General features: G+C 42.9%; 6 protein-coding genes and 1 non-coding gene across 26 annotated transcripts; 3 read left to right on the top strand and 4 right to left on the bottom strand.

The window, feature by feature from the left end:
* Nucleotides 1-7,373: 7,373 nt before the first annotated feature.
* ST3GAL5 (ST3 beta-galactoside alpha-2,3-sialyltransferase 5) lies at nt 7,374-32,066 on the bottom strand. Of its 3 annotated transcripts, none has more exons than XM_037387064.1 (7): nt 31,957-32,066; nt 20,104-20,215; nt 18,264-18,372; nt 15,694-16,037; nt 14,121-14,307; nt 11,335-11,493; nt 7,374-10,054 (listed from the first exon to the last, which is right to left on the bottom strand). In XM_037387064.1, exons 1-7 carry the CDS (start codon nt 31,991-31,993, stop codon nt 9,791-9,793), a joined length of 1,212 nt encoding a protein of 403 aa, XP_037242961.1. In that variant the 5' UTR covers nt 31,994-32,066; the 3' UTR covers nt 7,374-9,790. The 3 variants fall into 3 exon arrangements, with proteins under 3 accessions (XP_037242961.1, XP_037242948.1, XP_037242972.1); XM_037387051.1 differs by having other exon boundaries at nt 18,258-18,372; XM_037387075.1 differs by having other exon boundaries at nt 18,258-18,372; nt 20,094-20,215; nt 31,957-32,064.
* A 34,647-nt stretch (nt 32,067-66,713) lies between these two features.
* POLR1A (RNA polymerase I subunit A) lies at nt 66,714-101,038 on the bottom strand. Of its 2 annotated transcripts, none has more exons than XM_037387098.1 (34): nt 100,865-101,038; nt 99,537-99,741; nt 97,576-97,725; nt 97,378-97,485; nt 96,371-96,456; nt 96,152-96,261; nt 94,458-94,544; nt 93,677-93,779; nt 93,054-93,216; nt 91,113-91,286; nt 90,803-90,925; nt 89,756-89,983; nt 87,881-88,135; nt 87,326-87,517; nt 86,394-86,537; nt 85,771-85,954; nt 84,575-84,657; nt 84,303-84,461; nt 83,875-83,973; nt 82,837-82,989; nt 82,564-82,646; nt 81,636-81,801; nt 80,904-81,125; nt 79,145-79,359; nt 78,335-78,502; nt 77,263-77,398; nt 76,106-76,263; nt 75,037-75,151; nt 74,323-74,433; nt 73,201-73,476; nt 72,339-72,539; nt 71,453-71,570; nt 70,035-70,199; nt 66,714-67,714 (listed from the first exon to the last, which is right to left on the bottom strand). In XM_037387098.1, the coding sequence occupies exons 1-34, from the start codon at nt 100,939-100,941 to the stop codon at nt 67,614-67,616; spliced, it is 5,118 nt and encodes a 1,705-aa protein (XP_037242995.1). In that variant the 5' UTR covers nt 100,942-101,038; the 3' UTR covers nt 66,714-67,613. The 2 variants fall into 2 exon arrangements, with proteins under 2 accessions (XP_037242995.1, XP_037242986.1); XM_037387089.1 differs by having other exon boundaries at nt 74,323-74,439.
* Nucleotides 101,039-101,113: 75 nt separating this feature from the next.
* On the top strand, nt 101,114-122,703 carry PTCD3 (pentatricopeptide repeat domain 3). 3 transcript variants are annotated; one of them, XR_005104139.1, is made up of 25 exons: nt 101,114-101,236; nt 102,466-102,515; nt 103,597-103,636; nt 104,669-104,714; nt 105,456-105,524; nt 106,818-106,922; nt 107,340-107,463; nt 108,539-108,657; nt 109,400-109,473; nt 109,788-109,875; nt 109,981-110,041; nt 110,325-110,407; nt 111,081-111,225; nt 112,281-112,331; nt 113,255-113,338; nt 114,272-114,300; nt 114,799-114,902; nt 115,985-116,063; nt 116,150-116,240; nt 117,441-117,526; nt 118,712-118,857; nt 119,733-119,774; nt 121,100-121,258; nt 121,660-121,857; nt 122,026-122,703. XR_005104139.1 is itself a non-coding variant. In XM_037387140.1 (24 exons), the coding sequence occupies exons 1-24, from the start codon at nt 101,142-101,144 to the stop codon at nt 122,093-122,095; spliced, it is 2,040 nt and encodes a 679-aa protein (XP_037243037.1). In that variant the 3' UTR covers nt 122,096-122,703. The 3 variants fall into 3 exon arrangements, 1 of the variants encoding a protein (XP_037243037.1); XR_005104141.1 differs by lacking the exon at nt 101,114-101,236 and adding an exon at nt 101,411-101,525; XM_037387140.1 differs by lacking the exon at nt 121,660-121,857 and having other exon boundaries at nt 101,142-101,236.
* On the top strand, nt 110,118-110,258 carry LOC119142587. The gene has a single exon (XR_005102345.1). It is a non-coding gene; the product is annotated as a small nucleolar RNA SNORD94 (small nucleolar RNA).
* Nucleotides 122,704-123,754: 1,051 nt separating the features above from the next.
* On the bottom strand, nt 123,755-148,247 carry IMMT (inner membrane mitochondrial protein). 3 transcript variants are annotated; one of them, XM_037387117.1, is made up of 15 exons: nt 148,093-148,247; nt 141,642-141,718; nt 141,025-141,214; nt 139,352-139,472; nt 138,592-138,669; nt 137,424-137,525; nt 134,479-134,615; nt 133,360-133,463; nt 131,714-131,849; nt 130,767-130,896; nt 128,720-128,734; nt 126,911-127,134; nt 125,562-125,693; nt 125,043-125,172; nt 123,755-124,712 (listed from the first exon to the last, which is right to left on the bottom strand). In XM_037387117.1, exons 1-15 carry the CDS (start codon nt 148,135-148,137, stop codon nt 124,102-124,104), a joined length of 2,232 nt encoding a protein of 743 aa, XP_037243014.1. In that variant the 5' UTR covers nt 148,138-148,247; the 3' UTR covers nt 123,755-124,101. The 3 variants fall into 3 exon arrangements, with proteins under 3 accessions (XP_037243014.1, XP_037243009.1, XP_037243023.1); XM_037387112.1 differs by having other exon boundaries at nt 138,592-138,672; XM_037387126.1 differs by lacking the exon at nt 128,720-128,734 and having other exon boundaries at nt 138,592-138,672; nt 148,093-148,246.
* A 211-nt stretch (nt 148,248-148,458) lies between these two features.
* Nucleotides 148,459-150,825, top strand: MRPL35 (mitochondrial ribosomal protein L35). The gene is made up of 4 exons (XM_037387267.1): nt 148,459-148,588; nt 148,705-148,873; nt 149,405-149,549; nt 150,456-150,825. The coding sequence occupies exons 1-4, from the start codon at nt 148,561-148,563 to the stop codon at nt 150,642-150,644; spliced, it is 531 nt and encodes a 176-aa protein (XP_037243164.1). The 5' UTR covers nt 148,459-148,560; the 3' UTR covers nt 150,645-150,825.
* Nucleotides 150,826-151,402: 577 nt separating this feature from the next.
* Nucleotides 151,403-222,206, bottom strand: REEP1 (receptor accessory protein 1). Of its 13 annotated transcripts, none has more exons than XM_037387181.1 (9): nt 222,001-222,203; nt 194,513-194,585; nt 191,367-191,443; nt 189,380-189,500; nt 187,640-187,753; nt 180,178-180,228; nt 174,101-174,269; nt 166,751-166,786; nt 151,403-155,614 (listed from the first exon to the last, which is right to left on the bottom strand). In XM_037387181.1, exons 1-9 carry the CDS (start codon nt 222,030-222,032, stop codon nt 155,604-155,606), a joined length of 684 nt encoding a protein of 227 aa, XP_037243078.1. In that variant the 5' UTR covers nt 222,033-222,203; the 3' UTR covers nt 151,403-155,603. The 13 variants fall into 13 exon arrangements, with proteins under 13 accessions (XP_037243078.1, XP_037243111.1, XP_037243127.1 ...); XM_037387214.1 differs by lacking the exon at nt 166,751-166,786 and adding an exon at nt 158,199-158,231 and having other exon boundaries at nt 222,001-222,202; XM_037387175.1 differs by lacking the exon at nt 151,403-155,614 and adding an exon at nt 161,112-162,555 and having other exon boundaries at nt 222,001-222,204.
* Nucleotides 222,207-246,306: the final 24,100 nt, after the last annotated feature.

A 246,306-nucleotide genomic window follows, 5' to 3' on the forward strand; every position in this document is an offset into this window, starting at 1 on the left:
AAGGGCCCCATGCTGGGCTGCACCTGGGGCATCTGGCTCCCAGAAAGGCCCTGCAGGGTGGTACAGAGGCAGCTCAGTGCCACAGCATCTCTGCTGCTCTGTGACCATGCCTCATGCCACAGCTCCCAGAGTAGGCGAGAGGCACAAGCTTATGGGAGGAAGCAAGGAGACTCCTCCACATGCAGAGAAGATCCACCAGATCTGCCTGCTCAAGACCACAAGATGGTTCTTCAGAAGCTGCACAAAACAGGCTCAGGGCAGGAGGCAGCAGACACCTTGAATGTTGTCTCTAAAGTGCTGTGTTGGGTCCTCAGAGATTCAGCGTTTACAGTAAAGGCATTAGGGTTTCTTTGAACTGTTCTGAAGAAGTCTGATGAGCTTCTGCCTTGGCAGGCAAGCTCTACACTTCCGTCTTCAACCTCAAACACAAAGCAAGTTCTTCCTTCTGTACAGCTGGTGTGCAGAGCAGCAGTGTCACAGCTGAGAAGTGACCTTCCCTGTTCGTGCAACCTGCAAACACATCCCAGCCTGCCCCTTCCAGGCCCCAGGAACCTGGACTGGGCTGAGGAAGTGGGAGAAATTCCCTTTGCTCAAATGCTCTTAAACACTGGGGTGGAGTGGGGTGGTGGTGTAAAAAATAACAAACAACCTAAATCACCCGAGGAAGAAAAACAAAGAAAGAAGGGACAAACCTAAACACCTCTATGCAGAGTGTGAGGATTCACAATTATTTTTCTCCAGGTGCGGGCAGTAGATCCAAGACCAGTGCTATATTCTAGTGACCCAAGTGCCACCAGCACTGAAGGTGAGCACGTTCCTCTGCTCAAAGGGCACACACTTGTGCCTGTGAGGGTACAGAGTAGGGGCACAGTGAGTAGAACGGGGACATCAGCTCTCCTCCCTCCAGCCCATGTAGCACGTTCCACTTCTTCAGATGGCTTTGCTACAGCCATGCCCTCGGTCTGCACCTCACTTGCTCTGAGAACATGCTCCACACCGACAGCTGCCACCCACAGAAACATTTCTGCAGAGAAACAGGCTTGTTGTCGGATGAGCTGCCAAACATGACACACAAACCCACTACAAGACAGGGAGAAAGCCCTGTTATCCCATCCCTTGGCTGTCACTTTATGTCTCTCCTAAGAGCTCTACAACACATCTTGCACCTGCCCTGCATTCCTGGCTCTTCTCTGGATGCCTGATTTAGGCTGATTTGTCCCAGGCAAGGGACACACAGGTGCAGAGCCAGACACCCAGGTCCTTTAGCAGCTCTGTGATACCCCCACCTTGGTCCAGCTCTCAGACCATTGATGGAGATTTTTGACTTTGAGGAAAGGGAATTTAGGAATATTATTAAATACAGGGTTTGCTATGTTCACACCTACATAGATGAAAGAGACTGAATTTACAATCCAGGAAAACATTATCTGATTAAAAGAAACACTTGGTTCCTCCTGGAGAGTGCCAGGCCTGGGTGTAGGTTGGTATTTGCCACCTTGGGTTGCATCCTTTGCTGCACTGTGGTTGTGCCGACAGCTGACTGTATTTAATACACAGCCACGGGATAAAAGACCTTATCTTGAGCTCCACTTGTGCGTTCAGCAGTCCATTCCCATGGCCTTCAGCGCAGGCTTACCTTCCAGCACTCGGCTCGCATAATGTCACATTAGTGGTCAAAGATTTTTTTCCTGGTTTGGTCCTTCGACACCGTGCACTGCAGCTGCAGAACCTCAGCCACAGCCTGTGCACACCCCTGCTAAGCAGCACGATTCGTGCCAAAGCACTAGATGGGGCTACGCGCCCGCTTCTCGTTTCCAGTCCTACGGCTGCGAAACGCCTCCCCGAGGCTCCGCGGCAAGAAAACCCCCGCTGCACTCACCGACCCCAGCGAGCCCCCCTTGCCGCTGTTTCCGTGGACTGCTTCACCACGTTTGTTTTTCTACCACAGCGTAAATTTCAGTATCTCTTACCCGTGAACCTCCAGGTCAGCGGTTTGGCACGGGGACATCTCTTTTGGTACCCAGGTATTTAAAATCATTGTGATTTCTAAGGCAGCCTGAGCAGAAACTGTTCCAAGCGATAGCTGGGGCTGTCCCTTTGCAGTAGGAGGTTCCAGCCCAAGACAGCCCCAGGTCTCCCCAAGCTGCAGAGCTACAAACAGAGCTGCAAACATTGATCCATCCACTTCTGAGCAGTCGTCAGACCCGGGGACAAGTCGGCATGAAGTGCTGGCTGGTGACATGAGGAACAGCCCATTTAGGGGGGAAGTAGGCTTAAAAATCAAGCCCGATAAAAACAGAAGTAGTAACAGGCTTCAGACCCTCGTGACCATGCAGAAGAAAACCCCTTGGGATTTTTAGCTAAGCCATGATCTGTCCCGATCAACTGCCTCTATAAATAAGAAAGGACTTGCTTAAAAATAACCCCAGATCTCTCCACCCAGCCCTAAAACTGAAAATGCTCACAGTAATCTTGATAGTCAACTGCTAGAACAAACCAACTCTTTTTTTTTTTTTTTTTTTTTTTTTTTGAAGATTTTGCATTAAAAAAGCATATGAACAACTATGGTAACCTTCAAACTTCTTTCCTGGACAGAACAGCACAGAGGGGTCATAAAACTGCCCTGGACCCACATCCTGATCTTTTCCTGCAGGTACAGCAATGCCAAGCCCTGAAAAAATCACACCAGATGGTTCTCATGAGCATCCGCTCTCCTCAGCGGAGAAGTTGGGCAAAAGGGTGTGGCCATTGACCTTACACACAGTGCTACAGAGGGGGGTCCTGGAAGCTGCTGTGCTGCTACAGAGGCATTCCTAAAGGCTGCACTTGGACATGCAAATGAGATGCATATATATTCCTGCCTTCTCCAGCCCATCACCAAGGTCCTGGTTTCATTCCCCTCTAGGACTGCTTGTCCCAAACCACCTCCCCACCATATCCCTTGTTTCCCCAAGTCCTTTTTTCAGGTTTCTCAGCTGCAGCCTCTTAACCAACGCCACAGCAAATGCCGTGGCATCCCTTGGGCATAAACCATTCCCTCGAGTAGAGGCCAGAGAGAGACCACAGCCCAGTACAGCACACAGAGGTGCTCAAGGTGGCAGAGAAAAAGAGTAAAACAGCGTTAAAAAAAAAAACCACCAAAACATATCAACAGCCCAAAATAAAGGGGGCAGAACCAAAAGGGATGCAAGGAAAAAAAAAAAAAAAAAGAGCAACAATACAGCTCTCTCAGAGGAAAAAAAGTCCCTTGCACCTTCTCTATCAGCTTCACCAGGTCCTCACAGCCTCTCATCCTTAACTCAGCCTGAGATGGTAGGGAAGTAACTCTAGCTTGTGCAAAATGTGCTTTTTTCTCTTTTTTTTTTTTTTTTGTCCCCCCTTCCCCGCTGAGATTAGGTAGAAACAGGCTGGAGAAAGGGAGAAATTTGCAAGGAACCGTGTTTCTGTTTCCCTCTCAGGACTGGCGTACATACTAAAGGCCCAAGCTGGGACTCAAGACTTCTTTAAGCTACAGTATAATTATTCTAGCTACAGCAGGAAAGCAAAGATCGCTGAGAAGGAAGCATGCAATGCTTAGCATGGCAGCGCCTGCTTGTATTTCTAGTTTTCCTTTGTCAGAAAGATGGGGGGGTAAAGTTTGGTTTCCTGTGACTTGCCTATTGTGTTCCTGTTGACCCTTGGCAGCCCCTTCCAACGAGCAGCTCCAGCACCTGACTACCGCCAAAGCCGCTGGGTGTAGTTGGAAGCACCCCCTTCCAAAGGCCAGGGCTCCTCGCTGCCCACGAGGAGGGAGTAGGAGTAGCTGCACCAAACAAGGCGGCTTTGTCCTCCTCAAAGGCATATGTAGGAGCTCAGAAACAAGTCAGTTTTGGCCCAAGCACAGAAGAGACAGGCTGTGAAAACAAATGACCAGGCAGATGACTCCAAAGGGAGGTAAACCACTGATGACATTCAGCCCTGCTCAACCCTCCAAGCATGAACAGCTTTAATTCCAGTTCACAGGTTGAAAATAGCAAGTATTAACAGGTATGAGAATGTCAATCAAGATTTAATCACAGGGAATCTTTTGTTAAACCACAAAGAGGTGATGCACAAGTGCTTGGGCAAGAAGAAAAGGGTCAATCAGCTGGAACAGGCAGGTAGCTGAAAAGATTAACAAAATCTACAGGCCCTACCTCTACAGTCCCCCAGCTGAAAACCCAGCCCTGGTAATTCCTGGCCTTGTGTATCAGTATAAACTACAGAAATTCTCATAGTACAGTCGATTTAATGTCTGCCTCCTACCTCGATCATCAGAGCTGCCACTGATGGTGTCACGACCTTGTGAGAGTCAGTCACAAGCGATAAAGTTAGAACTCCAGCTTGTGATCCAGGTCCCCCCCAACAGATCCCTCGTCATGCCTCAAGGAAGGCAACCTGGAATACTTTTAATTAAAAGCATCTTGTTGCTTTCAGCATACAAGTGTAATAAGCTTTATACAGAGAGGAACAAGGAATAAAGGCAGAACCTTGAGCAGAGATTCCCTCACAGCAACATACAGGTCCGTCGCTAGCGATACACGGACCAGCACAGAGCTGAGCCACTGCAGCTCCTTCCCAGCAACGGTGGGGAGGATTACCTCTGTATAAAGGATGGGATGTTTTGGTCAAAGAGAGCGCTCACCTTGCAACGCACACCCCCTTTGGCTGGGGGCCTGCTGAAATGCAGACACTCGGGTTTGTGATTCACACCACCAGTGGTGTTGGCACACGAGTGGGTGCTTCAGCTCCTGCTCACAGGGTCACTTTAAGGGAAGATAAACCAGCCACAGAGACAGAAGATGCAGGAGACTGCTTGTAGTAAGAAAAGCATTTTTTTGTGTGCCTCAAAGGCAGTTAGACACTGAGAGTTTTAGGTGTGGCGTGACCAAGCCCCTCAATGACTCAATGAGTGGGTCACCTACCTTCCAACACCTCGTGAGACACAGGGCAAGGCTGATGCAGAACCGCTCAAACCTGTTGCAGCCAGGATGTACCTACATTTGTCTACAAACGTAACTCCTAGAGCTTCGGGAACTTTCAGGTCAAGACCTGCGGTACTGCAAGAGGGTAAAAGTTTCCAGTTAGGTGACTGCAGAACAAAGGGGGTTCATTTCATAGTAGGGCTCAGCTGTCCCTCTCACACCCCTTCATCTTTGGATCTGGTCATATGTCACTTCAGGCAATGGTTTCTTCAACAGTGCCTAGCTTTTCATCAGTGGCATTTTTAAATATCATTATATATTCCAGTTTTGCTAGAGTTGCTAATTATCTCAACCCCAACAGGCAGGATTTTGCTGGCCTTTTTGTTTTTAAAGCACAGGCAAGGTTGTTCTTTCCTGGGAAACAAAGAGCCTTCATTTTAGATGACAGCAACAAATGTCCACTTGTCAGCATGTATATCCTGGCTTTATTTAATAATAAAAGAGTTATGTGAAATACCATCACCTTAGCACGTTTGAAATTAGAAAAGACAAGAGCCCCCCCAGGCAACAGAAAATTCAGAGGGAAAGATCCAGGTGCAGGTAAAACCGAGTACTTGTACAAAGCCTAGCTGCTGGCAGGCTGGAGGAAGGCAGTCACAACATCGCACACGTGCTAGCCTTGACAGAGGTGCACAGCCTGGAGAAAAGGAGGCCGAGAGGGGACCTTATCACTCTGTACAACTACCTGAAAGGAGGTTGTAGCAAGGTGGGGTCAGTCTCTTCTCCCAGGTAACAAACAATAGCACAAGAGGAAACAGCCTCAAGTTGCACCAGAAAAGGTTATTAGATAATAGGAAAAAAATCTCTTTACCGAAAGGGTTGTCAAGCACCGGGACAGGCTGCCCGGGGAGGTGGTGGAGTCACCATCCCTGCGGGTATTTAAAAGCCGTGTAGACGTAGTGCTTAGGAACATGGCGTAGTGGTGGGCTTGGCAGTGCTAGGTTTAACAGTTGGACTCTATGACCTTGAAGGTCTTTTCCAGCCTAAATAATTCTGATTCTACGAGCTCTTCCTTCACATGCCCTTGGCAACAGGCAAAGTGATCACACTCACCCGATACAGCTGCCTCCTCTGATCCCCTCCTGTCTCCTGCTGGAGTTCCAACTGCAGCACAAGAGCTGGAGCTATCAGCACACAGCCATCTGCTGAAGAGGCTGTACTGCCCCTCAGTTCCTCATCAATCAGCATCTCAACTGACAACGCTGCAAGCTCAATATCTAGTTTCGATGTCAACTGGTCACAGACTGCCACCACCCTTTTCAGCAATTCCTCACTCTGCAGTCAAGCAGCTCTGTATCTCCTTGTGCAACTCTGGCACATGTCCGTGGTGGTGTAACAAACCGTAATCTTACCCAGGGTGCTTTTCCAAGGTGACATCAGTTTGTCTCCAGCTGAAGATAAATCGGCTGGTTGCAGAACTCTTATGAACACTTGAGAAACAGCACCACAAATTCCCACTTGGCAACTCAAAAGTTCCCATTTATTTGAACAAATCAGATGTAGCCAAAATAAGTATGCTGTTATCTTTTTTGCTATTCCCTTAGTGGCCATACAAAACTGAACATATCGTAAGAAGAAAAAAGCTTCACAAATTATCTAAAATTTCAAAACACTTTCAGAATTGTTTAGTCCTGACAGAGAATTTCTACTTATCTCACCCAAAAGACTAAAGCATAAGAGATAACACAAATACTTGACAACCACTCTAAATTCAGGGGAGGACAAAGCTGAAGCTGTGTTCCCTGCACAGAAACCATGAAAAAATTCAGCATCAGAAGAGGCCAGACACAAACCTATGATAGCTGCTACACAGAAAGGATAGTTACAAAGAGAAATTCTGATGTGGAACACAATGGCTTTATCACAGGTCCCAAATTCTTTGTCAACTTTTTAAACAAACACCATTAAGGTGTATCTACAAGGGATGATGCAGATTCTTTGCAATGCGTAAAATCCAGGACACAGCAACACAGACACACGCAGCTTCTGTTCTCATCTTGTCTCCAGCAAGACCACAGAGACCAGCACAGACCAGAAGCTCCAGTATGCCTCCATCACTGAAGGAGACACACCCTTGGTTTAAGGCCAGTGCTATAACCCAGTCTGAAATATTCTCATCTGCGTTAACTTCAAAATCCTGGAAGCCTATGATACAGTCTGTGTTGAGACGATTCTCCCTTCCAGGCATGAGAGAGATACAACTCCACTGACGGGTATTAAAAGGCCATAAATGAAAGGAGAAAGAATCATCAGCCATTAACTCCCCTCTTCTGGAGTGCCTGGGATTGCATCAAGACTTTCAATTGGACCAGTAACACATGTAAAATCCATAATAAAGGAGGCAGAACAAATTGCAGACAGAGAAATACATAAGTAGAAAGTTGTTTCATCAGTTTATTGCTTCTTGCAACATGAATACTGCTGCCATTTCATGGATGCTCGAGTCTTTGCAGGCATATTCAATGCAGTATACACTACCACAGAGAACAGTGTTTTATCACAAGCCATAAAACTGGTGGAAAAACAATCTAATCCTACGTCAACATAATTTGAGAACTTGACAGTAAATAGAGCATATCCAAAAAGCTATTGGCATTTACATTAATCAACTGATTGTTTTTATGTTACTGAATAAAGCAAACTGGTCAGGGACCGAGTACTCCGAAACACATATTGTCAGTGTATTCAGTGCACACGTTCTCAAATCTTAGAGAATTTCACTCATACCGAATGAAATTAAGGTTCTTTGCTTCCAGTTTAAATACCAGGAGAAAATAATTAGCACATTTTAATATATTAACTAAAAGACTATCTGTACAAAACTCTTCAGGTGTTTTTAAATTAAACAATATAATTATTATACTTACAAGAAAAAACGTAGACCACAAATTTATTGCTAGTACAAAAAAATCTTGTGTTTCACAGAGGAGAAGCTAGATTAGTATTATTGCTATGAAGAGTGCCAGAGACAAGAATCCGATTTTCAAATTTGCCTGTCATCCACAACTGGCTTTCCAGGACACGTAGGTACGTGGGATTTAGGAAAGATGAGGTCCACAACTTTCTTCAGAGTTATGCTTTATGATCTGATGTCATTTTATTGCCTTTTACTATTAAAGGCCAAGATCAGTCTGCTGCTCCTGCATTCTAACATCATCATTCATTAGATCTGCTTTCCATGGGGAAAAAAAGAAAAACCAACCACAAAATCAAAACCCAACAGCCCTAATCTTCCTTTCCCACATGAGTATTTTGAATATTCAAAACTACAACTACATTCATGTCCTCACCCATAACAAAAATAAGCGGGAATGTTTGCCATGTGGAGAGTCCCTGACTATGAACAATGTTTCTACACCAACTTCCATCAATTTGCTAAAAAGCTTTCAATCCCAAAGAAAGCACTTTGGTTTTTTTACATACTGTACATTAAGTAACAACACAACACAGTGCACATAGTCATACCTACTCCTCTGCTAGTAAGAAAATGAGCACAAAAACCTGCTTACAGATCTGCACAGTCCAGTTTCTTTCCAATGCACTGATTTCCAGTCACAAGAACATATACACATAGCTTTTTTAAAAAAAGTATGCCATTTTCAGCAGTTATCTAGCTGGCTACTAGTATCCTACTGCTTTCTCAAAGTGATTTTCTTCTGAACTTACACACACTAACCCAACTTCTGACTTCAAAGCTGATTCAGGAAAATTAACATCTCTACCTCTCCCTGCAATTAAATAGTCAACACTAGAGTTCATAAAGGTTATCATCATTGTAAACTATTACAGTTACGATATCTGTAATTAGTCACTTAAGGATCATAAAGTAAACCAACAGAAATTTTCACCCAGTCATAGATTCTACTCTTGCTAAACAGAAGATTCATACAAACCACCATTTTATAGAACCAGCAATTTTCAAGTCACTCAAAAAAAAAAAAGTGGTGGGGGCAGATATTGTATTAATGACACTTCTTTAATTGGGGTAGCTGAACTCTGCTGCAAATCAACTTGTTAGAAACACTTATCTGGGTCTTAAGGAAACGACATACTATATGATCCAGGTGAAAGCCTCCTACTGGCTAAATCCTCTTGTAATGTACCCTGGGCCCAAATATGCCTCATGATAAAGCAGGATTCTAACCCAATACATTAATGCATCAATGATTTTAGTACCAATCATGAACACCAAAGTACTTACTACTCAGTTGTTGCCACAACAGTTTCTTTTCCCTCAGCTCCACTCCCACATTCCTCCTCCACCCCTCAAAAAAACAGTATCAGCACAAAACCAAAATATAAATATCTGAGGGAAACACAACACTCGAGTTGCAAGAAATTAAAGACTTGAGAAGCATACGCCTTTCTTTTCATGGCATGCATGAAAAGGAGTCATACACCAAGAACTCGATCAAAGACAGCAGTTCAGTGGAAAAAAAATCTTGTATGCTGTTAGACAACTCAGGCTAGCATTGTGCATACCATAGACATCTGAAAACAAAAACTCTGCTTTTCTTCAGACAACTTAAAACATTAAATATTTTAAATGGATATATTTCAACTCCAAGTTATATTCACATAGTTATTCACAAAGATGTGCAAAGTAAAATCTAACATCAAAATAAATTTAAAAGTCCAACAAACTGAACTTGACATTATAAAAAGGCAGCAGATACTCAATGTCCATTTTATATACATGTTAAAGAATTACTTTGAGACAGTGAAAAGGTTGTTCCAGCTGAACCTCTGGAAATACAACAAATCCAAACCATGCAGCACTTCAATCACTAGCTGTCTTTGTTGCAGAATTCACAATGTATCCCACCAGTGAGGTCTTTGACAACTTTTTCTTTGATCAGTTTGTGCAGGAATTTTGTTTCACTTGTCACATTGTGCATAGTTTGTCCATTCATGGCAGCCATGCAGAGGTTGTTGTAATAGTGCAAAGGTGTGCTGGGCTGATCAAGGTCATATCCAAATCCTGCTAAGCTCACTTCATCACATAAATGCGTGGCCAGAACAACTGCTGTGACCCCAATTGTAGGTACATTCTAAAAAGGGGGGAAAACGAAGCCTGCTGAATTCAAACATTCTCCTTTGTCAGTTTTTATGAACGCTTTACAAAATTTAATGTCTTTGTCTATTCCCTCTCCTCATTTAAAGCTGAAATAAATTAAACCATTAATTAAAACAAAAATCAATAACAACTAAAACTAAAAATCAAGTAAATGATCAAGTAAAATGAAAAACTTCAGGGCCAAATACTAATACAACTTGAGTATTTGTCCTCAACAAGACTTTTGGCTGTCAACATGAAGGTTTTTTTTCTGTGAAGGCATCACGCCCTATTACTGTGTAGTTAAACTACAAGTGAGCCCTTGCTCCAAACACTCAAACAACGCCTGACATGCAGTTAATGCTTGACATTTCTTGATGCAGGCTTACTTCAGTCTTGAGCAACAGGCTCTCTAACAGTAGTCTCCAGAACATGACTTTTCACTGAACCACCTGTGAAGAAGGCAAGTATACTACTATACAACTAAAAGATACGCAGCTTGGTACGTTATATTTTTTTGACAAATAAATGTGAGAAGATCCTTCAAACACCTGTGCAATAACGCTACCATTAAATGCTTTCATACAAAAAGTGAAAAGACAATGATCACTCAGTATTTTTTATAGTTCAAGAGAACTAGTGATACCCCATGGCTCAAACAAGTAACAAAACGCAGTACATAATTAAACTGGGCAATTCATCACTCCATACTACTGCTGAAGAGAAGGTCACAGAGGGAGGATACACCCATCAGTTGCTATGGAGCACAGTGGTATACATAGCAATTCCAACAGTTGGAAGGTTGCTTTACACTGGCCTGGTTTCCATACTTTCTCTGCCTTCTCTGCAGCTGGAGACACATCTGTCTATAGCTGATTGCTGGTTTGACTTAACGAGGCTGCTCTTAACACATTTAACATACATCAAATGCGTGTTCTGAATACTTAGCACCAGTCACACTGATGTTGTGAGTTAACACACTGCACTGCAATAAATTTATGTCTCACTGCATCAGAATGCTTTGTAAAACAAGCCATTTCAGGTCAGCATGCACAGGCATAATACCTCATCTAAAAAGGTGAGCTGAAATCCTAATTTGATTTTACACAACAAAATACAAGAGGCTTTTGGAAGCACATTAATTTCCCTATTACTTGAGACCAGCTTGAAACTGCACAGAGAAACTATATTGAAAGAAGAACCCGAAATTTTTTTCAATTTTTTTTTTTTTTACTTTGTATTTAGAGTCTCCTTCTCCTAAAAGGTATCTCTTACCTTATCCCAACCCCAGAATTTTGACCGAGGTTCAGGGAACTGTAAAATGTCCAAAGCTGTCTCTTTGATGATGACTGGATTCAGAATCCGAAACTGCTTTGATGTAAAAGGAATTTTCTCAGCAACCTCCTTCCAAAAGAAGAGTCGCACCCACAGGGGCTAAGAGAAAGAAAAAACAAACAGTTCAGCAAAGGGAGACTCTGAGGCTGCAAAGTGCACGGCAGACACACTACACAAGTTACAGATTACACAAGTTACTGATTCTGAGAAATTCAGGAAACAGTTTATAGCTAAGGTGGTTCAGGAATACCAGTGTACAGCTCAAGTGACTGACCAAAAGAAGAAAAACCTTCAAAGTATTCAGAATTGCAGAGAGGACAGGGGAGGGAAAAGTTGCTTATTCTGAATATTTGACTGCACTTTGTGTTTAATCAGTCACCGTATCCATCAGCACCTCCAGGTTCTTTGGCCCTTCCCCAGCACAACTGAGCAGGCAGCAGTATATAAAGAAATGGGAAAGGGAACCACAGCTTTTCATGAACATTAACCAGGCATTCTGAAGCAAGCACTGGATTTAAACCAATTGTGCTCAGGCTTTGAAGTGAGCCGCTGCTGTTTGACAGCATCCACCTAGTGACAAATGTAGCAATTCAGAAGAGGACTTGACATAAGACTCAGAAGGCTAGATTCTGATCACATGCTGCTTGCAGTCAATTAGATGCATGCTAATGGGAAAACCAATACTACATCAGGCTCATTTTACAAGCCCTTCCGTATAATGGGTAACACTAAGGAAATGATAAAACTGACACAGCTGCGACAGACCGGTATTTTTTAAACAGGCTTTAAGTTACAACTCTACAGCAGCTTAAACTGATCAAATATAGGTTGGTATGGTCCCATCTTCCTGCTTGTGCTCTGAATCAGTTTACTGAAGTACTAATGCCTGCATAGAGAGGTGATCCAACCGAAAGCTTAGTATTTGAAAGGAGAAGTATGTTTTCAGTTCACAGAATCACAGAGCAGTTGAGGATGGAAAGGACCTCCGGAGGTCCACTGGTCCAACAACCCTGCCTAAGCAGGGTCACCTACAGCTGGTTGGACAGATCCATGTCCAGATGGCTTTTGAGTAGCTCCAAGGATGGAGACTCCACAACCTCCCTGGGGCAACCTGTGTCAGTGCTCAGTCACGTCACAGTAAAAAACCAAGTGCTTCCTGATGTGCAGAAGAACCCTGCTGTGTTTTGGTTTGTGCCCATTGCCTCTGGTCCCATCACTGGGTGCCAATGAAAAGAGCCTTGCTCCACCCTCTTTGGACCCTCCCCTCAGGTATTCATTAGTAAGATTCCCCCAAGCCTTCTCTTCTCTCTTGGCCTTTCCTCACAAGAGAGATGCTCCAGCCCCTCCAGCATCTCCATGGCCCCTCAGTGGACACCCTCCAGTATGCCCATTCCCAAATCAGTTCCCAAAACAGGCTCTCTACACCAGCAAAAACACCAGAATGAGGAAGAAAGGTGGGAATGAGCAGAACAGCTCTTAAGCCATGCAAAACAAGAAAAGGTACTATTTTCATAAAGCACATACTTCAGTCTTGTAATTCACTAACAGAGGACGCTGCATATGCCCAAAAGCAATCACTTACAATCCTCCCCCGCAACAGATTTTAATACAGAAAGCAATCCTTGTACTACCCATTCTTCAAAACCAAACTTTAAAACATAAAATAGCCAGAAAGTTGTTTTACAAATTAGGGATTCAACTCAAGTTAGAAAGCTGCTGGTCATCAAAATTACCACACTGCTGCAGGGAAGGTCATAGACCAACAGTGTTTCATCCCTGGTTAAAAAAAAAAATAATCAGGGAGCAGAAGTTCTAAAATTTGCTCAAATTCATGCATTCAATCTCCTCTCTATAAAACACACTCAAATTATTCAAAACAAGGCAATATTCTTGTACGCATTCTCTGAACTAAAGTAGTAGTAGCCAGTCACAATATAAAACACACCTTCCATATGCTTTCACCTTGTAAAAATCACAGAATTTGGAAGGGAACTTGGGAGTGCCTAAACTAGTAAGTATCAAACTCTTAAAAAACTTGACAGTCTTTCTTCTAAATCTCTCTCAATAATTTAGAGTACTTTTTTTTCAATCTGTGGTCAGAGAAACCTAGCTACTGATTTTCAACTTGCAGAAGTTATCTGCCTGCAAATTGAAAGAGGTGAAAACCACCAATTTAAAGAGAGTTTGGAAACATGGAATCCTTCTATCAGGCTCCTTAGGAATCTCTGCACTTTTTAAAATATTCAGTGAGAAATAAACAACCTCTTAATTTTGGAACCACAGGCAAATACGAACTAACAACTGCGACGCTTCAATTACACATTAACTGCATGTATGCCTATTGTAGCAGTATGGACTTCAGCTGTTAAAAAAAAATGGCCTGGCATCCAGAAATCTCATTTCTATTTCAGGCTCTGCAGACTTGAACAAGTCACTTAAACATAACATGAAATTAATTCCACTTTAGTAAACACTCGGTATGTCATGTAGCCTGGTGCAAACCATCAATATCTGTAGAAAAAAGGAATGCATTACTGTCAGCATGGGGCTTCAACATGCATGTTGGTGCCAACTGTAACTAGGAGACAGTTACAGTTAAAAACCCCACAAAGTTACATAAAAGATCCTCAGTATAATTAAACAAGAACTAACAGCTCAGTCAGTTTCTTAAGCATTAGAAAAGAAAAACCAAAAATCACAGGTACATAACACTGCCATATACATACCAAGGTTTCATTTTTTAGCATTGCTTGAAGCCAATTGAAATCAACACTTTTAAACAAAACAGCCACGAACAAGCTAGCAGGAGGATACTCATGTTCTGAAAGGGGGGCTCCTTCTGGGTAAGTCATCCGTATAGTCGTTTTGTTACCAACGTGATCTGTGTATCCTTGAACTGGTGCATCATTTAACCTAAAAAACCCAAAAAAGAAACAAAACCAAACCACAATGGAGAGAAACTGCATTTAATAAGCATAGGTTACAATCTCATTAAAACATCAGACACTAAACAGAACTTGTATTTAGTGCACAAACTTTTAACAGAGCCGAGTACAGCATTTTCTCAGTTTCTCCCTGTTCCTTACCTCACATGTTCATCTATCCCTTATCTTTGAGAGGAAGCCAATTCTATTTCTAGATTAACTGGCACAAGTGCAAAACTTCAAAAAGAAAAGCTTGAATAGAAAAGTAACTTAAAACAGTACTGCAGAATTTCATATTCATTGTCTTGTGCTAACTCAGAAGGCTTAAAAGAGGAAGGGAAAGAAACCACACAGGAAGTTGCCTGCATTATTTTTATATATATACACACACGCAAGTGCTGCACACTGAAAGGCATCCAAATTATCCCTTCAATGCAATGTAAGAAGTCCTGTGAGTTTACACCATTCCAGCTCACCGAAAATTTCAGATGTTAGCACACTGCTGACAAGAACAGCATCATCCAACTCCATCAGTTCTGCAGAGCAGCTCAGGTCCCAGAAACGTTTTATCAACAGAACAGTCACCTGCACACTGCCAGCCCTGATTTCAGAGAACCAGTTAATGCAAGTTCTCTGCCACTCCACGTGCTAACAGGTTTGTTTACCTTTGTATAAGCACTATCGACCCACTGTATCGACTTCCCTTTTTAAGAGGAGCAAGTCTTAGTTTATATTTTCCCCAAGTTGCTTTGAATTAAATTTGTAACTTGACACTATTCAAAATACACAGAAGGAGCATTCAAACTGATGTTCAGAAAGCATGAATACAGAGCATGTATTCGTTTAATTCGGGCATTAGAAAACATGGGTAATCATGCACTGATCTTGCAAAGATAAGGAAAGATAAGCATGCTATACAGTGTGTAAGCAAACTGTATACTGAAACACCAATTAAATTTTGTTGTGTTTGAAATAGCAGCTATAAAAAAAAAAATCCTTCAAATAAGCATCCCAACTAGCCAAGGGGAAAAAGGCAGTGGTAAGTCCTAAAGCCTACCTCTGAAAGCTTAAAAATATGAATGGATAAAACCAGCATTGTTTACTTGTCTGTGATATCACTGGTTTCTATCTCATTTCTGCCCATGTTTTTTTGTATCTGAAGTTCACAGATTACACTGAATACCTGTCTTAGGAGCAAAATAAATTGTCATTTTCACAAGACTTCAAATTCCATCAAGTCATAAGTAAATTTCTCAAAAGCACTTTCAGACATAGCCTTATAAGTTGCATAAATGTTGGAGATACTTTCCCCTTAAAAAACAAAGTTGCCTCATAAAACTGAAGTAGTTGGAATCTTTAAATGGAGAATACATACCTTATAACAATATCAAACTGATTCAGTAAGTGACCCAGCTCTGATCCATGAAGAATTCCACCACTGCCAACAACAACACAACGCTTACAGTGTTTTGACTTCAGATCTTCTGGTAAATCATGCTCAGGTAAAAGTTCAAGGAGATTTTTAAGCTTATCAAAGAACTTGTGAAATCCAAAAGGAGGTTCATATTTAAATAAAGCTTCATCTTCATTTATATTTTTTCTTACAAAGGGAGATATGTCCATGCTATATTTCTCTGCAAATAACTTCCCCATTTCTTTCTTCACGTAAGAAGGTCGGCACTGTTCCTGCAATGCAGCACTGGCATACTGTTGTGCTCTCTAAAACAAAACATACATGCTTTCTATCAGGAAACCCAGTTTCAGGAACATACAAAGACCTCTTAATGCAAGCTACCAGCTGGCCACCAGCAGATTTAACACACACGGGGGTTTATAAAGAAAGCTTAAACATGGAAATACACGACATTTTAAAGCATTCACTCCAAAAGCAGGTACTAAATAGTGCAGGGTAAAAACCTGCAAAGGAATGCCTCTCCACCCAATCACTTAAATCCGGACAGGAGGTTTTCTGAAGAATAAGTTAGGCTAGTGAAAGTCATAAGTGAAAATGAGCCATCTGAGAACATCTGTATTATTTTAAAAAACAGATAAAAAAATGTAGATGTACCTCTACCCACCTAATTCAGCAGCCAGCAGAATTCTACTCTGCTGCTCAACTGTGTGACCTCAGTTCTGCCTGTGGTAGGTTTTTACCAGGGACACATCCACTGGGTAAAAGTTCTGTGAAATGGCAGGTTAGATTTGCTTACTAATCAAAATGAAGCAACAATTCTTCCATAATTATTGCTAAAATGGTATTGCCAATGACTAAAACACAACTTTGAAAGGAATGCAAGGTGTGGGTGTTTCAGGTCTTCTTTCAAAGACTAGTCACTAAAATAAAAGGCTAAAATAAAAAAATAAAAAGATCCATATTGCATAAAAAGATTAAGCTGTCTGATAAAAGTATACATTGAGCCATCTCATTTAAAAAACCCAAAACTATTCATGCACATTTTTTAGAAATCTGTAGTGGCATGCCAGTATGTGATGTAAAGAGGAGAAATAGCAAAGGCATTATTTTTATCAGTTAAAATCTTTTTGCATATTCTTTTCCACAATACAACTCTGCTGATGTCTCCTCCCCTGTCATTAAAAAAAAAAAACACATAAGCAAACACAGGGGTCAGACAGTCAAGATTCAAAACTAGTGCTAACTCAGTTCTCCTTCTGTAGCGTTAAGGGAAGTGTGTATCTGTCCACACAAGGAAGGAAGTTATGCTTTTTTTTGGATGTTTTTAAACAAGATTGTTCTACAGAACTGCCTCTGCCACCCTTACAAAGGTCTCTGTAAATTTGGGCATAAACACCACACCTCTCCCTGCACAAAGCATTACTGAGCAACTTCATGCTGTACTTTGCCAGACAAGAGTAAGTGCATATTTGGAAGAGCCTGACAGTTGTGTATCCTACTAGCAAAAATGAATGCCTACCACTTGACAACTGCCCCAAACAGTTTGTAATCAGCTATTACCTAACTAGATAAAAAACAATGCTATTCCCTCATCCTGCAGCTAACAGAAAATGGATCATGAGACTGCAATAAACACCGTCCATGCAGTCTAGGTTTGCTTAGCTTAAGGTATTTGTTGCTTTGAAGCAAGAATACGTTATTGAGAAAAGTAGCAAGTCAAATTAGAAAAACGGGGAGGCAGAGGCTCAGAAGGGGAAAAGCATGCACTGAAGAAGGTGGGGGGTTGGGGAGGATGCACATGCAGTGATGCTAAGATGAAGCTGTCTTAAATCAGGGCTCCTGCTATAAGGTGTGTGGTACTGTTGAAACATTCAAAGAAAGAAAAGTAACAATCTAAATGAAAATAAGCACTGTTATAAAGAGAAATCAGGTTAAGTAGCAGAGAACTGTCATCAAGAGTTAAGTGAAACCTGGTACACCAGCTTAAAAGCTTCAAACACGCAAAACTAGTTGAAATAGCTGGTACAGTAAAGAAAGAAATGAACGAAGAGATGCACCCTCCTGCAGGTTTGCCCTGTGATTCTGAAAACATCTGAGCAACTAAAGGCAAAGGAGACTGGGGAACTTGCATAGGTAAAAATAAACCTTTGGTTTGTGTGTTGGGTTTGGGGCTTTTTTTTTTTTTCTATATGTTACTATTCATTTGCATCAATTTTCTGATCACCAGTGTTACCTGCACCGACACAACAGTAGGATGCCATGTGTATTTCAAATGTTATGTTACTTTTAACAGTCACAATTTATCTCATTTTATCTCTAAAATTCCAGTTTCTCTATGCACTTCTGTTGCCACTTAACAAGGACAAACCCCAGAAGTTCTATGGCATGAAATGAAACAAAATATATTTTCCCTCACAGATAATTTCAGCGTTCTAGTTCTGTTGCAGATACTTATTGACTCTTATACTGTCAATCAAAAACTTTTTTTCCGGCCAAGTTAAAAAAAAAAGCCAAAAAATACCAACCCTTACACGATCGAGGTCCACATACGGCATTTTTGTTCTGTCACATTCTTCAGGGCCAAAATGTAATTTGAGGATATAAAGAAAGCAGCCTCCAACCACAAACAGTGCAAGAAGTCTAGAAACAAACAGGAAGGTGTAAGAGTAGGAGACAGGAAAAAAGATAACATTTTCCAGCAATCCGTGAACTGCTAAATGAGTATTTTAAAACAAATTTAAGACAACTGAAGAACTTCAGGTCAATACTTGTACTTGATTCAAACCAAGAAAAATTATTGCTTTGTTCACTGCAAGTCTTTCACAACTCTTCAGAGCTATCAGCAGGAAAGTACAAACATAAATAGATGCTTTGATAAGGAAAACATTGCAGTTCTGTGCCTGCATCATATACTCTAAACACATCTCTGATGGGTGAACGGCTCTCTTCACATGAAGAAACCAAAAGTGTCTTCTGTTTTCCTACTTTAAAGGGCAACTATTTTGAAACATGTATTTTCATGCAAGTCAAAAAGCAGATGGGATTTCAAATTGCAAGATTTCGGGCCAATGGCCACCACTCACAAACAAAACTTCCAACTCTGTGGCAGACCACAATGCAGAATTTAATGCTCAGGTTTATATTGAGAAGCTTAATTTATTTACATCCCCAAAACATACAGAAACACACACACACCCCCAACACTAAAAGTGAGTAATACAGACTATCCATATTTTTGATCTATTCATTTTTCATTCCTAAGGAATCTCACTGTTGATCTCCAGATATTCACTTGGCTCATGTCTAAACCGATCTGCAAAAATTGCATCGTTATTTGGTTAGAGTTTTGGTTGTTGCTCAAGTATGTAGTTTGAGCTTTATTATTGACTTTCATTTCCTATGGTTTCCTAGAGACTGGACATTTCTTTAAATGTCTTTAAAAAAAATACTCAACCTACCAAAAGTTTAGCACTTCTTGAATCCTTTCTAACGAAGTTAACACAGGTTTCCAAGATAGGGGTTTTTTTGTCTGTTGGACTAGTAGACCCAATCCTGGCACTGAATTTGCAGTATATGCTGCAAACAAGGTAACCACTCGAAAAGCAGCACTGTTCTAGCATTTGATTTAACCAAATTAAATTTTGCACTGATAAGGGTCTAAAACCCTCATTAGCATGTTAGGCTGCAAGCCCTGGCAATCAGCTGACTGTCAGAAAACGGGAATCACAGCAAATGAATGAGGCTGGTTTTCCTCCACAGGGGTTTATCACGTATCTCTAGATTCAGCTGGGACTACGCCATTCAAGTGGTCAAAACACCAGTGGGTATAACAGTTTTGCTTTGCATTTTTTAAGACCTGAAAATTCATGAGGCAGAGAGGCACCACAGTAGTGAACTTTTTTGGTTTAAAATAAGATTCTTGATGTACACTAGCATACGCTTACTATGACGTTAAACTATTAAAAATGGAGTAAGATTTTGTGATGTAGTATTCCAGAAGTTTTCATAAACAAACTAACTATGAGGGGACACCTCCCCAAAATATCCACTAAACACCCACTGCATTTCAATTTCTTCAGTTGCCAGACTGTACAAAAGCCTCAACGTTTTTACTTAACTGGATACAAAAAAAGATTGGAAATACTTGTGAGCAAAGTTCTGGGATCTAACATTAGCTTGGGAAAACAGATACTATTATGAGAGTGCCTAGGTTCCTCGAAGTGTTTTATATGTCCAAGGAAAGCTGTGTGCCTAACCCTCCATTCAGTTCCTGTGGTGATCTCATCCTTTGATTTTTGCATTCTTTTTGTAACTGCCCAGGCTAGAGTGACAATGACAGTTGCAGTGACAATGACACTTACTTGCGAGTACCTTTTAAAAACCAGCTTGGTCTTCTCATCTTCACAGGCAGCCACCTTATACCATTGCACAGGAGGCGAAAAATCACTTTTCAGTTTCACAAGGTTACTGTCACTCAGCATTGCTGTAAAAAAAAAAAAAAAAATTATGTTAACTTCTGCTGAACTGAAGAAAAGATAGGACATCCAATGACTGTTAACTTACTCTGTTTCCCAGAGAAGACTTGTAATTCTTAGTTATCGTGTCAGGAATACTGAACTGCTCCTGACCTCCTTGTGATCAAGAACAACATTTCAGATGCACTGCCAGGACATGATTCTAAAAATATCTGCAGGTTGTCAGGTATAGGTCTTTGCATTCTTCGTAAGTCTGAAGTCTAATAATTGCAATTACATACTCTTATCGTTTGATCTTGGTCAAATACCATTTTGTTTGAACAATTATTAGACTCCAGACAAGAAAAAAAAACCCTACACAGTATGCCTAGAGTATTTAGGATCCCTGAATCAAAATACCCAAGCACTACGCTACCCTGCGGGCTTCAAGCATGCTCCCAGCACGCAGAACCTGTACAAACCATCCCCATTCTCATCCTCATAACAGGAGCCCATATTTCAAATCAGCTCCCTGATTTCTCTGAAGTCAAACAAAACTGTCTCATCATCGGTCTGAATCTACTGCTGACCCCTTCAGAAACCCCAACAAGGTGGTTAAGCAACTTCAACAGCAAGCACCAAAGAGGTGAATTTTTCCCTGGCACACAGCAGGGCTAGGAGGCTGCCAGCACAAGGGCAGTTTCTGTGCATAGCAGCACCTTCCCTCCAACAAACACTGTGAACCCAGCGGGAGTGCACAGTACTCCCTCACAGATCATCAGCTAACAAGAAGCAATCTTGCTGCTTACTATTTCTGAGCTCCCATGAGTTTCTACCTGCATGCTTCAATTCTGATTTTGGGAAGAAAAAAATCCAGTCTGGCACATCAGCTTCTCACAGGCTGCTGCCATTAACCAAAAGATGTGAGCAAACAAGGAAACGCCATGCAAATCCAAGCCTGCTGGTTTTGCTCTGGAAGGAGAAGAGATCCAGGCCAGGGTTTTTCCTGCCTTACTGACCTCCCAAAGCAGCACTCCCTTTGATCAGCCAACCATGGAAGGGTGCAGCCAGATTCTCCACAGTGGAGGATTTCAGCCCTACTCGAACCCTTTGATCTCAGCGCTTAACCCTCACTGCTCTCCACTGCAAAGATGTTCACACTCTTCTGTTCTCTTGCCAAAAGCTCCATCACAAGTACTTTTAAAAAAGCAGGGCTAAGGGAAGGCTTTTATCTAGGAATGATCTTCCACATTCTCTTTTCTGCTCCACCCCCCTTGATTTTATATGGCAATATGACCCATTTGAACTAGTCTGTATTGCTATTTCAAAACTGTTCCAACAAACAGCTGATACTCTTGAACACCAGGATGAAGGAGCTGACAAGACAGAAGCATCCCCTCCGGATCTCAAATCCAGCCCACTGAAATTTCAGGGATATTTAATTCAGAAGATGACTCACAGTCAGTCTCTGCAGAGTCACACATCATTCCTCAGTAACACATTTGACATACATGGTATAAACCCACAAGCCCGGGACAAGGACAGATAAAGATCAACACCAACATTTCAAGCCCTGTGAAGAGCAGGTAACAGTTAAGGGATGCTTTCTAGAGTCACCTGCAAGTGATCAAAACCCACAGAACAGAGCAAGGAAAAAAAATAAAAAAAAGCCAAATGTTTTTTGTCAGCAGAAAACTTCACCACTTACCTCAAACATGGCTAACTTGGTTATTATGATACTACTAAGATCCTCAAATTACCCACCTAGCTGTATTTATTAATTGCACAAACTCTCTGAGCTGTCACACCCACTTGTAGGTCTTTGTCACAAAGCAGCAATACCTTAAACACCACCTTTTAGCAGATCTGAAAGCACTGTTCAAACTGAGGTCACTACCACTACACTTGTCTCAGAACAGGGTAATCTGAAACCCAAGTGACACCCCAAGGTCCCCCAGAATGCTAGCAGTTAAGCTGGAAATCAAATCCAGCTCCTGACTCCCACACAACCTGTCAGGACACAAGAGAGCAGCCCACAGGGAACCTATCAAGTCTTACAAGCTCATCATATTCTCAGCGCAACACCTGGTCTTTACTGGCTGGATCTACGCTGCTGAATAAAAACAGCACTGAGGACCAGAACTGGGTGTTGACACCCCACTAATCAGCATTACAAGTTCATTTTGCTTTCAGTTAAGATTTGCAGCAAATCAAGTCCACATTGGGTAAAGGTCTAGTACGCATCAGCAAAATTTGTTACAAGGACCATACTGTACTGTCAGTTATGGATCACCAAGGTGAGCTGCTCTACCTTGAGATGTCCAGTGCCAATCAAGCAGAAACTGCACAATCACCTCATTCCACGTATGATACGCACCGTTCCTGCCACACTACACAAACAAGACAACTAAGCACCCTCATCATTACCTGGGACCTAGTACCTTCATACCCACACATCTTGGAGACTACACGTATTCAGAGAGATCATGTTGCCAGCACGCACAGGGAGCAGCCCCAGTTCACTGAGCCTGCCTACACAGTCACAGGTAGCACACAAAGTAAGCACAGATTAGAGGAGACTGCAGAGCTCCAGAGGAGAGCCAAACAAGGCCTGCAGACCATGGGGAAGCTCCTGGATTGCTCCACCTACTAGAGAGAGCACACACAGCCAGATCACCTCAGGGGGGACTGGCTCAGACCAGCACAAACAAGGGGCACCCAGTACTGTTTGGCAAAAGTGAAGGGGATCACTCGCTGACATGGATGGCTTACTGAATGGATGTGATTGCCAAATGCTGCATATGCCTACGATACAATGTACAACAAAAATAATTACATCTGTCAGTTCCACAGATTTCTGCATACAGAGCTGGGGAGAAATACAAATTGAACTTTTCTTTTTAAAAAAAGAAAAACACTGAATAAAAAGCAGGAAACAAGCTTCAGCCATTTTCACTAGAGAACAGTGCAGGTAATAATCCTCTCTTGGGTAAACAACATAAAGAGGTAACTTGATCACAGTCTACAGGAACCTAGATCAGAACAGATTCTGCACAGAAGAATCTGTCACACTAGATATCAGAGGATCCTGCTACCAAGAAATCATTGCAACAACATACCGAATGACATAGTGAGGTCTGGCCACGGTACTGGTAGCACAAGAGAACACACTCCAGATTAAGCACATATTTTCCAGCAGTTTTAATCAAATCCATAAAGTTTTACAGCTTGAATTACAAGGGTAAGGTCACAGCTTTTGCCTTGTTCAAAGAAGGTTTTTATTTCTTCGCAAATTAGTCTTTCCTATTCTAGGACCCAGGTTCTGTTGCAATGTGACAGAAAAACTTGCTTGTGAAAGACTGCTCAATGTATATAAAACTTTTTATTGCTTAATGGCACTAACATACTCCTGGAATCATCCTGCAGCACAAAACACCACAGTCAACCTCCTCTGCTGTATAAACTGTTGAAGAGTGCTCTGCAAACAGCACACTTTTAATCATTTCCAAGGGTGAGAATTGTACGAAGACATCTCACAAGATGCACTTTTTATTAAACCTTTCAAAACAAAGAAAAGGGATGGCTGCAAAAGATCTGAAAGATGGAGAAGGAACTGAGGAGGTGGAAAGTGATGAAGACAGAAGGGGATTAATGAGGAATACAAGACTGCAATAAACAAATGCTATAAGAAAGCCTTCCCTGCCTCTAAAAAATAAATTATGGTCATCCCTAAACAGTTCCTTCACCCCTCCTGGATGTGCAAAGGGGTACAAGAAAACAGAGCAAATTTAATTAATCAGTTCAGCACATCCTTTCCAAGTCCAGTTCTCAGTACTTAGCACGCTCAGTTGTTTTGTTTAATTTGTTTATATAACTGAAATAACGTTGGTTTTCATTTCATTTGCAACAGTTTACTCCAGGTTGACTTCTGTCAGTTCTGTTTACTTCAGATGATTCCTTCTTTGATAAAGGCAGATAGATAGATAGCTATACCAAGTCAAAAATATATCTGTCCAGCACAGCATTTTTTTATAATTACTCAGGGTTTGATCCTGCACTCTTATCTAAGTCAATAAGCACCTCCCACTGGCTGGAATGGTGTAAGAATGCTCAAAAGAGCAAGGTCAGCAGTAACAAGCACCTGAGAGCACACCTTTCGCACAGTCTTTCTGAGCTTCAAAAAGAAAAAAACCCCAAACCCATGAATCTACACAGAGAACCACCGCAGTTAAGAAACCAAGCACCAAAGACAAGCTGTGCCTATAGCATCCAGATTTTGTCGTTTGCATAAAAACACCACTGCCAAACACCACTAGACCCTTTCAGAAAGGGCAGTGCTATAGTTGTTTTGGGACCCGTAAATGCAAACGTCTCAATTTGCGCACAAAAGATGTCTCAGCAGTAACACTGTACTACAATCACATTTTGCATTGACATTTCCATAGCTACTCATTGTGGTGCAATTAGTGAGGACTCAAGGGACTTAAATTTGCTTTTCATCTACTGAATTTAAGTGATCTGTGTAAAGCTGCTGCAAAAGCTAAAATGTCTACCAGTAGGAACACACTCCAAAGCTTTTTGTGGTGGTGTTCTTTTCACCATAATTTACTTCTGTCACATTGTTATTCTTAAGTAGACAAAATTTCCACACTTGGAATATTTCCAAAGCAATTAATTAAAGTCTTCAGAATGTCTTTTTATATGACAATGCTAAAAGCTAAAAAGCAGCATGTGTCAAGTTGTACACCACCACTGCCACACCCTGAAAAATTGCATTTGGTCATGTACGGCACCTGGATTTACCCAAAGACAAAGCCTCTCAGCACCCATTGTTTGAGTGCCAGCAGTGTTACCAGGCATGGGGACAGGACCACCCCAGCCTACCTACAAGTGCAAAATGAGGCATTATACCTATGCTCCTCACAATCCCCTCATTAAGCCTCCAGAACCGTATCCCCGTGCAGGGGATGTTTCTACTTTCCTCCTTGGCCCTACCAATTCAAGCACGTCCCCATCTCCCCATACACGGAGGGTCCAGTTAACAGCCTCCACGGCTGAGCTCAGCATTTTATGTGGGCAGGTACTATTCCAAAGTAACTGTCTATGCAGGCAGGAACCAGAACCACAGAGGAAGCACCAGCATGGATAGTTACTGTCAGTCAGTAACTCTGCAAGCAGAAGCTTATCTCCCAGATCTACACAAGTACCTGCATATGGGCTGTTATTTGCCACTTGCTCTTACTGAGCCAGTGGGGAAGCTACCCTGGGCAAACCACTGCTTGAAGCCCAGCAGGACGAGGCATCTTTTGTCCTGCTGAAGCTCCTAGAAGTTGAAAATACAAGTTAACTTTCCCTCTCACAGTACCATCAGTAGTAGAAACAGCCAGCTTTTTGAGTCATCATCTGCAAGATAGTCCATCTCAAGCTCTTGCTGTACAATGCAGCCTTCGAAGTTCACATAACAAGGTCAAGAAGCTTGCAATGTAAAGCCAGCAGCAACTAAAACCTGAAAGTCACACCTGTATAAAGGAATTATTAATCAAGAACAATTGGGTTCAAGCAGGCAGTGAAACAGAAGGTAAAACTAATGCAAAAGCACCTGCTCTTTTCATGCTCCGTTCTCTAAATCAGATATGCATGTTACTCCAAAAACAGTGACAAAATGAAAACTAGTTGGTTTTGAGCAACATTTATGTTCCAACAAAGAAAGGCAAAGTTAAAAGGCAGAAAAGGCGTTTTCACATGGAATAAGCTTGAGCAAGACACTCTTTACTGAGATGCTGTGCACGTTATCAGCAATTAATTCTGCATTAACTTCCTGTTCTGAGGCTTTTTGAAACAACAACAGAAACCCACAGACATACTGCAAACCTTTACGCAAGAAGTTAGAAGAGACTATTTAAGAAAACTTAAACCACTTACAGACTGTTTCCTGGGACACATTTGGGGAAAACAGATGACAAAAATTGTGACAACTACAACACTAATGTCTGTGTTTACTTGCAAGAGTTGTGCCCATGAAAGGATTACACATCTTTATCCTCATTATGGACCAAATAGATGAGATACTAATTTTCATTAAAGCTTTCAAAACTGGTACAATATTTGAATAAAATGTTATTAAATTATGTAACAATATGAAAAAGTCTGGTAAAATGTAGTTGTAATTAATTTTGTTTGCTTCTCCAGTACTGAAACCCACAGAGATTAAATGTAAGGGCTGACGTAAAAAAAAAATAAAAGAATCGTTAAGTAGGTGGTAGGTTTTGTGCTTTTTTTTTTAAGTAGATGTAAAAAATACTTGAGTCATCTGTTAAGCAGAGTCTCTCAGATGAAGAAACCTAACAATATGAAAAATTTAACTTTTTCTGATCTTTTGTTAAGAAAGTAATTTAAAAAATCATTTAGAAATTGGAATAAAACTCTCCCAGTTCCCTCCCACATCTTCAAAACCTGTCCACCTCTCTTTAATGGGCAAAACAGTCTCTATTCAGGAAATTTTGAAGTAATATAATTTATTTCCAATTAACAGAACTTCTAATCACCAATTCTAATATTCAGAAAAAGTAAACATGAGTAAAACGCCTTTCCTTCCTTTAGCCTTAAGGCTAAACTTAAGCCAAACAATTCTCTTCCTCACCTCCCTGTCTCTCTTTCCCTTATTTTTGCCTCAGGTTACACAGAGCCCGCCCCAACTCCTTTGGGGGGGCAACAGGCAGCGCAGGAGCTTGGGGTCATGTGTATAATGGCTTCTGCCTGCAGCTCCTCTGTGCTTCTTACCATCATACTTGTTCTGGCACAGGTGGCCCACAAGTCCCCAGGGGTGTCCCTCATCTGTGACTCTCCCTCCCACGTCTCCTGATCAACCCACGATACCTTCACACCTCCTTCCTATGCTTTCAAGTTTCATCATCTCTTCAGTGGAAACAATAAACCATAATGAAATAAATTCTGCAAATAACCTCTGTCCATTTAAAAAATATAATGGTTAACAAATTTTTTAAACCAACAGTGGATCAAGCAGCATCCCAATAATAATCAGGGAGAAAAAATTATAATACAAAGAATAAAAACCCAGAAACTAAGAACAGTTAATTGTGCAACTCATACACAGATGACTCTGCAGTTGCAAGTGTTGTGCAGTCAAACTGCTATTTTACAAATGCAATAGAGTTATTTTTAACCATCCAAAACACACAGTATTTCTTAAATACCAAAACAATTTTGAAGCATATTGTTTCACGAATTAAAGAATTTGTTATTAAAAAAACCCAATCGACCTGGAACAACATACAAACATCCTTTAGCAAGAGGCACTCCAGAAGCTGCAGAGTGAAAGACCGCCTCACTTTCAATGACTTCTGCAGAAGCAACTCCAAATTTTTAAGCCAAATTTTAAACACAGGTTTAACAGACCTAGAAAGCTAATGGAAAACCTGCCCAGATATTGAAATTGGATTTAAAACCTGTACAAGAACAGTAAAAAGCATTTTACTGGAATGAACCCATTTGCTCATAGTGACAAAATACTCAGGAAAAAGTGTAGAAAGAAAAGGAACAGACAAGGTATCCCAAAGGAACAGTTTCTGATTGGGAAATCTCTTTCTATAATACAATGAACACTGAAATACCTTCTTTAAGACTCTTCTTTAATGGTACATGACAGAAATCCCTCAAAACCAACAAGGACGAGGAAAACTTCCAGAGCCACTAAAGATCTGAGGCTGACTTCATAGGGACACACTGGGGCATGACAGACTCTTGAGTTATAAGCTGTAGCAACGTATTAACTGTTGGATATTTATCTTCAAATAATCCTCTGATCACCATTCTACCCATTCCTAGCAGAAACAGTCACAAAACATAAAGAGACAGCAGCCAAGGAGCTGTTGCAGGTTAGGGACTGACAGCTTCTTGCCAGACAAAAAACTGGGACTAAAGTTACAAACTGGAGGCTTCTGTCAATTATTTCTTTGGCTGCAACTACATAAACCCCACAGTAAAGTTGGTACTTCAACATATGTAGATATTTGATACATTTTCTTTGGATATTATCTGCTTAGCACCTATTACTATTGAATGAAAAAAGCATTTGACAGACATGTTTGTCCTGATAAACAGTAGAGTCCATTGTTTTGGTTAATGTAATAAAGTCAATAGAAGGAATACAGCCTTGATGGCAGAACAAAGTTTAGCCTATAATACAGTTATAAGCACCTACAACAGGACATTGATTACATTAGTGCATAATGCATCTTACAAAATGAACTTTTTGACTGTTAAAGCTTTTTAATCAGACAATAAAAAGTGAAAACCAATGTCATCTGCACAATCTGCAATTCACTTGGTTAAGATCTGTCTCCTCAGAAAATGTGAATATAATATTGCATCTTATAAACATGGACACAATTGGCAAAAAGTGAAACAAGGAGTAAATTAAAATTTCAGACCAGTTGACAGACATTCTCAAAGGCACCAACAGGATCATAGGTGACAATTTTTCTGCCTGGAGCCACAAATACCAGCAAAAAGCAATAGTATCTTTTAGAAGCATTACCATTTTTCTCTCCTTGCCTTATGATGCCCTACTTGTGTTTTCTTCTAATTGTGTAATGGCTTATTCCCACATCCTCTTTGCAATATCAACCACCAACTCATAAAACCATTAATAAACTTACATTATTGTGCCTATTTGCCCAGTCTTTTCCTTTAGGAAGGATACCTACAGCTAGGCTACAACTTGCTCTTAATTTTGGGTCATCTAGATTGAACACAGAAAAATTGGTTCCAGCTCAAATCCAGTCCAATTATCAGCTTAATTACAGACACTCAGAGTACAACACCATCACTTCTTTTCAGCAGCATTCACAGGAAGCTTTTTTGGATATTAATAGTGCCTGCTAAAATAACTTTATAGGCAAAGAATTCTGTTCAGAGATCACCCTCTTGATTTCACATCCACAAACCGCTGCACAGCAGCAGGCAGCTGCTACTTGGAAACCTCCCCTATGCTCCGCTCCTTTCCATAGCACATCCTCCTTCCCCCTAGACCCACAGACCCTGTACCTGGGGAAGTACTTTGACAAAGACCCAAGCCAGCCAGGAGGGGAGGAAGAGAGCACAGTGTATCCGCACTTCACCCACCACCTGCCAGGCAAGTTCATCCGGCACAAGTGGAAGATATTTCTCTGCCCCTGCAAGGAAGTGGGAACAACTCACGTCTTTCCCCATATATGGGAAGATTGAGGAATACATCTTCCCTAAAAGAAATGGTCGGAAAAGACAGGGCATAGCATTAATCTTTACTGGGCTAAGGAAATGTGCCAGCAGACTTACACAGCCAAGATGTTTCATATTACATCTGAATTATGCAGCAGAATAGCATCGAACAACTGGTAATTATTGAACAATGTTAATAGTACAGCAGCATTTTTACCACAATATCATCTAACACTCCAAGAGATCATGATTAAAATCACACTTGAGCCTACAGAAGCAAAGGAGGAGATGCCAAAAGCCTTCCATGAAGGAAAGGCTGAAAAAGAAATTACAATATAGCAAAGAACATTGCTGGAACCAATTTTAATGTTTAACATCTGAATTCAAGATTTCAAGACCTAAAGGATTGAAGAGCACGTTGGTGAGATGGAGGAGTGAAGGAAGAGCTGCTCCCAAGGAGAACAGAGAGCTTGGTTTGTCAAGCTTCACAAAACAGGTTCAGTTTGTCCTTGGACACACCAAACACGTAAACACAAAAGCCAAAAACAAACAATTCAAAAGGGACAATGTTAGTACACAAGAAAGTGATTATAAATAAACATGAACTACGAGCATAAGATTCCTGAGCAGGAAAGGAATAGCCTTGCCATAGGAGTAATGGAAAACAACAGCCTACACAAGTTTTAAGAAAGCCCTTAATTTATGAATGACCTTATGAGAGAGAGTTGCTTGCAACAAGGGAGACTTCCCCATGATCCAAAAGTCCTATGTCCAAATTAGCATCACACAGTTCTGAAGTGTTGGATAAGCCTGCAGATGCTTTAATCTGTTGTGTTTGAGCACATTTCATTGACTCACTTGTAATTTGAAAATTACTCCATGACAAGTGTGAAGCATTGGCTGGGTCTTGTTCACTAATTTAGCTACTTAAGTTTTCCAGGCTGTCTTATCTAAACAAAATAATCTGCCCTCCAAATGCTGCAGCTCTGCGGCAATCCTGGCACATTCTGCGTCCATCACCTAAACTGGCATACGTACAACAAACAAAATTAAATATTTTTTGCCAATTTCCTCAGTAAAAGAAAGTTTCTGATACTGCACTTTCTCTTCCTACATCCTGTCCCTAACCGCCTGTCAGTCATCTGACCAATTTAATCAAACTGCAGAAAGGAGGATGCTAAATCCCAAGAAGTTCCAGGAAACCGGAAGGAGAAGGAGCCCATTTCTCATCAAACCCAAGGAAGCGGCCAACACACCCAAAGTGCTTGCGCACACTAACCCTCCAGCTGCATTTTGACCTTTCAGTGAAGTTCCCTGCGTTTGCTGCCTCTTATCTGGCTAGCAGAGGGCTTGGGAGACAGCTCAAGGTTTCCTGCTGCAGGATCTAGAAGGAAGACAGTAACCTTGCTGCAGTGAAGCAGATGGAATTACACAGGAATTACGCAGGAAAACTGCACACCACTTCTAAACAGCATCTGTACAGTCCCATTGTAAGCTGCATTTAAAAATATGTATCCACTTTAAAAACACAAAGAGCATTTCTCTCAATAAGCTTTCTTTAGAAAAGAAATACACATCTTTATTTACCTTTCTTCTCAGAATGAGAAAAAAAATTAGCCATTTACCACAGGAAAGCCATTTAGCTCCAGTAATTTTATGAACATTTCCTATTCGTTTCCGTAACTAAAGAGAACTGCAAAATAAGCATGTCTCCTCTACCAGCCTTTTATTTTGCTCTTATCTACTGCGATGGGGGGGAGGGACGGGATGATGGGACACACCGTAACAGCTCAGCACAAAAAACTGCTTTCTCCCCCTCACCCCAAGTACTGCTGAAGAAAATAAAAAGGCTTTGGCAGCAATGGCAGAACTCATTTCTGTTTTGCATTCACATGGCTCCCAAGCAGGTAAAGACAAAATCTCCCACCAAAAGGCTACTGCAACCTGCAGAGAAGCAGAAACCTATAGACTCTATTTTAGAAGAACAACTGAAGGCAGCCCCAGATACACTACTCTCCCTCCCAGAAGGGGCCCGAGGCAGACCTGACTTCCATCACCCCATCTGCTCAGGAACTCACAGCCACCAACTCATCGCCCTCAGAGCTCTCGAAGCACAGGCCCTTACTGGGGCACATCCTGACCACCTCTGCCCCACATGGCAGAGGGGTGGACGGACACGGCGGCCTGGCCCGGCTGATCCCGGAGGCCTCCAGGCCCCCCCGGCCCGGGGAGGGAGCAGCGGCCCCATATGGCTTGAAATATCCCCGGGACCCATCACCCCCCTCAAATAACACCCCCAAACGTTGGTGCCTTCACGCCTCAGACGCACCTCGGACCCTTTCCAGCAGTGACAGAGGCCTCCCGGGGCGCTTCTGAGGACAAAGCCCCCTCAGCACCCCGGCTCCCCGCACCCGCAGGCCCCGCGCCGCCGCACCGGCCTGCCTCCCCCCCCACCCTCGCGGAATAAGCCACCCTTCCCGCCCCCCCTCCAAATTACCCCACAGCGGCACCTCACACCCGCGGACAGAGGGTGTCCGCCGCCATCCCCTACCTGCGCCGGGCTCGGTCCGAGCGCCTCGCCTCCGCATCGGGGCGGGGGCGGGCGGTGCGGCCCCGCCGCAGGTAACGGCCCCGCTGAGAGCCGGCGGAGGGAGGGAGGGAGGGAGGGAGGGAGCGAGGGGGGCGGTGGGGGAATGGGGCGGGGTCGCCGCAGCACGTGGCGGAGCGCAACCAATGGGAGCCGAGCGCGGCTTCTCAGCGGGGCGGGCGGGAGCGGGGCCTGCGCTGCCCGGGGCTGAGGGGAGGCAGCGCTGGGCTGGGGGCACGGGGGGCGCAACCCAGTGGGGTAGTCGGCAGCCGGCAGAAGTGCCACAACCCCTCCACTCCCTAGCTTTTTGTGGTGTTATTTTCCCAAATGAATATTTCCCAGACCTTTCTTTCCTCAAGAAATTGTGAGTTTGGGGTTTTTTTCTGCCCCTACAGGCCGTGCGGGGGGACCCGCGGCCCCTGTCCCCTAGCCGGGCCGCGCGGCTGCACCACCTCGTTTCCTCATTTCCTCGCTGCCTGTGCCGTCCCTTCACCGCCCAGCTGTCGACAAACGACATCAGTCCCAACATCACTATACATTCTAGCAGCTTTTATTGTGCCTTATACTCCCGAGAGCTTGGGTGCATGAAGGTTTTCAGGCCTTTCCGCATCTGTCTTGGAAAACTGTTGTTTTCCTGATAACACTCACCCAACGCTACTGAATAAGTGCATTAAAAAAAAAAAAAAGCCTGATATAGTGGTGGACTGGTGTAAACGGCTGCCTGACTTGCAAGAGAGGAGAAGCAACCTTGTAAATGCACCTGATCATGGGCGTAGAAGTCAACTGAACCACTGAAAAAAAAAGAGCTGAAAAACCACTGGAGCAGAGCTAGAAAGCCTGGGCGCTGGCTGCAGGAGAAAGCTGATTAAGCAAGAACACAGATTAAGCCATTACAGATTGTGCTAGCTAGGAAATTTTATTATTTTTTTAAATGCCTGGCTTATTGCTATGGTATCTAAACATTGCTCCCTAACCTAGATGATTGCTGCAAAACAGAAACAGCGCTTCCAGACATTGGCAGCTGCTAATACATGAGTGCTGGTATTACAGTGCATAACACACTGCAGCGGCCATGTCGGGAGAGCCGGGTGAGGATACGTTTACTCTTAGACGAGGTGGGATCGAACTGGCCCTGTGGTGTCATCTACAGTTCAAACTGTACTAGGGCTGGTGTACTAGAGGTCCACATCACTTTCCTGAGAACTGCTACACAGGCAGATCTGAAAGCAACCACAATTTTATGACAGGTGTATATGTTCCCTTAATGTAAGGGATGGATGAGCACATGTCCTGAAGCAGGATGTTTAGATGCTTTTAAATTTTATACAAGGTAAATGTAGGTGTGCTTTTTATCCAGATATTGCTGTTTTCTTCACAGTTCTTGCTAAACTATGCCTCTTGGTCCCTGCAAGAGATGATACATTGCTTTTGTGTTCTGTTGGTGGTTTGATTTGTAGTCAGGGCAGATTCTTGATGGCTTTTTGTATAATTCAAGAGAAAATACATATATATCAGGAATAAAATATTTCCTTCTCCATTCTTTCAACTGTTGGCATAACCAAGGACAGAAGATGTATTTGGGATTAGCTCTTAATGCCAGTCTCCATAACTGCAGCAATCATTCATCAGTTTGGACTTTCAGATGAAGCCAGAAGATGGAAATACAGACCCTGACTGTACAGCCAGGCATGCACAATGGTGTCACAGGGCCTGTCACATTGGGCTTCGGCTGGGAAACAACCAGGCTTTGCAAGCAGCCTTGAAGAAGAGCAGCTGCAACAAAGATGCATTGTATTCATCTCTGTCAAAAAAATCCAGGAGTGATCTCAGTCGGTCAGAAATAAAAACTCAATAATCTGGGAAAAAACATTACTGTAAGAGAAAAAATGACATCAGGGAGGAGGGGGCAATAGCAGAAAGGATTTCAGAACATATTCACTTCCACCGGAGTGTAAAAGTGCTAGAAATAGCAGTTGAAAACTGACTGGAATCTATATTTGCTGCTGAAAGTATGTCAGTATGGCAGCTTTGACAATGACAGTGTAATGAGCATGGCAGTAAATATGTTTGGATTTGGAATCTGGCAGAGATATGGACCATGCTGCTGCTGGCTCCTGCTCCTGCCCCTGCTGCATGGCATGGGCTCTGAAACACTGCCTGCTCTTCCATGAGGGGAGGCGGCGGATCGAAGGTCTGGAATTCAGATGCAAGAGGTACACACAGCAGTGTGCACATGGCTCACACCACTGGGCAATGCTGGAAGGGTAGATGGGCAGAGAGGCAGCACCTCATCAAACATTATACAAGAATAGTTCCCATGATCTCTCAGACTTGTGATTATGGACTTAGTGATACTCGGAGGCATTTAGATGTTTACATTTTAGGAATGGAAAGGGTTTTTTAAGTGCATCTGGGCTCTTCACTGAATCAGTGGGAGTTAGCCACCAGAACACTTCTGAAAGCCTTGTGACGTTTATCCTCAACACCTTTATTTAAGCAAGCCTGAGAACACCATCCCCTTGGCATATGCACCAGCTGCTAAAAGAAAATTACGTATTTGGGTCTGGGTTTAGATATGTGCACATCTGGGTTTTTTCCATGATGTTTCTTTAGAATTGCCTTCTTACCTGTATTATTATTTTAACTGTGAGCTTGTGTCTAGCCATTTCCACAAACTTTGCTTTTCTGTAGGGGAACTGGGACCCTGGATGCCTTCCAGTTTTTATCAGTGAATAGAAGCAAGCCACTGCTGAATCAGAGACCTCAGAGATCTCAGCTCTGAGTATTATTGGGTCCACACAAGAAAAATGTTTTCAGGTTCAATCATCAATTTTGTCTTCTAGGAAAGAGTCTGAATAATGGACTCTGCTGCTTCTCGTGTTCCAGCTGTCCTGCTTTGATGGGTGGGGTAAGGTAAGTCATCACTTTAAAAGGATGTTCCATTTAAGTAAGTGGTGCTCTTTTATTACCAGTCTTTGTAATTATTTCTGTGGCACAGCTCTAATGGTTTTATTAAGCTGTGTTATGCTTTAATGTTTATTCTGATTGATGAATGAATTACAGAATAGTGACACTGCTGTTGTACTAGAGAAGAAATTCTTAGTCCCACTGTAGTTCATAGGAGAAGCATTTTCTCAACAGAGTGCTTTTGTAACTAGGTGTTTGTTGCTAAAAATACAGGCAGTTTTCCACAGTAATTTAAAGAAGTGAAGTTTCTTCTGTAGTTAGATAAAAATTGTATACCTAGAACAGTGTATATAATGATATTAGTCATCAAATAGGTGGGACCTGCCCAATTTGCATGAAGGACAAAGACAAAACCACATGGATATTTATTGTCTTCATGTCCAATCCCACTCTCCTACCTGGAAGACAACTTCTGTTACTGGCAGTGAAAGATGCTTAGTGCCAGCACAAAGAAATTGAAATACATTCTAGAAACAGTTCAGGAGGAAGTAATGGAGATAGGACCCCACTGTAGAAATTGCTACACCCCAGCTATGCTAACAGAGGACCAGTTACTGGAATAATTATGCAGTATGCATATACCCGCTTGCTATGAACAGCATGTGAAACCATGGCCTGACTGTCTTCTTTCAAACTGAGACAGGAGCCACAACATTATTCATCTCAGTGGAAGACAGCCTCAGGTTTTGAAAGCTAATAGGAAAAGTGAACAACCAAATTTATTGTGTATTGTATTGTTGAGGTGTAAAATACAAAGGCAGGATGAGGCATGCCAGTGGATGAGTGATGCTATATCTTAAAAAACGCTTAAGAGGATCTTCCAATTACCAGTTAACTGTCTCAGTAAATAAGATAGAGGGTCAGTGAATTGAAGTCCCAGAAATAAATAGGAAAAATGCAGTACTAGAACTGCATCACCAGTCTAGCTAACAAGGTGGGGAGACCAGAGAGACTGCAGGGCAGGAAACACTCTCATAAGTGACTTCAATAACTCAAATGTAGGTTGGGTAAATGTCACAGGAGGGGGGATGCTGTATCTGCCTTTAGAAACTGTCCATGACTGCTAGTTGGGAAGCCAGAAGAGGAAAAACAATCCCTGGTTTGGTCCTAAACAGTGTCATAGTATTATTGACGAAGAACCACACTGTAGCAGTAACTGTAGCATCCTTGGATCCAACACTCTTGTAGCACCAAGAAAATCAGTAGTATTCTGCTTTCTTTTCAAAAAAGAGGAGAAATATAAAACAAGACACACCTTCCTTAAAAGGGGCTTCAAAGGAACATCTAAAAGAGTTAACTCTTCACAGGTTTCACGGAGACTGTTGGAAGCTGCTGTTCTGGAGGCAGAACAAATGCACCAGAAAAAGAGAATTTCTAAAAGGAAGACTGAGTAAAAAGCAAGTTAAGGAAGACTACTAGATGAAGAAGGCTTTCTTCAACAAGCAGAAATTGTATCCAAATTGGGAAAAGAAGGGACTATAACCACTGATGGGTTAAATACAAAACTGTGATAAGCAGCCAGAAAGAGTTTTCAGGTTCAATTTGCAATAGATACAAAAAATAATAGCGAGTCTTTCGTGGAACAAATCAGGGAGTCTGCCAGAGTTTGACTGTTCTGCAAGGCAAATAGATTGTTTAAGATGCAGAAGAAACATCTGGAGAAGATACAGCCAAAAAAGCAAAGCTAAATGGGTTTATACATTTATGAATGGGGTGGATGAGCTTGGGCAAACTCCAATACTGGGACATTTCTTTAAGGGGAGTAATTGGGAAAACATGTCTCAGATTAAAGTGTGAGTATAAAAGATGAAGGAAGACATTAACAAAATGAGCAGTAGCGAACTGCTGAGACCAGATGGTGTTCAACCAGGAGTTTTCAAGGACCTCAGAGATTAAGTATTTAAGGTACTAACTGCTGTCCCTAACCTCTCACCTAAAACTACCTCAGCATCAGGCGTGTCTGGAAGGTTGCTCACATGACACCAGATTTTTGAAAGGATTTCAGAGAAGATTTTGGAAGCTATAGACCCAGAAGCCTGACATCTTTACTGAACAAGTAAGTAGAAATTATACTAAAGAACAGAAAAGACTTAGTGGGCACATGGAGAAAGTAACACATTAGGGGAAGTCATTATGGCTTTCAGAAAGCAAATTAATGTCTTGCAAATCTATCAGCCGTCTTTAAAGAATCAACAAGCTCATGGACCACAGAAGATTCAATTAACTGTCTATGATGATTTCCAAAAACACTCAGTAAGATTCTTCCCAAAAGGAAGTAAAAAAAAAAAAGGCTGCTAATGGGTATGAAACATGGACAAATAACTGATAGAAATGGAGGTGAATAGTGATTTACAAAATATGCTGATGATAGTAAGTTATTCAGGGTGGGGCTAACTAAGAAAAACTGTGAATTTCTTTATGTCACTAATAGATTCAGTGACAAAATGGCAGGTGAAATTAAAATCAGATAAATATGAAAAGATAACATGAGAAAAAAAGTTCTAACTTTACATATATGCTGAGGAACTTTGAGTTGACTTTTACCACTGAGGAAAAAGGCCTTGAGGTTATGAGGGGTGGTTCTGTGAAAACATCAACTCAAGGCTCAGGAGTGATCAAAATGGAAATTGAAAACTTTTAGGATTATTGTTAATTTTTTTTAGGAGAGAAATAGAGACCAAAAGAGAAAGAATAATTATGCCTTGTATAAATCCCTGTTGCACCTTCATCTCGAATCCTCTGTGCAGTTCTAGTGTCCCCATCTCATATATAATTTGGCAGAACTGGAAAAGATATTAAAAAAAATAAATGATAGAATTATCAGAAATAGGAGGGGGACTTCCAGATGGGGCATGGCTAACTCAGTTGGGTCTCTTCAGCATGCAATGGAGGGGAGATAATATCACAGTCTACATAAAATCTTCAGTGGTCCCAATAAGGAACAGGAATCAAGATTGTTCACTAACTTATCAGACTTGAGAACTGAGGTACATTAAGTGAAAGTAGAACTTGGAAAGCTCAGAACAAAAAAAAGGAGATAATGCTCAATACAGAGCTAGAAGAAGTCTTTGCTTCAAGATATTGTGGATACCAAAACTTTGCATGGGCTTAAAAAGCTACTGAAGAGTCATCAAACACATTTCATCTAGCTCAGCAAGTTCCTGACTTGTAAGTTGCTGGAACTGGGAAGGCATCATGGAGAAATACAGAATGTGTTTGCCCTGTTCTTGCTCTCTTCCTACTCATATCCTATCAACCACTGTCAGAAACTGCTGGGCTAGATGGAGGTTTCATCTGGCCCAGTATCAGTTTTTATGTACTTATGATTATTTTAATGTAGTGAGCTTGATAATATTACCTCCCAACCTCAGATCATCCAACTGTTATAATTTCCCCAAACTATTTCAGATAATTAAGTAATTGTGTAGGGTTTCTGCACCTCCTTTTTGTCTTTGCCTTAATTCCTTTGCCATTTCATGTACCTTAGTATTATGTTTAAGCCTTCATGCATTTTTGGCACTTCCCACTAATTTGAAATAAATTTCTCATTAGAAGTCTTAACATGTTCTTCCCAGAAGCATTAAAAACAGATTAATGCTGGTCGGTGTACTGCCTTTCTCACTTCCAGGGGAATGCAGTTGTCAGTGCAATCTTAAATACAACCTAGATGGAAAGAGTAATCTGTAGTACGTGCTGCTGTAATGTAACGTAGTATGCTGCTCTACAGGAAAATAATACATTCTGTGGTGAAGTCACTGGTCAAAATGTTTATATTTCCCATTTTAACTGGTGCAGACAGGCTTAGGACTATTGGAGTAAAGAAGTGTCAATACAAATATGTAATTTATAACGATGATAGACCAGATATGATTTGTGTCCGTTTGAGTTTCTTTTTCCTAGAAGAAAATATTTTCATGCAGTTCATATTATTTTAAACCTATTAATAATTGTGCAAAGCCTTAACAGCAGAGAGTGTAATGTATATATTAATAATGCATTTGCAGAGAAAAATATATTAATGCTTTCCTAAATGCTCAATTAAGCAATTACCTAATGCCACAAAGCATTAGTAATGGAGAGCAAGTATAACCTTAAACCATTTCATAAGATTGTAAATGTCTAAGAGTTTTTTAAGAAATCTGAGAGAAGAGCATGTGAAGTGAAGCAGTCTTGAGAGGAGAAAAGCATCAGCCCACTCTGGCAATGCCTTGGGAGGTTGTCACAAGCTCTTTTTCCCTGGCTCAGCTGGCCAGGAGGCATACCTTGGCTACAAGACTGTGGGCTACCACTGCTGGGGATATTCGATATTGTCACCACAGCCCAAGCCAAAAGGAAGACTTTTATGACTTCCTTTTTCCCCTTCTTTCTCTTGCTCCAGCCCTTCCTGGAAATGTCTGTGTTAAAATGAGAACTGAATAATGTAAAACATAAAGCAGAAGGAGCAAGTCTGTAGATTTGTTTAGCAAGCTTTCTCTTGAACTTAGGTAAATGTTGCCTTTTTTATTCTAGAACATTACTATTTCCTGTGCAGCTGCTGTAGCAGTTATGTCTAAAATCTAATGACAATCACTGATACAATTTGTCATTTTTTTCCTGAAATTTGTTTAGGCAGTGTCGTGACCCGACAGACTAGCCGCCCACTAGTCAGAGCAGGGAATCTGCTTCACCAGTTAGGGGCCCAGGAACTAACACTGGGACTCACAGTGTGATTAATATAGTTACTTTAATAAACACCATAAATCAATGCCCACAAGCAAACCACTATACCTATTAACAGAATGGAGGCAGCGATCATATGTTGATCACCCTTGATAGTATTACAAAAAACAGTGCACAGAAAGGTAAAGAAATAGACTACAGAGTTGATCAAAACATTATAGTAAGCTACAAGCGAAAGAAAGCAAACAGACATATGACCCACCCAGAGGGAAAGTGCAGCATGACGATGGTAGGGAGTCTCAGGCCGGCTGAGAGGGAGCTCCACTGAGTGCTTTCTGAGTCAACATTTTATACCCTTGCAGTCATGTAAGGTTTTCATATGGAGAACTTCTATAAGCAAGCCTTTTTTATCGGTTTAGACACAACATGAAGGTGTGATGTGTGCTGCCCCTTAGCCGATAGATAGTTTTATCTTCTGGGCTTTGTTCCCTTTGAGATGGAGAGTGTGAGTGAGGCGTTGTTATCATATATGCACAGTAGGGATCAGGGACCTCAGAAAGGAGAAACTACCTGGCCTACACCCAGCCTTGCTCCTCTCTTATGGCTTCAATGGCAGTTTCCCTTCTTCAGCACACTTCTTTGTTGTTTTTTCCATACAGCCTGGACCTCACAGGCAAACTAAGTAGATTTCTTCAGAGTAAAATATAAGCACTTATCACCTCCTGGTTTAAATTCTGACACTGTGGTTTTGATCAGCCTGTTTACTTAGCATATCTGCTGTAACCTTTGGCATGTCTCTGAAGCAGGGACCTTAAAAAAAGAGTTGTTTAATGTGAAGTATGTACACACCACAGACCACACACTTTTTGTGGTGTTCTTTATCAGTTAAGCAAACTTTCAAGTCACCTTGTCTACCATTTTTAGATAAGCTATTTGCAGATAAACTTAAATTACATACATTAGGATCATACGGCAATTCAGGTTAGAATGAACCTCAGGGGGTGTCTCTTCTCCAATCTCCTCCTCAAAGCAGGGTCAGCTCTGAGATCAGACCAGGTTGCTCAAGATGTTATCCAGTTGGGACTTGAAAATCTCCAAGGATGAAGTTTGCACAATCTCCCTGGGCAACCTGTTCCACTGTTTGGATGTTGTCACAGTGTAAAAGATTTTCCTTATATCTAGTCAGAACCTCCAGTGTTTCAGCTGATGCCTGTTGTCTTTTCATTCTCCCACCATAGACCCCGGTTAGGAGCCTGGCTCCATCTTCTCAGTGACCTCCTCCACAGGTACTGGAGGGCTGCAATCAGATCTATGAACCTCTTCTCCAGGCTGGATGAGTTTCCAGTTTCCTCAGTCTCTCCTCACGGGGCATGTGCTCTAGCCCTCAACCATTTTGGTGGACCCCTGCAGATGTCTTATTTAAAGTGCTAGGTAGAGGGGTATTGCCTGTGATGCTGTTAATACAGCCCAGGATGCTTTTTGACCATCTTCGCTTCCAGGGAACACAGCTGGTTCATGTGCAGCTTGCTGTCTACCAAGACCCCAGGTTCTTCTCAACAGAGCTGCTCCCCACCCAGTTATTCTCCAACCTGTGTCATTCCCAGGGGTTCTTCCTTCCCTGGGCTGGGGCTTTCCATGTGTCCTCGTTGAATTTCAAAAGATGAATTTCTGTCATCCCATTCCTCCAGCCTTTGTAGGTCCTTCTGAGTGGCAGCCCTGCCCTTAAGCATGTGGACTGGTCCTCCCAACCTGGTGCCACCTGCAGGCTTGATGATGAGAGTGTACTCTATCACCTCTTCCAGACCATGGATGAAGATGTTAAACAGGACAGGTCCCAGGATAGACCCTTGCAGTACTGCACTTGTTAGCAGCCTCCAGGAAGAGTACACCCCATTAGCCACTCTCTGAGCTTGATCGTCCAGCCAGGTTTTTACCCATCTCATTGCCCACCCCTCCAGACCATAAGGTCCTAACATGGATACAAGAATATTGTTGGCAACACTGTTGAAAGCTTGCGAAAGTCAAAGTGACATCAGCTGCTCTTTTCTCACCCACAAATCTAGTCATTTTTTCAGAAAGGGAACCAGGTTATCAGGCACGATTTATCCTTGTTAAATCCAGAGCTCTTCCCTGTCACCTTCTCCTTCACATGCCCAAAAATTGCTCTGGGAGGACATGCTTCATAATTTTCCCAAGGTCCAAAGTGAGACTGTCCCACCTGTTTTCCAGAGGTTGAACTTTTGGACCTTCTGGAAAATGTGTTTGGCATTTGCCGTTTTCCAGTTGTTGGGGTCTTCTACCAATCTCCATGACCTTTCAGAGATGACAGAGGGTGGCCTCGCAAGGACATCGGCCAGTTCTCAGCACCATGGATGCAGCCTGTCAGGTTCCACAGACTTGTATGTGTCAAGTTACCTCAAGCAACCCCTTGACTTGACCTTCAGCCATTGCTGTGTAAGTTACCCCATGTGTAGCCACCACTGTAATCTTCACAGCAGCTTCGCTTGAGATAAACCACATACACAGTGATTGAAACAGTGAAAAGGAGGAGGCTAGCGAGGCTGGGATTGAGAGAAACCTCCTGTCCCTCTCTGCAGCCTCCCAGAGCACCTCTGGTACCTTGGCTATATTCAAGATGAGCCAGAGAGCCACTGCAAAAAATACTTAGTGTGAGCAACAGAACAGAAGCTTGCTATGAGTAAGGCTAAACTGCCACACATAGAAAATGGATAAAATAAAGAATTGCGCCAAGGCTACAGCTGCCAGGCACAAACTCTGTCAGGCTGATGTAGAAGGTGTAAAGCTGCTGTAGAAGGGAAAGGTGCATACTAGCTCTGCTCCAGGGCTGAGAGGGCTTCTTTTTAGGTGGTGCTAAGATCTGGGAAACTGAGCAGACATGCAAACCATCGATTGCTTTAGTGTATGCTTTCCCCAAAATGCTTTTACCTAATATAAAATCCCAAGGCAACTCTGTCTGGGCATAACATATATAACTCATAATTGGGCAGCAATGCTACAACTCTTGAGCTGCAGTCACATCTGCAGGGCAGGTCCCAGGGAGCTGCCCTGAAATCAAAGTCTGTGGTTTGCTTTGGGAGGAGGGGGATTCTTGCTTAGGGGAGACATTGAAAAGTGACTGTTGACCTCCAGCCAACCAAACACACTCAAATAGTTCTGTTTCTATTGCCATGTGTTGTATTTTCTCTGCTTTCTGTGAGCCCAAAGGAATAATGAGGAGGAGGAAAGAGCTGATCTGGTGTTGCCTGACAGATGCAAGAGCAATTACCAGAACCCATCAAGGCTTTTCTCAGCTGCAGAAAGCGTGAAGAGCATATTTTGACAATGTGCCACAGGCAGACTGGGTCCTGCTTTGTGTTACACTGTGAATAAATAGTGCCTGGCTGTGTCAGGGGTTTACGCAGGGTTTTCAGGATCTGCTGAAGATCTGTTGTTGGTAAGTTTCTTTTACTTCTCTGAACTGCATAACAAATTAAATAAAGCATGCTCTCTGCAACACACGGTTTTACTGTGCCATAATAGGAGTCAGAGCAGGGCAAAACAATTTAAAAGCTTTAAAAAGAACAGGCAAGATGGAGGCCATGAGAGACAGATCAAAACAGTCCTGTTTTCGTACTGTAGAGATGTGAGGCTGCTTGCTGGTGCCCAAAGGGGAAAGTTGCTAGCTCTGAGAGGATGGGGTTATCAACACTGCACTGGGTACTGTTGACACATCTTACAGAACAAGCATAGAAATCCCACAGCTGATCCCTCCTCTCCAGAAACAAGGCTGTTTTCTCAAAGATTTACCCTAGCAAACATCCCCATTCTGCTGCCCGTGCCAAGTCCAGCAGGGCAGCATGGTCTGGGGTCCACCACACGTGATGTCTGTGTGCTTCTGTCTGCCATCATGTGGTCAGACATGTAGCCCATGCATGACCAGAGCATCTTCTGAGTAGATACAAACCATCTTCTTCCTCTTTCTTTTCCTTCATTATCAGAATCATGTTTTCTTTTGAGGAATACTCCTTGAAAGCAGACCACTCCAAGAGGTTCTTAAATCAGATTGTTTTGGTTCAACAACTCAGGGAAAGAGCTTCCTTCCACTTTTCTCTGTATATGTGGGTAGTTATTACAACAAGGTTACGTGTTACAGCATGTCTTTCCTTAATAATAAAGAGGCAGGAGGAAGTGGCATGCATTTAGTGCTGGGGGCTCAGCAATGCTTCTAGGATCCCGCTTCAGAGGGTGGAGTTACCTGCCAGCCTTGTCACTGCAGTAAGACCACCAACACTTCCTGCATGTGGAAGATACCTTGACAGCAAAAATACGGCTGCTTTTCCTAGAAATGTACAAATGTTAAATTACGCTCACTCTCTAATATCGCTGAAGTTCTGCCAGAGAACAAAAAAGATGCCTGGGCCAAGATAAATCAACACTGAAAACAGAGAAGAGCATTATTTGCCAGGTAGCCTGGTGAACCAGTTCAAAACCAAGTGCCCTGAGCCAATACTTGCCATTTTTACCCTTTCCACTGCTGCCAAATGACTTGCTTAAGATGTGGTGTTTCAGGTTGAGAAGCAGAAATAATGTGGTTTTGACATTGTAATAGATTTATAGAGAATTCTTCCTGCAAAAGCATGTAACCTGAAAGCCCATTTGCAGGATTTCTTGGAGGCGTCTTTGGACTTTCTCCATGCTTTGAGTGCTCAGTGTGTTGTGATATGTCTTTACTTTTACTTAAATTTGCATTGTCTTTTCTTTTTATTTTTGTTTCCATTTTGATTTTATTTTTGTTGGGAATAATAATAATAAAAAAAGGCAGCTTTGGAATACATGTTGGTTTCTGAACATTCTCTTTCTGCTGAGATGTTTGTTCCTGACAGACAATGGCTAAAGCCTGCGAGCTTCTCGTTGTTCAGATGCTCTCTCAGTGAACCAGAAGTATAAATACAGCTCTGTAGCCAGACTAAGAGGAAATACTGCTGGTCTAGCCTTTGCTTTCAAGAGTTTTGAATGAGAAACCACCAAAATAATTTGTGGGAAGGATGCTGTGTTTTCAAACACAAGCAGAAACATATTTTGTTACTTTTGCAATGTTTGTTATCAAAAAAGCTATCATTCACCCTGCTTGAATATTATTCTTATTTTTAAGCCTTGCATAGTAGCGTGTGTGATCTCCATGAGCTGACACCTACAGGACACTAGTTCTACAGGAACATGGTCGATACTGAGGATGGACTGATGTACTCTGGCAGCAGTTGACATTGCCTTGCTTTTCTGAGAGCTTTCTGCCTTGTGGGAGAGAAGAGGATGTCACTGAGTCTCTTGTAATGTACCACAATGGCTGCCCATTCCTGCCTTGCATCGCAGCACCAAGCCTGAGAGAGGGACCAGGGATTTTCCTGGCTTTTCCTTTCCCCCCAGCAGTGCTGCAGTATCATCCCCTTCACCAGGATTACTGTTTCCCTGCTAGATCCCTTTTTTATCCATTATCCCTTCTATCCAAACAGCAATTTCCAATCCCTCTGGCCATGTCCACAGTGCTCCCTTCCCTGACAATCAGAGCTGAGCCAAGACATTTCCTTCTCAGGGATGCAACCCGAAGTTAACCCAAGCCTTTTTTATTTTCAGCTGAGACTAACTGGCCTGGAATCTGTGTGCTGAGAATGATAGCAGAAAGAGAGGTCTTTCCGAAATATGGGAAATATTAAGGTGGAAGAGATACTTGCTTGAAGGTGCCTTTACAGACTTTTTTGATTAGAGACCAGAAAGCCCTTTCTTAGCCCTAAAGTTAGTTTTCATAAACACTTCCTTTTTTAGGTCTAGGGCAGCATTCAAAAATTCAAGTGGAGCAGCCAACACCACAGAGCTAAAGCATGGGAGCATCACTGTGGTGGTGGTGCCAGTACCACAGCACGGCAGGCACTGGAGCAGCTGAATGACCCTGTGGTTCTTCCTCTGAAAGTGGTTCCAATTCACTTGTCAGGAGATTTTCTGGCACCACTGAAAGCAAGGCAACAGGCAGCAAGCTTTGTCAGTAGGACTTTGGGGTGTCAGTCTGGCCTTTGGTGTTGTAATCCCTTATAAAGATTATAACTTCTTTAATTAGGGGTATGAACTTTTCTGTTTGCTTGGGTTTTTTGTTCCACGGAGGCATCCTACCAGGAAAAGCCACAAATATTTTAGTATAAACATGCTCACATCATTATAGCTTATTTCCCTCCCCAAATGGAAATGCACTTATATCACTATTAAATACTTACTGCTTTGAAGTTTACTAGTTTAAAAGCATTAGAGAGAAAGCAATGCATTAAGCATGAGTATGAAGTGGCTTTAGAGGAAATACAGCATTTGCCTATTACCCTCTAGCACTAAGGACATTTACCACCTCTGTGGCCATAGGGGCCAGGCTCAGCCTTTAAGCTTGGGTAGTGAAAAGATGTTTTCTGTGATTTTTTTATTTTGGCTGAAATACTGTGGGAAAACTCTCCCACAGTGTTTGCTGGAGTATCCGCTCCCTGTGGTAACTGCACTTGCTATGGTTACATTGACAAATGTTTCTACCACAGCCTGTAATGAAAAGACCTTATAAAATTAATTGCAAATGTCCCCCCTGATACTAAGAGATGTTTGATGGAGTCATGGATGATTGTGGGGCTCCTACTTATAGCATGGGTTCTCTCACCCTGCTGCAGGCCTTGCTATGTGAAGAAGAGTGAATCCTACCTTAAATACATACACCTGTTCCTTGTGGCCGCTGCAGAAGGAAGCCCACAGTGTCTGGCTCAGATATCCACATCGCTGTGAGAGGCCTGGAGAAGGGGCAGGTGAACCTCAGGGGAAACCAGCATCAAATTTCAGATAAACAACATCAGGCAGGCAGATACACAGACCTTGCCTTAAGCAAGGTTAAACTGTATTAAAAGATGAGACTGGAAATGAAAACGGGGTGGGGGAGCTCATTTAACTAGGCATTACAGCCTCTGATGGATCTGAGGAGCTGGAAATAAAAAAATGCAATGTTTCAAATGGCTCACACATGAGTATGACTATGAGTCACCTATTTGCAGCTTTTCTCCAGCACCAACAGCAAGCAGAGGCATAAAAATTTATTTCAGTTCTTAGGGAGTAGCCTGTTTGCAAGCCACATGGAAAAGCCATAGAATACGTCTATTTAAATCAAATTAGAGTTATAAATTTTGCTGATAATGTAATTGTATTCTCTAGTAGTTATATTCGTATCTATATTCTTCTGATCACTTACCCTGTGTTGGGGAGTGTAAGTGTTTTATTGCTTCTGATGAATGATATAAAGAGTAAGGTGGATAATTATCTTGGAAAATGGGGTCTGTGGCTTTCGTTTACATCAATATTGCTATGATTTAATTAGTGGTGAGAAGGCAGAGCTCAGTTTACTTGCCTCCTCTACCTTTACTTATCACTAGCAAATAAGTGGGCTTTTAATACAGCAGAAAAGCTTCTAAAAGGTCTGCTGAAGATGTAATCTAACCCATCGTAGGTACCCTTAGTGCTTCCTGTGTTTGGAAATGACACAATTTGACATTCCTTGTGTGTGGAGATGAAGGTGGAATGAAGAGATTTTTGCCTGGAAGTCAAAGGCCTAAGAGCCATGGGTGCTTCTCAGCATCAGCTTCATAAACCTGCTGTGTGCCCACGTACAGGCAGGAGAAAAGCAGGCTGTTGTTGGTACATGTCTTGTTTTAGCACCTGAGAACAACAACTGCATTTTCTTTTTAAACCCAAATGACTACAGTTTGTTTTGCAGTAAATCTGCCATAGCGTTTCATTATAAAAAGGTCATCTAAAAAAAACCCAGACAAAACTGTATCCATTTTAAGCCCCTGTATTGTTGGTAATGCACTAAAAATGGTGTTTGCACATGTCCTTTTAAGTGACGCTTCTCCAGCCATCCTGTAGCAAGTTGTGATAGAACCAGTGTCTTGCTCCTCTAGCTGTCTGCTTGAAATAACATTGCCAAAAATATTTGAAACCACAAGACTTAGCTGTGAGGCCAGTTTGACATCTAATACCAATGATCATTTCATTGCTTTACACTTGCTTTTTACCTGATGCTCCATGTACAGCTGGCAAGATCCTTCTCTATTCCCCATTTTGAGGGCATGTGAGATTGCATCCTGAGGGACAGTGGGGCTCCTTGTGAAATACAGTTGGCTCGTTCTGACCCCCCAACAGTTATTGTGGGTTCTGTGAAAATAAAATACTAAAAATTAAAGAATCAGCCTTATCTTTGTCATTAAGGAAAGAGTTCGCTTTGTTCAGACCTGCTGGGCAGGGCAACATGCGTTTCTCTCATGTTTAATTTTTGGCTTACCTACAGCTGCCTCTTAAGACTCTGACAGCAATGGAATAATAGGTGTAGAGATTTCAGTATACAACTGAGACAAAAAAAATCTCACCTTCCTGATGCTGCTTACTTCCTCACCACAGCTTGGCAGCACCGCTCTGGTTTTACTGCCATGTTTGTGTCTCCTGCATTAATCACGCTGCTTCCCAGCCTGCACAGTGTGACTGGCTCTGCTCTGCACAGACCACCATGCAAGCCTGGTCCTGGTTCCAGTAGCTTTCTGTATGTGCCTTCTGTTGGCCTTCAGCCTGCTTTACTTGTCCTGCCATACAATGGATGCAAAACATAGGTCAAGCAGAAAGTGTTTACTTTCTCCTTTCATGCTTTGGCTGTAGATGAGGTGCATTGAGCAACTCATCTTGCAACAGCAACCTTGCTCCTTAAAACCCCATTCCCCAGGCTGCGTTTCTGGGACTATTGCAGCAGCAGAGTGACTCACTGCTGTCTCCTCATCCCCAGTTCACTTTGTTCACAGACAAGAACAACACTCCGCCAGAATCCATTTTCTCTGTACCAGTACCTTGTTCAGCTGATTGGATAGCAACCTAGCACTGCTTCTGATAGCAGAGTAAGCTGATGCTTATCCTCATCTCCCCAGTGGTGCTTTGGTCTGTAAAAGGCACTGCTTACTCTTAACCTCCATTAACACTGTCTCCCAGATCACCTCTTCCCACCTGGTTTCTATCCCGTTCACAGGGATGAGGTTTCCCTTCTGCACCTGGCAATGCTCCACCTGGCATACCACTGATTCATCACCATGGGCATGGTCTGCAGGCTTGTGCTGGCCACGGTTATCTGCCTAGGTGCTTTCCTACCAAGACCAGCAGCACAGACATGTCTGTTTGGTGTCTGTTTTGAGTGCTCCAGGGCCTGCTCCCATCTCCTCCTCACTCATCATCTGCTTCTGTTTCACCTGGAGCTTTATTTCCACATACTTGGCCTCCTAGGAAATCCTTGCTGGCTTTACCACTTCTCCTTCTCACTGGGTTTATGTTACTCTTCCTGTTTGATGGACAAGAGAGATAATACTTGGCTAGACAATGGACTGGACTGGAGGTGGTGCCTTCATGGACCAGTTGGAGGAAAATTCAGTCCATCAAAGGAGGCAATGAGTGATGGAGTTGCCATTTTCAGAGGGGTAGAGTGACACAGCAAGAATTTCCCCATCCCTTCAACTTCATCTTCCAAAACTCAGATCCATCCCTCAGAAAATGTACTCATTCCCTAATTCATGAAGTCTGAGCAGTTTGGAGAGCACTCACTTATCCAGCCCACTCATTGCCGTATACAGATAATTTTGTCTATTGATTATCTTTAACAGCAATTACTAGTCAGGGATGGCAACGTTGCTTATAATGGTAAAAGAAGCTGACATACCTTCACAGGGATAAAAAAAAAAAAAGTTAAACCTTCATTAAAGTGCTAAAAAGCACTTGGATGATAAAGAAAAGGCAGTGGAAGAGCTGGTAAGTGTGAGCTGAAGCCAGACTAATTCAGATGGGAAGCTCAGATGATATTTGCAGCTGTAGCTGTAAGTAGTTTGTACCAGTGTTCCCTGTTCCTTTGAGGTCTTCAGACTGAGATAGATACTCTCTGACAGGAGAGTTTTCATAAATTATCTAACCTGTGGCATTCTGCTGCCCTCTTCCTCTGGGGTCCAGTGGCTTCTCCTGCATCATGTGCCTTGTCATACATCTATCATGTCCTCACAGAGGGGCATTCATGTTAGATCACTCAACTGGAGGCCATGTGTGTTGTCCACATGGGATGGGAGCACATCAAATCACAAGTCATTGGCACTTCTGGCCTTAATAGCTGGAGTACATGAACTGATTAAATGTGTACTATTGGATGGCATTGGCTATATCTTGCAACATTACAACATGCACTAGATAGAGTTTAATTAGTCTAAAGTAATGCACACCTGCATTACAAGGGTACTTAACCTGTCTCAACTCTCTTAAATTGGTTTAGCTTCTGCCTGCAAATTACTGAATTCTAGTGTAATTGATTTAAGGAAGGGTTAAACTGGGTTAAGTACATCTCCATTATGTGCTTTTATTGCTTTAATTAGGTCAATTTAAAATCAATTTAGCAAACTTGCACTGACTGGTTTAGCTAATGAAGATCAGAATCTAGATATGGTGAAAGAGCAAAATAATCCATTGAGTCATCAATTCATCATTTTTTATGGCCAGATGTCAGATGCTCCCTTTGACCTAAATTTATGCTTGTGGTAAGCCCAGTTCTCCTGGAGCATACATGTATGCTGGGGATGAAATTAGCTGAATTTGAAAATAGCTTTTCCCACCCACACTACTACTTGTTTCATGCTAGCAGTGTTGCTAGTTACAATGGAGAGCAGCCTTAGTGTTGAGCTGTAACCCTCTGCACAGCTTACACCCAGCTGGTCTGCTCCAGGCCTGAGCTTTGCTCCATGGGGACACTTGTTGAAAGAAAAACCACACTGCACTGTATGCATTTTTATCGCCAGCAACCTGGCACAGTTCATGAAGGTCAGACCTGAAGCTGAAAGCACCCTTATGGCCCTAAAACGTGATGTAGAGGAAAACACTTCCAGAATCCCCTGCTTCTGCAGCTCCTCTCCTTCACTGCACTGGGACACCGCTGGATCCAGAGGCAGGGAGGACCGTCAGATAGCACTCATTCTAAAGTGAGCTCTCCACTGTCAGGGATAACCCAGTGCATGGACCGTGAGGACCTTATTGAGGAAGAATCATAGAAGATCAGGCTGAAGAACTGAGAGAGATCATCCGTTCCACCTCCTGCCTGAAGCCAGGGATGACTACAGCAGTGGCATTTCTGAAGCTAGGGTGGCTGGCTAGGCTAGACCTAAACATTCCAGGAAGGAGATGAAGGTGAGGGCAAGGAGAAGGAAGACCACTGGACAGAAAATCTGGGGCTTTTGTCCCCCAGCCCAGTGGTTTGGACAAGGAAATCATGAAAATAACAGGCTGCACTGGAGTCCAGGGCAAGGTGAACCCATGATTGGCATCAAGGGGAAGGCTCAGAAAACCAGGAGAACCTCACTGCTAGCTACAAGGGTCTGTAACATGGTCGCATGACCCAGAGTCAGAGGGGAGACCAAGGCAGTGGCATCACAGCATGGAGATTTCTTTCTGAAAACTCACCTTCCTCCAGAGCTGTAGCGATCTGGGAAGGAAAACCACTGAGCAAAGACATGGTTCCTTGCATTTCAACATTGCTCATGATGTCAGCCAAAGTACTACTAAAAAAAAAATAAAAATAGTGAAACAAACCCTGGACTTAGGTTTGGATTTTTGTGGTGGGGCAAGAGGCAGGGCCTACTTTTGGTTTGGACAGGATACAGCAGGAGCAGTACAGGCACCACTGTAGTGCAGATGAGCAGTGTTGTAAACTAGAAATCCTTATTGGTTAATAAGGATAAACTAGAAATCCTGAACTGGTTAACCATGCCAGTATGAAGCAATTGTAAAACAGCACCATAAAATCAGCCTGATATCACATAACCATGGGTTCAAATAGCAACATGCAGCAGGCTGAGGCACAGGGGTTTGATCTGACAATCCTGTGAAAGCAGCTAGTCAAAAATCTCCATAGCACAATATAGCTCTCCAAAGGTGTCATTAAAAAAATGGCTTGTAGAGGGTGATCCTTTCTCTGTTATTATTTCTGAGATCCTGCCAATAAGCAACATAAGGATTTCCTGATGTTGTAAAAAAGGCCAGCATGCCCCTGAGCTGCCGAGGACCCTGTCCTCTGTGAACTGGCCTAATCTTTTCTTAAACCCCTTTAGACTTTTCATTACTAATATTATCTTGTGGCAAGGAGTCCGATGGTTTAATGACTGCTAGGTATGAAATCACGTCCTTTTATGCGGTTAAAGCTGTTTCCTGCCAACATCCTCCAAAGACGAAGTATGGACTGCCTCAGCCAGAGCTGCAGCACTGCCGCTGGGGTCGAGGGTGCTCAAAGGGCAAGGAGCGAGTCTCATACGCTCAGCAGCTATTTAAAAAAAAATTGGGGCAGAAAAGGAATGGGAATTTGGGATTTCATTCATCTGGTGCCTGGGCCAGAGGGTGAATGAGCAGGAGGGTGAGAGGCTGCAGGGGAAGGGAGAGGCTGCTGCCATGATGCACCCATCCCTCTCTGGCTGGACATTTCACACCAAAGCTGGATTGACAGGGGGAAACCAGAACTTCCCAGGCCATAGGTTGCATGATTTGTCAGGTGTGTGTTTCTCCACTGAAAACAGATACACTGGAAAAGGAGTCTTTCCTAATAGATAGTCAATAATTAATTTGTTTAACCCAGAACTGTGGTGGTTTTGAATTCTCAGCCAAATAAGTGTTTAGGAAAAATACTTCTGTGTGCTTTTTATCTCTCTTCTCTCAGTGGTTGGATCAGCTTGTTCTCCACCCTCAGCCAAACTTCCCAGCTGCAACATTTAAATGTCTTCATAAATCACACTTCCCATAGCTTTCCATCATTGGGATGTGTCTTTTCCAACTCAAGGCTCTGGTTTTCCATCCTTAGAAGAGCCAGAAAAGCTGCATCATTAGTTTCTCCACAGAAATCCCTGCTCTGCCTGTTTGTCAAGCTGGATGTAAAGACAACCACATGTGCAGTGCTGTGGGGATGTCAATCTTAACTGCTTCACAGCTGCTCATTCACAGCCTTGCAAAGGCACCACAAATATAACTGTCTCATTGCACTCAGTGTCAAAGCAATTGCATTTGCAGGCATTCAGGCAAATTTCAAGGAGATTATTTGCATGAATAGTTATTCTTGCTCTGCATAGAAATCACTGCAATTAACTTCCTCTTTACTGGGTGGACTCATTTCTATTTGTTTTTATTTAGATGTGTAATTGTATGCACACTCAGAGTTGCACAGTTTGTCTAAGGCTGGATGAATGGGTCAAACACTTCTATTCCGATTTGCTCATCAGGAATATTATTTGCAGCTCAATCTTTCATGAAAAGTTGAAGTGAAGCATCAATATATATATAAATTGCCATATACATATATCTCATTACATATATATACATAGGTATATTCAAGAGAGCGGTTTGGAGATAGTCTGTTAGGCTTTTGCTAACAAAAAGTTACCACATAGTGAATTTAAAATTAATTAATATTTTAAAAGGGAAGGATCCATAGGAAAGCAGTGTGTGTCTCTTCTCTAATAGCCATAAGGATAAAAGGATTTGTGCCTCGGCTTAGAGGCAGGGATTTTAAAAATAGCATGGTGCAATCCAAATACCACATAATTATCCTCACTGTATTTCTAAGCCTGAGAGCTGAGAGTCTCAGCTATGTGCAAACTGCCTGACGTTTCAGGACTGGCACCTGGCAGAAGCTGACCATGAACTGTCACCAGAGACATCCCCACCTGCTCCCTATCACTCCTACCTGCAACGCTGAGAAAAGCGTGAGAGCACAGCATGATGGAGAGCAAGTGAACAGATTGGAATAGGAAGGGAAAGCAAAGTCCTAGCTCTATGCAATTAGGGATCGCTTCTGAAAAGTGAGAAGAGCTCCAAATTCTGCCTGCTCATTTGTAATTTGTTGTCAGCTTTACATACAATATGTAATTGTATGTCAACTAGTTGTAGCATCCCCATTTCATAAGCCATGCTGGGAAGGGGTAGATTTTATTTAAAACTGTAAAGCCCCTCTCCAAGACATCCTGCCATGCATGGGAATGTCCCACGGCCACCGCAAGGGCAGAAGCAGCACTGGGGCACTGCTGTCCTACACACACACACGTACTCACGGAGGGGAAGAGAAAAAGCGACTTTCGTTGTGCCCTCCTACCCTTTGCTCCGCTCTGTCAGGTGCCTGCTGCCTGCAAAGCCAGGTGATGGCTCTGGGCTGGCTCTGATCACCCCCCTGCTCATCACAGCTGGGTTTAGCAGAGTGAAATGCCCAAAGCATACCTAAAAGAGTATCATTGAATAATATACATATATAATATTTATAGATATATATATAAAAACCCCTATTATATATATTTTATGCATAAAAAAGTTAATGCAGCTGCTTGTGCCAGGATGCAGCCCAGCAGCAGAACAGTGGGAGCAGACAGCAGGCACCTTCTTCCTCCCTACTGAGCACCATCCATGCCATGCACTAACTTAGCACCGATGTTTAAGCCCTGCATTAAGCCAGTATCAAATCCTCATCACTACTTCGTGGTTTGTTTTTAAAGCCTGGTTCATCTTCAAAAATAGCCTATGCAAGCCCTGGCCTGGCCCCCAGCCCTGGAGTGGTTTAAGTCTAGATGATTTCAGCCAGCTCTGACAAAGGGGTGGAAAGACTTGGGTTTGCGGAGTTTTAATTCATCAAAAGCAGCTAGGGCCAAATCGGCAGTGGGTGAATCAGCTGCACTGTGAATCTGCAGCATCCTCAGCATGCGTTGACTCGCAGCCCCTAAACAAAGGAGACAGGCACCATCGGGTGTCGTGGATAAAGTGCCAAGAAGTGGTGGGAAGAATAGGGATGCATCCAGAAATATTTCAAGGTGGAGACTAAAGGAGGCACAGAGGTACCAGAGCTGAGGGACACTGGGAATTCAGGACATCTCAGCCAGGGTCCTCCAGCCTTTGTTTTCCCTTCTCTGGCTAGTGCTATGCAGAACAATGACAGAGCTTGTTGACCACCAGCCCTCTCTGATATTTCCCAAATAAATCCCATGTATCGATTTTTCCTGGACAATAAACTCTCACCTCAGCGTCTAGCATTTTGCTTCAGCAATTAATTATTAACCCTCTCACCTCGCACTGGGGTCCAAAGACCAGACCACCTCTGAGAGCTGGTTGGACCCAGTGCCCATCCAGCAAGTGCAGGGGAGGGTGGAGAGGGTGGACATTGACCCTCCCCAGATGGTGTACCTCAGAGCTCAAGTCTCAGAGCCCTGCCAGCATTTGCCATTCAAATCTACATCAGCAGATTTTCCAAGCAGAAAAACAAAAAACCCAAAACATACCTTGGAAAGGCAACTTCCTGGCAGCTCCCACCAAGCCAGAAGCCAGAAGGGTGGTGGACAGGGTGGGGTGGCTTGGGGGGGCAATGTGTAGCAAAACCTCTTGGTCAAAAATCTCAGCAGGAGGTTGGTGGGCACAAAAGATGGCCGGGACATAAAAGTGCGCCAGGACATGGTCTAGCTCTGATATACCCATGGCTATAACTCAGCTTGATGGTTTGATTTTTTTAATTTATTTTTTTAAGGCCTGTGGTACCTCAGGAATAGATTTCCTTTTTTCCATTGAAAAGAAAAGCACTGATTTGCTTATCAGAAACACACATCATTTATTCTTTCCTTCTATTCAATCACCTGTGTCTTTTTTCATCTTCCAAGCTCTTTACTACTAATTAAATGAGTTGTTTCCTTATTTTTAGTGTTAGTCATCCCAGATATTCATAATCTGAGGCTACCCAATACTGTATGATTTCTTAAAGGTAACACATTTGGAGTTTACTTTGTTTTCTGCCTTTAATGATCTGGGTTCATGTGTTGAAGTTCTTAACAGTAACCACCACAGTAAGAAACTTCCTCTTTCAAAAAGAAAACCAAGTATTTTCAAGGTATTAAACCTCCAAGAGAATCCACCTATCACCACATGACATAAACCCGTGACAGTTACCACCACTGCAGCTTTTTAAAAGCAAGCAACTGTCACAGCTGGAAAATCAAATGCAGACTGCACAGATGTAGAAAATTTCAGTTCCTTTGCCACCCCGATATTTGGGGCTAGCTGTGATTTCACAGGGCTGCCTCAGCAGCACAGATCCCCTCGGTGAAGGAAAGAGACTGTTTGGAGCTTGTGGGCCTGGGAAATTTCTCTGTTGGTGGCTAAAACCACACAGCTCACATCTGTATCCAAATTCTCCCTAGGGTAATCAAAAAGGTGCTGGAAATACACACTGGTTCACACTTGAGCATAGAATATTCCCAATAGCAAACATCAAAACCCCCACAGTCTTGTTTCTGGATGATCTCTAGCATTCAATCTTCACATCTGCAGTGTGTAAACATCCCCAAGCCCCTCATATGGAGGATGCAAAGTGGTACTGGGGCTGTCCACAACCACCCATCTCCTTAGACACAGGTGGTGAGCATAGCCTGGCAGGGCACAGGACCTGGCCATGACTTGGCAGAGGGCTGGGGACCCATGCTGTGCAGCACAAGAGCTTTTGGGGGCCTTCCAACCACAGGACAGCCAAAACCAGCATCCAGGTTGCTCCTCAAACAGCACTAGGAGAAACCACACACCTCCACGGCTTGTCCACATCTGCCCTGAAGGAACTTCTTAACATGTGCCACCATCTCAGCAAATTACCTGCTGAACCCCACTTCCCAAAATACCTCAGCAGAGAAGGAAAAATAAGGTGAATGGGGAGCTTTTAGCACTTGCTGAATGTCAAACAGCTGGCCAGCCAGCAAACACACTTTGATCCCCTTTGCATTTCAAATGCAACTTGACACTTGCATGCCCTTGCTGGAGGCACCACCACTGTGCTCAGTGCATGTCTGGCTGAAAAACCTTGAAAACCCTTTTACTAAACCACGTGCAAAAGCCTCAAGGTGGTTTGGGCCTATGGTAGCGCTTGGACCTGTTCACCAGGACATGCTTGGGCTCAGATACTGCTGCTTCTCTTAATAGTGAGAAGCTTCTGAGCTGGTGTGGGAGCAGGAACAAAATCTCCCCAAAAAGGGGAGAAAAAAAAAGCACCCTGGGTTAAAGAAGGCAGTGCCCTATGGATCAATGGCGAGTGGGATGAATTTGCTCACAGTGATCTAGCAGAGCATATGTGGTCTATCTCAGGGATCTCCCAGGCTGATGCTGGGAAACCTTCTTCCTGGGGAACAAGTTTACTATGTCCATGTGTTCACAGTCTGCGTCAGAGCCCACCCAGGAAAGCAACAGCTGTACGCAGCAGCCTGGCTCCTAATCATCATACAAGTCGTATAAACAACCCCAAAATAAGTGCCAGTTTGGTTTCTGGAGGTAGGTGCTTTCTGCCATGGGGCTTTCCACACCAAACAGGAGTCATCAGGTAAAGCTGAGAAAAAATGGAGAAGTCAGCATCTTGCAAGGCAACGCTAAGTCAAGCTTTCAGTGATGCAGTGATGGGTATAGATAGGGTTGGTGGGTCTGCTAGAAATCCAAGCTAGTGACTGAAGATACCTAGATATATTCCCCATGTCCTCTCCCTCAGGGGCTCGGTTGCTTCCTGGGTATTTTGCCTTTTGAAAGGTTTAGTGTAAGTAGTAATTGCCTGTAAAATACTAATGTAATCGATGACTGGGAATTGAGTTAAACCTCTTCAGTACATCATCACACCTCTCTCTCCCGGAAGGGGATTATCTGGCAGATGAAAACTGCATTTGGATGGACTGCTTCCTTCCCAAACACAGTTTTTCTCATCAGAGCAGAGCAGAAGATGATTGCAGTCTGCAGGATACTAATGTATGTAGTGCCAAAAAAATGCCCAGGTCCTCTACCACGCTCTCAAGGTTTGCAGAAATAACATCACACATGCTGGTGGCTTTCCGAGCTGACTGAAAATTGAATGGCAAATGCAAGCAGCAAAGAGGCAGGAGGACCCCAAGCTCTGGGTCCTCCTTGCATCCATCATTTTGGGGTCTGGATGTTTTTTGATGATTCCCTGTGGACAGAAGGTAGGAAAGTAGATTGAGAACCCTTATACTAAAAGTACAGGCTGTGCTTACAGCTGGCTGAAGAGCCTCTGAGCTAGGGAATGTTTTATGTTTCTTGAATCAGCACAGCAGAGGACTCATGCATGACAAAAACTGAAATGCTTGTGGTCTCTTCTGTCTTTAATAGGACAATATAAGTTTAGACAGGCTGCTCCCTAACCATAATTCTTTTCTTGCTGTGCTGAGAAAAAAAAAAAAGAGGATAACTGTAGTTTGAAGGGTGCTAAACAAGGACTGACTCAACCACCAGCATGCTCTCCATAGGGCTTTCTAAGTTAACAAAAATAGCATCAGCCATCTTTGAGGTGATCAGATATGAAGCAGAAATGGACAGCAAATGCAGTCAGGAAATGGCTTTATAAGCCTTTATTTAGGACCAGTGGCTTCTGCTGGTAAATCTCACAGGGTGCTGCAAGCTGCCTGTATTAAAGGAGTATCCACTGTGTTGCCAACGAGCCCCTCCCCACACATGGAGGAGTTATGTGATCTGTCTGAGATCATGAGACATCTGTATCTGAGCTGGGAACAGAGCCCAGACCTTGTGAGCGTTAAAAATATCTGCTTTAACTACGCAGCTTTTCCCTTTCACTTAGTGAAAGCTTTGAGCTGCCCCAGCTTCGTTGCATTAAATCAACTTATAACAAGACCAGAGTGGCACAGGTTGCCCAGAGAGGTGGTAAATGTCCCACCACTGGAAACATTCAACATCAGGTTGATGTTCGACAGGGCTCTGAGCAACCTGATCTGGATGAAGATGTTGCACTAAATGACCTTTAAAGGTCCCTTCCAACCCAAACTATTCTAATGAAGCGAAGGCTGAGATGGTCTGACTTGACCTGATGCTGTGGTGCTGATGGGGTGATGCCAGGTCTTAGCTAACCAGAAGCAGCGACTAAATAACGTAGCAAGAAACATTGTGATAGTTCTGCTACTGAGCCAGAAAAAAAGACAATGCAAAGGGCTTAAAGCTCCCTACTGCATTGCCCACTGTGCAGTGCAGCACAGCTGGACACTGCAAACTATTGCATTTTCAGATCACGCACCAAGGTAATTAATTACTAGTTGGCTGGCAGGTAGCTGTATCACTGCAAAGTTGCATAATTACAAAGTCATTTTCTTCCCTGCTGCACATAAGGGTCAACTGCCAATATATTTTTTCTGACATAGTGGAAAAAGCATAGTGGTAACACAGTAACCTTTATCTGACCTTAAAGATTTTAAAACCAGCAGGCTTGGCTTTAATGGGAATGACAGGACTTTACTGTTCCTTTCCCCTTCTCTCTCTCTCTCTCTCCCCTTGGTACTGCTTAACTCAATGTGTTTATCCAGGATTTCTCAGCCTGTTATCCCAAACAGCCACTGTAAATACACTCTTTAACAGATACTTATCTGAATTCACCCAACAACTTTTTTGAATTACTTGAGGTTTTGCTAGGAAACCAGAGACATACTGTAAAGCTGGTGCTTTGTGTTTGTCAGGTACATGTAAGATACAGTAGTTCTCAGATGATGCTTCCAAGTCTGGGAAGGAAAAGATGCACCAAGAGCACTTTCCACATCTCCATGTTCCGCAAACCCTTGCTCATCCATGATGGTCCCTGAATAAATACAGAGGTGATGGTTCAAATGAGGCACTAGCAAGAGGCAGGTGCCTTGGGTGAGTGCTTAGTTCTAGCATGAGATTTCTGACTGGTCTTGACAAAAATGTTTTGTGTTAATTTGCCAGGAGGGACTCAGTTCCAAGAAAAGGCAAGTTGTATTTTTCAGTGACTTCAGCCCTAGGAGCTTACACCCATCACAAGTTTTCCTTATTTAACTGTAGATGGATGTTTTTCAAATGTTTTATCAGGCAGTGAATAAATCCATTCTTATCCACAAAACTCCCTCACTAATTTAAGGAGGATTTACAAAGTAATTTTAGGACAAAAAAAAAAAAAACCCAAACAAACAGAAAGAACTGCAGATGTTGAAAACTGGCTGGTTTATTTTATTCTGGCAAAAACCTTTTCACATCTAAAATCACTTCAAGAATTGTGGATATCTTAAGTAGCTCCCCTAAGCAGACACTCAGATGCAATCTTTCGCTTGACTGCAAGCAAAATGTCATAACAGGAGAACTCCTCTCTCTTGAACTACCATGCTCCTCTGTTTCTTTGGGGGTTTTATGGTGATCCAGTGAGGTGACAAGCCAAAGTCAAACCAACTTTTCAGGATGCATGTGTTCCCTGTGTTGACATTTCCACTTTCTCATCCATAAAACCATCAGTTTTTCTTGCATAGACGATGCAGTACCCAGAAGTCCAAGTCCTATTGCATACTCCTTTCACTGTGGCAAAGAAAGCTTTGCTTCCCTGGACTAACTCTGCATCTCCAGGAAGAAAATTCAATCTTATTTTAAACATTTCCTTTAAAAAATAACCACAAATCCCAGGAGAAAATGTTTGCCTCACATGGCTTTGTAGGACTGCGTGGAACGAAGCCCTAGCTGATGACTTAAATTCACGGTCAGAGAGGCCCTGAGAAACACGGATCCCTGCAGCATAGCCCCTGGGCTGTAATGTCGGGATTTAGCTGCAAAGGATGAACCCCAGCCTGGCTTTACACTCCCCCTCCCTGTAGCAACAGCCCCACCAGCAACTTGGGAAAGACAACATTAAACATGGGGAGGACAAGTGGCAACCCCATCATGGTCTTTTGGAAAGGATGACCAGCACGGAGCAAGGGGGAGGCTCTCACAAAACTGGCATGCCAGGGATGGGGACACAGCAGGGGAATGCAGTTACACTGGACACAGCTAGGTCTGGCTTTGCTACAGCTTCCACTGCAAGAGCTGTTTGTCCAAGCCAAAGTAACACCTACAAAACCTCTGTAAGCGAAGTCTAAAGCTGAGAGCCTGAAAAAGCACTGTCTGGGAAGGACTTGGCTTCAAGGGGCCAACAGAGAGACCTGCAGCCACTCAGTGGCAAACATTTGGGTCATGGGTTAAGGTAAAAGGGCTAGATCCTGTCCATGCTCCCACTACGTGCTTTGTGACACCCAGTTGCTGCTGGCCTGTCAAGTTGGGCACATGCATAGGCATTAGCTCCATCTCCAATGAAGGAAGATGAGCTCGTAGTGACCTGGCTGTACCAGAGATAACTGAGCAGCTCTGCAGCCTGGTGGGTGGAGGACCAGCTGCATCAGCACCCTAAAAGAGCTATTTCAACAACACTCTCCTGCTCAGAGCCCTGGCCCAGCCCCAAAACATGAGACAAAGCATGAGAGCTGCTGTCTGAGCTTCAGTTACTGTAAAATTACATAATGTTGTCCCCAAAGCTGTTTGTGCAAAGAGGGGATGAAACTGGCACTCCCTGCAGCTGCCCCTCATTTAGCACCTGTCTAGGTCCGGCCTCAAACTTCTGGCCAGCCTGGGCTTGGCAAGAGCAGGAATTCACACTCTGCTGCCTTTCCACTCTCATAAAAATTCACTTCTGTAGCTTTATCCAAAATTAAAGAAGATCCATTAAGTCACAACTGATTCCTGTGGGAGGCTGAGGGCACTGCCCTGATTTGTAGCATTATTTACATTCACGAGGCTATTGGGTCTAACACACATCTCAAATTCTGCATCTGCCAGAAATAATCCAGGCTCCCAGGCAGAGGAAATACAGTATAATGGAAAGCAGAAGAATCCTGCATTGAAGTGTTTTACAGAGCATCGATTTTTTCCCAAGGTACTGCCCTGGGATTTTTCTGCAGAGCTGTTGTACAGTCTGCATGCAATTTGCTCTACTTGCCCTTTCAGTTTTAATGTTCCATTAATAATGCATCTCTGTATTTATTGCAGTTTGCATTAATGTTCCACTTACTTCTTGATCACTCATTATTCTCTGTAGTGCTAGGCAAGGCTCCAAAACCCAAACAAGGGCAGCAGTGTTACTACAGACCAAGATGCAGCCCCATCAGATTCAAGGCAGCCCTGCCAAGGGGGATCATTTATCTTCCGGAAGCTGGCAGAGCATGATGCACCCAGGAAAACGGGAACGGCTCTACATCCTCTCCAGCTCTGTGATCAGACCTAAACGTTTCCAGGGCAATTTGAACAGTCAGCTCTTTCAAGGGATCTAAGCCAGAAAACTGTAAAACATCATTAATGAGCAGCTTGCTTAATCCTGGCTCTACAGCACCCGCTGAAACAGGAGCAGGAACAGGCTGTCAGGCTGGCTTTGGCAGACAGCTCACTCAGCTCAGTGGCAGAGGCCCCTGTGGAGGACGCACTGATGATGACTCCCTAGATCAACCTTGCCTTCCTGAAAACCGCTGCTTTGCTGCCCCTTGACCCTGCAGCCAGCAGAACTCTATACGTACCTTGGTTTCTCACCCCGCAGCACTCTGAGCATCCCATTATACCCCTGTACACCTCCAGCCAAGCACCCAGGCTTGAGCGTTGCACCGCCACTGTGCGCCTCCTGCCAGGAGCATCCTCCCTCACCAAACCTATACCACACTGCAGGGCAAATCAGAAACTATAAAAGAGATGCTGAAGGAGCTGGGTGGTTGCCTCACCTGGGCGTCACAGTGCTCACGCATAGCACAGGGCTTCATAACCCTCTTTTGCCTAAGGGACTTACAACCCCTATCTTTCACATCACAGGAAAATACCTTAAATCCTGAAGAAGACACAGTTGCAAAAGGATAAAAAAAAGTCCTGTTTTGAGGCAGGATTTCTCTTCACCCTCCTGGATGAAGCTGCACAAACACCAGGAAAGGTTTCTCTGGTCTTCCAAGAAAGCCCTAGTTTCTCCTCCCTTCCTCAGGAATGAAGCTGACCTCTTCCTTCCTTTATCCCTATGAACAGCACATCACTTCCAGCAGCAGCAAGGAGTTTCAGAATAGGAAAACTGAAGCTTCCCTGTCTTGAGCTGGTGGTTAGGGCACTCAGAAAGTTGGTGTGATGCTCCTCGGGGCACTGCAGAGAGCCCAAAGCAGGTCTCCTATGTCCTCAGTGCCTGCCCTCAACATTGGGCTTATGGGCACAACCAAACATGGTTCACCTTGTCTACAGTTGTATTATTATTACACACTTATCTACAAAAGAAAACTTGGGGGTCTTCAGGTGAAGCATCTTCTGTGCTGCTTAGCACGCTACATAGACAGGAAGGAAAAGCAGGGACTGAAGCACATTTCCACTGTTCCCTTCTGGCTTCGGTAGCTTTCAAGCCCACAAACTGTGCAAGGTAGATCCCATTCTCACCCACTGCACAGCAGCCATCTTCACACCCACAGACCCCGGCCTTCACATGCACCCCAAATATCAAGACTGCCACGTTCAGCACCAAAACTTTCCAAACACTTTTTGGATCTCAACCTTTACAGGCAACGTTCACAAGTTCTCCTGTCTGACCTAATCCCAGAGAAAGGTTTTTGCTTTGGCTTGATCTGCCTGCTGCCAGCCATATGTGGGAGCATAGCGTGGTCACCAAAATCTGACTTTGTGTGAAGTGTCCTTGAGGTGTCACATGCCCTCGTACCTGCCACACTCCTCAGCAGTTGAGGTAGCTTCCAGATTTCAGTACTTACTGGCAAGCTTCAAGTGGTTTGTCCAGAAAAGCTCTGAATGATTAAAGGTCTCTTCAGGCTGTGTTGCTGCCGCTGCTTGGGTACTGACCTACACCAGCGTAACAACATGGGAACCAACCATCTGGCAAAACAAATTTTTCTGCTCCCTGCCTCTAATATTTAGCTTGCTTTTGAGACTAAACCAGCACGAATTCCTCTTTGTATCCATTCTCATTGCCCAAGTAAGTTGGGGTTAACATCTACTGACAAGAGCATGCCTTCTATTACGATTTACTAAGCTTGAACATAGCTCACTTTCCAGCTGCTGTGAAAACACAAGATGATTCACTGTTACCAACACACTGAAAAGATTTGTTATCCCCATCTTACAAGTAACAAATCTAGATCAGCAAGTGGGTGCTTCATGCTGTATGAGCAGGATAAAACCCACAATATAGGCCCTGCTTGCCGAAGCACATGGGACCAGAAGACAAGGATCACTGCTTCCCTTCCTGGCTGAGTAACTCTTAAATATTCTATTACAGCTTTAAAAAAGCCTCTTCCCCCAGCTTTCATATTGGCATATACTAACCAGCCCGTTCCTGAAGTGCACACTTAGTCAAGGTTTAGCTTTCCAGACAGATCATTTGCAATCATTAACGGAGATAACACATAGAAAGCAAGCCACCTTTTCTTCTCATTCCCCTCCCATCTTGGCACCCTACAGTGCAGCAGATAGTTAAGAGAAGGAATGGTTTCCAGGGAAGAAGCATTAAAAGCGCAGCCAGTGCCAGCATCTGACTTCTAAATCACCTATAAATGAAAATGCAGCATACATACGCAGACTAGAGGAAATCACCACAAGATTTGACTGTTCAGTATTAGTTTTGCATTACATCTGATAATTGTGAAAGTAACGTCAAAAATATTTGAAGAAAGACTTGTAAATACCGTGTATTCAAAGTGATCCTGCAGAAAACAGTCAAAAATAGCATGAAGCGTTCTTGGTGCCACCTGACGTATTTCTTCACCACTTCTTATTAGCCGAGCTTGGTCTGCCACCAGAGAGAATCAGGAGGTTTCCTCAGTGGCAAAACATCACACTGACTTCCGATCCAGAGCAGTAATAGTTACTTGGAGAAAAAAAGAAAAAGGAAGTCCCAGCTCCATTCTCACACTCCAAAGGGGTTTTCTAGCCCATTCTTCTGGCCTTTTGATCACATTTCTTCCTCTCCATGAAATCACATCTTTGGGGTCCTTTAGGTCAAAGCTGACTCCATTTGTCTGGTTTACATAATTACAAAGCAGCAAGAGCCCCACCGTTACTGCAGCCTTCTCCCAGACTGTTTGGCGGTAGGTAGCTCATACTTCCTCAAAAAGTACTGTACAGCGACAGCCATCGGTGCACTGAGCAAGAAACAAACTTTAAAACATAAAAGATCTGGCTGCACAGACCTACATGTTGCATGAAGAGAAACAGGTTTCTGACCACAGGAAGCGGGACATTTCTTCCACCTTCATTTTCTGCACACATGTGAATTTTAAGCAAACTGAAACTCCTCCCATCTCAGCCGGCTCATGCTATGGATTAAGAGTAACTGCTACCACAGCTGCCTCTCTTTCAGAATATAAACTAAGCCCATTTATATGCCAAAAGAGTACTGGTCTCCAGCCTTGGAGGCACAGACTCATCTAAGGTCCTGCCACACTCCCTCCCCTACCGCTTTTGTCCATGAACAGCCACCTACTTTGTTTTCCTAAGCAGATGTTAGGCAAGTTCTAAACTGTAATGTTATGGGCTTTCCTACACCTGCAGTTCTTTCAGTACAGATCAGAACAGTTTTTCAGATCCTGGCCTGTGCCTAAATTTGACAGGCAACTCAAAACTGAAAGGGGAGGTTGGCTCATCCTGCCACAGCCAGAGCACATTTTTCAGCAGCTCTGTTTAAAGGTCATCAGTATTAGATAACCTGGGAGCGCAACTGACTAACCTACTACTGAATTCAGCATCATTTCCTGCACAACCAATTCTGCAGGGAGCAGGAAACAGCAACTGGACACACAACATGTTGTAAAGCAAAGGACAGACACCTCAGTACATCTTTTCAAAACAAAACTATGTGCTATTTATAGCTGCTTTGCTGCCCTGCCCATTTAGCATCTGCACCACTTGCTCCCTAAAGCATGTTGGCTGACTGCTGCCCCACCACCACACAGGACTACTTCTCACCACCGAAGAGATGATCTTAAAGGCCTTTTCCAACCTAAATGATTCTATGTAAGCCTACCAGAGGGACTGCCACAGCAACACTGGCCTCAGGAGCTTCAGACGGCAACAGAAAAAGCAAGGTACTGACTAGAAAAGGATATCAAGTTGCATCAGGTTCTCAGGAGACACGACCTCTTCTCAGTTGTCGCCCAGCATAATTTCACATACACACATTTCAAATACACAGAATATGTGTGTGGATGTATTATGCCAAAATACAAGACTAGTAAATTTTCTTGTATGTCATGGCTCCGTAACTCCAAGGATAATTCATTACCATGACACAATCACAGTGACCTCTTCAGCTTCATAAGAGAAGTGATACGAACACTGGGATAAATGAGTTATTTAGGTCAAACTCTTTAAAGAACTAAAGGATGCCGCATCTCCAGATAGAAAATACAGCATAAATGCTCTTCACTGCAGGACTGTGAATACCTCTTGGAGATCTTTCTTAGCAAATGGTCTGTAACACTATAGACTGCAGTCTGAAATCAAAAGTCTTTTTGCTACTACATTTGTTCTTTCCCATCCAACCATTTGCAAAATGTATCCAACTAATTCTGTCCCAGCTGTTTGCAGAATGACATGTTTTTGAGAAATGCGTAACAGGTGCTAAGATTGGAGAAAGACACAAGGAAATCTTTTCTGAAGATCTGCAAAGTGAAACTGGAGGCCTACCGAGCTAATGCATTTGTTAAGCTTCAGTGCAATCTGCAGTACATTTGACACAGTTTTAAGGGGCTGAGGCAGAATGGAGTCCATCAAGACATTCCACAGAGGCTCTTTCACAATCCCAAGTTGACATCTCCCACTATCTGATCTGATCACCTTTAGCACAGCTCCACTGGAAGCAGGAGCTCCTCTGCTGCCTAAGTGAACTCTGGTACTTTTCCACTAGCTCAGAGATTTCAACCCCATTCACTCTCAGTGGTACCTGTTAGAAAACTTGCCTAGATGGTAGTGAGCAAACTCCAAAGAATTTAAACTACTTGTGTGCATTGCATTCTGATTAAAATCACATATATAAACAAGAAAATCTGACTTCTGGAGAGTGGCTAACAGCTGTCAGCTACACAATTTTTAACAGCCATTGGAGTCAAAGTGATGGCTGTTGGCTACGTGACAAAATTCCGTCAGTGATGCAGCTACATCACAGGGCATTCAGAGTATTTCTTTACAACATCCTTTATTAAACATCCTCTTATGTTACAGAATATTTAAGCAAAAATAGTTTTAAAACTTTCAGTAATTCTTACAGGAGTCTTCTGCATAGTTGTTACAGCAGCTCATGTTGCCATTTAAGGAGTAAATCTTTATCAACTGGCATGTTTCTCACTGTGTGGAGATCTGTTCCATACAAAGAAGTTGTAACAGTAGGCATTGGAAAATGCCTGTAGAAACCACGAAACCTCTGAATTCCCATCTTTAGCTAATAAATTTAACAATTACGTCATAGACTTTAATTCTTAAAAAATGAAGTAGCAGAATAGGAAAATGCATCCTCTAAAGCTTAAAAAAGTCATGGCAGAGCCTGCAAGTACGGCAAAAGTAGAGGATACGCCTCAAGCACAGACACTTCAATATGATGGTAAAGCTTCAGTAGAGCGCTGCCCAGCTACACCTGTGACTTCTGAATGCTATTTGAAGTACCGGAAATTTGTCATGTAACAACCGTGTGGCAACTGGCACCACCCACCGAGATAGGATTCTGCCCTACAAAAAGTAGACAGCATAAACAGATTCTGCTTTGACTCCTGTGTCACAGGTGTTACACAGCCTGTTTGAGACCCAGTCTCCTTCATTTTATTCTTTTCTATGTAAACCAATAATCTCATTTTTTACGTTAATGAAAGCAAATAAATGTTTCTTTGGATCAAAGGATAACTCCTATAGTTGCAGGTATTCTCATTAAATAGATCAAGCTCATCAGGTATCCAGATTAATGAACCTATTGACACAGGGAATATGAGTGGGGACACAGTGTGTGCCCTTCTTACATAGCTGTAGAGAGCATACATATCTCTTGTGATGAACATTTCAGTCAGAATCCTTAAGTTATAACCGAAACACTATGTAAGGGGCTGCTTGAGGTCAAACAACCCAGTCCCTCCTTTAACAACTTTTCCAACCACTAGGCATGCAGAAGGGGATCGCAGTTCATCACGGGCACCTGTAACAAATTCAAATGAAATTATATTAGGATGTTTCCAAAGGTTTCTCAAAGGTCAGTGCTGAAAAGAATGCATTGTGGTTTACGCGCAACAAGTCACCTGGTTCAGCACGCACCCCCACACCCCCAGTTTCAGAAGGGCACTGCCACCTACTGTTCAGATTGAATTGGTATTTCTGAGAGCAGGAGTCCAAAACTCTTCGGGCAACTATTATCTCATCCCTATCTTTTTGTCCAAGCAAAGAATTAGGGCACACATTCCTAAACTCTCCCTATTCAGAATGAAAAGACAACACATTCGAATTCTAAGAGAACACTGACTGAACCTTCCAGGCGAACACATTTTGCTGATTAAATCGCTAAAAAATACATGTGAGGCAAAACCAGAAAGATTCCCTTTTCATCGCTGCCTTTTTTCTTTGTTAAGAGTGAATCCTTTTGATGTGAATTTTAAATCCTTCTGGCTAGATATGAAGAGAACTTTTCACTGGAGAGACATTCCATGAATTCCTTTGATTTTGTGGTTACTCACTGTAGCGAAATAGTGTCACAGAAATTTGGAAGCTCTCCAGATGACATGTCTGGCTAGAACTGTTTTGCTTTCACTGTTTTTATAAGCATTGAGGCTGGTTTTCATTCATCCTAACTACAGCAAGCTGGAATTCTGTCATTAGAGCAGTTGGAAGATTGGAAATAAAATTGTTAAACTTTTGACAAGTTTAGGTCACCTTTACTGAGCAAAATGCACGGAGCTCTCTCTCATACAAAGGGTGGGGGGAGGAGTTACACCATAGCACAGTGTACGGCATGTGCTTCCTGCTCTGTAAGCTACCACTAAATAATTAAAAAGCTGCTCCTAAATGTGTGTCAGCTGAAGAGCACAACAATCACAAGTCATCTTTTTTCCTTCTTATCGATCAGGGCCATAAGCAGGCAGCCCTGCAGTATCTCTTCAACTGAACAGTAAAGTTACCAGTTACATTAAAGCAAGTTAGATCCAGACTGCTGCAATCCATATTATAACTTTGATTTCCATTGTGGTGAAATCAGGAACTCCCTCCACTCGTGTAATCAGCGTAGCTTTCCTGCCAATTCTCCATGTTCTGCCAGTATAGACTTCATGTCTTTATTCATAATATTATCCACAAATATATTTACATTTCACTTGGAAAAAACTTTATCTTACTTCTAAGTCAGCATGTGTTATAACATAAATACAGAGAGATAGCGCAACTGTGCAAGAAACACTCTTCTATTCAATTTCATCCCGTATTTACCTTTTTCTTTCAAAGTTTCAGATTAATCTAAGTCAACTGTAACTAATACTGTTTATTAAAAACCAAATTACCTTCCCAGAAAAGGTGTAAGACAGCATTAACAAATAGGAATTCAGTGATAAAAGTATCTCTGACATCTGTGAAGACCATTTAAGACCCTAGCTGAAGAGACTGTGTTGAGAGCTTTTCCCATTTGTAGTAGGTAGCAAAGCAGCAGCACAGTAGCATCCAAGAAAGAGAGCATCTAACTGGCAAGTGACAGAAACCAAGACTGTTTGCAAAAGGGCAATGTAATTAGTATCCAAAGCATGAGATCATGCAAACTGTCTAATGACAGACTTAAAGCCTAAGGTTTTTTTCATAGAACTGATAATTGTTTTGATAAGAGATGTAAATGGCTAGTGCCATTTCAAATGTCCTAAATGATCCATGCAGCCATGTGATCTCTACACTTTCTAAAGCAGCAGTGAGGGGGCAGAGAAGATACTCTTGGGCCTCTCAACCCACCATTAGATAAATTAGTCTGGCCTTTTGTCTGTGTTTGAGGAAAAAAAAGTAAAGTGCTACAAAGCAGCAGAAAACCAGAATCAAAGTAACAGCCAGGAGGACTCTTCTCACAATAAAATGCTGAATAGCAACGTTAAGAGATGAAAACATGGAAGTTGTAACAAAGCCAGGAAAACAAAGCAGAGATGACAATTTTAACAGCAGAGACAGAAAAAGGCAAATTTTAGTAGTCTGTTATAAAGCTTTGCTATAAAAATCTCAACAATCTTAAGGTTTGTTATAAAAGTGCCTATCTAATCCTTTAAGAAAGGAGTCACAGACCCCACAAATTACATGCTGGCACTGACTTCATTTAAGCTGACAGAATTTTATTAAAAACACCTGGAAAATTTTCCTAGACAAGGGCTTAATTAAAATTTTTGCCTCTGGCATTTTTTCTAATGCAATTATGCATTACTCAAAATAGTGGAAAGTTACGATGAAAACAAAGCATATGTGAAATGCTGCAGCAATATATTTTGAACTAAACCATTTACCCATCATTGTTGCTTCCTTCAAGAACTTGTAGCTGGTTTCAAATGTCATCTGTTGCAGAGGGGAGGAGTTGGACTGAATTCCAAAACGATTTAGTGGTTTATAAAATCCTTCAAAACACATGTAATCTGCCACAAGTGAAAGGTGCCGAGGGTCTACCACAATTCCTAAGAATACAAGAAAGAGAAATAATCAGAGCATTCAAGGGCTAAGGGTTTTTGGGTTTGTTTTAATAAATCAGGTCTAAATTAAACTCCTTGAATCTAATCAACATGGAGAACATCTCTATTAATATTCATCTGGCAGCTGTACCTCTTTGTGCATAGCTGCCTTAACTGCTAAGCCTCGAATATCCAAGAGGCAGACCTCACTATAACATAAAACAGTATCTTTCCAGGGAAACTAAATTGTCAGGAATGCTGTAAGGCAGCAGTTTTTCTACATAAAATCAGTTAAGGTATGCGTCATCTTTGTTTATGCAGAAGCAGATTACACATCCATCCATTTGTGGTGGGACAGAGCTCTAGCCCCTCTCCTGGTGGCCTGCCCTAACTAGGCACTGGAGTCAGAAAGGTTCTGATATCTTGCAGAGAAAATACTAGGCATCCACAGAAAACCCCGTTTAGGCTAGAAAGAAACAGCACATATTTTTAAACAATGCTTGTGAAGTCAGTGTAATGGGGGATCACTGACAGCTCTGTCCACATTTACCTAGCAGTTCTTGAACAACTGGAAGGGCAGACCATTCTGGGCTGCCAACTGGCAAATCTATTTCACATAACTGGTTGCTAAAATTCCCACTGTGTTAATCTTCCCTCTTCTCAATAGTTTAATTCATAGCAAGACTTAGCTCACTTAAGGCAAATTCAACATGCCTAACTTTAGCAGCCTGTGAAGTCAGGCATCTTCCTTAAGTTAGTTGTCTGGACTCTGAATAACCTACATGGGGAGAACATTCAGACAATGCAGCCAGCATAGCTATTTTAGGAAAGATATAAAATACAACTACAAAGGGAGCCTAGACTCCCATCATTAAAAAGCCAGAGTAAGGCAAGATCAATCCTATTCTCAGGGCCACTATACAAGTCTAACGGTTACCTTCCTCTGACATCAGTAGTTAATTTGTCTGAACCTTCCAGCTTGCAAAAAATAAATATACCAGAATAGAAGAGCTCTGTGAAGGGGGGATAAATTCAACCTTGTCTAGTGAATTTTCTACTGATTAAATGGAAACTAACAACTAACTAATGAAGTCTTCATAGAAAGCACTGTAATGATTAAAACGATGAAAAGCTGCAACTGAAAAATATACACATAAATTAAAAGATCATGCAAAACCATGACTTTGTAAGCACTGTGGCTGGGTTTTCCCATCTTAATGTTAACAAAGACTATCTTTAAACATGTGAAGAAATCTTACCATATACAGCAAATACATCTTTTATTTCCTTTATTATCACCCTCAGGGCAGTCTCAATTCCATAATTCTTAGCCATGGCATGAATATCATTGGAATAAAGTCTGTTCAGGTCCAAAATCTGAAAGCAAAGAAACCAAGTTAGGACAGTAGTTACTCTAGAGGTATTTCCAAGTAAATCAAGCTAAGTTAAGATATCTTTTTTCTCTGTTTTTCATTAGCTTAAGCAGCACCAACAGTTACAGAACAACTAGGCAGCAGCTCAGTCAAGTACAGACAAAAACGATTCTGGGGATTTATGTTTAAGCTACTGATCACAGCATTATATACGTGAGTAACAGTACTGGAATCAAAACTCACCGGAGGAGAAAATGATCTAGAATTAGAAGCAGCAAACTAACAAACCACCCCATGCAGCAGAGGAACATGTTAAAGTCTTCCAAACAACACAATGCAATGTCCAGTCTGTCTCAGCTAGCCAGAACTTTCAGTAAAAGCATTAGAGAAGATGTAGCTTAAAACAATCCTGTGCTTGTGGAGTTATGGGCTAGATGGCATAACAGAACTATTAATCTCCAAGTACTGTAATTCATTTAGATGGAAGAACTCCCACAAGTAACATTTAGAGAGACAGTCAGAAGCATGGTGTGAAATTATCTGTCATTAAGACACTGGGCTGCTGCACAAAAACTGATTTGCAAGCTGCCCTTGAGAAAAGACTCTGCTAAGCTCTGAACACATCTGGGGGTAAAAAATAGGAGGAAGAGAGTTTATGAGCTGAAAAGGCTACACATCACCCCTGTTAAATTTAAATAGCATCCACCATCCACCATCTCTCCCTATAGCACAAAAGATCATTCAAGTTCAGTATTATAAATAGATTACATACATCAGAATATCTGAACATCTCCACAAGGTTTATCCCTTCAGTATGCAGAACAAATTCCTTCTCTCCTTGCTTATTGGTACTTTCATTCAGCAAGCATCGTGTGATCCCCTTCACTTCATGGATAACTGTGCTTCGTGTGAGAGACACAAGCAAAGAGGAGAGATCAAAGTACACCTTCATCAACGGAAGTGCCAATGAAACCTGAGGAAAAAAACACAATGCAGTGTTGTTCTGTAAGGAAGCTTGAACATTAGGCTCAATCCTACTTCTTTTTAGGCAAAATACACACAACTGGAATTGTCTGGATGCACAACACCCTAGTTGTGTGTCTAGAACAGAAATGTCTGACTAAAATTACACCTGAATGATGCTAATATGAACACTCCACCCCAGGATCATTTGCCTGACTAAAATTACACCTGAATGATGCTAATACGAACACTCCACCCCAGGATCATTCATTAACATTGTTTTCAAGATCCCCGAACTTGGGATTTTTTGGGGGTAGCATATGTGTGTGTATTTACTGGAGTTTTTGTTTTGTTTTTTCACCAGTCCAGCCATCACTTTTATTCATGAAGAGCTACACAGTGGTGTATCATGTATTTAAAGATTAAAACACAATAAACCTGTCAAGTACCTACTTTTAAAAGGAAGTTTCATCAGGCATTCTGAAAGTTAGACGTTACTAAAAATTTTGTCAAGAAGTACATTTGTACTGCCACTCTTCTGTATTAATACAGGATTCCTGAGACAAAACAGCAGCACTGCACTGAAAAGATCCATTTTTTATGTGCAGTGCTGCACTACAAAGATCCACTGTGCAGCCGTGTGCAGATATTTCCAGGCACCATCATCTTACCTCACACCAAAGTTCATTATTGGTGTCGAATGTATAATCCTTTATTGATGGGTGGCTGTCCAGAACAGCGTTTACTCGCAACTCTGCTGACTGACGTAATTGCTTTTTCTCTTTTTTAGTCTGAGACGTAAAGGAAAGATGCTGAGATTCATCACCATCTGCTCCATTCTGATCTTCATCAGCATGAGGAGACTGTTCTTTTTCCGATTCAGTGTCTTCATCTTCTAGATGCTCATCATTTTCTTCCCCATTCTCTTCTTCACTCTCATAATCAACCTGCAAATAAATAATGTTACATTTACCTGAGCCAGAACATGTACGGAAACAAAGCACACCATGAATACTTTTAATTATTAATGTTCTTGACAGCTGAGTTCCAAATATCTCGCCCATGACACAACAAAAATGCAATTCTGTTGTAAAGAAAATAATGCAACAGATTCAGTTCAGTCTCCGTTTCTTTATAATCTTGCCATTATTCCTCAATACAGACCGGGATGCTACAGGTTATTGGGTATGTAGCAGAATTTGTTTTTCTCCCCCTGAAAAAGGCTCTTCCCATAATCCAACTCTGATGATGGGATTCCCTCAGGATTTTCAATTACTCTACCCTCTTGCTGAAATGACAGCAATCCTTCTTTTAAGCAGCGATTAGAAAGTATTGAACATAGAGAATGTTTATTAAGAACCACACTAAAGGTTTAAAAACAACTAATGGCATGAAATTAGCAAGAGGTAAAGTTAAGGTGAACTGCAGCAGGGACAGTCTGACTGCCAGACACATCTACTCAATGCCTGAACAACAAGGCTTTGGAAAAATGCAGCTCTCTTCCATCTCTAACTTGCATGGCTCTGTATTACTTTTAAAAGGACAGCAGTGACCCCGCTCACCTATGATGACCAAGGTGATCACAAGTCTCAGCCAACATCTTCTGATATGGTTTTCCCCCCATCCAAATCAAAACTGATCAGTACAAAGCAGAGACCCTCCTATCTCCTTTCAAGTGGGTTTTGCCTTGTTTCAGCATCTTGTTTCAATGCAAGCTTTCCTTCCCAACTCAAACCAAGGCACAGGAAATTGGGAATTAGAAGTGCAGTGCTGAGCACCTATAAAATCATTACCTCTTCTTCCTGGTTCTTCTTCCGTTTTGCTTCTGTAGCATCGCCATCCCCTTCATCAGCTTCTGCGTCAACAATGTTCTCTTCTTCCTCTTCTGGAGCTTCCTGATTATTCTGTGTCTAGAAATCCATAACAGACCAGATAATCTAGCTGACTGCTAGGAAGCATCAACTGCATCAAAAAGCTTTAGCCAAGCATTTGGAATTCAACAATTCCTTGTCCAATGTTCTAACTTTCAGGACCAATTCATTTCTATAAGCCCACTACTATGAAGAAATAACTTTAACATTAAACAAGATGAACATCTACAAGAAAGATAAGCTATCAGCCTGCTTATATGACAGTTCTTGATGAAAGAGGAGTGACAGCAGGAACATGCAAAAGCTTTTCAATGAAAAAAGCATCCTCCCTGAAGTTTGGACAACCACTGCTACAACAGGACATTGATCTGGGAGTAAACAGAGAGTAATATGCTTTTATCTCCCTGAAACTGAAATAAACAAGTGTTTTCAGAGTACAATCTTAAGTAAATTAATTTCCTTGTTAATTTTATGAGACTACGAAGACAGTTTATGCATAAAGAAAAAATTTAACAAGTAATTTAGTATTCACACATTTCATGTTCACATGGAAACATGCTATTGCTTTTTCCATACTGTGGTTCTCAAAACCAGTTAAAGCGAGCGAGGCATTTTTCAGGTAATGTTTTTCTGTACCTTGTCTTGGTCAGCATCTATATCTTTCCGAGTTGTCCTCCGGGTGCTGACTTCAGTAAAAGATGCCATCTTTGCACTCTTCCTTTTAATTGCTTCCAGAAAAATTTTGAAGAACCTGAAAGAAACAGCAACCCACAATGTCAAAGCTCAGCAGTACCGCAGTCAGTTTCAAGTTGTCAGAAAACTAATTTGTTTAAGAAGCCATCCAACTCATGACAAGAATATTCACTGGTGGATACAAAAGTACTTCCAGGATAAGACAAATAATTCTTCTTCTTGTCCCTTTCCCATCCCTTTAGAAATCAAAAGGTTGGTATCAGCTCTCTTACAATCACAGATGTAGCCATACATCCAAAGCTTAAAATGATAAACTCATCTGGACTTAAAATCTACACATCAAATTGACCTTGAGAAGAGATGGCGTACTACTGGACTTTTTTTTCTTTTTTAAATCAACAAGCACACATGTAATTATTAAATAAAATAACCCAGCTTGAACTCACGTGGCCTGAAGGAGGAAGAAATCAATGAAGGCTTTTTGCAAAACAAAAATAGCTTCCAACAGACATTTATCATTAAATGTTCTACTTTTAAATACGCAAATTTGGCCAGACATGGCGAAGGAAGCAGGGGAAAAAAAGAAAGGGGGAAAAAAAAGCCAGCCTTTTCTGATTTATTTATTTTTAAAAAAGAATAAAAAAATTAAGGTTTAGTTCTGTTCAATGAGAACACAAAGTGCTAACTCCAGTATTCCAACATTTTTGCTGGTAATAAATGTTTAAGCATCCAAATATAAGGTATGATGTGTTGCTTATACGGCTCTTCTCAGAGTGTATCAGAAACATGTGAAAGATCTGCCTTGCTACAATTCTGCATTGTCACCACACCACAGATCCACAGTTTTATTTGACATAACAGGTAACTGTGCAGATGCTTCTGCAAGCACATCTGCAGGAAGCTGTTGCTCTGGAAGACATAGCAGCAGTAATAAACAACATACAGTGACCCCTGGAGCCCATGGAAAGGCAAAATAAGAGCAAATATTAAAAGTATCTGAAAGCAAACTCACCTTGTTTCCATGAAGTGCAAGATGTCCCTGGGCTTCACACACTTCTCTTCTCGGTAATATTCATGGGGCAAGAAATGGAATTTGATTTTGTAGAGGTGATGCTTATTCTGCTCGCATGTCACATGCAGGGATTCCTCTACCTCAACTTTCTGCAAGACCTACAAAAGCCCCAGGTAGTAACATTCCTTCTTTAATGAAGACATTTCATTATTTCCTGCAATTCCAATGCTTTCCACAGGAGACCAGAATTATATAAGGCTAACTAGCAAACTTTTCTGGAGGCTCTGTGGCAGCTCCTGGGCAAAAGGACTCTACCCTGTTGCACTCCTTTTGGCTTAAACTCCTCCCAACAATTAACTTAAGAGAATACCGGGAGAACAGCCTTACCTCCCACATGACTCCTTCACAAGAGACTAACACTTCTTAGTGGGCCAACAGCTTCATTCTACTGACCCGTGCTCATTGTGCATGACCATATTTCAGCACAATGCCGAGTCTTAACTCTATCCTTGCTGCTTTCAACTTGAAAGATTAAGACAGAAGAGGCTAGGGCATGCAGGAGAGCACAAGAAAGACTGCACTCTTAGGAAGAGAGAGAGCACAGAATACATCAGCCTTCGGTACATCAAGTCTCCACAGAGCCACACACTCTGCTTCTGTTGAGCACAGCCACTTGTAGGAGACTAGGAAGGAGTGGGGGACAAACAGAAAGGTCTCCAGTATGCAAGTCACACCAGATTAGCCTGTCTCAAAGACAAAAACTCCTCCAATTCTAGAGACTGACAAAAATGAACTTGAGAAAAACCCAACCAAGGCTATGGCAGCAAACATAAACCCTTCCAGCCATTATACTGCTGCTGTGTCTGAATTATTACCCTTCTTTTACGTTCTGTAGTTTGCAGCCTAACAATGCTCTACAGGTTAAACTGGATTTAAGTTCCATACAGCCCAGTAACTGCAATCCCTTTCAATGCTCCACTTCCCAGCAAGTATTAGAGGTTCAGTATGAGAGGGTCCTTTCTTTTCACCTCTGAATCTTGCAACCACAGATGAGCCTTCAGAAATGGAAACTGCTACAAAACCAGACCAACTGATAAGCTCAAACAGGGAATTTTGTTTTGCTGACTCCCAAAGGATACACTGAACAGGAGGCTCACCTCAGCTAAGCACACTCTTGTGAGCTGTTTCTTAAGTTGTTTCACCTTCTTGAGAGCTTTCTTGGTATTGAACACAGGAACACTCATTGTTGGTGTTTTAATATTTGCACTGGCCACCATCAAAATTTCCCGCAACCTTTAAACAAAGAACGATCTTTCAAATTAAATGATAAAAGCACTATGCAATGAAATAAATACCTAGTTCATTTATTTAGGCAGCATGCAACTGCTATTTCTACCCAAGCCACATGTATCAAGACATGTGGTTACCCACTGCCTGCTCCTCTTCACTGTTCTGGTTCCTCATCAGGCACAGCACAACAGTATTCTACTACTTCAATTAGATTATCATCCCAATTACAGGAAGAGAATAGAGATGATAATAAATTGTTCCAAGAACAGAAGAACTAATAAAGCCTGTTTCCTACAGATGCATAATGTGTGCTTCCTCATACCTTCTCACCCTTCCCTGCTTCTCTGAAGTAACACAACCATCTCCCACCCACAGCATCACACACCTACACACAAGGCCAGGGTCAGCACCTGTGTTATTCAGAACAAGCTAAGGACAGGCTGGTAAACAGGTGTGTGGTGATAAAGTCACAGTCACCAAACAGAAGATACAGGGGAAACCTGCTATAAAACAGGTCTCTTTCTACATAGGTGATAATACTACTAAACATACCAGATTTTATAATTGCAGTGAAATTTTGTGTATGAAATAACAGGTTTAAAAGTTAGTAGGGGGAAGAAGAGGTCAGCAGAGGGCAAAACCACAAAGCACCATTTCTTTAGGCTTATACTGTACTGACTATAATACAAAACCAAATAAGCCATTTAGTAAGGTAAGGTAAGAGTAAGGGGCCTTCACAGATATTTTTTTAGCAGGAAAATGAACCAAAACAACTGTAAAATTGTAAAATGTTACAACAGCTCTGAACAGGCACAATTTGCAATTAAACTGAAGGACTATTTGCTCTCAAGATGACACATATACCTGCGAGTGAAATTAAGCACTATTACCTAAGTGCCAAAAATGGCAAAGGACCCACTGAGAACACAGTTTTCTCACCTTGGAATACCCAGTGTGACATTCATTTCACCTCTACCAGCAAAGTGGAAGGTGTTCAGAGTCATCTGTGTGGAAGGCTCCCCAATACTCTGAGCTGCAAGAAGACCCACAGCTTCTCCTGGGTCACAAAGAGATCGCTGCCACTTTAAATACAACAAATCCTTCAATCTGAAAAGAGGAAATAAGAGGTTTAGCTCAACCAAAAAGAACTCTGAAAAGACTGAAACATTGCTCAGTTCAATGAAAGTTACCTCTTGCAGCCAGTTTCTCCTAGTAGCTTATGATATAAATACACTCAGAAACTGTAAAATTGTTTATCCCAATCTGATCTGGCAAATAGAGCCCATTAACACACAACTGGGTCCTTGGCAAACTATAGTTTAGTTCTGCTGCTAATTCCCAGAATGTCAGCAGAGAGACCATTTACTCTCACTCGCTAATCTTAACTGCCTTGCTAGCTCCAAGGTGTGTCAAGAACATATTTTGTTATTATTATATATTAACACAGTTACTGTGAAGTACTATATGTAGGGGGACAGCACTATGTTGCTGTTATTCCATAAAGCCTTTGCCAAAGCCCTTAGCAGCATGGAAAATTCAAGTTTGGAAGAAACAGATAGGCAGGGCCTCTCCACTGCACACTAAGCACACTTGGCTTTCAGGAACCATTCTGAAACCCACTACTTTGTTTCACAAAGGTCACAACAAAAACAAGAGTTGATAAAGACTTTTCATCTTTAGCAAACTCTGTCCAAAAATAGGTATTTTGGGTTTTGGCTCAATGCTTAGTGAAGACACAGAAGTTATTACCTATCAGAAGAAAGTGCAGGGTGCATATAACTTTGTCTGTTCTCATATTCCCATCTGTTGATATAATCTTCCACGCCCTTTTCAAAACTTTCTGAAACAGATGCAAAATAAGTATCTGGACGCCAAACACCAAGGCTTGGGTCAGGACATTTACTTGTCTTCTTCAGATACTTTCTTCGTTTCTTCTCATCTAGTTCATACCACATCTTCAGTAACTGAAAATAGGAGGAAATTTATAAGCAGACTGGTTTATCCACAGTAAGACCAAAACCAAATAACACTGCTTCCACCAGCAATCTAACAATAGTGAAGGTGGAAAAGATTACCTGTGTAAAACTTAAGGGTGTACATAACACAGCAAACAACTCGGCTACAAATACAGTATTCTCCATGTTCTGATACTTAACACTTTTGATCCCAAATGATTTCAAGATTCTTTACAAGCTTGAAATAGTCAGACTTATCTACCTGTAGTGATTATTCCAGAAATCAGTGAAATACAACCCTCTAAGAATGATTTTAACTTAAGAGTGAGCCCCCTTAACAATCATTTACAATCTTTACTCCTAGTTGACTACCACCTCGCCTGTCTAGAGCTGGCATGACAAAGGAGCTTCACTGATTTTCAGTTGTTAACTTTTAAGGCCAGCAGTCCAGCAGACACCTTAAACATAGCTTGCATCTTACACACGATGACTGTTCTATTGTTCAGTTTATTAGTCTTTCAGGTAACATTTCAAATGTTGCATTTAATAAAGGAAAAAGTTAATACCAACATTAAAAAAAAAATCAATACAGAAAATGAGCTAAACATGCCTCGCTGTTTTATGAAGGAGGAACTGGCTTGTGACATAGAAGTTTGTCCACTGAGCTCTATAATATACCAAGACAGAGATAAACATGTATCTATATCTACCCATCTACTGGAAGAAAAAAATGAACAAACAGTAAAAGAAATCCCAGGCCAAACTGCTTTGAATGTTACCAAAAGTGTCAACAGCAATACAAATTCAGCATAGCTGAATAAATGAACCAGTGATTAGGCATAACATTTGCAGACAAGCTGACATGAGTTACATTTCTCAACACCTTCAACTTGGGAGTTTCAATCTAACTGTCCGCATTCTACCAGGGTAAATTCCTTGTGAAAGCAAGGCTGTGAAGCAGCACCTGTTTGCATTTTGTGTTTATATAGAAATTTTGTATGTTTTTTTATATGTTGTGTTTGTATGTTCATTAGAAGCCACAAAATATAGATTAGTGCCCTCGTGTACAAGAGGCTTAAGCAAGAGTACTTTTTTGAAACACTAGGCAGGGCTGGCTCAGCCCTCTGATCTTCATATTTAAACAGGCTCTCATCCAGCTAGCAGGTATCTGTCCATCCAAAGACAGATCTACTTTGTGTACATAGGGAAAAAAAAAAAAAAAATCAAAACCACTAAAACCCAGAGAAACCCCAACAACCCATCACCAAACAAACAAAAACAATTCCCCCAAAACACCCACAAACATGGGCTGTTTTCTAAAACCCATTTTACCTCAGAGTTTCTGCCCTCTGCCCTAGCACTAGGGCCCGCAGACTTTAATAAATGAATCTCAGCTTCATCACCCACACAGCTGACATATGATTCCATCAAAAGGTAACTTATATATAGTAGACTGTGAAACACTTTGGGACATAAAAATCCACTTAAAAAACCAAAACACTGAATTCTACAACTTTTAAAGGGCTTGATGGATTAAACTGCTTCTGTGTCACCTGTAAAGTAGCAGGATCTCTTCCATTTTTGATTTCACCTCCTGGCATCTGTGCTTTTACACTTGCCATTTTCTTTTGGGAAAACATCAGAAAACCTCCTTCTCTTTGCACAGAGTTCTGGTGCCTGGCTCTCCACTTTTTGATGGCTTTGAACTGCTGGTTAGCTTGGTGAGACTCCATCCTTGCTAAAGCTTCATCCAGATGGTTTGTCTTCTGGATAACCTATAAGAAAGTTATCTGTATGATTTTTCTTCTCTCTATGCTTACTGTAGAAGAAAAGGCAAAGCAAACCGAAAAGGTCATCCACCACCACTCAAAATGTTCAGCTGCTGTAAGACAATTTTCAACCCAACTGAGACAAAACTCCTTATATCCTTATGGGACTATTGCCATTCTTTAATAAGCAGTGATGATACTGGTAAAAGGAAATTAATCAAACTTGACAGACTGAAGAGTAAAGTCATCTGTCTTGAATCCAAGTAAGAGTTAGAAAAGAAGAGAATAGGGAGAACAGTTGGTGCTCTGCTGAAATTGAGACAGCTTAAATCATGTCACAGACTTCAGGTTCACTTCCATATTTTGTACAACAGCAAATAAAAACGTAGGTTAGTCTGAGAGTGACTGAGAGAAATAAATAAGTTACTGGATCTCTAGCAGATATGCCAGACGTTAACCATGCATTTCAGTCTCCCCCTTTTCCCCATATAAATACTTAAAGTTTAGGTGTTCTACCTCATAGTTTTCTGCAATGAAAGGAAACTGCTCAGGTTGTAAGAACTGAGTTTTAGGAATATCAAGTCCGTCTTCTCCATATAGAAACTGCACCACACTGCCATCACTATCCCGTACAGTCAGGTCATACTGAACTACCAGTCCTTCCAAATGTTTTATGACGCACCTGTTCCACAGGAAAAAAAAACCAAAAAACAAAAAACGAACACTGCTATTAAGAGGCTACACAGCAATATGCAAGACAATACTCCAACACAAAAAATACTGTTTTCATTGGTATCTTAAGTGCACTTAAGGACTGATAAGGAATTCTGGTAGCCAAAAATTATACAGACATAAAAAAAGGTGAAAAGCGTAATGATATTGCAAATCTTTCTGCATGTTGCTCCCCCCAGCTTCCTTGGATTGGAGTGACTTAAAATTAAATAACTAATTACTCTCTACTTCTGCTGTCATTCTTAATTGCCTGAAAGAAGGGGGCATCCCTTCTTTCAAACCCCTCACTATCCTCTGAAAGAATTAAAAAGTTCAATCTTCTATATATTGGAGGTGTTGCCTGAATAAAGACAAGGGCCACACAATGTGGTCACGAAAAAACAGCGTTGCCTGGAATTTGTGCATCTTTACTTGTACCAGGAGAAATATTTTTCCAAAAGGAAACATTGATGATACTACGTGTCTGAGATAACTTAAGAGATGATGAAGTTAAGTTGCACTTGGTCTAGTCCTTTAGAAAGTTGGCCTTAGAACAAGCATTTAATACTCAGTAAACATTTTCCTAAAAAGCAAGTACACTGAAGTTAATATAATACAGGCACTCCTTCCAGCCTACAGTATTCTACAAAGTAACCAAAACCAACCCAAAACCCAGAAACCAAGAAAACAAAAGGGCCTTTTAAAGGCTCAAATTCTAAACCAAGCCTCTTACCTTTGTAGGTACCCAGAACGGCTGGTTTTGACAGCTGTATCCACAAGACCTTCCCTGCCAGCCATGCAGTGAAAGAAGAATTCCTAAACAGAAGCACAATGCCATCAGCATTCTGCTGAGAAGTATACCAAGACTGGCAATTTATGCCCTTTCTCCAAAGCTACATATGAAAGTAGAGTGAATAAAGTCAATTTATCTATAATCACAGACACTACATTAAAATACCAAGATTTAAATAAACTTCAGTATAAGCACAAGCAGTATTAAACTTACAGAAGGTTTGATCCCAGTGAGAAATCTGCCAGTCACAAATCCCCCTGAGCTAGGGGAAAAATCATAAGGCTGGAAACATGGCAGCGATTTGCCAGATGCCATTAGTGGGGGTCTTCGACCTTCCAACTCAATTTGTCCCAGCAAACAAGAAATCTAAATGCAGACAGGGGAAAAAAAGAAGCATCACTTTTCTACCCAACTATTTGCTACGTAAGTTCAACAATTTTTCTTGAAAAACACAGTAAAAAAATGAAAACATTCATTAAAAGTTCTCTAACTAAGTGTCAACATGTTCATTAAATGTTCTTGCTACTGATGGGCATAAAAGGCATGTAGGTCTCCTCTGGTCTTTTAAAGTTGTATTCAACTGCCCTGACTCATTTCCATTCTCATCCTGTATGCTCATTTTAATACAAAGAGATGTGAAACTAAAAAAATTGTAAATATATTATTGGTCCCTACATTACCCTCACCACCTCTCAGCAGTGTACTAAAATCAGCACACAAAAAACCCCAAAACAAAACCCTCTCTCTCTTGAGCTTTGGTCATTCTCTCTCATCAGAGACAGAATTTTAGATGGCCTTTTTATATAGTATTTCTTCTTGGTGTCTGTGTTTCAAAAGGCAAAATGAAAAAGCATCCTTGCCATTTCTACCAAAATCAAAGTAAGATTTAGTTGTTCCTATTCAGTAGTGGAAGATGAAAAAAGAGTCAGTCTCCAACACAGACCTGGAAAAGTTCTTTCTCCTACAGTAGGACTGTTCGTACAATCTGCAGCATTCCTTCTAAAAAGAAGGTCTGATGTTTCTATAAATCCTAATGTACTGAAAACTGATTAAAAAAAAGAGAAGGTTACAATAAATATTGACTGTCCTCCATCACCCACTGAGGTCTTTATTACATTCCTCTAAATTTTTTCCATGCCAAAGGCCTCTATTCTCCAAAAATAAAGATGTTTTTGTATTAAATATACTTCTCAATAGCTTACATTCTAGGACAAATCACATGTAGCTGCTAAATATTCTAGCAGCCATTACCTGCATTGTATTTACAGTCGATCCTTTGGCTCCTGACTGTACCATCAACTGCAAATTGTTCTCAGGAAAGCTCCTGTGCAGACCAAGGGGCATACACACCTAAAGAGTTGTGGTGGGGTGAAGGGAACAAAACCAAACCATTATTAATAAAATAATCAACCAAAGCAATTCCTGTTGAAGGCTTTAAGAAAGTGAAACAAAGAGCAATCACAATCATTCCTATTCATAATTTTTAAAGTGTCTTGGATATTAAGCCATCTTCTCATTCAGGGAGGACAAGGCTGACGTGGCCAGGCAGTATGTGAAGACTCATACTGGAGGAAGATGGAAAGCTTCAGCCTCTGAACAGTCAGGCACCCCTCATCGACATTAACTTAGTAAGAAAGTCTCCAAACAAGATTAGTATACACGGATGCCTTGATGTCAACCTTGTTAACTTCATTGTTGTAATTGTTTACTTCCTCCTTGAATTTCAGATCAACCATGTTAAAATCCCTCTGGTCTTTGCAGAGATGGGCATCCTGCCATTTCTCTTGGACCTCCTCACATGATGCTGTTTCTGGCAAATTAAGAGCAGCTCTAACAGCCTGAAATTAAAATATAGGGGGGTTAGGTGCGAAGCAGGCATGATTAAACAGGGCAGGATTTAAAAAAAAAAAAAAATTATGGGGGGAAAAAAAATTCTGCAAGACAGACTTACTTCAATACCATGCTGCCTTGACTTTGCAATGATTTTTTTTCTTTTGTGGTCTGCTTGAGGTTTAACCAAAATATCTTCAATCCCTGTTAAAGAAAAATAGAGCACATAACAATCTGAACCCAGAAAGAATTGTGGAAGGAACCACATTTGGCATCAGAGATTTTGAGAGCAGAGAGCTAGAAAAGAAAGTCACAATTAAATATATAGCAACTCTTAACCTGAGACTAACTCCAATTTAACAAGAAAAAAAAATTCTGAGTGGCTTTTTGAGGGAGAAGCCATTTTCTTTTTCTGATCTCTTTTTCTGATGTTTTAACTACCTTGTGATCCCAGGCTCATAATCTTTTCCTAAGTTTTTTACACCCTGGCTCTCAAGACATATTTTCCATGTCTTGGTCAATTATTTACCTTCCTCGCTTCAAAGATCTCCATTCTTTTACCTCAGCCCACCGCAGTCTGTTGGTTCCTCACTACTGCTGTCTGCCAGTTGACTGTGTCTACGTAACTTTAAGTGAACATACTATCCCTTCAGATAAGAGCCAATGTAAACCCTTCTGCTGCTATATACTGTATTTCATTAGTATAAAAACATCTTGTAAAGCTCTATATGGTAATTTGAAATATTTCAACTACTGCAAGAAGAGAGTAATATAAGGGTCAAATTTTTATTGCGTGCCAAGTGCATTTCTGTATGAGTTTGCAAAGCCATAATGGAAGTCAAACATTTACCAAAAGATTTACAGTAGAACGAAATATGCAAGACTTGATGAATAACCCCTCAAAGATCTTCCACCTCGCTTTGTCAGCTGTTCTGGTTTCTATGCAACAATTCTTTTTCAAAGAAGTAAAAATAACAGACTCCTAGGAGCTTTTGATCTAAACAAAACTTCAACACAAGACATCTAGACTGTGTATGCTTTGACTAGGCAGGGTAGAAGAGAGAACTTGATGGTCATACTCAGGATTACACTTTCTCTTTATGCTTAGAAGGCCAGCTATGCACCAACCAGAATAAAACAAGACAAAAAAATAAAATAAAAAAAAAAAAAAAGGCTGGCAAACAGCAATCCCACTCAAGGACAGTCTGGCAAAATTATATTTACAGCACACTTAGCACGTATTATGCCCAGTGTCTGTTTTATATCTTAGAAGGTGCTGCACTACAGCACTGGTGAATTACTCCTTGTGATACTCACCCATTGTAAATCCCCTGTACAGCTGCAAATAAGCAGTAAAGAGGCGTCCTAGACACGTTAACACTTTCCCACTGGTTTCACCCCCATAGATTTCATAGCAACAGTGGACCAGGCCATAGGCAGAGCTGCCAAAGTGAGCCTTGTCCAAGACTCCACACAGTAATTCCCCATTTCTAATAATAACCTGAAAAATAAAACCACAGGTATTCAGGAAAACAGAAATTTTGATCTTACTACAAACTCTACAGGTTTTTCTGTGTAACCTATATGAAAATACGTTTAAGTTTTAAAAGAGTCAAATACGGTCAGATTATCTATACTTCCAGAATTTATAGTAGAAATAAAACTTCTAACAGCATCTGTATTTTTCCACCTATGAAGTCAAACAATGAAGACACACACATGGTCTAACAAAAACAGATGGAATCTCCATCAGTCAGGATGAGAACAGAGTTTTTCCTGATCCCCAGGCCTATCCTCTCATCACCACCCTCTGGCAATAACTGTTGCACAATATCTGCTTTTAATTTTGTCACCTGCCTGCTTCCCATTCCTCTACTTTACACACAATTTTCTTAACACTACAGCCCAGCCCAATTTCCAGAGCTGCTGCCCCAGCATACCTGAGATTCACACATTGAATCAAGATTTAGACATCTGTTTGCAGGTCCCTTTACCCAGGCTCTTGGACCAATCTTAGCTTTGCCAGTCAAATTCAGTGGGACGTGGTTTTCTGGAATGATGTTTATTAACAATGTAGAAACAACCTATAGAGAAGCAGGAAGAGTGGCAGAAACTATTTCCTGTATTTCCTTCTTAACATAAAGAATCTGGCACAGAGGAGAAAAGCAACATCCCATACGTATTTTTTTCCACTGACAGCAAAGCTTTGAAAGCCTGGAAATCTGACATTTACAAAACAGGAATATCCTCTTGCTACTCTAGTCTTTGAAAGATCAATGAGCTAAGACACATAATTATTCAGAAACATATGGCACCAAAGATTTTTCCAATAATTAGACAGATATATTAATTAAGAAAAAAAAAAAAGTTGTCTAAAAACTGGCAGAGAATTTCCTTTGCTATGAGGAGACATAATACTTGGCTTGAAAGTTAAACTCTCTTAAATAGTGGAAAATGGAGCATTCGCTTGGGCTTCCTAGGTATTACATCCATCTAACAATGACCTCAACCAAAAAGTCAAACACCAAAACATTTATTTACTACAGCCTTTTAAATTCAGAGATTTAAAAGCTCTGACTGGCATAGCTTAGTTTACTATAATCAACAACAAATTCCTTCTCTGCTCCCATGCCTGTAAACTGCAGCTTTATACTTCTGTCTGCAACGCTGTTCAGCGTGCTATTCTTGTATTGTCATTTTAAATGAAAGAGGACTCTCATAGCTCAGTAACACACACCAACATCTACCTGGTGTTGATTTAGATGATGGAATCTGGCTTTTCAGCAACCCTCAGCAGCACTGGTTTTAACATTAGCATTCTGCTCACTTTGGAACCACCAGCATTCCTCAAGCTAATTAAGTTATAAACTACCTGCTTTCCTGTCCACAGTCGCTGTGGTTTCATAATGGCAGGAGGAAAGATTTTAATTCTTCCTTTTTTGTCTGTTAGTCCTCGGTAAACAAGCTCCATATATTGCTCTCTGGTGAAAAAGCAGCCCCGGATTGTCATGCTGACTCCAGAAATCATGTGATCCTGGATCAAGCCAGGAAGCGGCTTCCCATCCTAAAGAGATAACAAGAAAAAGGGTTGGGGGGCATAATGTCACATGCTAGCAGCTCCCCAAAGTATTCCAGCTGGATAAAAGCACTAAAGTAACTTGTAAAGAACTCAACATCACAGCATAACTATCTATTAAATCTCTTATGGACATACACATTAAAAGGACCACATTTTTTGGATGTACTGGGCCTTCTTTAGACAAAGAGAACTGCAAGTGGAGACAGAACAGAAACCAGGAATAAATTTAAAAAAATAAAGGGAGGGAGGGGGAATCAATCTATCTCATTTATCATTAGACAAACCAACCAAACAAGTCAAACAAACTGATTTCACATAGGAATAAATTTATCTGACAGTTTTATTCACCTTTGGGACCAGATACTGTTCATCAGTGAAGGCTAAGGTATAGGCTTCTGCTCTGCCCAGCTCGCTCTGTGGAAAATGGGCATTCATTTCATCACCATCAAAATCAGCATTGTAAGCCTTGCAGTTGGCATAGTGAAGCCTCAGCACTTTTTCTCCAGGCAGGATTCGGGCTCGGTGAGCTTGGATGGAAGGTCTATGAAGAGTGGGCTGGCGGTTCAGTAAAAGGACATCTCCATTTTTAATATGTCGACATACCTGCAAGAGAATTTTGGTTGCTGCTTATAAGGCACTTCCACGCATGCTTCTGAAAAGACTCCATCTTAAAATACGCACACATCCAAAACATTTCCTTTCCAGTACTTATGTTCTGTGCAAAACTCTGTAAGAGAGAATCAAAACTACTTGGCCCTGAACAGCCCCTGCTCTCCACCAAACCACACTCTTAAGGCTGCGTATCCTCCATTAACTCACACAGACCACAGTGATCAAACCAAGTTAACAGCATGGAAGCCACACACTACGAATCTCTCCTCTCCCTTGGCAATACAGCGATCAAAGACTGAAAAAGAAAGACAACTATGCCATTTGTAAATGAGAAAATAAATTATTAATCCAAAACCCACTGGGCTGAATTGAGAATACCTGTCACCGTACACCCAGCACAGGACACCCTACAATCAGGTAATAATATGACCCAGTAGCTGAAGCAAAGATCTCCGAGTTGTAACTTCAGGTTTGAGTAAAAGACAATATGTTCTTATCTAGAACAGTCTCTCAAAACAGTGTCATTTTAATTTCTAACACCCATATAGCTATTTAAGTGATTATCAACATGAATATGATAAGCTGTACAGTCTAAATACTGTTGTTTACCTCTGTGACAGGTTGAGAGAACTGGCATCACAGAAATAGTCTTAAATATTAAATCTCTACCATGTCTCTAACAGAGACAAGGATATACATAACAGACATCAAAAAGACTATTCATCACCAAAACTTTTGCCCTACCAGCTAAATAGTAAGTTCTCACTCTTGCAAGGGATGGAGATAGTTAAGAAGTTTCAAAGGCTGGTTAAGCTGTAGCACAGAGAACTCAAACCCTCCAGCAGCTACGAAGAAACAACTGGTGTAAGCACTAAGCATTTCTCAAGTGTTAATGCCTGTACAAACAGGTGGATATCAGTGTGGTTGTCTCTTGGTTTGTCATCTGTAAAACACGATGGTGATGGGAAGATGGACTCCGGGTTATAGCAGTCAGCACTACAACACAGCCTTCCCGGTCAGTGCCACTGCCAGCATGGCTGACACGGAATGGAGGACTCTACTTTGTACATCCTCATGGACATCCCGCTCTGGAAGACGTCACATCAACTGCTTGTGTTGTACCTACTCTACAAGTATACTGAATTTCAGCCTCCAGGACTACCACCAAAAATACAGAACCTATTTCATATTTCATAAGGAGACGAAAAAAAGATAGATTTTTCTGAGAAGGACAGGGAGGCAGGGGGATATAGAAGCATAAGATGAAAGCAGTATTTTATCTTCCATACTGCTAACATTTCCCAGGAATAGTCAGCTGTAAAATACAGACTCTGCATCTTGGCCAGATGAATGCCACACACTGCATATTAAGGAAGAGTAAAATTCAGGATGGAAAAACAGTTTATAGAATTTGAAAAAGTATCAAGCTTTGCTTCCCAAACACCCCCCAACTTTTCCTCAGCCATCTACTAAAAGACAAGATAACCCTGCCCTGGGAGTCTTTGTGAGCAGGTCTGTTGGAATCACTAGCAAGGACAGTAGTAGTAGTAGCAGTTTAAGAAAAACACTACAGATGTAGAACAGCTCCAACAATCCCTCGGTCACACTCACAATCTTCAGTCCTGATTGGGGTGCACCTGAAGAAGGAGTGAGGAGCTGCTTAGCTATGGCTTCCCTCTGGGTCAGGCTGCTCGCACTCAACACTGTGCGAGATCCATCTTCATTAATGACCATGGAGGCTCCAGGGTGAACCTTTGGGCCATTTATGACAGCCTGCCTCAGCTCTTTGACATTCCAGGGAGTGACTGGCTGTGGGTAAGTCAGTTTGGTAGCAAATACCTAGACAGGAGGGAAAGAGGAGAGATATAAAAAGCTGTTCAAATTTGGCTTAGAACAGTACTAAGTCACTGAGAAAACTGTCAAATGATAACTCATACAATATAAAGATAAATTACTTCAAGCTCTTGGATGCATCTCCCCTTCAATCCACTGTCATGCCAAATAAATACATTTCTTTTTTAAAATCCTCTACCATAAGAATAGAAACAATGTCCTTTTTACACTGTTCTACTGCAGTAGAAAAGAAAACCCCAGTTAGCAATTAAATAAAAAGGCAAGCACGATTTTAAATTCTGCAAACCAATCAACAAATACAGAGAAAAAGTGCATTATCACCAGGTCCACTATTTGCAGATAGGCAAGCAGAAAAAATGATATAATGAAAAGCTCGAATTCAGGCTTGGTGTCCTATCTGTGTAGTTAAAAATCATCAAGGATGAATGAAGTTGGTGACATTATTATGACCTTTTATTAAAGGCTTCCATAGCTGTTATAAGATACACTGTACAAAGACCACAGGAGAAACAGGTTCCACTTATAAAATTTGCATCAATTCATAACCCAGGAAGCAAGCACATATTTTTTTTTTAATCCGCTTTCCCAAAATGTGATGTTCACTATAATGGTGAATTCCTGCTCTTCAATGCTTCTTCTTTATTAACACATAGTAGTAACGCACAGCAATGACACACTGGGGAGGAAGGAGGACAGATGAGTTGGAAAATCTCTACATTTTAAACTGCTTGCTATGTAGCTGCAAGTGCTACAGTGTAGTTCAGTCCCCAGCTGCACCAAAAAGAAACACTCATTTATTCTTACCATAGGAATGCCAATCTCATTGGTACCAATGTACATATCGGGGCAAATGACTGATCGAGCAGCAAAATCCACACGCTTTCCCATCATGTGCTTGCGGAACAGTCCTTCCTTTTTCTCTAATAGCTTTGAAAACAGAAGTTAATGATTAAAACGTGAAAGCATGCAACATCAGACAGATGTCCAGACATTGTGATGAGTATCATGAAAACGCCTACATACTAACCACAAATACTTCACTTTTTCTTATTGCAACAACTTCTCTTAAATGTCTGGACACACAAAGTCCAGAGTCTCTAAGACTGCTACCCACCTGACGGATACCAGGGTATTTTTCTGTCATTAGTTTGTCCATGTCACTATCAAATACAATGTTGACATGGCTCTGAAGACGAATCCAGGCGTTGTACAGCTTATCTGCAATGGTTTGTCCTGGAATCATCGTCAGGACAGAATGGTCCAGAGGGTCATCATTGTCTCCTGTCTCCTACAGAAACAGAAATTAGCAACTTGGACTTCATAAAAAATACCTTCTATTTACTAGGCTGAAATTATAGTATTAAATAGCTGTCCCGGTTTCAGCTTTGATAGAGTTAATTTTCCTCTTAGTAGTTCACTTCTGTGTTTTGGCTGTGATGTGAGAACAATGTTGATAGGACACCGATATTCTTAGTTGTTGCTGGTGATGTTTATACTAAATCAAGGACTTTTCAGTTCCTTAGGCCCTGCCAGCCAGAGGGCTTGAGGGGCACAGGAAACTGGGAGGGGACACAGCCAGGACAGGTAACCCAAGCTGGCCGAAGAGGTATTCCATACCATATGATGTCATGCTGAGTACATAAACTGGAGGAAGAAGAAGGAAAGTGGGGACACCTGGCATTATGGCATTTGTCTTCCTGAGTAACCGTTACACGTGATGGAGCCCAGCTTCCCTGGGGATGGCTGAACACCTGCCTGCCCATGGGAAGTGGTGAATGAATTCCTTGTTTTCCTTGCTTGCATGCGAGGCTTTTGCTTTACCTATTAAATCGTTCTTAAGGCCCTTGAGTTTTACGTTCCTTTCCGATCCTCCTTCCCATCCCTCTGGGTGGGGGGGAGCGAGCAAGCCGCTTTGTGGTGCTTGGTTGCCGGCCAGGGGTTAAACCACGACAATAGCAAATGGAACATTGGCCACTATTTCACAACATGTTAAAGACACTAATTAAAAACAAACAAACAAACCATTTACATTAACAATGTAAAGTAACTTTCAAATTATTACAACCAAGTGCCTCAGACAGGTCTGGATGGGAGATCTCCAAATACCACAGCTACATATACCAGTGGGATTTTAAAGATGATTGCTAATCAATCATCTCCTCGTGACAGTCCTCTTCCCAAATTAGATGTTACTGGTTAGTCAGTCCATGCTACAAATCAGTGTGCCTCTAGGAAGTCCTATCCTTACATAAAAATGATGTAAATCCAAGAGCTTTTGTCACCCACATTACTTTGATTTCACAGTCTAAAGGTCAGTAAACCTCTTGCATCCGAAACGCATAAACCTTCTGACCCGTCAAACATTTTAAGATCATATCTCCACCTAGTGGCTCAATTCTGAGTAACTACAGATGTTTTCAAAATGTTTTACACTTAAGATGTATATCAAATTCAGCTGAAACTAACTCCAGTATCAAAGAACTCTCAATAATACAACTCATGGACAAATATGAAAAGAAGCATGGTGACATACATTATTATTTACTACTATTTGACCATGTGAACTGGTCGGTAGCAAACAGGCATTGTTACTAATTAAGGTTACTTGTGAATATTTTGATTTCATTTAGACATCAATGGCCAAAAATAACCAAGATCACAGTTGGCTCTACTAGGCTTAGAAGATAAAGTGGCTTTTATCCCCCACATCATTTTTCATTCAATGAGATGTGGGGAAAGTTTTACTGTGAACTGTTTGTGCAGTACATCTTTCACTCTCCAGTAACTGGAGTCCACCATGTCTCACATACAGTGATCTAATACAAAAACCATGACTAAAGGAGTTTGAGGAAAATGTTTTTCCCCTTTGTACCAGGCAGGTGACTGGAAAGAGGCAAATGGGGGAGGAGACAATTAACCTATGGAGAACATGTCCAACAGCGCACACACCAACAGCCCAGGCTAAAACTGTTACTGGAACAGTTTAAACAGCAGCCTACCTGAACCCAGCCCATATATCCAAAAAACAAAGAATAAGATAACCACCAACTCTTACTGTTTGGATTTCTTCTTCTGCAATTTTCATTGGCTGACATTGTTGTTTTGCCATGAAAACCAACAGCTTCCGTATCATTTTGGCATCTTTCATGACAGCCTGCAAGTTCACAGTCTGACCATTTGTAAACAGTCGGTCTCCAACACGATTTATGGGACGATACCTACAGCAGATCAAAGTAACTTTAGAAGATAAAATTCACCAAAAAGTAGCATGATAAATCTCAAACATTCTAAGCTAAGCCTTCAGCGCATGAAAAATAATCCCTATAAACTAACAGCGAGCATTTAAAAATTACTGTATCATACTCAGACAGTCATAAAAGAGGACTGATTCCTCAACAAGAAAATCTACCAGCACTATACAATTAAAATATTCTGCAGTGATTTAAAATACTAACTTTTTTTTTTTCATAATTAGTATTTCAGTCCTTTAACAAACTCATCTGGAGTTATAATAAAGCTTACCATCAGTTACTGCTGTGATATTATTTTTTTTTAAACACTCCACTGATACTTCAGCAGATCACTGTCTGTACTATAGATGCTTGCATCTCTGACTCCTGCAAAAAGTTTGTGCTAAACCCCGTGATTCCTACAAAAGTTTTTTGACGGAAATTTTACCTTGAAGGTGGAACCACAAGTAGGTCTAAAAAAAACATCTCTGGACTGAATTCCAAGCTCTCATGGGGATCCATCCCAGGGAAGAGATAACGCAAAAAGAAACCTAAAAAGATACAATAGAAAATGTAAATTCATTATCACTGCTATTGTTTGGGAATTCAAACCCCCAGATGCAGTTGGTCAATGAAGTCAAAAAAACCTGCTAAGTTAAATACCAGCAAGCTTGCTTGAAATAAAAACATTTAGACATACTTTAGAAAGAACTGCCATTGTTATTTTTGGTCACATACATGTTATTTTAGAAACAACTCTAAATAGAATTAGAGTATAGGAAAAGAAAAAAGCAAAACAGCAGGAAGAAACAGTTTCCAGCTACTAGCTGTGACTGGTCATGAAACTGCTTTGGTTTTTCCTGGCAAATGCAGTCAGATTCAGAGTACAGGGAACTTAGAAAAGATCGCTAAATACATCCTCAGTGTTTAACCAATGTAGCTGTGGGGAATATTAGGTGTAGCACCATATGAGCATCAAATTCTCTGTAAACAACAATCGTGATTTGTGGGGAACCACAGTTTAAGAAGAGCCGATCAAACTATCTACTGAACTCAACTCACTGCATTCACTAGCTACCAGTTCTCCTGTCATAAAATCTATCTTGCTGCCAGGAGCCCTCAAGGCAAAAGGCAAAGATCTGACAAGGAGTTCATACAGGAATATTTGCAGACCCTGTCCACTAAAGGATAACAGAAAGCAAAGTAATGTTGCTTTTAACAGTCATTACCTTCATTCCTCCACAAAGCCAGTATGTATTCCTTGGCAGTCATCGGCGTCAGGTATCCTCTCTTCCCTAATTGGCTTTCATCAATACCTGGCGAAAAAAAAAGTTAAAAAAAATAATCACAAGAGGTTACTTTGAAAGTTTTTTTGCTTACAATGATAAGGGATTCCAGCTCAGAGAAGAAATGGAAATACATGCAAAATACACTGGCTGACATCTACATTAAAATTATTAAAATGCCTGCTTTGGCAATACGAAATTAAAAAGAGCAAGCCTTCCCAGGATTGGAAAAACCAGCCATTTCTGTGATTAATGGATATCAATGTAACCAACTGAAACACAACTCAACTTTAACATCTAAAGCATACGCTTTGTTTGATTAATGGTGAGCTGGACTCCTTTTTCAAATGATCTCGGCCACTGACTAAAACACTAATTACAAGTCAACCTACAGCTGGGAAACACAGAAGTGGGATTCAAACATTACCAGTGAGATCAAGGTTCCCATGAAATACCCAAACGGATGAGACAACAGTGACAGTCAGCAACCCATCTATATTGTAACTTAAGAGTCTAGGTTAGCCATATTTTGGCAGGGAAAGAAAACCTATGGGTTTGCTATTTAAAAAGCCAGAGATTTTGGGTCTCAATTCCCATTTCTCTTGTAGGCCAGCTCCTTGTGTCCCAGGGAAGCCAAAGTACATGACTTGATGAAAGGCAATTATCTCATGATCTCAGAACTCTTCTTTTGACTTAAGGCCAGAAATACAGATTTTTCCACACTGAAACATCAATTCAATTCTTCACTAGCATAATAAAACATGTCCCAGAGTGTGGACACACCTAAAGGGGCTCAAATAAAAAGCTCAAAGCAGTATCATACAATTTAATGCAGTGAAATCATAGCTGTCACTCAAAAGTAGTAACACTGGGATACGCAGACTTTTCTGCCTTTGTTGAATGTATCATGAATAGGAACCTAAATGTTATGAACAGGATGTTAAAGCAGAGATCTGACCTTTCTGCTTTAAAACCCATCATCCACGTTGTGCTTCTTCAGCCACAACTCCAGAGATTTAATCTAGTACTCAAATCACAGATGAGCAAATGGAATAAGCTTGCTATATGAATTTTCTCTAAAGGATTAAATAACACACACACAAATCTACTTTAATTCTACCTGCGTGTGTAAAGGATCAAGGATACAAGAGGAAAAAAGTTTAAAGTGATTCAAACACCAGGTCAATTAAGCCTGGGAAAAGTCATCTGCTTTCTTTTCTGTCTTTTCCCCTTTACAAAAAAATTCTTCCATAAGACTCAGGATTACCTGATTTTCTTTCTGAAGTAAGGCTGGTCACCTTCTTTCTAGTTAATTTTTTATCTAGTCTATTTTACAAATCTAGCAGAAAATCATCTACCTGCCAAAAATGAAATGTCCTTCAACCACATCAGTTGACATAGATTATGCTTTTGTACTTCTTTTCCTGACATACACAGACCTCGAAGCTGCAAAAGCACAGAAGGCTTGCAAACACAGAAATTTAATGGAGTTGGGTACTCCCCTAATGCTGAACTTACTGTTTTATTTTATTTTCTTATAAATGAGTCACAAGTGCATAGTCACTGCTAGGAATCTGGTGCACCTTAAATACAGGAAAGTAAGTGCAAACATACTGAGTAGAAGACAAATATTTTACCTGCTGGCTCACTTAGAATGCTTCCCTCTCCTGACTTATGGTATACTGTAGAAGTATAGGTTACTGTCAGCTTGCTGTTATGCTCTTTTCGCACCAGTGATCTCCTAGATCTTAAAGGAAAAAGAAGGAAACCAGGAAAGGCAGTTAAAAAGTTAATACAAACGCTCACTGTATTTAACTTTATACCAGCTATTTACTTTCTTATGTAGTTAAACTTACTTGCAGTTTGGGCATTTCTTGGAAGTCGTATGTGCTTTCCAGAACTGTGCTATCAGTTTATTTCTACACTCGCATACATTTTTGACCTGACAAAGAAAAAAAAGACAAGAAAAAAAAAAAAGACTTAAAAATAATGAAAATAAAAATAAACCAGAACATTTGATAAGGATTATTGATTAAACACTACACAATTAGTGTTAACTATCAACATGAACATTATTACTATCAATGCACACACATCCTTGTATTGATTTAATTCATGCCTTGATCTATAGTGTTCTTCCATCATCTTCCCATGTTTGCTGGAAAAATAACCCCCTCAATGCTCACCATCTTCCTTTTTAAATGTATTACATAAATAGTCTTTATTTTTCATGTCAGTACTGAATTTTAAAGCTTTTCTCTAATGACGATTTAAGAAGGTAGATCACAAAAAGTCCTTAAGGTTAGTTTTGAAACAAGGAATTAAAGAATTAAACTTGGCTTATAAACAAACCTGCTTTAAGATGCTAGACCTTTAAATATTTTCTTTACTAACATTCTCCTTTAACTAACTAAGTACATTAAAATGCATTTAAATGGAAATGAGAATTCAATTACATAACTAAAAATTTCACTGTGAAGAAATTCTGCAAATTTGCTGGATGCCTGAGTTCTCAAGAAATGTTCTGCAGCTCAAAAGAGCTAAAGCATCACACAAAGAAGCATCAACATCTGTCGGTAATGTACTGAAAGCAGTGTCAAATTATTTTTATGTATTTACACCATCAAAACATTTCCCTACACAGTGTATTTTCCAGAAACCCAGTAGCTGTACTAAGAGAAAATAAAATCTTTTTAAGCTTAATTTCAGACATTTCACCCACAAAGACCTCTAAACATAATACAGTTCAGAACTCCAGGAGAAAATCTAGAGTCTACATGGTCCAAGACAGACTTTCTTTTGCACATTACTATTTTAAGAGGACAAAACCCAAGAACTCAGGAGAAGCACTGATTATACTTACATTTGAACACTGATCTCTTATTTGATAACTCTGTAGTATTTCCTGAACATGGTGATTTAACTCTTCTTCAATTTCTGAACCTGTGGCATCTGCACATTGCTCTAAAAACTAAACGAAACAGAATAAAATAAATTGAGATAGCTCCATAGTTACAGCACTATCAACTCAAAAAGGAATGGAGAGATACATAGTACTTGCCCTGTTCAAAATGACTTCAAGATCATGGACGGCATGAAGCAACCCTTTCTCCAGAACCTTGAGCTGACTTAGCAATAAGTGAACCACAGCTCGAGTACATGTCAGCATGTGACAATTTAAACAAGAACCTCGAATTAGAAGGTATAATTTCTGGAAAGAAAAGAGGGGGAGAAGTTAGCTTAGTAGACTTACTGGCTTGCAAGTAGATAGATTTATCTGAACTTAAAGAAAGTGCTACTATAAATGAGAAATTAGACTAATCGTTAAATTTAGTCATAAAGAATTGGACTGAAAAAAAAAATTTCTTTCAGTTACAAACTCAAATGGAAAGCATGATCTGTAGACAAACTATCTGCAGGCCAATTACATTAACAGATACAGGAAAATCCTGTTGTATCTACAGCAACTCTGGTACCAAGGCTGCTCTCACATAGCACTGTGATTACAGTTCCTAACAGTTTGTCCTGTAAAGGACGATGTAGTACCCAAAACTCCAACCTAGTAAAATGAAATGTTCTGGCACAAATACATTACCAGTGTCCCTCAAGATTCTTCATGCAACCACATTCTCCTCAAGCTTCAGGAAAGTATCAGTGGTTGGTTTTTTTATTATTTTTCATCATAAAAAGGTATTCTGATATTTTATTATTCAGCATAGCTCTGCACACAACCCACACTAGCTACACACAGCACCAGGGGCCTGAAGACTAGGAGTTACTACTGCATGATTTTATTCCTCGTTCAAACACAAGCATTTTACTTGAAAGCCGAGACACTACTAGAAGTGGGATGGACCTCATCTAACTTCAGTCATCTGAAAGTGACATTTTTGTTCTCAATTAATAGGCTATGCAGGAGTCAGCTACTGTAAATAGGCTGATCAGCACCTCAGGAGGACAATTCATGCCAGCTCAGGTTCCTGCTACGGCTAGATGAATCTTCACCTGCTAATAGCCCCACTCCTCAGAGTCCAGAAAGAGCTACAAAGTACAATCAGATTACGCACCTAACTTTCAGAAGACCAAAATAAGGCAAATCCTACTCTCACAGCCAGGATTCATTTTATATTTAAAAGATGACCCTTTGAAAAAAACATCTGCATGAAACACTTAGGAGAAATGTGCAGTTTGACCACCACCACCAGTAGCTTTCGAAACAAGCTTATAACAGCTGTCCCAAAAGATGCACGCCAAATAAAATCTCTGCCCCAACTTAGGTATCCCACATACCATGTACATGCAACAGCTGTAAAGCTATGAGAAGCACGTGTGCCAGACTTCCAGATGTAGGAAATCTTGTTGACAGCCACCTTTTTTTTTTTAATTACAGAGACAGATGGATTTCTATATAGCTTAGCATTTTTCAACTGTCTGCTGCCACCAAACTTACAACGCTATATTCTTTCACTTACTTGGCACACACATGCCACTCAGCATACTACTGGATAGGTTGTTGGGTTCTATCCACACTGATCCAGTTTTCCAGAATAAATTATTCTGGAATAGGAGGACCTGCTGGCCAGAATGTACAACACAGCTATACCGAGAAAAAATAAGCCCTGAATGTCCAGAAAGCACCTTGAGAACCTAGGATAAAAGTAGCTAGCTGTTCATGTAAGCCTGTGGTAGTTGTTTAAAGGCAACAATGATTTTTACTGTGTCATCCATTTAACTAAGGCATAAGACCCTACAGTAGGTCACATAGTTTAGCGATCAGCTAAGTCCTTCTCTCTTGTTAGTCAATACTGAGTAAAATAACTGTTACCACAAAGTGTATATTCTGCAAAAATCTAAGGAGTCTATTTGTATTGAAGTACCATGACACAAGAAACTTTTTTTACTACATTTGCTGTTATTACACTTAAACTGACAGCAAAAGCAGACCTCGGCACCTTTAAACTGTACGACAGCTTGAGTGCCATCACCCATTTCACCAGCAAGACAATAATTAAGCATACATACATCAAAAAACAGAGGGTTGTAGACAGTCAAAGGCAGTTCTATATGGCCAAAATGACCAGGGCAGTTGCTGAAGTTCTGCATGCAAGTTGCACAAACTTCTCTGGAGTCTGGAGGTCCCAAAGCCAGATCGTACAGTCCATTAATGGCTGGATTCCCCACATTATCCAAATACTGAGGATTTGTTATGGCTTTTACACTCAGTTTCCTGAAGTTGAAAGAAAAGAACAAAAACCAGTGGCAGCAAACAACCACATGACAGGCACTTGAACAGTACAAACAGCATTGACATTTCGTATAAATACAATTTTTTTTATTGATGAGGGCACTTTGTGCATGCAGTGGGAATTTCTGTATTGTCAATGTCATTGTCCGAGTACAATCACACCACAGCAAGTACTTCTTTTACATCTTAAGTCATTTCATTCAGAAGTCAAGTAATTTTGCCTGTGTGTCCTCTCAAGCAGTGGGAGAGATTTTAAAACCAATAAAAATACCCAGACGATGACAGCTGCATCTACTTGACTATACAGTGCTAACATCACACCAACAGCTCTCTGGAACTCCAGGAGACACAACCTGCTGGAAAAAGCTGCAAAACAACCTCTGCAACAAAGGCCTCAACCCCGAGATACTTATGCTGGTGCTAAAATATCTGAGCATTTTCCCCTCGCTGAAACCTGCAAGGTCTCTTCCGTGCCAGGCACTCAGGATCAGATCCCAGGCCAGGTTTCCAGTGTGCCCACCGAGGACCAAGCCCTGCCTCACCAGCGCAGGGCTCCTGCAGGCTGGCACTGCGGGGGGGGGAAGCCAACACACCCCCGCAGGGGAGGTCCCCCAGGAGAGGCACAGCCTTTACCCTCACAGAGTGAGTTCGTGCTGCACCCCACAGGCCCTGCCGCCGGCAGCACACGGCCACGGCCACGCTGTCCCCGTCTCCACTGCCAGCGCGGGGCTCTCCGGAGGGGCCCGGGGCCGCCGCCCCGCCTCCTCACAAACCCTCTCCCCGAGCCCGCCCCAGTCCCACACAAGGAATCCCCCCCTTCCCCGCTCCTCCAAGACCCGCAGCGGCCCCAGGCCACGCAAGGGGCCCGAGAACCCCCACAGAGGGTCCAGCAGCCCCCCAGACAGCCGGGGGATGCCGAGCCGCCGCCGTGCCAGCGGCTGCCGAGGGCCGAGGCGCAGCCGCACTACGTGTCCCAGCAGGCCGCGCGCCCACAGCCCGCCGGGGCTGGCCGGCGCCGTGCCGCAGGGCACGCCGGGAGCTGTAGTCCTCCATGGCACTCACGAGGCGGGGAAGCGGCCAGCCCGCCGCTGCGGCGGAGCCTTACCTGACCTCCTCGGCCGTGTACATCCCGAAGGAGACCCCAACCAGCCGCCGCCACGGCACCACCTTGGGTGGCTTCATGGTGAACCAGCGAGCCTCCCCCAGCCGTCCCTCCGTCCCCTTCTGCTGACAGAGACGCTGCGCCACGGGCGGCACCACGCGGTCCCGGCGGCGGGGGCGGGCGGGGCCGGGCGGTACCACGGCCGCGGAGGGGCGGCCTCACCCCCTGCGGCGGCAGTGGTGCCGCCTTGCTTCCCAGAGGGCAGTGCGCCGGTACCGGCATGGCGGGGCGGCGGCTGGGGGGCGGCTACTGGCAGCAAGTGGTCTTGCTGAGCCGGCGGTGCTGCTTGCAGGGCGGGAGGCGGCAGCGCTACCGGTAAGGCTCCGCTGTTCCCTCAGTGGCGGAAAAGAAGGGCCCGGCGGCGGCGCAGGGGAGGAATAAGCGGGCGCGGGGGCCTGGGGAGGTGAGGCGAGGCGGGGAGGGCCGTGCAGGCGCGGTAGGGGACTGCGCATGCGTGCTGGGGCTCGGGCCGCTGGCGGGCGCCTGGGGCGAGCCGGGCCGGGCCGGGCCCGAGGCGGGGGAGCGCGGTTTCCCTACTTTTGCTGAGTTCTGCAGTTCGGAGCCGTCCTGGGAGTGAGTTTGAGCTGTTAAGTGATTCCTAGAGGTAAATCTCCCAAAAAGCAGGTGAAGGGAGGGAGGTTGCTTTCAGGGTATGCCTCAAGTGAAAAGGACCCGCTCCATTGGGTGCTTTGTATAGGCAAAATATAGCTCACGTCTGGGATGGTGAAATCGTACCTAATAGGTTTATGTAACATATATGGACGGCTGGAATTATGCATTATGACTGTAAAGCACAAATGTTTGAGTGCATGTTAACAAATGCCAGAGTTACAGTAAGGCTTTAGTGTTAGATTGCTTCATGAGCAAAAAAACCTAAAAGTATTTTAATATAAACTTTTAATTTGCATTAAAAGCAATAAAGTGTGAACAATTCTAAGAAAGATTTGGAGTAGTGTCATGTGACTGCACTGAGCCCAAAGCAGCTACTTTGTGATATTCAGCAGAAGCAGGTTTATGTGGATGTGCCTTCTGCAGCTGTGGTTATATGAATGTGCTGCCTGCAGCTCTGTAGGACTGGGCATCTGGAAATAAACAGGTCTGATTCCTCTGCATCCCAATTCAGGGTCTTCTGCCTGTGTACACAGTACTCAGGTCTAGAATATTTTTCAAAATGGTACTGCTTTCAGCTGGATCTTGCCTCTAAAACACAAAATGTCTTTTCTAGACACTTTTTTTGTTGTTGTTTATGTCCAGGATTTTCTTTCTAAGGTGCAGTAATCATGCAAACTACTTTAAATCCATGATGTCCCCAAAAAATAATTACAAATTTTATGTAACGTGATTTTCTGTGTATAACTTATTGTGTCTTGAAATTAGGGCTTTAAGAGAAGCATCAGATGTGAGTTTAATCATAACAATTTGGAGTTAGTGCTACATTTCCCCTCTAATGTGTTAATTAATTCTGATCTGTAATACACAATTTCATTAAGCTAATTTTGCCACATTATTGTGACTACCATTGCAAAACTCTGATTGGTTTATAGGTGCTCTTCCAGTAGTACAGTTCTTGGGAAGACTGTGGACAATTCAGAAGGTATGATACCTTGATTACTAGTTTCTTGTTATGTTTTTTTTAATCTCTAAACAACATAGTGTGTCAGGAGATAAAGACATAAATACCCTCTCCCCCCTTCTTAGATTTTCTTTTCCCCCGTCTTCGTTGTGCAGAGATTTTCTGGCTTAACTTGATTACCCTCACCACCAACCAGCTCTCTGCTCTGAGACCACGAATGGAGTTTTCCAGTTCCATGAGCTGTCCAGTTGCTCTTTGAGATGTAATAAACTATAAAATAAGAATAAGGAGCTTTCCACCTTGAGCCTGACAGTTTCCCTCACGTTCTCTGTACTCCTTACCATGTTTCTATGAGGAGTTTTGGGAGAAAAGTTAGTTGGAATGCTTGGAGCTGTGCTGCATGTGGGAACAAGTTTCTGCCAGTCAGTAACAGCTCATGGAAGCATCAGCACAGAGGCAGTGGGAGAAGTGCATCTGCAGACCCTGGCTCTGGGGGTTGTAATCAGGAGATCCCACATGCTCCTCTCTGTGTCAATTTGTTAAGATGCTTTACTAACAACCTCTAGCTTCTGATTTTGGTATTGTCGTTTTTCTTTTTTCCTCTTTTGGAGAACGGGGGAAATTGATCCTTGGGGTGGAAGGAACTGAGCAGTTGGTGTCAGGCTGTCAGAGCAGAGACCTGAGAGGGCGCTTTGCTGCAGCATTCAGGCAGGCTGAACTAGAGAAGCCAGATGGGAGGAGATGGCAGACTTTAAACTGGGAGACTACAAGTAGGGAAGCAAGGGTCTGGGAAGGGTTTTGACTCAAATGAGAAGATTTAGGATAAGGATGATTGAAGAAGTTTGAATGGCTAAAAGGGTACAATCTCTTTAACATTTGTTTACCATAGGGCCCTGATCCAGTCTTCACATAAGATACTTAAGCTCCCCACCGGCTTTTTCTGTTTGTCATTGCAATAAATTGTGGCCTGCGTTAGACTGTAATTTTAAAATCCTTGCTTTAGTACTTTCAACTGGATCAGCTTAAATCATCAGTTTTCACAAGGTCGCGATTTTCTTTAGGCATCTGTTTCCAATAAGAATTTCAATACTGTTTCTCATAGTTACTCGAGAAGAAATTGTGCTCCCCCGAAAGAAAACCTGGTGAGTATTTACTCCTGGAATATTTCTTGACTTGGAAGAAAATCATTGTTAGACAGCTAAATGTAGTCCTGTCTACCAAAGCTGAAAAACAGAATTCGGGCTGCTGTATTCCTAGATTTAATGTATCACTAGTGGCTTTCCTGCTGACTGGGAGCTCTGGGAATATTCTTGACTCTTACTCTCTGTGCAAAACACGTGTACTCTGTTCCCGACCTTTCTTTCAAAAACAGTTATAAGGACTGCATTTTTAGACATAGTTCTGTTCCTTTGTAAAAGATCACATTTGGTAGAAATCTGTAAAATCAAGTTAATTTGGCTGTCTGCATGTGGGTGTGATTCTTTCAGCAAAATAAACTTGACCATTGATAGCTGGCTGAATAAATCCTATTTAGAAATTGCACAGCTGAACGAAAGCTATTTTGTTGAGAACACTTAAGATGAAGTTGTATGAGTGTACAGCAAAAACTTAAGTTTATAGCCAGTTGATGTCTGCATGTAAACCTAAAATAAGGCCACCTTCACCGAAACACTTGCACTGGCCTTTTCTTGTTTGCTTCAAGCACAGCCAGAGTCTTAAGGAGCCACAGGCACAGGAGCCCTGAGAAATCTGGTTTTGTTCTGGGGCTTTATTTCTCCCAAGACTTGTCTTGGAAGGGGACTCATGTATCTGTCCCTCAGCAATGGGGGGCCCCCGAGAGAAGCATTCCAAGGAATTCTTTCTGTGTCCCTTCCCTACGTTCTTTCTTTGATAATGTATAATAAGGGCTGGAGTGGTAGCAGGAAACACGCATGCTTTTCTGGTTTTCCTCAAAGTCTTTTTCCTGTGGTTATTGCAAAACTGAGACCATTTTTGCTGTTGAGTTTTCCCTGCCTTTGCAAAAAGTGCTGTTTTCTAAGTTGAGCAAAAATGTTGTTTCCTAGAATTGAAAAGGCTTATAGGCCAGGATAATCCTGTGCTTGTTCTGCATACGATGTTATCCATAATATTCAAAGTCTGCAACCAAATATTAATCAAAAGTGCTTTATGTTTAGGGACAAGCTAGCTGTTCTTCAAACGTTGGCTTCTACCGTGAACAGGGTAAGTAGTTCTGTTGTTAGGGAAATAAGTCACGTTTTCCCTCTCACACAATAGCCTCACACCCTAGAAGCTTATAGTCCTACTTTTGCCATTCTACATCTGTTTTTTTATGGGGTTTCACTTTTGCTCAACACATTTTGCTGTGTTTTTGAAGCCTCCATTCTACTGCTAAGACAGAGCTGCAGCTACCAGTGAAAGCTGTAATACTTTGATAAGGCTTTTGCAAATATCAGGAGCCAGTTCCTTTACCAGTTTGGCTTCCCAATCCAGACTGCCTCTTCCCGATCACAGTCCAGAAAGTAAGCCTTGCAGAGAGCAATGAGTGTGTCTGCTCTTGCTAGGCAACAATTGTAAATGCTGTGATGCCATTGTTTAGTCCTGTCTGTCTTGAATTCTGGAAACTGAGTCTTACCCTGCAAGTCCCCTCAGTTCCGCCGAGAGTTACTGTTGTGGTCCTACTTGCTTTGCAGGGTGTTTACTGCTTGTCATGTTATAGTAAAGACCCTTTTGTTGTCACTGTGTTAGCCTGCGTGTGTGCGTATAGTGGAAATGCTTTTTAAGCTATTTTCAAACAGGCTAAACCCTTTTGAACAAGAGGAGCTTTTGTAAAATGGGCATCAAGTGGTCGTTAGGATGGAAGTGTTCATTGTGCCTTAAAGTCTGTGAGGCAGTATGGTATGCCTGCAGCATGCCAGTGTACATAACTATAAACATTTCAATCCTGGGTTCTACTTTCTACAGGATCCTACTGCTGCTCATTATGTGTTCCAGGATGACCCTTTCCTTATGCCAAGAAATGCAGCCAATTCTGTAAGTATTGCCTTTCAAGTTCTTAATAACTTCCCCCCCTCCTCCATCTAGGCTGTAAAAACTGTCTAATCGGAGCCTAGTTTCAATTATAAAAGAAAATGAAGTATCAGATTTTTTTCAGAATTTTCTCCTCTGTATTTCTGAATGCATAATGACTAGGATTTCTCTGGACAAATACACCCTGCACACGCAAAGTTATCTCTTCTTCCTGCCCCCATAGGGACCTTCCAGCTGTCACAGCTCTGTTAACATTCCTGCTAGTCGGTGGGTTACCTGCTGAGTTGTTCTGTCTCTCCATGTTCTTAGTCCGTTAAATAATTCCCAACAGTAATTCTTTAGGTGAGGCATTCAGCCTGTTAAAACAGTGTTTACATACTTTAGATGTAGACTGTGAATATGTGGTGTTCCAAGTGTTGAGATTTTTTGCTTACAGTTTAGTTAAATCTGAATTAAATGTGTGACTTATACACACAAGTATGTTGTACATTTTGTTACTACCTAGACTTTGTGTTACTGGTTTACTGTCCTGGCCAAGCCCCAGGAATTTTAGTTTTACCACAGAGCAGCTATTTGGTAACTTAGGCTTATGGAAATAGTAGTATTGAGATGATAGTAGAAAGGAGTTTTCCCCTGATGTTATCTTTGCATATGATTAAAGAGCATGAAGCCAAGGCAGGAAAAAGCAGAACTGCCAATGAGAGCAAGGAGGAGCTGCTCTGTGCAATGTTAATCAGAGCGCAGTGAGAGAAGCCTGGGAGCTGAGATAGGTCGTCACAAGGCTACAAGAGAACTTCAGTTCCTGTGCATACCATGGGTGAAGCCATGTAGAAGACTGAAGGCAGCTGTTGAATGTGAAGAGTTTTAAAAGAAATGGCAGAGGAGGATCTGACTTTAGAACTCCAGGAAAAGAGGTGAACGGGAATGAGGTGATGCTCTTGGAAATGACAGAGAGAGAAGCGTCCAAGTATTGTAACTAAAAAGAGAGATACTTTTGAATTTGAGATAGTAGTGCAGCCTTTCAGGTGTCTGGTACAGAACTTTGTTGCTCGACTAAGTAACAAGGATGTAAATTATAGTCTCATTTAAAGAACAGACATTCTTATATTAGCATAAATACCAGAATGTTTATCTGGAGTGTTATCTCGTGCCTGTGTATTTAGCAAGAGTTGAAAAGAAAGGATGAGTTTAATTTGATCCCATAAGAATGCTCAGTGTTAATGGAAAATGTTTTTCCTCACTCTCAGTCTTCTAATTGTATGTTTCTTCATCTTGTTCTCTCTCATTCCTATGCAGCGTCTGTTTTTATTGTCGAAGGAGTCTGGGAGAAATGCTGCAAAATACATTATTAAGCAATTTCCTCAGTATTTTGACAAGACCTTTGCGGATCCCAACGTACTAGTAAGCTTTTTGTTTTTCATTTTCATTGTATTTGTGCTTTGTCAGGTAGTGAAATCAACTGTGAGACTGGTCCAAGACTAACATAAAAGGATAGTTTTGTTAACTCTTGCAGACAGTTATGAAAGCAATACTGTATTTCCATTATGTTTCTGAAGTGAACATTTTTCCTTTGGAAATCAATACCAGGTTTTTAAGATAAAAGTAAGAAAAGAAATGTTTAGATGTTGATTTAACTAGCATGAAAGTGAGAGATCAGGATGTGTGGTCCTTCAGTCACCAAAAGGACTGCTGCTGTTAGGCTGGGAGAGTCGGGAGATTATCAAAGCAGAGTACTGGGCGAAGAGTATTTGGTTAGTGGTTTAGTGATGGTTTAGAGAAGGTTTGAGCTTGTGTCTCACTTGTACTCTTTGCTTTTAGTGCTTGATGCCTGAGACTCTTACACCTCAGATTGAAGGAGTGAGTGAGGAAGCTCTAAAAGAGCGTATCCACCTCAGAATGGTGAAAGATTCTGTGAACATGTTCGATCAGCTCATACAAGCAGGTATGTGGGCACCTGCCAGATTCCGTGGTGGAGCTCTACTTAAATTGTGCCAGAAATACTTCAGTAGCTGGCACAGGCTGTGGATGCAGTTTCATGACTATGTTGCTGCCTTTCAGAGCTGACTCTGGTCTGGTAAAGTGGTTCTCCAGAATTACTGGGCTCTCCTTAGCCACTGCTTGTCTGACATGTCACTTTGGTGATAAGGAGAACAAATGATTTCTTGGCCAAGAAGCAGATGATACAGTGTTGAGTCTTTTCTCTTCCAAAGTGGAAGAATTGTGATGCAGTAGAGCAGGGCCTGTTACAGGTGGATGCCATGTGACTGGGTGATACCATTCTGCCTGCAAAGGCCCTTGTGCAGTAGCATCCTGGTTGGTATAAGCTACATCTGTGCTGAGCACTGTGCTGCTCTGTTGGACCGGTATAGCATACCAGCCGAGTGCCCCTCCTGTGGACCTGCCCTCAATAAGTGAGTTTTTCTCAGTTCTTCCTTAATTTGGACCTTATCTCTGTTATGTGTGAATGAGGAGGAGACAAAAGAAAACTAACTGATATGAGGCTCTGAAGGAGGAGGAGTTACTGGGAAGGTGAGACCTTCTTATACCCACTGCAAGATGGAAAGGAGACGGTTCCATCAAATAGCTCTTTTCTTTTGTTGGTTTTAAATCTGTTTCATAGAAAGCGAAACACACAAGTGGTCTTCATAGGAGGTGTATCCTAGGAGTGGTTATGAAAAGCACTAGAAATTTTGAACATTGCGTCGGGCTTGTGCTGCTTCACAGTTCTGACTGCCAGCTGCCACTTCCCCCTCTCACTTGGTCAGGAAAACTTTACCCTTTCAGCGGTTTCGATAGAAAAACAGAATCTGTAGTGCAATGTTAAAATTGTCTCCTGCTGTGAATGGGTTCATGGAAGTATTAGTGTTACACTCGGGTTTTACAGTCTTACTAGAGAACGCCTTTATGTTGAAAGAACAAAGTGGTGTAACTGGGTGTTTGAAAGTTTTCTGATACAGCTGTGGAATGATGTGTTCTTTATTCTCTTTGTGACTGTTGTACATCCTCATTTTCTATAGGCACCCCTGTATCTCTGGAGACCACAAACAGCCTTTTAGATTTGTTATGCTTCTATGGAGATGGAGAATCTACTCCAGGAAAAGAGGAGGAAGGCAAAGAGGATTTGGAAGAACCAGGGGTATGACAAAACTGTTGATCTCTATTTATTTATAGTGGGAGTGTGTCAAAATGATGTCAAGATTTTGGTACTGTGACTGCCTGCCTGAGAGATGGTGTGAAGCAGATCAGATGCAGTCAACATTCCCAAGAGATACAGCAGTCCTGTGTCTGACCTAGGCGCAAAAGTAGTTTCCATAAATCTGAACTTAGTGGCTGGAATCCCATCTTGGCTTAGTTCTGCTGAACTGTGTGTAAAGAACTGTTTCTTGCTGACAGCCTTGTTTTTAGGTGCCTGCAAAGGCAACCTCTGGTACCTCTAGTATAGATTAGGTAGTTAAATTTTCTTCCACCTGAAGCACATTAACTAGATTTCAGTGAACTTGAGGGTTCCTTCTGTGAACTCATGGTATCAGGTCCCAGGGTACACTAGCAGATAGGTTGCATAGGATCTGTCCCTGGGAAGACTGTTGAGAGGGAAAAAGTTTTACAGAGTATTTGTTACAGTCTCACAGTTCCCACCAATTCCACAAATACATATAATTTGCCTTGTTAGTATGTTTAATAACATAACCAGTATCCTTAGTCTAGTTACTGCTTCCTGAACATTCTAATAGAAGTTATTTTAATATAACCCATTAAAAACACTTTTGGTAGTATATAAATTGCTGCTGAACATCTGTATTGTTACCAAATTGTGTCATTTGATGTTTAATAGTAACATCAAACTCTGAGAAACTTTATTTCTACGAAAATCTTTCTAGGTGAGCACTTCAGAGCAGAAGGCTCCAAAGAGACAATTCCAAAGAAGTTCACAGTCATCTGGCTCTAGGTGGAGGTATACAAAATGTTGCTAATAATTCCGTATTCAGTGGGTTGTGCACATGCATTGCTATAAAACAGACTTCAAGACTTTTTAGCGGCCTGTACTCGCAGGTGTTACTTGTTAAATACATCTCTGTGTACTACTCTTTAAAAGTGTCGATGGAACTCTAGTAAGTGATCGTAGAATAGCTCATAGTATCACAAGTAATATGTTTGAGTGTCAGCCCTTAGGAGTACTGCCAATTATTTTGTTCTGCACGTTGCATTCTTTTCCTGAAGGTGTCTTTTATTGAGTTCTTTAAAATTCATCTTGTTCATTGATTCTAGGGAAAACAACAATGCTGAAAGGATATTTAAAATAATGCCAGAGAGGAATGCACACTCCTATTGCACGATGATCCGTGGGATGGTGAAGGTAAAGTTATCCTTCAGTGTTGGAACGACTTTTTTCAGCTTGTGAAATCTCACAAAATAGTTGTAGAGATTGTTTTATTTTTGTTGGATTTTTGGTTTTTTGCAGCATGGGGCTTCTGCTAAAGCTTATGACATGTACATAGACTTGCTGAATGAAAGACACAAAGGTAAGTGTCTCCTGGTTTTCCTTTGCAGTCTTCCAAATAACAGAAGCCCGTTGTTAGGTACATAAATACCTGTTCCATGGCAATGATGATTGGCGCAGGGGTACGGACCTCAGCTAGATCATGGGAGCTGAGTGCAAACCGGTTATTCAGTGCAGCTGGCATGTGGCCGGCTCACTGGAAACAGGTTTGCATGAGACTTCGCCAAAAACTGAGCCATGTTACAGTAAACTGTTTTCTGTAGAATGTAATTATTAGTTAAAACAAATTATCTTTTATTTTCTAGCTGATGTGCACACCTTCAATGCACTGATTACAGCAGTCCCATATCTAAAGGAGAGGTTCATAGAAAGATGGGAATTAGCCAAGGTAAGAAGGTAGAGCAAAAGAGATGGGGAAGGGGTAAGAGTGTAGGAGCTGAGTCTGCTTTCTCAGTAGAATTTTGCAGCTGTTAAAAAAACTAAAAACAAGTGCTTTGTACGAAGATACTAATATCTGCTGCAAAGGAAGTACAGTAGTTTAAACATAACAAACTGAACTGTTGAGGAGTGGAAAAGGTACAAAATCCAACCTTGCCTTTGTGGAATGATTTGCCTTGTGAGAACATAACCTGATCCAAAAACTGGTGGGACGGGAAGCAATCGGGAAGTGCTGGGAGATAAAACCAAACAATTTTAGATAAAAACTCCTTTGAATTGTAATTCACGTTGGTGTGATGGAAATGGAATTTTGAGGGGTGACATTACAGGCTCCAATTTTAATGATGTAAATCAGTAACGAAAAAAGTATGTAAATTTAAAAATTTCCTTGATGTTCTAGACACAATTCTCCAAGATATAATCTGATGTAGTTTTGTAGTTGTGGGTTTTGTTCAGGTTAAAAATTAGGTGGTACTTCCTTAACAAATTATCAGTTGACGTAGAGTCATTCACTTGAAGGGGGTGAGAAGGATTAGGTTGAGGAAATGCATGTATATCTACCTGAAACCTGAACTGTGTTCCATAACATGTGAAGCACTAAGGATTTGGGGATTTTGTTTAAGGTCTTCCTGAATCACATGGCTCAGCAGGAAGTACAACCAAATCTGCTAACTTTTAATGCTTTACTGAAGACTCTGAGAAGATGTGGTGGTGTAGGCAGAAGTATGTCTTTATTGGTAATAAAGGAAATGGAAGCACTTGATATAGGTAAGAGAACCAGAATGGTTATTATATTCCAGTGCCACCTCCAGAATAGTTAACTTAAGAGTTCAGCAGCAAACAGCACAGTGATTCCTAGCTGCAGGGAGGAAGTCCAGGAGTTGTGGAAAAAAGCATTTCTCACTGTGTTCTCAACTTTATTGTTCACTTCCTTTTGCAAGAGAACTGAGAAATAAAAATGTGTAAGTACTAAATTGTGGCTACTCAGCAAGCCAGTGCCAGTGGATTTCAAATTGAATCATTTTCAGTCTTTGATCAGTGTTGATTACTAATTACAATATAGTAGGTGCACTTAACCCCTTAGGTCAAATAATGAAGCATTTTGATGCTGTAGTCTTTTAGGTTAGGAGCATGTTTATCATTATGTTTTCACCTGTAGTTGCCTCTAGCTGCTCAAGGGCAGGTGAGTGTATGCAGTGGGGGAATGTGTCCTGGCCCATAGGCTCTTTCTTAACTGGGTCCTTATTGTAGTACTGCTGTAGAAGTAGTGAATAATATGAATATATCTTTGCAGCAGTCCACTGAGTCTGTTAGCTTCTCATAGATCAAGGAGATTCACTTCACAAGCCATCAAAGCCAGTTCAGGTCTATATATATCTATATCTCACAGAAAAAAGCTTTTGATTTGGTTATGTTTTTTGATGTCAAACACTGCAAAAACAGGGAATATCTGCATAACTGATGTCATGTCTTGTGGAGTGTTCTTTGCCCCAGTAACATGCTTGTTGATAAGCTAAAGATACGTTAATGAGCAAAAGGGAAACTTAACTGTGAAGTATTTTTGCTTTTAATTTAGAGCAGGGAAGCTTGGCTGCTTGCCCCATAGCAATACAACGCTTCAGCTGGTGGTCCACCCTCGGGTATATCTCTCCCAGTTGTAATGTGTATATAGGAGGTCTAGTTCAGCATTAGCATGAACAGGGAAAGAAATCTGAGTAAATGTATGCATGCCACCTGACTGGAAGGGCCAGAGACTGAATTAGAACTCAGGCATAATGTTCAGTCAAGAATGCCAAAGTAACTTCAATGTTTTTGCTTTTCAGAGCCTAGCCTTGCAACGTATGATCATCTCCTCTTTACATTTTATAGAGGCGGTATGTGCAATACCAACTTGTTCATGAATGTGTCCTGTTTAACAGCTGCTTTAAATGATATCCAGACGTGATGGGTGAAGGCAGTTGATCATAGATTAAAAGGCAACCTCTTATGTGTGCAATCCCAGTGTTCCCTGTGCAGTCTGATTGTGCTTGGGTGGAGAAAAGACCACAGAGGATCATAACCTCTTACAAAGAGGGAAGAGTCCTTGTGTTTTGAGAAAGGGCGGAACTGGAAAGAAAGGGAGTTTCCTTTCCATTTGTGGCCACAAGCTGATAAATCTGAAGAGCAAATGCTACTCGGTCTCTGTGGAGTCTGGATCTGACTACAACGTGTGTGATTTCATAGACTGTACCACTCACATGAAAGAAAGTGCACAAGGATTCTGTTTTTCTGCAACAGTTCTGTGTGTTGGAGACATCATGAAATAATAGCTGTTAGAGGGCAGGAGCCTTTAGCCAAAAATCTGTGGGCATGGGAAGAGGATAGGCACAGTAGTCATAATTGCAGCCCTTCTGTTTAACAGATGTGAAGGAACTGCTCTGAGGTCTCTGGGTTTGGGTGGGGGTTTTTTCTTGGTTATTTTTCCCTTTTAAAAATATTTATTTGTTTATGAAATGCTTTGCTTTTCCCAGTGCAGTCTTCTAACAGACAAACTTCCAGGCCCATTGGATTCCTTGCTAGAAGGTAGTTTAATCTTTCTGAATGTGCCCTGTTGCACTGTGGAAATCTGGCAACAGTAGGACAGATTTTAGAGCAAATAAAATAGTGGCTGGTTTGGAGCACCATGAGAATCATGACACTTGTTTGAAATCATGTTGCTTGTTTCCACTTCCACATTATATCTGTAGGCTGACACTCTTTGCTAGTGAAGTGCTTAGCACAGCTGAGATGTGGTGTGGCTTGTCTCTTTATCCCACAGTTGATCTTTCCCCGTCTGGCATCATGTCTGAGGTGCTGGATGACGTTGAGAAGAGGAGTTTCACTCCCCAGGACCCTGATGATGGTAAGGGACTCCAATATCTGACAATTTGCATTGATTAAGTTTGGGTGAAAAGGTACCTATGAATTACAGGTAGTTTTACCCAGCTACAAAAAATGAATGCAGCTTGCTTATATCAGTCCCTTTGACACTTTTATGGAGACAAAGAAGGACAAATTCCAGTGCCATTAAGCTGTGCTGTGCATTGGTGCGCTGGCTTTTGTGTGGAAATAGTGTATCCCATGTGAATGAGTGTTTGAGCCCCATAACAACAAAAACCAGGAAGCTATTTACAAGACTACTTTAAGGAGGAACATCTGCTAGTAGCTTCACTAAATGATACACATCTAGTGAACAGCAGGTTTTTGTTACAGTGTGGTGTGAGTGCCTATTCTAGTTCTTCCTAATGTTTTTCAGCTCTGTGCTGCTTTGAAATGTCAGTTGCAAAAGCAAGAGTTAAAGCCTTGCCAAATGGGAAGGAGACATTTTCAGAGAGTAGTTGTATGTTCTTGGGCAGCTCTGGGGTGTGCTACTGAGGCGGGTAACCTGCCTGAACACCTGTCTGTGGCCTGTGCTCTCTTCCAGTGGAGTAAATGGAGAAGGTGAGCGATGGGGCTGCCTTTTTTTGTAGCCTGCCTGTTACACAAATAATGCAGTCTTGCATCAAACGAGAACATAGCTTTTGTAAAATTGCCTAAAGTCAAACAGATCATCTGCTTAAATCTGTTTCCAAAAGCATGGCAGCCTAGCTGCCTCCAGAGCACTGGCTAGAAAAACTCATGCCACACCAGAGTCTCTACATACAAAGTGAAGATCCCTGCTACGCTGTCAAACTGAGCTACAGATTCAGCTTTCTAATTTATCATGTCGCGTCTGTTCTCTGGGAGGCCAGTTAATGAGCTGCTGTATGTCTCCTTGAAAGTTTGAAGCTAATAAAATTCATTTTCTCCCTTTCAGCCAATTTCTTTGCTACTGCTATGCAAGTGGTAAGTGCCTCTTTTCTGCAATCAGAATTCCTTTGAGCCCTCCAGCTGTTTAAGAATTGCCTGTGAGTTTTCCAACCTGTCATACAAGGTTTATCTCCCTTTTTCACGTGTTCATCATCTCCTGTAACTTTATAATTCTGCATTTGATACCTTCTAAATTGGTAATTTGCATGCCTGTGATACATGCATCTCTTGCTAGAGATGGCTGCATAAGTCCCTGTCTGCTGTGCCTTACCTCCTGCTTTTAGTGACGCTGCAGTGGTCGGACTGTCTCCGCACCAGAAGGTGTCACTTTTGGTTAGCAAGCTCTCACTCACTGCGAGAGGCGTGCGTTTGTCTTAACCAAACAAAATGCCTAGGCAGTCACTGCACTGATTTGTGTCCTGTTAAAAATGTTTTGTCAGCTCATTGCTCTTCATACCTTTGTGAAAGTGAGTCTGAGAAGGATGTATTAAGTGTTAGATTTTGTAGTTTTAAAATTTGACTGGTTTATTGCAGTGCTGTGATCTTAAGGATATTAAGCTTGCCTATCGCTTAAATAAGGCAATGGAGAAGGGAGACAACTGGAAATTCTTGGACATGGATCGGTTAAATGTGTACTGGTGAGTGAAGTGCAGCTTACATTAAGCATCTTGGTGTATTGTTCGTTTGAATACGAGCTGGGATTCAGACGTTGCACAGAAGGATGCTTGGTTAACGCCAGCTGCTTATTGTATGTGCAGTTTGGGAATTAGGTCCCTCTTAAGAACAGTGATAGCTTAGGATGTATGCCCAGACTGAAATGGAGTGTCTTGAAGTATCAATTTAGCTTCATGCCCATTCAACAACTGTACCAACCAGCTGTATTTTCTACAGTCCTGTTGTCCACTTAGGATGGCAGCTTAGGAGGTAACACCAAAACAGTGTACAGGTCAGCAGAGCACCTAGCTCTCTGCGTGGTGTTGTAGAGAGAGGTTGCAGTGCAGCTGGTGTATTTAGGCACAAAACTCCAATGGGTTCAACCATTTGACACTGCACTCAAGGCATCTGAAACATTTTTACAGATGTCATCAAGTGCTGCAGTCACTGAATGTCATCAAGTACTTGGAGGATACTGATTTGAAGAAAAGCCTGTTTAGGCGTTGGAAGTAGAGATGCTCCAGTGAATTAATGAAAAATAATTCTCATCACAATAAGATGCTGTTTCAGGGTTGGCATGACACACACACTTTTACCTTATTCAGCCTATAAATAAATCAAAGAAAGTGAATGGAAATTAATTTCTTGGTGTAGGGACATTTTTCTTAGTGCACTGGACCAAGGTCCCAGGCTTGTATTGCCAACTTGCAGAAGTAACAGAGTTAATTTAGTTCACTTCTTTAAGTGGCTCTTAACCAGAGGTTGCATTTGAGACAGATGCAGATACCTCAAACCTGGTGTCAGGCAGGGAGATTGCATATTTTCAGTATTTTAAAATGTAGTGGTCTAACTTCTGATTAATTCTGCCAATTACCTAGTGTCAGGATAAAAATGTCTCACAAAAGACGCTGCTGCTTTTTTAATTGTATGGAGTATTGCAATCATACAGCGAAATTTCCCTCATCTGCAGTACCAGTCTGACTAGAACACCATCATTTCCTGGTGCTTCTGTATGGTTTGGTTGATGTACTCATTACTGAATTAGAACACTTTTCCCTTCCTCTAGGTCAAAATTCTTCTCATTGTTGTGTATGATGGAACAAATCGAAATTGTGTTGAAATGGTACAAAGAAATGTCCCCTTCGGTAAGTGTGCATTAGGGTAAGCAAGCTTCAAGTGTGGAGAAATGGAACAGTTACAGTTTACTGAAATGATTCTCTTCCTTCATCAGCTCTTCTATCCAACTCCTAAAAATATATTGGACCTCCTTCAAGCACTCGATGCAGCCAACCACTTGGAAGCAATCCCTTCGGTCTGGGAAGGTTAGTGATAGCCACATGGCTACATAGGCAGTTTGCTTGATGAAAGTCAGGAGCAGTGCAAAGTGGGAGGTAGTTGGTAAACTTCCCAGTACTCAGATAGCCATGATAAGGTGCTTTGGCATGAGGGATGTTACTCTGTAGTGCAGCGGTGGGACTGTTGTGTTAGAGAAAGGCAGAACCGATAGCGCAGGCTGTCGGAGCAGTCGTGTCTGTGTCACAGTTAAATGTCAATGTCTTGGAAAACTGAATGCTTACCAGAGAGTACTACCTGAACCAACAGCTCAGACTTAAATCATTTAAATTATTTGCCTGTTCATTGCTCCTTAAGAAGAGGAGACAAGCATGTAGATACAGGCTTTAGCACACAGAAAACATGCTACTGTGGCCCGACACTGAGGGGACAGACAGGTTCTTTTAGGAGTCCTTGGTAGAATGATGACCACTAATTCCTAGTTACAATTAAAGCTTTATTTTCTTAACAGTATTTTATGATTAGCGTAGCTTAGGATTTATAATCAGAATAGCACAGGATTTCTGTAAGCAGAATCAGTGTGGTTCAGTTTTATAAGTAGCGTAGTGCAGAATTTTATAGCACCACTTAGCTTATGGTTTCTAATCACCTGGACCTTGTGTAGATTCGGTCAAATCTTAATATTTGGTTTGCTGTATCAACATAAAAACCACAAGCTAGCCTTAAAAAACATACAAAAGAACATGAGTCACCACTCAGTCCTCAGGGGAAGCAGATGATGGTGGAGGTGTCTCTGGGCACCAAGGAGTCATGGGTCTCATAGTCCACCAGCAGTTCAGGTCCAGGTTCCCACTGAGGACCTGTAACTGCTTAGTTTTATAGGCAGCGCTGTTACCTGCCCTTGTCTGTGACGGCGGCGTCACTGCCGCTGGGTTGGCCGGGTGCCTGGGACCTTGAAGGCCGTTAACAAAGGGAGTAGTCAGCCTGGCGCCCAGGAATCTTGAGGCCAGCAGGGAGAGGAAGAAAAAATCAGTTTGGTTCATGTACTTGGTGTGCAGGACCTTCAGGGCCTGATAATGAGGGGAAAGGGAACTCACACATGACCTGCTTGGTCACAAAAAATGGCTGTTTGCCCTACAAAATGGTGTTAGCTATGCTGACTAGATTACCAGGAGTTGCGAGGAGGGGATACGGGTCACACTGACGAACTACTGCCTTTCTCTAAACAGATATGAAACAGCTCGGGTTTAGCAGGAAACGTGACCTGTTGGAAGAGCTCCTGGCTTTGATGAGCAGGGAGCAGCACCCTGATGAGGTAGGGAAGCTGCCGTGGTTTAACCCCGGTAAACGGCGAAGCAGTGCACAGCCGCTCGCTCGCTCCTCCCCGGTGGGATGGTGGAGCAAATCAGAATGGTAAAAGTGTAGAAACTCATGGACTAAGCTAAGGACAGTTTAATGGGCAAAGCAAAAGCTGTGTGCACAAGCAAGCAAAATCCCATCAGCAGGAGGGAGGTGTTCAGCCACCTCCAGGAAAGCAGGGCTCCATCACATTGTAACGGTCACTTGGAAGGGCAAACACCATCACTCCGAACATCCCCTCCTTCCTTCTTCCTCAGGCTGTTATTGCTGAGCATGGTGCCATATGGTATGGAACACGGAATGTCGCTGTGGTCGGTGGAGGTCTGCTGTTCCAGCTGTGTCCCTTCCCAACTTGTGCACCCCCAGCCTGCTCGCGGGTGGGTTGGGGTGAGAGGCAGAAAAGGCCTTGACAATGTATAAGCACTGCTCAGCTAAACTAAAACATCCCTGTGTTATCAACACACTTTTCATAACAAATCCAAAACATAGCACCATACAAGCTACTATGAAGAAATTTAATTCTGTCCTAGCCAAAACCAATATAGAAGCTCAGTGAAAAGAGTAGAAATGTCTCCCCGTTTCTGTGTGCAGCGCACGGACTCTGTGTAAGTGCTGCATTATTGTCCCTGGTTAGTCCTAGAGGTCCAGTTCCAGTGCATATACATGATGAATTTCCAGATCTGTGTAAGCTTATTCAGGCCTGCTGAGCCCTTCAGATTGTCTTCAGTCTATAGAGAAACCTCAGACTAACACAGGAGAGGATCACTTCCTTACTGGGGTTCGGAAGAGTAATCCAGCCCAGCTGGCCACATCTCTGGGGAAGTACATGGCAGAATTCAGGAATTTTTGCCGAAGATGTTATTGCAGTACCCGGCTTCTCAGGCTGAGGAGGATTAAAGGCTTATGCGTGCTGCAGAGGTCTCTTAGCTGCAGCTGTCCCTGCAAAGCCATCTTGGTGCTTTCCTAGGGGGGAGACTGGCCCTGACAGAAGTGAGAGCTTTTTCTGCCAGGACTAACCGCTGTTAATTCACAAATCTAAATCACATACGGGGCAGACCGGTAGGATCTGTAGGAAGAACTGTGCTGAAAAGGATATGTTGATTGTAGAGGTTTGGGGATTAATAGCACAATCTTTTCACAGATTCAGCTGGTGTTTGCCAAGTGTGCTGAAGACATCAAAGCTGTCCATGAGCAAACTGGGAGGGAGGCCCCACTGGAATGGACAGGCAGTGCCCTGTGCCATGTTGCTCTGTTGTTTTCCAGGGCTGGAAGAACCCAGGATGCTTGGTACGTGTGTGGCCTTCATGAGCTGTTGGCTTGCTGACACTAACTCAAGGCTTAATCACAAAAATCAAAAGTTAACAACTGATTGCCTTGGAATGCTGGTGCGGCAAAGGGAGGGGATAAATCCTTCTGGGAATGTGAGGGATTTTTTTCTTAATTTTATTATTCATTCTTGGCACCAGGTTACAGTTGTGAAGCTTAAAAAACGATTTGAAGTTAACGTAGCAATTGGCTTAGAGCATTGTACAGCTGCTTATGGCAAAGCGGGGTTTAATTATCACTTCAGTAAGCACTGCTGATTTCCTACAGCTTCCTATTTTCTACTTTTCAGAACTCTTTGAAATTCAAACTTCTAAAGAGATTAATTAGCGTTTTTTAATTAAACATTTAATTAGAATTAACCCTAATTAAAACTCTAAAGAGAAATTTTTTTAGAACTCTCCAGTAGTAGAATTTGCTGTCCTCAACTTGAAATACTCAACTTGAAATACTGGTTAAAATATTTCCTCTCCAATTTAAAGGTTCTGAGCTCTTTTTTGTTAAATACAGATGTTCTTTTTGCAGTGATTCATTTGAAACAAAGAAGTGGCAAGTACCCTTCTAAAAATATGTAGTATTTTAAGGTAAACTTGCCACCAGCTACAATTTTTATTTTTTCTGCATGACTTAAGACACTTCTTGTTAAACAGCTGGTAGATATTGCATCTGCAAGATGTCATAGGATCCGTTTCAGATCTTTGGAGAAGATTGTTTCATGACATGGAGCTTGCCTGTGTTTCAACAGGGGCTTATCCAAGAGATTTAGTATCTGCCTGTTACTGTTTTACTGTTTGGTGTTTGGGTTTTTTTTAATTATTGCTTTGTTTTCTTTTGAACAGGAACATGATGGAGCATTTCCAGAAAATCAATAGGATTCCCACGTAAGTACTTTTAGGTTCTGACTTCAGGTACTGCATCTCCCCTTTGGCTGACATCTTGCATTTCTGTTACGGAATTGTAGAACAGCTTGGGTTGGAAGGGACCTTCAAAGGTCATCTAGCCCAACTCCCAATTATAACTGATAATAGTGGTCAGTATCTAAGTGTGACTTCCAAAGCGTGAGTGTGTGTGTCTGTCTGTGAGCACGAGTGTTTGTTTATCCAGTGATATGTTCCAAGACCTTTCTGTCTTGAAAAATATTGAAAATGCAAAGGAAGGGTTCAAGCAGTTGGTCCTTGAGATGTCGCTGAATGAAGCTCTGGGACATGGAGAACGTGGGCTACAACAGTTAGCTTTTTCTCAGGATTTTGGGGGCAAAATTCTGTTTGAATTAGCAAAGAACTTCTAAGGAATAGCAATATGTTTTACTTGTTTCTTTTTAAAATAGAATTAAATGCTTGGAGCTCGTCTAACTGAACACTGTGAGGGTGTGTGGTACCAAAGGCCGCTGTCAGGGGCACTCCATGCTTGCCTGTTTCTGCAGACCGCCACTAGCGTGTCCCAAGGAAGCCTTGACATTGCCAAGCTGCATCAGAGAGCCTGTCCTAATTTCAGGAATAGAGAAAGGAGAATTCTTCTGAAGTTGTGGTGTACTTGACAGTTTGTGGCTGCCACAGGTCGTGAATGGAAAGAGAAAGGAAGTCTTTCCCCTGCTGTTACTAAATGGATCAGAGACTTCTGTGGCTGAACTGACCCCTGCCTTCCCTTCTCTGCCAAGCAACCTGTGGCACCAGCTGCAAACACTTTTTTCCCTGCCTGCAGGCAAGAGAGGTGTCTGCAGCAGCTGTCACAGGTGACAAAGGAGCAGAGCCAGCACTTCAACTTAAAATGGAGCTGGCAGGGCTGAGCCAGCAGCTCCCAGTGCCCACAGACGGCGGCGGGGCAGCCTCTGGCGGGTAGATGCCTGCCTTTGATTTAGAACGCTATTAACTGTTCCTTTGCCTCTGCCAGCCACGTGAAAGAGGGTTAGGGCCTGGTGTGGGGGCTGTAAAGAGGGCAAGGTTATTTCGGCTGCTGCTAAGGTGGCGTCCTTACCCTAAGCAGTGAGCTGCCGCCCTCTGGTTTTGTGCAAGGAGCATCATTGCTTCCTGCTAGCATAGGAGTTCCCAAGTGCACCACATCAGTGCAGGATGAAAGGTGTGGGGAAATGCTGACAGGAGCAGAACTGGGCTGGTTGAGTGATCTGAAAATCTGTTGCCTCCTCGCGCTCTCTATAGCACCTGCTGTAAGTTAATGCCCACCTCACTCTTTGCCTTTGCTTTTGCAGTGACCGGGTGATGGATGAGTTCTTGAACTGTGCTAAAAAAAACAGCTGCCCAGATGAGGCAGTTAAGTTGGTGAAGCTGGCGGCATCCCTCGGTCTTCCTTCAACTGAGAGGCTTAAAAGCAGAACGGAGAAGGAATTTGAACTCTCTGAAAAGCAGAAGTAAGTTGGGAGTACTTCGTGTTGCTGCTGAAGGGGTATAGTAGACAGGGTGTCGCGGGGGTAATTCCTGCAGAAAGGCTTCTCCTCCAGGGTGGCAGGGAACTGGTTTCAGAACGGTGTGCCTTTGTGTTGATGCGGGTCGATTCTCGCCCCTAAAATGGCCCCTCAGGTTTTGATTCCATGCTGCATCCATCCCACCTAGGAGGGAAGGTGATTTCCCGTGATGAGGTTAGCCTTACCCACTGCTCGGATCTGCTGTTGCCTTTCTTTTCCTAGCTGGGCCTGGCCACCTCAGGGACACCGGCCGCAGGCTAGCGAAAGCAGGGAAGTGGTACAGGGTGGCCCTGCATGTGGTTTGCAGGTTCTGAGGCTTACGGCAAATCTCCCTTGTGTCTTGCCAGCCGCTGTTGCTTGCTGCTGAGCTGCTGCAGCCAAGGGCAGATGCTGGGCTTAGCCTTGAGGGACCACGGTTTGGAGGCAGTGGTGTGTCTGGAGGCAGTGGGGTGGTCCGAGTGAATGAGTAACTAGAAGTCCAGCTCCCTTGGCAGCTGGCCCACAACTTCCTGGGGGACTGAACTCATCTGCTTTTCCAGAAGGAGGTGGGTCTGCTTCCACCAAATGCTGGGTGGGCCTGTCCTTTGAGGATAATAGGCATCAGACAGCCCATAATGTTCTCTTTGGAGGGGGTCTACCCTGTGTTTTGGATCTTTCTGTTCAAGTAAAAGTCACAACAGGTGACTGATTACTGGACTGTTTTATATACGCAGGAAGGCATTGGAGAGTATCAAGTCAGACAGCGACAGCAGCGATAGTGACAGCGACAGTGACCACGACTAGCTGTCCCTGTTGCCGCCGCCTTGGGAAACCTGGGAGCAGCCGCTGCCTTGCCGAAGCTGCTGTGAGAAGTGGAATTACCAGCGGGCTGGCTTCTGGGCGGTGCTGCGGGACAGCTAAGTGTGCCCGAGCGTTCTGATGGACATGGTCCTCGGAGCAAGCTACAAGCTGTCCTGTTCCATTGTCTCGGTAACTTCCAATGTGGCGTGGGCTACGCCAGCACCTGCAGGGGCTGACTCCTGCCGGGCAGCAGCGCCTGCTCCAGCAGCTTGGCCTGAGGCTCTGGAGGGCTGCAGTGAGAGCAGAGCTGCTCCCTGGAGGCTGCTCGGCCGGTACAAGACTTGGACAGCTTGAGCAAGACTTCTCTTGGACCTCCTGTGACTTAAGCCTGTGCCGGATGTAATTCCTTTCCAGCTAATTTTAGTGAACTACTTACATGCCAAGACGACTCTGAAGTAAACACTGCGAGTAATGCCATACTCATTACCTGTGCTGTTACTTCTCGTCCTTTCTGGTGTTTTGGGACGGGCTTTTTGACTGTGGATGTTAAAAAGCTACAGTTTGTCCAGCTGGTGGAGACTGCATCTAATAAATGGCTGACATTAAAGTGAGCTGTATTCTAGTAATCGCTAAGCAGGAACTGTTGATTACAAAGTGGTGCAGCTGCTCCGTGAGGCCAGAACCACAGCACTAAAATGAGGTGACGCCGCTGTCCTGCTCTGCCTTGCAGGTAACTGGCCTTCACGGCATTGTGCTGCTGTTCTCACCCTGTCTAGGAAGCTTGAAGGGGTTTTTTTTGAGGTATTTCTCTTGAACAAGCAAAAGTGGCCTTGTTCCTGAGAGAGTTAAACAAGGTGCTAGCAAAAAATCATTAACGGTTGATTCCCTTTGTGAAAAATAAAACGGTGGTATGAGTGGTGCTGCAGGGCAAGTAAGACCACTTCAGTAGCATGTTCCCTCAAGACAAGTCAGTAGCGAGTTCAGGAAACGACAGCTGCTGGAGATAGAGCAAACTACAGCTGAAAGGCTAGAAGTCAACTGTTCCTTGCATTACAGGAGTGGGCAGAGAAGCTGTTCGGAGGCAAGGTTTGCTCCAGAAAGCAAACGTGCTTCTCCCAGGACAGCCTGGTGCAGGGGGAGATCAAAGGGCTTCTGGGGGCAGCGACAGCGCTCCTTGCCGTATCGTCCTGACAGTTTCAAACTGGATCAGCAAGGAGAAAAAGCCAGTTACTCATTTCAGCAAGTGAGTGCTAAGTATGATCAATCTCTACTGGTAAGTCTTAAAGGAAAGGTAAGAGAAGGAAGGAAGGAGCTGGGTCTTTACATGAGCTCCTGTGGTTGAACCGGTCTGACTTCTAGACAGAAATACCTGCTCTTCTAAAAGTGGTCTGACAAGAACCATAGAGGGGTACAAGTCCACCAGAGTATGTGCTCTGATACCAGCTTAAGTACTCATACAGGGGTGTGGGGGTTTTCTTACAGATTACAAGAAATGTTAATTTCTTACTAATTAATGAATAGATGTATTAGATCAATGAATTCTCCCTCTGTGAAAGGAGTAACAGAGATAAGTTTTAACTTCTTCAGGTCGGTCACGGAGAAAGGCTGATTTTACGCTGCCCAGCTGTATGTGATGCTTAAATAGGAGACTGAACAGCAGGAGAAAGTGGTTGAAGTCTTGTTTTATTCAGCTGACAAAATGGCAAATCATTAATGGCAGGTTACAAACATTATTTTGGTTGGATCACAAGCCCGCTTGGTAAGATGGGGAAACAAAATTCTTACACAAATTGTAGAGAAGCTTCCTGAAATCGGTTGTCATGGTAACTCAAAACCAATAAAAATACAACAGGAAGTGAAGTTAAATACAACGCAAGGAAACAAGACGGTACCCGTGCTTTGATTTAATGTTTCCAGCCCCTGCCAACAGTGTGGTTTACAACCCTTAGAAGATCATGGGATTTCTTTCCGGCACAAAGAACTGCTGAACTGCCCCCAGACCTACCATCCTAGCTCTGCACTTGAGTTGTTCCTAACCCCACAGCACTGGCATAGGCTGTCAAGATATCCACAATTTGTTTTGTTTCTAGGGTCATTCGAGCTTCGGTCAGCCAGTCGTGTGCCACTCTCCTAGACTCTCCTCTTAACTGGTTGACAAATTTAGCCGCCAGCTCCAGATCTCCGTGTTCGATGCAATACGAAGCATAAGACAGTAATTTAAACGTATCCAGGTCGTCAGGGCTGAGCTCGGCAGGTGGCTTCAGCTGTTGAGGGTGAAACACAAGCAGCGACTGCAGGTAAGACAGGAAGTACTGATACAAGCTGTTTCTTGTTTCATCGATCATAGCCACACGTTTGGCCAGTTTTTGGACTGTGTAGAAACGTGCTCGGAGGGCCTCTTCGCTGTACACTCCCCGCGTCAGAGACTCCTGAGGGAGAGCTGCTGTTAAGGCTTCTGTAAACGCGTTATCAGAGCAGCTGGCTTTGATGGCCTTCACCGCGCTCTCCAGTGGTTCTGTGGGACTGTCCCCGGAGGCTGTTTTCATGCAGTATTTGAGCGCTTCAACGGAAAGCCACAGCTGGTGGGCCTTTCTGGCTTCCTCTTCTGCTACTGCGTGACCTGCAGAATAAACCAAGAGGACTCTCAGCTGGGGCACACGTACAGGAAGAGCGTTTTGAATACAAGCAGCAAAAGCCATCCCTCTAAACACTGCTTTCAAAAGCAGCCACCCCCTCAGCACTTGAGCTTAAAGCAAGTCTGTTCCGCAATTCAGGGCTGGAACAAGACAACGGCTTTTGGGAGAACCAGCTTTAGAGGCGCGCAGCTGGGATTTGCTGGGTGCCCTGTGGCAAACCCAGGCTGAGCCCGGGTTCAGGCACCCAGGGTTGGGTAACAGGCCTTTGGGGATCACAGCTTCAGTCGTTCAAGGAATGCGACTTCAGTGCTCACTCTCAACTGCTTGCTCAATTCCTTTCAGCCTGGCGTAGGCAGTGTTTATATCCAACGTGAAGTTGTCGAGCTGCTCCTGAGTAAGGCGTCTGAATTGCATTTCTTGTTCACTGAGTTTCTCCGATAAGTTCTGAAACAGAGCGAGATACACCTATCAGACCAGAAACAGCTGTTTAAATACATTTACCTGATTTTTAAGATGTTTCTATAAGTCTGTTGTTCTTGCTTGGGACAATGCATATAGTAAATACAATATACCAGTAAGAAACCTTATTAGGGTGAATTTAACAGTTACTACACTGTCAAAAATTTCTCACCTATAGCAAAAGCTTAAGGCGAGTCTGAATAAAACCTGTGTGTTCAGGCACTTTATGTCATCTCTTCAAAGAGCAGGCCTCCCTCCCCAGCCCACATTTCAGTCTCCCAGAAGACAGTTCAGGACTCCTGCCTTGTGAAGCGTGCACTTTGCAAGGGTTCAAATAATATCCCCTTATTTCCTTGGGGAGTCTTCTCCCTCACCTGCTCAAACTCCACCTTTAGTTCCTGCTCCTGGATCTTAAGAACATCTCTCAGATGGTCTGTGTGGGCAGCAGCCTGCCGCCGGAGCTGAGTCCTCATTTCGCTCTCCATCACCTCTCGGACTTCTTCAACCTGTACACACATGAGCCGTTGTTATTACACTGCTATTTTTCAACAGCTTGTCACACGCTATGATTATATCATACATCAGTACATGGTACATCTTACAGATTTTGTAGAAGTGGCATTGGCAGAGCCCATATTTCAACTTAAAAAGCTGCTGAGGTGCATTTTTATAGCTGAGCCTTTGTTAAAGAGGAGCTTCATGATCCATAATGGCAGTAACTGGTGGTTACCCACTAGTGCAGTTATCACAGTAGTATATATATAAAAAATACAGTAACGTGTCAAACTAAACACACAAGTGTTTATAACCCAGCTTCCAAACCAGACTTCACCTGTTCCCTACGCTCTGTAATGCTGTCCGAGACAGTCTAACAAAATGGTAAAAATGGTCATACCCCTTTTACCTGATCTGGTATACAACAGCCAGTTTAGCAGAAGGAGCATGGTGCAGGTTCATTTAGGAGCAGTTGAACAGTTTTCTGGTTTCCTGTTTCTTTTTTTTTTTTAGAAAGGATTGTGTCACTTCCAAACTTCCATTAAATGCAAAGATGACAGTTCAAGCAACTTTCAAAAAGAGCTCTAAATTAATGCCTCTTACTGCGATGCCCTGAACTAACAGGCTATAGGTGACATTCTTAGTTGCCCTCATTTGTGCAAATATTTCAGCTAGCAGCCGGTGTTGAATCCCATTTTCATAAACAGCAGGAGCATGTGGCACATGTGTCTGCTGCAATCCGGTATCTCAAAAGATAAAACCTCCAATGCCCAAATTCCTACATTTGTGCATTGCATTTGGTTCGCATCAGAAGTGGCATTAAAATTCATGAGTTTTCATAGTCCTTTTGAAAGAAATCAAATCCCAAACCACTGGCAAAGAGAACAGGATGGAGATGCCTCCTGGAGGCAGGACAGAAGGACAACGCAGCCCTAAGGTGGCCACGCTGGGTCAGATCAAGTATCTATTTTGACCCAGTAGTCCTATCTCCAACAGCAGACAGGAAACATGGAAAAGTCATTCCCTGTTTCGCCACATGGTGTTTCCATTAGAATTCTGGAGGAGTTCCCTTGCTCAACATCTCCTTTCCATGCTCAGCCTGGGGGTCACCCTATCGGCAGTCTCCCAACACTCAGAACATCCCGGCTGCTCTTCTGTGCACTCCCATTTAGCTCTTCTACATCCTTTATAAGCCAGAGATTCACCCGGGTGTGTGACGCCACTTTACCTTTTTCTCCTGTTCTATTTCAATCTCACTTTTGTGATGCTCCAGTGCTTTAGCCACAGCTGCCTCAAACGCCTTTTTATCTTCAAGTTTCTGCTTCTCCAGGGCTGACTCGATGTGCTGCTGTTCCCTCACTCGCTGCTCTGCCAGCTCCTTGTTTAGCTGGTCAATGCGACGATGGGCGTGTGCAATAAGAGAATTCAAGTCGTCCGTCGATAACTGGCCAGCTAAAGGAAACACGGAGCGTTAGGAAGGTCTGCAGGGAAACTGCCACCAGGTGCTTGTCCGCCTCCCACTCCAGCACTCCGAGGCTGCACACGGCTGAGCAGCGAGCAGGTTTTATGACAAGTTTTTCTGAGCACCTCAAGCCCTGGAGTTGTGCTAATGCCCACCCAATACCACCTTCTGAACCCCACCTACAAGCAAGTAGTTTCTATCCAGGAAAGAAATTATCTTTGTTTCTCTGAAATTACTCACAGCCATTATTTACACTCCCATATCCAGATCACGCTCAATTAGAGGAGACTGTTGACCACTCTGTCCGTTTCTTGGTCTTTACACCACCGTGTATCTTCCCCTGTGACAGCACTCAGGGCAGCAGGATATCTAAACCCCCCTGAGCATCAGCTGGGTACAAGCTTACGGAAATTTGATCCTGAGAACACCGAACTCACTGTGAGAGACAGCCAGAATTACACTCTCTCTTCAACCATCCTCCAGACCAACTGCTCCCCATCAGATTTCTTGCCCCAGTTTGTACCTTTCAGGTTTGTCTACTCGGAGTGCAGCAGGGGTCACAACCACACTATATTGGCTAAGAAGTTTGCCATTTCTCTGCTGAGAGAGGAGGTCGACACAAGTTACACCTGCAGCATTTGGTGAGCTGAGATTTGATGGCCTGAGAATGGCATAGGCTCTGTAAAGTGCCGCAGCTCGTTTGGCACTGGCTACCAGCTACATTGCCTGTATGGAAAACTAGGCACTACTCGGGAAAACGTTCCTGCAGGATCTGAAGGAAGTGAAATTCCACAGTCCTTCAGCCATCCTGCTGTGGAGTGCTGGGGAAAGGAATGGCACAGGAGGGCTCAGCGCAATGGTGCTCGCGTGTCCAGTGGGGAAGCTGATCAGCAGCACTAAGCTCAGCTGTTGAACTTTGCTACAGACAGAACGAGGTTTTACTGCACTCCGGTTTTAAATTACATTTCTTTAATCAAAAGGGGGGAAAACAGAATCAACGAGTTAACCAACACATCTAAAAATGAGTCGTGAAGATTAGATTTGGAGAATCAAGCCAACTTCAGGTTAAATGCACCTGGTTTTGGTGACGCAGCTCAGAGCGGCCCTGCGTGGCTTTTCAGGCATACAAAGTACCCAGACATTTCAGTGGCCTCAGCAGAAGCTGGTGCCTCCAGCACCTCTCTCAGGCCAGGACTGCTGCCAGGTGGGCCTCCTTGAGGACAAACGCCACCACACAGCCTAACCAGCATTAGCCAGCACTTCTGTTCCTCATTGGAATCTCAGCAGCACGCATCGACTGGCTTAAATTCACAAAGAGAAGTTAAACCTGGCTTTCACGAACCAGCAATCACACCGACCTGCAAAGTGCTGCCAAAGTCTGTGGTTTAAGCTAGACATGCAAAATTAGTGGAAAGGATCCCAAAGCATACCTCAGCCTGCAATGTTTCAGGAATGCCACATTTCACCCCTTTGTTGATACTGGCTGTAATTTAAAGCCACATACCACACAAACACGAAAAAGGACAAAGAGAAGGGAGGACATTCACAAGACCAGAACAAGTTACCGTAACTCACCTAAGTCAGTTATCTCTGCAACAGAAAGAGGAGAGGTTGGAAGAGTTAATGCACATTCACTACAGCAAGTCAGTCACCCAAAAGTAAAATAGAAAATGAAAAGCCTCTTATCTACAGTGACAAACATGAGTCCAAGTTTTTAGGAATTCAGGAAGAACAGTACGTCGAGTATGAAAGTTTGTATTACAGGCAAGATGTAGCCCAAAACATCCCAACCACTAAAATCACTTGTGGAAACCCACAGATTGACGCTGAAGTTTAGCCAAAGCAAGGAATACAAGTCTGAAGTAGAGAAGTGCAACAGGACACTGGAAATTTTAGTCCGACATTTCTAGGTTCTTATAAATCAGAAGCGGTTGGTTAAGAAACAAATTCCCAAGCACCAGTGAGTCACAGACCCAAACAGGTCAGTCCCATATACTTCAGTAGGTCTCATCGGTATGAAACTGAGTGCATGGAAGCTATCAGACTCCCCTTCCTCCCTCAAAAGGGCAGTGATCACAAAAGTCAAGAGATTGTCCCTTCATCCTGTGCATGGAAAAGCAGCTGCATCTCCAGGGTGCCCAAGTAAATTTTTTTCTTCAAAACTAATTCCCCAAAAGCAAACTCTGCAAATGACTTGTTAATTTAAAATGTTTTCACCACATGTAGTGGGTGGGTGGTTGGTTGTTGTTTTTTAAACAAAAACTGATCATTCCAGAGATCTGTATTCATTTAGCTAGGAAAATTACTTTGTGGACTAAGGTCCACCTTTCTAAAGCATAAAGCAGCATTAAGAAAGAGCACGTTGTAATTCTTCATAGTATACTTCAAGAAAACTACAAAGGCAGTATTAACACCACTTCCAAACAGTAGTTATCACATCTTGTGACTCAGAAATAAAGTCATGACAGCTCCCTCTGAAAGCTGAGGCTACAAAAGTCTGGAGATCACAATTTATGTAAAAACCCTGACTGGAAGTATCTGGGAAATGTTTTTTAGGGAATTAATTTTTTTTAACTACAACAGGCGATAACCACTCCGTGGACCTACGACACTTGAGTTCTTGCAGTAGCTTACCCACAGTAATGGCATATGCGCACGGCTCCTTCTGCACCTTTGCTTATCTTTAAAACAGAAATACAGGGAAGTAATGGTACCTGTGGGCACGGAACGTGCCAAGGGGATTACTGTGGGTGAGCTAGTTGTTAAACCATAACAATTTCATCGTAAGACCAACTCCTTTTCTGCAGCGCTACGGTGTATGAACATTTCCAGCAGCTGAAGGTAATACATTTATTCCTCTAGTAAGAGAGAAACGAGAAACTGTCTAACTATGCTTTTGAATCACATTTCACCCTTTTTTCTGTTATAAGGAAAGCAGAAGACAGCTAAAGTTGGAAAACCCAAGCACCTCAAATAAATACAAGCTCATAAGATCATCTCAGGCAAAGCACTGTAGTAGCAGTAATAGCATCAAAACCCCTGATGCCTTATTCCCTCCCTGCTTTTGTGCAGCACTGGCTATTGTTCAAGCTAAGTTACCATGTCAGTAGAAGTAATAGTAGTTACTTTAGAAGTAATATATACTGGGGTAGGTAGGGTATGAACAACGTCCTCTCTCTTTCAGTATATCTCTCATTTCAGTGATGATCTAGAGAAATTCAAGGAGTTCTTTTATCACCCTGTAATAGTGGTGTGTTGTAACCTATAATCCCAGGGAGAGGTGATGGAGCAACACTGATTTGATCCAGATCTGGAGTGACCTGGCTCTCTTCCTGGAATACCAGGAGGGAAGAGATGTTGAAACAACTACATGATATTTATCATACAAGAGCTACATTTTGTGAAACTCAGTACAGCACAGGTTGTTTCGAGAATTAATTAAAATAAGCTCAAGCAGGTGTTATGAAGAGCCTTGTGGACTGATTTTCACTTCAAACCAACCAAACAACATGGAAATCAGGACGCTGGACATTCAATTCAGTGGCTGTAGTTCCATAAACAACAGAAACCAAAGAGACTGGCATGTTACGAGCCTGAAGTAACCCTGCCATCAGAGACTTACTTAGCCCCTTCCAGCCAGGCTGCACGTCAGGGGTGATACTGTCAAGCTCTCGCTGAAACTCTTCCCTAGCTGTAGCCACAAGCTCATGATATTGAGCTACTATCTTGGCCTCAGACTGTGCTGCCTGAACCTGTAACAAACAAAAACGAGATTATTTTTCAAGGCAAGTATTGAAATCGGAGGCATACATAATTTAAAGCCAGGCCCTGGGTTTGTGGCAGATTTCATTACCCTCCAGCCCAACCAAAGCAAACTCACTTGGAAGAGAAAAAACCCCACCCTGCGATATCAAATTTCTCACGTACAGTAATTATAGCACACTGGAACTAGACGGCCAGTCTGCAGCCCAGACAGGACCAAGAGTACCTTAAATTCAGTTTATATATTTAAAGATCTCTAGCTCTTTATCTCTGCGTACAGCTGTCGTATAGGCCTAGTAAGCTAATCCTGTGACAGCTGCCCTCATCAGCAAGTTCTGGTGCTTCCACTATTAGGTTAAATTCACTCAAAACCACACCTGATAAATTATCAGCTGTCCTGCAAAGGGAGATAAATTTCACATTTCTTCCCTGGTCTTCTGAGCTTTCAAGTGATTTATCCACCGAGTCATTAGCGCACATTGCTCCTGCTCCTCCCTAACCTCGTACTCTCAGTTCCTCTCAGAATCAAATGAAGAGAGTTACGGGTTGCCCACAGAAAGGGCTGACACCATTCAAGCTGGCTGGAGACTTTTTCAGGACAGAGTTCCAGGTTCTCACAAAGATCTTGTCATGCCTGACTAATGGTAGTACAATCAGCTCAAAGACCGAGTGTAGCTAAAACGCAATGGAATTTACACTTTTGAAATATTTAACCTGCTATAGAGAATTTGGGAACGGGAGGTCTGCGCAAGCTGCCAATTAGCCTTTACTCTAATGGCAATTACAGACAGTCTGTGGAAGCATTACCTTTTTCACTACATTGTCCAAATCAACTATCATATGATGAAGATTTTCTTCTGCAGCAATAATATGAGATTTGGCTCCTGCAATCTGAGACTTCTTGGCATTCTCGATGACGCCTTTCATCTTCTCTAACTCTTCTCTGGAAAGAGAAGAAGGTGCTAATTATAATGCATGCAGGTGTCATGCCATAACCCCAAAGAAATGTTTACTTTATGCTGTCTGTATTTACAGGAAAAACTACTGGATAACTCTACTGGTGTTTCCCCATCTACCAGCTCTATGGCTAAGAGGCTGTGATTAAAGATTATTTTTTCCCCCACAGCCTGAAACCTAAAGATGTCAATGTGTCTATTCCACATAAAATGAGAAATACTTCTACTGCAATTAGTACTGAAGACTCAGCTGGAGGGGGAAGATGAAAGAAAGTTAACTGAAAGGAGTTAACGTTAGTAAAACTAAGTTAGTATTAGAAGGCAGACATTTCCATCACATAACAGACTATCAAGGAAACATTTTTAATATAGACTGCTTACTCTTGCAGAAGTGTTTTGGACATGGTGACTGGTGGAGATAAATGAGGATGGGAGAAAATTTATAGAGCTCTGTAAAGATAGATTATTTTTTTGTAATTAAGAAAGAACCACTTTCTTCTAGCATAACTGGAAATAAAGGAAGAAGTGAAAAAGCGTTCCTTTTCCAAATCCATTCAAACCAAGGGAGGTTTCTAACGACCTCACTGGAATAAGGAACAAGTTTTAAAATAAATTAATAAGTAAACAAAAGCAAAGGCATCCAGTAGAGCAATAGAGAATGAAAGCTGGCACATCTGGGGTTTGCACTGACCTCCTAATGGGTTTTAGTCAGCACAGCAACTTCAAAGATAAGTTTATAACTTTAATAGCAACTGCACAGCTTCAAGGATGATGCTGCCCTATTAGCCTCAGATGCATCAAAGGGTTTCCACATTTATTTCTATCCTCATTACAAGGGCAACTTGGAGAGATCTGTCATCTCATTTTTGCTGCTATGATCTCTACGCAATGAGTTCATGCACCAAACTGAACGCACATCAATGTGGTTCACACAGAACCTAAGCTTACCAGCAGCGCTCCACTGCAGAATTCAAGTTTTTCTTAGCCACGGGCTTAGTAAAAATCTAACCTCCAAAGCAACTCTGCTGACAGATGGAACTGCCAAATGACGCTGTAAGGTTTCATTTTTCTTTACAACTAAAATCAGCTAGTCATGTTACTGACTCAATACCCAAAGAGTGCAGTCATGGAGTTCTTACAATAGATTTTATATATGACAAAATTATCCAAAAATAATACTAGAAGGATTATGGATTTTTTTGAATTTTACTTGATTTACCAACCAACACTATAGGTAAGTAATAAGGAGATAAAGTTTTTAAAAAGAATAAAAGGACTGTACCAGACTCTTTGGTACACTGAGGACTATGTGCACAGGCACCCAAGATGTACGTGTTGCAAATTAAAATATTCATTAGTGCATTAAACCCTTTTTTTTTTTTTTTGGCACAACTGTCAGTTTAATATGAACACAGGTGACTGCATACTTGTCTGCCAGCCCTTGCACGGGCAACGCACACTTACCACTCAATAAGGCTTAAAACCCAAGGAACTTACTTGGCTTTCAGAAGAGCATCAGCAGCTTCATCCACTGCTCTCCTCCGATCCTTCAGCGCTTCTTCCAGAGTGCGCCACTGAGATGATTTCTTCTCCCCAGCAGCCTAAGCACAGATTCCCAATCAGGGTCATTACAATCATTAAATAAAGAGAGTTATCAGAAAGGAAAGCCTGTAGAGATTCGTATGTCACCACACATTTCACTGAGATTGAGCAACACTCTTCTGTTTTACCAACAGAACAGCACAGCAGTCGGTAAAAGCGTTTACAAATTATTTTTCTCTTCCAACATTTTGTTTTGGTTTTGTTTGATTCTTAATAGTTTTTTTCCCACCTGAGCAACAGCCATTTGTCCACACAGAAGAGTCTGCGTGAGGATCACTATGGTGCCACAATGGTTTCAGGGGAAACCTCTATGTGTACTGAAGTACTGCAATACATTTAAACTGCTTTTAAGCTTAATACTTAAGAGTTGCTTAATTTTAAAGCTTAATACTTAAGCTTAAAAGCAAACGCTTACACTTTTTTTACTAACTACTAGATTAAATCTCAACTGCTTGTTTAGTTGCCCACATACCCCAGCTCAATTAACTGAATTATATCCTGTACTCCAGAACTGAATAGGCAGTACCAATTCCACACAAACCCTGTCATTAGCACACCAGAACCATGAGTGGGATCACTCATACATCCCCTACTCATTTCCAGACGAGAAACAAACAGTCCAGCAAGAAGATTTTGGCAAAGGGAATAGTTCAATGGAATTATCAGAGTGGACAGCATGATAACCCAACTATACCTAGGTAAAAAAGGGGCTTGGGAATTAAAATACAATGAATTAAAATGTAACGTGAAGACTATGAATGCATTAACTTGAACTTTTCTTTTTGCAAAAGAGAAAGAAAGGAACTTGGGGAAAAAAACAACTAAAATTCAAAAGCAAAACCACTGTATTATTCAACCACACCACATTTCACAAGTGGAAAGATTAGTTAAAACTGTGATAAAAGGCACTGCAAGAAAAGCTTCCAAATTCATTTTTAATTGTGAGATTAAAAGTTTTTCTGAACACAATAAAAAAAAAAAAAAAAAAAAATTGCCCCGGTTTGTGCAGTCTACCTCAGAATCGTCCATAGCCTCCTTCAGTATTTGTGAATGGGCATTCACTGCTTGCACAGCAGACTCCTGGGCAGTAATGGCCTGAAGGGTTACACGAGCAGTTGTGTTTAGGGCTCCTTCTAGAGTTGCTGCAAGGGCTGGGAAAAAAAAAAAAAAGTCAATAAAACTATAAGGAAAAGAGCTTTATATTTAGTAAAATAATGCTACATCCTCTGCATCTCCTTACATTTTCTATGACCTGAAAGAGTTGGTCAGTTTGGGAACTACATCGCAGCCTACAGAAGAAGAAAGGTCACCAAAACTCGCCCCTTACTTAGAAAAGGGGCATTGAGGCGCACGTCTGGACTTACAGCAATAAAACTACTCAACAGAAAACCTTTGCCATGTTTCTGCAGCAGGGTGCATTTAGTCCAGTAGGTAGATCTCATCTTCACTTGTTATAATGGTCATTAAGAGAAAACAAGTTAATTTTCCTATCTTCCACAAGGAAAATATATTCCAAATAGAGTTAACCTTCCTAGCCAAGAAGGCGGTGGCCCCTGCTACCTGTTCCTATTGGTACAGAAGCACAAATGGGCTATTAATTATTCAAGCTGCAACCAAACCAGAATGGTTGATTGGAGTGAGCAATGTCTGCCTTCCTGGAACCAGACACATTTCTAAGTAGTGGGGTAAGTAAATCCACCTTTCCAGTAAATAATCCTCCAGATTTTTTCAGTGTAACGTCTCAACTTCTTCACTTGCAGAAGCAAGTCCTTGTACGAAGCAGACAGCTAATGACAAGCCTCTTGTTTCTGTTCAAGCTGCTCTTCTACACCACACAAAGCTCTGAACATGAGCAAGCAGCAGCAGACCACAACAAGTCTACTCCAAGGCCATTTAAGTCCAGGCTTGTGGATCCTCCTCATCCCTCCTGTGCAACAGCTAGAGGCTCAGACTCTGGCTGAGGACCAAAGCACTCTGAGGGAAGGCTGAGTGTGGTCGACACATCTGCCAACACCCCGTCTATGTGCACAGTGGTCAGACAGGTCAGGTCAGACACAGCACACTGCGCCAGCACCTCTGCCACCATCAGCCCTTTCCAAGCAGGAAGAGTTACAGAATGAAACAGGCCGTAGCTCCCACAGCAAGCTGAAGCAGGTCCAGTAAGTGGCCTCAGTACTGTTAAACTCCCTTTCAAGCCTATTTTCGTTGGCTACACCTATGTTAACAGTAAACTTTCACTTACTTTAAATGCAGCTTCTGTTCAGCATCCTTGTAGTCAATGCCTCTAGCCCAACCACCCCAAAGACTCCTTCCCTCACCGCAGAAGGTCTGCAGAACCACTGCAGTCAGCAGTCCCTGCACTGCCAAGTCAGAAGTCATCCTTCAATACCCATCCGTTTCTCCAAGAGGACAGTCTCCCTCGTCCTCATCATCACCAGCTGAAGGAGGACACGGAAGCTTTCTCACACTGCAAGCAATCCACAGCTTGAGCTGGGTTTGCTTTCAGAAGGAAAGTATCAAGGTAGCTGGCTACAGATTGCCCAGGCATGCTAGACAGCAAAACACCATCTACCAAAAAAATGTCTCTATTTTTCTGGCTTCCCCTCAGACAAACCAGGCAAGGACCCAAAAATCTTGATTAAACAATCATGCTGCAGCCAAACCAAGACCAAACAGCCCAGAAGTATTTAAAATCTAACAAACCAAGTGGGGAGCGAGGGGGGGGATGCAAAACTCATTGTTTTGAGCAAGACACACAAGGAGAACGTGAGTTTTGGGACACAGGAAAAGCCAGACCACCTCTCAGTAATACAGCTGGATTAATAGGTCTGAGTCAGGACCCAGGCAAGGAACTGTCATAGTTTCCAACCCAGAACCTACAGGCAACTCTTCCCAGAGCCTTGAAACACCGTCCCTGAACCACTACCGAACAGGTCTGCAGCAGCTCAGTAGACAAGGACCTGAGGACCCCAGAACATGGCAAACTGAACATGGGTCTACAGCGTGCTCTGCAGCAATGAGTCCTGTGAACAGGGCTGCATCAAACAAACACACACCCTACAGATCAAGCAAAGGACTGATTTTCCTCTAATTGGCACTTACAAGACCACAACTGGGCTACAGTGTCGCATTTGTGAGCCTCAGTATAAGAAAGACGCAAACAAACTGGGGAAGAACAGCGGAGAGGCACTGTGGTGGTTAGGGGATGGGAGCACATGACAGATGACAGGCTGAGGGATTTAGGCTGCTTCTGGCCTAAAGAACAGAAGCTGAAGGGGTATCTTAAGTGATGCCTTCCACACCTAAAGGGGTGTTACAGAAGACATTGAACCAGATTTCTCAGAGGTGCCCAGAGAAAGGGCAAGAGGCAACAGATCCGAGTGCAGCAAGAAAAATTAATTGGATGTTACCAAGTTCTGCATTGTAAGAAGTGCTGGCAAACCTGCTCAGAGAAGTGGAAAAATCTCTATCCTTGCAGAGCTTCACACATCCAGAGGAGAAGCCTTGAGCAACCTTCCTCCAGAAGGATCATCATACTTTTAGAGGGTGGTTGAACACTGGAGCAGGCTTCCTAAAGAGGCAGTCGATGCCCCAGGCCTGTCCCTTAACACCATGCTTTAACTTGGGCAGCCCTGAACTGGCAGTTGGACTGGATGATCATTATAGGTCCCTTCCAACCAAAACAGTCCACCCTACTGTAAACTGCCCCAACTCTCCAAGCAGGGGGATAAAACTACAGACCTTGGAGGTCCATTCCAATCCAAAATTTTCCGTAATTGTTTACCTCTTAGTTACCTGTTAGTGAGTGGAAGAAGCTTCAACACCACTCATTCTGCCAACACAACACAGGGACAACAACAAAGAGGTGCATGACTAACTTCGAACTCTAAACTTAATACAGTCCAACAAATCTACTGTCACATACAACGCCTACAGGAAAACTAACAGTATGGACTTACCTGCTATCTTCTCTTGCTCTTCTTTGTCTTGCTGGGCAAGCCGGGCTGCAACTTCTTCTGGTGACCGTTCTTTTATAGCATGGGAACCTTCATGTTCTTTACCTATTCAGAAGTTAAAAAAAAAGTTAAACTGTTTAAGTGGAGAGTCCAAATTAGAATGTGGATTACTTGTAGGGAAGTAATTTTCTTTTGAAAACTAATTTTTATAGTCTGTATCACTTTATAAATCTTCTGCATGAAGCCATGATGAAACTACTTCAAGCGGTTTTTATACCCATAATTACAAAGGCCGGTCTCACATCTTAAAGGTAGTAATATGGATACCTCGCATGCATCTGTAGATTTTATGTTGTCGAATTACAAAAATACACAAGATTCAGAAGTGAAAGGCAAAGCAAGAAGCAAAATACACTTATGGAGCCAAGTCTAAGTTTTAAGTGAACATCTGTTCTGATTTTTTTTTCAGTTCTCCTCTGGCATGCTTAGAGTCCAGACAAAATAAAGATTAGTGAATCACAATTATACTCTATTGCCTAGCCTAAGGCTACTCAAAATGCCTGTAAGAGTGAGCACTAACCTAAGTTTACATTTGCACTGAGGAGAGACTCCAGACCTCTCAGCCTCAAGCTGCAACAAAACCTATCAGGTTACCCTTTAATAACGCTGATGCTAACTCTGAGGAACATCTTCACTTACTGCTGGCATACATTTTTAGGAGATGTGTTCATACATAAAGAAATCAATATAATCTCATCCGGAAGACACTACTGTATAGAAAGAGACTATCACATAGAAGCTAGTGTTTCTTGCTGAGCTAAACAATAAATGCAGTGCCTTTGCTTGGCTCTGGGCAGACACACTTTTCTGAACAGCAATCAGAAAGCCACAAAGAGCAGAGGCAAACTGGACTGCACAAGTTCCAGTTCAGCATGAAGGCAGGCTTTCCTCTTGCATTCACACCTATACCTGTCCCAGCATCAATCTCAGCTTCTTAGCGTGTTTAAAAAAAAAAAATAATCTATTAATAGATGATGGAAGTTTTCTTCTGTGAAAGACACAAAGAATCACACCTTTAAAACTAACAAATACCAACACACAAGTAAGAATTTATGCACTTGAAGCTACAGGATTTTGCTTTTCTTCATCGTGTTCATATGATCTTTTTCACCTTCTTGGGTCTGTATCCCCGGAGCTGGCATCGACACGGCTACACCTGTTGCAGAGATGATCTGTGCTGCAGCCTTGCCTGCTGTTCGATACAGTTACAGAAGAAAACCAGTCAGTATACATGCGCTACAATGTAAGAACAGAGATGTAAGACTTTTCTTCCCCCGCCCCCCCCCCCCTCTGTAGAAACATATGGTTTGGAGACTGATATTATTATTCCCAGAAAAAGAGAATTTCCTGGACAAACTGCAACCAGATATTACACATACACACACACGTGGCCAGGAGAGATAAACGTAAAAAGATGACATAAGTGCTCCTCTCTAAACCAGTTCCATTTGATCTGCCTTTAGAGTAGCTCAGTAATTGTGTAAAATTAAGCTTCTTGCGCTTGCAAGAAGAGGTAAATGGCCTCAGAGTCCAACACCCACAGTGCTCTTCCTTCTGAGTCTCAAATCTAAAATATGCAGGATAGTAATTGTTTACCTTCGATACCAAATATTCTATGAAGTAAGTAAATTTCATAAAAAATAGCCAAAAAAAGCCAATGGCATTTTAGGAGAAAAAAAACAACAACAACAACAACAAAACAAACCCAAACACCAACTTATGACTGAAAAGAAAATAACATTAATTCTAAGAAATAACAATTTACTCATCTTCAATAATTCCAAAGGACTACTTTAACCTACCCTAGCCAGTATGATATAGGAGATCGTTGGGTCCTTTGCTTCTCACTACATGACATTCTATACATTTACCTTCTTTTTCTTCTGAAGGAGCAACAGCTTCTGTTTTGCTTATCTGGGATTTGGTAGCAGGTTGTTTAGACTCTTTCATTACTTCTGCTACAGATGAGATCTTCAGTGGACCTTGCTGTATCTTGAAAAGTCAAGAACAAGAAACATCATCAGTTTTCCAAACAGCTTGTGTCTCATCGATCCCATTATAACAGAAAAGAACATCTCACGTCCAGACAACTGTATTAGAAATTTAAACTTCAAGGTACACATGAAAACAGTAGCAAGGCCATTATCATTTATTGCTTTGATTTTTAGTTTAGAAGGAATCTACAGTTTTCACCTCTCCAAAATGGAAGGTGTAGTAGCAGTTTTCATGACAAACAAATACTAAGGTATGCATAAAAAACAAGTAATTCCATGTCCCAAATATTCCAAACACTTCTGAGTGCGCTGGACACTACAGATAATGCAGAAACTGTAACAATCACATGCACATGAAGGTCTGAAACAGCTCCAGAAAGCATATTTTGATTATTTCCCCTTGGACATTATTTAGTCTATACAGGTATATCTTAAATCAGTTCAGTTGATTATGGGAATCACCCCTCCCAGCCTGTCCAGTTTCTAGGCAGTTTCTTTTGAAGTTGAGTGGAAAAAAATACATAATTTTTTTAAAGATATGTGACTACATAATTAGAGATATGTTTTTAAAAAAGAACAAACATGATGATTTTGCCTGGATATCACTGAACAGAAGATGCTACAGGCATGGTGTGGGGTTGACAGGCATGCATGACTTCACTGATTTCCCTTTGAAAGGATCCAGATGCTAGTGTTCGGGGCAGACAAACACTTACTCAAATATTTTGCGAGGTTTTATGATATTAATCCTTTAATATTCACCATGCAAAGCCACCAGGCAAAAATGAAAGCATGTGAGTCAGGACCATGACTGGGCAGGTGGTAACTTTGTCAACTGACAAGTCCATTTTACAAAATTTACTAGTGCCTGGGAGACATTAAGAGCTTGGATGATCGCATGTCAAGTGAGCTAAAACCAGAATAGATACAGTCTTGGTTAATTGATATTCTCCCATTCATTAAGAACAGCTTTCTTAAACTCCAGTTTAAAATACTTCAGGTTTCTTGAAGGTCAAATGGCTCCTGAAAGCTCAGGACAATTACAACCAGAGCAGCTTTCTGGCATTCTTGGATAATTAGAAAGTGTTTGTTTTCAGACGCAGGAACACAGAAACTTCCAAATTCAATTTCCAGAGCTGTGCTGAAGGCAGTATCAGGTCAGCCTTTCTGCAGGGTCATGTCACCAAGATTTCAAAGTATGATGCTTATGCATGGCTCTATACCATTCAAAAATGTTCTCAGTCCTCTTTAAAATAAATTTCAGCTTACAGTAAGTTTTCTAATCCTGCTACATCACAAGTAAAAATAAGTTTCACAACCCAAAGACCACAATCGCAAGATGATGATGGCAAATGTACAAGCATCACTGTTATGCAGCATGAAATAGTGCCTCAGTTCATAATTCTTAAAACTTCTTAATTTAAGATTTCTTAAAAATTCTTAAATTCTTATCACACAGCAAAATGAATCAGAATTTGAGAACTAAGAGCAGATGCTCTCTTTAAAAAATAAGGAAACTGAAAGGGTGGGGGTGAATGGGAAACACTTACCGGTTTCTTTGGCATCGGTGCACTATAAGATGCAGGACCAAGTGCCATCTCAAAGAGTTTATCAGAGTAGGGAACAGCCTTCTCTACGCTCTCCCGGAACTGCGTGTCATAGCTGGCATACAGGACGGTTCCACCTACTCCTCCACCCACAAACAGGACACCTGCACCAATGACTTTGCCTACAGAGACACTGAGGGGGAAAGAAGAGTGAAAGTTAGGATAAACATCAAACTGTGAGTCTTAAGCTTACGGCTGGGGACAACCACTCCGTTCCAGAAGTTTGCCAACAAACCCAGCGCCTACTGGGTTTTGAAGTGTTTTTTTAAAACCACTTTCAGCATCAGCAAAACCCTGGTACCGTACTGGTTCATGACTAATGAAAAGATAAGACAGCAACCCACAACCTTCCTAGTAAATACTGATCATGTTGATTAGCTTCCTTCAAACCCAACTGAATCAAACAAGGAACACACAACACCATGAGAATAAGAGTTACTCAACACAAAAAAAACCATCCCACTGCTACCAATACGCTCTCGTTTGACACTAAGGAGCAGATTCCCTCTTGCTCAACACAACAGAAGAACCAATTCCACCCTTCAAAACCTTCTACGTACCCAGACTCTCCCGAGGGGGTAGCATATCCACGGTACAGTTGTAATGGACGGAGTGACACTCTCCCACACCGGCTATTCTGCAAGGGGTAAACGAGGCAAGAGTTAAGCAGTGAGCACATTTAAACATCCCTTCACCTCAACAGCAGTACCGGATCGTTTGCTCCATCACCCCATCTTGCACACCCTCTGAAGGAAAGCAGCAGCTGGCACTAGGGCAGTGATGCTGGGGTTTGTTTTCCCTGAACAAAGATGATGAGCTTTATCACATGCAGCTCATAGGTTAAGATTTAAGTAGTAATCAGGCATTTTGAAAAACAAGCCAAAAAAAAACCCCCACAACTAAACCAAACCTAAAACCTACCCCAGCTTATGCATTTATTTTGCCTATTTATGTTCCCCACCTCCCGTCTGGGCAGGACAACTGCATTAGTTCAGATGTTCAGATTCTCTTCAACAATCACGTGCTAGAACAGCTTGGCTGCGAGCAGCGCAGAAGACAACAGCAGTTACTGAAATACTTAAAACTATGAAAACCTATATTTAGTACTTAAAACTATTTCTATTTCTGAAGACATATAAGCGGTTCTCTTTAAGCTTGCAAACCAATACTTCCTCTTTAAAAGAATTAACAACGCATACACTTTCCAGATAGACTTCGGATTATAATATAAATTAAATCACTATATGAAGAGTGATATTTCATTATATTCTACTTAACAGAAATAAGATTACCCAAGATTTTTATCTTCTTTATATTTTAGCTGAGAATTAAGATTTACCAGAAAGACCGGTTAAGCTGCTGTAGCCTACAGAAGGAAAAATGCTGTCCTTCTCAGGTCTTTTTTTCGCCCCCCACAAGAACCGCTAAAAGAGAAATACAGGACTCACAGAAAATCAGTGTACACGGCACAAAAAGAAATTTTCCCATACTGGAGATATTTTTGCTAGGAAATTTTTCTTTAAAAACAAAAAGAAAACTTGGAGATGCTTCAATATAACAGAACCCTAGAAGATAAGTTTCTCTATTTCCTTCTGCATACGGCAATATGTAAAAATTACAGTTCTTGTGGTTTAGGTTCCATCCTTGTCCAACAGCATAGAGAGGATAGGCAGGAACACTGAATTCTTATTCTTTCCAGAAAGGCAGCCAAACCATTTTTAATTAGTAACAGAAGCATGTGTACAGCAACAGGAAACGTGCTCTTCTTACCCTTGAGACCTTCACAAGCCCTAGCTGTGCTCTGTGGTTGATTTTCTCATTACAATGGATAGAACAGGCAACCAAATAATAAATTCTGTAATATTTTCAATTATTAGACTTGATCGCCGCAGAAGCACACACTGAGGCTTCACTGCTTCTTTCAAGGGGAGCTTCACTAATAAAAGCCTCTTAAATCATTTTGTAATTGCCTGCTCAGTGTGCTCCTGACTCTCAACAGGTCCCTATTACACCATGAAGCACAGAATGAGCAAATTATTTCAGCACTACGCATACAGTTCAATCCAATAAAATAATAAGAAAAAAAAGTTATCTTCTGTGGATCAGGTCAGACTGAACTTTCAGTCCCTTCCAACACTTTGGCTGTATGTTATTTTGCCTAAAGCTCAACTGGATATAAGCTGTCACTCCCAAGCCCCTCACCAGGCTTTCTGGAGGTTATCTCACCCTGTCCCCACCAGCCACAGCAAGAGGGTGCTTACAGCAACTCACTCCCACATCTTGCTTGGGCTGGACTTGCCTTCTAGGCGATCCTGGAGGCTGCCACAGCTGTAACCTTGATGCCTGGGCCAGTTCACCCATTTTCACACTGGCTAAAACCCCTACTCACACCTAGTGATGGCAAACACCACCATACCCATTTAGTTCTCCCACCTTCAGTAAACACATCTGTTCCCACAATTAGGAACAGGCTACGCTTAGGGAGCTAGCAGGACAGGGGAGAAAACCTGTTTCTCCTAGTTCAGCACTTAAACTTTGTACACCAGGAGGGCCTTTTTTGGGTGGAATTACTGGTTTTTAGTTCAGATATTCTTTGGACCAGATGATCTTTTGAGGTCCCTTCCAAGCAGGGCTGTTTTACAACTAGCCAAATCTTCATTTTTATTCATCATTCATCAAGATAAGAGGAACGAAAATGCAGGTGCTAAATCTACGATGTTGGTTTCTCCCACTAGTGTACACGTATGGGGGTGATAACTAAACCCCAGTGAAGTCCCCACCAGCTCTTTCTTTCAAGATACTGCAACAAACAGAAATTACTGGAGCTGATCAGGGAACAGCAACCTGAAACCTTTAGGTATCAATGTTTTATGAACAGAAGCCCAAGTCTAATTTTCCTCCCTCACATCCAAATATACAACTACTACCTCCAAAAATCACTGATTTTTATTAAAAATAAGGTTTTTAAAAGCAGCATTTTTTGCTCTCTTTTGGCCATCATAATGATATTGCTTATATTTGCTTTATCACCGTAGTTTGGAAACTTACAGATAGTTTCTAACCTACCCTTTGCATAATTCCCATGCATTTGTCATATTTTAGACCCCTGTTATTTATTTGTAATAATGCCTCAAAGGATTTGGAAGAAATACATTGCATATGCTTTTCTATGCCCTGTAAAAGTAGAAATAAACCGCTTGCTGTCCTGCAGAAGAGAAGATAGAGAAAACCTTTTGGATAAGGCAACACACAGACAGCACAGATCCCTCTAGCAAGGGCACTACAAAACAACAACAGCTGTTGCCGTTTTGTTCTCCTCTTCAAGCAGTTCTACATGCTGTTCCACCTACTTCTTAAATGCTTATTATTTTACATTAATTACCTGCTAATTTATCACCATGAGAATCACTTTGCAGGGTACATCATACCTTCACTCTGGTTAATATCAAGAGCCCCAATGAGTCTAGCATTTCAGGTTATCCACACCAAGCTCACCCTGGCAAAGCACTCAGGACAGGCACAGCAGAACATCATTAAATACCATACTCTGCCTTGCAGGCTTGTACTTCACATGTCACTTCAAATAATCAGATACAGACACACCATCCTCTGCATTCATCCAGTCGAAGCTAAACATCTCCTCGCCAGCAGGCTCAAGCATCTTGCCTCAGAATTTGCAAAGAATAAGCCCGCAAGACACATACAGTTTTCTGCTACATGGGGTTTGTGTACTTACAACAGAAAAAGCAAAGCAGAAACTTTAGAGGAAATTCATCTTCGTAATGACAGAGGTTAGGTGTAACAGGGACATCTGACCACAGAACTCCTTAATTTTTTATTTCCCATCATTCAAGACTTCTGCCAAATAGCATTCCTTTTTACAAAAAGCTGTTTGGTTTTTTTTTTTTTTTTTTTCAAAGAAAACTACAGAAATACTCCAAGTAAGGGAAGAAGAGTCTCTCTGCAGCACTGTATATGCAGCTGAAAACATTTATGAAATCACTGTGATGAAGACCTGCTTCTCACAAAGCCACAACTTCAATTCACCTGTTAACAAGCTTACCAATCCTCCACGCACACAGCTCACAGAGAAGAGGATAGCATTTTTCCCAGTCTCACTACAAGACCTCTACTGAGATTTTTCCATACTTAAACCTTCACACTGCTCTGGCTTTAGGAACCAAGCAGCTGCTTTGCTGTCCCCATCCAGCCACACTCTGTTTCTCAGCAATCTGTCTGCTCATGCAACCGAGCATCATCAAGGACCTGTTACCCCACAGTACTGACCATGTCCAGCTCTCCTTAGACAACTGGAGTCTCTTAATATCACAAAACAGAAGCAGACTTGCCTCACTGTCAGCTTCCATATAACAGATATGTAAAAAGGGTTTATTTCCATTTGTAAAACATTGTTACTCCCAATGTTAAAAAAAAAAACCAAACCAAAAAAAACCACAAAAAACAACCACAACAAAAAACCACACATTTCTTTGTGGGCTGTATCAAAGCAAAACAATTAAGTTTTACTAGCTGAATAGTAAGGTACCAGTAAGGTACCAGTCACTCACAACAATGCCACCGTCAGGTCTGCAGGCAGATGACAAGGCTCTGGCCTGAGCTTTAGCTAACAGAGAAACTCCTGACCATGACATGAGACACAGCAAGTCTCATATCAAAAAAAAAAGAGTGACAAGAGTGCTGAAGGGGTAGGAAAGCCAAGAAAATGGAAGATGGATAATAAAATACAAAAACTGTGTAATTGCGGCTGCCTGGGGATCACCAGAGCTGGAATGGTGAATAAACCAATGCTGCTGCTACAGCAAGAATGTGTCTGTTGAATGTGGTCTCTCAGGCAGGAGGATGCAGGCAGCAAGGATGCCTTCCCTTATTAGCCAGGCAACAGGCAGCACAGCCAGATGGAGCATCCTGCTGTCACCACGCTAGTGCCCCTTTCAAGACTGACATCAGCATCTGCCCAAAACACTCTCAGCAGCCAGAGGGTCTTACTTCCATGACGGGAGTTTTCACTACTTGTGGAAAAGCTACCTAGTATCATCTCAGATCAGGTTAGCGCTTCTTGATTGGAGTCCACAGTTGTGCACCTCTTGCAAAACAAGTACTACAAAACATTAGTGTCTTATTTCCAGTTTCTGGCTCTTTCGTTAGCCAAAAAGAAACAAGTTTTAGCTGCAGAAAGTCCATGGGCTCAGCCACAGCCTTCATGTGTATACACCACAGTGTGCCACAAAGCTTCCTCTCAATATCAATAAAAATGAAGCAAAACATATAAGAAATTATTGTGGCTGAAACCTGGACACATTGCATGCCCACTTTTGCTGTTCAAACTAAATCTTTGTGTATTCAGTCTCATCAGAAAACATGAATAGGGATAAAGGAAAAAAAATAAGTTCTTTCTGGAAGTAAGGAAACAGCAAGGATACCGACACCAAACTTCACAGTGTGCTGTGGCATCTGTTTGCACAGTTATTCCATCAATGTTTACAGACCGAAGACACACTTCCAAGCTGCAAAGTGCATCAGTGGCTTTTCCAGTGCTGTACAGTCATTCCAGACACATTCTTTTGAAGGCTAAATATATGCAAATAGTCCTAAATAATAAACATCCACGAAAGGCTGTTTTCTGGCTTCTCAACTCCCAGCTAAAACCTTCCACAGGCTTGTAAACCCAGAGCCTTATTTTAGCGGGCATCAGATGATCTGGCCCAGAGAACTCTCCCGACTTAAAAAGCAGCAGAGGAAACGCCAGCTGATGTGGTGAAAAAGGTTGCTAGCTTTAAAGTGGTTTCCCCTCAACTACAAAGTCACTGGGGGATGAACACACAGCTTTTCCTTTGCTGAACTGTGTGAACAGAGTAACGAACAATGGAATTTAGAGCAGAGGATAAAAGCGATCTAATCAGATTATTTTTTGTTACTGTTAAGCAGACACCTGAAACACAAGTTGGGGCCTTAGCGGAGGAGTCACCCTCACCTATAAGCCCTTGTAGCTCCTTAAAGTTGGCCAACCACTTTAAAAATGCTCTGTAGCATATCATCACCCTCATCTCTGCTGAGGTCTGCAAAGGTCCCCAAAATAGGTCCAACGGGCACTAGTCATAGCATTGCATATTCTCTCCTTTTACTGTGAGGACTAAAGGACTCCCATAAGGGCCACTCAGTACTGCAAGCCCCCTCGCACCCGCAAGCTGACGTTACCCCGAGCACCGGGACCCCCCACGTTAACGACAGGGCCGGCCGGGCACACCCGCTGGGGTCAAAGCGGGGCAGGGCTGTGAGGTACCGGGTGCCGCAGGCCGGGGAGGCGCAAGGGAGGCCGCAGCAGGGAAGGCAAGGTCACGTCCTTCTCCACCAGCGAGCGGGCCCGGCCGCCCCACCACCGAGAAGCCGGCCGGCCGTGTGCCCCCGCCGAGCCCTGCAGCTCCTCCGGGCAGCGGCCGCTGCTGCCCAGCACTGCCCCGGGGGCAGCACCGGCGGGAGAGGCGGTGGCGGGCCCGGCCCGGCTGAGGAGACTACGGCCTCCAGCATGCACCGCGGCACGCCCCGCCCCTCAGGGGACTCCGGCCCGTTGGACGCCCGCAGCGGACTACAAGGACCGGCGTGCCTTGCGGGCGGCGCGCCCCTCCGAGCGCACCGGGCTGCCGCGCCGCACGCCGGGACTCGTAGTACAACCCGCCTTACCAGCGCCCAGCCCCCGCCCGCCCCGGCGCCCTGTTGGCACTCGCGGCCGCCCCTCAAACGCCGAGCAGCCAATCGCGGCCCGCGCGTGCCGAGTCATTCAGAGAAGACCGAGCCGCGATTAGAAGGCGCGCGGCGCCTCATGCCCCGCCTCATGGCTCCGCGCTGTCCCCACTCGCCCCCGCCAGCGGGCTCGGCACAGCCCGGGCCAGCCCGGTCCCTGAGAAGGCGGGCGGCCAGGCCTCGCCGGCCGGAGGGCGAACAACAGCGCAGGTGGCTCCCTCAGGGCTGCGCGCCGCCCGCCGCCCCGCTCACCTGCGCGGCCACAGCGACCCCCGCTCGGTGACACGCCCGCAGCATGGCCTCGGAGCCGGCGGCGGCCGGGGGCAGGCTGCGGGAAGGCGCCGTGCGCGGTAACTGCCAGCGCCGCCTGCCTCCGCCCCCCCCACCGCCCGTAACGGCGCGGCGCGCGTGCGCGGCGCCCGCCCGCCCTTCCGTTCCGCCAGGGGTGCGGCCGCTCGCCGCTGAGAGTGACGCGCGGCGTGTCCAATCAGAGGGGAAGGAGGCGGCGGTATGCAAATGTCCCGGCCCGCCGCCAGCGGCCGGCTGTCCCTGACGCGGGGCGCGCCGCGGTGGGAGGCGGTTACCCCGGCCCTGCGGGGCGGGGGCACGAGGCAGGCCTGGGCCGCAGCGCCTCTGGCAGCGAGGGCAGGGCGGTCAGCAGCCGCGCGGGAGCGCTCCGCCCCCGGCGCAGCGTGACCCTCGCGGGCTGCCGTACGGGGCATGGCGGCGGCGCGCGGGGCCGTGGCGGGTGGGTGGCTGCGCGGGGCTGAGGGGAGGCGGGCGGCCATCTCGGGGTGGGGGTGGGGGAGCGCCGTGAAATGGCGGCGTGGCGCGGCCTCGCCTAAGGGGTCTGGCTCTCCGCAGGGATCCTGGGCCGCTGGGCCGGCCGCTGGGCCGCCGTGGGCCGCGCTCTCCCCGGCCTCTCGGCCTGGCGCTTCGCGCAGGTGTGGGCACCGACGGCGGCCCCGCTGTGGAGACCGCGGCTGCCCGGGAGGGCCCTGTCCGCGGGAGGCACCCCCTCGCTCCTCGGCAGGTACGGTCGGCTTCTCCTTTGCAGAAAAAAAAAAAAAAAAAGTTGAAAAGGAGGTTTATGGAGCCTCTGCTTCATGCGGTAGCCAGCCGGTCTGTGAGCCCCGCTGGCAGTGCTCGAAGCAGGGCACAGCATGGAGCGCGCCGTGCAGGCGTGGGCCCCCCCCCCCCCGTAACCGTGTCATAATCGGTGCCGTCCTTCGCTGATGATTAATATCCTAAAAGCAATTTGTGAATGCACATAACAGCCGAGTGCTTGCTCTTGAGCTTGAGCCGCTTTTTGTTGGTGGAAAAGAGCCATTCTGTGTGGAATATAACTTGGAAATGTATTTTGACTAGTGTGTGGCGCCGCGGTTAGCATTGGTACCTACACACTCGTTCAGTGGTGTGCTGTAATGTTACATGAGCTCTCGTTAACCTCCAAACAAGTCTCAGCCACTTGTGATTTCTCTTTATGTGAGAAAAATAGTGATAACTTGAGGAAAATGTTTCATTACTGTTCTGTGTTTTTCCATGCTTTGGGGGTGTTTTTTAGTGTCACATCTCTGCTTCCGAGTATCCTTCAACAGCCAGCGAGGACTCTCACTTACTGTAGCTTACGGAATGGAAAGAGGAAAAGCGTGAAATCTGTCGTCAAGAGGTTTCTCCGGCTGCACAATGGCCTTTGGGTTAGGAGAAAGGTAAGACACTTTAGCGATAGCTTTACAGTCAGTGAGCTAATTGTTTTACTTCCATTAGAGGGCAGTAGCTGGTGTGGAAGTTTAAAAAAAAAAGCTCTGTAGGGACAGTCATGCCTTCCTGAAAGTAGGGAGCTTGTCCTGGTTTGCTTATCAGTGAACATTACAATGAAGGGACAGAGTGTACCGTCAGCAAGTTGGCTGGTGACACAGAGCCGGGAGGAGCGGCCGATGCCCCGGAGGCTGCGCTGCCGCTCAGCGAGGCCTGGGCAGGCTGGAGAGTTGGCGGAGAAGAACCTCATGGAGTTCAGCCAAGGCCAGTGCCAGGCCCTGCCCTGGGGAGGGACAGCCCCACGCACCAGCACGGGCTGGGGCTGCCCTGAGGGGATCCTGCCCCTGCCCTGCCCCAGTTCCAGAGACAGGGAACTGCTGGGCAGGGGCCAGCACAGGGCTACAAAGATGATGGGGGCACCTCCCTTGTGAGGAAAGGCTGTGAGAGCTGGGCTTGTTTGGCCTGGAGAAGACTGAGAAGGGATCTTATCCATGTCTATAAATATCTTATGGGTGAATGTCAGAAGGATGGGGCCAGGCTCTTTTCAGCGGAGCCCAGTGACAGGACAAGGGGTAAGGGGCACAAAGTGAAACACAGGAAGTTTCTTCTGACTATGAGGAAAAACATCTTTACTTTGAGGGTGACCAGAGCTCTGGCAGAGGCTGCCCAGAGAGGCTGTGGAGTCTCCTCTGGGGACATTCCAAACCTGCCTGGACGCAATTCTGTGCAACCTGCTTTAGCAGGCACTTGGACTAGGTGATCTCCAGAGGTCCCTTCCCACCCTGACCATTCTATGATTGCTGTATATATATATTTACAGCAACCCACTTAAAAGTCTTTTGTGTATTTTCTGACAGTCTGGTTATAAGAAGAAACTGTGGAAGAAGTCAGCATCTCAGAGGAAGCGTTTGAGAGAGCTGATGTTGTGCACTAGAACACAATGTAAGCTCCTTGATAAAATGACCACTTCTTTCTGGAAAAGAAGAAATTGGTATGTTGATGATCCCTACCAGAAGTATCACGATCGCACAAATCTTCGTATGTAGAAATCTTGGTTTCATTTTTGCATCTCTCTAGGAAAGAGGTGGTGGTGGTGGTGTGTGGGGCATGGTCTTAATTCTACAACATAAATCTGTAATGCCTGTTAGTTTTCTAAATAAACATATGCATATCATCTTATCAGAATTACGGGTATCAATGCCCAAAATAAAGGAATATTCAAGATTATCTTCAGCTGCAATTTGTATTTCACTTGGCGGAGGTCAAGCCGGTCACCTACATGTTCTGATGTCTGTTGGTTTCCTGTGATTGTGTGTAACTTGGATGAATACAGTCTAAACATCACTAAAAGTGAATAATTCAACATATTTAATCTTAAATTTTTTAAAAGGAACATGTTCAGATAATCCCGGGATATATTTTCCTGTGTCCATACTTACTGGTAGCTCCCTCCTTGGGGAAGGGGAAAAAAAGAGAGCAGGGTCAGCTTCAGTATTGTTGCCTGTCACAGTACCAGATAAACTGTTGCCATGTCTCCATGCCAGAGAGCATAGAAAAAAACCCCACCACCCAGTGTTTCATGGCTACATGCAGTTTTTATAAGTGATGTAAAAATGTATTAGCCACCAAATCACCGAATTTCACTACAGGACTCACATTTTATATCCTGTGTTGATTTTTTTAGAAGTAGAATATATTCTTTGGGTCTTACAGTACATCCTTAAGCAGTCAATTCTGTGTATTTTCTTGTTTATTCTTTAAGCCTAACTATACCTCACACTGCTTATCTCTGATCACACATACATATGGAACACCAAGTATTTATTTCAGGGTCCTTTTGGAGTGTACAGGCCAACTGGTCTCTGGTTTCACTAAGGGCTAGATCGGAGGTTTGCTCTAGAAGCTGGTAACTTCACAAGTGTGTGACAAGCAGTTGCTTCCAGCAGTAACTTCAAAACATTCACTAATAATTAATCCATTATTAAGCAGATAGTCCCTGGTTATCGGCTCCAGAGCCACATGTATAGTGAGAGATGGTTTGCTGTCCAAGGCCGTAGCATTCCAATGAATTCACCAGTTACTCAGAGTGTTCAGTAGCTGTATTTTTTTTCCAGTTCATAATACAGAAAGAAGTTATGAAGGACATGCAGCACTTGGTGAATACATCTATGTACAGTCAGCCAGAATTGAGATAAAAATAATACAGTGATCAAAGTAATTATTCTGGCCTGCCAGATACATTGAACAGACTAAAGATGTTTTCTTCTTTTTTTTTTTTCCTTTTTTTTTTTTTTTTTTTTTTTTTTAAAGAAAAGATTAAGACTTTATTCAAGCAGTATAACAAAACCAGCAAAACATCAACCTTTGGAATACTGTTGTAATGGCCATCCTTGTGAGTCATTAAGTGTACCATTCCAGCACAGATCTTTTCTACCGAGCACAGGAAAGAAATCACACAAAGTGCACAATTATGATCCTTAAATAGTTTGTCTAAACGCAAATCCCAATGTAGTGTTCTCTGCTATTTCAAATATGGTGCTAGATGCAAAATGGGTACCCGAAACGAACAGCAAAAAGGAAACTGTGATTAACGAGCATTCAGTCACAAGTACAAGGGTTTCATCACGACATGAGAACACTTCAGAGAGCAGTCAAAGGCAGCAGGTTGTTTACATGAGGCCAAGGAGCGTTGCATCTCTCCAAGCAGCTTTCTCCCTCTTTAATAGGAATAAATAACCCAATTCTTCTTTCCTTCCGTGCTGGGTTTGCACTTACACAATTTAGATCAGTGTGGGATTAATTCCGAGGTGACAGTGATACACATGAAGTCTGTCTTGCCTGTATTTGATGTGATCCTGATTCAGCAATTGGCGACTGCTGTAACTGCGCTGACGCTGGCCCCTGCAACAAGAAACGAGGCACGGAGGGCTGCACTGCGCTGCTTTAAGCTTATTCTTTTCATAATTTAGGTGAATTTACGGTAAATTGGTGAGGTAATCGCAGGCCTGTTTACCATGGAGCATCTTCAGCTGCATTTTCCTTCCCCTCAGCCTCAATTTTACTTGCTCAAAGTAACACAAGTCTCATTTGAGCCTCGTGCTGGGTAGAGGCTGTATTTTCTACAGCTGGCCTGTTTCTTTCAGCACCGCTCTCCAGCCCACCTCTGCGGAGTCAGGAGGTGCCTGCCTGCCCTACAAGATTGATCATCGAGACCAGCAGCCCACAAGGCACCAAAACTGGGCTTTTCTTACTTAGGCCATATCTGTTGCTATTTTAAACCATCAGCTGAAAGATTTCTTGCTTTTCAGAGGAGTATCTGCAAGCGGTTAGCGAGCTTGCCCCCTCGGCCGGAGCCGGGAGGAAGCTGAGCATCGCTCCCCATCAACGCATTCCCAAGAATCCACCATCCACCCGTGCGCCCTCCCCTTGCTCCGGCCCTGCGAACCCCCGTTTGCCAGGAGGGGTCAGCAGCAGCGCAGGATGGCGAGTCGCTGAGTCGGGCTTGTTCCTTGCCGGAGGCTCAAGGGAGAAACAAACAAAAGCCTTCCTGCCTGGGGGTTATTCTGAACGAACCCAAGTGCCAAAGAGTGAAGTGACGGACTTGGGGCAACACCTGTAAACAACCTGTGTGTGGAAGATGAGGAATCAAAAGCAAATGACCGGTCTCTTTGTATACAGAACACTACAGCACTAAGTGTACGTGGTTAGGCATTCACATTTCTTGTCTATCTATACACAAATATACAGCTCAGTTGATAAATTAATACATTTTTGCCAGATATGAAAAGGTTTATTTTTCTCATTTATACAGTGAATGTTTTGAGAGATATAAGGCAACTCCCTTGTCAACAATTTCACGTCAGCACTTAAGAAATGCTAAACAGTCAAGTTTACAGTAAAACAGCAGATTAGACGCACATTTAATAATTTTAGTGAGAATCAATGTTAATACAGCATGTCTGAGAATTTGTCAGATGTTATGTAGCTCTATGTTGGGGTTTTTGGCATTATTGAGTGCAAACTTGTCAGCTTCTTTTTTATCTTATGGCAGCCCATTGCATAGCAGGGAAACAGAGCTTGCTTGCAACAGGATTTTATTTTCTGCTAACACTGCAGGCAGTTTTTCTATTTCTTTTTAACGTTTGCCAAAAGAAATCAAATAAACTCTAAAGCTGCTTAAAAGTAAAACACACAAGCTTAGCTCCTCAAAGCTTTTGCTGAGTATCTTCCAAGGACTGACTCTTCTTTAACTGCTATTTAGACAGGTTTGGTGGTTGGGGTTGGTTTTTTTAATTTATTTTCTGAAGACTTTTTCCTTCTTACCCATTGCAAAATATGATTGAATTAGCACATGTGAAGGAAATAAAATTCTCAGGTAATGAGGCCAAATACTGTGGCAGACACAGGAAATACCTGCTTGCTTTTTCCACTTCCTAGCCAGGTCAGATAAACATTTGTGCGTGCGCATCATTTGTTTCTCTCTTCCCCACATATGTAAGAAGCTCTGGGGGAAAACCTCAGGGATCCAATCAGACAGGGACGGCTGGGATATCGATGCATACCCGGCAGAGAAAAGGTTTCAAAGGCCACTTCAGATTTATCTCTGAGCCTGATACACTCCAGCCAGCTGTTGGCATCCTGGACTGCTGCACCTGGATTAGCAGTACCCTTCACCATCAAGCCCATGTACTGATCCGTTAGTGACGGCATGTTCTACGTAATGCTAAACGTTTTTCTAGTCTATGTGACAGGTCTAAGAGCAAACACAAAGGGCCACGTAATTAACTTATGTGTGAATCTCACATGCTCAACACTTACAAGGGACACCAACTTGAAGCACAAATACACAAACCCTACCACATCTTCCTCTTCTTTTATGTTTCTCGTTTATATATGGATACGAATACACCACTCCATCTGGTTCTTGTGGCTCTAACCAAACTCCATGCTACAGGTGAAACTTCAGGCTTCAAATAGCGGCTGAGACCCAGCACCCTGTTCTGCTTGTGCAAGTAGAACAGCAGCACCTCGCCAGGAAAGCAGGGCACTGGGACTGACACTTGCAGGCAGGGGAGAAAGGTGCGTTTTCCCCTGGAAATGCATCACTAAAGCAGTTCTAATTTCTGTTGCTGCAGCTAGTACAAGCCTGGCTTGCTCACACTTTAAAACTGGCAGTAGAACATTTGCCACAAGTGCTACGATTTAGTTCTAGCCACCATAATTTTCCACACAATACTCTTCTGGCTCAGGCTGATCAAAATTAAGACTCCCCCTTCATTACATCATTGAAACCATTTATTTTCTCTCGCACGTCTCTTCCTCGTCCTCTGTAAGTGGCTCTGTCTCTATGGTTTTTGGCATAATGATTCTCTCAGAACATGTGACTTACTTGCAGAAAGAGCAATGGAGTTGCAGCTCAGCTTTCACTATTGAATCTTGGACATTTTGTACAGTCAAAGTACTTTGACATTTGTTACATCATTCACAGTCTTGAAGAGGAAGGGAAGAAAGAGAAATCCATGGGTTCTGCAAATCCACTTCATTAATGATAAAGCCATAAATAAATACACTGTCAATGTATCATCATGAGTAACTGATTATTTTTGTTTCTGCTGTGCATTCACAGAGCTAGAGCTATGCAGACACAAATGAGAATTGGCAATGTACAGCCTTACAGGATTGGCGTTGAGTGGGTGTACCCTCTGCAAACAAAACAAGGACTCTTCACCTGCAGGTGTCTGCCAGACTGTCCTACCCATGTCACGGACAAACGCGAGAAGCATGTAACAGAAGGATACAGAGAGAGGAGAGAGAAAGGCCATGTCTACAATGCTGTACATCAAAGCACATCCATCCCACTGCTGTTTCCTACATTATTAACGAGTAGCTCTTTAAGGCAGAAGAGAGACATTCTGTGGATCTTGGTGCTATTGGCTCATTGCACTCACATTGTTTCAGTGGCAGAGGACGAGGTACTTTTCTTCCTGAAGCGAGGTCTAAGGGTCCTAGGCGGTGCCTGCAGAAAAGCAAGAGAAAACTTCGGTGGCATAATAGGAAACATTTTTTCTTTCCTTAAAACTCACCCACCTTTGTGGCACCAATCCCATTTCAGGCACGAAGTTAGGGAGAAGCAGATCTTAGCCCTGAAGATCGTTAATCAATGGCCAGGTGAGGAATAAAGCCTTTAAGAAACCTGTTGTAGTCCTTTAGTCAGGTTACACCAACACCTTTGCCTCTGGTGCTTGGTTAGAAGTGTGGCTAAAAATTGCTAATAACTAATGGTCAAAGGAGCCAGGGCCAATTGGTGCCATTTACAGCAGCTCATGGATCAAGAGAGCAAACCAGTGGCTGAAAGCCAGCTCAGGTGTCTCCCAGCCCATCCTGCACTGTCCAACCCAGACGCAGCCCCTCTGAGGGTACAGCTCATTGGGGCATTGCAAATCTGAGGGGGTCCCCGAGGTGAAACACACTGGGCCTGTAATTCTTACAAAGCAGAACTCTTAAAAGATCAGCTTCTTGCTTGGGAGACAGGCCAGACACAATCCATTGAAATTATTTTAGAAGCCAACTATCGCAATTCTTTGCAGTCAGCTGATGCAGAGAGCTTTAAAAAGAAGCCCTGAATGCCCAGGAAGGGCCAGACCAACTCCATGAAACTGGTTTACTGTGATGAACACCGTTCTCCAGATTGAGACAGACTAGCAAACAAACAAACAAACAAACAAACAAAGCCCCCTAATCTGCAGCATATACTTCTCTCAGAAAACCTTTGGCATGGCATTGTGCCTTTCGAGCTTCACAAAAAGAAATGGTTAGCAGATGTTGCGGAGGAGCACAAATTCTCAGTGTGGAGGCCTGTCATAGCATCATGTAACACTGCAGGGCCTGGTAAGCTGTTCTGCTCCATTTAAATAAATATCCAAAGCCTTGTTTTCTCTAACAGCATCAACCTATTCACCTGTAAGACCCTGACAGGATCTTACCATTTATAAGTGAGGACTTTGTAATTTCTATTTTATAGGACATTCAAACCCAAGGTCATGCTGTGTTTCCACATTCCTGTGATGCAGCAAGGTATAAATATTCACACAAATAAGGGACTAAAGCATGGCGAGGTTTTGTTTAGATTCCATCCAAATCTCCACCTCTTTTAGCTTGCCCATGGACCAAAGTAGTTTCTCGCAAAGATGGGATTCATCCGACATCTCACTCCATCTTCCAAGCCTGAAATTTTGCCCCAAGTGTCCACTGTGAATTCCCAAAAGCACAACACAGCCGGATGGGACTTTTGCACCCAGAAACGCACAGCTGGAGGAGAAGAGCTGAGGAAGAAAGCTGCTATGCATGGCAGTCAGGGATCCTGCACCACGCCAGACTCCATAGCTGCTGGCTCAGAATCACTATCTGTAAACCAGGAGCCCTGGGATGCAGCTGGACAACCAGAGCAGTACCTCCTGCAGCTTGGGAGAAGGCTGCTCTTTGAGAAGCCAGGTGGCTTTTAAACCAAAGCAGCCATTAACTGCACAGCAAAGACTCTTAAATTAGGAATGAATAACTCAGCCTCCTTTGGGAGGCCACTAGATAGCTCTGAGAGTAGCTAGAGAGGCTGCACCTTTGTAAGTTAAGAACAGAGCAGCCCAGCTTCTGGTGAGAGCCCCCAGTTGTAGGACAACCCACCAGAAGGACATAAAACTGCTAAGCAAACCACACCGCTCCTGCTCCCTCACACTGAGCCACGGGGAGGGTAGGAGATCACCCAGCTCAGATCTGAGAGCTCCTGGCTGTGGCTCCATCCCCCCAGCCCAGATCTGGAAGGAGTCTTTGCCTACAGCATCTCCCATGGAGGTTTTATTTCCTCCACAACAAAATGTTGCTAAAATATCTTTTTGGTAAACCACAGTGTGAGATCTGTGTCTCCTTTAGTTCTTTTCTTTCCATGAAGCAGCTTAAAGCATACTTGTTCATACAGTGCCTGATTCAAAAACCTATCGAAGTCATGAAGAACTGCCACTGGTCTCGGTGGGGTTTGTGTAGGTGTGAACTCAAGCAAAAGGAACTGGGCTCTGAACTGTGGCTGCTGGCTGCTCTCACCTTAACTACCCTGCCTTGGGGGTGAGAATGTATTTTCCTCTACAGACATGAAAAATCATGCTATCAAAAGCAGTTGATAGCCAAATCTTGTCACGCAAATACCTCCAAATTAGCACATGATTTAGAGCTCGATCCAAGTTTTGCAATTCAGATCCAACTCTGAAGCCCTGTGTAACTATTATCTCCACAGGCACTAATTCAGACTTCTTTCAGGAAATGCACGCATGCAGGAAAGTGAGCAAACCCATATCAAGACCCACTCTTGAAAGACCAGAAATGTATTGTTTGGACTCGGTGTTTTTAGACCAAAGAGAGATGTTCATTCAGTTGAAGAGTCAAGTAATATCGGAAGGAGGAGCCTTGACAGTATGGAAGTACCTCAAGGGGTTGATCCTTCTTTTTGGGCCTTTTGTTCATGAATGCACAATCCATTGAATCGTTCTCTTCATCATCTGAGAATACAGAGCCTTTTGTTTCACAGTTTGCCTCAGGTGTTTTTTCATACTTACTGTCCACACCTATTTAACACGGCCATTTACAGTCTAAACGTGAAGACAAAGGATGAGGAAATCAGTGATGGTTTGATTCACACTCTGCCAAATGCCACCTCACTGCAAAGCCATGCATCTTCCAGGGATTAATAGTCAGAAGGTTCACACATCACACTCCAGTAATAGTAGCTGTGGGGTTAGAAATCAAAAAGCTCTTGTTTATGAAGCCATTATAAGCTCTACTTAGACTATTTTACATGGAATTGTGACTAAATTCACAGCCTCTGACATTCTGGAGGTTGACTCTGAAAAGGTGGGGGGTTTTTTGTTTGGCTCAGCAATAAATAAAATAGCTGATTTCTTGAATTGCTGATTCTGTCTATACTTCCTGCATCTACTGCTTCCAGGAGTGTCTTTGAGAAGTCACCAAATCAATGTTGAAGCCCTCTGGTCAGTATAGAGAGCTGCCTAGGATGCAGAAATATGAAGCACAGCAGCACTAATAAACATGAAGCTGAGAGAGCTCAAGCCAAGCACAGCCTGAGATCCACTGAAGTTAACCAAAAGCCTCACGAACCATTGAATGGACCCTGAGCAAGGTGTGTTGCTTGAAGACCAGAGCAGGGAAAAAGTCTCTTTTCTGTCATCTGGAGTAAATCTTATGGAGCATTAACTCCACTGATGGATCTGAAGGCAGATTATGGCCCCATGACTACAGACCACTAACGCCTGCTTGGTGGTTCTTACCCTTGTAACTGACAGCATCATCTTTGTGGGGCTGGTCATGTTGCACAACACAACCCATTTGCTGCCTTCAATCCAGACAGTGAAGCAAGATGGTATTTTTAATGGACAGTCCAAAGCAAGAGGTACAGAAGAAGACACCCAGCTTGACCAAGCTTCCTGCATCTCCACAGACAGTTTCTTACCAGCAGGGCTGGAGCTTTCTCTGTTTCACTGATAGTTAGGCTCTTTTCATTCTGAAACATGTCAGGAGTGGAAGTGCTTGCTGTTTAGATAGCATTAATCACAATTATTTGGCTCTATATTTAGACTGTTGTATGAACATACATAGAAATAATGCTCCATGCCTCTTGTCTCAGTCTGACTGTAAGACTGCTGGACCAAAGACTAAAACCCAAAGTCTAAAGCCAAAGAGGATTCTTAAACATCTAACACTTATTAATCCATTTAGATTCTTAAAGCACAAAAGAACTGAATTCTCCAACAGCTCTTTCAGATGGGTAAGAGAGACAAAGGGGAAGTGCTTTGGCCACAGCAACACCACGAGTCATGAGCAGGTCACCGGGGCTCTCTCCAGTGCCAAATTAAAGTCAGCAGCTGAACGCTCTCAGCCCACAGGATATGGCTGCTGCTCAAGAGAGCGGTGAGCACCATCCCCGGGCCACTGACCCCCTGTTTCTACCCCTTTATCATCATTTGCGTGGGCAGGCTGGAAGACACCATCGCAGGTTTCCAGGAAGAGCTGGAAGTTGACTTTTTTCCCAGCTGTATGGAAAATGCTGACAGTTACGTTGCAGAAAGGCCCAGGATAATGCTGAATTGGGTTTTTTCTATGTATGACCACAGCATTAAGACTACACTGTGGGGAGAACTGAATGTTCTCTAGACCACATGGCAAAACACTACAGGAACATTTTATTTTAATTACTATCTTAACCTTCCACTTGGGAAGTGAGCTACCCAGGAGGAGCCTAGCTTAGGTCATCTTGGATGTGGAAGCCGGCCCTTGGTGCCACTCTAAGCCAAGCAATAATGGAGTCAAGTTTGTTTTAAATGCTGTTTGTTCAGCAAAGCCTGAACCAAGCACGCCCAAATCTGCAGCCTGGAGGCCAAGTACTGCCCCCAACACCAATTCAAATGACTGCTCCCAGCTGTCCTCTTCTCCAGAGGTCCCTCAGATGTGGACTGCAGGTTGGACTTCAGGGAGTTTGTTTCCAGACAGTAAAAATAGGTCAGGTCTACTTTCAACTGCCTCACTGAGGTTTGCATAGCAGCCCAACACACCTCCAGCCATGTGCTGCTGCAAGGAGACAAGGGCTTTCCCCAGGGAAAAGAGGACCTTGAATGGGACAGGATGGAGGGGTGTTGGAGAACCAGAATTAGAGTACTCAGTGACCAGAGTGCAGAGACACTGCTGAAGCCGAGAGCATACAGGATCAGGTAAATGTGCCCTGCTCCCGTTCATCTACAGCCAGCAGCTATTCTGCTGCAAAAGGAGACAGAAGGAACTCTCAGCCCTGATAACAGAGTACATTGCTTTTTGCATTCTTCTTCTCTCTCTGAAACTGGGTACTGGGAGAAAGACAGGCAGCTCTGCCACCCGTGTCGTCTGTCTCCGTGGCAGGCACAGCAGAGGCACAGCCTCCTGCAGCCTCTTTCATTCTTTCCACCAGCCTGAGCGCCACATCCATGTCCTGGAGCTGCTTCCATGAAGATAAAGAGAGCTCAGCCTCCAAGCTAACGCATACTGCTTTGAAACCCACCGCAGAAAGATCTAAACTCCACCGGAAGTTGGGCTGACACCCTCTTCTCCCCTGCCTCATCTCATTGTGAACGAAGCACTGAAAACCAGCCAAATGGGAACCACTTTTGCTTCAGCCTCACTGAACTGGAAAAGGGGAAGAAGTGGATTTATCCCAGGCCTCTCCACTACATTTCTGACCATTGATGACAGCAGATCTTGAATACACAGGGCCCTTTCTTTAAGAGCAGGAGCAAGAAGGGAGGACTCCCTGCCCATCCTGCCTCAGGGAGGACATCTGTATTGTGGGCAATCCCAACCTTGTGCTGATCTAGAGTGCCAGACTTTGTCCCATGTTTGTGGAAGCATCACACTGTTGTGGGACTGGAGGCAACTCATCTCCAAGGGCTGGCTGCTGCGTGAGCACCAACTCTGAAGTTTGTTGGTTTTTTCTGAATAGGGTGATGACAGGATAAAAACCTACTTTTCCTCCACCAAGGGAGTGATTCCTCTGCAGGAGAAAATGTAAAACAAGGGACTAACCAGAATAATAAGCACACATGTGAGGAATTAGTGAGAATGGATGGGTTCTGGGACACCAAGGTTTGTTTCTGGTGAAGGTAAAGACTGAGGAGCAAAACATGTCACAACTGGCACATGCTTCTTGAGGACAGCACTTGGCCTCAGGTGACCTCCTGTGTGTTTCTAACAGCCATCTTTAGGGTATGAGGCTGTGGGGCCCTCAGGCCACTATCAGATGTCCCCAGAGTGGCAGAGCCAGCAGTGTGTGCTGCTCCAGGGAAGCAGCTGACAGCCCCAGAGACTGTCACAGCCAGGAGGTAGCACGGACCACATACCAGACAACTCTCCTGGCTCTCTCATCTTTGGGAGACTCTCACTCCTCATCTCAGAGCAGGCTGTGTTTCGAAGGTCTCCACCTGTTATGGTTATGGTTCCACACTTCTGCATGGAGGGGCAGAATCGCTGCAGAAGCGGGAAATCCACTGGTGTGCCAGGATGAAAGCTGCAGCTGCCTCCTGCAAACGTCTTTTCAGCATCCAGACCAGATTACACTCCTCTCTTCACTAAGGCAAGACAGAATCTGACTGTAAACAGTCTAAGGAAATGGACCCCTTAACTCCAGTTCCTATAATTCTATTCTAATTCATTCAAAGGGAAACAATATAACACATTGCGTGGGAAGCCCTGAAGCTGGGCTTATTTCAAGTTAAAGTAGACATCCAAGTGTTCTGCAGAGTTGGGATCTAAGCTATTAAATACACAACAGGAAAAAAACCAGGATAGACAAGGGAATATAGGGCCAGACTGTCATCGTCTTTAATCTCTATGATTCAACAAGGGCTAAGAAATCTCACTTGCAAAACTCTTTCTACAGCAACAAATGGGATTCAGTAGCATGCTGGTTTTTTTTAGCAATTGCTTTGATTCAGACTCTGGTCTATGCTGCTGTGTAAATCTGGAGTAATTCCTATGGATTTTCATGAGTACAACAGGGTCAGGACCTGGCCCACTCTAAATACAGATGAGCAAATGACTTTGATCTAGATTCTCTGAAAAATGTGGGCACTTAGGTACAGTTACAGTGAGAATCAGGCACCCCAATACCTTTGAGAGAAGCTGGGCTCCCCTTATTTTGCTGGGCACAATACTTCTTCCTCCCACCACTGTAATTCCTTGGGAGCAATGGGGAAAACCACAGTCACAGACTGCACAAGCCAGGAACAAAGTATTGTATTATTGTAAAGGAAGATAAAGTCACTCCAAAGCTAAGCCTTTCCAGGGGATAATTCACATAAAGAGGTTTGCACACAACTTAATAGGAGAACGAGAAAATATATTTATTATACGATGGTGATCAGCTTCTTGTCCCTGCAACAAAGATAAATTTGCCATCATTTCCAAAAGACATTGACCAAAGTCATGTACTTCCCCAACAGTTTTCATTGCCAAACCAAGAAGTTAGGAGCAGCCAACTCCACCAGCACACACTGCCTGGAGCCACAAAACAGAGGCAGACAGCCTTTCCAAAGCTGGAGTCAAGTGCAACCAAAGCAAACAAGTCTAATCATATCAACAAAGTCATCCGTTAATGAAAACACATCCCACAAATGATTAAGTTGTTAAGTGCCAGTCTATTCCAAACACCTCAGAACAAAACTCATGCAATCTGTAACACTTACATCAGCATCCCATAATATTTACATAGAGAAAAGGAAAGAATAAACTGTTAGGGGAAAACATTTGGGTGTAGAGGGGGAAGGAACATTGTTTCAGAACACAGAAATCTTCATCTTTGCTTTCATAATATCTGTGGTTCAACTGGAATTTATTAAACAACAATTAATGTTTTAACTTTCTGTTGTTAAAATGCAAATATACTTAAAGAACCTACTGATCTTCTATGAAAATATTTCCTTCCCTGAAATAACGAAAATAAGTATGAAAGTATTTTTAAATACCCAGACAAACTCCCAAACTGCCACTGAGAGGTACCACTGCAAAGTGATGCAAATCATCCCTGTAAAAATTTGATTCAACATTTAGTAAAGGGAAGTTTTAAGGAACAAAATGCCTAGAGCAACAGAAAGTTGTCATTTTTCTTTAAGTTCAATGAAAGAAATGTAAAAAAAAAATCCCCAGAACAAGAGCTGGAAGTGAAACTGGCTAAGAACAAAAATGAAACAACCTACACCACTTAACTGAATTAGTTTCAGAGATATGTGAACAGCCTCCTTGATGCAAAGTCAATTAGTTTTTTAGGAGAACTTTCCACTGTAATAATCTCATGTGCAATTAGTAACATACCACAAAGAAGGAGCTGAATACATCTAATATATCAATAAGGTGATTTGTTTAAAACACAATTAGGTGAATGTCCCATTAAGGTCCTTGCTGAGCCATACTGCTGATTGTGTGTGACCTGTCACCTTCTGTTCAGGGTGCAAATCACATGTAGCAAGAGATCTAACGTTATTTTATTGGGAAAACTCCAGGGGCTGGCTTTATGCTGCAACACCTTGCGGACGGCTGACTGAACATGTCAGCTAGGTTGACCATCAGCCACTGCCGACCTGCAGTTTTTAAGGCACAGGTTACTCTACCAGTCACCACTATGGAGTGCACACTCAAAAACCAGTCCCATTCATCGCTATTTTCCTTGCACATTTCTTATATTGCCTAAGGCTCCCGATCAGTATTTTAGTATTAAATTCTCCCTCAAGTACATGCAGCCACAATAGTTCTCCAGATATACAAATGATTCTTCAGTGTCTGCTATATATATTTATTCTATGCAAGGATTAAAATTGTTTACACCTCTCAACCCTGCCACAGGTCTTTGCAACAGCACCTAAGAGACGTTAGTTGAGAGAATACCACCAAACATAATATTTGTTACTTCTTAAAAGCCAGTTCCAAGCAAGATTGTTTAATATTGCCCAGAGTTTAAGCATCTACCAGACAGTGCCAAAAGACAAACAGAGATCTCTGGAGATTTTCACTCTGTCCTTCCTGAAGGGAAAAAAGAGCTCTTACGTAATTGTATCATTGTTCCTTAATGCTGCAGCTTGACTTTCAACAGGACGTGAACATAGAAGAGATAAATCAGAAACTTGTATAAAGACTTGGAAGGAGCTTTGCCAGTGAAGGCCTGCCACTGAACAAGAGTAAGAAGAGCTGGCACAGAAAAGATGACATGCTAGAGTATATATAGTGGGACACACTTGTAGTTAGTGAAGCTGCCCAGAGCCAAGGAGGAGGAATGTCCTGAATTGTGTCAATGCTTTGTCATGTGCAGACTGTAAGGCTGGCTGGAGTGAGCCAACTGGGCAAGAAAGAGCTCTTCTGTGAAACAAACAGCTTCAGCAGCAGAGGAGCCCACCACCGCTGACAGTGACAGATCTGCTGCAGTGCAGGGGGAGCTCATGCTGCACCCAGCCTGGCCTTCAGTCTCTGCCTAAATGCACACTCCACGGCACCAGCAGGCCACATCCTTGTGAAACCTTCTCTCAGGGTATCATCTAGGGAGCAAGATGGGCAGACTTCCGCTCCCACCAGCCTGTGCTCTCCTAAGAGCTGTGGGGCTTTCTGTGAGTCAGCCTGTGAAAGAAACAATTTTCACCTGCAAGAGCATTAAGCCAACTGCTCCTGCCAAAAAGGCTGCACCGTGGCTCTAAACCAGCCTTTAATACTCCTGCTGGAGGTAAGGCTTGACTATCTGCCCATCGAGATTATTACTCTTTGGAAATGGGTACTGTTAATAATTGTACTCTGAAACTGGCTATGCAAAAGTCTGCAGCAAGGGAAGATGAGTGCCAATAGTTGAGGACAACTCAGTCCTAGCTAAACAAACTTAGCTTCTTTCTTGCCCCTGCTTTTTTTGGCATTGGAAAAAAAAAAAAGTGTTCACATTACGTAGTCAGCTCTCTAAGCTACCAAATCTGGACTTACAAAGGAGCATTTTAAACGGGAGGCCATTGTCTGAGTGCATTAATGCATCTATTGCCTTGGAGACAGAGAAAGGGCAGCCTGTGGAGACAGAATGAACCGTCTATGAGATAAAGCCTCAGCATAACCCTATTGACATGGTCTAAGGGACTGGATTATGTCAGGGAAAAAAGTAAGACAAGCCAACCTGAAAGACAGGGAACGCAATTTAAACCAGATCAACATGACTTTGGGCCCAATTTGTAAACATATTGGATTGATTACTGCTTTAGCATCATTAAATGACTTTCCAAAGATTAACTCATGACTATTAAGCTCTCAAGGATTTAGTGATTCTTTTTATAAATAACACTTTGAAGTCAAATCCATAAAATTGATTAGGCTAAAATTAGAAGGGTGCTAATAAAATGCACTGAGAATGCACGTGTTTCATGACTGCTTAAACAGATAGCACCTTAAACAGGCTTCATTCTCCTGCACAGCAGCACACTCATCCCAAATGTGCCAGTGCAAAGAACCAGAAAAGGACAACAGGAAGAGTGACAAACCCAATATGGGGCTTGGTTTGCCACCTACGCAGTGTGCAAGGAGCCTGTGTGAGGCTGGGATCATCAGCCTCCAAGCACTAATGCTGCTCAGGGCTGCATGGCACATCAGGTGCAAGGCAGCAGGATGGCACGGATCATTGCAGCATGGTGGCAGCACTGTGATCTTTCATCCCTTTGCTGCTGTCCCCAGGTTGATTACAGTGGGCAAAACAAACAAGAAGCACATGAGATGAGAAGGAATTCTGAAGGTCTTTTGCATCCACTAACATGAGATGCTGCCAGTCTGGATTTATTCTTTCTCCCCAGACAAGCTGCTTGGCAGCCTCATCCTCTGGCATGCCCAAATCAGAGGTCTCCCCCTCCTCTCGTCTGCCACTGGGACAAAATGCAGTACAGCTCAGATCTTAGCAACCAAGCTAACTGGTGCAGCACTGAAAAGACCACTGGCAGCTAAACTGTTGACTACACTCCTAAGTTTGTAAACACAGTAAATGCTGGGAACAGCGGGGACACATTTCAAAAACAGCTCTAGCGCAGACTGCAGCAGGCAAGAGTCTGTTCAAACCTATTTTGTCATACCAGGGTCTGCTACCAGGCTTTGCTATACGCTCTGCTCATCCCAAACACAAATGCCTCTCCACTAACAGAGAAACATGTGCCAGTCCTTAGGGAACAGAACAAAACCGGGCTGGGACTGAGGAAGGCTTGCTCTTGCTGTGTTCCCAGTGCTTTTACACTAGCACTGGGGGATATGGGGTAGAGGAGTTAGACTGGTGCAGCAAGGACCGTGGCACATCCTCTAGAACACAAAGGACTTAGGTTTTTCTCCAGAGAAACGCTCCCCAGCCTTGAGTAACATATGTCAGTAAGGTGAGAAGCACCACAACACTTGCCATCAGCACACACACAGCTCACAAACTCACTCACAGCCTGGCTTTCCCCTGTTTTGTTCCCCTGGTGTTAGGAAACCCAGTGAGCAAGAAGAGCAGCAGGAGCAAGCCAGGCTGGGGAACACAGCCATGCCTGAAAGGGATGCGTGGGTATCAGGGCACAGGAAATCCAACACTCACCTCTGAGGAGTCGGCATACTGAGCAACACGTGCACACTGAAAGAGGAGCTGAGCATTAGGAACTCATCAGGCTAAGCTATTAACTCTCAAAAAAAACCACTTGGCATCAATTTGAGGTGGACTTCAAGGCCCTCGTGTGCACAGAGAGATGATTGTCTCTATTCACCAGCACAGAGTAGACTCCAGAACGTGCCTCACCCCAGGCTATGTGCCTAATGAGTGTTAAGGCTGGGATTACGTACAGCTCCCTGACTCTGTTCTCAGATCACTAAACAGAAATAACTCCTGACCAGAGGGACCCGAGAGTGTGGATAAGCAACACAGTGCAAAAGGCTGTATGATAATAAACACGGGGTGCAATACTGGGGCTTGTATTGCTACATGCCTGGGGTTTTTTCAGTAGATTTTGACTTCTACAACCACTGGCGCAGCCATTCACACAGCTTCTGAAGGAAAACTATCCACAGATTCCTGATCTTCCTAAATCAGGAATGTGCTTAGAAGTCCCACAGGAATGTGCTTAGAAATCCCACAGGAATTATATTTTGGTGGAATTACTGTAAGAACGAAAGCAACCAAGGGAACTGCTTTGCATCCTCCAATGCAAATGCAGGTGATACACAGCTGTTCATAAAAGTGTGACCTTTACAGCTTCATCTTGTGGATAACTTGTGTTCCAGGAAAGAGCCTTCCAATAATTTCCAGTTTAAGCCTTCTAATTTAACCCCTCAAGTGGCATCAATGGCTCCAGATAAAAAAAGCTTTTGAACAAAAAAAAGATTTGAGGTTTGTGTGATATCTTTAGTCATAATTAATCTGCAGTGTAGACACTGAAAGTTCTTCCATAGTTTCACAGTCATTTTAAAAAAGCATAAACTAGTTCTGCTGCTGAAAGCTGATGTCCCATTGCCCCTCACACTCTGGCCTCCACCTTCCTTGTCCCACCGCTGATCTCTGTGCTGCTGCTCTCTACTGGCTTGAGGGTCTGACCCAGGTCAAGAGCAACCTGGAAGCAAGGAACCACATTTAACTTGAACCTGTTCCCTGACTGGGATCAGCATATGTAAGTAAGATTTAAACATGTCCAAGGGAAAGAACGGTATGGGGCAGAAGCAAGCAGTTGGGTCATACCCTTTCAAGAGGAGTGCTGGTTCACATCAGCTGGATGCTGCCATGAAACTATGGCCTTCGTATAAAAGAGATGAGTCTCAACCAGTGTCAAGAGGACTGCTGTAGGCTGAGCCTCTGATTTTACACAGATGGTAGCTGATCACAGATTTATGACAGTTTATTTTCTGAGAGCTCATACAACATATACATACATGTTGTTCTCACGCATCTTTCTGGAGTTTTTCTGCTTGGTGGGGACTGAACTACGCAGATATATTCCGAATGCTGATATTCCCCTACCTTTGTTCTGTCCTACAAAGCCTTCAGCACTTGAGCGCGAAACCAAGAAACGGCCTTGACTCGCTCCTGCATATAACAGTGGAGAATATCAGAAAGCACACTGGGCATTTCTGCTTTGAAATCATTCCATCTGAGAATGTTCTCTGCCTGGGATAAGCTTAAGCAGAAAGGGCACTGGGTCTGGGCATTACGGAGGGTGGTTCTGTAATATGTGATTCTCTATCCCAGACAGCGTCAGCTCTGGACATTGACCATTCTGTGATGCAACACAAATCTCCTGCTGCTGAAATATGTCCCACTGACTTACACAAAAGCAAGGCTGCCCTCCAGTACCCAGCCCACGCTGGAGGCTTCTACTGACATCAACAACTGTGAGACATGTTTGCATCAGCTATGGGATTGAGCTATGTGACACAGTGGTCAATATCGCACTCCTCAAGTCACATGTGTCACTCACCAGCCATCACAAAGTGAACAAGTTTTATCTGCACAGTCCAGGATGTTTTTAAGGCAATACTGTAAGGTTAAGAAGTGCAAAAGCCACACACACCCCCACACACTCCATTGATAGTCACATCTGTATGTAGATTGTTACTGGACATTTGCCAGAACAACAGGATTGCCTTGAAAAATATTTGGAAATGTTGCTCTGGAGCCTCCAGTTTTCCATAACTATGAGTAGCACATGACATTTACAGTTCCCAAAGGAAAGAGACAGTTCTGCCTATGGAAGAAGCACAGGTTGGAACAGGCATTGAAGCTAAAATATCACAGGCTATCATCAGGGTGCCAGGACACTAAAATGAGAAATGCTGAACTAAGAGCAAAGCAAGAGATCAGATAAAGAAGACAGGTGGTGGGCCTGCTACATGGAGGAAGGCTGATCATCATGTTTCCTCAGTGTGTGTCAAAGGAAGGTGTGCACATGCTTCACTGGAGCGGTGGCAATGCCTCATGTAATGGAGAGAGGGGTGGTGGTGTTAGCAGCCACACACAAATCATGGCAAAAGCAGCCTTTGCCCCTTCGTGTTGTCTGCATGTAGCTTTTGACTGGGTGTGAGGAAGAGGAGAAGGGTCTTTCTGTGGTATGGGCATGAATATAACTGGAGCCCCATTACACACTCAGCAGTCCGGCTCCTGTGGAAGGCCATCCACATAAGCGAGACTGCTCAATGTGTAGTAGACACCACTGAAAGGCAGCAAAGACAGCAAAAGGTAGAGGTAAAAAAATAAGCAGCAAAAGGTCAAGGAAAAGAAGGAATAATTCCCTTGTCTCAAAGGCAGCTCTTGCATATTCTATTTCTTGGCCTCATAAGACACTCTTCAGCAGGCAAAAATAAACCTTTGCTGTGTCTGCATGCAGTCGTTACTAAGTAAATGCCAAGCACTTCACACGGTGCTTTGTGTCAAGAGGAGATTCAGAGAGTCACAAATCCATCTACCCAGCATCAGTCACATAAAAATAACAACAATGGAAACGAAACAAGCTGAGCAGTCATTCAATGTAGCCTGAGTACAGCGTGGTCCTGCAGCTAGCTTTTGGCCACAGCCAAAGCCCACCAGTGTCAGGAGAGTCTTTTCATGGGTTTCAGTGGGCTTGGAAACATACCTGAGAGATGTGAAACCAGAAGCTGAACCACTCCTGGTGCTCACAGAAGGAGTGGGGGGGTTTCAGCAGTGTCATCTGTGCAGGGAAGACAACAAACCTCTCTCCATCCCCCTGTCTTTCCAAATCACTTTCTTTCAGATGTCATATCTGCTCACAGTCACACAACAGGACTGGAACTAACAACACCAAGTTCCACGCCAGAACTGGTTGTGTTTTCATTGTTCAGGGAATGGGACCCACCTAAACTCCTGTAACCTTAACCTAAAGAGCCATCTCTTGTCTTTGCCTCACTGTTGTAAGCTAGGGTGTGCTTTCATGTACCATTTGTTCAGTAGCAAAGCTGGCTTGAAGAGCTTCCCATTCCTGGCCTCTTGATCTCATAACATATCTCCACAAAGGTCTTCCAAAACAGTTATTTTGGAGGCTTCCAGGAACGCAGATCAACAAATTGGTCTGAGTTAAAAATAATCCCTCAAAAACAGTACAGGAAATATTTTTAATCTGGATCAAACTCAGATTTCTTCCCGAGTACACAGCTCATTACTAGTAGACAGCCTGAGTGACCATAGCTAGGTTGTTTCATCACCTGAGGGTAGCATTTGACATCGTGTTATCACAAGGCTGCTATTCTCTCTTCCATGTGGCTATCTCTCCTGTTGAGAAAATGAAGAGCCTGTGCTAGACACAAAACTAATTCTTCGGCCTTTGTACATCCCCGACAGCCATACCAGAGAAATAAAGGAAGCTATAAAAGCACTCCCTTTGGCAATCTGTGTATGTACTCTTCCATCAAAGACTGTGACCCCCATATGACTGAGCGATGCTCACACACGCTCCCAGGCACAGGGATGCCAGTCCCAAAGTGAAAAGGGTTACAGTTGCTACAGCAGCACTTGGCTTTTCCGCTTGTAAGGCTGGCTGTGGCCTAGCGATGCCCCCTTCCTCAGGAAAACCCCACTTGCAGCAGCACTCCTCAACACATCCAGTCAGTAACGCTTCAGGTTCTTGTCCCTGCCACAGTCACTGATCAGTTGTAAATTCAGGCAGTGACTCCGAGAGCTGCACTTGCAGAGAACTGTAATAGACTGGTATGGATCGAGGATGCAGGGAAATGGGTGGGGGTGGAAGCACCTGAATGAACAAATGGCAGAAGGGCTGTAAGACTGGTACCCAGATCAGCAAGTCATCAAGATCCCAGCACTCCCACATGCAACTTCTCAGATGCCAGGGTTGGGAAACAAAGGACTGAGTAAAAGAAAGGAAAATGTAAAAAAGGACATTTCATTGTCCAGAAAGTTCTCAGAGGTAGTGGCAAGATAGAGCACTGTTACTACACGCAGAGAAGCCTTCTTGCAAAACTGGGATCAATCCATAGACATGACTTTTCCACAGATATTTTGCATATTATAATCACTGAAGTAAGGTGTACAGGAAAGCCACAGAAGAAATCTTCTAAGGTATTGACCTTAAAGTACACATGCATCTTCTACCACATATGGCTTTCACAACCTGGGCATGGGAGGTACAATTTGTTCAGTTTTACAGACACACTGAGGACCAAAGGTATGCTCCAGGTCATAACAGTATTTTGCAATAAAGTAGGGTATGAATTCATGTGTCCTAACTCATAGCCTTGCCTCCTAACCACCACACTGCTTGTTCTGCAGACACAGGACCTGTTCCTTCAAGCTCTCCCTAAAAGTCTCTGTAAACGTTTGCAGCCCCAGCCAGGCTCTCTACTAATATTCTGAAGTTGTTTCATGTATCCCAGCTACTGCTGTCGGGCTTTCTAACAGCTGGTTAGGAAGACCTTTACAAGAAAGGTGAGGTCTTTGGCTGAGTCATCCTCATGTCAAACAGTCTGGGGTATTTTTGCTGACTCCATCTGGTGTCAGACCAACTATGTCCCGTTATCTCTAAAGCAGGAATATAAAGAGAAGTTTGATGTTTCTGTGAGGCAGTGGGGACTGCTGACACGGACATTTGTGTTATCTGAGGGCTTTGGGACAGGAAAAAAAGCTGTGTGTCAGCTGTTCTGTAGTGATCGCTCATGCACATACTCATATATGTATGTATTACGTGTATATACAGCATAAGAATAGACAGCAAATTCTGTCTGCCCCTTGCTTATGTGCAACACTGCAACTAAACAAATACAGAAGGTGGAGTGATGGCACCATGTCTGGGCTTGGTGTGCCTAGAGCAGTGTTGCCTCACCCCGAATACGGCCCTCAAGATGTGATACATCCTGGCTGATAGATCACACTCTTCCATACATACACACACAAACACATGATACTTACGACTTTGATCAATTTGCCCTTCTAGAGATTCTGATGACATATATAATTGTGCCCGCACAAAAAAAGCACAAGGACTGGAAAGACCAGGACCATATCTTTCACCTAATCTGATTAAAGTGAGAGCAAAACTGTGGCCATAGTTTTCCTCACAACATGATGCCACCACCTGTGAGTGAAATCACCCTCTGGAGGTGCCTCTCCATACTGTCTTCAGGGGAAGAAGGGGCTAGATTAGGGACCTTAGTGATTAGAAAATCACTAAGTGAGATAGGACAGATAAAGATCTTGGAAGCTTTTGCAAATTTGTGTTATTCTCATTAAAAGAAGAACTAAAAACAAGATCTCAAATTACTCAGATCCAAAATTTTGTGATAAACTCTAGGCTCAGTTTGAAAAGTTTATGAACAAATCAATTTTCCAGAGATTCATTCTGAGAGATCCTTATACAGTATTGATACAAAACCAGATCTAAATCAAAAACTTCTGTGTGCTAAGATAGGGGTTTGTGGCCAGGTAAGCTGAGTTCACTGCCTTAAGTAAAAAACTACAAAGGCTGCTCTACATAACATAGAATTAAGATAACTGAATTAAACTTTATTTGTGCCACTGGTTATTTTGGTCTAAAAATTTAATTATTTTTTTTTTAGTAAGAGTGTTATATTTTGTGTTTGAACACTTAACTTTCAGATTAATTACTTCAAGAGAAGTGTATACAAGACCTTACATAAACATCAGAATAAAACCACTGTGCACCAACATTAGCTATTTCAGTTTACCTGTAAAGAAAATTTATTCAACAGATGATATTAAAAAAAACCAAACAACAGAGAAGTCTGTGAGCTATAATTCTCAGAATTTGTAAAGGGCTTGAAGGATACTCCTTAGAAAGGACAACACGTTTCCAGTACATTCCAAAGGTACAGCAAACTAGAAGGAGTAGCAATCTACATGGGCTTGAAACATAGTGAATGTTTGCACAGACCTCAACACAAACCACCTGAAACTGCTAAATTTCAATCTTGCCAGCATATGTTTCACAAGCTACCAAGTGCAACGTGCCTGGAACTCTCTGTGGCTTCTCGTCACAGCAGTAGAATTGCATGATCTTTGGTAGTGTTCAGGAATCCTGGAAGCCATCTGGAACCCCCTGCTTGGGATATCCTTCCATGTCTCAATTTTTGAGATCTAATCTGCAAAGCTACCTCAAATTAAATGTTTTAGATCTGGGCTCACTAAGATTTTTTTAACGAAGGTAGAAATAAATTTTTGTAACTAAATCCTCAGAAATGGATCTTATTCCCACCATGGTGTTTCTTCCCTTTGTTCTTTCAGAATTTGAAAACAAACCATTGCCCTTCAGAGAGACTTGTTTTCTGTAACACTGCTTATGCAGACATCCCTCATATCATAAACAGCTGTCAGATCTGGGTCTTTGCTTCCAGGACTGCTTTATATGGGTTTTATTTCTCAGTAGGCTTCATCAGTGATAAAGTTCTGGAACTAAAACTGTCAAATGTTGTAACAGCTACTGTACAGTTTATAAGAAACACAAGTGGACTTAATTCAAACCAGATACCCATTAGAACTCACATTTATGTTTAGTTGGCATAAGAGAGAGAGACTGTATCACCATACCAGGGCTTTGATCATAATAATGAGCCTTGCCCACTATTGTGCATTCTTATCCCCTCTTTTCACACTTCCATTAGCTCCTCTCATTGAAAACCCACCATGGCTTGCAGCTCTCATGCCAGAACCTAACTTTTCAGCTCAAGTTGCAAGGATTGATGCTGGCTCCCTCATACACTCAAGTCCCGTTCTTAGTACCAGCCAGGAATAGTAACCATCAAACGATGATACGTTTTCTCTCTTAAGTGCCAAGAGACTCAACAGCATGTCTGTGTCCTGTGAATTCTGGTATGTGCTGCCTGCAGTGTCTGTTTCTATATATTCCTGCCGACTGCATGACTTCATTCAACTGTGTGATATTCCAGACAACACAACACTGCAAATAATGCTGGCACTTACCTGAGCTGCCAGTGCCTTCCGATGCACTTCTGGATGTTTTTGGCTGGCTCTGTTTGCTACTTGTTCGTACAGTGACTGAAGGAGGAACAGTGCTGCTGCTGTCTCCACGAATCGTCGAGAGATCCTGCATGCTAAAGCTCCTCAATCTTTCAGACAGGGCCCCCTGTCCCTAGTTAAACAAGCAAGCAAATAACACACATAAAAGTTAGATTCAACAGTGTATTTTATGACTTTTGTCTCCCTTGCTCATTGAAATCCATCAGGACAACAGGAAGAGACAAAATTGCCTGGTCCAGTAACCTAGAGAGGACAAAAAATGAGTTGTTAAAAGCATCATTTCCCTCTCTTTACTCTTTCTTTTGGAGTGGTTCTATATACAAAGTCATTCAAACTTTTGACAACAAGCATCTCTGATTCTTCAATGCAGTCATTTGGGCTTAGGGCAGCCTTGGCCACATCTAAAGTCGCAGGATGTTGTATCTTTCTGGTAGGTACTTTTCTTCACTAGGATCTGAGTCAAATAGGTGCTTGGTTTCAGAAACACAATTAAATGGTCTGCATCAAAATAACTCCCTTTTAAAGTTAATTATCTATGATGATATTCACCTTGCTGTTCTCAGTCATACACAGAATTTCCAGAGCACAGAAAATTTGAAAATTTAAATAAAAAGTTATTACTAAATGCAAAGAAATATTCCAGTGCTTTTTTTTTCTTGCAGCTTAAGGAAGAAATAAAGTAACACAACATTTTTCTTTCTTTTTAGACTAGTTCTCAATCAGGCAACAAACGTATTCCTTGGTGAAAAGAATGTTGCTGTTCTTTGTAAAGGATGGGTTGGTTAAAAGACATCTTTCGTCAAAACTATATCCCACCAAAAAGTTGACTATAATTATACCTCTTTCTGAATTCTGTAACCTCATACTACACCACCATTGCCATGAAGTAAGAATGCCAGAAAATACAGTCAATACAGAACCTAGCTATCCTTCTCTGTTGGTTACGTTAAGTGACATTCAGAATATAAATAGCATAGCTGATAAAAAGTGCATTTAGGTTTTAATATTTTGTTGGGGGGAGGGTCTGAAAGACACTTCATAGCATTCACAGTCTTGAAAAAAATACTGAAATAAATACATAGAGCCTGATTATAAAATTATTTCTGCTAGTATAAATTGGGAAAAATTCAATGGAAGTTTCGACTGAGGTAAAATCAGAAAGATGGCACACAACAATAAATATTGCCCTGTTTAACAAAACAGAGAAGGCACATCCTAGTAATTCACACACCAGTTTCATTTAGATGTGTAAAGTACATAAGTGGAAGCATAGCCTGAATGCTGCCAGAGTGCTCTAGGCTGGGGCTGGACCAGCATACATCGTGCTCCCTTCCGGGCTGCAGATTTGAGTATCCTGCGCACAAAACCAGGGTGCAGGTGAGGGGCCAGTGGAGAGTGCTCTGGTGCTGGCCTGGCACAGAGAAAGGACTCATCCTGACCATCTATGATCAAAGGCAAGACTGCACCACTCCTTGCTAAAGCAATTTGGCAACACTACCTGTCCCCCTAGTGCATTGGCATTGATACATTGTGAAGACAATGCATTAATTTACCCGCAAGTATTGATTTACCAACACCACTTCAGAAATTTTGCATGCAGAGCCATGGAAAATCACTGCTTCTACCCCATCTAAATGCCTTATCACTTTACTTTTAGGGACTGTAAGTAGACAAGGCAGCAGGTGCTTATAACTACAGCCACTGTGACGGTCTGCACTTTCTACATTGAAGAGAACTGCTAGATCAGTAATCTCGCAACTTTTCATCCTGAAGCTTTTTATACGTATATAACGAGTTCAGATTTCCTTCTCAGCTCCAGAGCATATCAGTTTAACCATGGGCAAGCTATCCATCCTGGACTACAGCACTTTTTTGCATCAGCAAGAAGCAAACAGCACACGACGATAAAGTCTTCAATGCTGCGTCCCTGAGCATCATCAGTAGAAGTATGCATCATCTGAGAAAAATAAAATTGAACTGTCCTTGGTAGGACAGAGTCATCTGGTAGAGCTAGCCAGGAAGATGCACTGGAATTTTTTTATTAATTTTACTGAACATGTGGTTTCTTAAGATCTTTCTACGTCTGCTGTGTTTGACAGCATTTTGCTTTTCTGCAGACTGCTACACAGAAGTGTCCACACACCCACCATGTTCTTCTTACAGACTTACTTTGCTCTTTTCCATTACCCTGTTCCACCTTCTGAAGTATTTTAAATGGATGGGGCTTTTTTTCTTGTATACCAAGACATTTTATTTTGCTGATTTTATATATTTGGCAGTGGAGTCCTAGGAGTTCTGTAAAAATCTCACCTATGCTATTGCATTCTCCAACCTGCCACAAGAGTTGATGTCTGAATTTTGGGTACTCCTGTGGCTGAGCCACTCCTGGGAGACGTTCTCACTTCAAGTGGCATCTCAAGTTGTTCCTCTTTGGCCAGTCTAATGTACATTTATTCTGCAGTTCATGGCTCCAGCTGTTACCGGGCTGGTATACTGAAATCTCCTTGCATGGCTGGTTAGCTGGGGGTGATCTCAGCTGCCCAGAGCTCAGAGCAGCAGAGTTCTGGATGGGTTTTGTAGCTTGCACTGAATTCCTGCACCACTATCCTATTCTCAGCAGCTGATTTAAAGCTAACACAGGACACCCTACCCTGCAGCCTGACTACAACAGACAGACCCCTAGCGAGAGCAATCAGACTAAACAGTATTTTGCTGTTGCAGAATGCCTGGACCAGCAAAGCTGGAGGGTTAGCAATCGACAAGCTGCTGTAACCTGAGTCCTGTATTGCTCCCACACCACCAGCTCAAGTGTCAGCAGTGCTCAAGCTTTTAACCTCCTCCCAGCAGCTCTGCTCAGCAGCTACCCAAATACCATTTCATTCCACCAAGCGATTTATGTATGCGAACATAAGTCAGATTAGAGACAAGATTCATGTGTCAGACCAACTTGGCAGGGATGATGACACTAATGCGCCCTTTTGCATTGAAAATGAAGAAGATATGTTAATATTCTTGCATTGCAACTTGTGATATAGTGGCATATAATGATCAAAGGCCTCAGAGAAAGCTAAAAAACAACAAGGGCCTGGTATGTGCTTGTCATCTTGTGGGTCTGTAACATCAGCATATAGTACACAACCACAGCCTTAAACAGCCACAGCAGCTGTGCTAAAACAACTTTGATTTTCTCCAAGAAAGAAATTTTAAAATTGCCTTTTCTTGATTTTTGCTTTAATTTAACCTGAATTTATAACAGCAAAGATAAAGGCTGCTTATCACATAGATAACAGCAAAATATTACTGTTCCTACCATTCCAGCAGTTTGTCCAAACCTCAGAAATGGCAGGAATAGCAAAGGTTTAGGCCAAGTGAGGAAACTGAACACGCAGGAAAGCCTGCGGACTTCCCTCCCATTTACTTTCCTTCAAAGTTTTGCACCTTCAGTCTGTGTAGAGATAGACTTGATGAAATTGCTCGTAGGATACAACATAACACAATTCTTTCCCAGTTGCCACATTTCTACCTGACCCCAGATAGAAACATGACAGAAAGTGTGATAATCAAAGATGATTACAACAGAATCAGGATGGTTTCAGAGTAAAACGGCAAATGTTGCTACCAACCTTAATTTCCCTGTCAGATAAGCAGCTGCTGTATATGAAATTACAAACATTTGCAAAGCCAGCACTGTGAGGGTCTGCACTGCTGTAGCTATCTGTTTTAGCAATAAAGATTTTATCCAGCTGTAATGCTTATTATTCCACAATAAGACTTATCACATATTAACAAAAGAAAAAACAAGTTAATAGCTTTATTTCACAACAGAATATATTTAGCACAGCACACATCTTGGGCAGTGTTTGGTTGAAACAGTTATATGGAAGATGAAGAGCAGCTGTTTCGGGGATAGTTGTTTACTGTCTTGGCCATGAGCACACAGATGCTCTTCCAACTGCTACAGACATGGGAGATGTCCCAGGAATTTCAGCACAGAGTGTGTCTGCACAGAGAGAAGATCCAGGTCCCGAAGCTATCTATGTCCACGCTGCAGGCCAGAGGCATGTTTGCAGCATGTCCACACAGATCTGGGCTAGTTTTATCCTAGAGAATGCGACAGCAGTAATATCACGACAGTAGCTGGGGTGATATTTGACTGTGTCAACAGCAAAACAGCATTATGTTATTATACAAGCTTTTGAAAATGGGGACTGGGAGGGCTGTGGGACTATGGATGACATCACCTCTCCCTCTCCCATCACTGAACACCAAGTGACCTGTCAGGATGATTGTGCTGGCAGCGTGGGACCTGTATTTTGGGGACTTCATCCCCTGGTAGAGGACACAAGCATTAAGTGGTGCTGGAAGACTGCACCTTACTCTCCCTAGGCACAAGACTACCTGCCCAGACTTGACTTCTACCTCATCCAGCTTCTCCTAGGACACAGACTGTCCCCATAAGCATAGCACTTCTGATCCCATAGACAGTGGTTTCACTAGATGGTGAGGTTTCGGTGGCAACAACTAGGAGCAGGTGTCTCTCTGTTCCCTGCTCCCTGTAAGTGTATCTGCTCCCAAATTCATCTGATCTTCTTGCCTGTAGGAAAGTTCACCACATAGGTGAAGGTATGGCACAAGCTGAAAGCAGACTTCTTCAGGTACCTTCCTCTAAACGTTGCAGACATCGTCATCTCCAGAAATGAACATAACTGTGGGCCCAGAGCACAAACACTGATGCAACCAGTATTTGCTTGGAAGGATCAAATCTTTCCAAAAACTGAAGTCAGTATTGTGACAGGCACTGTCAAAGGCATTCCTTCAGAAATAGCTGGAATATCTGGAATTGTCTTACTTTACCTCTCTATAATTAATCTCTGCATTCACATTTGAAGTAAAACTTTCTAGAGGGAGATGATTCAGGAGTCTGGAAAAACTGGGTCTACATCCAATTGAATTATTCATTAAAAATACTCCACATATGTAGGTAGCTTTACATAGGGTCTGGGTAAAAAAAAAAACAACAACCTAGGAACATAATGTAAAAATCTGCAATTTATATAACAGTTCCACTAAATAGGATCAGAATATAAACAAATAACAGTGTCTAGATTTTCTCATACCTTCAGTCTGACAATCCAAAATAATTCTGTAGACATTATTCAGGCTTCAAAACATGTCTAATATGTACAAACCCCATTTTACAGCTGTGGAAACTATAACACAGCATGGTGAAGTGACATAAATCAGGAACCAATAAACGTCAAGTCATAAAAGAGAAGCTTTTAATATGATCAGTGTTAATACAGGATGGCATCTTCTGGCCTTATGCATCCTAAGATCAGTAGTTAAAGGCCAGGCAAGAGAACATTAAGTCACGCTCACCACACTTCCAGCACAATACTAAACCTGTTAATGTTCTCCTATCTTTTTGCTGTAACTTTAGTTAGCAGCTCCCCTCCACGCTAGCAGACATGTCTGCATGCATGTTACAGCCTCCATCCTTCAGATACTCACTACAAGGTGTAGTGCATGTTCCTAGGATGTCAGTTATCACTATGGTATCCACAGGACTTCCCCAACCACACCTATCAGAAAGTGCTTGCAGAAGTGCATCTTCACTTCTGAGCCAAGGCCCGGCCTCACTAGCTCAACTGCAACCCCAACCACCCTAATGGGATTACAGCAGTGGGAGAGAGGCTCCCTTTACCCGTTAGCGAGAAAACAACAGCAAACACAGCAGCTTGGCTAATGCAGTAGCAACAACCTGAGTTAAGTGGGTTTTCCACATACAAAGCTCCCTGCCTGGTTGCTGGAGTCTCTCTGATTGCCAGAGGAGGACTTGGAAGGCATTCTGCTGATGAGATCAAAGACAGGCTTTTAAAGCTCAGCACGCAGGATCTACCCACTGGAAATAGAGCAGACAGCGTCTGGCCTCAGCCCAATCTCAGCTGAAAACAGTTCAAACTAGTCTAATGTAGAGGCAGATGTTAGTTAGGCATTAGTATAAGCACTCAGCAGATTACCTGCCCTTTTTCCTGGTCCAAATACAAGTGTAAATGAAGTAGCTGAGAGACCTAGCAAGGGAAAAAAGAGAGCCATTGTGGCAACGCACATAAAAGCTTTGCAAATAAGATCTATGTGAAGCATAAGTAATCGAGGCGAGACACTAGCACCATGTGCAGGGACTCACACACACATAAAAAGCAGGGACACCCACCTGTGGGCTACACCTTTGAATGTAGGTTGTCCCTTCCTCAGCTTTCCCAGAGAGGTGGGGAAACCACTCCAAAACCCCAGCTGACAGGGTGTTACCTAGCAAGTGCGTTTAAAGAGTACAGCAAATTATAAACACAACAGGCTGCCATTCCACTCCTTGCACTTGACCGATGCTCCCCACTGGAGAAACCCCCAGTGTCTGGCCACCTCGGTAATCCACTTAAGATCATTAAGAACAGAGTGCATTTATGACTAATTTAGGCACAGGATTAGGTGGGGGACACGTGGCAGTCATTTAGGACTGACCTCCTGGTGACTGACAGGTCTTCTGAGAAGTAGAGTAACACTGGGGAATTATTCATGGCAACAAGCGGGTGTTTGCACGCAGGTGCAGTATCACGCCTGGCTGCAGGCAGGCCCTGCTAAGAGCAAAAACATTTGCTTTGTGCTTTGAGCACAGGCCTCAGTGAAGGAGGAAATTGCTTCTGCCACCACATGAACACAAATATCCTAAAAGCAATATCCTTACAGCCAGGGCCTGCGTGCCATGCCTAGCCTGAAACAGCCACCCAGTTTGGAGGTGTCAGACAGTATTAAAGACTCAAAGGGAAACCAGCTGACGTTAATGTTGATGGTGGAAACTTAATTTCATCCACCCTTTTTGTTTGTGCAGTTCATTTCCTCTCCTGGGAACTGTTTGTTATTGTCTCTCCCAGCCTAGTCTCTCTGTATAAATTTATTGTTTGGTTCTGCTGCCTTGGGTGTTCACTGGCTATTGTCTGCTTCTTGGAGACACCAATGAAAGAGCCAACAAGAGAGATAAACTAGAAACAGCTATCTGGATGGTAGCTCAAACAGCACTGGGTTTTTCATGATTTGGGAAAAACAGATTCTCAAAGACTTAAGAATGAAAGATACATCACACCATGACAGAACAGTTCACAAAATACTGTGATCAGTGGCACTCTATCATATGGTTTAAGAAAGCCATTTGTTGTTCCTTTTTATTGATGTAACATAGCTCAGCCGTGAGATCTTTGATTTTGGATCCCAAATGGAAATCCTTTAAAGGAAGCTACTTTCAAAAGTAGCATGCTCAGTCAGCCCTTCTGAGACAACGCTAATGGGTCCCCAAAGGTTTCTCAAACTGTGTACTCTAAATCACTTCTGACTTCTGCAGCTCTTGATCATGTTACAGACCAGGACACACAATGTGGCCATTACAGATATGGTAGCTAGCAGATTGGTCAGAACTGCCCTCCGATACATTTCGTACATGAAGAAACACTCTCCTGTCAAGCAGTGGGATCTAATAATTACAAAGAGGCTTTATCCAGCATCTTAAAGGAAAGGATGCTCCCCACCCTCTGCTTCCCTCTTTCCCAATTAAGTAAAAGTGCAGTTCTCCACTGTCGTGTCACAAAAGGTAATATCTCTCCCATAAAAGTTTTTGCTCCAAACTCCCACAGAAACTAGGTCTCAATTCTCATGGAAAATCAGGGATCTAAATATTGACTTTCAGGCAGTTGCACCGGCTATACCAGCCAGATACTAGAAATAAATGAAAAGATGCTGTTTGATTACAGAGGATAAAATCTAAATCATCACTAGCACTTCCCTTCAAGTGCCTGGCTTTAAAAATGAGCAAATGCACTGGGAAACTTCCCAATACATTTATTGCACTAAGGGACCCTCAAGTAGGGGAGCTGCAACCCCCTAGGGGATGGGTGAGACCAAAGGTGAAAATGGAAGTGACAATGCCAGACCAGACTGGTGGTGGCAAGCTAAAGCAGTTTGGAAACTGCTGACACTGCACTCCTGAGAGTTAGAGGTGGATGCACATACTGAAACCCTCCTGACTTTGTCTGCATGCCTGGTCCTTTTAACTGATAACCAGAGTGATTGCTAGCTCTGGCAGCACCGCAGGCCATGTTTCTCCATGCATGAAAGGCTCCTGGACTGTTTCTCAGACTTATTAGGCACAAACAGGCTTTTCATCAACACCAATCATGCATGCCTGCTCCCTCCACCTCATTTATCATCTCCTGCCAAGACACTGCACCCACTGCCAGCAACACGCTGTGCCCCACTCCCCTTCTTAAAGGCAGGCTGTACCAAGGGGCACGCAATGGGCCATAGCACCAGCTGCTGTGCAAATAGTCCGTGCCCTACAGACGGGAGCGTAGAAGGACAGAGGAAGGTACGTTATCAGAAACCTCTGGGTTATGATGATCTGTTGGCTGTGAGATGTTTTCTGCAGCTCTCCTTTGAAGAACAAAGTTGAGGCTGCAGCTCCGGAATGGGTAAGTGGTTGGGAGCAGGATTTGTCTTGAGGGTAGGGAAAGATGTTGGCCTGTTTGGCAGAATTGGTTTGTTCAGGGTGAGGAATAAGGATACATGCAAACAGGATCTGGCAAACCCTGATGATGGGCAGGTCATAGAGACAGAGGAGGCAATGGCAGGGCTGGGCAGCATCTTGAGAAGGCAAGCAGGGAGAAGAGTTAGGGATTGGGGACAGGGCAAGGCAGCAAGTGGTAGGAGCCTCAGGGTGACAGACAGAGCATGAAAAAGTGCTGGGAGCATGGTGACAGCAAGGGAGTACATATGAGTGTGCTGGAGAAGGCTGGTGCTGCCTCCTAGCCATTGGTACCCCTCCTCACTGCAGCCACATAAGTGTCCCAGCCGCTTACATTGGAAAAGCTGACTGGTGCCAAGGAAAAGCCCACTTATGTCCAGGCCTCCATCTGTCAGCTCCATTGCCTGGCCAAGGTCTTGCACCTGCCCCACTACTGGGGCTGTAACAGCCTTGCTGCTTCTTCCCTTCTGCTGTGACCCAAAAGCAGGCTCCTTTTCTGCCTCTCTTCTCCCTCGAGGTGAGCTGGAAAGAAGGTGGTGGTCAGTGCCCAGGGCTCTTTGGGAACAGGAATGGCTGAACTAGTTGGAACTAACTGAAAACACACAAAAAGCAGCAGGATTTACTGCTCGGTCATCTAATCCTGCCACTTAGGACTGATCTACTTGAAGTCACAGCATGTGACAGAATGACCAAGCAATGAGGACAGGATTACAGAGTCCCAAATGAGATTATGCTCCTTGGTGGGGATGCAGGCTGCTGGTGGCAGGGAAAAGATCTGTGTTGAGCACCTAGTACGGGTAATAAGAGCAGATCTCCAATGCTCTGTCTGCTTAGAGCTTCAAAAATAGACTCTGTGGAGAGAGAAAACACCCAAGCGAGCCAGCTGGGCAGACTCAGGGTACTTGGGACACTGACAGCTCCTCAGCCTGTAAAATGAATTGGCACAGGTTTGTGCCAGTGTTAGCACAACTGTGGCTTCAAAACAAAACAGAGCAGGGGAAGGGAGCAGGAGGAAGGGGAAGGCAGACAAGCCTGCAGTTGGCTAACTAAAACTGTACGCTGCTTAAGATAGAAAGGGGAAAGGGCCAGAGGATCAGAGATAAGGAAGGCGTGGCTCTGCACAGCTTGCATCACCTCAGCATGTGGCAAACATGTAAGCAGCAGCCTGTTACACACAAATGTAATCAGCCAGCTGCATTGTGCTGCATAAATAAAAAGGTGATGGATTTTAAAAAAAAAAAAAAGATAACAGATAAAAAGAACAAAGAGATGGGCTTTACCCAAAGATGTTAACATGAAAGACAAAAGAACATGATGGATCCTGTGGGTACACAAGATCAGTTACCACAGCTCAGAGAGGAAGAAGACAGCTATGCACAGTGGAAGACATGTCTCCAAGTACAGGAGCCTTTGGATTTAAGCTAATTTGCTGAAAACAGGTCTGTACAGAGTACACTTTCAGCCCAGCAGCTCAATCTGTATTTGCTACTAGAAGATACTGATCTGCAAAGCCTGAGGGTCCATTTCTTAATAACAAAAGTATCTTTTTCTCACCCATTAATCCAAGCAAAGCAGGAAATAAAACAGATCCTCACACTGACTTGCTGCTAAAAGACACATTTTCTGTGGCAGCTGCAGGAGCTCAGTGCTTCTGAATAGATGGTCATCTCTATAAGTTCCAATTCTAACATGTTCCATTTAAAGGCTGAAACCCAATGAACCTGTTCAGGGCTCACTAACCCATCAACACTCAACACTTATCACAGGGTAGCTGGATACCCTTAAACCTTGGCATTGGGAAAGCCAGTATAAGCCTTAGAAATAGTATGCTCTTTCCTCTCCCCCTGGAAACTTCCCCTGAAGGACAGCACTGCAGTCTTGTGTGGCATCTGTCTCCTCAAAGTGTTTTCCAGATAATTTGCCATTTAAACTTCTCTCATGCAGAATAATCTAGCTCTGTTATACCTCCTTCTCAAGTGAGCAATTAAGGGCATTGACATACATTTAAGAGCAGCTGAAAACCTGTTTTCAGGCAAGAGAAAGCCGTTACCACCCATACCTGCTTGTATCACTCCTCTCTTTTCATAGCAGCAGGAACAGCTAAAAGGAGACACATCCACACCCGACCACTCACATCTCACATCCTGAGTACCTGAGGAACCCCAGGTCAGCACTTCTGTACTTCAACACATCAGGCTGTAAATCACAGCCATTCAGCTCCCCCTGCCCGAAAGACAACAATTTCAGTGTGAGAAAGGCAAGGGACAGAAGCTGCTTTAACCATTCTTGACTATTATACCATGAAGAGTAAATGTATTAAGGTGTGGTTCCATAAGCAGCAAAGCTAATCTGCTTCCCACAACCAAGAAGGGATGATCTTGCTTTCCTCCCCTCTGGTCATACTCCTCATAATGCAGTTTCATCCCTTCCCTTGTGCTGGCTCAGGTACTCGAGACACATTTGTGATCTCAAAAAACAGTATTCCCTTTCTTTCTCTTTCTGGATTAGCTTTCTGATAAATCAGAGATAACCTGTGGAGGTCCAAAGAGCTGGTGCACAGTAACTCACTGGGAGCAGGAGCATTATCCCATTCTGGAGGAAAGCTGTTAGATCAGCTCACCCTGTCTCTTGGATCTGCACCCTGAGGCATACAGAAGCCAGGAACTTGCTGGAGGCCACGTACTGAAGTGCCGAAGGAAGCCAAGAGGCTATTTTTCCTCACATATTCAGAGTAATTTAAATGTCAAGGCTGAAGCAAAGACATGAAAGTCCTTGCTTTGCTCTAAAAATCAATCAATCCATCCATCCATCAACAACCTCTCAGTCTTATCAACAGATCATTTTCCCCTCCCTGAAGTAGTGTGCAGGAAAGACTCTTCTGGTCCATTCACAGGCTACAGTATCTTAACTGTTTTCTTTCAAATTAGGCTGGCAGATGTGCCATACAACAATACCACACAAGTCACAGTGTTTCTTTTTTCCACCACTGAATGGGGAGCTTCATTAACTCATGCAAAACAATAGCTTCCTTGTACTCCGGAGACTTTTCTCCCTTCTACCCAGCTTCCCATTGCCACTAGAGCCACATTTCAAGACAGTGAGATTCTTAAGAAAAACAACAGAAAAGCGTAACAGTGGGAAGAAAAACTGTGGTACTGACTGCTCATTCACGTTGAAGAGCTAATGAAGACACAGTTACAGTCCTGAGATGAACAGGTTGGCACTGTGCATCTGGGCTACTGTTGAGCTTCTCATACTCAGGAGCTACCCAAACAGGAACTAGAGTTCCTTTGGGATTCACACATAGTTTCTCACTGTGTCCTAAAAAGGGCTCTAGCACAGAGTCTGCAGCACCTTGTAAGGAGGGGCTCAGAGCAAAGGCAGTGCTGCAAAACAGGCACTCCCAGAGCCTATTTATGTCTATGGTGTGACTTCTTCAGGTTTACACAGCAGCAGCGAAAGTGTTAAGTGCCATGGAGGTGCCATACGAATGTTGTTTTGTTGGGCATATAATAAACAGCTTTGCCTTAGCTCCACATTTATCCCAGGCTTCAGTGCAGGTCTGGATTAGCTAGCAGTGCCTGGGTTAGCAGAGCCTCCCCCCTGAAGAACAGTTAGAAGAACTAAGCCAGGCCTGACAGCCTGCACCATGCTTGGCAGGGAAAAGGAAGGCAATTCTTGGTTTTTCTTTGGAATGGGATATAGCTTTTACATATTCTTGTGATCCTACATGTGCATGGCACACCCCAGGGGCTCTCCACTTCTATAACACCATGTATTCAACATGCTTTACAGACTTTATGGTATTTGGCCTCCTAAGGATGTATTATGCATTTTTACAGAAGGTAAGGCCAAGACATACTAAAATGATGTGCCTTAGGTCATATAAAAACCATTTCACAAAGGAAAATAATTTCCTCCAACTCCCATTCACATGCTTTTCCTAATACCAGTACCTACCTTACCCATATGTTTCTACTATCCTTTTGCAAGAAGCATTGTATCTGACTGCATGAAAGTCGTATCTTTTGTACAAGCCTTGCCCCCAAAACACAAGGGGATAGTCACTGCACACATCTACCCTGAGCCATGATAATCCACCACCAGAGAGGAGGACCACAAAATGCAGTTATCAAGTCCTTGCAGCTTTTACACAAACAAAGAAACAGAGATAACAGCTATTTTCTGATTTTGGCTCTAAGCCAGGAACAGAATACAGGATACATCTCCTCAAGTAAGACCATTCAACCAGTGTCTACTCATTCTCCAGAAGTGACTATTGCCACTTCCCATTCACTCTTACATAAATATGTCACCAAAGAGTTATACACCAGATATGTCATGCGTAAGCCTTGCAGATAACCTTTTAGCCTTCATGAGCTTCAAATCACATCTGTTTTCTGTCTGTACCCAAACTGTAAGTCACTAGATCCTCCAGACTTCTCAACAACTCAGCATAACAAATGAAAAAAATGGGGTGCAGATGGCTTTTCCCTTCGCTGCAGAAGGTGCTGACCAAAAAAAATAAAAATTTCCCTGCTAGGGTGTTAACTTGTTCACCTAACATCAGCATCTTTCATGGAAGTATGCTCCTATTTTGACAGTGAAAATGAGGAGCACAGGCTGTGATGAACAGAATTGCTAATGCTACTGATGGAAAACACAAAATTCAATAGAGACCTGAAGCAGATCCCAGCCTTAACCCTGTATTTCCAACCTCCTATAGGTTCACTAGGCACCACACTTCCTATCTTCATCCCAAGAGGCACCTGTGTGGCTGGTGAATGGGAAACTGGGAGGCGTGATCAAAATCACCGTGAGAATCCCTACCCTCACCATCTCTCCCCCTCCTCACTGTAGCTGCTGTTGGCAATGGATGAAGATAAGATGCTAATCCTGACCCGCACCTTTACCTTTGAAGCTGCCATGACAGCTGCCGTGGCTGCGACGTTCAGCCCCCGCTTCCCAAAGTGCACAAGGGCATCATAGCTCCGGTCTTTTGCCTGGACGAGGCAGTCATCGATCTCCTGTCACAGCAGACAACAAAACAAACACACACAAACAAAAAACACAACACAAGAAGTTCAGAGTGTTCCTAGCCTCAGATTCTCGGTAGGGCCAGGTCACCTTTCATGGAGGTAGATAGATATCCTCCATTTGCTCCACCTCAGCTGGAGAGAAGTTCACAGCCAATGTTTGCAAAGAGGAAAGGTTTGCAGGGGAACAGTAATTCCCGTTGCAGGCTTTGGGAACCCTTTATACTGTGAATGGAAGATTGGGACCCGAAGTTCAGATACACTTGCATAGTGCAACCACCACCAATAGGTCCTGGAAGCAAGACAGATAGATCCACCTGGGCAGAATGGACCAGGAGCCATTTGCAATGTGCGGAGTCTAAAGACAAATAGATTGCCCCATTGTTAAAAAGAATCATATTACGACACCAGGCAGCTGGAGCTGTACTGCCCTGCATCCAGGACTGCTGGTCTCAGAAGTATCTGAGATCTCTCTTGCACATCACTGCAGGGGCCACCTTCAACATGCCTATGGAACTGGTAGGTCCAGAGCTTCTGGACTTTGATGCCGCTCAATATACAGTGAAATAGTTATGAAAGTACCTGCCCTCACCCTGCCCTCCCTCAAGACACATGGGTCTGGATGATAATGGATGACAATGACTTCTAGTACTCAGCTACTGGATGTTCTGGGTTAGTAGGGACTGGAGGCTGTTCAGCGATTCCCTTCTTATTCCAAGCAGGTAAGAGGTGGCAACCCAAAATGCATGAGTACTACTTGTGAGAAGCATAAGCAGAAGTTCCCAGGAAGCAGAGAGACAGGGGATTGATCCCTACAGTCCTTCTTGGACAGGACTGAGATACAACTGTTCATGCACTGCCTGTGGCCAAACAGAGATCTTACATTTCCATAGTTGCCAATGTAGGAAACAATTATTCGTTTCTTAGTAGTCTGCATGTTGATATATGACCAATAGCTATTCTTGGCCCATGTATTCACATGAACCAAATGGATCTGCCTAACAATGTCTCATTCACAGCCACAGGAATCTTCTAGGCAGGCAAATGATCCAAGCTGTAATGAACCCCGCCCCAAAATTAGCATTAATTTCAGCAAAACATTTCTTAACCCAGGACCTAACATGCTACATGCCTTACTTAGCATGCTATACATCTCCCAGGCAGGCAAGTGCTTGCTAAGCCCATTTTATAGACTGGCTGGACTGTTTCTGTCTCATTGCTGTACAGTGTTTTAGGCAGAGCTGGGAACAAAGTTAAGGAGCCCTGGCTGCCAGCGCCTGTTTCTCTATTTGTTATATCCAGTCACAACATCGCACTCCAGGTATATTCAGCCAGTACATGCAAAGCAGCTTAGGAGGTATTTTTATCCCACTCCCTCCCAACTTCCCAAGTGCACAAAGATGAGTTAATATGTGTGAGTGTGCTGAACAGATGGCCAGTATTTAAAAACACAACAACTACAAAGAACGAAAACACCAGCCAAAAGGAGATGATAAAATGACAGAGGACAAGAATCGGCAGCTCCCAGTCCTTCAATGAAAATGAGTGATACAAAGACTGGAATAAACACACTCTAGATCTGCTCCACCCAGAGAGGACCTGGGCACCTGTGATTACCTTTTCTTTTGAAGACAGTGTTGGATGAACAAATTTCCTGTACAGGAGGCTGGAGCCTTTTGTGTATGGAGACAGCAGCCAAGCTACAAAAGCTATTTTGAGTTCATAGTAGAATGGAAACCTAGAAGAAAAAAAGCTGTTAATGTCTGCCCCCAATTTAACCACTGCCCTTAATTAGAGATGCTCAGCATGGGAAGGAACTGGCTGGTCTAGCTTAGGGTAGCTTTTGCTTACTAAAGAATCCCAAGACCAAAACACATCCACTCACCTTTGCATACATCTCAACTAGGCATGCAGGTAAATCTTTACTTGGGTATCAGGGCCATTATTTAATGGTCTGGAAGAGACTGCTGTGTGATAAAAGGAGCTTTCTATATGCAAATAGCACAGGTGCTGTATTCATAGCATCCTCAGTCACTATGAGGGAGCAAAGAGCAAACCAGCAAATCAATATGTCATTGATATATTTATGCACTTTTCATCTCTCTGCCTTTCTGCTTTTAAGATAACACTTACCTGACTGAAACTGAAATTTAAGAAGCTTTTGTCCAAGCAACATGTATCATAAAGGTGCAGAGTCATACTGGGGCTTTCAGGTAGCACTGCAAAATATGCAGTGGACTTAACTAAGAACAGGACATGCTTTAGCTGTAACAAGCCAGGGACTTCTTGAGATTAGATTATCCTGACTCTTTTCTGGAGGACAAAGCCTAGAGCTCAAGGCTGGCCAGCCAGCAGCATCCTCATATGGTCAGACATGTTGCTGCCAGCAGTGTGACAAACCAGTACCTTTTATAGGCAGGGGCAAGCAAGAGCAGTGCAGAGACCCTGTGATAGCTGTGCACCAGCCCAGCTGGACTCAGACAGACTCCTGCTGTACTAGCACAGAACTGTCACCAAGCCAACTGGGCCATACAGTGTCCAGGTCTGACCTAATGGGCCTCTGCAATGCTCGACTCTGAGATGGATTTTCCAGGTTGGTCTTCCACCTCACTGAGGATCTCTAGAACATATTTGATTTCATAGGCTGGACACCGAGAGGCCCACATAATACATTCTCCAAAAAAACCCAAAGCTCCAGATGAACACAGTGGAGACAGATCCGCATCCAAATTAGATAGAGAGACAGTAACATCTTTTATCTCCTTTCCAACAGATCTGACATGTTGCCAAGTACTCCCAAATCCTCTTTGTTTGGAGGACTCACTAGAGGAATGCAGTGCTATGCAGGAACAGGCTTTAGGTGAGGGCCATGCACTACAGTTAGATTTTCATTGTGAAGTCTACTGATCTCACTGGTTTCCCCTAGAAAGGCCTTACTAAAAAGGGCAACCAAGCAACAAACATTTCCAAACTTGAGCATCCGTATTTAAGGAACTGAATCTGATAACCGGGCATTTATGTGTTGTCGACCTGATAGACATCACCAGGAATCCTTCCACTGACATCAGAAAGCCCACATCAGTATGGACTATCACTGTCCTCCATCATACTGTAAACCCAACCTAACCAGGAACGGACCTGGCAAAACATCCCAGGAACAACCACACACACAGCAACTTACAAAGTCCTGTGCTGCAGGGCTGCTGCTGCCTGATCCCTAGTCTGTGTATTTACTGTAGGACACAGCTAGCAAATCTAGAACTATGCCTGTAGTTAAAGCTGCTGTTGTCTATGTGATGATCTCTGCAAGCATCCAACTTGGCAATCAGCTGTGCTTCTCTCTGACAGGCAGGGGACTGAGACTCCTGTAATGATTTCTTCACTAATGAGATACCACTGAGCAGTTCCATCTTCTTTCTTGCTTTTCCTATGACAGCACTGAGAAAGGAAGCATGGCTCCTCCAGACAAAACACCTCTATGTACCTGAAGCTGCTAACCCCATGTTTAGGTGGCAGTGCAACTTTGTGTCCCTTTTTTCCCCTTGTAAACATTTCTATTTTCTTTCCATCTCATGCCGAAGATCCTCTCCCATCTGGTGCTCACCAGCAAAGAAAGATATCCGTGAAAGTCTCTGCTGTCGTGAAGAGCGCAAATATGATCCAGTACATCATCCATTTGACCTGGTAATCAAAAACAGTAGCTGGTTCATTTGTCCACAAGAGCCTCAAACTATCTCTTAGAGGCACAAATGCACAGAATAATTTTCACAGAAAAAAAGGTTCTTCCCCTCCCCTCTGTGTATTTAACAATTACTGTGGATTTGAAGATGCCAGAGCTCCTCCCACCTCAGCACGTAACACATCAGATTTCCACAGACACCCTTGGGAAGGAAGATTGTGGCCTTTAGGACTGGTCTCATGAAAAGAGAAGCAGCCTGACTCTGTCCTTACAGAGGAAGCTCCACCAGCCAGCGGAGGACCACAGCCCTATCACAGGGCATTAAAAATATCACTTGGCTCATCTTAATAGCAAAGGTTAATACTAGGGTGTTGGCAAAACTTCAGTTAAGGCAAAATGTAATTACATAATATTTACAGGCAGGGGAAACTAGCCAGGAAGAGATAAAGAGGTAACTGCCCATCCCATGACTCAGGGCTCAGGAGCACAATCAACTCAGCACAAATTATTGAATTAGTGTGCATCACTTGAGTGGTGGTGCCTCCTCACATCCACACCCTGAACATATTGCAGTGACAAGGGCAAGTGCATTAGCTTAAATCCCTTACCTGGGCCTTAGGTGAGAGTATTTTACTTCACATTGGTAGTGAAAGCACGTGCTGTGCTGTCACTGTGTTCAGATATAGTGGGTGGACTGTTTGGTCGGTGATTTATGGACCATCTCCTTTGCGGTCAGAAAAGTCTTTGGGCCCTGTGACTTGGTCAGGGAAACTATAGTATCTTGAGTATTTCAGGAATCTGGGGATTTTTGTCACTGAGCACTAAATGGCATTAAAAAGCACAGATAAACTGTTCTGATGTACGCAGTATCCGTTCTTCTTGGGCTGCAAAGGAACAGTGTATTTGTTATATGCCATCAGCACTTCCAGTGATTTTTATCAAGTGATGTGGTGCGCCTCTTCTGCAGCACTGTCACCGCAGAGATGATGTGAGGAATAATATCCAAACACTGGAGATGAGAGAGAAACCTTTTATTCCCCCTCAATATTTTTTTTCCCCATTGCAAAATTGTAAAACTTAAAGAACAAACAGCTTTAAGAATCTGTCTTTCCAAAGGAAAGGAGATGGTAAGACAAAAGTTGTTAATTTAACTGAAAATTGTTGTCTGATCAGCTATATTTAAAAATGGAGATCCCTTAGCAACTTTGCTGGAATGTTAGAAAGCTTAAGGAAGTAAAATACATGAAAATCCATGAATTAAGAGAATCGGACTGTGTTACCTAAGGTTAGGATAATTGCAACAGAGTGAAGGAAGGCTGGAAAGAAGGCAGTACTAGAGGGATACCTACACCAGGTACTGCTCTGGGGAAGGGAGGATGGAGGTGGCAATAAATGTGGATCTCACCAGCTCTGAAACGGCCCCAACACAGTGGGGACAGTACCTGTAGTTTCCCTCCATCTCCCTGCAGGTACTGAAATTATTCCCTGAGCACCTGTCACTCAGCTATATAACTGCTCTCCTGGGATTTACATGTATATTCATATTTAGTGTTATAGCAGTAGAATGGCACTGCCAAATGCCTGAGAGCAGTATCTTCCCAGGGCAGCTTCTGCCAGACTTTTTACATAACTGCAACTCCCTCAAAGCCTCACTGCCAGCACAGTTCTCAGACATTACTGCCAGCAAAACTTTAAAACACACACCAAGATCTGCTGTGGGTGGGCTTGGATCAGCTTAAAACACCATTTATCCAAATTACTATTACCAAGCGGAATAAAAGTAAACTACAGTGATAAAAGTTTTGACTAATAAATGAAAGTTTGTATTGTGTCAGGGTAAATTACTACTATTTTTTTTTTCAATCAGACCTTAATGGACGCACTGCCACAACTGGTGTGTTAAACTGAAAAACAATTCTAAGCTCAAACCAGGTCTTAGATCAGCTGTTCTCACATTTGGGTCATGACTCCACATGTCTGATACAAGTTCCTCTTTTGCAATTGAATTTCCAACAGGAACTGGACCCTTCAACAAAATACTTTCCAAAAACAGACTATGGAAACATTAAGTATCAGTGGCAGACACTGATTGGGGATGCTAGCATATGTCTTCAGCATTTCCAAGCAAAGGGTGTACAAACTTTGAGAAGCACAGCTGTGCAAGGGCTGCAAGGACATTTTGCCTTAAGTATCTGATGTGTTCTGTAACGCTTAAGATTCTCAGCATATCCAAAACCATTATCTGAAGGAGGGGACTGAGAGAAAGAAAAAAATCTCAGCAGCCACAGTGGGTCCCAGTTTGAGCTTGCACTAAGGACTTAATGGGATAGCCATCTATGCTGTTACCCAGAGGAGAAAATGGACTTGTTATCCCTGGGATCTTGAGAGGATTGAAAGGTCAAAATCTGGAGGCTGAGCCAGGTTCAGTGAAGTTAACAGAGCTCAGGTTGTGAAAGGCACTACAAATCCTACAAGACACCAATAGCATCCAAGAGGTTTTGATTCTCACACATTTCACTTTCCCTGATGGTCCCATATGCATTTAGAAACTGCAGCCCAGGGAAGATTTTTCAGCAAAAGGACAAGACAGAAAACCCAGTTGCCAAAACTGTCTGTAAACAGGTTGCTCCACAAGGAAGGATGTTTCTGTCTGAAGATTCAGTCATCTGTGCTTCAAGTTGCCTCCTCTGATCCTTGTTTTGAATGAGCAGCTACAGCTTCAAGGCTTTTTGGAAAGGCTTTGATTTATGCTGCTCTTCAGAAACAAAGGAAAACACACAAAGCTCTAGATGCCAAACACCTTTTAAGTTGGCTGTATATAGTTCGTACCACCAGAGAAAAAGCATACATTTGTCAAAGAGCACATCAACTCACCAGAGGAGCCAGAAGCACACACCCAAGCCTCCTTATTTAAGACTTGTGCCTAGCAATCAGCCAGTCCACCTTCAGGCTGGTCTTCCCCTTGTACTGGTTTACAAGCTTTCCCAGAACACAGGCAACACCTTACAATGTGGTGAGCAGCAATCTTAGAAAACAAACCCTGCAGCACAGCCACAAACCTCGTTACTCACATATTCTTTGATGTCCTTTGATTTCACGGCTTTGTAAGAATAATATGCGGGGTAAAGAGTGCCAAATATAAGCCTGGAAAAAAACAAACAACGAATGGATTAAATTGATTTCCTGTCACAGAGAAAGATTTCTGGTGGGTTTTTTTTCCTGTCTGTTAAATCTGTTTCTTGCACTAGTAAAAAGTGTTAGGATTTGATTTAAGCTTGAGTGCACTAAGTACAGGAGTGATTTTGCATCACTGAATTCAGAGATACTATTGCCAGTGACATGAATGAAGACCAGGGATTCAGGCTGAATTTCCTTTTGCAATGGTTTCCATAGCCGTACCTTAGGAGTTACATGCAAAACCAAAACAAAACAAAAAAGGCCACCACACTTTTAAAAGGAAATTAAAAATCTGATTTCAAAACAATCTACTGTGACACCAGGGATATAGGAGTATTGCTTTCAGAGGCAGCATAAAATGAGAAGCATTTAGCTAAACCCCCTTCCACATCTATTAAATATTCTGAAACGCTAGCAGGTGGTAAAGCAGGACCCAAGTTCTACTGGTACAAGAGTTTGAATGCTGGGGCCTTATCCTACATTAAATCTGCCAAAGGGAAGAGCCCTGCACTGTTTAGTAAAGTCATTTCAGCTCATCAAAGGAGGAGGAATTTGCCCACCAAGATATGCCAAGAGCATCAGGCCTAAAAATCCCAGCTCTACTGTTCTTTCATACAGTTTCCCCTGGAAGAGGATGCTGTCAGCTTCAACATTTCATGCAAGAAATAAATAAAGATCCATAAGTTAAAAATAGCACTACTGAGAAAAAAAGTTGAGCATTTTTTATACTAACTCCTCTCTGCCTCACTGCCTAACTGCTTATTCATTTCAATTATTCTGGACATAAGCATAGGCTTGTCAAAACCACTTTACCCTACCCAGGTTTCAGTCAATTTTATTCAATGCGGTAGGATGATGCTGCAAAGTCTAAATTTAATAGATTGCAGGGAAACGTTTAATGGCTTGCAACTACTTGTCTTTCCATTGAAGCTTTTGCTTTAAATTCATACAGCTGTTTCTGCTGCTCTTGGGAATGGAAACGATCAATGTTTCAGTCCCTAACTGTAGAGCAATATGGACTGGCAGTCATCTTTTCCATCCTGCCAGTAGCAATTTTGTGCCATGGGACTCATAATTACAGTTGAGTCCATTACATGCATAAGACATTAAAAATTAACACCCTGGGATATGGTGTACCATCATACTTCCCGTAGCATAAGAAGGTATTTGCGAAAGAATGGGGTGAGCCAGCACACATCTTGATTTCCAAAGCAGTGACCAAAGACAATTTGCCTGCTATTCATCATGCTTACTGTAGCATGGCTTAGCAAAACCTGAAGCACAATGCAGACTTCAGAAAAGCAGCTACTGACTGAGGAGATTCAGTATTTTACAGAGGCTTCACACTGCCTTCAAAAAGCTTTGATGGAAACAGTCAGCTCTGAATTTATTTCACCCACAGGGGCTGTGCTATATGCAAGGATCAGACAAATGCTCAGAAAGATTCTGGGAAACCAAATGCATTTTCGTCCCTTGCAGTGTCTTAACAAACAGCAGCACCAGTTAAGGCAAGGAAGAACACACAGACAATAGCTTGATCTTATTCTCACTGAAGCTAATAGCAAATATCCCCTCTGCATTCAATAGCAGCAGGACCTAATCCAAGGAAAGTAAAGCTCACAAAAGCAAGAAAGCTCCACAATATTCAGAAACTAACATCTGAGCACATGAACAGCATTTTTGGTTCTGCTTATAAAAAATACCGCATTTTTGTCCTTCCTTCTTGTCCCAGGCCAGCTGCTATCTCACGCTTTTATTTCCTGCAAATAATCGCTGAATGATTGATATTCATTTCCTCAGTTTGTGCTGGTAACAGAAAGTAACTGGATCCTGAAGAAGCAAAGCGTTTACAGGATCACTAGAAAAGAATTAGTTGCAGACAATAAACATTAGAAAAAAACTTCTGTGAGGGAAGGAAACTACAATAATTTTGCATATCCAGAGCCATGGACAGTTAATAAGGTGATATGCTCTCCCTAAATTGGAGACTGAGAGTTTCACTGATTTGTCTTGTATGCATATATGGACATTTATTACTGCTATGGTTTACCAGACTGAAAACTATTTTAAGGAATGTTGGATCCCAGCCTTGCCACTTCTGTGGCTTACTATGTGGCTTGGAGTCATTTAACCTCTGGGTACACCCTACAAATGGAAGACAAAAGTTGTTCAGGCATTTCTGTAAAGCATCTTAAGAGTTTTCAAGACAAATACCTGCACATAGGCATGTTCCAACAAGTCTCTTGAAGTTACTGTCTTCAATGAGCTTTGGATCAGGCTTGAGTACAATTGATTTAATTAAAACATACATGTCAATCCCCTCTCTCTTCCCTCAGTTCCTCTCCCTCACTGAAGACAATACTTCTCTCTTCCCCCTCATCCAAGCTTCCTTCAATATATAAATTATCGATTCCTGCCTTCCTTTATGCCCATGCTCAGACTACTGCCAAATCACTCCTTCTACACAATATACCCAAAACCAAGGCTGACTGATTGTCCCTCTGCTCAAGCCACTAAGTCATTCCTTGTCTAAGTCTCCTTACCAGCCCCTTCGCATGGTCTCTACCCCACCTAGACACAACACTGTTTAAACCTCTCTTCCCTGCCTCTGCCCCATCATCCCTCACCTCCCTTCCCTACCAAGCTGAAGTAACTTACTGCTTTCCATGTCTGAGCAATGTTGCTCCTAACTACTGTTGGTTTGGTCTTTTACCACATCCCACCTCAGTCCCTTCTCTACTTTAACAACTGTAGTGCCACCAGCTTCTGACTCTGCCATTCCTTGTATGTCTTCTCCCACACCCTGGAGCTCCTGTGCTTCTTGCTCACTCACTGTGTATCAGCCCATCGCCTGTAAAACAAGCTGTGCCCTGACAGTTATCCTGACAGCTGACAGTCTGAGAGCTAGCAGCCCAAGCCACACAAATTCCAGTCATGTCATTCCCCAGTTCCTCTTCATCTCTCTAATCTTCTTCTGCAACACTCCAGTTCTACCTGATGTTCTGTGAACCACACCACAGAACCTTCAGCTTTCCTCACACATGCCCAGAATCGCAGCACAGACCCTCAGGCTCCCTCGCACAACGGCCAGCTGACCTGGGAACCACATGCGCTATGACTGCTGTGGTACGCACATTGACTGCCTAGCTGGTGCCTGCCAGCTGGCAAACCAAAGTAGTGACCTTCCTATAGAGTTAACACTGCAGCTTTTACCTCCTGGCAGACACTGCTATGATACAATCTCCTATCCAGCAGCTAATTCTTATGAATACTGTAGAAAATTAATATTTGAGACTTCTCTGACCCATTTGTTTTGGCCACAATCACTTTGCGGATCCAAAAGTTGGCTGCAGTGGAAAAACAGACTGCTTAAGCCTTATTTCCTTTATGAAACTAGGCTACAGAGTCAACCCACTCTCCCCACCCATTTCCATCTTTCAAAGCTCCTCTGAATGAGCTATGTACCCTGGAAAGCCTTGGCTCTCTCACCCTCTGTGCAAAAGCAGAAGCAGACATCCTGATCAGCAAACCTCCCAGAGCTTCATGTAGTAGTTGCTATGTTTAAAAGCGACAGAGATGTGTTCCTACAGTCTGGGCTAAAACAAACACATACCCCCAGGGTACAGGGAAGGGCAAGGAAGTAGTGAGATTCATCAGTGAGTTTGGAAAAGCTCACTTGCAGCACTAAACAAATAGCCACAACAGTCTAACAATCCTTACATTGCTCCATGCTGGAGGTCTACATCAATTACAACCACCTTGAAAAAAGGACACAACAGCAGCTGTAAAGAAATCATTGAGAAGTCAACTAATTGTGCAACAGAAGCCAAAAATCTAAGTAAAAGGTTAGTCTGCCTAAAGAATAGGATAAGGATTAATGCTGAAAATCTTATAATCCTATTAGGCATAGCAGCAGCAGCAATCCCCAATCTGGACCTCTACATGCGCTTCCGGTCATCCTTTGTCAAAGGGACACAGTGGAGGCAGAGGAGGAAAGGAGAAGGGCAAAGAAAGCATGTGGAAACACACCGGGGAAGATCCTTAAGAGCGATTGTAAATGCTGCAATTGTTTCTTTTGCAGCAAAGGCAAATGACCGAAGGTATTTGCTCCTACTCCTGATATAGTGTAAGGGGATATTCAACTGATTCAAGAGGACAAAGTCAAAAAGGAGGGCAGAAACCCTCTTTATCACCAAGAATTAATCTGTGGAATTAACTGTATTTATTTATATAAATGATATAGGATTTTGGGTTTGGTTTTCATTATTCTAGTTTACCACTAAATGAGACAGGAAAGGATGAAACTTCCCATGTTGTGGGGTTTCCCGATTATCAGGGGAATAGTAATGCAACTGAACTGTTGGCTCCTCTTTAGCAATCTCTGTCACACTCGAGGGGAGCAGCCGCATTGTCACCAAACCTCCTTCTGTCTCCACTTACCAGTACAACCACAGCCACCCCTGGCTATTTTATCCTCTATTTCTTCTCCAGATCTGCTGGCACAGTGATCTAACCATCAGAGAGCACAGGCTAACCCAGATGTGACAATACTCTTAATAGTATCTAAGTTATAGCCTGGGGATCAGCATCAGAGCTGCCACCAGGACCTGGGAGGGCCCAAATGACATCTTGAGTTCTGATGATTTGGTAATGTGTTTTCCTTGTGAGGCGCCTGGTCCTAAAGCCATTTACCTGCTAAATTAACTCTCACATTCTGTACAGCAGCCACTGAAATAAATTGACAGATTCTCAGTAATTCTCAGGATTACTGGCCAGGACTCAGGTTACCTCCAGAAATGCCTGCAGATCCATGTTCTTGAGTATTTTTAACCACACAGGTATTTTCTGTAACCTACTGTTATGAATACACCATCACAGTGCTGTTCACAATCCAAGACATCCAAGTTTTGCTCATCTAGTTACCATGCCACCAGCGCTGTTTGGGCTGCCCAAACATTTAGAACACTTCACTACCGCAACACAAATAGAACAGCCCTTATTTTGCCCATAAATAACTAATGTTTCCATATCATCGACGCACAGCAGCCAAGATAGCAAACTTCTGCTCAAACACAGGAGTGGACACATTTAGGAATCACTGAAATATTTCCTCTTTCCTCAACGTGTTCACTGGCTAGTGTGTGCTTCTTATGCATGGAGCAGCAGCTGAGCTGTTACCACACCAGCATTCCTTGCTGAAACCACCAAGGGTGCCAATAGGTTTGCATTCCTTATCATCAGTCCTAATTAATGTTTTCACAGTGCCACAGATTAAAAATAAACGGCTGCCACAGATTAAAAATAAACGGCACTGTCTTTGTACCAAAGGTTCTCAGTTTAAATGCAACAGCTGGGGATGTGAAAATAAGCAGTGACCCTTTCTCTGACATTGTGCAATGTCAGCCCCTTGACAGGCCAAATGCCTGATATCCAAGAAGAGACTGGAGTGGAGGAAGCACCACAGCTGCAGAGGAGGCTCCAGGCTGATATTCCCTGGGAGATGGCTCCTGCAGATTCTTTGTGGTCATTTTGCAGCAGAATAGGTCCTGCGCAGTGGCTCCAGGTCAGTCAGGAACTTCCCCGTTCACCTTCAGGGTGATAGCTGTCACCATGCCCACCCTGGGCCCCAGGAGACACTGATACATGGCCATGCCAGCCTGACACTCCAATACACCTGGAGAATACCAAAGGCGCAAGGTGCCTCAGTGACAAAGACATCCACCCAAAGAAAGCACTGGGCCCTGACACCCCTGAGACAGATCAGGCTCATTTCAAACTCCATTTGCAACTCAAATCAAACATCCTCATGGGGACGGTTCAATGCTGCTGAGGACAACTGCACAGCTGCACCCCTGTCACTTGGCCAGTCATGCACCACCTCCACAGGTATTAACAAGGTGTAAAGCTCCACTTGAACAGTCACCCAGCACATGCTTCTGCTTTAGGAAACATTCCTCCCCACCTCCTCGGTGGGTGATCTGCTTAGCTCTTCTCAGCTGCTGAGAAGTTGCCCTCATGAGCACTTCTGAAGCACCCTGCACACCCACAGTGCCAAGGAAGAGAAGGCAGGCCCAGAAGAACTCAGTGTCTAACACAAAGACGTTTTGCCTTCCATCCAGATCCACCTCTAATTTCTCAGCCAGGCTACTACAGAAGCAAACTGCAAACTTCATCTTGGTTAATGTAGCGTAACAGCTGATGAAACCTAATAATTGCTCCTCTTGGTGTAACTGCAGGGTAGACACCCAACTGTCCTTCCAGCAGAAATAGCGAGAGCTAGGGCTGTCCTTGATGCTTCTAATTTAAGCAGTCTTGATCTTCCCAAAGCAGCACATACTCCTGTACAGTTGACACCACCTTTTATTTTCTCCTCCTCAGCCAGGGCATTCCTCACATGGGAGCTGGAAGATGGCCAGGCACAAACAGGTGAAGAGACATAGCAAGGGGCATGGGTGGGGGAAGAGGCCTTGGCCAGCCTGGAGCTATCACACAACTATTACATTTACTCACGTTGAGATCCTACATCCAGACTTATCTAAAGAAAGTAAATACGATTTCATTTTCCCTGCTTCTTGTTACAGGCAGAAGACAAAAGCACTAAAGTAACAATACTACTGATGGAGACACCCTGTAAAATACTGGGATTGTTAAGATAATGGACATGATGACTACTAAAACCTGATATTCCTACTAATACTACCAGCGGTCAAGGGTCTCGCAGGGTTGATATTTACACTGACACCCTTTAGTATCATATTTAAAGCCCAACCAAGATGAAGCAGTACTTCACCCTTCCCAGGGCTATTGTTCCAGGATGTCTTCAAACTCAGGTGGAGTTGCACCAGTTTACAGATAAGCTAACGCCTCAGTTTTCTTTACAGTCCTTCAGAACAGAAAAGGCCTGTGTAGCTGCTATAAAAATACCCCACGGCTTTCCAGCTATTTTAGGAAGCAAATTTACTGCAGGTAGATGGCTTACTAAGCTGGTGCGTTCTACTTGCAGTGCCTTCAGTGGAGCTGCCTGGCCCAGTGTTGGTGGGCTGCTGATGAGCAGGGAAGGGGAAATTGTCTGCCCCTGAAGCAATGTTCTAAAGGAATAGTCTGCATGGAGAGTGCGTAGGGCTGGTGTGGGGCCCCGAGCCATGGGTGAAAAGCTGCGGGTTGATAGGAAGGCTGCGCCTGGCACATGCACAAGGCTCCAAGCAGCTGCCTGCAAGAGATAGTGTTTCGTGGGCCTCATTGGAGGCAATTTCCCTGTCACTGCTCCTCCCCGCTCCCTGCTTCGGCTCGGCAGGATCGCAGGAGAAAGCAGTCCGCGGCACTGAGCTTTCTCCCAGTACTGGCACAGCCCACCACTTCATTCAGACCCTTTCGGGGGAAAAGAAATAATTCATCAAAGCGTGATACTGAGGCAAATAAAACCTATGCCTTTTAGAAAAGAAAACATTCTGTGCTATGTGACCGGGTCAGATCTTCACCCAACTTTACCGCTCCAAAAACGCAGGGCTTAGCATCTGTGTGCCCCTGATGTTTTCCCTTATCCAGCACTGACCGTATAGTTCCTGCTTTGAGAGCCCTGTCTTTTTCCAAGCCAAATAAATGGCAATTTGAAAAGTAAATGGTATGTTTTAGATAGGAAGGGCTGCTTTTCCTGACTCTGGAGAGGGGATGTTTATGTGGAAAAAGGCTTTTTTAGAAGCACTGACATTATAATCCAGAGATGACAGATGGTCTAAAAATCTGTATTGTGAGTTAGCCTACACATTTATGGTAGGCTCGTGATACAAAACGGAACAGAAAGAGATGTATAACCTAACCAAACTAATTTCTAGGCTAAAAAAGGTACAAAATATGGATTGCATATCAACAAAGAAACTCTGCATTATTTTCATCCAAAACCACAAAGATCATGCTGCAAGTATTGTTTTGGAGTTATTTTAATTGATGTTATGTGAATCAACTTCTAGGAAGCATAAAGACATACAGAAAGCCCAATATAGAGCATAATCCTACATCCTGTGTACCTGAAAACTCAGTTCAGGTTATGGAAGACCTTCACCATCACCCCTAACTGTCTGAGGACGTGGTGAGAAACACAAGAGCTCCTGCTTGTCTACTCCTCACTGAACAACAGCTTTAGACGTCTAGTGTAGTACTCATGAGACAGAAAACAAGAATAAAAAATTAAATGAAATTATAACTCATTCAAATAAATTGCAACAGGATGTCCTTACAGAAACATTACTTAGGCTTCCCAGGGACAGAATATTACTAGAAGTGCTTAACTAAGTGCCAGAAATATTTTAGCTCACTGATGTAATTGAAAAGCCAAATCCAAAGACCTCTTTGGCCCAAACATTCAGCTAAAGCCATGAAAAATGTTGACTTCCCATGGGTTACCAATGGTTTAATCCACTGAAACAAACCAAGCAGTCTCAAGGCTGCTCTGAGTAGCACCAGGTCTCAGAGATCTCCAGAATCCCTTGGGAGGAGGACAGAACCCCCAGTTAGATCTCTACACTAGCTAAAGAAGTAGTTTGGCATAGGAACAGGTATCAAGCACAATCATGGCCCGCGTGGTACAAATCAGCCTGAGGAGAAAATCTTACTACTGTCTGGACATTTCTATAAATATGTTAGTAAATTAACAACAAACAGCATAACTACTTCTGTCAGTAGCTGACCTCAACTTCTGTCTTTGAGGACCCTAGGAACATTAACTGGAAAAACTAGAAGACCAAACATTTGGAGGGACCGGCCACACTGAAAACACATGGGACCCAACTCAATTGCAAGCTCTGTGCTTCCAGAGCACAGAATTCCAGAGCTGGTGTCTAATTCTTAGTTACGTAAAAAAACCAAACAAAAAATAACCTCACCCACCTTTAAAGCATGTCTTCTCATTTTGCTAACATATTTCAAAGAAGCATTTCGAAGTGCAGCATAAACACTAGTGACTTGAATGTTAAAGCTGATTGCATATCCATTGAATTCTGATTATTCCTGTCTCATTTGTGTTTTACATCTATTTTAAATGGTAAGAACAGTGAGACCCAGTTGAAATTATACAGGAAGCTCATGTCAGAGGCATGGACAGTACCGAGTTTTTAACTCCAGTTTTAAAGCAAGAGTGTAGGAAAACTAAGGCAAGATGATTCTACAGGTAATTTCAGAATATTCAGGCCATCTTAACAGTTTCGTTAGTATGGGTATCAGAATGCCACATGCTATATATAACAGCTGTGACATTGCAGGGAGTTCACAGGCCATGCAAACCGCATTTCCATCATGGCCCACAGAAACATATCAGCATTTCTTCTGGGTACTACAACATTTTAGGGAGGGGCGGGACACCTGCTTTTTTTACGAGGACCTGCCTTTTTTCTTTTTTTGTCTTTTTTTTTTCTAAGTAAAGAAAGGAAAATGAGACACTGTCATACAGCTTGAAAAAAACAGACTTCTAGTCTTTTCTCACATGCACTTCACCAAGATTTCTAGTGTGAATTTAATAGAGTTCTTTCCTCCAGGGTCTTTTCTCATGTCATTCATGCTTTTTAATCCCTCCATTTTATACAGCTAATAACAGCTTCTTAATGAAATGCATCGTACAACTGAGATAAACAAGCAGAAAGGGATCTCCAGCTGGAGCTAAACTGATATAGACCAGCCTCCAGTCTAACCTAGACATAAAGGAGAGGAAATCTGAGGGAAACAAGCCTCTGTACTGAAGCCATGGACCACTAATGTATAATCAATCAGAGCTTCCGGCTACACCTCTGAATGCAGTTTCAACTACCAGTGAAATTATTTGTCTCTAATTAAAAGAAATTTGAAGAAACATGACCATTTAGTGCTTAATCTTAAAACACAGTGTTAGGATAAGTGACAAAAAACAGCAGGTAGGGGAGCCTAAATAATACCTTAACCCAGCACCTCTTAGGGCTGTCCCAGGCTGTCATCAGCCCCATGAGTGGCAGCCATCAAGATGAGCTAATAGGAGAGGCTTTCCAGACCATCGTACAGACTGGGGGTGGTTAGTACCTATAGGGGTAAGAAACTTATTATGGGATGCATGGGTGGATGGTGGACTAGGGCTCACACATGAAATGAAAAGCACACCAACATGACAGTAGTGGCACCCTGTGTAGTCTTGTTTCACATCTTGCTCTTTCATATCTTAGTCTACAATGGTCAGGAAGTGAAATACCTACTGAATCTGCTGAAGTTCTCGTGAAGAACACAGGGGTCAGAAATGCTTTGGCTTCTGTGCTACCAAGGAGCTTCGTCAATAGCACTTATTGGAGAGTAAGAGAATTTTTTCTAGTGTTGACTCTGGAGGAACCAGACTCACCCAGCACCTAAAGAGCAGCACAGGTCCCTTGCAAGATGTAAATCATCAGGCCATTTTCTCCTGTATCAACAAATAGCAACTTAGATATTTAAAAAGCCCATCAACACTAAACCAAACCATTGGAAACACCTTTCTTGCCTGCACTCTCCCATCTAAGAAAAAGAGCAAAACCCATGCGGTGGATATCATGTAGTGTGCAACTGAAAACCATTCAAGTCAAAGAATGGCAAACGTAATATAAGAAATAGAAATGTGTCCTTTAGACTAGAATCACAGAGTAATTTAGGTAGGAAGAGATCTCTACAAGTCTTTAATCCAAAACACGACCAGCTTCGAGTTTACATCAGGTTGCTCCAGGCCCTGTCCAGTCAGATGTTCAGTATCTCCATCCCTGGACCCCTGTTCCAGTGTTTGCTTAACCTCGCTTTGAAGAATTTTTTCTTTATAACCAAACAGAATTTTCTTTGCTGTTACTTCTTTCCATTGTCTCTCACCTTTTCACCGTGCACCTCCACAAAAAGCCTGGTTCTATCTTCTCTGTAACAACCTGTCACATTTTTGAAGACAGCAATAAGACCTTCTCCTCAACATCTTTTGTTTGGGCTGAGCAAACTCAGCCCACTTACCTCTCCTGGTGCACCATGTGCTCCAGTTCCTTTCCTCTGGACTCACCACACTCTGCTGGTGCCCTCCTTACTCTACGGAGATTCAAATGAAACGCACTACTCCAGCCAGACACTCTCACACTTGCTACATAGAGAGGAACAACCATTTTCCTCTATCTGCTGACTAACCCTCTTACTAAACCAGTCCTGTATTAATATCTGGAAGAGAACAGCACTGCACCTTTCCTATCACCAGAGGTGCAGAAGAGCCAGGCACCCGCTCCCTGAATGATGCGGAGACTTTTCCTTGCTGCTTGGAGAACCTTCTTGCTCAGCCACACCACACCCTTCCCTTTGCAAGTGGTGCTGTCTGTCCCCAAGGAGCTAAGCTGGGTTCGTGGTATGACAATAATAGATGTCATGCTACAGCAGGATTCTGAAAATGCTGGGTTTAGCCTACTCCAAATGAGCTGTTGCAGTAGTACAAACCCTATTTAGCTACCTGTAAAACAAAACTTGACTGCCAAGGGACGTATGTGAAGAATAGTACCACGCTATCTTAGCTCTGGGACTTAACATGGACAGGGCTGCTGTTAGCAAACAGCTTTAGCAAAGTGGGTTAGGGAGATAAAATTAATATTATTCATAATAATAATAAAACACTTATTGCTTAGTTTCTCTGGCTCAGCCATTTTTGGTAAGCTACAAGGAGAACAGCTAGATTCCCCTTATCTCTACTGCCACATATTCACAGTCTAAGGCTTCATGTCATTAACTGCACAGTGTCACTGTAAAATATAATGGCTTTATGGTAATGCTGTTGCATGATCTATTCTTACATGAAGCCACCAGTAGGGAGGTCATTATCATTACTTCTGTGCCAAACACCATAGCCCGTGGTATATATCTGAAGGTAAAATGACACATCCTTTCTTTTGCTGGAGCTGGGAACCTCGTGGAGAAAGTAAATTACCATACACATGGCTAACAGTCATGCTGTGATCATTTTTAAAAGGATCATAGGCTGCAAAGTCCAGCAAAGCCTTGATTAAACTAAAAATTATTTAAAGGGCTTCCTTAAATGACAATCTCCACCACAGTCCTCAAATTCATCCTTTAGAAGTTGTATTTGCAGGTTAAATGAAGAAAGATTAAATCATAAAATCATAGAATTGGTTAGGCTGGAAAAGACTTTTAAGATCACTGAGTCAACCCATTAACCCAGCACTGCCAAGCCCACCACTAAACCATGTCCCTGAGCACCACATCTACACATCTTTTAAATATCTCCAGGGATGGCAACTCAACCACTTCTCTGAGCAGCCTGTTCCAATGCTTGACAATCTAAAAAGAACTATATTCAGCACTTTCAAAGGGTTCACCTATGTTAGTAACAGAACAAATACATACCCCAGGATTCCAGAAGCTTTAATTTCTCCAACCTACTAATTCTAAGAGGCTTTCCAGGACTATAACTGAGTGCATAGCAGGACTTTAGGCAAAGTAATATCAGCACCTCTGTAAGTCTTACCATCCTCAATTAGTTCTCTCCAAGCCTTTGGGAAACAGTTAAGTTCTTGTATCCCCATTTAACAGATTGGTTTCTCATAGGCCCAGCTGAGTATTCCCCTGGTTGGGCATCCATCACCCAGTGCTGACATGCAAAAGCTGCATCTGTTGTGCCTTTAACTTGCCGGGGTTGGGCAGGATATTGCCAGTGTTTCTGGCTTGGAGCATACCAGCATACAGTGTGGGTGTACTAATACACTCTTAGGAGGAGATGCAGTTACGTAGCCTCTAAAATTCATGCCATTCCCTCAGTAACACTTGCTTGTTGCCCAGAACCACAGCCCAAGTTAAAAATTTCTGATTTGCAATTCACTTTGCTGGTGCATGTGACAGATATAACTCATGCAGTCAGCATACAGGGTTCTAAAATATCTTGGGTTTGCTCAACAAAGAGTATATATGCACAAATGTATACACCAAGAAAGAAATACTGGAATTTAGACACATTTCCTCAGCACTCTGGGATGTTTCTTAAAATGCAAGGCTTCTCTTCTGAACTTTGGAATGTCTGCATCTGTTTAACTTTCCTACATCACAATTCATCCCACAACTGAACACACAGTTGTGTAAAAAAAGACAATTTTTCCCTGCTCTTCCCAAATAATTTTATCTCATTAAGTATCTCCAGGTTTTGTATTTTTTGACCAACATCTGATGTATTTTTTAATTTCTGATGCTGTCCTATCTTACCATAGCTCCTCCCTAAAGCTTAACAGGTTAAATGTCTTCCTGGTACAACAAGGACTCTAGATTTGAGTCTCTGTAGTGTTTCAGGAAGTGCACTTTGGGTCTTTAACTAAAGATAAGACAGAGGAAGGGGTTTCTTTTAGCTTCCACCAATTTACATAGCGCTATTACTATTAATCTGCATCACACTTTTGAACAACCAGCTATGACCTAAAGTGCAGGAAAGACTTAATAGCAAGGACAGGTATCTACTGAAGCAGCTCACGGTATAGCACTTCATACGGAGAGCTTCACAACACAAATTGGAAACGATAGATTTTTAACAGAGAGATTCCTAGGGTAAAAAACTTTAGAGAAGCCTGAGACAACAGGCAGTTTTCAGAGATTATGAATACCTACAGGTTCCATTGACCATGCTGGAAATTAAATGGTTGCCGTCACAGGTGACAAAAGGTCACAGCCCTGGTAGAGCCAATGTGAGATCTGGGAACAGAAGTTGCAATTTCCAGGCTACGCTTCTGTACTAGCCTTCCTCACCTTCATCATTACACTTAGATGATCTTACTGTGCGAGCACAGCTTAGTATCGCAGTACTGCCAATTCTCACTTTTGTTCATTTAATCTCATCAGGTGATTTCTCGGAAGTGATTGTAGAAACATCTCAATTCAAAATAAATTCTCAGAATTAACGGTTTCCCAGAAAAGAGCACACAGGTTCAGAGTACACATCAAAGGATCTGATGCACATATAAATAAATATATATATGCACATATTATAAAAGTTGGGATTTTAAATCCAGCCTTACAACTTAGTAAAGAGGTGAACGGGTTTGACTCAGGGTTTTTTAATGCCTCCAGACAACAGTATTGCTACCCAGATACTCAATCTTTGTGCTGACAGAAGATGTTATGTTCCCATTTGCATTCAATTTTGGTGTCTTCCAGACTTCTCATATCTTTCTGAATTTCAGGCTTTGGCTGAGAGCATTAGAGAGTAAAAGGATAAGCCATGCCACTCTCTTCTATTCTGTATTTGCCCAAACACAAATGTGTTCAGATCAAAGCCTATGACACAGGCATAGCTCCATTCTTACACCGTAAGGAATACCTCTTTGTTTCAGGCTTGGATAAAAAGCCAGTGCCTTGTACAATTCAGAGTGGTAAAGGCTTTGCCTCTTCTCTTTCTTTTGGCTTACTGACTTCACCTCTTTTCCCTTCTCACCTCTCTTACACATATATACCTTGCAGCTGGCATCTACTCAAAATATAAAAAGAAATACAAACTGAGGCTTAGGGGAGCCAGATGGAGACTTCACAGAAATAACTTTAGAAGAAAGCAAAAGGAAAGACAGCCAATGCTTCCAAGTCCGTTAGAGATTTCTAAGTAAGCAGCTTGAGAAGGCAGCTTGTACTTTTTGTGGGAACGCCCACACTGCCTGCTATCTTATGTATGCTTTTCCATCACTTCTTATTCATTGTAATACTGCTGGTTGAAATGCCACAGTCCAGTGTTTGTTCTCCTTCTCAGGCAAGAAGATTCACACAGAAGGATGACGGTGTGGTAAGTGCCACTCTCCAGAAACAAAGCATTGCTATTTTGAAATGAAATGGTTGTTTCAAACAAAACATGCAGCTGTAATAAAATGTGCCTCGAGAACTGGATCTTCACAGACTGGGCCCATTTATGAACTGACTGCCCAGAGTGAGGTTTCTTGGTTTCAAGAATATACCTAAAACACAATAGTTTTTGAATAGGGATCTGATTTGTTACACCCAAGTATCTGCAAACTTCAGCAGAATATTAATTGAAAAAGAACACTGCGCTGTTCCAGTGGCTGTATAGCATATCTGAGTACAAAAACCTGAGGACACACACTACAGCAAAGAGGGGAAAAATATCTAATCTGTAAGTAAATCTGGGGAGGGGGGCAGGGCGGAGAAGACAGATATTTTACAGAGTGAATTTACATGAGATTAACTAGGAATCATACAGAAACTACAAGGAAAGCAGACTGGTTTGGTTTCAAGTACCATGCAAAATCTGGCATAGTATTTTTGTAATTAAAATGCATGTCCTGCCCCATGGACATCTGGCAAGATCTTTCACTCTGGCTGTACACAGTCTCTTAACCAGCTCTGCTCTTTCTGTAGTGATCTAGGAATACTCTGTAGAAATATGCATAGGGTCTGTATCATCAGCCATGTGCCACACCCCCTTGGGCTCTGGAAATGGCTGTCAGTGAGCCCCTGGGATTCCCAATTCTGGAAAGTCTGCAAAGCAACACTGATTTAAGATAGTCAGGATCAGGGATGCAACCAAAGAGCTAATGGCAGCAGGCCATGGTTAGCTAGCATGCTGCAATGTGCTGCACCAGATCTGTAACAGATCTTCACGTAAGGGTACAGGGATGAAGCATGAGAGATGACAGAGTTTCTCCCTGTCTGACACTGTTAAAGTAGCTTTTAAAATATATGTGCTTGGGTGGTCTGCTGTAAGGCATTAGGATTCTTTAGACTGAATCTGAAGAGAAATCTTCAGCTTTCAGTGGGTATTAACAATAGTGAAGCTCAACAGAGTGCTCCAGATCTGATGTCAGAGATATCTTGATAAAGGGCTTTGGGGTGGCCCATTTGATTGGTTTTGGTTGTTGAAGTGCAGGCAAAGCCATATTCCAAATCTAGTGATGAAATTCCCAACACTATAATGAAAGAAAGAATAAAATAACTGTCCTGACAGAATCATATCTTTGGGAGCCCTCTGTCCTCAATTTGTCACCATTCAAAGGGCAGTTTAACATGAGGCTTGTAAGGAACCAAAGTCCTCTGTTATCTCGAACTGGCCAGTTCCTGTCCCATAATATTCAATTTTCTAGGATCTAGCTGGCACGCTCTACAAAGCCCTCACCGTTCTGAGCCACAAACACAACTTCAGTTTCGATTCTGACCTGGGTAGATTTATCCATTCACTGACTTGAGCAGAGCTGCACCAGTTAACACAGCTTGAAGCTCTGGTATTGCCTTAGGGATGAGAAATGACTGAGGTTTGCATTCAGTCAGCATTTTCCAGCTATTTATTCTGCCTGCAGAACATCCACCCTTGACCCTTCAGGTTTACCATAAGCCAGGACTAGGAATTTTTGTGGCCGTTCTTGTTAAAATTTGGTGATGCACCACTTAGCCTACTTCCACTGACAAACAAAGAAGCTGCAATTATTCCAGATATGAACAATTTTACCCCACTCATATACTGTGGCTTTTTTGTTAGAAGGTTACATCATGAACTTTTCTATTAAATTCCATCTTTTCTGTTTGGATGACCACTTTTCATTTCACAAGGATTCTGTAACTCTGCCCATGTCTCTGTAAGGCTTTTTTAAGTGTCTAAAATGATGATCACTTATTTGATTGCTAGATTAGAGAAAAAGTGCTGGTGCAATTCCTGTTAGATCAGGGGTCCTCAAACTTTTTAACCAGGGGGCCGGCGCGCGGATGCAGTGGCAGGCAGTCATCTGCGGCTGCTTGGTTTCCCCCCCCAACCCCTGGCGGGGGGGTGTGTAAATACCCCGTATCCGGCCCGTGGGCCGTAGTTTGAGGACCCCTGTGTTAGATCTAAGGATCTCCAAAACTTCTAAGTGGATGTGTGATTACTCAATTATCTTCAAGTGTTCAGGTGCTAGACCACCATTACAAATTCCTGACTAACAATCAGCTGTAACAGAACACACCATATACAAAAATCTCAAAATGCTATCCAAATAGATGAAACAAGCTTTATCTAATGCTGTGAGATGGGAGACTAATATCACAAACACAGGTCTAGGCAACACAGAGATTCTAGTAGGCCTGTTCAAAATTACCACAGTAGTCTATGTTACAGATTCAAGACAGTTACAGCTATATATATACACAGATACGGATGTATTTGTGAGAGAGAGAGCCTATGTTCTGAAAAAGGATCATTAGATCACCATTTTCCCCCTAAATCATTAGAGTCAGCAGGGGATTGGTTTGACTGATTGCATTCTGACAGCTATGAAAAAAGGCTAGTACAATATAACAAGCATGAGAAAATTCCTACAACATTTATGCAGGTAACTATTCCATTTTCTGTGTTAAGGTATCTCTTTTAAGTAACAGCTTCCTTTCTGCTTTAGATCCTACAGGGAAGACCCCTTCTGTATATAGGACAGCAGTACGTTGCCATGGAAATTATTATGATCTACTTAAATTCAACAAACCCAGCCTTATGGGGTGTATTCCTTGGAGTATCTCAATTTAATTATTAATGTTCTTTCTAAATAGCAACATCCTTCTGTTTTGACCGAAATCCTTATGAGCAGAGTGAAAACAATAAACCTGGAAAATGGAATCTTTTGTTCAGCTGCAAAACAGGTGCAATTAACCAGGGAAGATGCAAACTGCTTCCAAGCTGCTCTGCCAACGTGCTTCAGCTGAGACCTACATGGATCATCTGGAAGGGAGAAAGTCTCATTCAGCGCCTGAGTCCATTATGTCCCTGACCTCTCCCTCTGCTGTGACTTCCAGAAAAAATACTGACTAGGATAGTGGGGATTTTTGCAGAGGGACATGCTCAGTGAAATCTAAACACTGACCATCAATTAATTTCCATATAGCCACCAGTTTTGCTCTCATTCTCCAGCCGTGCAACCGCATTGAAACCACTCAATGTTTTCCCCTGAAATATATCACTAAACCCAAAGCCTTTTAGCCTCAGGGCAGCTCCAGCATCCATCTTTCTCTTTCAAGTGTCACCATGAATTCTGCAGGTAGATTTTAGGAGCCAGATGGTGTTATTCAGGCTGATCTAACACTTCGGATAGTTTCTTGTGGGTCACATAATATAGGTGGCTCATAGGTACAAGTTTAGACATGCACAGACACATGTCCTCCCAAGTGCCCAGCAGAAGAGGCAGCAGGACAGGCAGAACCCTTCCATGAGCTGGATGAGGCTCAAGAGCCTTGAACTGCTCATCCACAAAAGGGCCCAAGACAGAGCACAGCCCAGAGCAGCCCTGAAGCAACTGCCTGAGGCAGAATGGCAACCTTATCACTATGGCTGTTTAATGGGACCTGCAGCCCAGGTAAGCTGCTCTCCCCACATGCCCACAGCAAGTGTTAGAGCATTTGTGCTGAAGACATTGAGACAAAGGTAGCCATGAAATGTGATGACAGGAGAAGGTCGTCTTCCTGTGATTGCTCTGCTTTTAATCTTGACCAGGTGTTTCCCATCTGTCTCCCCAGAAGTGCAGTTCTCATGAAATGCCATCTAAGATTCTTGGTTTCACTCCTCCATGAGTGCTTCTCAGCAACTGATAATCAGGAGAGCTTTGCCACAGAAGAGGCCAATCTACACAAAACATCCTGAAGCACCCCTGAACTTTTGACCGCTGACTTGGAAATTTCAGCTCAAAATGCATATTTAATTTGCCCCTCCAATTCAACTGGAGAGAGTGTGTCTCATGCCCACATCAGGATCTATCACATGTAAAGCAGAACTGACAGTTTAGATGGACAGAATTTACCACTAAGCCTATGTTATAGGTACCAAATTAAGAATAAATAACTTGCCCTCTTCCCGCAGGGAGTTTGCCATATTGCTGAATCCAGACTCTTGGTGTTCTCATACAAAATGTGCAGTGCAGGCCCTTTCCTCCCTTGTAAAAGGCTGGTTATTGGTCATAAGCCTCCCTCCAAAACATGAGGGAAGAAATGTCTGTCAGTTTTTGGCTTTCCTCTAAAAACACTTATTTAAAGGCTGGAAACAAGAAATAGAATAAATGAGCTCAACTGAGCTGAATGAAAGGAAGCAATAGTATGAACTCAACAGAACAGAAATGCTTCTTGAGCAGGAGCTTCAACTGTTTGTTGATACTGATAGCATTGAATTGCTCAGTAGACTCAAAAGCAGGCTACGCACGTTGCCCTGGCATCCCTGGGACCCGTCCAAAAAGACACAAAATTCCAGACATGAGGGGCATTCTTCCTAGCTCCTCACAAATAGGTTCTTCAATACTGGTTTTGTTGTCCTGTAAAATTTGCCATTTTGGAAAGCAAAAGACTGCTGTTGGCTCTGTGAGAGAGAAGGGGGAAAGATGGACTGCAGCTTTACTGACCAGTTGATTGATTCCTGCTTTGGAATTGGTTGGTCGGTTATTTATTAGCAATTAATGCATTAGCAGTAAGGGACACGGCAAGCAAGCAGGCAGCATGTGAAGAAGCAAACCTTTACTAAAGTACGACACCAAGCCAATGTTCCCAGCTGTCCTGCTGTTGCTCCCAAAAGTCAATCTCCAACTTGATACCTAATCCTCTGCCTCCATATAAATGTGTGTCCCTTCTGAAACATAATTCTTGCTCGTCATTTGTACTTACTGTACAACCAGCTTCTCTCCTTCTTCTGTACCATCCTTGCCCGTCTTATGGCTATGTGGCAGCTTTACCAGCCTGCAGGTCACTGCTTTACCACCCACATCAAATTAAAACCCCTTGTCCTCCTCTTCTAGATCCTGCAAAATGTGTCTACAAGAAACAAAAAGCAGAGCACCCTACTAAGGAGATATGCCTACTCTGAGGTTCGTATCAAAAGATGAAGTGATTCTGTGTACAAAGCTTGGGAAAGTACCACCCGTGCTTCTAGTTCTGGCATGCTGCTCCAGGTCTGGAGTGCCTTCCTGAGGCCTGCCTGCAGAATGAGCAGGCATGTCCCATTATCTCATTCCTTCTCTTCAGAAGCAGACAAGTCATGGAAAGGTAAAACACAGTTTTCATTTTGTCACTTCTTCTAGTTCATTCTCACCACTCTGCTCACCATCTGTTTTGCCTATATTTCATCAGTTTAAATTAAGAGCTCCTCAGAGCACGAATCTTGTCTTACTACATGCATGGGAAATACCAAAACAGAACATGAATGCTGTACCAGTAATAGTGCCACAAAGAAATTACCAAGGAGCACAGCATCAATCCATAAATGATTCACCTAGAAGGCAGAGTTGCATTTATTCATACAGTATTTACTTTTATATTACTACCGAACTTAAGGGAACCAGCCAACTAGAGACTAAACCCCATTGTCTAGAGTGCTGTAAAATCAAAAATACTAAATAAGACTTTCTGCCCCAAAAAAGTTTACAATCCAAATAGCATACAAGTGATAACAAAAGCACGTGACACCTTCCTCTGCAAAAAGCAGCATATGATTAAGATGAACAACACGGATGATTTAAATGATTTTTTGCCATACATGCTTTGCTTGCAAAGAGCCCAATTACAGGGATCATCCTTCTATAAAGCCATTTCATCTCACAAGACCTAGGTGAAATCTGCTGAGTGGCCCTGAGCAAGTCAAGTGGACAACTCAACAAAATGAAATCTAGACTCAGCTCCTAGCTGCCTAATGAGGACATAGAAAAAATTTTGCTATATAAAGGTTCTATGGCAGTCCAAACCAGACAACATTCCTGCAGTGCTCACCTACCTTTATGATTAACCTGAAAGTTTCCAAGATACCACCTCTGTCTGCTGAAAGCATGGAAGCAGAAAGGCAAACACAGTGCTCAGTACTTAGAAGTAACTGCTCAAGAAGTGGGCGACATGATTATATGCCCTCCTTTGTCCTCTTTCTACCAAGCATTTCCTCTTGACCAAACAGCTTTCCATGCTACACGCTATCTTTATGGAAGCTCCTCAGAGATGTCGGTCTCCTCTATTAACTGCAATAAGAGCATGGAAGAGTGTTTCTCAACTTTTCCTCATCACTGGACTACCTGCCCCTTTGAAAGAAACATACAACTCATTTTATATCCCATTGTCGTTGAAGGATAGCTGGCAAATAATGAGTCACATGGAATTGGTAAAATGCTGAAACATTAAACTTCTACAAAATTGTAATTCGGTAGAATTACAAAGCTTGTAACTAAAAAAATGTAGTAAAAAATTGTATCACCTGATTAAATCGGTTCATATATAACTGATAACTGCCTGTATGAGGGTTACTGTTTTAGACCTGAAACATTTCTATGGACTGCCTGATTTGTGGACTACCAGCCATCTGTGGACCACAAGTTGAGTACCTTGGATCTAAATCTACCAGCTGGGACTAAGTAACCAACATTAGGTAGTGTAATGCCTGACTTTTTAGCCTGAATTAGGCAGTCTGGCTATTACATTCTGCTGTCTGTGACACTGACAACAGCACTGAGGATCTGAAAGGGAATGGGTCATTATTCATAATATTTAAGCCTTTGGTTGTTTGACTGCTTCAGGTAGTACCTATTTAAGTCTGTAGGTTTTTTCTACCCCTCTCATACCCATCACAAGTCCATCACATTGCCTAATTCCCTTGATTAGATCCCTATCGTTAATTTATTCATCAAGGAGCCTGAAGGAAATATACTACCAGTTACTACAGGTTTCCCATGGAATACTGGACATGCCACTTGATCTCCCTGTGCCTCAGTACTTACCAGTACAATGGCAGTAAAAATCAGTCCAGTGACACAATACTAAATTAATGCTTCAATATAGTGAAATGAAGAGGGTCCCACAAAGGCAAAAATACTGTATTAAGGCAGCTTCAAAGGCCAAGCCCCTTAGATATAACTCATAATTTCTTTGTAAGTTTGGTAAAACATCCTTAATTACCAAACCAGGACTAGTAACATCTGTAACGTGCATGCAAGAAAACCTTCCCCACCAGGGCTAAGAGCATTTCCAACACATCTGTGCTTGTGCAGGAAAATCTGGGTCACGGTTGACAAAGCAGTAGGCAGCATTATCCCCTGCAGCATGATCAGCACAGTCACATCTCATGTGAAGGGCAAAGCAAATGTCGCACCTGCGCTGGATGCTCCTCTGTCAGTTACTGTCACCAACAGGTTCTGCCCCCTCAGCAGAGCTGTAAAAGCTGCAGTAGAGATGCACATGGTGGAAACTGAGCTGAGCTGGGAGCTGCAAAGACCCCCTTGCTTGTCAGGCAAAGGGGAGCAGCAGTGCAAGACTGCATGATCATTTTCAGAGGGATTGCACCACCTTATTATAACATTTCTTAGCAAACTCTGCAGGTGGTTTGCCCTTCCCACTTCCCAGCCTCAGAGCATGTAAAAAAAAGTCTACTGCAAACTCATCCCATAGCCTTAGCTGAGAGCTCAAGGCACACTAGGCCCATCACTGTGTTTTCAGGAAATTTTGCATCACTGGTGTTGAGGCCTGAACAAAGCAATAAATACCATAATCCTTCACATCACCCTCTCAGCACTAAATAAAAAACATAGACTGTGAAGAAGGACCTTCACATATGTGGAATATATCAACTGAAACACTAATGCTGATATATCAATAACCAAAAGCACAGAGCTGTGCTATGCCTTCATGAGAACAACCCTCACCCAACTGAGGAGATCCTGTCTGCCTGCCTCTGGTGAAAAGGATACAAGTTAACGCTTTCTATCATCATATAGTATCTATTATATGGCTTAAGGTTTTTTTCATTCATAAATCTCTTCAGGCTTCCACAAAAAACAGGAGGAAGAAGGATTTTGTAAGTTTCTCTAAAATGGAAATTCTTTACTGATGTAAGCAGTGTCTTTTGATTAAATTGACATCTGACTCAGTAGCACTATGGATTTACACCAGCTGAGGATGGGGGTGGTTAATCTCACGTACCCTTGCTAAAACGGCATCACAGTAACCAAGAAAGAAAAAACTGACAAACTGTGACAGGGAAGGAAATTTTACTCATCAGTTTGAAGAATTCTTTGATTCCTCTTCAGTTTTGTTCAGACCTACCTACTTCCAGTGACAGCTTGAAGAAAGGATGCCTCTGATAAATCCCCAAATCCCTGTTTACTTCCACACAGGGCCAGGAATTCCCAGTGAACACATCTGAGGCTGCCACCCTATTTCACATCAAACCGTAAGAGATCAGACAAGCCATTGCTGATATTTTGATTAAAAAAAACCAAATACTGGCAAAAAAGCATGATTAGGCTGCAGTTTTTCACCATGAAGAACATATCTAACCATTTGCAATGTACTTCTAAGCTTCTCACAGCAGGAATTCAAATGCCTAAGTCACACAGTAACTTCTCAACTATCGATGACCTGTCTGATCCAGCCTCTTTCCTACTGACAACTTCTTCTGCCACGTGTTCCATACTGAAAGGCTTTCAACAGGCAGTATGATGTGCCTAACTTCCAGAGTCAGAGGAAAAACTTGTATTTCTGTTCTGCGTGATCCCAAGCACAAAAAGCAAATTCCACGTTTCTGGGAAAAGAATAGGATTTCCATGCAAATACAATAGGCCTCATTTAGAAATATCACTTTTAACTTCAAAATACTTTTAGACAACAGGCAAAAGGTATAGCAGATCAGTAACCACCTAGGACTGCCAGTGGTGTGCATTGTAGCTGAACTGGACTGCAATAATGAAGACTGATCCTGATCCCAAGTCTTTCTGCCAGAGTGGTCTTTACCACCTGAAGCAAAAAGAACCTCCTTTGAAGTGAATAGTAATAAGCTGTAGATGGTAGGACATGCCACTGATCCCTTCTGGTCTGTCTCAAGCAAGATAAATTCAGCACAGTTCATTACACTTCACAGATGAGGAAACTGAGATACAGGTGTTCCAGGATGTCCTTTGAGATGTACTCAGAGATGATGAATAAAAAAGGATTGTAATTAACGCAAACATAACGGTGCTATCCCATTCCAGTCACTGCAAGAGACAAAGTAACAAATAACTCCAAGATGCAACAATTGCTATTACAGCAATCACAGACATCCCCTGGTGGAAAAGTCACCTGTAATCTACTGCCAGAAAAAGAACATCCTGATTTTGTTTCATTGAGCTTTGTGAAAAAACTACCTGGACAACAGGAGGATGAGAATTGAGCTTTTAACGGAAACAGATATCCAGGCACACCCCTGTCTTTTTGCTTTGCATTTGTACAGTACCTAGTGCAGATCCTGACATAATAAAGTCTTAGACTTTAATGCACAGCTATGGCAGTATAAGATGCTGCTCTTAAGTTTTTGTCCTCTCTTTTCTGGGTGTTACCTACACATAGCTCTGCAGGCAGAACAGAACAAGCAAGCCAGCACTCCAAAACAGCACTAACACAAAGTCCAAAGACTACACTGAAATGATGTAAGAGCAGGTTTGCAATAAGCTGCCTGGCTTCCCACTGAAGTGGGTGAGGAATGCTCACAGACCCTTCTTCTTCAGCAACATTTTGGAAATCGAAACATCCAGGACAGAGATAGTAACAAGCAAATCGGAGACAGTGGAAGCAACAGAGCACCCAAGAGCCAAAGCGAAGGTTTGCTTTTTGTTTTAAAGCCCTTTCTGTTAGCTGAGTCATATCAGACATAACCCCCACAGAGATCAGCTGAAGTCATAAGAGCACAAAGCAATACTCACAGTGTGTCTAAAACACACCACACCACTTTCCTCATAATCCTTATGAGTAAGATTTGATGGGAAAAAAACCTAAATAGGCATGAACAGGGGAGGGAAAAGCCCAGCCAGGTGACCATTCTACTTAGAGCACAGCTATCTGTACTGATGGATCAACTAGTGATTCGTAATGAGATGAAGAAACCAGATTAGACAGGTTAAATCTTTGCCATGATCCTAATCTGAAGACCACTGTACACCATAGAGTCAGTGATCCACCCAACAGTTAACCTGAATAGGCGCAGGTCTGTGCGATGCTGCACATATCTTGCCCTTCTGGCCAACACTGTACTGCACATTTCCCTTGGATGCAGTGCCAACTCAGCTGGTTAACTGCAACAAAGAAGCCTGTAGGAAGCTCACCAGTCACCAGTCTGCCTGTACCTGTTTGTCTTCCTCTAAAAGTGTGGCCACAAGTTCTTTCATGAACGTCCTTTTCATTTGACAGTAGAAATGATGAATAGGATTGCCTTTTCTTCTTTTTCTTCTTCTTCTTTTTTTTTAATAAAATAAAAAGCGAAAATACTATAAGGCTCAAAAAACCAAAATGTAAGGTAATCTTTTCACAGACGGACCTGCATGGTGGGTGTGCTGCACCCAGACTGGAGGGCTGTTCCAGTTTCATTAGTAACACTCGGCAGTTCAGGGTTTCCAGCATCTGATGGGATGTAAGATTATTTATACTCTCCTCTTCTTCTTTATGATGTTAGCTCTGGTAAATGGTATTTTAAGCAGTAGTCTACAGAGTTTGAGTTTCTTGCTGGGATCCTAACAAACCAGCACTTCCTGGTGCAAAGCATTCTTAAAAGATAGATGTATACTAAGTAGCAGTGCAAAGAAAGTGGTGATCAAGCTTAGCTTGCCCTAGTTTTCCTTGCAAAATTATTTTAAAATTATTACTATGATTACTAAATTATTAATATTTACACTGCATATTCAAATTGTTATTTGATGTTGAAATTCTAGTATAATAAATAATTGGTACCATAATCTACACAGCTGATTTCATACTGTGACGTGCTATTCAGATAAATAAAGCTGAAGAGAACAGGAAGGTTTATATGTTCAGCTAATTAGCTGACTGTAGATGTCAACTGCTCCATATCGTACCCCTATCAGATTTTCACCCAGTCTATATGTCTTAGATAAAATCACCCATGTCTATGTGTGTGTGCTGAGGTAAGTAAGTTAAACTACCACCTCTCCATAGACATTCTTTGTTCTTGAGGGTTAGCTGGGTTACACGATGACAGGTTTTTTCAAAGTGGAAATTAGTAGAGAAGAAAAGCAGCCTTGGACAATATATGTTACGTCACATTAACTGTGCAGATATTTCTGACAGCATACTGTACAAATTAAATCATTTACATATTTAACACGCTTTACCAGAATGAAGTGCAAACCCAATAACAGCTAGCAACAACTGCAGCTGAATCCACATGATATACCTCAAAAGGCTAAATTCAACTTTGGAATCCCCCAAAATTTTCATATCTGACAGCCGCCCAATGTCTTAGTGATACAGAGAGAGAGCTAAGATCAAGGCGAGTTTCCCTTCTGATGTTTCATCTCATACGGCAAAAGAGGAGACCTTGAAAATGCCTTTCTGGAACTATGCTGATGGTGCAACATCATGGCACGTTTCTTGCAGACAAAGAAAGTGACAGGCCCTTGCAGACCCTTTACAATAACTTAAAAAGCACAACAGATGTTCTCCTGAGTCTGCAGCTGTATGCATCAGACAGAGAAAACTGGCAAATGATTCATCTGATTTAGTGTACTACCCCTGACCAGCCACATTTCCAGAAGGGAGACAAATCAGCCATCCTTGCTGCCCCACCTTAAGCCTAAACTCCCTCCCCAGGAATTTTCCTAGTGGTATCAAAAATGACCTTTTCTCACTGAATCTCTTATCAAGTGGGGCAGATGAATATATACCTCGAGGTTGCTCCATTTTACCCTGTTGCCGGGAAGAATTTCCAGGGAATTTCTACATGTATTCCCACCTACAGCATTTCGAGCCATGGAAAAGCTGTAGGACAAGTGCAAAGATCCACATGCTTCTCCTCCCAGGCTGACAGGTTAAAGGGAAATCGAGAACATCTTTTGAGAGGGTGGGCGGCAAGTGACAAAGAGGAAAGAAATATTTGATATTTCTTAAAAAAAAAAAAAAAAAAAAAAAGAGAGAGAGAGAAGAAAGCCGGGGGAGCGGCTGGGAGACCCCGCCGCTGCCTCTCCCACGCCCCCTCGCGAGTCCCGGCCGGCCGCGCCGAGCCCCGCTAACAAAGCCCCTCTGCCCAAATCCACGTCCATTTTCCCACCCGCTGAGGCTCGATTCCCCCTCCTGACCCCCAGGACCCTTCATCGCCGAGCACCGGGAGATGCCAGTCGCCCTCCTCCTCCCCTGCCACCTTGCGCTGTACAGCACGGCAGCGTTTTGCCCTCCATCCCCTGGTAATTTTCCCACGCTGGAAAATACCGTTTGACACACCTTATCTTCTCCCTCACCCACCAAGCAGCCGAGCTGCCCATCCCTACCAACAACCCGCTAAATTTAGCCGACTCGCCGCCACCGCGTCTCCATAGCGGGGGCGAGCGGCAGAGGCGGCACGGCCCCCGCACACCCCCCGACATGCAGCCACACGCGTGCCCACGGCCGGGCGCGGGCGTGCAGGTGCCGGCCGGCAGCTACTCACACCACTAGCCTGGAGATGATCCATGAGACCATGGCGCTAGGTGCCGCAGGGCTGGCTCTCCCGGCAGGGAGGGCTCGCCCCGTCTCCTCGCCCGCCGCCGGCCGCCGCCCGAGTGAGCGGGGCGGGCGGCTCGGCCATCCGGCCCCGCAGCCTCAGCGCAGCCTCACTGGCGGCGCCGCCGGCAGCCAACGCGCGGCGGGCCCGGCCGCCCACATTGGGCAGGGCCCGCGGCCGCCCCCCGCGGTGCTCGGCGCTGCGGGAGGAGGAGGGGGAGGGGGAGGAGCCCCCGACGCTTCCCCTCTCCCACCGGCCTCCCCAGCCGGAGACCCCCGGCCGTACGGGGGGTCTTCGGGGACGCAGGGGGCGGTGGCCGCGCCAGCCGGGCTGGGTCCCTTCCCCGCGCTGCGGCAGCGGGCACACGCGTGTCGCTCCTGGACCACCGCGGCCCAGCAGGACACAAAGCAAAGCTTAGCTTGACTGTTCGTACCAACCTAAGGACAAAGTACAGCATGGTGTTGATGGGCTTCTTGAATATATAGGAAGAGACAGAGTCCCCCCCGTGCCCCAAAGTTTCCAGGCACAACCAAGAAGGGTACTGGCCACACGATCCAGGTGGATTCCCATCACGATGCATGATGACAGCCAGTAATCTGTCCTCCACGTTAGTTTTCATTAGGGGCTCTCACAGCCGTGAAGCCCAAGTTCCACAAGGAACATTTGCCCACACAGAAAACAACAGATGTTGGCTTGACCTGCAGGTTGCTCTTCCCCAAGTTTCCTTCGGATTCTTCTTTTCTTTCGCTACATTGGCACGTGCTGGACGTGATTAGAACACTAGTAATCATCTTCTACTGCTTTGCTTTTTTTCTTCTACCAGAAGCATACATGCCCATGGGAATTCATGATGTGTTTTAGTCTTCAGCAATCCTTAGATCTCAAGCTTGCCACCAGGAGACCAGCCCCAAGCTTCACTTAGAGGGTGCTCCATGGAGCAGCTGGCCTGGTTTCAGGCACCAGGGCCAGGGTTCCAGCCACCCTGGCTGCACTGCAGGATCCCTGCCTCCATGCCCAACACATTGTTCTTCTCTAGGACTGTGCATCTGCAGCAAATTTTCCATCATTCTGAGACAGCATAAGCTGAAAGAGGCTGAAATTCACTAATGTATTGTGAGTAACCCGTGAGGAACTCTTCTGGGGAGAGACTGAATGTTTCAAACCAGAGGCAGCAGAGCTAGAAGCTGATCACAGATCTCTCCAGTCCCAGGTGGCCACAGACATCCTCACACTCCTGCCCTTTTCCACAGGGAGATGATCATCACACAATATCCAGCCTTTACCTAACACCGTTCTTCCACAACGGGATCAACTTCTATTACACAGGCTCACTGGAGCTGGTCCCCAGGAAACCAGTAGCACCCATAGGCTTCAGCTAAAGCCGCAGGGATGGACATACACGTAGTTAATGTTCAGCTCCTCTAAAAACCACCTCCGAAGGGGAGGACCCGCATTGCTGCTCTCGCTGCAGTGGGCCTGTTCCTCCACCAGGGGGAACTTCCACGCCACGCCGTGCGCGGTACCCGGCTGCCACCTCCTCACCCCGCTCCCCGCCTTACAGCGGCATCGCCGCCACAAACGCCGCTGGTTTTTTGCTTACAGACAGGCTGGGAACCACGGCTGAAGGTACGGGGCCACCATCAAACGTCCCCACCTCCGCGACTGCAAGGGCCTACAGCGGCAGCATCGCTACAGCCATCTGCTTTGCTTTTTTTCTTCTATCAGAAGCATACATGCCCATGGGAATTCATGATGTGTTTTAGTCTTCAGCAATCCTTAGATCTCAAGCTTGCCACCAGGTTACCAGGTACCAGGTTAGGTACCAGGACTGCGGTACAAGCACCACAAAGCCAGGAGTGGGTGGTCTGTTGCAATAAGCAAGTGGTCTCCTCAGGACAAGGATCGCTCTCTGGAAGAGCTGCCTTCTCACCAAAAGAAGCCACTAGGTCATCTAGCCCAAACTCTTAGGCAGGAATCATCCAGTGGCTGTCTTGCTTGTGCATTGTAGCCAAGCAAGTACTTGAAAATCTGTTACCCAAGATTTTTCATGTATTGGGATTATTTAGTGTGAAATTTTAGACTGCACGTTGGCAGACACTCCACAACATCATTACAGTTAATGGTCTGACACTATCAAGTATAAGGCACAGTTCTCTCTGCACAAGTATTTGTGTAGTCACTGCAGTACACAGAACTTGCCATGTAGTACTTGTAATACACTCGTACTTAGTAATACACTTAGTATTCAAGCATAGAAAAACAGACCAACAGGAGAAGATACTGGATCATAAAGAGACATAACAGACAGCACAACACCACCCAAAGCTGCAGCAAAACATTTCAGTATCAAAAGCATAACTCAGCCTCATGCTCTGATGGCTCTTTCCAGCCCACCATGCTCCCTGAAACTCCTGCTAGTTGCCATCACTGCTGACCCGCAGGTCCCTTTTCTGGGCAGCGACCATCAGAAAGGCTTGGAGAAATTTTTCTTCTGTTTGGTAGCTCTCTCTGACAGGGGTAAGCAAGACTTCGACCCCTCTTAGTGCTGCTGGTTTGTACACAACGACACAATCACCACCTGATGACTGTTGACTGATCTTAAGCCTCAAAGGTACACAGCTAGTTAACAAAGTAGTCCAGTGATCGAAAGCCTAATGAGCCTGTCAATGTGAAAGCAGGAAGCTTTACTTAAGTACATACTTGGCAAACAGAGGGTGAAGGAGAGAAATTCAGCTCAACTGAGTCATCAGTGTAAGGGTGACAATGCCCCCTATCTACCCTTTATGGACTGTGTCTTAGGATAAGTCACAGAGCCCTGCGACTGTAAGCTCCACACATGACATCCCAAGCATCCCGGAAAGACACTTTGCTTGAAGAAAGCCTTTCCTTTGCGATTAAACCTCCTGATCCAGTATATAAAGAAATAATGGAGAGACACATTAAGAGCTAAAGCTTAGGGACAGGTATGAATTAATTTACACAGCCAGCTCAGCAGAGAGGCCACCCAATGCTAGTGGAACATTTCAGAAGAGCTTTAGCAGTGGAAAAAAGTCAGGCAGTGAAAAAACCTACACAGACTGCACTATTAGATGGTTTGTTCCCTGTTCCCCAAATAACAAAACAAATCAGCTTTGTTAACGGAGGCAATGCCACCACTCTTGCCCTAAATACTATGCAGCCTTCTCCTAGCAACTACTTTTCCGAGCAGCTCACAGCTATGGAAAATTCAGACCCCCCAACAAACACCTCTATCATAACCAGACTCATTCCTCTTTGGCTCTAGGGAGAGGGGATGTCAGCCTCAGAGCTGCACAACAACTGTCAAGCCAAGTCTTCTTAGAACAAGAAGAGTGATATATATGCACAAGGCACTCTGCTGCTGAATCCAGAAAAGGTCAGGAAGTAGCAAGTGCAGACAACTCTTATCAAGAAGGAATGTCCTCCAATGGATGAAGCCTACATGAGAGGCATTTCAAACCAGCTTGAGAAAAACAGAGAACTTAGCTAGGGAATGTCCCCAGGTATAGAGAAAAATATCAGACAGGAAACCTGTGGTGATGTTTGGGTGCTGAAGTTCATGTAAAGAAAAACAATAACAAAAAAAATATTAAAATATTAAAAAATACACACACAATAGAAACAGTGCACAGATATATAGTATTGTTACAGTAGCTAAAAAGTATCAGAAGAAATATAGTTTGATCAGGAAATAGATATTCTTCAGGCACATGCATGCGTGCACACACATACACACGCTCAGCCTCTTGGAGGAGAAATGTTTGGTCTTCCACCCACTGGAAGAGAATGGGTGATCTCTTGCATTTATCTCCTGACTTCTACTTGGGAAGCAAAAGAAAAAAACAAATAGACAAAACCTGAAAAAGATAATGTGGACATTTAGAGAAAAAATCCAAGAAGGATGCAGCTGCTGAATACAGTATGGAGAAATGCCCATTTCTAAAACTTCAACTTTACTAACAGATATGGACTAGATAGGAAAAGGTTAATGCTACTCTATGTGGAGTATTGTTAAAGCATGTGGAGACAGTCAGCATTCTCTGGCTGCCATTTCCATCTTTATTATTGAATTACTTGCTTCAGAGCTATGGCCATTAGCAAAGAGAGATTAAGAAATGCCTATTTTGTCTCAAAAGTGTGGTCTGGCACTTGAGCTGGGAACTGTGATTGCTGCGAAGCACTCTTCATTCTCAATGACTCACTACAAGATCTTGGGGAAAATACCAGTGCGCTTAATGTATCACTTGGCTTTAGGTAACCAAAATGGGACAGCTTACCCCCAAATATTCTAATATGAAACTTTGCAGCACAGAGATCAGTCACTGGTACTCGGCATCCCCAAATACTAAGCTCTGAATACCTCAAGTCATGCATCAAACATATGTTCTAAGAAGTCTGTTCTTTGCTTCCCATACCTCCTTCTTTAACTTACATGACGCAAGATGCCTCTGCCTTGGAATACATCCATGTGTCTTAGATTAATTCACCGGTGGCTGTGAGGCACTTGCAGAACCTTCAGCTCCATGGCAAATTATTCCAGTTCAGCATGTTTTCGATTCTACCATTGCAGAACAAAGAAAATGCTTGGATAAGAGTCTTTTTTAAGTTGATGAAAAAAGGACTGTATCTTAGAGTAGAACTTAATTTTTCAGCCTTAAAAGCCAATAAAGACATTAACGAATTGTCACTATTACTACAGTATTTCTGACACTTAGATTAGTTTTCTTGTCCCTTGTTACCTGCTACCATCTTTCCAGTTCAGCCTTGCCATGCACAACCATCAGGTCTATTTCATGTCTCCAAATGATCTGCCTGTCATTATTTATGTTCTAAACACCCTGCTATGGACAGCTCACAACAGAAATGTAAAATGAAAGGGAACAGTTCAATAAAAAAACATATGTATGAGCAAAAAAATTGGTGATCAGAAAATAGATTGTTGGAAGAGAGATCTTCTGGATCAAATTGTATAGCCTCCTGGTACAGCAGGTAAGAAGAGACATTGCCTCCTCTTAGGGACGTGATGTACAGTTTCCTTATATTTATGAAGCACTTCTCCCCATGTCCCTGCCAGAAAAGAACCCACTCACATATTTGATAAAGACTGCAAAAAAAGGGGAAGACATGCTGCTCAGATATCTTGGTTGGATGCTGGGAGAATGTCAGCTTGGGATTTCCCTATAGCAGGTTCAGATTCTCACCGTCTTCCTTCTGAGGCTTTTCTTTTTCATGAACACTAGCCGTCTGAATGTCTGCTGGAGTGAGATGGCAAGCATGACAGAGATGTTCCCTCTGTTAAGGAAAGGAAACTTCTAAAAGAAGAACTGCAAGAGTGACTTCTAATAATAAGGCATACTCTCAAGCCTGGAAACCACGAGCAAGACCAAGCCTGTTCTAGCTTTAAAACAGGACATTTCATCATTCTGAAAAAGGAAAGGGCTGCTTCCTGGGCAAACTGCTGTGGACAGTGCATACCGAGTGAAGACCAGGGGAGGGTTACTCTTTCAATTTGCTGGTGTGTGCCTCTCTGGGCCCTAATTATCAGCTATCACCAGGCAGAAGATACTAAGGTGCACAAAGCTTTGGTCTGATCTAGTGTATCAGTTCTCATATTCTTGCCTTGGAAGGATGGGCTTTTTTAAATTTTATTACTGTATACTGTCTAACAGTGACTACAATACAATAGTAAATGTACTGAAGGATGACTTGACCATGTTCTTGCCCTTAAAGCAGACACAGAGAGAAAGGAGGAAGGTAATTAAGTGCTAGAGTGAACATGACATTTGTTAAAGAGGGATGTTGAGAGAAATATGGTCAGTGCATGGCCTTGAGGTTTCACTGAGGCGCCATGCAGATGGGAATGCTAAAGATAACAAGAAACTAAATAATGAGTGAAAGGGGCCTCTCATGAGCAGAACAGAGAAGATTTCCTTCAAACAGAGGAGGAATGTTGGGGAGGCTATTGATAGCCTTAATTATGTTAGGGGAAAGCTACAGGACTGTTGCAGACTGGTCTTAGCAGTTTCTAGTGACAGGCTGTCTTCAGACTGATGTAATAAAAAAATCAAAGGCAGTAAGAGAGGAAAGCAAAGTGGGCTTCTTTGCTGTCCCTTGCCTTTAACCAACCGATCTGGTATCACAGGCATTGCTCTGTTTAGCAGTATCCTATACATAGGTGAAATTACTAAGCAATTACTAGACTACTATGGCTTTGTAAAAACATGCTTTAATAAACTGTATAAATGCTACTTCATGGTAAGCGTTAATAAAAAGCTGCTAATGACCTTCAGGATCAATTTAAATCCCAGCACAAACCAGGATGTGGCAACTACAGATTTCAATTTTGTGCTGAGCCCCAAGGGAGACAGAAGGAATCTAACTGCACTGGCACACCTGGCAAAGATGCCTTCCCATAGGAGCTGCTCAGAAGTACTTGCAGGTGAGCAGCAACCTTGCTGTGAGCGCACTCATTTCTCCAGGGGCTCTCCCATACATCTACCAGGGCTTTCCTCCTCCTCCCATACACAGCAATACACTTGCCTCTCCCATGTGTGTCCTGTTCTGTTCCTCTTAAGCCGTGTAAACCACCCACTACTTTATAACTGGTTTCTCCTCAGTTCTAAATGCAAAGAGAAATGCTGAGTGTCAAAGCACAGAGCTTATTAAAGACACTGACTCTCATAGTCATGAACATGAATTTCCACCACAGTAAACTAGTTCCAGTTCTATTTAATTCTAGGAAAAATAAAAAGGATGTCAGAGAAATATGCCTCTCTACATAGACAAGTTATATAACTATATTTTCTCTCTGCAGTCAGGGTATACGAAAAACCTGCAGTATCATCCTGCTTCTTTCTCTCATTATGTGGCAGTAAGAACAAGTATTAATTGCCTTCCCAGGGACAAAAAAGGCTAAGCTCCAAACCTTAAATGGAAAAAAAGCAGGATCCAAACAAACAACTTAGAGACTTCAGAAAAAAGACAAAGGAAAAATACATCCATTGTGATAAGAGTTTTCAAGTTACCTTCTATAGGTTATTTATAGAGGACCCATCCCTACAAATGTTGCTCCCTTTCAAAGACTTAGAATATCTGACTTCAATGCCACTATTAATGAGACCAGATAACAGTTTCTTGGCTAGTAGCTACTTTCAACTTACAAAGGTCAGAGTGGTGTGGGAGTACCACATAGAGCACTCCCAACATTTGGTACTGTGAAGTGATAACATTCTAATACATTTCTGAATGATGCATGTCTGACTAAGGACAGCAGCAGTAGTTTTTCCCCACAAATAGTGATCCCATCTGACTCCTAACTCAAGATTTGAAAAGGCTCCAGCTGAAAATGAAAATTTGGACTCCTAGAAGTCTATGCTACAATACCACAAACTACTCTATAAATACAATCAAGAGAAAAAAGACAACAGCCAACTGCTAAAAAAAAAATAAATAAAAAAGCTATCTACATATCAGTCTCCAGCCAGAAAACTGAAAGTTTCAATCTCTCTAGCTGCTAAGAGAAACATTTGCAAGCACCTGTTCTCCCTCCCTCTCCCTCCAGGCTCCAATAAGACACTCTAAGTTGCAGAGTATGCAGGTGACAGAATGTTTCTGTACTCTCTTCTCCCTCAGACCCCATTTCAGGCATCCTCTGTTGAAAATACTTCATGTCTAGTACAGCTCAGAGATTCTCCAAGTGCCACTGAAATGAAATGGACGAAATAAAGCCAGTTGAATAGCACTGCCAACAGCAGGATTGTGAAGGTATATCTATATCCCATGAGAAGTGTGCCAGCGAATCATATGGTCTTCCCAGAACTACCCTGAAACCAGTTAGGGCACTGATAAAGGTGTTGCTGTAACAACACAGAGCTTACTCTGAGACAGCTACACAAGTATGTCCTCAGTAGCCAGGGGATGATATTCAATTCATGCTGAGCTCCATACCGCTGCAGCTACACCTGACTTAGTAGAATAACTGAATAATTTAGGTTGCAAGTAGCCTGTGGAGGTCATTGTGTCCAACCTCCACTTCAAAGCAGGGCCAGCTTTGAAGTTGCATCATACAGGGGAGAGCCTTGTCTCCAGCTAATATTTCATAAAGTAGTCTAGACATGACTTTGTGAGTTGTGACTGTTAACAGCATAATGGGACATGAGATAGTTTTAACCTTACAACAGCTCTGCAGAACTGGTGTGGTAGGCAGAGACCTGAAGCTGTTTTAGCACTAAAGTTGTCTTCCCTGGTGCCAGCAGCATAGCAGCTACCAGAGTGCTGTGCAACAGGTTGTGCTACAAATCTCTTACTGGTAACAACTAGGTCAAGACATTGCTCTTTTGAAAGGAAAACTGGTTCTGCAGAAGTCAAGTGCATTCCTTCTATTCACTATAGGCAAGAGGATTTCAAACCCTGGTTTTGGGCTATAGTAAACACATGTGGTGGGCAGCTGCAGCTATTACTTAAGAGCTAATCCCTGTAATATCCTTTGTTAATCTAACTACAATGATAGAGTGAAATGGAACATATTCAACATAAACACAGGGTGCATGTTAGATTAACAGGATTACCTGCTGCTGATGGTAATACTACACTATATTTATTCAGCACTTCTTCAAATAACAGAAGGTACTTTTTAAAGGTGGATAAATATTGGTTAATCCAAGAGAGGAAAATGTAAATGCAAAGAGGTTAAGTAATAATGCCAGTTCCATACAGTGAACTAGTAGTAATAACCCTAGACACATGCTCTAACACAGCATTTCTTAAGCCATTGGTTGCTATGACCTGCTCATGAAGTCCTAACAATTACAGCACATCCTGTTTTCTCATGCTAACAGTCTGCTTATAAAGCAATGTTTCTATTGCTAGTTAAGTCTCCAATTTCACTGCTCGCTTTTGGCTAACTTTGAAAGAGTCTACACAAAATCTATTTGGGGAGCAAGCATATAGTTTACAATGGTAAACCTAGAAAAGGGATCATTCTTTCCTTTGCACTGTAGTGTGTCTAACACACTGTGCTATGGAATAGTCAAATGTAAGCAACCTGAACCCTTTATAACTTATCTGGTGTTTTCTATAGTCTTTGTTCATAAATTATTATTTTGCATTCTTCCTGTACAAACAATAGATGTGTTTAAAGCAGTCTGATAAAATAATGAACTTCAAGAATAAAACTTTCATTTTTTCACCTCTTTAAAAAATCCTTTATGGCCACAACCAATTCCTGTGATTCCCCTCTTTAGACATCATTCTTCTAATGTTCATAAGGTCATTTGTACCATGGGAAAACTGTGAACCCTGAACATACACTGTACTGCTTATTAGCTCATTAGTACCTTGTACAAGCATTCACTCACAGTAGCTCTTAATAAAGAAAAAATTTAAATGCCTACCTAATTTGGGCAACAATGTGTAAACCAAAGAGTAGCACAGACATCATCCCACCTTATGTTTGCATCTAGTTTAGCATTTACTCTTAACAGAAAAGGTGGAACCCAAGTCAATAATCAAGGACCTCTACAGCAAATGAGGAAGATTGTAGAGGAATGAAGGCGGTGGGTTGATTAGCATTGATAATGTGCAGCTGTGGCCTTGCCGCAGAGGCAGTGGGTTGACTGACATGGGTGATGTGCAGCTGTAGCTCATTCCTGATAAGTAGTTAAATAGCCCTGAGGAGTGTGGGGGTGTGTGTTGGGTGTGGTCTGCTCTCTGGTGGAGGGAGATAGGGCACAGACAGTAGAATTTGACCAATGGTAAAGCCTGGTTGCAGCCTACTGGTTTGTTTGTGCTGCAACAATTGGTGCCCTGTGTGAGGCTGATTGAGTTGGTCTCTGACTACAACAACTGGTGCCCAACATAGCTGGGACAAGTGGGAGAACCTGCAACCCATAACAGACACCACGCGAGATGAGCTGTTACAACCAGTCGATATGGGTGTATTGCAGTATTTGTTGTCCATCTTAACTCAAATTGAAAATTTTGGTACCCAATGTAGATGGGACTAATTGATATGGGTACAGAAGAATAAAATTCCACTTTAACAATGCTTATAGATATATTTCAAAAAAGAAGTGTAAAGTATAATAAGAAGGCAACAAGAACTTTGCTAGGATGGTGCAAAGTAAATGATGTGCTAGTTATGCTGAAAAATTTCTTCAGTGTTCAGATGTGGCAGAATGCTGGAAAATTTCTTTTTGAGGCTGCCTTGAGGGGCGATAAAATTGCAACAACATTGCTAACAACATGGAGATTAGTCTCAGACTTACTAGAACAATTAAATGTGGACAGGGAGACAAATTCTATATTTGCAATGCTTATGGATATATTTGAAAAAAGAGGTGTAAAATATGGCAAAATGGCAATAAGAATTCTGCTAGTGTGGTGTAAAAAGTATGATTTGCCAGTTACAGTGAAAATGGTTTTCAGCATTCAGACATGGCAAAGCATTGGAAAGGTACTTTTTGAGGCAGCCTTGAGGGGAGACAAAATTGCCACAGCTTCGTTAACAACATGGAGATTGATCATAGATTCACTAGAACAATCAGATGTGGACAGAGAAATAAACCCTATATTAACAATGCTAATAGACATATTTGAAAATAAAGGCATAAAGTATGAGATGGCAATAAGAACTCTGCTAGGGTGGTATAAAAGGAATAATTTGCCTCTTATGGTAAAAGATGTCTCCAGCATTCAGAGATTGCAAAGTGCTGGATTGTTACTTTTTGGGGGCTGCCATGAGAGGGGACAAAATTGCTACAACGTCATTGACAACCTGGAGATTGGTCTTAGGTTTACTAGAACAATCAGAAGCAGACAAGGAGACAAAGGCTGCAGTTGAAATAGCCACATCCCTGGTTGCAGAGATGATGCCCAATAAGGTACCTTTGGCACCATTGGATTCTCTGCCACCACCTGATTCACGCAGTCAAGGCTGGCAGGAGGAGCAGAATGGTGCCAGGTCAAGTGGGCAGAGTCAGTTCCCTTTGGGGCAGCAGGGAGATCCGGTCATTGTCCTGTTGCCTGTCTGTGATCCCAAGCCATCTGTGATAGGTTTATCGGAGGAGACCTCAGGTCATGTTCAACAACCAGTCCAAATGACAGCATCGGGACCAGATCCTGCCAAATTCTGGAAAAAGATGCAGGAGCAAGCACCCACGGAAGAGGATATCAATGCTGCAACTGCCATGGGGGCAGGGTGTTAGCTTGCTCAGTGCTTCGAAAGGATGGTAATGCTCCCCCTGAGTGGGAACCTTTCAACTGGGGAGTGATAGAAGAGTTAAGATCAACCTGTATACAGTACGGAATAGGCTCACCCTATGCTCAATCATTGTTACATAGTATTTTCACAGCAAAGCTTACTGCTTATGATTGACGTTCAATTGTGCAAATTATATTGACCCCTATGCGAATGTTAATGTTTGAGTCAAATTGGAGGTGCTTGGCAAATGAGCAATCATTGATGAATTTAGAATACCCCCAGGATGATCCACGTTTTGGGGCAGGGATTCCACAATTGATGGGGTAGGCTCCAGTTAACTCTCCTCAGTTACAAGCTCGCTTACATCCTTTAGTCCTGCAGCAGGGAAAAGAATTAGCTCTCCAAGCTTTATTGCAAGTTCCGAATCATGGCATTCCACAACAGTCATGGACCACAATAAAACAAGGCCCAAATGAGGGATACGTGTCATTCCTGGATAGGTCGAGAGACGCCTTGGACAAGCAAATACAGAATGGGGCAGCTAAGGAAGCATTGTTACTTCAGTTAGCTAAGGACAATGCAAATGAGGATTGCAGAAAGGCGATTGCAGGCATGGTGAATTGTAATCTCACTTTAATAGAATTAATGGATGTAGGTGGGAAGGTAGGAACCACTGACTTCCAAATGGAGCGTCTGGCAAAGATCTTTGCTGATACAGTCAGGGTTGTCCACCATTGTTACACATGTGGGCAAGAAGGTCGCCTAAAGAAGGACTGTCCAAAGCAATTGAGGCCGGGAAGGACTGATGGCTCTGGTTTGGTATGTCGTCGATGTAACAAACCAGGGCATTTTGCAAAATACTGTAGACCTAGATTTAACACTCAAGGACAGTTACTTGTAGGTGGCAACAGAAAGCAGGGAAACGGGGAGGAACTGTAGGATGATACAAATGAATCTTCCACAACAATTCCAGGCTTATGCAGCCAACTCACAACCCAAACTTCAGGGAGCGCCAGATTGGATGTTACCCCAGCAGCCGCCATCACAATAGAGGATGATAAAGTACATAAGGTCCCACTGAATGCTGAGGGACCCATCGGCAATAAAATGAGTGCACTGTTGCTTGGACGTTCTATTGTAACATTACAAGGTTTGTTTGTCTTACCAGGAGTCATTGATGCTGATTATATGGGTCAGATTCAAGCAATCGTGTGGCCCCCCATTTCCCCTGTGTCAATTCCTGAAGGTAGCCAGATTGCACAATTAATTCCTTTCCAGGCGCAAGTTCATTATGCCCATGACGAAGTCCGGGGCAATGAAGGGTTTGGTTTGACAGGAACATCACAAATTTTCTGGACTCAAAGTGTACAAAAGGCTCAACCAGCTCTAACCTGTAAAATCACCTTTGCCAAAGGGACTCCTGTAACACAGGTGACCAGAATGATTGACATGGGAGCAGATGTAACTATTATATCTGTGCACATCTGGCCTTGCTCTTGGCCTGTCTGTTCTGCAGGTTCCATATTGGTGGGAGTGGGTGGTGTGACACAGTTTCCAAAGTCAGCGTATGGTGCAAGCTCAAAACCCTCAGGGCCAGACGGCAACAATCCATCCCTATGAATTTGTGGGGAGGGATGGGACTTTTTGGGACAATGAGGAGTTATTATTGGTACCCAGAATGATTTTTAATAGGGGCCACTGATGGAGCGAATACGAAGACCTACTCTGCCTTTGACTTGGAAGACAGATACCCCTGTTTGGGTGGAACAGTGGCCCCTTCCTGAGGAAAAATGTGTAGCCCTCCAACAATTAGTCAAAGAACAATTAGCACAAGGATACCTAGAACCTTCCCATAGTCCTTGGAATACCCCTGTGTTTGTGATAAAAAAGAAATCAGGCAAATGGTGTTTGTTACAAGATTTAAGGAAAGTTAATGATGTAATGGAGGGAATGGTAGCCCTGCAATCGGGCATGCCTTCCCCAGTGATGATCCCGCGAAACTGGGACATTTTGGTAATTGATTTAAAAGATTACTTTTTTAGTATTCCTTTATATGAAGCTGATAAATGTAAATTTGCTTTTTCAATACCTAGCAGAAACAATATGACTCCTTGTAAGCGATACCAATGGACGGTGTTGCTGCAGGGTATGAAAAATAGTCCTACTATATGTCAATGGTATGTAGAAAAGGCATTGTCACCTGTACAGGAACAATTTCCACAAGTATATTGTTATCATTATATGGATGATATTCTTGTACCAGCTGCAAATAAGGCTGAACTTCAGCAATTGTATCCAGTTTTGCAGCAGTTGTTGGCCACCTTTGAGCTATGTATAGCACCAGAAAAGATTCAACAAGCCCCGTGGAATTACTTGGGAGTTAAAGTCCTAGATCGGATGCTCGAGCCATAGTCTATCCAGCTCTGAGTAAATGTCAGAACCCTAAATGATTTGCAAAAATTATTAGGGACCATAAATTGGGTAAGGCCATACTTGGGCCTTACAACAGAACAATTGAAACCACTCTTTGATCTATTAAGGGTGACACTGATTTAATGTCTCCCTGATCACTAAGGAAGCCAGCTTAGCCCTAGAGAGGGTGGCTGATGGTCTGCAACGAAAAAGGGTACACGGTGTAGACTTAGAAACTCCAATATTTATGTTCATATGTTGCCATTGCTAACTATCATCCCATGGGATTGTTGGGCCAATGGAATGAGTGCCAGCAAGATCCGCTACATGTCTTAGAGTGGTTATTTTTATCTGTACAACCACGGAAGAAAGTAAGCACTCAGATTGAAATAGTATCAAAAATCATCACCAAAGGACACACACGGTGCATTCAGCTCTTGGGCCAAGATCCCAATTACTTTATAATTCCCACTGGATGTGATTATATAAGCTGGTGCTTGGCAAACAGTTTACCACTTCAGTTGGCTCTGGAAGGATTCAAGGACAAATATCCTATCATCTTTCCAGTCATAAATTATTATAAACTTATTCGGACATATAAATACTTCAAAAGCTGCTGGTAGCAGATAGCCCAGTGCAAGGCCTTACGGTCTTTACAGATGGTTCTGGGAAATCAGGAAAGGCAGTGGTCACTTGGCATGATGGGAAGCAACAGCAAGAATTGATGCACTTGACACAGGGATCACCTCAATTGGTTGAACTTAGTGCTGCCATTGTTGCCTTTAAAACGTTTTCTCTATGTGCTGTAAACATTGTTACAGACTCTTTATGTTGCAGATGTTGCGCAACACATTGACAGTGTGCTGCTTAAGGAGGTAAATTCAGAAGAACTATTTTTTTTATTAAAAACATTATGGGTAATAGTGAGTCAACGTACACATAGATATTACATCCTGCATGTCCGCAGTCACACTGGATTGCCAGGATTCATCTGTGAAGGAAATGCCTGTGTTGATGCTTTTGCAGCTCCTGCTTGGACTCCTCCAGTGCTGTATCTGATATAACAGGCCCTCATGTCTCATCAATTTTATCTTTGGGGGCTCAGGCACCGGTCCATCAATTTAAAATATCTTCTGTGGATGCAAAATCCATCATCGCCACTTGTCCAGAGTGTCAGCAATTGGGTCCTGGACTAACATTTCCACGAGGGGTCAATCCATGTGGATATCCGTCCTTGGATCTGTGGCAAAATGATGTCACATATGTGCCTTCTTTCGGTCATTTACAGTATGTTCATGTCTCCGTTGATACCTTCTCAAAAGTTGTATGGGCATCGGCCCACACTGGGGAGAAGGCTCTGGATGCCATTTTACATCTTCGACAGGATTGGGCTGCTCTGGGGGTTCCGAAGCATCTCAAGACAGACAATGGACCGGCATATTCATCTGCACACATGGCCAAGTTCCTTGCCTCTTGGGGGGTGAAACATGTTACTGGCAACCCGCATTCCCCAACTGGCCAAGCCACTGTGGAATGTGTTCATCATACTTTAAAGCTACTTCTTGAAAAACAAAAAGGGGGAATGGGTTCTGAGACTCCACATGCTTGTCTATGGAAAGCTGTGTATACATTGAATTATTTGACTGTGCCGGCTGGGAAAGAATATCCTGTGATTATCTCACATTTCTTGTCTTTGCAGGGAGGTGATCCTCCTATCTGAGCAAAGGTTTTAATGTGAGATCTACAAACGGGAAAATGGACAGGCCTGTGGGATTTAATTACCTGGGGACGAGGGTATGCTTGTGTCTCCACAGGTGCAGGGCCGTGGTGGCTTCCAGCTAGGTGTGTTAAGCCTGTTTTAGATCCTAGAATTGACAAGAGGACATGAGATACCGGCTGTTCCACAGAACCCTTGAGAGGGGAGTCAGAATATCTGGGTGACCCTGATGCGGAGGCTGAATCAGATGTAGCTTTGTGCCTTTTTAACTCAACCTGAACAGCCTTTCCACATATCCTGCCAAGGGCCCTACAATAGATGACAGACATGGCCCTTTTGGTTAAAAACAAAAAGGGGGAATTGTAGAGGAATGAAGGCAGTGGGTTGATTAGCATTGATAACATGCAGCTGTGGCCTTGCCTCAGCGGCACTGGGTTGATTGACATGGATGATGTGCAGGTGTAGCTCATTCCCTCTAAGTGGTTAACTAGCACTGAGGATTGTGGGAGAGGGGGTTGGATGGAGGAGGACAGAGAAACAGCACAGACAGTAGAACCTGACCAACAGTAAAGCCTTGTTGCAGCCTACTGGTTTGCTTGTGCTGCAACAGAAGATCAGGCATCTCTCAGGGATAATTTGTCCCACTCATTGTAGACACCTATTTTAGTATCTGGGGATGTTTCTCTCCATTCCATGCAGAACAGACCTAGACAACAAGATGCCTGCTGGTGGATGAAATTCATTAAATGCATATTTGTTGTATTGGCAGTTTGTGACCTACATGTTATACGAAGTGAGACATATTCTACCTCTGCTGCAACCAGAGGCATAATGCTAATCACCTTAGTGGTGTGAGTCAGGGAAACTACCACATGACATAGAATCATGCCTTCTAAAATTCAAAGTCCACTGATTTTTTTTTTTTCCCCAACATTGCATTTATAGAACCCCTTTCAGCTTTGCCAATTATTTAAAACACCTAAAATATTTTTTCACTTGCTTATGAAATAGATCCATCTCCAGCCACACCAAAGCAGACATACAGGTTTTAAGCTACTCCTCAGTTTACGTGTCCAAGTTTGCTGGACAACAGAGACAGCCTGGAATAACTTGGCTGTGTCTCTTATATTCTCATTAGAAAACTGCAGCTGTAAATTTTATTCTGATAATTTGTGCTTAGGAAATAAGAGTAAGAAGAAGCACTAGAAACATATGTTGCAGCACAAGTTCCTCTGCAAATGAAACTGGAAAATGTCATTTCCATTTTTTGGACAACTGCAGTTAGGTAATTATGCTATTTAGGGCATTAGATACTGGGAAGCAAGAAATGTTCAATTTTGCCTTCTTACGCTTCTTAGAAGAGATGAGAGACAAGACAGGCTGCTATCTTCCTCTTATGAGATGACAAGGCTGACATATGATCTCTTTAAAAAATTGGTGAAATTCCTGTTTTCACTGGAGTCAGGAATTTGCTTCAGAACTACTGTTCTGATTTCAGGCACAAACCTCTACTGCCAAAGTCTAGTGTTTGGAGAACAGCCGTTAGTTTCTGACAGCTGTGAAGAGAGATGGTTAGGGAAGACGCTACGAACTTTCACTGACAGGTAGTTTACTTGGGAAGCTTTACAGAGAGAAGGGAATGACAAAGTGCTTTACAGTGATAAATACATTGAACCATATCATAATTACTAGGGCCAGTACTAATGCCCAGCTGCACTGCAGGCTTCAGCTTGGAATTCAGCTGCCACCCCAGTGGCCCTGCAACTGTCCAGTGCTCCCTTCTGCCAGGCTGGCTGGCAGTGCAGAGGAAGCAGCCTCGGTGCATGCCAGGAGAGCTGAGACTGAAAAAGCACCAGTAAGAATCTGTAATTTACAGCTGTACCTATTTTTTAAGGGATACTGTTGCATTTGCTTTAATTAAACTGCACAGAAATCACAATGCCCGTTTCCAATTTTTGGACTGAGAGTACAGGGAAGGTGGGAGGTAGTTTGAAGGCACAGGTGCATCAGATGCACTGATTTTCCTTTGAATATATTTTACTCAAAATCTCTGCTCTTCCATATTATTTCTTGCATTGTCTCTTTATCTGAAACAGATGACTCAATCCCAACTTAATATTAAATATCTTCTGGGAAAAATTCTTAGCAGCTGCCTCGCATGCATGCTTCTTTTCCTCCCTGGTATTAGACAGCATAAGAACTTATAAAAGTTTAAAAGAAAAAGGAAATATTAAGATTAAAATAATGTTTAATTAGTGGCTATAATACTCATCATCTTTCACGTACACAACATAAAGCAATTCATAAGAATGATTATTGTTATCCCCATCTTACAGAGAAAGGAGGTGAATTAAATTATCTGCCTAATGACACACTTAGTGTTAGATTCCAGATCTGGCTCCCAGTTCTGTGCTATACCAACTAGGTCACATTTAGCAGTGTACAGTTTTTAAAAATTCTATGTTCACCAGTATCTGGAATCTCAACCTTTCACACCCCTTTTTTTTTTTTTTTTTTTTTTTCCCTCCAGCTTCACAGGTACTGAAACTAATCACATTCCTTTAGCTTTGTTAACATTGTATCAGCACAACATGCACAATTTAAAAAAAAAACCAACCACAAACAAACCAAAACCAACAAAGGACTGACTTCTCAGTTGACTCTTGACATGAAAAGACACTGTATTTTCCTGGAATCAGAGTTTGTACACGAGCAGGGAAAACATACAATATTCTCTGCTAAATATCCATTGCTCCAGGGAGCACTGGTAAGTGGCAGGACAAAAAAAATAGAGTTAAGAAAGCCAGCACTGTTGGCAGGGAGTGGAAGGATTTGCAGTGCATCGGTAAGACTCAAGCACATACACCCTACCCATCAGGATCACTCTCAAGTGCTTTCTTCACATCCAAGTCCAAAGGCTGAGCCCCTTTTTAGGTGAATACACATTCAAGAACAACTAAAGTTCTTGTCCAAATTGCACATACTTGTGACTCACAACAATCACTACTTCTCCCCCTGTTCACTATTTTGTCAAAAACTACATTAAATTATCAAAGCTGAAAGCATCCCGAACACTTTCACAAGAACACACATGTGGTTTTGGAAAATCAAAAGCAGACTGTGAATTTTGTCCAAATAATCCTAGAAAAGCATGTGGCAGGCTAGTTCAATATTAGAAAAATTTCTGTCACCTAGTCTAGCATTCACTGACCTCTCAGAAGCCTGAGATGCTGAAATTTCTTGGCAGATCCACAAGAGGAAGGTGTAACTTTCCTCCCAAGGGAAGAAGCTCAATCACAAGACAGATTTGTTTAAAAGAAACAGCAGGAAGGCCTTATAACAAACTTCAAGATCCTCTCTGGCACTGGCAGGGAATGGTGTAAAGGCTAACCAGACATTGGCAAATCCCAGGTTTGTTACTTCAACGATGAAAGATCCTGGACATTACTGAGTTGCAGAATATGAGTAACATGATGTGCTTTCAGTTTGTTCTGAGTCTTTTGGAGGTAAAGCTAATTAACAAAGAACAGTTTCATAGACTCACAGAATCATAGAATGATTTGGGTTGGACGGGACCTTAAAGATCATCTAGTTCCAACTCCCCTTCCATGAGGAGGAACATCTTTAGACCAGGTTGCTTAAAGCCCCATCCAGCCTGGCCTTGAACACTTCCAGGGATGGGGCATCCAAAGCTTCTCTGGGTAACCTGTGCCAGTGTCTCACCACCCACACAGTAAAGAATTTCTTCCTAATATCTAATCTAAATCTACCCTCTTTCGGTTCAAAACCATTCCCCCTTGTTCTATCGCTACAGGCCCTACTAAAAGAGTCCCTCTCCCTCATTCTTATAAGCCCCCTTCAGGTACTGGAAGGTGGCTATATGGTCTCCCCAGAGCCTTCTCTTCTCCAGGCTGAACAACCCCAACTCTCTCAGCCTGCCTTCATAGGGGAGGTGCTCCAGCCCTCTGATTGTCTTTGCAGCCCTTTGGACTCTCTCCAACAGGTCCATGTCCTTCTTATGTTGAGGGTCCCAGAGCTGGACACAGTACTGCAGGGAGGGTCTCACCAGAGTGGAGCAGAGGGGCAGAATCACCTCCCTCAGTCTGCTGGCCATGATTCTCTTGATCCAGCCCAGGATACAGTTGGCTTTCTGGGCTGCAAGTGCACATTGCTGGGTCATGTTGAGCTTCTTGTTCACCAACACACCCGAGTCCTTCTTCTCAGGGCTGCTCTCAATCCATTCTCGGCCCAGCCTGTATTGATACTGAGGGTTGCCCCAACCCAGGTGCAGGACCTTGTACTTGGCCTTGTTGAACTGCATGACGGGACCAACTCTCAAGCCTGTCAAGGTCCCTCCAGTGTGTCAACTGCACCACTCAGCTTGGTGTCATTGGCAAACTTGCTGAGGGTGCACTCAATCCCACTGTCCATGTCACCAACAAAGGTGTGGAACCTCACCGGTCAGAGTTCAGACCCCTGAGGAACACTACTCATCACCATTCTCCACTTGGACATTGAGCTGTTGACCACAAAAAACACTTTGAGTGCAACCATCCAGCCAATTCCTTATGCACTAAGTTGTCCATTTGTCAATCCGTGTCTTTCCAGTTTAGAGACAAGGATGTCACATGGGACAATGTCAAAAGCTTTGCACAAGTCCAGGTAGATGATGGCAGTTGCTTTTCCCTCATCTGTCAACATTGTAACCCCCAGTGTTCCTCAGTTCATTAAATAATGTTGCTTAAAGTTCACCGCATAGCTTTACCTAATTTTCAGTGGCTCTTTTTGTACACAGGTAGCAACATCAACAAGACATTCCTGCTGTGCTGGTCGTTTCTAAGACTTGATTCAACTATATCCATCAAGATAATATTGATTTGCATTCTTTTATTAAACAATGATATCCCAAACCCTTTGAATTATTAACTGACAATGTATTAACACCTGAGGGGAAAAGGCTTTTTTCTTCCAGAACAGGTCTTCTCCACCTGGAGCAGCCAAGGAATACCAAAATCAGTATGTAATTACTAACCGCACTTTATGTCTATGTTTGTTCATGGTTATTCTTTGAAGGTTATTGCATCACTCTATCTATAAATACCTGCTTAACTTTAGAATTAGTCTGAAAAATTTAATATTGAATCCCAATCCCCAGACAATACTTAGTATCCAATTAAATAATTAAATCATTAAATGTTAAATTAATTCAATTAAAATTTAATAGTTGATCCTGATTTACCATTCTAAAAGTCCTCTCACAATTTCCTCTTTTGACAGTTCTGATAGCAAATGTCAGTCCCACTAACCCACAGCTTGCAAAAGAAAAGCAAATCAGTCCCCACTGTGGAATATGTATGGTAGCGGAAAGGAGTAAGTTCAGCATTTTTTAAAAATTTTCCCTTCAGCAAGTAAACGTAATTGCATAGCATTATAATGTACTTTGTGTCAAAATATGTGCTTCCTTTAGCTTTAGACAGGGAGACAAAATTCATTACTGTAAGACACAAATTACTTTATTTTAACTTATGGTAGAGAGATAAGCATGGAAAAAAGAGCCAGAACTAGTTCTGCCAGTCTTGCAAAGCTGATCCATGTGAGATGTGCTGAGGTAACATGACTGTACCTGAGAAAAGAGCTTATACAGGCTTTTATCTTTTCATGCTACAACTGAAGCTAGATTGAATAGCAGTAACTGATCTACTTTAGCTACTTAAGGAGTAATTAAACTACATCAGTTTGGTGCTAGTGAATAGGCAAGTTTCTCATAGTCTGTTATCACTCATTCTTTAGCACTGTATCTCAAAATATACTGGAGAAATGAAACTGTTGGGTGTCTCCCAAGGCCCTGTTTCTAGTTAGCATGGCTGGTATTTTTGCTGTCCGACCATAAGCTCTTTCAACTTTATTTACACATTCTTACACCATCATCATTAATCATTAGAAGATAAAGTACTTTATATTCTATTTCTGTGCTTGTACAACCTATTCTATCCAAAAGGGCTTTGATTGAGAACAAGACCTTTAAATACTGCTACAGCAGAGATTTTAAAAAACAGTATCTGTAAGACTTTGCACTGATCATTGTTTGTACTAATTGCACACAAACTTTTATGGTTCTCTTGGAAATGCAGGAAGAGAGCCCTGATAAGCAATCTGCTCTTGCTTACCACAGAAAACATCTTCCAAGAATAAAGTGCCATGGCAGTTAATGTTAGCTACTGGCCCTACTGTGAATAAAATTTCCCTTTCTTGCAAAGTGTCTGTGATGGGTGACACCAAACGCTTTTAGATAGTGGAAGTCCAGTTTCCAAGCACAAGTATTTGAATAGGACATCCAGATTTTATAAGCAAAGAAGTAGATATTTAATGTCTCAATATGGTATTTTTATGGTATTGATAGATATAAAATTGGCTTTTGAGTTTTACCACATATATTGTTAAATTTAAAATTCTCTTCACCCAAAGCATCTTACTAGTGATACTGTGTACAAGAGAAAAGTACTATTACTTTATAGTGCCTGAAAGGAAGAACATATTCAAGTGTGCTCTGAAATTACTGTTTAAAGAGCACCTGTTTGCAGAGATTACTCCTTCCTTAAATAGGACCTAAAGGCTTACCTATTAGCAGTTCAACCCAGTAGGTAAAGCCAGCTGTAAAAAATTACATTCAAGACTTCTAGAAGACAGAAGAACAGGTTGAAATCTGCTGCTTTGTAGTTTAATCAGTTCTGCATATTTACAGCACTAGTTTGTTTTTGCAGGTGCTTCAAATGCCATTTTGTTCTTGAGAGATGTATGAAAGTGAGACAGTTGCACCTGTGCAATTATCATAGTGCTAGTTGTTTTGATATTTCTGCTGACACACTGTGTGAGTGAGTGAGGGGGCATATATACACAAAATCTTTCCAGCAGATATTATTTTTTGTGGAGACTGTTGTGAGTGGTGATAAAATAACCAGGTAAGAAAAACAATAGTATTTATTTTTCTGTATTTTATGGTTAAAATCCTGGAAAATATATTCTAAAACTATACAACAAATTCAGAGGTGTTTATAGTCACAATTTAAAAATTTTATGTCTGTGACTTTTTGACCCTGGACTTTATTAGTTACCCCAAATTTATAGCTTTTGAAGAAGGTAGACGATATTTGAAGATACTTGGTTCTGATCTAACTTCCTCAAGAAATGAAGAATCTTAGGGAAGTGAAGCAAGTAGCTACTTATCTCTCCTGCTTACAAAAAACTAAAAAAAATCTTTAATTACCTGGCTTCAACTTCTAGCCCCTGGGTTTTGAATACTTCTACTCTTTCCGGACTGAAAACTTGTTTGTACCCTGAATGTTTGAGTCTTGTCCAAGCCCCTGCCAACTTGTACTGTCTGCTTTACAATCTTCTCTTCAGGTCTCTGCTGTTTTATTTCACATGCATTGAGAATGTTGCATTTTGACCATATGACTCTTTTAGCCTCATTTCATGTAATGTGTAAATTCATTTTCAAGGTCATTCATGGATTATGTCACTGTAGCTATCACCCTGTGCTAGCTCTCTTACTCTTGGCGCTCTAGGCCAGTAACTACCCAAACCATTAAATTTTAAAACACCTTTGATCAATCTTCATGCTACTCTTTGCAGGTGGGAGCTGCTCATTCACAAAACCCACTTTTTCGTATTTCAAATTTCTCTTTAAAGCTTTCCTTTATTCTGGTGCTAATGGTGAAAAAACTTACCACTAGGCAACTGAAGTGCTACCAACAGTTTGATCTATTGTATTGAATAATATTGCTTCCTTATTGCCTAACATCGCTCTTCCTGTATGTATTAATCAGCTACTCTTTGAGGTGAAGTGTTGAGTATGCATCGGAATGAAGGGCTTTAAATAATGAGGGTATACAACACCTATATTGTATGACATACATTGTATGGTGGCTGTTACAAGAGCCTAATACCTACAATGAAACAAGTAAATTGGTAGATTCAAATATTGCCTGTTTTATACAACTTCTTATCACAAATTTCAGTTTGTAGGTCTGGTCTATATATTAAATATCTAAATATGAGAAGCAAACATACCTGTTTTTCCTTTCAGTGACTGCTAACGAGCACTTCTTCAGACTACATGCAGTTGCTGATGTATTAGACTCATTTTCTATTATTAATGTTTGTTTGTTTTGCTGGCTGAAAATTCTACAAATTACTAGGTTCATCTTGTTGCCAGGGTTCACAGAAGAGGCCTTAAAGTTATCAAGGAAATTGGGCTACCTGATTTCCACAGTGCAAAGGACAGCGATGTCCTCATCGTGGCACACAAAGGAATTTTTTGTGCCTTAGGAGCTCCTACGTGGATATGTTTGTTTGAATGTAGCAGTAGGGGAGTGGTTGGTGAAATTTCTGAAGCAAATTGGTGGGAGAAGCTTTAAAAATGCATTTAATGTGTGTGGGACTGGCTTCTTTGAAAAAAATGAAGGATGAGACCAGAATGTGGCAGAGCCTACGCCACCGTCTGATGGGGACTTTTGGTGCTGAGACATCTCTGGTGATGGGAGGAACCAGAGAAAGCATAAGCCGAATACCACCCGTTTCCAGTAAACTGGATGACTGGGCAGCTTCTTGGCCTTGGGTGCTTTCTTCACTTTTGGTCTTCTTCCTCCCACATCCTCTGCTGCAAAAGTCTTGGGAGTAAAAGATGAGTATGCATTCTTGCCAGGCAACTGCAGAACACCATCAGCTACCTCATTACCATAGTCTCGGTTTAACTACTTGATTCCCTTTTGATCTTAGCTACAGTCTTCCATTAGAGGACGCAAATCTTGCACGAAAGGAATGAGGGATCTGGGGTGGTGGAAGACATTTGCTTGTAGACAGAGCTACATAACCTAGGTCAACGGCAACTACAGCTGCTCTAAAG

Source organism: Falco rusticolus, chromosome 1, assembly GCF_015220075.1.
Source record: "Falco rusticolus isolate bFalRus1 chromosome 1, bFalRus1.pri, whole genome shotgun sequence".
Classification (NCBI taxonomy): domain Eukaryota; kingdom Metazoa; phylum Chordata; class Aves; order Falconiformes; family Falconidae; genus Falco; species Falco rusticolus.

Bases quoted from the DNA above. Each gene is read 5' to 3' on its own strand.
- PTCD3 (XM_037387140.1), top strand. From the start codon at position 101,142: ATGGCGGGGCGGCGGCTGGGGGGCGGCTACTGGCAGCAAGTGGTCTTG. The intron at 119,775-121,099 runs GTAAGTACTTTT...TTGCTTTTGCAG, and splicing joins AAAATCAATAGGATTCCCAC to TGACCGGGTGATGGATGAGT. The intron at 121,259-122,025 runs GTAAGTTGGGAG...TTATATACGCAG, and splicing joins GAACTCTCTGAAAAGCAGAA to GAAGGCATTGGAGAGTATCA.
- POLR1A (XM_037387089.1), bottom strand. From the start codon at position 100,941: ATGAAGCCACCCAAGGTGGTGCCGTGGCGGCGGCTGGTTGGGGTCTCC. The intron at 84,658-85,770 runs GTGAGTATCACA...TTTCTTTAACAG, and splicing joins GTACAGGGGATTTACAATGG to GGATTGAAGATATTTTGGTT. The intron at 83,974-84,302 runs GTTGACATCAAG...ACAACTCTTTAG, and splicing joins ACAACAATGAAGTTAACAAG to GTGTGTATGCCCCTTGGTCT.
- ST3GAL5 (XM_037387051.1), bottom strand. From the start codon at position 31,993: ATGCGGAGGCGAGGCGCTCGGACCGAGCCCGGCGCAG. The intron at 18,373-20,103 runs GTACTCGCAAGT...GTTTGTTTCTAG, and splicing joins ACCAAGCTGGTTTTTAAAAG to ACTTCTTGCACTGTTTGTGG. The intron at 11,494-14,120 runs GTATGTATATGG...TCTTTCTCTTAG, and splicing joins TGCTAAAAAATGAAACCTTG to CCCCTGTGGGTGCGACTCTT.
- REEP1 (XM_037387160.1), bottom strand. From the start codon at position 222,032: ATGGTCTCATGGATCATCTCCAGGCTAGTGGT. The intron at 189,501-191,366 runs GTGAGCACCAGA...TTTTTCTTCTAG, and splicing joins ACGGATATCTTTCTTTGCTG to GTTTCCATTCTACTATGAAC. The intron at 187,754-189,379 runs GTAATCACAGGT...CTGCTGTGACAG, and splicing joins CACTGTCTTCAAAAGAAAAG to GAGATCGATGACTGCCTCGT.
- IMMT (XM_037387112.1), bottom strand. From the start codon at position 148,137: ATGCTGCGGGCGTGTCACCGAGCGGGGGTCGCTGTGGCCGCGCAG. The intron at 141,719-148,092 runs GTGAGCGGGGCG...TACCCCTTGCAG, and splicing joins GGGTCGCTGTGGCCGCGCAG to AATAGCCGGTGTGGGAGAGT. The intron at 133,464-134,478 runs GTAGACTGCACA...ATCTGTGCTTAG, and splicing joins AGGCTATGGACGATTCTGAG to GCTGCTGGGGAGAAGAAATC.
- MRPL35 (XM_037387267.1), top strand. From the start codon at position 148,561: ATGGCGGCGGCGCGCGGGGCCGTGGCGG. The intron at 148,589-148,704 runs GTGGGTGGCTGC...GGCTCTCCGCAG, and splicing joins GGCGCGCGGGGCCGTGGCGG to GGATCCTGGGCCGCTGGGCC. The intron at 149,550-150,455 runs GTAAGACACTTT...ATTTTCTGACAG, and splicing joins GCCTTTGGGTTAGGAGAAAG to TCTGGTTATAAGAAGAAACT.